At 42.8% G+C, this 242,911-nt stretch overlaps 6 protein-coding genes across 10 annotated transcripts; 3 read left to right on the top strand and 3 right to left on the bottom strand.

The window, feature by feature from the left end:
- Positions 1-839: 839 nt before the first annotated feature.
- Positions 840-26,411, top strand: colgalt2b (collagen beta(1-O)galactosyltransferase 2b). The gene is made up of 12 exons (XM_047343243.1): positions 840-1,156; positions 16,231-16,341; positions 16,427-16,544; positions 17,157-17,291; positions 17,385-17,589; positions 18,623-18,742; positions 19,129-19,202; positions 19,917-20,023; positions 20,484-20,616; positions 21,649-21,776; positions 22,352-22,558; positions 25,196-26,411. The coding sequence occupies exons 1-12, from the start codon at positions 930-932 to the stop codon at positions 25,467-25,469; spliced, it is 1,839 nt and encodes a 612-aa protein (XP_047199199.1). The 5' UTR covers positions 840-929; the 3' UTR covers positions 25,470-26,411.
- Positions 26,412-32,953: 6,542 nt separating this feature from the next.
- Positions 32,954-57,051, top strand: rgl1 (ral guanine nucleotide dissociation stimulator-like 1). Of its 2 annotated transcripts, none has more exons than XM_047343123.1 (18): positions 32,954-33,502; positions 46,794-46,904; positions 48,871-49,079; positions 49,213-49,287; positions 49,448-49,638; positions 49,740-49,864; positions 50,135-50,350; positions 50,429-50,532; positions 50,689-50,773; positions 51,483-51,572; positions 51,882-51,968; positions 52,254-52,286; positions 52,402-52,523; positions 52,874-52,963; positions 53,131-53,317; positions 54,378-54,629; positions 54,717-54,831; positions 55,325-57,051. In XM_047343123.1, exons 1-18 carry the CDS (start codon positions 33,344-33,346, stop codon positions 55,510-55,512), a joined length of 2,439 nt encoding a protein of 812 aa, XP_047199079.1. In that variant the 5' UTR covers positions 32,954-33,343; the 3' UTR covers positions 55,513-57,051. The 2 variants fall into 2 exon arrangements, with proteins under 2 accessions (XP_047199079.1, XP_047199080.1); XM_047343124.1 differs by lacking the exon at positions 32,954-33,502 and adding an exon at positions 44,185-44,420.
- Positions 57,052-60,463: 3,412 nt separating this feature from the next.
- On the bottom strand, positions 60,464-70,744 carry abhd17ab (abhydrolase domain containing 17A, depalmitoylase b). Its single transcript, XM_047343174.1, has 5 exons — positions 69,880-70,744; positions 68,586-68,956; positions 66,866-67,060; positions 65,076-65,255; positions 60,464-63,535 (listed from the first exon to the last, which is right to left on the bottom strand). Exons 2-5 carry the CDS (start codon positions 68,948-68,950, stop codon positions 63,310-63,312), a joined length of 966 nt encoding a protein of 321 aa, XP_047199130.1. The 5' UTR covers positions 68,951-68,956; positions 69,880-70,744; the 3' UTR covers positions 60,464-63,309.
- A 3,744-nt stretch (positions 70,745-74,488) lies between these two features.
- On the bottom strand, positions 74,489-84,691 carry zgc:77486 (uncharacterized protein LOC405808 homolog). Of its 3 annotated transcripts, none has more exons than XM_047343175.1 (6): positions 84,536-84,691; positions 83,165-83,364; positions 82,684-82,795; positions 80,245-80,372; positions 79,670-79,777; positions 74,489-77,992 (listed from the first exon to the last, which is right to left on the bottom strand). In XM_047343175.1, the coding sequence occupies exons 2-6, from the start codon at positions 83,322-83,324 to the stop codon at positions 77,844-77,846; spliced, it is 657 nt and encodes a 218-aa protein (XP_047199131.1). In that variant the 5' UTR covers positions 83,325-83,364; positions 84,536-84,691; the 3' UTR covers positions 74,489-77,843. The 3 variants fall into 3 exon arrangements, with proteins under 3 accessions (XP_047199131.1, XP_047199132.1, XP_047199133.1); XM_047343176.1 differs by lacking the exon at positions 84,536-84,691 and adding an exon at positions 84,040-84,497; XM_047343177.1 differs by lacking the exon at positions 84,536-84,691 and adding an exon at positions 84,115-84,497.
- A 233-nt stretch (positions 84,692-84,924) lies between these two features.
- Positions 84,925-95,548, bottom strand: plin3 (perilipin 3). 2 transcript variants are annotated; one of them, XM_047343173.1, is made up of 8 exons: positions 95,263-95,548; positions 91,349-91,438; positions 90,906-91,101; positions 90,496-90,578; positions 89,155-89,386; positions 87,150-87,490; positions 86,622-86,840; positions 84,925-85,879 (listed from the first exon to the last, which is right to left on the bottom strand). In XM_047343173.1, exons 2-8 carry the CDS (start codon positions 91,415-91,417, stop codon positions 85,739-85,741), a joined length of 1,281 nt encoding a protein of 426 aa, XP_047199129.1. In that variant the 5' UTR covers positions 91,418-91,438; positions 95,263-95,548; the 3' UTR covers positions 84,925-85,738. The 2 variants fall into 2 exon arrangements, with proteins under 2 accessions (XP_047199129.1, XP_047199128.1); XM_047343172.1 differs by having other exon boundaries at positions 95,277-95,548.
- Positions 95,549-106,643: 11,095 nt separating this feature from the next.
- On the top strand, positions 106,644-242,516 carry sema6bb (sema domain, transmembrane domain (TM), and cytoplasmic domain, (semaphorin) 6Bb). The gene is made up of 17 exons (XM_047343081.1): positions 106,644-107,636; positions 170,146-170,271; positions 171,744-171,858; positions 177,797-177,857; positions 178,014-178,076; positions 187,690-187,788; positions 189,711-189,801; positions 190,523-190,642; positions 192,211-192,299; positions 193,138-193,355; positions 201,493-201,624; positions 202,090-202,239; positions 203,335-203,514; positions 207,655-207,795; positions 210,715-210,792; positions 213,952-214,010; positions 236,500-242,516. Exons 2-17 carry the CDS (start codon positions 170,163-170,165, stop codon positions 237,405-237,407), a joined length of 2,613 nt encoding a protein of 870 aa, XP_047199037.1. The 5' UTR covers positions 106,644-107,636; positions 170,146-170,162; the 3' UTR covers positions 237,408-242,516.
- The last annotated feature ends 395 nt before the right edge of the window (positions 242,517-242,911 follow it).

Here is a 242,911-nt window from a genome sequence, read left to right as displayed (position 1 = left end):
TAAAAGAAGTCATCACAAAACAAAAATGTCGGAAAAAGAAAAAGATGATACTGAAATAGTCAATAGTGAGAATAAATTTATGTTTTTTCAAATGTTCTCATGAAGATGGATGTTGTATCTAGTCTTATTTAGATTCATTAATAATAATAATCATAATAATGATTATTATTATTTTTATCAGGTATATTGTTTATATTGTTGGGCACTGTTTTTCACTCAGCTTTAGGATTCATTACTGTGACATACTCATCATTGTGAGTTGTATCCCAAGGATGGTTGGCCCTCGCTCTCTATTCGATGAGAAACATAATGGGTTTTGTTTATCTACTTGTTAAGTTATTGGTTTTTTACCACCTTACATTTCCTCACTGCAGGTTTTTAATGTGGACTCCCATCAAACACACTCAATTGACTAGATTACAATGCAGGTGCCAACTGTTCTTTCTGAGCTCGGAAAATCCAGTTTTCCAACATGGAACAATTTACAGAACAAACTTAAACTTAATTTGGGGCAATTCAAGTTTTTAATCTCACTGACAGCTCCAGCTGTTCTTGTTTTGGTCGATTGATTTTTTTTTTATTGATTCATTTTCTTTAAATATATTATTCCCAAAGCTCATACATTATTTCGCAATTTGGGAAATGTTACTGTTTCTTATTTGTGTTTTCTTCTGAATGAAAGAATTATTATTATTATTATTATGAGAAAATTCAGGTAGTCTGCTCAACACCACCAGCAGCAGCCAGCAGGGGTGTAGGAGGGTTAGAGAGGTAAAGGACGCCCTCCATCCCGCCTCCCCCCTCTATTACCTTGCCTCCTCTCTCCTCCTCCTCCTTCTCCCTCTCTCCCTCCCTCTCACCCGTGCACTCCCTCTCTGCGCTCCTCAACCGGGCTACGGGAGAATCGAAGCTGAATCGTGGAAACCAAGATGCGGGTGGTCGCGGCCGCGGGAGTCGGTGTGCTGTGGGCGCTGCTGGCCACTCTGGTGCCCGGCGGCGCGTCGGAGCTGGTGCAGGAGCAGGTCAAGGCCGAGTCCTCGCTGCTGAAGCCGAAGGTTATGATCGCCATCCTGGCTCGCAACGCGGAGCACAGCCTGCCGCACTACCTGGGCTGCATCGACAAGCTGGAGTACCCGAAGGAGCGCATAGCGATCTGGTGAGAGTGCGCACGGACATGTGCTGTGCAGCAGTGGCACAGTTCATTACTTTTGTCTGACTTGGTTCTTAGAGTAAAGTGAGCGTGTAGATACTGTTGTGCAAGTAAAAGTACTTTTTTTCCATCCTAAACTGACGGCTGTTTACCAGCCACTTCTTCTCATAGCAGATCTTTTTTTGCGCAGTTTCTAAAAGGTGGGCAACAAGTTGTGCACGGTGGTCTGCAGTGGAGCGTGTTCTAATGAAAAGCAGCGTGTGTCCGCGTTTCATCATAATAACAGATCGTCAGCGTTGGAGACCTGTTGCTGCTGCTGCGTTTTACGATGCACTTACCTCGCGTGTCTGCCGGCAACCAAATTGCACACCGTGCGTAAAGATGAGAGAGCTGTTGTGCATGTTCGGGTTTTAGTCTGAACCCTTAATCACGGCTCCCTCCGCCTGATTCAGCACAAACCTGCGGAAACGGGCCTTTAAAACAGCAGGGCAGGCAGGTATATGGGAGGGTGGGGGTGCTCACACCAGGTATATTGGGTCCTGTAGGTGTGTTCGGTGCCACAGCAGCAGACTGGGATTATGAAAAGTCAGAGGGAGCCCTCCAGCTAAAGGGGATGAAAAGAAACACTGAGTTGGTTTGACAGCAGGGGGGTGGGGGTACATTCTTGAAAGTCATGTTTGAAATGTGTGTGCCTGCGTGTGCATGCTCGTTTTTGTTCCATTTTATAGGACTTTTTCCAGTATAAACAATGACTCAGGACCAGAAGACTTCATGGGAATGAAAGCGTGGTCCTAATGAGGCAAAAGGTCTGGGCTAAGAATTGTGGTCAGGTTAAGAGCAGGGTATCCCACTTTGTTGTCCACTAACCAAAAGGTTGGATATTCAAGCGCATGCTGAAGTTTCCTTTTGCAAGATAGTGAACCCCAATTTGCCCAAAATTGCTGTCCCAGCAGTGTATGACTTGTGCGATAGAGAAAGTGCTGCACAAAGATGCACAGAATGAATGAGTGTGTGAATGGCAAAGGAAAAAGTGTTATATAAATACTTTCCATTTACCTTGGATATAGTTTAGGCTGCCCACAGTGAATGGGAATCAATGCAGTGTCTTAACAAGGATAGCTATGTGTGTGATGTGCATGATGATCTGAGAGATTTCCGACTATTTAGACTATTGCAGTGCAGATTAGACATGAAGAATGTGCGGTGGAGGACAGGACACACACCAGCCACACACACACACACACACACACACACACACATCACACAGTGGTGGATGTACAGTATGTAAAGCTTTTCCCCGTCAGCGTCCAGCTCCCTGGCATCCGTTTGTTTTGATTCCCACCCTTCCCTTTGCAGAATGTCTTGATTCTGTTTGCAGAGTTATTGTCTGCTTCTAATCCAGAGACCCTCACCCAAACCCACACACACTGTAGATAATCAATGTAGAGATGGGGCCCATCCCTCTGGAGCGCAGTGCCAGTGTGGCTGAGTGGCTTTATGAGTGGGTTTAACTAACAGAGGAAGGGCCCCATCAGTCAGGAGGGGCGTCTCTCTCTCTCTCTCTCTCTCTCTCTCTCTCTCTCTCTCTCTCTCTCTCTCTCTCTCTCTCTCTCTCTCTCTCTGCCCTGCAGTCAGTGCAAGTGAATGTAAAATCACAGTGTATATTTGAGGGAGGCCATGTATATATGTCACACAAATATGTTTGTGGTCACTAGCATAGAAATGTATCATTAAAGAACAAAGAAACTCACTTAAACACACCCAGCACTGGGTCCTGCAACACATCAACTTCTAACATCGCTTTTTGGTTTTTATTTCAGTAGAAAAAATCTGTCGTGTTCCTGCTTCTGTGGTCTTTTGTGTTAACCACACTCTCATCAACTACCATCAACTAAATGCTCATATTAATATCCTGGGCTATTTTGGCCATTTTTTTATGCTTTTTATTTAGCCTTATTACACAACATTACAAAATATTTTCTATTTCATTGCTTATACGATTTTTCACTTTGACATGTTGTAAGATTATTAGTGAGCACACTTTGACATAAGCCCTGCACATGGAGACATAATAGGAGGTTTATCTGAGAGGACATTGAATGAGCAACTGAAAATTAGGTCTAGTGAAGCCCTGAGCCTCTTTGTTTCTGTTTGTCATCATTACTTATCATGGAAGCCAACTGCTGCATTAATACCAAGTTATGATTCAGCGCTCACCAAAAGCATATATCCAAGTTAGAATATTTTTACTATGTTACATGAGCACCAATTACTTATGACAAATACAGTTTGAAGATCCTCAGCTCATGACATATCTAATGGGGGATGGATGAGTAATGATGATTAAGGATGATTATATAAGCAAATCCAGTGACCCCTGTCTTCCCAATTAATTTAACATTACTGCTAATGAAAGATTAACTAATGGTGTTTCTGGTTTCTGGTTTTATTCGACAGTAGAAGGTGCTCATACGCTTGGAGAAAGATAAAAGGGAATGAGGGGAGGCGAGGGTCTCCAGCTGGACTCAAGCCAAAGACTTAGTGGTTTGGTGATACATTACTTCACTGGTAAAGCAGCCACATTGCTCCCTTTACTACCATCCATTCCCTCGTCTGCATAGATCATGAACTGAACAATGTAAAGTATGCAGGGAACTATCCCGCTTATACAGATGATACCTTCAGTGTGTGGCTGTGAGGCTCCTCTGTGTGTGTGGGGACACAATGTTCCTGACGCTCTCTTCTCTGGAGCCTCTGATTTAGAAAGAAGATGTTTTTCATCTTCATCTCTCCCACTCATTTCAATCATGCAGTCCAATGGAGAATGATGTAGGTGATCAAATATAATAAAAAGGGTTTTCTTCTCTTTATTGTTCTCCCATGGAAGACAGGGTTTTTTATTTTTTGTAATTTTTTTTTGAGACAGGAAGCTTAAGGCAACAAACAGCACTACGTTTTCCTTTGAAATTTGTGTTTTCAAACTAAAACAATCTCTGTCCACAAAAGTGCTTTGGCTCTGAATCACTTTAAATCCACGTCCATAACAACACGCATGGAAACGCGAGTCCCCTTATGCACACTGGGCATGCGTATGCTGGTGTGAACAGGAAGACATGTGTTTCCCACTGGTCATAGGGATTGTCACAGATTGCTTGAATAACAGCTGGTCTCATACACATGTAAATAGTTGTCTCATTGTAAAATGCATAATTTGACTGCGCAACATGGTGTTAGCAAAAAAGACAGTGTCCACAACACCTGTAATTGATTATCCATCTTCAGCTCTTCACTAGTAGCCGAGGTTAATGCCGGTTGTTTTTTTCCGATGGGGGTCAGGCATATCTGTAGCAGACTTGATGCGTTTTCAAACAAAAATGTAGTAGTATGGATGTAGCTTAAGGGAATCAGAGGTGGAGTGTAACATAAAGAAATGTCATGGGGACGGACAGCCGGAGGATGTTCCGCAGTTAGCAGGTCCGAAACTGTTGCAGGGGCCAAAAGTTTCCAGTTTGAGGCTGTTCACAGGGTTAATCTGCCCTGATCAGCCGGGCCATGTCTCCTCCACCCTGTTTCTTCAGCTATGACTCGCACTGACAGATGGGATGGGCCAATAAAGATCAGTCTTTAGAAGTTTTCCCTCTGCAAGCGGGCATGGGTCTGACAGAGAGGTGGCAAATCAGTGACAAAGACTCTCACACTGCTGTTAAGGAAAGAAAGAATGCAGGGAATTGGAGAAAGAGGGGGGGATGGTCGGGCAAAGAGAAGGTGGTCAACAATGCTGGGGAAATTACCCACAGGGCATTTAGCACTGTGGTTAATCTGTTTTCCCACAGTAGCTTGACCAGAGCTGTTTTCCTCTTTACTGTTGTCCTGTTGCTCCATCCTACTCCAGCTGTCCTAACAGGACAACCATGGATTATACAGGACACTTGATATTGTCATGTGGAGAGCCTGATAAAACAGGTAGTGAAAGGAACCCTGGATTTAAGACATAGTGTGACTGACACGTGCAGTAGGTCCCAGTAGTTATTAGTCAGGAAAATATAGCCTGGTCATGGAGCAAGAGGGGTCTGGGTTGGAATCTTACTCACTCAGCTGGGGTCTTTATTTGTTGTTACTGTAGCTATATGTCGTTTGTATGAGTTTGAGTTTGTGCAGGTGTTAAGGTGTTTCTGTTTTCCTCTTCATCCCAAAGACATGCATACCAGATGGACGGGAGAACTTCGGTTGCTGGGTGAGAACAAGTTAGCTTAGCTAGCATGAAGACTAGAAGGGGGAAATCATACAGACTGTATATAAAGGTATAATGGTTATGCAGTGGACTATGTAGTTATGGTTATTTAGTGCCTTGGCTGAGTAGCCCTAGAGTCTTGATGTCACTAAGAGGTTGCTAGGTAACCAGTTGAGGGTACAGTTAACAAGAATTTCCCCCAAAAATGTAAATAGCTATACACAAATAAAAGTGTACATATACAGTGGAGAGCAACAGAAATATGGAGAAAGAGACAGGAACCAAGGTTACAGGGTTCACTATCAGTTTCATTAGTGGAGTCCTCATGACTGAAAGGATAAGTGCAGAATTGAATGGCTTTTATCGTTTGCCAATTGACAGTTGAGTTGTCCTCGGGAGTCCACTTACTAATGTTACTGCTCAGCTGCCTCAAAGGAAATGGAGGAGGATTTCATAAGCAGAGAACTTTGTGTTTCTCTTGACATCTGTGGGACAATGCAGAGAAGCGTCTCTAAAATTTCGTCCAGCCTGTTATCATTTTGCTTGTCCTGCAGCTCACCGCCTGCTGCTTATCGACTGCCAGCTGTGCTCCTGTGGGGAAACGCTTTCCCAGGTGCTGGGCCGGGAGTCGAGATGATTTGTAGACTTGCCAGAGACAGACTGAAGCCTGAGGAAGAGGACCTCTTCCCCTTTAGAACGTGTGTTTCTCACTTTCATATACCATTTTTCATATTTAGTTCTTTATGAGAGAACCACTTATCCTTTATTTATGACTGTCACTGTACTTTATACGAACAAACAATAAGGTACTCATACCAGGAGTTTTGTGGTATGAGTTTTCTTAGTGCTTACTTTTACTCACTGCATTTCTTGACAGAATAATGTACAGCCACAAAGCAGCTGTATCCATTTTATGAATAGGACACCATTAAAACCTGTTGCACCTAAGGCCTCAGTCATGAGATGACCATCTAATTATCTAGACTTTGGCAGCCCACCATATTCTCATTTGTCTCGCCACAGTTTCAAAATGAGTTAAAAATGTTGTTATAGTTAAAACACAAGAGATGCCTAGCTTGGTGTGTGCAGCGCTATTTGCAGTGCTGCATGCTCCCGCACTACGTCATGCCACCACATGGTTGCGATCTATGGCCCATAACGTTTTTACCATCCATGCATACAGGCTGACCTCACACTTTCAGCTGCAGTTGTGGTATGCAACAAAGTCGTTACTCTCACACAAGACCTCCGTTGTTTAGTCTGTGTACCTGTCACTCAGAATCTGTTGTGAGACTCATGAGTGTGAACTTCATGCGCATGCACGTGCACCCCTGTTACCGCCATAGATTTAATTAATTCTGTAGTATTTGCTGTATGACTTTGCCCTAATTTCAAATGAGAGAGTTAATATTTGAAGTCAGCGACAAACAACAAAAATAAACACACATCTCTTCAGCGCTCCTTTAAATGCTCCACCCCCAAATTCATGGAAGCGCATCGCCAAGTCTTTGACACAGAAATCCAGAGATTCTTATAGGGTGAGGAAGTGGAAAGCTAAACAGACCTAATAATACAAAATATCAGCCAACAAATGACATGCACACAAACACAGCATCCAAGAGTAAAAACTGACTGGTTACAGGTGCGAGTGCAACCGAGACCATATTCCAAAATTATTTACGCACGCACACATACTAAAACTAACCTCGTTGCATTTAACTCACTTTGACTCTTTCACCACTTCATATCTGGATGCAACTGCCTCTGTCATGGTCTGTTGTGTCTCAGCCATTCTGCGGTTGTGTTATACATTAGCAAAGTTGTTCTCAGTTGATGACTTTACTTTGTGTGTCTGTGTTCCAACACAACGTTGCATGTAGAGCAAAACAATTTACACCTGCTTCAGTGCAGAACAGCAGGGAATTGCCTTGCAGGGCGTGTGGCAATAATTTTTGTTGATAAAATGTGAGACATCTGTGTCACATGTGTCTGCGTCTGACTTCGCTGACGTACAGTACATCTATTGCTCTGCATTTATGAAGGACTGTTATGTCTGGGGGAAATTTCGCAGGAAACAAAAACGACAAAAAAACAACAAATATGTGGAAAGGTTTTGGTTACAGGACAAAATTGCAAGGTCGTTAGAATACATGGGGAATAGTTGAACTTGTGTTCTGCATTATTTCTTTCATCTGACAGGCAGATATGAAAATAGAACAAAGTGGCGAGAATCAAACATGAACTTATTGTCAGTTTTACAGCATTGGATAGTTGCCCTTTGCGTCTCACTGTGCCAGGTGCGTTACCTCGGAGCCCTTTCCCCTATAGGAGTCCACCAGGGAGGCCTAAGTTGTTCCTGGCTTTGTCACACAGGCCATTTTCCAGTGAATCCAAACGTATGGAATCAATTAAGAGGATGGGATAGGCTTTGTATATTATCTGGTACCGACAACATGTGCACTTGTGAATGATTAGTAGCATATGCTTTATCCTCATAGTGTGTGTCAATATGTATTAGATCACAGTATTGGAACTGTGTACTAAAATGTGTGGGTTTGATTAAGGATGTTCCAAGTATGAGTATAAAGGCACAAGCATGTGTGTTTCCTCTCACACAAGCTTGTATGTGTGTGTTAGATTGTTTGTGTGTGTTTCTTTGAATGCTATAACAAGGATAATGGGTGTTTGTTTCTGCTCTGCTACTCTGACTCAGGCCCGGTTTTCCATTCACTTTCCCAATGATCCCGTAAGACCCACAGCGAGTCAGAACCTCCATCTATTGAGTAACGGGCCACGATCATGTGTGTCCAATCAGTTTCTCCGAAGATGATCTGCACTCACATCCAGAGCATGGGAAACTGAATTCTTAAAAAATCTGTTCAGGTATTTTTAAACTCACTGAGGGAAAGAAAGGTGCTTGTTTAATGGGGTTTGACAGAGTGAAGTAATCTGCACACACTTTGCAAGAACTTAGATAGCCATCTATTTTCTCACCCATTTGGAGTGTTCCACAAAATATTTGACATCACAGCTGCCAGCATCATTTTCAGACACGTCAACATGAGCTCAGTCTCACATGGCAGAACAGACAGAGCACATCTGGCAGCGTCCTATCCGCGCTCTGCTGTGAGAAGATGCAGAATCATCTGGAGTGAGTCCTGCCTTTGTCAGATGCTCTAAACATTTAAGAGACATTGTTTGTGTTGCTTACTAAATAAACACAGTTAAATGGGATATAAGGTGCCATTATTCCACATTATTCTTCATTCAACACTCTCTGTGGCACTCTCTACTAAACCCGTTTGTTTTTAGTGAAGACACGAGTAAAGAAATCTAATCACCAGCTCAGAGTGGGATCACTGAAGACCTGGCCACTGTAGTTTTTTTAGCAAATATTTCCCAAACAGGATTAAACAATGGATTTGTTAGGGACTATTTCCAAACAGCTGGTGGTATGGTGAGCATTAACAGTAATGAGACGAGTGAAAATCAACGAAGCTGTGTTCAGAGATTAAAGTCATGTGAAAGACAAACTGGGGAAAATACCCCAATCCGGAGTTTGACTTTTACATATAAAGAATGCAGCAGGAGATTGTCCAGGTCAGACTCAACAACAGGAAAATTCAGCATTCAGGCCAGGGTTGGTGCCTGAGTGGAGTATGCAGGAGGCAGGATGTGACGTTTAGATTCTGCTGTGGAAATCCTGTGTATTGCAGCACATAGACATGGCCAGTAACGCCAAAAGCTCTCAAATCTCAAGACGAAGTGGACACCTTCGTCCTCTACGTGGACACCTTTTTTTCATCCTGAGATATTTTAATAATCTTTTTCAGTTTTGCGTCTGTCCGTCCCCGTCTCTCTCTCCCTCCCGTTGTTTCTGGACTTGGCCTGGACTGTGAATTCTTGCTTAGATGCCCCATGTGTTCCTGCACACTTCCAGCAGTATTGTCGGAGCTTGGCAGCAAAGCTCTGACAGAGTTGGCAAAAAACGGACACACGATGGCATCTTGGTACAATCACTTTCATCTGGAGAGAGAGGGAGACAGAGAGGGATGGAGGGATGAGTTGAGATCTGGAATGAGATTAGATAAAGTAGAGGCAGCAGTAAAGAGAGCGAGGGAAGAAGATCAAGAAACAGATCCACTGTTCATCTGTCAGGTGATGTGTTGAGAGCCATGTTTTCATGAACACTGGAGTATTCATTAAAAAGACCGGTGCTCATGTTCTCATATGGAAATATAATTTTAGCACCATCCATCTGTGTGTGTGTGTATGTATGTGTGTGTGTGTGTGTATATGTGTGTGTGTCATCAGTTTCATGGCCTGACTACTGTGCTCTCTCTTCAATCCCTCCCTGTTTCTCATTTCCCGACATCTTTCTGTTCCTCCATCACTCCTTCCATATGTTTCTCAAGGTAGGCATTTACCTTATTCTCGTCTACAAACGTTTATTCTACAATTACTCTGAAATACTTTTCGCTACATAAAGCCACAAGTATACTGTATCTTTTTCCTATACAGTGACTGTGTGTCATGAATCTCCACTCATATCATTTTAGTTAGAGATGTTTCGATATCAGCATCGGAATAGCCGTCAATGCTGCAGAAAATACCGGGTTTGGCATCGGCAAGTACGCAAATCTATGTGCCAATCCAGCGACGTCATTAAACATTTGAAAGGGTTTAACTTGAGTCAGGATCATACAACAATACATTTTTCTTGTTTGCAGGATCCCAATGATTAACTGCATATTCATACTGGACAGTTCTGAAGTAGAAAATTACACATCTCCAATGCAAATGTTCTGATGTAGAGGTCGGGGAGGTGAATAGAGCACAAGGTGACAGATTTCTCATCCTGTCTGCTGCTGACAGTCAACACTGGCTTTCTTTAATGTTTAAACAAGATGAATATCTTTGCCTTCTACACTTCAGTGCCAGCCCGCCAGCCTTGGCCACTTGTGTTGACCCTGAGAGTCATGAGGAATTTCAGTCAGGAGTCTCACCCGCCTCCTCCTCCCGCCCTCCCTCCTACTCCTCTTGTACCCTTTCCCCCTCCATCCCTCTGCCCATCTACCCCCTCCTCTTTCTCCTTTGCCCCGCTGGGCCAACCAGATATCTGCAGCCACGTCAGCCTGCAGACGTTATTACCAAGTCAACACACACTAGCGTAGTTATTATGTTTTAAAGGCATCTCTGCTCTGGTCTGAAAGAGGCATTCTTCCTTCTTAATTATATGCAGCACCCAGTCATTATTGGTAGTGATATGAGATAGTTTATTGAATCAACAGGCAGCTGACACTGGCCTGCTGGGGCCTTTCAGGCCTGTGTTTACCTTAAGGGCCAGTCTAAGAGACGGGCCTGTGTGTTTAAGGCCAGATGTCAGCCTCCAGTTAAGCGCCCTCTCGACACTCTGTTATCTGAGACACTTTCTGTCGAGGATAAGCCGACCAGGTGGGAGAGAGGGAGGCAGAGAGAGTGGTGAAGTGGGTTTATAATCATGTTAGCTGATGGAGATGGATGTGGTATACCGCTCGACATCCGGAGACCCAACTAAAAAAGGTTTCACAGCAAATTTGAAACTTTTATCAAATATACAGGCTAATAATAGTATTAATAATAATGTGACTTTTACTTTCAATAAAACTAGTGCAATTCCCGTTGTAAACCTGCCATGTCTGAAAACGGCTGAGCTGCTGTTATTTTTTCATACAGGTCTGTCGATCAACCACAATCTTCAATCTTCAGACCCATGTTTAAAACTTTTCAAAATAAAAGCTTGATGTAAAGCATTGCAGCAACAGAACAAAGATTGTGCTATTACTTTGAAGACAACTTGCCAAAATGATCCAAACTGCTACAGAGCCCTGGTCGCTTGTTTATTCACTTTTCAGTAATATTGAATGCACCACATGTCCAAGTTGCACCAAACTTGGCACTGCACTTTCCTGGACAGTTGAGAATACACATGCGTGACGCTGATTAGATTGAAGAAAGGATTATCTGTCAATTTACTATAAGCTACACATTTTGTCATCCAAGTGTATTTTGGATGTTTCTGTTGTTTACCTGATCTGTAACGTCACTGGTAATATCTCATCCAGGTGCTACAGCACTGGATGAGGACTAGTGTAAAGTTCACATGTGTACGAGGAAAGATGGTCTCATGCACTTAGATTAGAGAACACAGGAAGAATAAATAGGCATCTCTTAAGCGATAGGGCGGAGGAGTGCTGGGGTGTGAAGGTGAGGCCTGAGCAAGCATGTGCTGTCCAGATGCTCATCATAAAGTCAGAAAGGGGGAGAGAAGGCCTAACCCTAGAGCTGCAGGCAGCAGAATAATGAGGCGGCAGTCTACTGTAAACTTCAACATTGGGATGAGGAGACGCAGCATGAGGCAAGACAGGAAGCGATGGAAAGGTTGGGAGGGACGAGGAGGGGGATATAAACCCAAGAGCTCAGATTACTGATCCACCTTTTTTGACTTTAGCTCCATCGCCGATAGGTAAAATCTTCACAATCCTTTACTTTAGGAGACATGAGCTTATTGCAGCTAAGCTATTTGACAGGATCTGAGAATGCTCCTTAAACTGGGCATTGGGGGTCTCCGGACAGTGTGTTTCAGCTGCAGGCTGAAGGCGGAGGAAATTGAGGAAACAGAGCGCATATGTGGCCTCCCGGAGGACAGATGTGACCAAAAATAAAGTGAGGCGGAGAGGATATCCAAAAGTACAATGACTTTACTCCAGGGTGCTCTCATGTCTGTGCTTTGCCCGATCAAACATTGAGAAGACACATAAGCAAAAACCCTCCCTCTGTTTCACTCTATTTGCTTCACATATGCATGTATGATGGCTTCCCTGTGGTATACACCATAAAGTTTCACATTTCCAGAAGTCATAAGGAATGCAGAGATGTAATGCTGGTAATGGAAAATCCCACAGTGTGCTCAGAGTCCTGAGTGCTCAAGGAGGCTGGGCAATGGGAGGGGTGGAGTTGAAAGATGTGCTTGTGGAAAAACAAGAGCCGGTAAGCAACAGCGACACTAAAGAAGGTGCATCATCCTTATAAAGCACATTTTGTACTTTTGTAACCCGGCAGAGGTTGTGATATGCTGTAAATATGCACAGTTGTGTTTTATCCACAACAGCTACAAAACACAACCAGAAGGACCAAGCCAGCACTTCCCATTTCTTCGTCAAATTCTGCAGCTTTATTGGAGTAATTGTTCCCACGTTTTCTTTCTCTATAATTCCTAAGAAATACACACACAAGTTTTCTTCTCTTTGTGGAAACCTTCAACCTTAACTGATCGATTACATCTGCCAAGAAGAGCCCATAAAAATGCCCAAATTAAACCTGACGAGATTTAGATTTCTTCAGATTTTGTAACCTGGACAAAAGGAGTCATTATCATTTTAACGCGTTGTGTGTAAAATGAAGTCAGCCCCATTCTTTATATGGTTGAACGGTTTTAATGAGCCACGTGAGGATTTCAATTCCTAATTTTGGAACAATTTCACACATTTTCAGTTTATGTTTAGCAGTAAAATAAAGTGAAGTCAACAGATCCTCTTTTTTCACTCTTCATCACACTCGCTCTTGCTGTCTCTTAGTGTGTGTTTGTTCACATTTGCCTCCATACATGGCACAGTTCCCACATGCTGTCCCGTGCATTGTTCTTCACTTCCCTCATTTTAAATCCCTGTCTGGAGCTGAGTCTGTGATTTGGAGATGACATGCAGGAACACATTTATGTCCCCCCGGCACTGTGCAGTTTAGTGGTTGCAGAAGCATGTAACTGTGTGTGCAGATGTGCTCATTACCAGCGAGTCAGGTGTTTGTGTGTTTCCAGCCCACGATAAAAATGGCATTTATGTACCAATAAGTTCTCAAACGTTGACACACACTCAAGAAGAGACATGCACATTTTTCAAAGTACCACTTGTGTTGGACGTAAATCACAATCAGCTGGTGTGAAACAAACATTCCCCGGGACACAAAAATGTACGTCTATATGTTTTGTCACACACCTGCAAGTGTAGGCATGCACACACACACACAGGTTTGTGCAGGTATCCTTATTAGGACTGTGAATTGACTTCCATTGATTACGAACAGCCTAACCAAAACCATATCTTTCACCTTGGGTCCCCACGAGGCCCACTGGTCCTGGCAGGGTCAGTGTTTATACTGTACAAATGAAGACACAGACACACACATAAACACACACAATGAATTCCCTAGCCTCTTACCCAAATCCTAATAATAATGCTCAAACAGCTCTTTAAAAAAATGAGGACTTGCAAAATGTCCTAACTTCATAATCTTCTTTTATTAAGCACTGAAGGACCAAAATATATAGAATATCTCATCTACTGGTAGGTTATGAACCATCCAGACCCCTCAGGTCGTCTGGAACAGGTCTGCTTTCTGTCCCCAAAGTCAAAACTGAACATGGAGAAGCAGCATTCAGTTTCTGTGCTCCTCATGGTACAAGCTCCCAGAGATCTGCACATCTGCTGCAAATCTTAGTTCTTTTAGATCCATGCTGAACACGTCCCTGTTTGCCAAAGCGTTTTATTGAAGCAAATAATTACAGATTTCTTACTCTGCCCTGTTATTTGAACTCTTTTAATTTCTTGTAAATGCTTTTTTGTATTGTCTTTTGTTGCTTTTACAACTTGTCATGATGCTTTTTGTGTTTTATGTAAAGCAATAAACTTGCCTTGCCGCACTACGTAAGGTCTAGGCTCAAAATGGTCCTCACAAAGATGTCATTACAACAACACACACACTCATGCTTTTGAAAGTAGTGACAACTCCAACTGCTTCAGGCTCCCCCAGCTGCTGATTATCTCAGATGCAGAATTTAATTGTCCGACTGAGATGATCGAAATTCCACACACGAGAGCGCTCTGCCTCTTTCTGACTCATCTTTGTGTGTAATGCAAGACGGTGCCTGTCTGTGTATTTGCCTGATGTTATAAGCATCTGCTTACCTGTATGTGTGTGTCTTTAAAAGAGAACAGGTGTTCCTGTATTGCTAAATCTGGGTAAATGATGAGAAACAACACTGTCATCTTCTGCTGAACGGTACTTACTGGAATTATCAGGACATTGCACAAGCGTGTGTGTTTATGTATGAGTGTGTGATTCTATCTCTGACTCTAGCTAAAATTGGGTGTGATTTTGGAGAGAGTACAGCAAGGAATATTACAGCGAGCAGTGGAAAACTCCATCTTGCCAAGTGTGTGTGTGTGTGTTGTATGCACACATTCACGTACAGGGTTCTGCCGCACATTCTGTTGACCTTTCCTCCCTTAATGTTGATTTGAATGCAGAGAGAGGGAGAAACAGGTGATGTTCAGTTTTCTGATGCTCAAATGTACAGAAGTGAAGGCAAACCGGGATGCAGGGGCTTGATCACTGTTTTCATTTCTCTTGCACAATTTAATATATATATGTGTACACACACACACACACACACACACACACACACACACACACACACACACACACACACACACACACACACACACACACACAAACAGTAGGCACAGTGTCTTCTCTGAGTAACTCTGGGAGTGCAAATCTCTGAAGAAACAGCGAAGCCGAGTGCAAACCACAGGAGTGACTTAAGTGTGCTAAATTTTACACTGACATCATTTGCTTACAGTAATGGGTGTGTTTGTTTGTGTGTGTGTTGTGTGTGTGTGTGTGTGTGTGTGTGTGTGTGTGTGTGTGTTGTCAGTTTGCCTTTGTAAAACTTTGGTGTCGAGATGTTTGCACCGAGCTTCCATATTCATCTGCGGCCTGTGTTGGTTTGATTGTTGAGAACGAGCATTGAATGACGTGCTCATCCCACACCCGTCTGACAGCCCGTCTCTAAAGCAGGATTACTATGAGCTTGGTGTACCTTTTTTTTGAAATTTTTTTTAATTTTTTACCCAGAGTGCCGCTGAGTAATGTCTGTCAGTGCTGTTATTTCAGACTTGCACGGCAGCAGTGCTGTTACGCTGTGAGGAAGCTCTGCAGCACTGAGGCTGCCTGTTGTAACATGAGACCGTAATTAGACAAATCTGGAAGAAGCCCGAGCGCCTTCCTCCATAACCCGCTGTCTGAGAGTCATGACTCAGTGTCGCAGACTCTTTCACACAATTTTCTACTTTACGTTTCACTCTACTTCACATCCCCTTATTTTACCCAGAGGTTCTTTTTTTGTATTTTTGTATTTTCTCTGACACTTATTTTGATTGAGAGGTAGGAAATTACAGTGGCCAAGACGTCTCACACCGCATTGACAGAAAACATGAATGCAAAAGCCAAACAATGGAAACAGGATCACAATGGAAGTGAGCAACAACAGATGTTGACAATGAAAGTGAGCCGTCGGTTTTGAAAACCTGGCCGCCACTTAGAATGTGATGCATGTTTAGTTTAGGCATTACGGTGCCGGTGCTTGGAACAGCCCAAATCACCTGTTGTGTAACATCTCTAAACGACAAGCATCAAATTTAAAGCAAGACTGGTTTGTCCAGGTTTTTACAAATGACGGTTACTTGACCCAAACATCCATGTCAACAGATATTGTTCACTTCTGTTGTGGTGCCTTTAGCATTTATGTGTTCTTTAGATGTGCTGTCTCGGCCACCGTAGGCGGTAGACAGAGAGGATGACATCCACAGACGGGCCAGATTTGAACCTTAGCTGCTGCAGGACGGCCTGTGAGACTTGTCTGTGTGGTAGTTTTAAGGATAGTAACCGTGGCTGTATAGTTACAGGATGCATGGTCAGTGGTCTGCTTCATTTCAGTGACATCCTCTGTTGTCTGTGTCGTTTGTTCCAGGGCGGCAACAGACCATAATGGGGACAACACCACTGCCATGCTGAGAGAGTGGCTGAAGGGAGCCCAGAGTGTCTACCACTACGTGGAGTGGAGACCCATGGAGGAGCCCAAGTGAGTCCGATTTGGGTTTTTATCTGGATTTGTTCTGATAATCAGTGTTTCCTGAAAAAATGGCAATGACTTTTTTTTTAATCAGGTCCTACACAGACGAGTGGGGTCCGAAGCACTGGCCTCCCTCCAGGTTCAACCACGTGATGAAGCTGAGACAGGCGGCACTGAAGGCTGCCAGGGAAAGATGGGCCGACTATATACTGGTAAGACAATGACTCTGCAGCAGACACCGGTTTTTATCTGCTCCAGTCGGCGGGGATGGAAACATGACACGCTGGTGAACACATTCATTTCTTCTTAATTTTAGCAGTGTAGACACTGACGCTGCACCTTTTCCAGTTTCCAGTGTTATGACGCACATCCAACTTCTAAATGACCTGAAATCTTTCAGTCGCTGTTGAGTTTGAAAGAGGAACTGAAGAAAAAGCTATAAAAGTGTAACTACTGTAACTTTGCCACTGCAGTGTTTCCCTCTGTTGTGTGTTGTGTTTCCCGCTTCCCGCTGTCGAACATGAGTCATAAAAATAAGAGCAGAAAGGCAAACCCCTCTACTGGCAATTAGAAATTTGTCAATCGCCTGTAGCGGTTATACCAGAGTTAAAAAAAACCTGCTAACTGAGTTGTAAAGGAGGTATAAGATGACAGATATGTTTTGAACTGAATTAGATTTTCATCACTCATACCTTCTTCATACTGCAAAAATAGTTATTGAATTTAAGTCACATTTATTGATATTTCTAATCTAAAAATGTAATTATTTTCCAAACCACAAGGCTCTCCTCTCCATTTACACTCAGCGCCTCTCTCCTCTGTAGTTCGTTGACAGTGACAACCTGCTGACGAACCCTCGTGTGCTCAACCTGATGATGGCCGAGAACCTGACTGTGGTGGCTCCCATGTTAGAGTCTCGCTCTCTCTACTCCAACTTCTGGTGCGGCATCACCCCACAGGTACAGTTTAGACTCTGACTCCTCCGCCTGTCCACGTGTCAGTTGGAGTTATCACCTCAGCATGGGACTCTTCTTCTCCCTCTTCTCCGTCAGGGTTACTACAAACGAACACAAGACTACCAGCCCATCAGGGAGTGGAAGCGACTCGGCTGCTTCGCCGTTCCCATGGTGCACAGCACCCTCCTTGTAGACCTGCGGCGTGAATCCAGCCGGGACCTGACCTTCTACCCCCCTCACCCAGATTACAGCTGGGCGTTCGATGATATCATGGTGTTTGCTTTCTCGGCACGTCAAGTGGGTCAGTTTGAAACCTCGCAACAAACTGCCAGATTTATGGCCGGGATGTGACTGTCTCACGACTTTAACAAAGTCAGTGGCTTCTCAAGTCATTAGTTGTCGATAGTGATCTGGTTTTAATCAGCGTGTTTGCTGCAGAATAAAACTGAAGGCTTTTGATTTGTTTATTGCACGTGTCAGATTCAGGCTGATCTATGTGTGTGACTGTGTATGTGGCTGTTTATTAGTGTGCAACATTGTGTGTGTCTGATGTGATTCATCATCTACTGGGAACAAACAGCATAATTAAACCCTCTTTCAAAGACCGCAGGAGTTTGGCAGCAGTAAAGTCTGCACTCTAACAGATATGCAAACTTCCACAAGTTTCTTGAAACTCACAATTGTGCAATCAATTTACTGCAATTACACAATATTTATGTGGAAACATCTGACTTGTTTTAGTTGAATGCAGGAAAAATAAAATGCAAATTTTTCCAATCACTGCACTTTTTTATGGTTTAGTATATGGTGGCTAATGTTTTTCCAACATTGTACAATTTTGTTGTATTGATTCCCCCTACGTCTGCTACTGTTAGAATTCACTGTTATCATTTAAATGATACTTGTAGTGTTTTAAGTAAAGAGTTTGTATTAAACAAACCTAAAATAGCACTTCCTATGGTGAAGTCAAAAAAGAAACCTGAAAAATATAAAGTACAAATACTTGATTAGAAAATACAATTCCAGTAAATTGGACATGTCATTAGTTGAAGCACAAATCAAATAATGAACTGATATAATGTAACCCATTTAAATTTTCACGTGAAAATGTATATTTTGTATAATTGACATCACTGTTGCCATAGCAAACAGGAGTTAACTGGCTAACTATCAGTAAAGTTTTAATATGGTCTTCAGTTTTACAATTTTACAAGTTGTTGCTTCATTTACACATAAATATTTATTAACAAATGTACTCACTTATTTAATTTATTATTTTTAGTATTATTACTATTACTACATCAGCCAAACAAAAATTTTTTGTGTGTTTCCAGGTGTGCAGATGTATGTGTGTAACAAAGAACACTACGGCTTTCTGCCTGTCCCGCTCAAGGCCCAGCAGAGTGTGGAGGAGGAAAGGGAGAGTTTCATACACACAATTACGGAAGCTTTGAGTAAGTACACACACAAACACACATGCACACACAAACACACACATGCACACAAACACTTCCCAGATGTCCAGACTTTACTATCAGTCACGCCTTGATGACTTTACCTCTCAGATCGTTTCTACGTCTTCTCGACATCCTCGACCCGCCGTGATTGAGTCCTGTCTGCAGTCTTTGCTTAAACCTCCCCCCCCCTCCTTACTGTCTCTCCAACACCCCCTTCCCCTCTTCCTTCTCTCTTTTTCTCTCCCCCTTTGGCCTCTGTCCCTGCTCGTCTCTCTGCTCAGATTTTAAATCAAGTATATCAAATAAACCAATGCCACAAGAAACTCAGTCATTTTCTGATCCTGTTGTAACCTCTCGCCTCCTTCCTCACTCTCTGTCGACAGTTGAACACGACATTGAGACCTCAGAGCACTTGAAGTCTTCTCCATCGCCGCAGGACACGATGGGCTTTGATAACGTGAGTTGTGAGTTGTCTGGAGGAGCAGAAGCTCAGCAACGTCTGTGTCTCTGTGTATTTACTGTTTATAAGCATCTCACTCCTCATGTTTTCTTTCCCAGTTTGCTTCATTTTATTATTGGACCATTGAGAACCGAACAGTGATGGACAAAACCAACTCTGTTTGCAATATCACTCTGTTTTTCATGTGAAATGTTAATATTAATGTGCAATATTACTATTCATTTGTAATATTATTTTTCATTATATTATGTTTAACAACCATTTGCAATATTCCACATTTCTTACTACTACTAATATGACTACTTACTGCCACTTTAGTTTAGTATCTGTTTATGGTTTCACGTAACTTACTTACTTTATTTTACTTATCTTATTTTCATTTCTATTGTAATTTCTATGAGGCAGTAGTTCTGCATTTACTCTGTATACACTTAATATTATTATTTTCACTTATAATACACTTTAGTCGTTTGTTTCAATTTTCACTATGTCTTATCTCATCTCATCTTATCTCATCTCATCTCATATCTTTTAAGTTCATCCTTTGCCCTAGCCCTCCTTACTATCTATAATAAAAAAAATTCTATCATGTGCTCTCTACATTTTGCACCTGAGCGGCTATGAATGAACTGTGCTGCAAATTTTTTTTAAATCAGGTTTTAGAGCAAAGGAAATGATTATGTCTCCATTTTCCTCTGTGCAAATGTTTAGATTTTGCTGATCAACCTGAAGCGCCGGCTGGACAGAAGAACCAGGATGCTGAAATCCATGGCCTCGTTGGGTCTACATGCGACGCTGACTGACGCGGTGGATGGCAAGTAGGTCACAGGCACAGTGAGCTGAGGGCTGATTTAAAATCTCCTCACACTCTCTGTGGTAAAGTCATTTGAAGTTGAGTATATTCTGCACAACAACAGTGACATTCTCCTGCTCCTTTCTCCCCCGAGCGTCAGCTGAGATAATCTCCTCTGTATTCTGAAATCTATACATGAGGAATCCAAACATCCTGTCTAAACAGAGATTTGGCGTTTGCAGTAATAATCTCCACTTACTCTCCCTTCTCAGATCTTACTTAAATCCACTGTTGAGAATGTCGTAATCCTTCTTCCGGCCTTATTTTGTCTGGCAGAATACGTTACTTGTCGCAGCCTGTCGAGCTTGACTTCCGTGTGCTTTGCTGTGAGGCTTTTTTTATGCCGATGATACGACTCTAGCTGTTTGACGGGTGGAGAGATAAATCAAATCCCCTCGTTACCACCTCTTCTCTGTGTCTGTAAGGGCTCTGAATACGTCCCAGCTGCAGGCCCTGGGGATAGAGATGCTGCCGGGCTACAAGGATCCTTACTCCGGTCGAGTCCTTACCAGAGGGGAGATCGGTTGCTTCCTCAGCCATCACTCTATATGGACACAGGTGAGGCGACGTGAAATCTAATGCAGTGCACGACGTGGGGAAGAAGCATCGTGCACTGAACAAGTTTGAACATTGAGGATCCAACCTGCTGATCCAGCTGGATTTTGCCGGCTCTGTGTTTACTGCTCTGGAGTTGACTCCGAAAATAAACTGAAACTGTCCAGTCAACAGAGACCCTTTGAACGTTTAACCAATTTGTTTCTTGTACACATAGTAGTGTTTATTGTGCTGAATATAATATAATGATCTGCCAAAATGTCCTGATATGATGTACAGAGCAGATAAATATAGTTACAATGCCCCACTGCAAGAAATAAAGAGGGCAAAAAAAGCATTAAAGGGCCTGATTGAAGGGAGCATATTTACGAATTAGGAATGATGAGATGAATGAGGAGCTAACGTGTGATGAAATGAGAGACAAGAATTGCACTGAGTGGTGCACATACCTCCCTAATATCACACACTCATAGATATCAGTCCCCTTACACCTCTTTAACAGGTTATTTAAATTCCTGTAGACTCACTCAAAAAAGGAGTTTGCCTTTCAGTTTTTTTCCCCTGGTGACTCAGGCTCGATTTCATGAACACACCTACACCTGAGGAACTCTCTCACCCCGCTGTCTTGCCAAAATAGCAAGTTCACTTGGGTGTGACGTTTTCATCAATGTTGATCAAAGCCGGAGCTGATAAAAACTTGTCTACTGCAAAGTAATTTATTCTGGGAGTGAATGCCGATTGCAGAGAAAGCCAGATGTTTGTGGGCTTTTTTTTACTAGTGGAAAGGGGCCTTAAATGTGAGCAATGCATAAAAAAAGTTTAAGAAAATGTAATGGGTTCTTCCATGACCCCTACCACATCCTTCCACCAAGTTTGGTGGAAATCAATCCTTTAGTTTTTACATAATCTTGTTACAGGGATGAAAACATAACCTACTATGCTGGATGAGCCAGGAAACTGGCAAAGTGAAGGAATTCAAAGCCAAAGGTGTTCAACTTTAATGTTAAAGGGAATGTTTGTCTTTGTGATCATCAGGTGATAGAGCGTGGCCTCCAGAAGGTTCTTGTTTTAGAGGACGATGTGAGGTTCGAGCCCTGGTTTAAACGACGGATACAGGCCTTAATGGAAAACATCGATAAATCCCAGCTGGACTGGGACCTCATGTAATAGCACTCACCTACACTCGCACTCGGGCCACACTGGATACGTGAGCAACAACGCTTTTCATTATGGCGTCAATGTTTTCAGGTTAGATTTAGGTCGCTCTGATCTTCTAGACAGTCGGGATTTTATTTTCTGCGAATACTGCACGCAGTTCACAGCAAAACATACATTTTCAATGTCTATCTGTCGAATATGTCACATACTTAAACATTTACAACATTTCCTGCGTCTTTTTCAAAATAAAAGCACTTCTGTTGACTGAATCCATAAATTTGTATCAACAAGGTTTTTATTCTTATTGCAGAACCGGAACATTCACGTCTTAATATCGTAGAGTCCTGGCATTTAGTTGAGGGCATAAGCTAAAAGGAAATCCAGTAGTCATACCAGAAACGCACGTAGCAGACACGCTGCCTGTGTGAGACGTAACATGTCAGCGACGCAGCCATCACGCTCTGCACAAGCACCCCGTGTGGCCCGGGCAACACAAACACACCCCAGTGCACCACGAGTTAGCACAAACCACAAACCTGTGTGAAGCCTCATCCACACACTCTTTCTGTCTCTCCTCCAGCTATGTGGGACGTAAGCGTATGCAGGTGCAGCAGCCGGAGCAGTCGGTGGACGGCATAAACAACCTGGTCAAGGCCGACTACTCCTACTGGACGCTCGGCTACGCGCTGTCTCAGCAAGGAGCCCGGAAGTTAATGGCTGTACAACCGTTAACCAAAATGCTGCCTGTGGATGAGTTCCTGCCAGTCATGTTCAACAAACACCCCAAGTCAGTGCTCTTCGATTTTAAATTACAGTGCTGCTTGCAAGTGAAGCACATGTGTTTTACTGAAGTTATGTAATGCATAAAACCACAAAGCTGCAGAAATAAGTCTCACTGCATTATGACCGTTCACAAATTTGGACACAAAGACACTTTTAGACGATCAGGTACATGAACAAACAGGCAAATATTTACGGAGGACCACAAATAGATGCTCGCAGGTGCACGGCCCTCTTACATAGGAAAATATATCAGGTAATCCACAATTAGAATAAACATGCAAATGCAAAAAGAGAAAAGCTAAATTTAAAGTGCATGGTCAGATAAATGTGTGTATGCATGCACAAAAACAGACACAGGCAATGAACCAGTGCAGAAATATGAACGATTCTACTGTACAGTCATTATCTATACATAGACACAAACATACATGTTCGTGTACCCTTTGACTTTTTCGACTCTGGGACACTGTGTAGTTTCCTAGTTTGTGCTCTGGTGGTAGACCACAACCTCCATCCCATTCAAATCCAAGCTATGCTCCTTATTGGCCTCTTCTCCTCTTTCCCTCTCTCCTTCTCCCTGATTATGCCCCTTTTTCTTTAGTTTTTTTCCTGCGCCCCATCCCCCTCTTCTCCGCCGTCTTCTGAGCTCCTTCAGACACAGGGCATGGATTGTTCTCGGGGGTTCAGTGGGTGCAGAGCTTTGCACAGGACACACAATGGCTGCTTTTCTGTTTCTTTTTTACTCAGGGATTCCTGCAGTACCCCGCTGTCCTCCACCTCCACCTAATCTCTCCGTCCCATTTTTATCCTTTAACTCTGCCCCCACCATTTCCTCACTCTTATCTCATTCTTCATCTCTTTCTTTTTTTTTTAAACTCCTTTTGCAGTCCCTCTATCTCTCTTCACAGACCTCCATTTTTATTTTTTGCACACCTACTCCCTCTGTCACCCACCTCTCCTCCCCCTTCCGTCTCTCTCTCTCTCTCTCTTTGAGGAATTTGGGCCAGGGCAGCTCTTCCTGCTCGTTGGAGAACGGGGACAGGATTCCCATTGATAGAGGCTGGAGTGTGGGGGTGGGGTGGAGATGGACACTGTGCAAGTGTGTGTGTGTTACTATATAAATACATGGATATGTGTGTCCAGTGTGCATTGTATGGATTACTAGGTAAACAGTAAGTAGTAAATAGAAGTTGAGTTTGTTCAAAAATGAGAGAAAGTGGAAATATAGACACAAATGTGGAAATGTGGCTGGAAATATGTTTCATTTCTGGATATTATGTCATTAATATTTGCATTTTGGCAGAAGTAGACTTAGCTCAGTTCCTTAACTCAGTAAAATGCTCCTTTCCTTCTCTCTTTTCTTTGTATTTGAGTTTGTCTGCTCTATAACGGACAAAAGAAACTCATCAGAGTAAACTCAGTAGGATGATTGTGTGGAAGCTGAGTTGGGGGGGGGGTCAGCGACTGGGACCACCAATAAAAGTGAACGTTTTCACCGTCCCAATGGAGCGCTAACAGACTTTAAACAGGCATTTGGAGGGCGGGGAGTTGACCTCTGTGGTGACCTCTGTCTGCAGAGTTTGACTTCTGCCGGGCTGACGTGTCCGAGTCCAAACAGCCGTCATTCCCCCCCGTGGCTCAGCTGCAGGCTGTCGGTGACACACTGATAGTGGAGTTCACTGCTGTTAACAGAGGGTAGTTTACACAGAGGGTAGTTTACACAGAGGGTAGTTTACACAATGAAGGTGTGGGTTTGATCTGATTCTGTTTTAGTAGAACAGAATATAGTGGGTGAGAACTGGTACTTCCATACTGACTTCTCTGAAGAGATGCAACTAACTATTTTTATCATAATCAATGAATCTGCCATTATTTCTTGATTAATTGATGGATGCAAAGTGAATTTTCTCGACCTCAAGTTGACATTTTAATGTATTTATTATTTTGTCAGGTGAACATTTGTCAGTTTTCTATCATGTATGAAGAAGAAAACCATCAGAAGCACACATTGTAGACGATGATTTCTGAAGTTACGGTCACTATTTCACTATTGAAATATGAAGAAGGAAACTGCACTGGTTGGCGGAGGCATACAACTGCATTGTGATAATCCTAAACTGTAATGAAAACAATCTTTGTTATGACAAATGCGGCTCCAGTCGAAGAGTTGTTCCTCTATTTGACATCCTGTTAGTTTGCTGTCTGTGTTGATATTAAATGAACACCACAGTTTCCAGTTAACGGGATATGATGAGTCAGAAGTTATGGCATCATGTAAAGTAGTTAAGAAAAACCACTGACACAGACAGGGTGGGCTGGTAACTCCACTGTGTTGGTGACATCATATTTCTATTTAAATATTTATAAATAAAAAGTGAGAAGTTGTCAACCTCTCGCCAGTGAGTGAAGCTGCCTGTTCCCATCTATCCATCCCTTTTATTTTCATATATCAAAGAAAAATTACAACTTTTCACTGCAGTTTTTCTCTGTTTTCTGTCATTGTACACTAAATATCTTTGAGGTTCGAACCACAAAAGTCCCCTCATGGACATGAAGATGTAATTGAAAATTACAATAATCCTAATTTTCTGTTTCAACGCTTCTTCGTTTCACTCTCCCTCTCCCCCATAATCCTCCGCAGCACCGAGTACATGCTGCAGTTTGAGCCACGGGACCTGAAGGCCTTCTCCGTGGAGCCGCTGCTCATCTACCCCACCCACTACACCGGAGAGCCGGGCTACATCAGCGACACGGAGACCTCCACCATCTGGGACGACGAAGCTGTGTCCACGGACTGGGACCGGCAGCACGACCGCAAGACGGCACAGCAGGGCCGCATCCTCTCTGTGGCACAGAACAGCGTCAGCGGAGACTCGCCGCCTCCTGCCGCTCGAGCGTCACGTGACGAACTCTGATAGAGGCACTCACAGTAAAAGACTTGTGTTTATGAATAAGCCGTGTACACTGTGAAAGTCATGTGTACACACACTTGAAAAGACACTTGAACTACAAGCCGAGATTCTAACCATGCATTTACACACACACACACACACACACACACACACACACACACACACACACACACACACACACACACACACACACACACACACACACACACACACACACACACACACACACACACACACACACACACACACACACACACACAAACAGGTATCCAAACGGATGACAGAGAATTCAGATGTCAGTCTAATCTGCTGCCTGATGAGTGGACACTGAGGAGCAAAGGGAAGAGGACGAAGAGCAGCAGCTTATTCCTCATGTGCCTTCAAGCATGTGGAGTGTGGAGCTACAGCCTGAGAAAACTCAAGCAACACAATTCGCTGGACATGAAAGATTCTCACAAATCAGTTTTACTATTGTTTCAAACAGATTGTGGTTATTTAAAAAAGAACGGATGTGTTTTTAATGGACAGCTGAGGAATAAAGGAATCTAAACACCGTCTGAAAACAGCTGTGGGTGTGAAGCTGTGTGTTTGTGCATGTGCGAGCGTGCACACAGACACAAATGTATGCATCTATCTGAACAACTGGGGATGTTCAGCGCAGCCTCTTCTTTCCAAGCAGCAGGCCAGTAATGGATGCAATTAGGGTCCAGTGTTACTGTTATTGCAGATTTCTCACCTTCACAGCAGGCTGGTCCTGCTGGTAGTCATTTCAGAGCAGCTGTCATACATTACATGTAGCCTGTAGGGTGTGTGTGTGATGTGCAGTTTCATCTACTTCCAATATTTCTTAAAAACTGGATTTTTTAATTTTTCATGTCCTCCACACCGGCTGTTTATTTCCCTTCAGTTGTGGTGCCGGGCAGAACCAATAAAACAAATTCTTTATTTCTGTGTTTTCACTCACTCCGCAGAAGGAACTGACACAGATGTCGCCCATCTTCTGACAGTCATTTGGATTATTACTGGATTATTGCAAAGATGAAAAGATCCCATGACATGACAGCAAAGCAACAAGAAGAAATGCACTGCGCCCTCTGTGGGACTAAAATAGAGGCTTCATTAAGTCCTGTATATTATTGTTTCCCTGACTGAATAGAAAACATAAACATCACCGCGACTGTTCCCACAACTTCCCTCTATGGAAGACAGAGTTTTTCCTTAAACCTCGTGGCCCCACACAATATGGCATTAAAACATGAAAGGAACCACAACCACCCAATAAATTTGGAGGTTTGAGCAGTTATCAAATGCTATGCGGTGGGTGCATGTTGGCTCCCACTGTTCACTGCTGAGTGAAAAACTGCTCAGTGTTTTATAGTTCCTGTCAGTGGAGGTGAGAAGGGAGTGGGAGGTGGGAAATAAAAGAGAGACACATGGATGGGTGAAGAGGAGTATCGGCCACAAAGAAAATCCGTTTGGATATTGAACAAAAAATCTCTTGTTTTCCTTCGGTGTCAGGTATTTCAGTTCTTTGACGAGATAGAGATGCAGTTATTTCTAATCCTGCTTCATTCAACACTGGAAGTTGTGTTTTCACCCCTGTACGTCTGTTTGTTTGTTTGTTTGTTTGTTCGGCATGACTGACTTCTGAAATAGATATCCATGGATCTTGGTGGAAGGATGGGCCATCGGCCAAGAAATAACATATTACATGGTTCGGAATTTAGTTTTTATCGCTTTCTTTTACTCTGCAAGAGAGAGTCTATTTTCACCAGATTCCCAGGTAATAACTTGTGGATCTTGATAAAAAAAATCTGCCGTATTTAGAGGATTGATATCTATAAGTATGAGTGACGTGAATTTCATTTTGATTGTTGGGCCCTGGTGGAGGAATGTGGAGAAACCTTTGCCTCCTCAGGTATTGTCCCTTTTCAGTGCTGCAATACTAAGGAAGGATGCTGCTCTCTGCTGGTCATATGTGGAATGGCAACTAAACTCTTTGGGGGTTTATGAGGACTGTAAATAACACATCTCATATAATCTAAAATATCATGGTATAATTATTGACTAAAGGCCTTTATTAACCAAAGTAAATTATAGATTTTTAAAATATTTTACATGGTATGAAATGGAAATTAGATTCAGGCACTGAATAAAGTGCAGGTTCTCATTCTCTGTCCGTCGCTGACATAAACACACACTGCTACATAAAGGGATGTGAAGTGGGGACTGAAACCCTTTGTTCAGTAGCAAACACACACACACACACACACACACACACACACATATATATAAATACACATGTACATTTCACATACACATATTGTACTTAACTGACCTCTTTCTCAAGTCACTTACTGTATGTTTTCTACACGATCACATCTACAGCTACAAAACAGGATTTTGGGGGCTAAACCTTCACTGTGGAAAATACTGTATGTGTTTTGTTGAATAAGACATAACTGAAAAGGGGCGAAAAAACAGTGGTACAGTGTGTTCACAGCTGCTGTGTGGATTTATCACACATACATATCTTCTCTTCCTCCTCCTCCTCCTCCTCCTCCTCCTCGTCTTCATTTACTATAACTGTTATGAAGAGAAGTGCTGTTAGTTCATGAAGGGATTCTGCTCTCAGGTAAGAGAAATATTACACCATCTAATACAAAATCATAATTTTCAGGGCTAAATGTCACTGAACTCCATGTTTACTGGAGAAATGGTTTTCTACCGGATAGTTGGTGATTAAATATTGACTTACATGATCTATATTAATAATAACTTAGCATAGGGAGTTGGCGAAGAACACTGCCTTTCTAAATACTTGACCTACATTTGTGCCACATGTGTGTCTATACGTGGAAACTCATGTCTCTATGCTTTTATGTTTCTATGATTTCGTGTATGCGGGTGGCATCGTGGTGCAGTGCATGTTCTCCCTGTAGCTTTCCTTTGGCTTCTCCTGAACTGCCCATGTGTGAATGGTTTGTCTCTAAATTGAGTTAAATTCATATAACCCACCACACTGCACCGGGTATCAGGTCTTTTTCTATTAAGTCATAGTCTGGTAATTGTTAACATGATGGTACTTGTTGGCTATTTCAATTACATTTCAAGCTACAAGCTGTACTAATGAAACATTGTATTATTGAAAGGAGCGTTTCAAGGAACTAAAGGACTTGGGATATACTGGGACTAAAATTCCAAATAGAAAAGAGAAGTGAAAAGAAACTGGGAACACTCAAATCACACATCAGATCTTGAGGAACAAATTATTCAAGTGGAAAATCTTTACTGATGTGCATTGTGAAATTTGTTGTTTGACTATATGAGCAGACAATTGAGTTGTCACTTTGACATAGTACCAACAAATTGGACCCAATACACAAAAATCATGAAATCTGATATGGAAAATGATGAGAGGGTTAACTGATAATTTATTAGTGTGTCTATTATGCAGAGATAAAACATGTCAATTCATATTCATCAGAGGGAACTGTGTGAACTGTGTTACTGGGAAGGATTGCAATGTTTGGTAATGGTTTGTATAAAAAGTGATATTGTTGCGTAAGTGGATGAAATGAGTCAGTGGTGCAGTGCTGAGGAAACTGGTGACTAACACATACACACATTTATATACGTCCATTATTCACACATGCACACACACATCCAGGGGGAATTGAAAAGGGAGAAGGAACTGGACAGAAGATAACTTTGCTCCTGAAACACTCAGCGTGCCTTCGTCTCAACATCTACTTTTTCTTTTTTTCTCCTTTTTCTCTCAATCGCTGATCCAGACAAAGTGTCTGTGGTCTCCCTCTGTTCTTTTACTCACACTGATAATGACTGTTCAGTGTCAACAAGAGCTGCTCTCCTCTCTGGGACTGTGTGAATATGTGTGTGTGTGTGTGTGTGTGTGCATGAGGCAAGTGAGGGTAACACTGTCAGTACAGACAGGGCCCTGGCTGCACTATAGCAACAATACTCACAGCTGACGCAGAGACAGACAAATATTCTCAGTCTGAACAATCTATTAATCTCATATTATTCATGTTTACACATGATGATCTAAAATAATCCAACAAGACAACAAGAAAGCACAAAGAAAAAAATAATAGCAACAGAAACTTGCATTTGAGTTCATAGTGTGTTGGGTTCCCATGTTCACCAGCTGAGGGCAGTGTGGAGTTGTGAAAGTGTGAACTGACATGATCCATTATTTATCATGACTTGTTCTAGTGGTTTTGTATTTTCAAAGGAGAAAGTACATTAACTTACATAAATGAAACTTACATTGGATTTTAACACATTATTATTTGGGTTTGAATATTTCCACATCCTTCAACTTTACTGTATATTTCAGAGGTGAACATTGTTTTCAATTGTTACTCCACATGTATTTGACAGCCGTTGGTAGTAGTCTAGCAAAACTAGTCTTTTCTAAATACAGATCATATAGTCAACTTTCTTTTATGAATAAGCCTCAGATGTATTTATAAAACAGGTTTAAATCAAACAGTGTTGATCAAATTGCTGTTCAAATAAAAACACAGATTTCCAAGAATAATATTAAAAATATAATGAAATTAATAAAATACAATTCTGAACAATAAACAAACAACTAAGGACAATAAAAGCCAGAGAAAAAATGTGGATCTTCTGTTTAACCTTAAATACGTCTACAAAGGGGAAACACTTAATTGTAAAAGTTAAACTAATCCAAAGTTCTGGAGCGGCAACAGTAAATGAACCTATCAATAAACCACTGTATATTGTAATTATTATTAGCTTCCTAATCAGTCACATCATTAAAATGCTGCATCCACAAACGAGCAATATGTAAAAACGATCCCCTAATACAATACATAAACATTGTTTTGCAATAGTTTTGTGCTTTAAGTTAAGAAAAAGTTTGAACACAGGAATTTGTACTTATAACTATATATATTATAATTACTTTTTTTTACCATCGAGATGTTGGGGCTTTTTTAAAGAATCTGAACTCTTCTGTTTGCTCCAGTTGTACATGATTCACCCAGGAGAGAGGTTCTCCAGTGTGTAGTGTGTGTGTGTGTATGTGTGTTGTCAATGTTTTTAGAGCTTTACCTTCCCAGCTGCGTAAACTGGTTCTGGTCATATTATTATTAATAATAATAATAATAATAATAATAATAATAATAATAATAATAATAATAATATATGTATAACAGAATGAGAGAGAGAGAGATTTTGAAAAGTTAGTGCAGTAAACACCAAACTGAGCTGCAGTGGATGTTTTAGTGAAGGAGCACAACAGAGAGAGGAAACGGGGGAGGAAGCAGCAGACAGAGGAAGGCAGAGAGTGGAGGACAGTTCAGTGGAAGTCCATCCAGACAACAGCGTGTTTAGTCACTCTTCCTGCCTGTATCACGCTCTCATTCATTCCCAGCAGTCACTCTGGCACTCAAAGTCACCGAGGGAGTCATGGTCAAATGACTTGGCCACCCTCCTCCTCCCCTTCCTCTTCAGACACTTGATTTATCTGGAGGGTGATTAGAGAGGCATTTTAAAGTTTGATGTTTTGTATTTGTTTATATATATCAATGAGCTCCAGCCATGAGTCAGGGCTAAATATAAACATACTTTAGGTGGAGACTCATTGCATTTTTGTGTCAAGGATTTGAGAGGATTTCATCACACTGAGTCATGGTCTGAGTCACAGACACATCACGGCTCAATTATTTCAAGGGAGGCTATGATGCCACACAGTAGTAGAACGTAACTGAGTACATTTACTCAAGTACTGTACATAAGTACAGTTTTAAGTTCCTTAAGTTGGGTCTTCAATTTTCACTTTAGGGAAATAATGTACTTTTTTACTCCACTACATTTATCCAACACCTGTATTACTAGATACTTTTCAAATTAAGAATGTAAAGTAAAAGATATGTGAAGCTAATGAAATACAATATATAAAACCTATTACAAAAGCTTCTTGTCAGGTTTCAGATAAATTGAAGTTCCATTAAAGAGACTTCCTCCAGCTCAACTTATCTTGAGAACCACTAGACTGAACTAGATTAATGGTAGTTCCGTTTTTTGATTTGTTTGTGTGTAATTGTGTAAAAGTGGCTTGACTGAATTTGGCCACTCTACTGTGCCATATAGTTTTATTAAAGGTTTGGAGTTTTCACTTGAGGTTTTCCTCCACTGCAGTGATTTCTCGTTAGTGAGATCTTGTCAGTGATTGAGGGAGGACTCGTTTGTGTGTGTGTGTGTGTGTGTGTGTGTGTGTGTGTGTGTGTGTGTGTGTGTGTGTGTGTGTGTGTGTGTGTGTGTGTGTGTGTGTGTGTGTGTTGATCCAAAACCTCTCCAACTTCACCGGATGCTAGTCTGGCATCAGTGTTTTCCTAACAGCTGTTGATTCACCTGAGAAAACAGGAAGCGAAGTCTGACATAATGCATAATGTTACTGTCGGCAGCAACTCATTTCACTTTGTTCAATATTAACTGTTGAATATACTTCCAAAGTGTGTGTGTGTGTGCTCTTCTTCAGATGTCTTTGTGAGGACCACTGGATTACAACGTATGGAGTGAGGACATTTTGGGAAAGTGAGGACATTTCACTTTCTGACCCCCCTTTAATGGACTGTTTGGCGGTTGCAGACTTTGTTTTAGGGCTAGAATTAGGTTTAGGTTAGGGTTAGGCATTTAGTTTGGATGGTTAGGGTTAGGGTAAGGGGCTAGGGAATGTATTATGCCAAAAAGTGTCCTCACTAAGATAGAAGTACAGATTGAGGGAGGACTCGTTTGTGTGTGTGTGTGTGTGTGTGTGTGTGTGTGTGTGTGTGTGTGTGTGTGTGTGTCGGAGCACTGCCTGGTCCCACATAATCCTCATCACAGCAGCTGCAGTGTTTTTACACATGACTGATTCTTATTCCTATTCTGAATCTCTCTCTCTCTCTCTCTCTCTCTTTCTCACACACACACACACACACACACGTTTGTGCTCTCCATAATTGTTACACATTTATTATGGTTTGACCTTTGCCCTGCAGCCACCACGCTTTGCTGTATGACAGAGAACTGAATCAGTAACTTTGTGAAGCGGCCCACACATCTAAAATTAAAATTAAAATTGTGTGTCACGTTTCACAAAATTTAACACACTGTTTCGAATTCAAAAAGGACTTAAGGAAGGAACGTGCGGGCAAATGTCGAGACGAATATCTGAAAGCTTTGTTTGTGGATTGAATCAGTGTAGTTCCAGCGGTTTGTAATTGAGGCCAAAAGTCACTGCATCATGGAAAATATCCCCCATTGTTTGTAATTCTTAGAATTTATTCTATAACATCCTCTTCTCTATCACAGCTTTCCTGTCTTTCTTTCTCTTCACATTCTTCCACAGTCAAACTCTCTTTAGTTAGAGGGCAGCTTTTTTTGTAAAGGGGCCGGGCCACAGAGTTGCAGCTCCTCCCTCTCTGGCTGAGATGAATGCGTGGGGTGAGAGAGAAAAGGAGGGGGACAGAGAAAGACAGAGACAATAGACTTTAATCACTCATGTGGTTGAGAGCTGTTGGCAAGCCGAGTTCCACGCGTGCCGAGAGGGAGAAAACAGAGGAAGGAAAGGCTGAAACTGTATATTGTGAGCGGAGAGTAACAGGAAGGGAAAAGACTGAGGGAGACAACTTGAGAGGAGAGTTATCATTAGTCTGAACCAGACTGAGGAGAGAGGAGGTGACCAAAACATCTGACCTGGAGGAGAAGAGAGAAACCTAAACTTGGAGATCCCCTCAAGAGCTCCACGTATTCCACTGAAGACGTCTCCACCCACCCTGCTGTCCAAGCTGGAGTATGCCCTGCCATCCCTGTCACCCCTGCCGCTGACTCAGGTGGTCAGCATGATCTCCCACTACCCTCTGGCCACTCTGATGCCTTGGCCTGCGAGTCCCCACAACCACTGCCCCGACCTGGACTGCACCCTGCTGCTGGAGGGGGAGGGAGGTGTCGCCCTGCAGAGGTACCAGCCTCGCTACCCAGAGAGCAGCCCACGACACTGGGTCAGTACAGTACACGCAGTGTGCACGAAAGAAAAACTGTGTCTGTTTTGTGGGAGTCTGTTTTTTTTATGTTATTTCTGGGAAGCACAGGTAGTTCCAGGCCTGTTAAACAATTTGGCAGATGTTGGCCTTCGCATGAACGGCCTTCCTGTGCCTGCTGTTGTTTGGAGTGAGGAGTTGCAGGGAGATTCTGTGTCAAGGGTTTCGATAGATTCAAGGATGGGAAGTGAAGTGGTTGGAAGATGAGGATTGTAAGAGAAGCACTGAGGAAAAAGATAAAGTGAGGGGTGGGGATTTTTGTTTTTGTGTCCTCCAAGGTCTGTTTATTGGATGTGTATGGTGATTGTGAGAAAGTAGAACAGAGCGGCAGAAAAATAAGTGTTTATGCATGTGTGTGTGTGTGTGTGTGTGTGTGTGTGTGTGTGTGTGTGTGTGTGTGTGTGTGTGTGTGTGTGTGCGTGTGTGTGGTGCGTGTGCGTGAGAGAAAATAAGTTGTCCACAGCTGAAGTGTAAATCTGTGGCTGCTCAGCAGTTCTGCCTCAGCTGCTGGTCACATGGTCATCAAACAGCGTTTTCCTATAGAAACTGACAATCTACAGTACATGACCATCACTTTAAAACCAAATGAAAACTCCAGACAAATCAAGTACAGCCACTACTTTTTGATTTACCAATCTCAGAGATCAGTTCCTCTGTTTGACCACTGCTCAGTGAGATTTTATGCAATAAGTTGACAACTCACAGAGCAATTATGCAAACGAGACAGTAACCTTTGGAGGCACAGACGACAGCTGACCTCTTGTGAAAGGCAGTGATTCTGATTCACTGCAACTACTGCTTATTGGTCACTATGAAAGTGAATGAGTGTGTGTGTGTGGTTAGTGCATTTATGTGAGTGTTGCTGACTGCTCATAATTCACCCATTAATCCCTAATGACTAAGATACAGTATGTGTATGTGAAAAACATGCATGCATACATACAATAAGCTTCACTTTAAAGTACACGCTAATAGGAAAGTTTTGTTTCTTTTTGTTGAGTTGTAGAGTTGATATGTTCTATGTTAAATTCACATAGAAATCTTTAGAAATTGTGGGTATTGTTTGCCATTCTGCATTTATGGACGCGACAGGATAATGTAATCAATGTTCTAATTCTCATCTTTTAAAAGTGTAAGAACATTTTGTACACTCAAATTTCCCACCAAGGTTAGAGTTACACAATAATCCTTCAGCCGAGTCAAAAGTAACTGAATGGATACAATGTTAAAATACATACCTTCTTGTTTGTTGACGTGTTTTTAATTTGTGTGTGAGGTCACAGATTCTTTACAACGGTGTGATTACCAGAAAACAAAACCTGCAGCGGAGGCTTATTCCAGCTTAGTCGTGGCTACTTGGTTTTATGCACTCACTTACGGTATCAAGGATTTTGTGAGGAGAGAAACTGACGTCTGAAAATAAGAATGCTGAGGTGCCCTTGAGCAAGACATTGCATGGTATGTATACAAATACAACACCAGATCAGTAGAGGTCAAACTTATGTATAATCCTATTGTGTGAACAGTAAAAAAGCAACTTCAGTTTCACTTCTAGAAAAACGTTGACTATAAAATCTTCATTGCCGATAAACCAGGTAGAACACAAAGTTTTGTAACGTCACTCTGCACCATGGACTGTTAATACAAAGTTCTGCACACAACGTCCAGCACACAAACAACTAAAAGTGACAGTATATTGTAGAACTGATTGAGGAGGACTCACTAATGACAAGGAATAACTTCTGAGAAGCTCTGGAGCATTAACACAGGAAACAGACCATTCCAAACAGGCTGGCTAAAACCGAACACTGCACCAAACCCTTTAATGAGCGATTAATGTGATAGTTATAAAAAGTATCCGTCACATGACAGTCACACTATGGTGCCTCAATGTATGTTTTGTTGGGAAGTCATCCTCCCCGCTGCCTATCTGACATCCTGGCCGACGTGTCCTCCCCCCTCGCTGCACCGTTTCCGCCAATTGTTTCGAAGGGGGTAAGAAGAGTGGAGGTTAGCTCGCAGACTCTCACACTCTCTTCACGCAGTACGCCTAAGCACATCATACATTCATCAACACTGCATGCCACGAATTCAATTCCATGTGAGGGTTTGTACAGTATCGAGTTTGTGATTGTCCTCACACATGGGACATGGAGCAATAAGGGTGGTTTTATGGAGAGGCAAGTGCTTTCCATAAAGTTACGTAAGTACAAAGAAAATCCCCATTGGCATCATCATTAAACTTCATTAACTACTTAAGTGCTGCTATTTGCAGCAGAAACCAGTATTTTGCCGCAAGGAATTCACACAGACTGCATCTTTTCATTCTTGTAATTAAGAGGCAAGAATTTCACAGGCTTCTCCTTATTTCATTGTCTGAGTCCGAAGACTTTGCCTCTAGTGCTTTCATGTGTTCCTGCTCCAATCCGCATGAGGTTATGAAACCATGTCGGCCATAAAGGCTGCGACTGGAGTAATTACCTCTCTGTAATCACTGTGCCAGGTCCACAGTTCAGGTCAGGGACAAGAGAGGAGTGCTGAGGTGTCAGTCATTATCAGCACTGAGAACAACGAGTGACAGAGACAGGAACACAGAGCAACTAACCCTGAAGATAATGGCTAATACTTCACAAGGAATAAACTTTAATGACCCCCACCAAGGAGGTTGTGTTTGCAGCCCTGTCCGTTTCTTTGTTGGCTTGTTTGTTTGGAACAAGTTTATGCAAAAACTATGGGATGAATTACCACAGGACTTGGTGGAAGGATTTGGAATGGCTCAGGAAAGAACTCGTAAAATGTTGGTGTGGATCCAGGAATTTATTATCTCTTTCTCTAAAATTGCAAAAATTGATATTTTCACAGAATAATTAATGGATCTTGATTTTTTTAAATCAGGCATGTTTAGGGGAGTGATATTTATAGGTGTGTGCAATTTGGTGCAGCTTGACTGAATTGGCTGTTGGGCCTTGGCGGAGGTGTACGCTCTACTGAGCAACATTCTAGTATTCAAAATAAAATTGTATTATTATTCAGGTGTTGGAGGATATGTCACAAGAAGGAATAACAGAGGACATAAACGGGTTTGAACCCAACTGCGCGGAAGTGAGTGTGTACGACTGCACACACACACACACACACACACGCACACAGGCACACACGCACACACACACACACACACACACACACACACACACACACACACACACACACACACACACACACACACACACACACACACACACACACACACACACACACACTCTCTCTCTCTCTCCCTCTCTCAGCAGGTTATCACAGAACATTTCACTGCTCTGACTGCATTTTGAAGTCTGCAGCATTCGACAATGTAATTAAGCTGCAGGTCGATCAATCAAAACTCCACTGAAGGGAATATTCACCACTGCTTCACACCCGCTGGCTCACAATAACCAGCAGGGCAGTTCAATAACCTAATTCTCTGGAAATGCAGAAGTGACTTTATACAGAGAAAACAGGGGACAAAGGAAGGGGGATTTCGATGATGGCGTGTTTTCCATTGAAAAAAGTCAGAAAGCTGAGTTAGCACTCCTCCTTCCTCTTTCTTGTCTTTTTGAGCAGAGAAGTGCACGTTTCTGGTCGATGCTCTGTGACGTCTCAGTGTTTCCAGTCCTCAGCTTTTCTGCTTGTCATGTGTTTTGATGACTTGAAAAGGATTTCGACAGGTTGTGATTCATTCATCCGGCTAAGACAAGTTCTGTCGCTTTTGACCTGTTTGTTTTTCTGACCTTGAATTCAAATAAACCTGAATGGGTCTCAGTGATGCTCCATCACATCTTGATACATTTTACAAGCAACTAGTTTACATCCGGAAAATCAAGAAGAAATGGAAAGTATAAAGACTATTTGGATTCACCAAGTAAACACTGACAAAACAACCCACAGCTTGAGACACAGTAATGTACCTCTGTCCAGTCATATCTGTCCATGCTTTTGTCAAAAATTGCACAAATCACAAAGTGCCAGACTTGTCTTTTCTCTAAAATCCAGGTCTCTGTCGTGCTTTCATTCAGCCGACCACTTATGATTGTGTTTACACACTTCGGGGGACCCCCAGCGTGTCAAGTTGTCTAGTCGCCTGCGGCTCTCTAGATGTCCATATTGTGATCTTGGGCCTAATTAGGTCACATAATAGGACTGGTGTGAAAAGTCCACACTGTGTCCATTGTCCCCGTCACCAGCACGTCCATCCCAGAGCGACAACAACAGAGGAGCAGCTTGCTCAACTGGGGCAGAAAATCATCACACCATATGGAAATGGTTGTGTGTGTGTGTGTGTGTGTGTGTGTGTGTGTGTGTGTGTGTTTAGGGATGGTATGGGAGTAAGCAGAAGGCAACATGTGCAGCAGCAGATCTTTGAGGTAGATTGGTTTTGATTTTGAAGGTTTGGCAGCTTTGTGGCCATGTGTGTGTCAGTGTATGTGTGTGTGTGTGTGTGTGTGTGTGTGTGTGTGTGTGTGTGTGTGTGTGTGTGTGTGTGTGTGTGTGTGTGTGTGTGTGTGTGTGTGTGTGTGTGTGTGTGTGTGTGTGGTACACATATGCACCCATAAAATTCTCTGTTCCTTTTCCCGCTCAGGCAGGGGAGGCAGCATTAGCCAGGACGCATGACTAGGATCAAGCGGGCATTGTGCGGTGTGTATTAGCGTATGTGTGTGTGTGTGTGTGTGTGTGTGTGTGTGTGTGTGTGTGTGTGTGTGTGTGTGTGTGTGTGTGTGTGTGTGTGTGTGTGTGTGTGTGTGTGTGTGTGTGTGTGTATAAAGCTGGTGACTGCTGGTCTGCAGTTATTAATACGAGTGGCCAGCACTCACACAAGTCAGCAGATAACTAACTATAATAATTTTGCCGAGGTCAAAAAACTCTGTTAAACAAAGCGAAACACTTACTTCAGAAGACGAGTGATGTCCGGTATTTAAGTTAGACATTAAATAATAGAGTAAAGTAAGTTCTAGATCTGTTCAATAAGATATAGTACAAGTAAAATCAGGTTTAGGGTTAAGAGGTGCTGGGAGAGGAGAGGAGCATCTAGAGACCTACACAGTGTGTATGTGCACAGTCGTTAACACATTGTTCTTGCAGTGCTAATATATTATTATATTTTGGTCAGTGTTATGGCAACAACTGCAGAATTAACACTTGTTTTTTTGCTACTGCCTCTTTTTTTTCAAAGCAGCTCCGACGTGTGTGTTGTAGCGTGCATCATTTACCAGTTTCATTTCCTACAGTGCACATGCTTCATACTTCACTTTGACACTAACATAACTGCAGACGAGTGTGAAACGTGAAACATAGGCAGCAGAAATGAAACAAAGCAAAGTCTCTCCCACAGTCAGAACAAACCATTTCATAAAGTATAACTGGAAATAACACAACGCTTGAAGTGAGTGTGACTCCGCACATTCTGATGAACTGTGGTTTCAGGTTTTGGCAGCAAAGCACCATTGTGACCAGTCTGTTACCAGTTGTTGTTGTTGCGTACAATATAGAGACAACGTCAGGGCCACATGTATTTGTTGGGCAACAGATGGTCCTGCTCTCATTAGCTGGGGAGGGGTCAGACAGACAAACCGAGCCAGTCCAGACCGATTCATTCAAGGCTTAGCCAGGCTTAGATCTCGAGGGGGGTCAGGGTACAGGGGCCCCACGACAGGGGAGGGGCTCTGTGTGTGTGTGTCTTGTGTTGTCTGTGCTGGTGCTGGTCTGATTTAACGTAACTCGTCCTAAAGCACCTGAAAGCACCTTCAGTGGATTAACCTCGATTTAGAGGAACGGACCAGCTGAACCCATATGGAGGCGGAGGCTGTTGTTGAGACCTCACAATTTCATGCAGTCTAAACATGATTTGGTAGATTTAATACTAATGAAACTTAAAGCAGCACTTGACCTGAACAAGGCTTTTCCTTGATGTGTGTTGCTTTTAGTCTTGATGTGAAGTGCGGAGGAGGAGGAGGAGGAGGGGTCTCTTGTCTGCAGCTCTGGACTTTACTGGAAACCAATGATGTCACCAGTCCACACACAGAGAGAGAGGGAGAGAGGGAGAGCTCGACAACAGCCAGGACAATAGATGTGAGGAGCAGGGACATGACATAAGTGCAGAGGGAGAGAGAGGCAGACAGAGCTTTTAATGTGTTGAACAAAGGCTTCAGTTGAGCGATGAAGAGACAGAAAATGCAGCTGTGTGTCTCATGAGAGACGACCTGACGCGTCCTTATCCATCTCTGTTTTATCGTTTTTACCACTGGAGTGCACCGCCGACGCTGATCTTAACCGAACCTATTCCAGTTATTTACACTGTCTCATGGTTTGGTTTATTGAGTAATAGCTGAACATCCTGACCCTGCAACATAAATCCAACCCTCTTGGGGGTTTTGCTGCTGTGGCCTGGTCTGGTTAAGATCTCTGCTGACTGGACAAACCCCAGTGGTTCATGAACTCTGCCCTCTACTGGGCAGTATGCTGTGGAAACACAAAACCGCTGCTACACCACACAAAAACAACAAAAGGGGAAATGCCAAGTGTGATAAGTACATTTGACCCTGCAACCCCCATACACACACACACACACACACACACACACACACACACACACACACACACACACACACACACACACACACACACACACACACACACACACCCACACACCTCAACTCATTGACATAAACCTTTGCCTATGGCACCAACCTTATTCCAACCTGAACCCTAAATCAAAGTCTTAACCCCCAAACAGTTCAATAAAAGTGACGAGCAATCAAAACATTTTAAATGTCTTGAAGTCAAAGTGGTCCTGACAAAGAAGTAAAAGAACAAGTAAAGTACAAGAACACACACACAGACACAAACATGACCTAAAAACATCTGTAAAGAGGCCGACTGTGGATGCACTGACACATTTTGTTCTGATATAGTGGCAGAAAATAACCTCTTAATTTTCGATTTCACGCAACAACTTTCCACTGGAGATGTTTGCAGCTGTCACAGCTGATACTCCTCCTGCTGCCTGAAACGATGAGTCTCCTCTGCTCTGCGTATGTGTCTCCAGCAGGGAGGGAAAAGGAGTGTGTCTCTGTTCTGCTCGGAAATGGGAAATCAGTCTTTCTGTGGAAGCCAGCACAGGATGGCCCTGTTGCCTCATGCTTGTCTCTCATCCAGTGTGGATCCTCTCAGTCTCTGGCTGTGCTGTGAACTCTTTCCTGTCTGTCTCCGTCTCCTCCTCACACACTCACACGCAGAGATAATGTCCTTTCAAGTTAATCTCAATGGTGTCTTATGTGCTGTCTTGACTACACAACCTTCTTATCTCCGATGTAAACACTGAGACATTAAACATGCGACCCAGGACCCTCTCATTTGTTGTCCTCATTTTATTTTTTTCACCATAGTGAACTGCAATGTTTCTCCAGCTCTATCTGCTTCTATAAGGAATCTCCTTATTCCTCCTCTCCTCCGCTCTCTTATTGGTCTGCTTTTATGAGCACGCTCCGGGCCAGAGAGGCTCTGCAGCCAGTCAGGTATGAGGACAGCAGCCTCGCTGGAGTCAGGAGGCCGGAGGCAGGAAGTGGGAGATTTCCTGGAATGTGCGTTTTTTCCCCACACTGGTGCAATAACAGAGCGAGCAGTGCTCCTCCTGTTTTTGTCCCCTTTGTGCATGTGCTGCAGCTCCCTGTTCGGACTTTGTGGAACAGAGAGAATTAAGAGCTGCTTTAGGAAGTCCAGTAATGGCAGGGACCCATCATAAACAAAGAAAAACTGCTCTATCCTCATCGAGGGCTTTCCTAAGTGTAATTGCGTCATTCATCTTCCAAGTGGAAGGAGAACTTGGAGTAAGGATTGTCCTGAACTGTAGTGCAGGAACATCATGTGCATTATCTATTAGCCTTTCAAACATAGAAACATGAAGACGGCGATCACTTATATGTTATACTCTGTTGCATTCAGGCAACAGGTAATGTTGCACTATACTCAGATGCATTTGCATTGTATACCTCTACTAGTCCATGACATTTCATTTATTTGATAGCTATAGAGATATATTAATTAGACAATTTTAAATTTTAATTGTTTATAACCCCCAAAAATCTACTTCAATTGGTTAAACACAAAAGAATTACAACTTCTCAAATCAAATTCAGTAATTTGTTAATAAATTTGTTATTTATTAGTGTGTTAGCAATTGAAGCAATTTTTTAAGTTGGTCCATCAGTTTGTGTCGTGTGTACTTTAGAGATTCATGTGTTACGTACGAATATTACAGGTTCATAAGGGATGTACTGTTGGACTAAATAATGAAAACAACTTAGATCAGCTTCAGTTATTATTGATTAATTTCAGATTAATTATTAAACTATTTTATGTTAATGTTAATTAACGGGAACTGTTGGGTTTCTCTATAATTTTGTTAGGTTTTGACCTTAGTAGTTGGTGAAATGCTTGTTGTGATTAGGTGCATACAATTAAAATTGAAATGAATCGGACATTGCTTTGGATATTTTCACCTTTTGGTCTGAATCCTTCCTCAACAAATGATGATTCTAGACTTGACATCTCAAGTTGAACGTGTGCAGTCATCTGCTCGTCCATCAGCTGGAGCAGCATCTGTCACATTAGTCAGACCTCTTGTTTTCCTTGAGATATGACATCACTCCCACTGTGAGACCAACACTCCAATCCCCCTGGGGCAGAGCTGGGGGTCGTACGGGGCCACAACCTTCCCACTGCCCCTCTGGGCTTCCCAGAGCTCCAGAGACCCTGGTGGACACCGGGGCAGCTTGGCCTGGGAACTGGAGCCAGTCCAGATATACAGCATGATGAACAGTCAGCAAGAGGGAGAGCTGATCAAACATACAGTTTGATCGCTGACGGAGAAAAGGCTTCCCTGGCCCTTTGGTGCCCTCTTAGCAAAGATGAGGCGGGGGTAATGGTGCCATTTGGCACCTTTTTGTGCGTGTTTGTGGGTGCATCAGTATTTGTGTGTGTGTGCGTGACATTCGGTGACGCTGTGTGACGTTGGAGTTACACGTTGGTGTTATGGGAGCAAGAAGAGTGGGTAGGCATATCACGTCCACACACACACGAACAGTGGATGGCAGCAGGTCTCCCACTGATCCCGAAAACAGTGGTTATCATAAAGTTCTTATTGTCTCCTTCTGACACTGTATTTGATCATCTGACTGATTGGAAATGTAAATGTATGAACCGCTGCTTGTTCACAATTGATTCATGATTATGATACAACTCCGTAGAAAAAGACCCCTCACAAAGTCAGTGTTTGATTCATATCTTCCCCTTTATTCACACAAGTGGGCAGACTGAGTATATGTGCAGGCACATTCACACTGGAACAGTGTTGTCCGTTCTCACACACTCGGCCCATTCTCCTCTCCCGTCTCTGACAATACACAGTACTAGTGACGGCATCCACAGTCTTCCTTGTATTGTCCCACGCAGGGACTGTGAGGCCGCAGCTGCTTCACACACAGGACGGCTATAGGTCCCCCAGCACGTCACTTCACCCTCTCAGAGTAAGTGATGGCGGCATAATCACAGCAAATCTACATTTGATAGTCAAATGAAGTGGGTGTCTGGGGATCTGCACAAACAAAGAGATTTTGCACTGAATCAATTTCAAGATTCTGACTAAACTCAGAGAGTCAAAGCCTCTTTTTTTGATTCAGACATGATACAAAATGAGAATATACATTTAAAGAAAAAAACTCAAATCACTAAATAATTCAGATCTGTCCAAAAGTTTTCACCCCAGTCTGTTGGTTGATTTGTGTGTTTGTGAGCAAGATTACACAAAAACAACGAACCAAATCACCATTTGACAGGGAATAATTCATGAATCTTGATTAAAAAAAAATCTGTAATATTAAGGGAACACATATTTATCATTGTTTGCAATATGGTGAAGCTTGTATACAAGGGGACTGATGGGCCTTGGTGGAGGTATACTACTGAGAGCTATTATTATTAGTTTAAGACAGACATGAGACTAAATGAGAGGCTTCATTTGAAATGGAAAACCAAACAGTTCAATAAGTGTACTTTAACAAATATTTAATAAAACAGTAAAGTAATTGTGAATAATAATTTAAAAAAAGCTCACCAAAGCATACAAACACAAAATAATGTTTGTAATAATTAGGAAAGCCAACGATCATTTTCATTGTCTGTTTCAACACAGTACATGTGTTGTAAACCTTTCTTTTCTAAAGATCGAGTCAAATTAGATTATTAAATCACTAAATTAGTAACTGGTAAATGAACTGGTAAATTACTAAAATCAACGTTTCTTTACTAATAAATTAAACTCACTATTTTAATTTAACTTTTGTCTCATAATAAACTTCACAAACTATCGTAAAGATGCGTGTCCATTTCATTTCGAGAAATAAGGAAATGTGTTCACACCAAAAAAACAAGAGTAATTTGCTCGAGGTGAATTTGACATGCAACAGATTGATGGATCTGTCGCGTTGCGCAAACAACTCACAGCCGCGCGTCAGAGGGCGCACGTTGTTGTCAGTCTGACGAGGGTCGGGCAGAAAGAGGAGGAGTTTGAACGGGACTGTTGTGAGTGAGAGCAGGAGGAGGAGGAGGAGGAGGGGTTTGGTTTAGATACGCAGTAGAAGAGGGGAGAGTGACAGTCAAAGAGAAGCTGACCAAGGAGGAGTGTGTGTGAGAGAGAGAGAGAGTGTGCGGTTGGGGAGCAGGAGGACACACATCTTTAAAAGAGGAACACGTCTTCTTCTCTTCCTTGTCGGATTACCCCCCCGAGCTCTGATGCTGTCCTCGGATCATGAGAGAAACGCTCACCATGAAGTTCGCCTGGAAAACTAAAATGGTAAATAAAAAGCAACAACAAAACAGAAAGAAAAGAAATTCTCCTGGTTTTCCATCCTGTGCGCTCTGTTGTTGAGTTTGTGGTTTTGAGGAGAGGGGGAGAGGGAGGGATGTTAAAGAGAGGGTGGGTGGGGGAGAAAGGAGGGGGTGTTTGTAGGCTTGGGAAAGTAGCGGATAAAGGGGAGAGCAGAGGAGGAGGGGGAAAGCGGGGAACAGTTGAACACTGAGTGTTAATCATTTAAACCAGATTTGAACCGCGGTTTCATTGTAAAGTTGGTGCGTAAAGTTTTGGAAACGTGCGTGAAAAGGAGGGAACGAATAATAATAATAATAGAAAAAAACGCTCTCCTCTGCTGCACCAGTGTATGAACTCGATCTGAAGTTTCCCCTCCCTGATGGTGGATATGAAAACTTTTGTCTGGGGGCCTGCAGTGAAATAGTGTGGGAACAATTGACGAGCCCCGGGGCCATCACCGTCTCTCTGCGCGGCTCCCAGCTGCGTCCAGCCGAGAAAAGCACAAAAGCCAACAGATCAGCGCCCAAAAGACTCAACTCGACTGCTGTTGTTATCTCAGGAGTATTGTTTCACACGCATCTAATGGGCTGATAGGCAGATGAGCTCCAATACATGAGCTGAGATAGGGTACTCCGTTGCCTCTGTGGCCTCCATGCAGTGTCCTCTTCCTGTGCACTTATTTTGGAGCATCTTCTGTGGGAGGATACAGAGTAAACATGTCGTCCCCTGTTTACACCTCACACAGCCTCATTCGATGGGCTCTGTATCTGCTCCCTATTGTTTCTGATAGCTCCATATTCTGGTGAATGGAAATATGTGATTGTTTTGGTTTCCAAGCTGAAATCAGACCAAGCTTTGGTGCACACAGTGAGCACAGCTTCTCCTTTTTAAACCCTGCTCTGAAAAACATCTCTATGGCAGGCTGTGTGTGTGTGTGCAGACTGTGAACTCAGCAGCCGGGGCCCGGCCAGCACCGAGACCTCCCGCTATTGTTTTGGGAGTGTGTGGACTGCATGACTCATGCACTGATGTATTTATTTGTCTCTGCGCCAGCCATCCATCCAGCCGGCCGGCCAGCAACAGCTGAAGCCAGCAGCAGATAGAGAGACTGCATGTTGCTGACCATACAAACAGGATACTGGGACACACATGTTTCAGACAAATATAGCATTTGACCTGCAAAGACACAGACAGACCGTGCGATTTCATCTGTCAACTCCAGTTAAAATCCCCCGTCTTTTACTCCTCCTCTTCCTTTATATCTTTGTGTTTTCAGTCTGAGGACTTTCTTTTCAATTCTGCAGCACATGTTTCTGTTCAAACCCAAACACGCTCGAGTCATGGCTGAGTGCCACCAGGCCTCCAGGACGGTCCATTCAGCCTGTTAACGCCGACTTTGACCTTTGACCTCTTTTCTGGCATCCCCTTCTGTTTGGGCAGAGGCTTCGGACTTTGCCATTGAGGCTGTGCAAATGAAAGTGGGGACAAGTGAGAGTGATCTTGGCTGATGCTGCCTGAGTGCATGTGTGTGTGTGTGTGTGAGGACTTGGCCATAATACTGCACGCGTGGTTGTTTCTGTTTGGCCAGTCTCTCTCCTTCGCTGTCTCCCTGCCTCTGTTTTTGTCTGCGTCTGTTGATGTCTCAGCAGATCTCTTGTTTGCTCTCGCTCTCTCCCTGAGCTTGAGATTTGTATTTTGATTTCTCTCTGCTCCCTCTCTATTTGTTTGTGCGCTCGGCTGTTTATCAGTGATTTACAACCAGAGACAGACTCACTACATATGGGTCCACTGCTGCCACTTGAGCTAAAATCCATTTAGTCTTACAAGTTGATTTTAGCGTGGTTGAGCTCTGGAGACGCCGATTTGTAATCAAACTCTCTTGGCTTGTGTAATTAGGCTGAAACAACAGACGGAGACATATCAACAGAGAAACATTTTCCGTGCATATTTCAGCGCGTTTCATCCATTCTGGTTCTTATCTCAAGTTTTTTCAGTCAGCTCTGACTTTAGCTCCAGAGAGACACGGTGAAAGAGATGGATAGGGATTAATAGAGGGAGTAAAGATGGGGAGGGAAGGAGGGAGGGAGGCCTGGCGAGCAGCATTGGTGGGGGTTGGGGAGTCGGTCATTCTTGATGTTTTACTACATCTCAGTCCCTCTCTACCTAGTTTGTGTGAGTGCTGTGGTTGTGTTTTCTCATTCTTCCATCTGCTTTCCTCAATTAGGTTTCCAATAGGGCAAATTGCTATCAAAATGACATGGAAGTTATAGCTCTGCAGCGAGCAGGAATTCGTTGTGTATTGTTTTATTCCTCTCCTCTGGAGGTGTCCTAATATCTTTTCTCCCTCTCTCCTCGCAGAGCTCGGTGCAGGACTGGGGGGAGGAAGTTGAGGAAGGAGCCATCTACAATGTGACACTGAAGAGGGTTCAGATTCAGCAGGCGGCCAACAAGGGAGCAAGATGGCTGGGGGTGAGTAGAGGCCTCACTGACGTCTCACACTGTGACACAGCTGATGCTGAGCTACAGATTATACAAAACCTTTTCCCACTTTCTCAACCCGTTGTGATAAAAATGGTAAACCCCACAGGTTTATCTATAGTGGAACAGGTTCTAATGTGGAAATTATCATGTGCAGATGGGTTATGAAAACAACCCAATGAGTTGTGTGCATCCTCCAGAGCTTAATAAAAGGAAAAAAGCTAATCTCTATTGTTTTAAACAGACTGCGTCTTTCAACCGAGGGCCGTCTCTCAGCCCTGTGCTCCACCGGGGCTGTTGTTGTTCTAACATCTGAGCTGTAAATCTCTCAGTTTAGACTACACCTTTTACACTGCACGCTGAAAATCAACAGTTTCCCCAGACCGGGGCTGTTCAGCCAAAGCATGTGATTTCCTGACTTTTCCGGCTGCCAACTATTGAAACTGCTCGCTCCTTTGTACGGCGGTGTTCTATGAAATGCTGCTATGACAAAAAAAAAGCGGGGGTATTAAAAGTTTTCCCTTGAGTTGTGCAGTTTTTTTTTCAGCGCATATGAGGCATTACTGTTTCCTCCTCCGTGCTGTTTATATCAGCATAATAAGATGTTACGCAGTGTATTATTATACTACACTGAAGGGCCAATTAGAGGTATTATCCCCAGTTTTCTCTGCAACAACTACAAGAATGCAGGAGTTAACAGAAAGTCGGATATATGAGGTTTTAGTGTGTTTACGAGGATTTAAAAAAAAGGTTTGTCTCTTAGTGTTCCACGGTTGGGGACTGGCTCATGAGAGAAGAACTAGCTCGGAGGCTTTAAGACTGTATTGATGTATTGACAGCGACAGATGCTGCCAGCTCTACTCGAGCTAATTAAAACAACATGGCCACTTTCTACAGCAGCAGCAGCAGCAATCCCATCAGCGTATTTACTCCAAACAGTCAATTGTCAGCGAATAACAGCAATTACAATCAGTGGGATTACAGGCCTATGTTCTGTGTATTGTTTACAGTGTGCATAGTAATTAGCGGATTCGGTTGCAGAATTTGTCGATTTTTTTTATGTTTTGTAAATTCCCCATCTGTGAGAGTGCACAGCGGGCCGCCTCGCAGAGATAGATAATCACGTTTGTGCTGTGTCCTGAGCTGTTATCGGTGGGGTTTTGTTGGGAGAACTTGGCTCTGCTGCTGTCCTCCTCTCTGTCTGGAGGGACTGTGGAGGAGGGGCCCGCTGTGATTAAAAACAGATTGGAGCGTTTCCTGTTGTAGTGAGCTAACTTTACCAAGGTCTCTCTCTCTTTCTCTCTTTCCGTGTCTCTGCCACCTCTTCCTCTACTCCCTCTCTGCTCGTTGTGTAGCTCAGCCCGGTGTATTTCCTTATAGACAAGAAAGCATAATCGTCGGATACATCTGGACAAATGAGAATTAAATATAGGTCACTGTTGTCCTCACTGCTTCTGCTCTCCATTCATCCACTTGGTCCTCTATTAAATTGTCTCACTCCTATTATTGAATTGTCTGACTCCTGTTGTTTAACAGTTTGGAGCTTACCTGTTCTCAGATGTCTAAAGAATGCACATCACAAGAATGAATTAACGAAATAGGATGTCACGTGCATACCTCCGCCAACAGTCCCCCTAAATTCAATCGAGCTGCACCACATTTCACACAGTTAGAGATATCAGTTCCCTAAATGTTTCATCAAGACCAGGGGAAATCCATGAAAGTGTCATAAAGTGCTCTGTATCGCAAAGAAAGTGAAAATAAATTCTACTTCGGATCCAAATCGGCACCAAACTTTAATTTAAATTTTTAACCTTTCACCAAGTTTTTTGCTAATCCGTCCATGGAAACATGGCGGAGGTAATGAACTACATGCACTCAAAGCCCAAAACACAAAGATAAGTGTTGGCAGTCACTATAAAACCTTATTTAACTGTGTACAAATATCTGTGTTCAGGCGGAGGGGGATCGTCTGCCTCCCGGCCACACGGTGAGCCAGCTGGAAACCTGCAAGATCCGCAGCATCCGCGCGGGAACGCTGGAGCGACTGGTGGAGACGCTACTGACGGCATTTGGAGACAACGACCTCACCTACACCTCCATCTTCCTGTCCACTTACAGAGCCTTCACCAGCACACAGACGGTGCTGCGGCTCCTGCTAGACAGGTAGGCTGGAGTGAGGTGTTTTAAAAAGCCACAAATAACGTGCTGACTTTACATTGTTGTGGTTTATATATATATGCATACAGTATATGTATATATGTATTGAAATATGCATTCTCCTCATTCTCTGCTGCAGATATGGATGCACTGAGGAAAATGAACAAGACCCAGACAGATGTCGAGGATCTGAAACCAGAGGAGCCATCAGGAAGTGAGATACATTTCTATATATACACATCTCTGTTAATTTCACATTAACAGCCTTCTAGCGTTGTATTGTTGTTTTCGGCAGTATTTCTTATGTATCTCAGCTGTTCTCCTGTCACTGCCTGCTCTCTAAACACTCAAACGTCTTCCTGCGGTCTCCACAGTGTCTTGGCCTCCATCCTGCATGCCTGGCTGGACCAGTGTCCTGAAGACTTCCAGGAGCCTCCCGACTACCCCTGTCTGCACAGGCTGATGGACTATCTGCGTAAGGCCCTGCCCGGCTCCGAGGCTCTGAGACGGGCGCAGGGTCTGCTGGAGCAGCTGCAGAGTCAGGCCGGCATGGACGACACTGATGGTAACTAACGGAATCATCTTTTATTTCTATTCTCCACAGTACGCTTTAGTTTTTCATCTCAGGTAGCGAATTCCAAATCAACCCTGTTTACCTGCTTTTAGCTGGTTTCCATGGCAACAGTTCTTTCTGCCTGGGGGAAGAGGAGGAAGTGGAGATCGAGGTCCACGAGGACTTCCTGTCGTTTGATGCGGACCTGGTGGCCGAGCAGCTGACCTACATGGACGCAGTGAGTGGAGGGAAATGTGCTGGACACATGGGGAGGGGAGGCAGTGTGTGTGTGTGTGTGTGTGTGTGTGTGTGTGTGTGTGTGTGTGTGTGTGTGTGTGTGTGTGTGTGTGTGTGTGTGTGTGTGTGTGTGTGTGTGTGTGTGTGTGTGTGTGTGTGTGTGTGTGTGTGTGTGTGTGTGTTTGTGTGTGTGTGTTACATCGCAGGTTACATCCCTGCAATGTTGTTACAGTGTTGTCACACTAACATCAGCGTGTTTTTCCTGCTCCAGCTGCTGTTTAAAAAGGTTGTGCCCCACCACTGCCTGGGCTCCATCTGGTCTCAGAGGGATAAGAAGCACAACAAGCACAGTGCCCCCAGCGTCAGAGCCACCATCACCCAGTTCAACGCCGTGGCGGCCTGCGTGGTCAGCACCGTGCTCAAACACAAGCAGATCCGGCCGCACGTTAGAGCGCGGGTCATCCAGCGCTGGATAGACATCGCTCAGGTGGGATGAACACACAATTTCAAATCTTCAGAATTAACAGTGGATTCCTGACTGACCTGTGCTGATCTTCTGTTACAGGAATGTCGAATACGCAAAAACTTCTCATCTCTGCGAGCCATTGTGTCGGCACTGCAGTCCAATCCTCTGTACAGGCTGAAAAGAGTATGGGCCTGTGTGCACAAGTAAGCCCCCAATTTCTCAACTATGCAGATAATCTCAGCGGGTTTCGGTAGAAGAATCAGCCTTTTGGCAGAATTCGACAGGATCTCCTCAGTGTTTATGTATTTTAGCTGCTGTGCACGCAATCGTAAGCTAACCTGAGTCTGTGTTCGATGCAGAGACAGCATGCAGACGTTTGAGGAGCTGTCGGACATTTTCTCCGACCACAACAACTACCTGACGAGCAGAGAGCTACTCATGAGGGTGAGTTCTCACTTTATCATGTCTGAGGAATCTGAAAGTTGAATATAAGCTGCTGTCAGAAATCTTCTGGAGGGGCTGTATGTAAGAACAAAAATGTTCAAGTCAGGTGATCTGGACATTTTCTGGAAATTCTTCTGCCAGCCTGAGTAACATTTACCGAAAATATCTAAATGAGCCCATGAGAGATTACAGCAGGAAAATCCACATGAGGCAAAACTGGAATTAAAACAACAAAAACAATCCAAATATCTGAGGATGATAAAGAGATGTCATACACGTAGAAGACGCCAACGAAGATGTCAACTTGGAAAAATAACAAGGTTCTAGAGCTTTGGCTATAAGGATCATACAAAAATAAACAAAAACAAATGATCTCTGCAGCAAAATGTATACGTCATGTCCTGCATGCTCTTCCCAGGCTCCACCCCTTCCCTGAATGTATCCGACATTTTCCTGTTGTTGTGAATGTGTCGGACACGGACAATCTCCTGCTGCATATGTGAAAGGATAACTCTGGAAAATGTCCGGATCCAATTTTCGGGACATTTTCTGGAGCCCCCTGTCTAAAAAAGCAGTTGTAGACTCAGCATTCTCTATAACAACTTTGTAGATGTTCCTGGGTTTTGATCTGTGAAAATCCTGGAAACATTTGCTCATTCACCCGCTAGAATCTCGAGCACTGAAGCCTTTTTCTCTGTTTGCCCCACAGGAAGGCACTTCAAAGTTTGCCAGTCTGGAGAGCTGCACCAAGGAGCACCAGAAACGCACCCACAAGAGACTCCTGCTGCAGCGGGAGATGGTGAGACAAAAGTGCTTTAACAACCAGTGCCAGACAAATGGATGTCTTTTCAGAGCTTTGTCATTTTAAACAACACATTCCTCCAAAGCAATGTACTGCAAAGTGAGTTCAAGCCGCTCCAGTATGATGAAGCCACGTGGTTAACATTGTTTACTCAATGCACTTTGTGCTGTACTTGCATTAAGCCCGTGTTGTATTTTACAAACTCTCCTCGCCCTCTCGCAGTGTAAATAAATCTCTGACTTTTTATGTGGCATCGCAGTGAATTTACTCGGTTGTTAAAGTAATCAAATAACTCTTTCCTCACAGGGAGCAATGCAAGGAACAATACCATACTTGGGGACGTTTCTTACCGACCTGACCATGTTGGACACAGCCCTGCCGGACCTAGCGGAGGTAGGAAAAACAACTCCCCCAACACCTGCTGACTGTGTGTGCCTGTTAGCAGCTGTGTGCGTCTTTCGATATTTGAGAGCATGTGTGTGTGAGAGTTTACACAACTCGGCAGATCTGAGAGTCTGTCTGTGTAACCGCCGTCAGAAAACTGGGCTCCAAGTTTCCGTGTGTGTGTGGAATTTTGTCGGCCCATTTTTGGAGTGGCCCACCTAATGCTGTTTGTCTAAGCGGCCGCTGGTATGTGATGTTCAGGGTCTGACAGCGTGCTCTTTGTGTCCTCCGCAGGGTGGTCTGATCAACTTCGAGAAGAGACGCAGGGTGAGTGCAGCTGCAGCCCCCCCTCCTCCTCACAGGGTTATATGTATGACAATTATCACATGATGAGCTCGTCACACACAATCTAACGTAGGTGGTTTTCTCTCTGTCTCTGCAGGAGTTTGAGCTGATCGCTCAGATCAAGCTGCTTCAGTCGGCCTGTAACAGCTACTGTCTGAAAGCGGAGCCCAGCTACCTGCGCTGGTTTAAAAACCACCCCCAGCTCAGCGAGGAGGAGAGGTAACGAGCACTTTCTCTCTCGATTGCACCATTACCCATTAGATAATGAGCACATAAGAGTGTGAGGTCATGGTCTGTTGGATCCATTGTTAAGAAATGCACAAAAGAAGCTTCTTTCTCCACGTTGTCCTCGCTCTCCCTGCTGTTCTTATGTCACGTCTTCACTCCCCACTGATCTCTCGTACTTGTTGTCTTTACTCTGTGACCTCTCTCCTTTTCTCACTCTTTTCGTTTTTCTCTTTCTCTTTCATTTAACCTTTCTGAGATTACACTGTTCCTAAAACCACTGAGCACATGATTCGATAACAGTTCATAATGTTAAGTTGTATTATTCATGTTCTTTCTCGCAGCTACTCTCTGTCCTGTGAGATCGAGGGTTTCGGCGATAGCAGTCCGACTTCACCCAAACCTCGAAAAAGCATGGTGAAGAGACTCAGCCTGTGAGTACATCAGAGCATACATGTTAATTCTACTGTGAATGGATCATATTGAGTTGAAGATACTTTTCCTCGGCTCAGACGTGTCACCCTCTTATATTCATGCCCTGCATGTCTGTGACCTATTTATTTTTATTGTGTGATAACTCTGTCCCTCTTCTTCTTCCCAGGCTGTTTCTTGGAACAGACAATAACTCAGCCAGCTCTCCGGTCAGAGAGATGCCGCGATCGCCTCCCACTGGCAGCTCAGGGGAGAGCATGGACTCCGTCAGTGTGTCCTCCAGTGACTCCAGCAGCCCCTCAGACAGTGAAGGTCTCACGCCCACGACTCACACCTCCGACTCCCAGCAAAACAAGGTGGGTGGTGACATATAACATTAATCATTTATTATTAATGTTCTTCCTTCATATAAATCATTTGATCCTAATTTTAGTTTGCCACCGTAAGACTTGACTGGAGACAACAGATAAAAGTAGGCTGTAGAATTAACGCTGGTTCATTTATAATCTTTATCTGTTGATTAATGGTCCCTGACTGGATCTAATAGATTAAACAGAAAGAAGATTTAAGATTGTGTTGAGTTTAAAACCTTAATAAAATGTATTAACAGAGTCATTTACATAACCACCAAACTTGCCCAACATGGGAAACATAACATTTTATATATACTGAATATCTGTAGTTCTGCTTTTTGTTAAGTTAGAGGTGAAAGTGGGCTGAGCTGCAGACTTTCCAAAAAATTATGCACTTTCTGGAAACATAATGTTTTAATAATAGTTGATCCGACATCCTGAACCTATTCTGCCACTAGATGATTCTGGTGAGGAAAATGAAGATCAGTTGTTGAATTAATTCGTCAGAACATATTGTGACACATGCTAATCACAAAAGACACGTTTCTAATGGAAATATTAGATTTTTTCCATTTTTTACTTCCACCAAGGAGGATAAGTTTTCACCCCTGTATGTTTGTTTGTTAGCTGGTTAGATTACTGTTCAAATAATCATGAAACTTGGAAGGATGAGGTGTAAAAGAACCCATACAATTTTGAAGCAGGTCCAGATCAGGTGGCAGATCTATGATTTTTTTTATTTCTCAGAGAATAATTCATAGACCATAATGAAAATAAACATGGCATGTTCAGGGGACTGATTGTTACGGGTGAGTCATTTGGTGCAGATCCAAATAAATCTGGAACATTTAAATGTGGTTTCATAAGGGGACTGTTGGTGGAGATATGCGCTCTCCTGATTGTCCTTCTAGTTGTAAAAAAGAAATGTAATTTGTGAAGAATAAGATAAAGAAACTTTGCCATGAGAAACTTTGTGCAGTCCCTTAATAAACATATGAAAAACAGTTGTATTATTGTACAGTAATGTTTCAGTGACATTTTGACTTCTCTCTCATCTCCTCAGCTATCAGAATCCTCCTCATGTAATTCACTCCACTCCATGGACACCAGCTCGTCGACAGCCAGTGTCTCCATGACCCCGGCCTCTCCCTCCCTGCCAGGGCCCGCCTGCACCCACCGGCGCTCCCTCTCACTCACGCCCCTGTCCCCCAGTTCCCCCAGCCAAACCCCGACGTATAACACCCAGGCCCAGGACGCGTGCATCATACGAGTCAGTCTGGAGCATGGCAACGGGAATCTCTACAAAAGCATCCTGGTGAGTAAATTAGTGTTTGTGTTGATTGTGTAACACTCTTTTCGTTAAACCCTGTATGACTCAATTTTCTTTCCATCCTTTAAATAGTTGACCAATCAAGACAAGACCCGAGCCGTCATTTCCAGAGCGATGGCAAAGCACAACCTGGAGGTGGAGCCGGGGGAAGGATACGAGCTGGTACAAGTCATCTCTGAGGAGAGAGGTAAAACACGGGTCTGCTGCCAAATTGAAGCTTATTATTTTTCCTCCTACTGGATCCTCTGAGGTTCATTAAAAGTCTTGGGTGATCAATGAGAGGTCCCTTTTTAAAACTGTGTGAAGCCTTGTTACTCATATTACATCTTTCATAGACAGTATAGGGATTTAAGTTCAGCAAACGTTGCTGCTGCTATATGATCTAAGCAATTCATCATAATAATTTAGTGCAGTGCCTTTTCTAAACCTGCCTGTTTAGAAAAGGCCTATTTTCTTGTCAGCGGATACACACATCAGGTGTGAAGCTGATAGGTGAACGGTTCCACATACAGACAGACCAATGTTTATGGAATTAGTAGGTAGATTGTAATATTTCCCTGATCAGCTGTTTTACAAACTTAATGAACCAAACTTAATGGGCCACCAATTTATTTTTATTTCTCCTAATAGCATTAAACTCGCTCTTATGACTGACCTTTGTCCTCTGTTTTGTCCAACAGAGCTGGTGATCCCAGACAACGCCAATGTCTTTTACGCCATGAACACCTCAGCTAACTTCGACTTCCTGCTGCGGGTGCGGGGCTCAGCCGGTCGGCCGGTCCAGCTGCGAAGCCGGTGCAGCTCCACGCTCCCGCGGACCCAGCACCGCTCGACCCTCTCGCTTCGACTCAGCAAAGTCACGCTGTGACCGGACTGTCGTGACCCAGCAGTTTGCCCTTATACCCCTAACCCAGGACAATACATAGGGCATGAAGTGGATATTAGGGGTTGGGTTTTGGGAGCCTCTGTAGAACAAAATGAACTTGCGGAAGCAATGCAGGATTTTCAAGAAGCAACAGATTGATCCCAATGAGCTCTAAGACTTTTGAAGGAGCTTCACCATGACTCTTATTTTGATCCTCCTGAACAGTGCCATCCCTTTGCCCTGCCTTAAAATAGACCATGGATGTGTATTGGACTGCTGTGCCAGTGGGACTATGCTTAATTTTACTAGTGATGCCTGTGATAGAGTGATACAGCGACCCCTAGTGGCATTTGCTCTTTACAACGACAGGTTTTTGCACATGTGGGAGCAGCCAAACTCCTGACCTCCAACAGTATTCTGAAATGTTCTTCTTCTTGTCCTGTGACGCCTGTGTAGCTGAGTAATAACTTTTCTAGTTAAAGAAGAGTGATGAAAGCAGAAAGAGAAGGTGGATCAGAAGGAGAGATGGACTGAGTTTTCTGTCCTGTTGCCTTTATTGATGACTGAGTGGACCTCTGACAGTGATCTGAATGATATTGATGAACTGATTGACAGGAGCTGTGATGTCGTTATTTCCCCCTAGTTGGACATGTGGACCCGCCATGTCTGCCCTGTGCACAGTGTGCACAGTGAATTCAGCCCCTCTCATATTGTGAGCTGTGTGAAGAATGCTGCGTTTTTTTGCGCTCGTTCTGATTGGTTCCAGTACTTGGTTTTAACAAGTCCTCCACGCAATGGCCTTACCAGCCCTGTCTTCAGGGCGTTGAGATGCAATTTGTGCTGCTGTACTCACTTGTGCTTGTTTGAAAAAAAAGAAGAACAGGTGGACAGGAGAGGAAATGAAGGAAGTGTCGCACTGAAATGGAAAGCACCGTGCACATTGTGTCAAACTGATGCATACTCGTACCTCTCTGCCCTTCATTATATGAACTACAGAGCTGCACTTGTCAGTTGCTCGGAGATGCCGATGTGAATACATAAGAATGAGTGGTTCTGTCCCTCTTCACAAAATGAATTACTATTTTTTTGTATTTTTTATATGTTTTTATTACACAGTTCAGGCCAGATTGGAGACTGATGGAGGATTTTAAATGTTGTTGTGTTAATTTTGACTGTGATGCATTTGGAAATTATTTACCTCTTCAGCTCATTATACTCACAGAAGCCTCCTTATGCAGTAAACCCCCCTTTACTTGTCTCATGGTCACACCCCTTATTTCCAGCACCACATCACCAACACTCCATCAGCCGTTCACATGTGCAGATTAACGCTTGTAGTTTCTACAACGTCCATCTACTGTGCCATGATTTCGTGCAACCAGTTCAGGCTCCTCGGTTGATATCACAATGAGCAGTTTCGCTGTCGGCCCGATCGTCTGTCTCCATGCAGCACTTCTCGTGAATTCACCCCCAGCTCCTGTGTTCTTCACTGCCAAAGACTTTTCTTCTACCTGAATAAATAAATTATTATCATTATTATAATGAGTGTCCTGTGTGTTTTTGATTTCAGAATAGAATTCAAAATACAAAGCCCTTAATAATCAAGTCCCATCATGTATTAAAGAGCTCATTGCATCGTATTATCCCAATAGATCAATTTGCTCCCTAAAAACAGTCTCACAGATGGTCACCCACATTGAGTTTGGATAAACTTGGAAAAAAATCTTCTGATAAACACCCTCTATCATGTGATTTTTAACATTTGATTATTCTAGTCTTATTTAAATACAACTCAGTTTAACTGTTGATTCAAATTACATTTTTAATGTTCATTTATTCAACCAAACAAAGCTCTTCTCATGTTGCCTGTGCAGCTGTGGCTGGATGAAGGCAGCAGCGCTCGGCCTCTGTCAGTTTACCCTTGTATCCTGATGGACAACATGCTCGGTCCTGTCAGGATTGACATTGTCAATAAAAGGACCAGAGGCTGTTCTGGACGCAGCCCAAGTCATTTTGCTGAGTGGAAGACATTTCTGCTGACTTAAGTGCAGCAGTCATGACCTTCCTATCCTGAAGTGAAGTTTGCTGCGCTAGTCAAACAAAATAATTTAAAGTTTATTCCGTAAAATTTTGGATTGAGCACCACTCGGTGTTGGTTCAAATCCTGGTTCAGAGTCGGGTTTTTCTGTGTGTTGCATGTTCACTCCATGTTTGCATGGGATTTATCTTGGTACTCCGGCTTCCTGCCACACTCCAAAGACATGCAGATTAGGGTTAGGTTAATGGGAGTCTCTAAATTGACCGTAGGTGTGAATGTGAGTGTGAATGGTTGTTTGTCTCTGTCTCCAAGGTGAACCCCGCCTCTCGCCCAATGTCAGCTGGGATTGGCTCCAGCTCCCCCTGTGACTCTCAAAGGAGAAGTGGTACAGATAATGAATAGATGGATAGATGGATAGATGAATGAAGGATGAAGGATGAAGGATGGATGAAGGATGGATAGATGGATAGATGGATAGATGGATAGATGGATAGATGAATCCTTGTTTGTCTTTGTTCCTTTTCTGTAATTTATATACAGAATATATATATATATATTCCGACCTCCTTAGGACTCAGATGTTTTACTTGGATATAAGTTGTTGCCGTGACAACACTGGAACCTCCCTGCATTATTTATTATGAGAAAAGAATTTCATTATTTTCAGATACCAGTGTCTTTGGCTGCTGTCCTCAGGTATTTATTCCATTTTTACACGTTTTAGTTTTATCGATTTCACAGATATTGGGTAGAGACGAGGCCTTTAAATCACCTTCAGCCTTTTTATTGAATTTGATTTCACGGCACTCACATTTTAACTCAGGCGCTGACGGTGTTTGTTATTGAGCTGGAAGCACGCACTAACTGAGCTACATGTACTTTGTGGTTGACTGTGCTGTAAGATGGAGTGACGATGAGCACACTTCAACAGGTGGCTGCTCTGCATTAAGTGCTTACTTGAGGGCAACAAAAGGCTTTTGCTCCTTACAGGCACAGATGGATGGTCTCTCACCACAGGGACAAATAAACCCAATATCAGCTACATATAACAATAATGAGGACAATGCTTGTTCAGTTTATACAGTCTGATAATTTGATAGCTACACAAAGAAGAGAATAGGTAATTCTGTTAGTGAGAGATGTACAGAGCAAAAGGTTCCCTTACGAGTTATGAGAAACAAAAGCAAGTAATAAACTCAGCAGGCATTCTGGCCGACCTGAAATAAATAATGCAACACAACACTGAAGTTGGAAATAGGAAATTGTGTTTTGCTTAAAGCCACGTTGGTTTGCTGCCACATCATACTTTGTGACATCTGCCTACTCTGCACTATTCTCATATCATCCGTTTTTATAAAAAGGCACTGCAGTCGTTAGAGGATATCTGCAGCCGTGTGTCACAGTCAGGTCATCAGGTCACTGAAACCTTTGAAATCAGTCGACTCAAGGTTCACGGTTTGTTTCCTCTCCTGGAGCCTTGTTTCTTTCCTCATGTAGGCCCGTTATATTCTGAGGTTAAACAAGGTCACACCAGCCACTGATAGAATCTCTAGCATTTATGCGAGTTATATATAACACGTTTCTCTAATTCTCAAACTGATATACGGCCAACCCTGTTAACATGGTTCAGTGGCAGTACCAGCATCTACCAGGTACAGTGAAAGAGATATTAGATTTTTTTTTGTCTTATATTGATTTATTTTGGACTTAACTTATTAAATAAAACAAGTGCCTTAAGGATTAAATCTGGGAGCAGACTGGTTGTTATAATGATAATAAGAGTGATATTCATAGATGGTATTGCTATTAATTATGTTATTATTGATAGCAATAATCGTGCATATAATAATAATGTTATTATTATATGCAAATTTATATTATTTGTTTCATTCCATGACTATAGAGAGTAGGCAATATTACATGTTTAAGGGTCTAATTTACTCAAGTCTTACTTTATTTTTATTAAAGAAATATGAACATACAAACAGATCCACAGTATATTCACATTTCTCTCTATTGGATATTTGAGAAAAATCATGTAGAAGTTGATATGTAGACATGAAAGAGATAACTTCCGGGGCCAAATATTTTTGCAGGAGGGCCAGATCAGGCCCGGGGGCCACTATTTGACTACCATTAGTCTACAGGTTCACCACACCACTACATTCAAAAACAGCTCTCGACTTCACAAGTCTCAAGTCTTCTGTTGGCGAGAGCGAGCACAGCAAATTCCCTCAGATGCATGTCAACTTGAAAGGGTTTGTGTGCTCAGGTCAGTGTGAAAGTCAGATCATGAGTGTGTGCGGGAGGTGCTTGTGCTCGACACAGCGGGTCAGGCTGCACTGACTTCCCCTTTAGACAGAGGGATGCAGCTGCTTTTAATCCGTAAGAGCATTTGAGTGGGGCACCAGATTGTTTATGTAGTCCATTGAAAAAGAGCTGGCACAAATGTGTGTGTTGAGGGGGGAGAAGGGCGAGTGCAGCTTACAATCCATCTGTCCCTGTTTTCACACAACTCAACATGGCAGACAGTGAGGGGAGGGAGCTGGGACAGACCTGAGTCCTGCAGACCTGTGTCCTACGGATTCCTTCGAAACGCATCATTTGAACATCTTTGTTGCCTCAGTTGAAAACAAGCACATCCCAACACAGATTAGAAAATTAAAGACTCTTTTACTCAACTTTAACCCCAGCGTTCCTTGGATCTGTCTCAAGGAATTATTGCACAGTATCCTAACAGATGGCATCTGTACTTTCAAGTTTCTGTCTCATGCAGCCCTGTGAGGCCTTTAGCCGTGTCTTCATTCACTGAACACAAGGACTGAGATGGTTCAAATATTAGGGACCAATAATATCTTAACTGTAAAACAGCACCTGTAAGGTGGCAATATCTTCAAAAAGAGCAAAATAGTCATATTAATTATGAATCTGTGGTTACGTTTTATTAGCTTCTTGTTCTTTTCAATTCTTGGAAAAAAAGACAGAATCTCTAAAAACAGAAAATAAGTCGGTAACAAAGGATTACCACCTGTGTTACACCAGAGATCCACACAGTTGAATAAAAGACACTTCTCTTTTTAAACGAAAGCTTCTCATGTGTTCATGAAGCTCCTGTCATTGTTCTTTCATCATCCCACACACTGTATTTTTCTAAACACATCCCAACTCGTTGTATTGCTTATAGTTCCATTCCTCCACAGACAAAACAACACCAACCTTAATATGTGCTATTTAACTTCTGTTCATATTTGAAACCAGACATGATATGATGATAGAACATAATTATTCAGTACTATGACACACTTGCATTTAATTTGTATCCAAATGTGAAGTGGAAAAACAATCAGAGTAAGTACAAAGATAAATAAAGAGTTCGCAAAAGAGCTTAAACTTGAACATTATTGTCTTTGGTTACAAAGATACAAACATGAAAAGCAGGTAAACTTGGTAAAACACAAATAAAAGTCAGACTTTGGTTCATACATTGACAAAAAAGCCTGAAAATCCTGACTCTTCTTTGAAAACAATCAAACAGAACAGCCGTAACCTCAAAAGTTTAACAATGCAACACTCACTCGCTAAGATTTAAATATATCAGTTTGGTTAAAGGTAAAACTGCTTTTGCACTTATTTTTGTTAGTGAGAGCAATGGAGGGCAGAAGTCTGAAAGAGATTTATCTTAATTACAGGGCAGCTAGCTGGAAAAAAAAACGTATACCTCTTCCCTTTGAATACAAAAATCGATCAGTAATATTTCCACAAATAATCAGCGAAAGACGAGCGATAAAGGGAAATATAACATGTTTGAGAGAGTTTGCTCTTTTGTTTACAATACAGTGCTGGAAAAGAAATGGTTGTTGTTGAATTATATAAGATGAAGAGCCAGACACTGTCCACTCGTCGAATTTCAGTGAACATATTTCTTAGCTTATAACAATTATAGACAATTTCAACATAAAATAAATACTTGATTCAAAATTGAAGTTTTAGATATTTCTAAATTGACTAAAATTCCCCCTTAACATGGAGAACAAATGACTAAGATGGCCATCGGCCAGGTTTATATAAACCATGACCTGTGTAATTTTAGAGTTGCTTCTAAGTTCCAGACACTGAAGAAACAGGAACTTAGCCGACAGCTGTGACCGACTGGTGTGAGACATAAACTAAGACCAACAACAAGAAGGCGCTAACAGCCTCTCAGATGCTCCACGAAACCAAAGAGCTGGAGGTATTTTCAGTCGTTCTTCAACACAGCCAAGCTCGCTCCATCACTGAGATGCGACTGTGTTCTTAGCACGGACTGACGACAGTGAGAATCCATATGAGCAACAGATAAGGCTTTAATGGCTCACCATACTCAAGGTTTGGGAAATTTAGCTGACTATACCTAAAACAAACCAAAACGACACAAATACAGTGAAAAACACACTCATCTGAATGTATTGTTTTCATTTTTCCCCAGGAGTAAGGACACATCACCAGTTGTGTCCACTTCAAATCTACATACATGACGGGTACAGGGTATTTAAAAACACTTTTTAAAGTGATGAAGTGAAATAGAATAACAACAATTAGTAGAACAAATGTGCAAATCATCCCCTTTGAAACATTCTTTACTGGAGGGCTTTTCTATCGCACTGCATTAGGTTTACAGATGCTCCTTTTCCCATGTTAAGTCTGGTGTGCCTCAGGGGTCAATTTTAGGTACAATTTTGTCCTCATATATATATATATATATATATATATATATAAAATGCTAGAGCCATTTTAAATTCAAGGGATGCAGATCGTTTCATCTCCTCATTCCTTCACTATAGACAAATTTTGTGTCTGAACCAAAATCAACTTTGAAACGACTACAGACTGTTTCAGCCTGTCCTTGCTTCTAATTGGAACTAAGAGGCTCAATCACATTACACCCATTTTAGCCTCTTCACACTGGCTCCCCATTTGTTTTAGGATTGATCCTAAATATATTTTTGTCCTTTCAATCCCGTATGAAGCCTTTCAATCCTCAGGAAGTCTTCTAACTGTTCCTGAGACCAGGTAAGGAGACAGAGATTTTAAACTCAGGGCCTTAAAGCTCTGGAACGACCTGCCCAAGGAAATGTTGAAGACTGTCTGAGTCGTCATCTTTTAAAACGTACTTCTCTCGGAGAGCTTATTTTACCGTAAACCATTTCTATATTTGAACTCACTTCAACTTTTTTAAATTTACTCTTCTTTTTTGTAAAGCACTTAGTAACTGTTTTTAAAATGTACTTTACACATTAATTATTACTATTTATAACTTATTACAAATAAAAACTGGTGGATCAATGTAGTGATCATAGTTAAAAACCTGTTTGCTGTTCTAATAAGTGATTAGAAAACCAAAATATTCCCCAGCACATTCAGGTGTCACGTAGGCTGACACTCTACATGTGGACCACAATGTATCTGACCGACATAACTTGTTACTCAGTTTTTTCTTTTCATCTAATTTCAACAAAAGTCATTTTCCTGTGACACTGTCAATGTTATTGCACAGTATATGAATATATCTGCTGCTACCTAACAGATGGCATCTGTACTTTCAAGTTTCTGCTAAAAAAAACTGTCTAAATGCTTTTTGAGTCTTGAGGCATACTGTGCCTTAAAAACAGTACGTGAAACATTACATCCTCTGGTGCCATAGTAAGCTGAGAGATGCTTTAGATGACACCCGAATGTTTCCATTCAGGACAAAGTAGGAAAAAGGGTGAAGATGTTGGTGACGGTCAGACGTGTTGTATCGCCAACTCCTGTCCTATGAAGCGGCGCAGGCGCTCCAGATACTGGCTGTATAATTCAATGTCATTGTGTCCCGCTCCCTCTACCCAAAGAGGCTCCACGGCCTTGGGGCAGCGCTCGAACAGAGCCAGGCCGTGGGAGAAGTCGATCACCTCGTCCTCTGTCCCGTGGATGATGAGCACTGGAGACGAGATTTTGGACACTTTCTCAATGCTGAAAGGAGAAATAAGGAAAAGATTAAATGTGACATCAATAAAAGTCAGTGAAATATATTATAAAATAGATTAAAAAAATTCATCTATGAAGCTGTATTTTTGTCTGTACTGCAATATTAATTTGTTTCGAGCTATAAAAGATTTATTTGATTTAAAAAGAAGATACACATTTTAATGTTTAGTGTAATAGCAGTGCCATATGTAGCAGTGACTGCTAGGGTTTTATTGCCTCGGTGCTGATAAATGATCATATGTGCCAACGCAACCATCTCTAGCACAGATTTGAAAACAGATTGGATGTTACACACCAGAAAAATAAATATTTGGACTTCACAAGTTTATAGATTTTATCAGTAGAAATTAACATATTTTTTAATAAATTACATAAAAACATGAGCTGGCTTTTAAAAATTTGAAGCAACAGTAAACACACAATCACCAAATCTAACAATGAGTCACTTGATGTAATATCAATTTTTTTTCAAAGAAAACAGGTAATGAAGAATCAGACTGATACACATAGAGAAAGGCAGGATGCCAACTGCCCTCTTACTCAATTTGAAGAACAGACAAACACTGGAGCCCCTTCTCAGCTCACTGCACACACACAGTGGGGCCTTCCCTGGTTTCCTACCACCTCTGCTCCTCACCCACTTGTTGTGTTAAGGCTGACGTTGGCTGCGACTGACCTTCGTCAGACTCAGCCACTAAAACTAAACTGACAAGGAGAGCAGGAAGGATAGAGCCTCGCTAATGATAGCACCACTCTGAGTTGTTATTGTCTGGCCAAGGGAATTGTTTAGTGTCCAAGGATTAAAAATAAAATGTTACAGCACATAACAGGTAACACTCACATTACAAGTCACTTACAAAATCTCTGAGTAGAGCATGCAAGTGAACATGAAGTGTCAAACAGAAGCTCTGTAGGATACAGAGCCAAAAGTACTGACACTCATCACCACCCACCTGTATTCTGTTATATGACCAGATCAGCAGTCACTATTTAATAAACGTTATGTGCAATAGTTGTAAACATAAATGGATGTTAATTACCTCAGTCAAGAAGGATATGGTTTCACTGTCTGTCCGTCGGTTACACAAAAACTACACAGTGGATTTCTATGAAACTCGACAGAAGGATGGAATATGAGCCAAATTTTACTGAGTCACATTCTAGTTCTTTTTAGTAAAGACTGTAACAACACAGTTCTTCTCAGTAAGACTAAATTGATTTCCTGTGTCAGGCTTTGTTTATTAATATGATAGGGTATAACTTTGGTCCCAAACTTTGCCAGAGTAATGTACTTCTAGTAGAAAGGTCACTGTTGAATATAATTATTATGTTATTATTATGAATATTGGATCTTTACAGCCAATGACACATTTAGTGAAAAATATTATTACACCTTGCACCAATACAAAAGTTCAAAGAAACAGAATTTCTAAACAATTCAATACAGGAAAGTGTCAATCATTTTATATTTGATGCTGAGAAGGAGGCTTGTTGAAAAACAGACCAACATTGTGCAGAGACTTACTTGGGGAAAGCGTCAAAGCAGTAGGTTTTCTTTGTGTCAGGAAAGGCCACTCTCATGCCAGACGTCAGAGGTGAGTGAAGAACAACGGCGGCACACTCATACCGCGACGCCAGGTCTACAGTAGGAACTGTACCGATGCTTTGTCCATACAGGATTATATTCTCTGGGCTTATACCATACCTAGTTAAAACCAAAGAGACAGAGAACACCTCATAAAATGGGCCAACAAATAAAACCTAAAAGGGATAGTTCACTGAAAAATGAAAATGTACTAATTTTCTGCTCACCACTATGACGATGGATGGGTTGGTGAAGTGTGTGAGTCCCATAAAAAACACTTTTGGAGTCGGTGTTGCAGCCAAATCCAATACAATTGAAGTAAATGGGACTCCTTCTTCAGACGTAATAAAACAGAAAAAAAACACAACACGCCTCCATACTGCTCGTGTGGTCAGTCATTGAATTTCGACTTGAAACCGCGTCATTTTCACTGTGTTTTAAGCCTAAGGCCGGATATATTCCTGCTGTTTAAACACGCGTTTGCGTAGACAACCGGCTGCGTCGTGAACATAGTTGTTCACATACTTGCAGATGTACTAAGCGTGTTTGATGATTTGCTCTGCCGGATTAGCCTGCTGATGATACATCACAACACACACAGTGAGTCAATCACCCGGTCACATTCCCTAATATTACTGCTACAGCGCACCTACTGGTCAAGTGCATAGTGCATCTGGCGTGCGCGTAGCGTTAATTTCTGAGGACGTGCACAACCGACGCTTCAAATGGACGCAGGATGCGCAAGGCCGCCATCATGAGCACACGTACGCACGCTTAAAGGTCCTCTGATATCCTCCTCGGAGCCGCGTCACTTTCGCACGCACACACACACCAGAAAGCCTCACACACAAGCACAAGCACTCGCCCAAGGGCACCCGTGTCCGCTAGCATCCCTACTTCCAGTAGTGGACTTTAAGGCTAAAAGCATGGTGTAAATTACCTCATTTTGAGTTTAATATGAATGTCGGAGCTTGCAGACACTTGGATGACACCACATGAGCAGTATGGAGGCATGTTGTGTTATTTTCTGTTGTTTTATTACGTCTAAAGAAGGGGTCACCTTGGATGCAACACTATTTAACCCTGAGATTCCTAAAGTGTTTTGTGGGACTCAAACAATTCACCCACCCCTCCATTGTCATAGTGGTGAGTAGATAATGAGTGAATTTTCTTTTTTTTCTGTGAATTATCCCTTTAATCAGCAAAAATATACAGTGGCAAAATCTAAAAATATTACATTTTATTGACAATAAACCTAAACATAAAAGCACCTCTATCAACTCTTAGTTAGCAATCTTTAGTGTTATGTCCTCTCAGGGTTAAAGCCACATTAAAGCAGGTCCGCTAATGAGACATGTTATCACACCACAACATCCTGAAGAGACATGTCTCTCCCAGTCTCCCCTCATCCATAAATCTCACTCTTTTTAATTCCCCTGGCATCTGTCACTGCTTTGATCTCCCCTCTTCATCTCAGCTGTCCTAATCACAACTACTGCTTCCTTCATTCACCCTCTTCTTCACATCTTAATCTTTATTTGACCCTCCTTCTTCTGTCTCCTTTCATTTTTCACTCCTTCTTTTTCTTCTCAGAAACAATCTATCCACATTTTTAACATGGTGTGATTTGTGCCTAATCCAAACAATGTGCCCTTCTTGGCAGAGGAAGATGAAGTCTAATAAATCGTCCCCCTGAAGGACATATATGGGCCAATCATATCATCACTCACCGTGTGCGCAGGGCATGCCAGGCAGCGTCTATGTCTGCATAGAGGTTCTTCTCAGAGGGTTTGCCAGTGCTGCATCCATAGCCGGAGTAGTCGTAGGAAAAGATGTTGCAGTTGATGCGAGTGCCAAGGCCGATGTAGAAGCTGCTCATCTGGCCGAGGTCGACTGCATTACCATGAGAGAAAAGCACTGTAAACCTAAAAGGAGAGACTTGGTCAAAATATGGTCCAGTGGATATAGTTAGCACAAATTCCAAGGATATTTTCAGTATTTCTACCATTTCATGTTTTCTAGGAAATAGCATGTACACAGTCTAGACAAATGTATCATATTGGCAATGTCTACACTTTATATTGCTACAAAACAATACTAGTCATTTGCTTGATCGAAACTGGTACGAATCATATACTGTATATAAAGATGGACAACGCGTCTCCACTTCCACCCAATATATAGAAATGAGGTTTAAATTTTGGAGAGTTATAATGCCGTTCATCTTTATATACAGTCTATTGTATAAACATTGGACATACTACTGGACTTATGAAGCAGACAATTATATTATATTATTAATATAATATACAATCACAGATCTGAGCTGGTAACTAAGTTGAATAAACAAATAACAAAACCATAAACAAGCTGTTTTCAGGATAAACAAAGCCAGGTTACTGAGACTCCACACCAACACATCTTTGTCTGCAAGTGTTGCTTGCTGGAAAATTGGTTTACCACAACACAATGGACTCACATAAATTGTCTCTGACTTCAAGACATTTTGATCAACCTGAGAAGCAGCATATCGACCATAAATGCAGGGTATTCTAGCCGTGGCCTTTCATTCATGAATGCATGTTGTGCTCTCCAGAGAAACCTGATCTGTTGTCTGCAACCTGACTGTTTTGAGATCCTCCCTCAGTGGTTCTGTTTTTCAACACAGACACACACACAGACAGCATTTGGCTTTGCTCTTGGCCTTTCCACTGATAATGTGGCCCAACAATGATTCTGCCATATCAGGTTGAGTTTGGATTCATTTTTGTGTAATAGGAGATATACATTAACATATACGATGACTGTAACATAAGCCTATCCATTTCTTTTTAATCTATTTGGTAAATTAATCAGCAGCTGCACAGAGAACAGGATTGGTGTCAAACAGACGTCAAATATACTTGTATATCTCGCAAAAAAGGTGTTTCCTTTCTCAGACCAAATGATATGTACCCTATTCTCAATAACTATTTACCAATCAAAGACAGTAAAGTCAGTGACAAACCTACAGGATGGAAACCCACATAGCTGAACATGTTATGTCTCTGACTCACTGAACACTGATATCGTTATCATGAACCAGAATCCCAGAACACACAGGAAAGTCAACATTCTAGTTCCTACAAATCACAAGATAAAAAAACAAAAAAGATTGAAGAAACTGTTAAAATGGATGACAGAGATGCACCGAAAACAGAGGGATAATCTTTGAGTCAGCTGAGTCAACAGAGAAGTACAACAACAGGTCAAGTAAAGGAAGTAGACATGGATGTGTGCGCGAGAAGATTGACAAGAAAAGAGGGCGTGGAATCACTCCAGAGGTGTGACATGGTTATAAAATGAATGAGAAAGGTCGAGCAAGCCGAGATTGACAGTTTAACACATACATACAAAAAGAACTGATAAATCACCTACTGACGAGGAAGGTAAACCTTTCAAACTCCCTACCTGGCATTAGGGACACAGCGAATGTACATGCAGGCGACTTTGTTCCCCCGGCTGGATCGAGTGAGGAACACCTCGGTCATGTCCAGCTCCCTCTGCGTGTACTGATACTCTGCTCTCTCCAACAGGTGAAGCTTCCATCTACCTTCCACTTCCCCGGACCCTCCGCTTCCAGCAACGGATGCCCCACTCCGTGTCCGCGGGTTCGATGCCCCAGTTGTCCCCGTTGAGGCAGGGCCCGCCTCTGGGTCGGGGAGGAACGTGTAGGTGGGCTCGGGGGGCAAGAAGGCGAGCTTGGCCGCGATGCGGCTGGGACAGGGCGGGCAGCAGAACAGGCAGCAGATCTCGCTGAAAGAAAGGCCATTCATCCTTCACTGTGCAGGAGGAGGAAGAGGAGGAGGACAAGAGGATCAGTGTGCTGATGCGTCCACATCATCCCAGTGTTTACACAATCAGACACTTATTACAATGAAATGTACAGGGCTTCCACAACACTAGCTTTGTTACATCTCAAGACTATGCAGATTAGAACTACGCGATATCAACATATATAATTAGCACAAGCTTGTTTTCATCAATAGCAATATAACAAAAGTTTAATATAACATCTATATTTATATAGTGTTTATGCACAGTGAGGACTTATAACACATCATTTGGAAAATGTTTTGTTGTTTATCAAGTGTTTGTCTTTGCTCATAAAGAATAATTTAAAACCACAACTGACTCTTGAGCAAAACTCTGTCTTAAAACTTTGTCTTTAAACTCAAAAGAAATAATAATGTGACATTTATTAAGATAATTATTAATATCGACTGATATGAAAACTTTTATCACAAGATCATTTTTGGCCATATCGTCCAGCCCTAATATAGATATAGATGTATAGCATGAAACTGGTCAAGTGTTAATTATCTTTATTATCACTTAAATAATTTATCAGGTAATAATATTCAACATGTTCTGGTTACAGGTTCTTAATTGATGAATTATTTCATTGTACATCAATGTCTGAAAATTGTGGAATGTGTCATTATTACTTTTGTGCAATTTGATAACTTCAAATCCAGTTTTTTGTTTGACAGCCTGAATAATTTGATGACTTATGATAAACAAAGAAGCAGATGAACGTTATTGTTTGAGATCTAAACCTGATGTATTCATGTATGTGGTTAAACTAAATAAGTTGTGTACAGTTTTTTTTACAACTAATAACATTGTTATCACTGTCACTCGGACATATGGTATGTATTAGACTCTGAAGCACATGACATGGATCCGACAGCAGCAGATCTACCTGTTGAACTGAGGAGCTGAGTGGGAGTAAAACCGAGCTGAACGAGAACACAAAGGAGGAAGACTTCCTCCTCCTCTTCAGCCAAACACAGGATCCTGTGGAAGTGTCCTGTCAGCAGCTGGCAGAGGGAAATGTTATTTACTCAGTCCCTGCTGTGGTTTCTGTGAGCTGCCTGAAGTCCACGTCACATCCATGTTGTTGAGCACATTCGACGCCCTGGACGTTTGTAGGGAACCGACGAGTTTCTCCGTCCGTGTTGTTGACCTCCAAAACAAACTGTGGTCGCTCCTCGGGTGCAGTCAAACCCTCTCGGTGATTCTCCCTGGTCCACAGACGAGTGTGAATTAACAATGTCGGTGACAGCACGACTCGTTTCCCCGGACAGAGACGTCTGTACGTCTGCGTGTAGCAGCTAAACGCTACTCTGGCTTTAAGCTAACCTCCAGACATAAACACGGCTCAGATCCGCAGAAACTTCGCTCACCGACTCCAAAATTAAAAAACGAAAACGTTCAACCTACGTTCGCGTACGTCCGTGAATCGGCAGAGGACAGAGCCGCCGTGTCCTCTTCACTCCTCATTTAAACTAATCCGTGTATGTCCGGTGTTTTCCGACTTCTCCGCTGTTTCACCGCACCCGGAAGCGACAGCTGACAGGATGTCATGTGACGCGCTCCCATTGGACAATGAGGGGAAACTTGTTATCGCTCTGAGTGACGTATAGACCAACCCGACATGTCTGAACTTCATTGTTCTGTCACCTTTGAAGAAAAGAACAGGTGACATGTCGCAGTGACCCTTGTTAATGACGTGATCATGATACAGATGACTAGACCTATTAAAGGTGTGAGCCCAGCACATAGTTACGGAAGAGTATTGCATTCACTTGAGATAAGTTTCACTTGAGATAAGTTTCATTTAAAAAAAATATTAATAATAAAAAAACTTTATATAGAGCTTTTTATTTTTTTTTCAAGTGAATGCAATACGCTTCCGTACACAGTATTTATTTACTTCTTAATAATAATGAACATAATGCATCATCGTTTTTGTGTGTAGGCAACTGATAAAATGGTACTTTACACCCCCTGACCTTTCAGGCCCCTGAGTCAGTATGAAGCATACAGTGACTGTTAAAATACTCCAAACAACCACAAAGAGGCACTAAACAAACACAAAGAGACACCAAACAACCACAAAGAGACACTAAACAAACACAAAGAGACACCAAACAATATGACTATTTGTATTAGTTTTGTGTGTCTTTCAGTTTCCCATGTTGGTGGACTGGGTCGCCTTTCTTTGCAAAAGGGCCTAATTTTGTCATAATCTTTCCATGGCTGCCCCATCCCAAACACACACTTCAAGTTATCCCGGCTGACTATGGTCAAAGCATTTGGAAACCAAATTACAATAAATATATATTGTCACTCTTGAAGTTTCGAGCCATGCAGATATTTTTGGTTGCAGCTGTCCACCCACTGCCCCAATACAATGAAAGCTAATGGTATTTAATTTGCGGTGCTCACAGCATATACAAAAATCACATTTATCAATGTGTCTTTTCAGAAACAGTAAGGTAGGTAAATGACCACGTGTTTTTTTGATTTGGTAATAAGGTCCAACCATTCCAGTAATGTTCAGATTTTAGTCTAGGTATAGTCATATTTATCACAGGGTTTCTCCAGGAAAATAACTAATATTAGACTAAACACATGGGTCAAAAATGACCCATACAGTATGTATTCACTACGAAACACCTTCCATTCATTTCACACAGCTGCTTTTGCACATCTGATGCATGTAAGTGTTATTTTACAATCCATTACTAGTGAGAAAGCAAAATATGTACAATACTAACTCGCTGTTCGCTCGCTAGCTTCCTTTCTGGCTAGCTAACCATAGCTAGATAAACAAAATAAAACTCAAAATATAACAGTATATACCTAATAGACTGATTGATATGTATTTAAAAATATGCTTTTGATTTTGATTTTATTTATCCATACAAGATGAAAGAAATGCTCATCATGAACGATGACTAGCAGGAGCCCATTGACAGCTGACCGCCGTCAAAACTGACGTATTCTGGAGTAATTGGAATGGTTGTGGCAAAATGGCTCAACAGCACCACCTAAAATGCAGCAATTCTGTCTGGTTTAACCGATCTTCACGAAATTCGGTACTCACGTGTATCATGACCGGATGAAAGAAAACTCCCGCCACCAATTTGATTAACGCAACAGGAAGTCTGCCATTTTGGATTTAGTGGCTAACTGAGGTCATTCTAACACTGTCTGACCAAATAGTCACCTTGGATGGTATTAGTTTGGCCCCTAGCTCCACTGTGAGGAGCCTGGAGTTATCTTTGACCAGGACATGTCGTTTGACCCAAATATAAAACAAGTCTATAGGACAGCTTTCTTCCACCAGCGCAATATTATGCAAACATTTGAAGATTAGGAACATCCTGTCTCAGAAAGATGCTGACAAACTAGTCCATGCATTTGTTACCTCTACACTGGATTACTGTAATTCTTTATCATCAGGATGTCTTCAGTTGGTCCAAAATGCTCCAGCACGAGTAATGACAGGAACTAGAACAGATCATATTACACCTGTCTAAGCTTCTCTACATCAGCTACCTGCAAAACTCAGGATAGAAATCAAGATCCTGCTCCTCACATACAAAGCCATTAACATCCATCCCCTTCATATATCAAAGAGCTCATAACACCGTATTATCCCAATAGATCACTTTGCTCCTAAAACACAGGCTCTCATGTGGTTCCTAGAGTCTGTAAGAATAGAATAGGAGGTATAGCCTTCAGCTACCAAGCTCCTCTCCTGTGGAACCAGCTCCCACTGTGGCTTCAGCAGGCAGACACCGTCCCTACATTTATGGTTAAACTTAAAACGTTTCTATTTGAAAAAGCCTATAGTTAGGACTGGATCGGGGGAGTCTTGACCCATCCCTTAGTTATGCTGCTATAGGTCTATACTGCTGCGGGAATTCCCATCATGCACTGAGCACCTCTCCCCTTCTTTCTGTCTCTCTGCCCCCAAATTTCTTTATTTATTTTACTACATGTCACTCACTTTTAGTTTTTTCCATCCCATAGTGCACAACTGTTCCTGGTCTCTCTCTCTCCCCCTCTCCCTCTCTGTATTCTCTCCTCTCTTCCCCATTTTCTCAGCTCACCATAATCGATCGAGGCAGTTGGCCGCCCACATTGAGTCTGGTTCTGCGAGAGGTTTATTTTAGTTAATCAGGGAGTTTTTTCTCTCCATAGTCACTAAAGTGCTGCTCATTCAGGCAACTGTTGGGTTTCTCTATGCTTTTTAAGGTCTTGACCTTCTATGCAAAGTGCCCTGAGATAATGTATATTATGATTTGGCGCTATACAAATAAAATTGAATTAATGGCTGTGTAATTCTTCTGGGAGGTCCTGTTATGGTGCCTGATGCTCACTGAGACAAACTGGACTTTTCCTGCTAAGTGTTAAGTGTGAGAGTGTCTATGAGGTCAGTTGAAGCCCATGTGCGAATAGAGCTTTGGCTTTAATTACTGTGCAATTGAAATGAATTGTATGATTATGGTTTGTGATATGGAGGAAACCATACATAACAGGTAATAATAGTAAAATAATAAAACTGTGCCACACACTCGTTTTAAACATATGCACTAATGACACTTCTACCCAGTGGATTATGTGACAGCACTGTTTCCATTAAATTCCTTTTCCTTGGTGCTTGTTTTTTTCTAGTTTGAGGTGCGCGCTGTGACACCACATTCAAAGGCTTCAGAGTGCGATCTGTAGCTTGACAAAACGGACATGTTTTGAGTTAAGACACATATAGTTGGTACAACTTTTCATTAATTTAATTCTCATGATGGCAGAAAAATAATGCTGTCAAGAAATTGCAGTGATGTAATTTTGCGATACAAATGACAGAATAAGTGTATTTAATTCAGGCAATTCCTGTTACACCATACAACAAAGTACATTATGTGCTGTTGTGTTGTACCATATGCACCTACACTGTTTTGTTAATAGCAGTGAGGCCACAGTACATATATTTACCATCTGGAGAAGCAACGACACCAGTAGTGATTGCAACTGTACACCAGTGAATACAGAAACAGAACTTTTAAAACAATCTATTAAAAGATGATGGCTTTCAGCCGTTCAATATTTATCCATCCATCATCCGTCCCTCTTATCCTCTAAGGGTCACAGGGGGAGCTGGAGCTGGAGCCAATCCCAGCTGACATTGGGTGAGAGGCGGGGTTCACCTTGAATAGGTCGCCAGCATATTACTGCAGCCAACATACAGAGACACACAACCACTCACAATCACACCTACGGTCGATTTATAGTCTCCATTTAACCCAACCCCAATCTGCATGTTTTTGGACTGTGGGAAGAAGCCACAGTACCTGAACAAATTCCACAAAGACATGAGGAAAACATGTAAACTCCACACAGAAAGACCCCGGCCGAACTGGGATTCGAACACAGAGCAGTGTGTATAAGGCAACAGTGCTAACCCCCGCACTGAAATATGCATCTAATAAATACAAAAATAAATACAAAAGACAAGTGTATTTTAAAATAAACTTTGTGATTTTATTGTTTTAATACTTACTCTTACACATCATACAATCCTAAATCTTTAAAAAGAAAAACAAAATAAAAAGATATCTGGTGGTGTTTCTGGGGGACTGGAGTGCCAAAGGGACAAGAACTACAGCTTTTGTGAACATTGTAGATTTCATTTCATGTCCCTCAAGCGCACCTCAATAAGACAAAATGAAACATCTTTTGTCCTTCCTTCTGCAGTTTGCAGACTCATCACAATGTTCAGGATTATCATAATGATCAATCATAACCCCTGCATGATGAAGACACTGATTATGAAAGGCTGTGCTAAAAGATGGGACTGAAAACAACAAAATCATATTAGAGCAACAGACAGAGAAAACAAATGTACGGATAATATCTAGATTACTTAGGTATGGTTGCCATAAATGCTGGTGCCAAGTCCTTCACCACAAACAACAGTTTTAGCTATCCAACTGTCCATCGCATGTAAGAAAATTGGGCCTAATCAATATTAGGGCTGAGTAGTTTGATAGAGGATGTCACGGCTTATTGTGTGAATTATGGTGGTTTACATTCAAACTGCTCATGTCTTAAAAAACAAAACAAGGGAGGTGTGATGAGCAGTCAACAGAAAACTGTAAACCATGAAGTCCACATGATTTACAATCATCCCAAGTAAACAAGTTTTTTCTCTGACAGCACTTTCAATCTGAAAAACTGAGCACTCTGTATGCAAAAAAATATTTTGTATTGGTCGTCAACCGAGCAGGCACAATGCAGGGAACACAAATCTGCAGAGCTGCTCTGACCACAAGCCACGACAACATAATTATCACTTAAGAATCCGCATTGACTCCTTTTATGTTTTAGTTTTTCACAGCTTGGGGTTCACATGACTTATCCCAGGACAACACCGTCCCAGTCTTGTATATTCAATCACAGTCATTTAGACATGTTCACCATCATCACTGCCAAGACCTTCACATGAATCCTGGTTAAGGCCAATTTTCCAATCATAGGCGCCCAGAGTAAAACTCAACTAGGTCCAACATGATATTCTGTGTGTACAAGAGGGAAGTGTCATTCATGTCCAACCCATTCTGCATTGGCTTTTTAAACAACACACATACTCTGAAAAAACCTTGCAACTCCAGATCAAGCATCATTTACAAGGAAAGCTTTGACGATAATGAAAAAATTAAACCTCAATTGCCCGTATACATCTCACAAAAACCTTTTAAATTTTCTGTAATATTAAGGGTTATATGCTATGACTAGACTTCAGTAGCATGGTAAAAGAACGGACTGGAATACTGTGTAATTCATCGAGGTTAATTAAGCTCAAAGGGGTTTGTTAATAATCGGACTAGTATTGAAAAAAAGAAGCCACGTGGTCTGTTGAGATACTCATGGTAAAGACAGCTACTGAATGTTGTTTGAAAATGATACAGGCAGATGCAAATAAAAGGGGAAACAAGCTGGAAAAAACTAATTCTGTGCCATTCTATGCAAATTCTTTTTTGTGGATAATTATGAAAAGCACTTTTATACACAGTACTATTCTTCACCTTAGTCCCCCACCTTTATTACCTGGCAGAAATCTACAATAAGATTATACTATATGAATAGGAGCCATATGGTATTTACATTTGGAAGAAAACACTTTAGAGTCCTGTTAACTTGAGCCTCAAGGTTGCTGCCATGCATTGTGCTACTGCTGTGTGGCTTTTTAAAACATTCCAGCTTCATTTCAGACTGTGCAGTCAGTTACGAAATGGTACCTCATACGTTTGTCTGCACACATGCAAGTAGGTTGGATCTTCCTAGAAGAAGCTAGCTAGAAGCGGTCTTCGTAGTAAAAGGGCTCGTCTGAATCTGAGCACATTGTATAAGCACAGCAAGCAACTCTGCAGCATCGCAACAATCTTTACATTAGCTGAGGGTGTGTGTCAGTGTGTGGAGTAACCGCTGCGACCCAGGTCAGTTTTTATTCAGCATTTGTCAGTGGTCTGCTGGTGGTTAGAGAATTGTGGAGCTTCACTCAGACTCCATCGAACATAAAAGGGCATTCAAGGAGAACGCCTCGCCTCGATCCAACACGAACACCCTTTCCTCAGCGAGGCTCCTGCATACATCAAATATAAACTGCGAATGACCCAGATGCTGAACAAAACTGAGTAGGTGTGGCACAGTATCTTGTGATCTGAAGTTGACACACTTTGTTGTGCTTTGTTTCTAAATCCAGAACAATGGACATTTCACTGCAAAAATCTTAATTGTAACGGCTTAACTGGACTCTAATCCATCATGTCAGAGCTTGTGTGTTTTTTCTTCAATGGTTATATAATTAAGATGGAATTACTTAAATATAAATGCAAAGGTTAAATGCACATCTCAATGATTTGCTGACACATGCTGCCAATCCTCCAGCACAGACCAACCAAACGATAAAAAATAAATAGAATGCAATCACACAATTCAAGCTAACTACAATATATTAATATAGATCTTCTGATGTCATACGCTCATTAAAACAGAAAAAAAGAACACATAATTCAATCACTCAGTTAAGTCAAGGTTCTCAGTTTCCCCTACACAGTCCCTCCCCAACCTTCCCCCACCATTAGCTGTTCATGCACCCAATATCAGTATGATAAGTCAATATATCAAAGAACATTTCTGGAAAATGCTGAAACTTGGGAGTTCAACATGTGGTGACCCATGGAACAAAGGTTGGAGGGGCAGGAGAAAAATAAAATGCCAAATTGACACAGAGTTGACATCATTTTCAGTCTGGGAGAAAAAAAATAATATTCCAAAGCCCTTAAAAGGTCTCGCTGATACATGAAATCTCGCAGTTAGGTTGTTTTTTTTAACTCTCTAGACCCTAAAATTGACCTCTGTGTCGTTATCCAGGCTGCAACACATTCCTTAACAGCTTATCCCCGTCTCATTTCAACCATCTTACAGGGATTGTATAAAAATAAACCACACGATCCCCCAAGTTGAGAAACAAAAAGGGGTAAAAATCAAATGCCTTCCCTTACCACACAGCAACGTTTATGTCCACAAAGCCTCTACGGCTCTCTCCCCGACTCTCGACACACACACACGCTTTCATACAAACACAAGAACACGCACACACACTCGCACACACACAGGTTCAGCCACAGTCACCAGCGGAGAGAGAGGGAGAGGCTAGTTAGGGAAGCGTCAGGACAGTGGCTGCGACCTCACCACCCCGACCCGCCCATCTTAGACTACCATGAACAAATGAAGCCATGATATCAGGTGTTTTCATCCAAGTCGCCATTGTTCAAATTCAAAGTCAGAGAGACTCTTGTTGCACTCAAGTCCTCATAACTTCTGAATTTTCTCAGCCACCACGATCGGGTTCTCCTTGCGTATGCGGGCAGCCGCTGCACTCCGGTAATCATAGGGACAGTCGTGTTTGTCGGAATAACGGTGAATGGCACAGAACAGGTTGCCGCAGCGACAGTCAAAACCTTTAATAAAGAGTAGCAAACAGGGTCAGTCAAACACAGAAGCTTTATAATGAACATCATTTCAAGAGTTGGCACATTTTATAGAGCAGATCTGCAGGTTGAAAGGTTCATAGATGAAAACCCAACATCCCTGTCGAGGTATATCTGCTTTTAAATTGGACATATTAATAAAAATACAGTACAAAAAAAACAGAAAATGAACATAGGTGTGTAAATGAAACCAAGTTTGACTGGACCCTGAGGATACTGCCATTATCAGACTGTATTCAGTCGTTTTCAGTTTCTTAGTGAGGATCGTGATCAGGATGAGGCGTATACACAAATATAGCTATTCAATATTAAATAGTCCCCCTGGAGTTTCTTGTCAGGCAATTCTGCTTTGGAAAAAATGGAGGCCAAGCAGTTCACTGTGAAATGCTTTGGTCTGTGAAATGCACCACTTAATTGCACAATGATTCTCTCTGCACCAAAGTATTTGGGTTTGGAGTATTTAACAACAAACCATAGCCTGGTAGAAAGATTTTGAGAAGGTGGGTTACAGGCATTTGATTGTAAAGCCCTTGAAGGTAGCCATGGATATTAAGTCATTTCTAAATAAATCAATAAGACAGGAAGCTTGAATGTCAATAACACAGTGCCTCTCATATATATATATATATATACACACACACACACACACACATATATAGTTTTACACTTATCATTATCTAATCATCTTCTTTTTTTTTTACACAGCTGCTTTTGTACACATTTCCACATAGTTTTTACACAGGGTGGCCCTGCTGTTAATAACAGTGTCTCCGCTGTGGAGAACAGTCTCACTCTAAGGACAGAGGTTTATAAAGGGCTGGTGTGACTCGCTGGCTGAAATGCGGACGAGAGGGAACTTCCAAACGGGGCTCGATTACTTTCAGTAAGTGTTTGAACCCTGCTTTCTCAACAACAGACAACGGTTGCATGTCTGCTGCTATAAAAACACCTATGTCGCTCGTTTTTGCTTTGACACGGTCTGAATTATTTGCCGCGGGGAGCTGGGTTTGCACATAACTCGTTTTTTCCTTGTCCCACTAATGTTAGTGGACATCACTCTGGTGACGCCATTTCAAACAAGTCTGCATGTTCGATGTGCTACCAGCTACATGTCCGATAGCAGTTGCACAATGTCGGCTTTTGTACGATCCCCTCGTCTTTGTCCGTTGTCATTATACAGCGGACTTAAATGATGAGGGAGGGTCTTCACACTCCCGTTTGTCTGCGGTTGCTATGACTACGAGCCTACAGCACATCCGGTCCTTCGCTAAAGTTGTCCCTTGGAATTTAAGATGCACACAAATAAGTTCCGCACGTGGACTCACTGCATTCGTTCAGTACAAGTGCGTTCAGATACATGTACTGTTACACCCCTAAAGCGTAATGTCTGTTCTTGTAACACAAAGGACCATAAAACATAAGGACGCTGCACAATAACAAAGAGCTAATTAAAAACAATGTTATTTGTGTATTAAACCATTCTGAATTTCATTTTCTGACAGGTTATGACTGTCAGATAAGGGGAGTAAAGTCCCAGCAAGGGACATTCATGACTCACAAACCTTTGGACCTTACCAGTAAAAAAGAAGAATTCACAGTTTTGTGTGTGTGTGTGTGTGCGCTCCATAAACTTCCTCTCTTCCTTACCAGTGAGGCCTACTTTCTTTCGGCATGAAAAGCAGCGGTTCTTTTTCTTGTTTTTATCCGGGGTTTGGTCCCCATCAGATGAAGCCTGTGCCCCTTCCCCCAGTGGCTCTGGTGGAAAAAGAGAACAATAATGGTCACAAACAAGCATAGCATATATGTTTAACACTTACTGGTAAAATACTGAGGCTAACAGAAACCCTAAGAAAACATTGAAAATGAGGTTAATATTTTTGAAAGTGGGGATTTCTGGAATCCATAGGTAAAGGACACATACGATAAGTCATGCATGAAAAGAGCTTTACAGGTTCCAAGGTGAAGGAGGTTTCTTGCACACTGCCTCTTGATTGAGGCGGTGTTATCCTTGAATATTCTTTTCTGTTTGAATGGAGTCAGAGTGAAGCTCCATGTTTTTCTAACCAGCAGCAGACCACTGACAAATGGGGGTAGAGGGTAGCAAGTTAATTCCTTTTGTTTGTCTGTGTATTCATACGTAAGGAGTGTCCTCCAAGTGCAACTCATATCATGTGACATGTGAATTGATTGGGAAAAGAGAATAGTATTTCTACGATGTCTACCTGTGCTGTTGGAAGTGCCCTCCTCTTCTCCCTCCTCGCCATCTGCTCGATCAGGGTCTACAGCTCCCGAATCCTGGGAGATGCTCATTGCGGTCATCTGCTGTGTTACTGGGCTGGGAGAGCTAGGGCTGAAATCACAACATAAAATAAATGTAAGACCACACAGTAATTCTTTTCTAATTCATAAAATAAATGCAGTATATGTATGACAGAGAGATTCATGTCTATTTGCATGAAAATATCTGTGATACCCCTCTTAAAATTCACAGACAAACTAAGCTGCTCTCAGACATGCACTGAACTCTGCAGTTCCTCCGTATTTTCTACAGAGGAGGTGCGCCTGTGAACGCAAATGTCCGAGTGAGACTGAACTCCGCAGTCTCTCCGGGCTTTCACTGCCTGGCCTCCGAGTATATTGTCCGAAGAAATCCAGGAGAATTCGATGTGTGAACACGACAGGAGATCCCTGCTTCTAATATGCGACAGATGCAAAAATGAAAAAAAAAAAAAAAAAGACACTAAAATCTCCCAGTGAAAAAGCAGTGACAGACACATAGAAGACACTGATAAAGATGTCTAGAGAGTTTGTGGTGATTAGCGCTGTCACCAGTGTCTGCGTGATCTCTGCAGCGGAGTTAATTAGTCACTTCCTGCCTCTGTCTGCTCCAACACTTGCCAGAATAATGCGGAGGATTTGTTGCTCTTGTAAACGCATCCGTGCAGAGAAGTGTGTTGTGCATGTGTGAAAGGCAAACCCTGAGTAAACTCTTTAGCCAATTTTCCGGATTTTACCCGCAGGTCATGTCTGAAAACGGCTCTAGATGCTCTAGCAGCCTTTCAAATAATGCTTAACTATCCTGAAACTTTTTTTTTGTTTCTCGTTTTGTGGCATAAATTTGATTTGAAGGAGAGAAAAAAATAATCGTGGATCATCAGCGCCTTTGTGAAAAACTACTCTGAGAAATACTTTCGATGAGAGGAGATATCACAACTGACAAGACTCATGCAACTATAAAACAGACAGGGCCAACAAAAATGTTCAGTGGAAACAAGTATCGATGACAATACTATGCAGAAGCAGCAGTTTCAAATTTGTCTGAAAAAACAATTGGACTTTTTGACAAGATTCTGGAAAGAATCAACCCATCAAAAACTGGTGCATTGCAATGTGTGATATCTGTTTTCCATAAAACTTAAAAAATGTAGAAGTGGGTCTTATTTATTTACTGCTAAAATATTTAACCCTCAAATCTTCTATTTGGTTTTCTTTTCTAATATGTACCCTGGTCTTTTGTCTGTGTTTGTTTTATTTTAAACAAATGACAGTTGCATCTCTAGCACAATCCAACACAAACAGCAGGTTATAGTTCATTAAAAAAACAGCCGTGGGGCTCCCAAGACATCTTCATATATTTGTCTCAGCAATCACACTGTCTTCAAAACGGTACGAATAATTTAAAAAAAAAATCTATTTTACGATTTATTTATTTATTTTGCTGCAAAACAAATCCACCTATGGGTACAAATAAAATAACCTGACCTTCTTTATTGGCATATCTGCAGCAAGCCATACAAGGAGACGACCATAATGCTAAATTTTAAAATTGAATTAGGTCTGCAACTATTATTAAACATTACCCAGCAATTTTTCACAACCGGCCCTTGAGCAAGATTTAAAAACTACATTACAGTACACTTCAGCTTTTTCTTTCAGTATCAACATTGAGCAAAAGAGGATTTTCATACATTACTGTGTCTTCTAAGAACTAAATAAAATGTTGGCTCATACAAGGCATTGTATTGGCCTTGTGTTGTATTGTGCCTCGCTGACAACTATTCTAATGTGCAATATCTCAGATTACAGTGCTTCTCTGTAAAATGGGGTTAGAGATGAGCGTAGCACATTGTCGTATAAGACATTTTTGGGTAAACGGGCAAAGAGCTCTTTCCAAAGAGCAGAGTCGTCTGGAAATATACGTAATATATGTACAATTATTGTAATATAATCCCAAGAGACTGTATGTTGATAAGCAAGATGTAAATACAAAGACATACAAAGACACGCACAGACACACACACACACACACACACAGCATACCCTACCATCTCAGATTTCTGCCAAGACAAGCTGTTATACTCTGATTAACTGAGGGGGACTAATGAGAGCACATCAGAACATAATGTGTTGGAGCTGGTGATGAACTAATCTACTCATTAAGTCCATTAAATCATAGTTTAATGAATAATTAAGTACAATGTCCAATATAATGATAAACAACATGTGCAGGATAAGTTTCCACATCTTCATATCAATAGTTAGTCTTGTTGGCCACTTAAAATATTTGACAATGCACACTGAAAATTAGATTTAACAATTAATTCAATTTATTTGTAGAAAAATACAGGTCGGAGTGATTTTCCTCTCGTCAGTCAACATACCTGCTCGTTGGTTCCTCGGGTGGGGTCCCTGCTACCTCTGTACTGGGCTCTGGGGTTGTGCTTTCCACAGTCACACCAGCTGATCCTGGTGATCCTGCAGGTGATGTAGCAGCTGTGTGGGGGAAAGAACAGTCAGACATCACGGACAACAATCAGGGAACGTGTTGTTTTGAACCCTGAGCTTGTGACTTAAACTCTTATTAAATGCCACTCATTGCCTGTGTATGTCTACCAAGTTCAGGTGTGTTTTGAGTTAATGAGAAACAGCAGATGGATATGTCACTCTCTTGCTTTCTGATGCCACAGTGCAGGCAGCTACTGCTACCTCGGTTCTCCAACCCCTTTTAGCAAATTCGAGCACCACCCCATACAGCCTATAGAGATTTTGAGTGCCCCCCCCCTGCTTATCTTTTCTACTTTTCAGACCCATATCCAGCCTCCCCCAGCTTTTTATTAGGTCACGTCTCTCCCATCTTCCTACCTTTCTCTCCCGGGGGGCTGGATCGCCCCCCGCCCTGTTGTCTCTGCAGGTGTTCCTTGTAGCAGACCGAGCACATGCCGTTGGTGCGGGGGTTACCATAGAAACCGCATCCCATAGTGCAAAGCATTGGCACCTGCGTCTGATTGGTCTCCTGAGCCATGCTCCGGCAGAGGGGGTAAGGGGGATGGGAGAGGATGTTCCTGAAAATGGGGGGGGCAGAAGTTAGTGAAAATGATAAGTAGTCCATGTCTGATCACACTTTAGTCCTTGAGCTAAAAGAGCTTGGAGACTGGCATTGGAGCATGAGAGTGGAGTTGGAGCAAACATGTGGGGACTGAGGGATAAGACCAACTCATTGTAGGTGAATGTTTTCTTATTTTTTAACAACAACTAAGTTTACGCCCCAACACCCTCAACTGAATAACAGAGTCCAGTTGTGCCACTAAAGCAAATCTGGACATTGTCACACTTAAATGAGAACACACACTCCAACTAAAGTTTACAATTGAATGTGATCCACACAAAACGATGTCTGTCATTAAGGGCAACATGGGACAGGACATAAATACAAGGTCAGATGTGCCACTTGATAATAGGATGCTTCCCTGAAAGCATGGGAAAGAGGCACCAGTGGTTTTATCTAAGTATTAGGCTGTAATTCTGTTAGAAACAATGTGTGAACAGTTGAGTACAACATACACAACAAAAGGTTCAAGGTAAGACTGAGAAAAAAACAAGTTACAATCTGGGAAACCAGGAGCTAGCTCAGCAGCCCCCCGCCGCCGCACAGCAAGGTGTTTAGTTCCAGGACAAAGTTAACAATAAAAACAACAAAAGCCACAGACGTGTCTTCACCAAACCATCAGGAAACTTACACCAAACCCCAATGCAGCGATGACCTGGCCCTCGCTAACAACACGTCGCTTACGATCTCTCCACTCACAACTTACAGCTGACTGTCCCCAGCCTGAGTTCGTCCGCAGCAGAAAACAATCGGGGTCCTGTGCAGCTCAAAGCAAATACTGTAACATTAGCAAACAGCCTCGGCTGGAGGGCTTTTTGTTGGTCTGACATTAAAACACAAAACACAAAAGGGAAGGGCAGGACTTCACGAGTCTTCTTCCATCACGCTGGGGGGGGAAAAAGCAAGAAAACTAAAAAAGCAAAGCGTCCCGAGCGACGGACCGTAAACAAATCCGTTGGTTTTAAAAGCGAATAACCGCTGATGTTAGCATGCTAGCGTTAGCCGCGCCGCTAGCCTCATCAGCCAGCCCCACAACACACAGCGCCTCCCGACCGGGTCCTGGCCGCTTTCTGAAGCCGTCACCCGCAGCGGGGGCGTCTCACCGCGGGGCGGGGAGGAGACAGTACCTGGGGGTCAAAGTACCGGCGGCTGTCGATGGGCCTGGACCTCAGGTTTGTACAAGTGGAGTCCCCCAGCAGAGCGCGCGGCCTCCTACACAGCGCTAGCTCCCGACATTCGAAACAACGACCATGACGTCATCCCAGCATCAATTCAGACCGGCTATCTCTCACGCACACGCACGCGCGCGCGCACACACACACACACACACACATCACCACAACATCACCAAATATGTACAAAATGTGTGTCGGCGATTTATTGACATATCACTTGATTGACAGCTTCATGACACACACACGCACGCACACGCAAGCACACACACTCACTCACATACACTGAGATTAAAACTGCAGATCTAGAAACAAATGCAGAGTAAATAACACATGTTCATTAGTAAAGTGGTCTTAGCTCCAGGAATGATTTTTATTCTTTGAAGGCACTAAGACAAATCTTTCAAAAAGCAATACAGGTACAGATTAACAACAGATGTAAAACATATGTTGATCTTTTACGGCATCAACAGTAAAGTAAATATATTTCAAGAATAAAGTCATAACCTTACGAAAATAAAGCTATGGTTCATTTCAGAGGGGGAATCAGAAGATCTGCTTGTCGCCTGCATTACAATGAGAAATGTAGAGCATCTGGTATTTATACTTTTGTGTAAATTTCACAAATAATGACATATTTGATCATTTGGCTCATCAGTGCCACATTATTTTAAGCATCGGGATTTTAACGAGCACAGATTATCCTTGATGCTTTTTTATTCATTTTCTTTTTCATTATTTTTGCAATAATACTTTATTCCCGTAGTATTAAAACTTTTTAAAATCATTGAATTATGACTTTATTCTCATGATATCATCACTGTCTTCTCAATTACAACATTATTCTTGTAATATTACCACATTGTTCTTGATATCTCAAGAATTGTTTTTCTTCAATGTAGCCCTAATACTCCGTCATACTCTAAGGCCTCGGGCCTGTTCTTTTAGTTGTAATAAAAATTCAACTAACTTCTAAATAACAAACGTATGAGTTCCAAATAAATGAATCATGACTACAATATTATACAAATATAAGCCATCTTTCATTAAAGCAAATATATGAAATGCTTCTTTAAATGGTCTATCCACAGTAAACCTCGGTCCTCTGTCGCCACACTGATTATTAGGTGAAGGAGAAACACAACCAGGTCTTGAAATCTAGTTGTCTTGGACAGCAGGCTCCATCGCCACTTTTTCCTCGGCCCTTTCAGTGATCAGTGGGTTAAAGGGCCCCACCAGCCAGTTGAGTGGTGTGTTGTTTAGCAGATACTCCATGACGCCATCCAGAGACTGTTGAACCTGGGAACAAGTGCATACGAGTATAGCTTTTAACACAGTTTCAGTTTCTTAACCACACACATAGTCAAAGCAAATATTTGACCTACAAAACATTTTAAGCTTTATTGTGGGTGGGTAATATTGACGTTTTAGCTGTGCACATTTACTAAATACAGCATGCTTGACTGTCGTAGTTGGATAAAAACACATAAATGAGTAGATACCACTAAGACTGAATGCTACTGTAGTAATTGCATGAGTTTCCTGTTTAATTTATAGTCACTACGACACTTTAGACTTTTTAAGTGTTTGTTATTTAGCAGGATTACACAAAAAACTGCTCAACCAAATGCCCTGAGATGTTGTGGAGGGCTGGGGTACAACCCAAGGAAGAACCCCTAAGATATATATTTTTTAGCACTTTCTTTAACATTTAGAGATATGGTGTTTTTCAAAATTTTCTTTGATTTCTCAGAGAATAATTTATGGTTTTGATGAAAAAAGATGTTTAGAGGACTGATCTATGAGTGTGTGCAATTCGGTGCAGATCTAAATAATCTGGAGCTAGTGAATTTAAATGAGGTCTCATAAAGAGACTGTGGGGCCTCGGCGGAGGTGTCCATTCTTCTGAGGGCTATTCTAGTTGTGTTAAGTGATAGTATTGAAACAAAGAGTGTAAAATATGAAGCACTGAACTATTCTTAGCTGAGCCAATGCAGCAAAATAAAACACCACACTAAACAAAGTGTAGCAGAATCAGTACTTGGGTCAGGCGGTGACGGCTCCGCTCCAGAAGGACAGGTGTGAGACTGCTGGCGCTCCCCAAGGAGGAGTGCAGTTCTTCAGCTGATCGTCTTGCACTGGCCAACTGGTCCTGGACGGCACCTGGCAAACCCTGAGCACTTGAAACCACACTGGAGCATGCTGACCGCAGCTGCTCACTTAGACCACGCACCATGGAGAGGGCCCGCCATTCCAGCTGCTGTGAACCGAAAATGGCAAATAAATGAATTGTTAGATGATATCACACCATTTCCACATATTTCAGAAAAGGGATTACAACACAAAGTCAGCTTCTAAAATGCAAGTGTGTTTTATTGTTGATGAGATCTCTTGCTTTTGTCCATCTCAGAGAAATGGGATCATATTCAGTTTTTTTCTTTTTTTAATGTAATATACTAAGACACTAGAGTGTGCATCCTGTACAGTCCATGCGCTGTAAATGCTATGAAATGCACACATAATCTGATTAGAAAACATTTGTTCAATATCCAATTGCTTCAGCCCTGACCTCAGACTCATCTTTGGTCCCATCCGTCTCTGAGTCGGTCTGTCCAGCTCCAGCCTGCTTCTCCTTCCACTCTGTCCAGCGCTGCAGCAGCTGCTCGGAGGCCCCTCCTATCTGGTGACTGGCCGTACCCAGGCTGGTCCGGGCACTCTCGAGCAGGTCCATAGTACTGGTCATCTGAGCCACCGCAGCGCAGGTGGCATCCCTGGCATGCCGCGCACGGACCAGGGACTGCTGCAGGGCTCGCTCCTGGACCATGGCAGAAAGTTTCCCCAAGCGGACAAAGTAGCTGGGGCTGTCGGACGGGGTCGTCACCTCACTGGTGGCAGGTTCAGCGATAGCAGCTGAGAGAAAAAAAATATTTAAATCTTATATTTTGATCTTCCACAATATTAAAACTGGTAACTGGTTTAAATGTTGTGACTGATCAGTATACATTTTCATATTCATGGAAAATAAGTGAAACTGCAAAATACGTTTTAAATCCCATTACTGATGGTTCAGAATTAATTATTTCACAGCAGGCCACGGATGTACATCAATTAGAATTTTAATATGATTTAAAATATTTAGGTATGATTATCGCTGGTCTGCGATTTGTAGGGGCATGAGGGGGATCCATCCCCTTTAAACCAAACATCTGTTCGTGGCAGGTTACTTGATGGTTAAAGCAGATCTGCTCAGGAGAGACAAGAAGACTTGAGAATCACTTCACTGCCCCTGCCATCAGTCTGTGGAAGCTAAGAGGTATGCAGAGTAACAGCCTGTGTTAAAAGCTACTTTGGTCGGTCTTTGCCACAGTAACCACTTAAGTGATACTGAATCTGCCATTATGGGTATTTTTGCTGCTACTGCTGATTATAGTTGCAGACGAATCCTTTTCATATCCATAACCAGAGAACAGGACGGCCTCTTGCTATATTAGTATGGCAGGTTGTCACCATAACATGACATCACAGTAGCAGGTGTCAAAACTGTGAGTGTTGGAAACTGTGGATGCTTCATGGGCCAAGCTAACAGAAGGGAAGTTGACTGGGAGTGCCCTGCCTCCCTCTCTATGAATAGCATGAACCACTGATGTGTCCGGATCCAGACACTTTATCATGATCACTCCCATCTTACCATATCACACTGTCTTGCCTTTACAGTGATCATTTAAGTGGATAGCATCATTAAATTTGCTGTTTGAGCTATAGATCAATGCAGCACAGACCGAGTGCCAGCTACTGACTCTCAAAGTAAATGGAAAATAGTGCTAATGCCATCATGCTCACACATTACCATTACAATAAATCAAGTTTAAGTAAGTTGCAGTGATGCCAGTTGCAATTTGGATGCTTACTCTATAATGTAGGAAATCAATGTTGGAGTAATGTAAGTGATATAAAGATAATAACTAAATTGAAAAAATGATTTTCCTAAAAACAAAACTGAAACGTTATAAAGGCCTCACTGAAAGTAAATGGGATTCAGATTATGTTGGTGTAGCAGCTACCAAATAAAAAATTTAGGAACAAGGAAAACGTTTCACTTTGCTCTGTTTGTAATATGTAAAAATTACAATACGATACAAAAGCATAGGGCGGAAAAAAAACTTTGATTGATGGATCTTAAAATAAAGGTGTGTGACATCCTAAAATAATATTGAACTGTTGAATTGTTACTGGTTTTATGAAGCACTTCAGTGAAACTGCCATTTGTTTTCATTTATGATCGACGGAGCACAAGATTGAATCAAATTTGCAATAAAACATGATCATATTTCAGTTTTATATGGTGGAAAATATTCATAAATTACCCTTTAATCATCTGCAATCGTCTGCGACAACAAAAGAAAACTGACCACTCGTCGTCCATAATTAATTTCAATTGCAGCCTTGTTTCAGCTTCATTTGATCCAACTGTCAAAACACACCTGTCTCCATCTCAGCAGGAAACATATGGGTTTAACTACTCCCCTGGTTTTCATGGACTGATTATTTTTTCCACATTTAGGACAGCTACTGACCCAGCTCCCTCTCGGTGACTGGCAGGTTGTTGTCAACCCAGCTCTCGGATCGGCTGAGAGCCAGGCCCATCCCACTGCTAACCATCTGGCCCATCCTGGTGCCCATGACGGTGGTGATACCTCCGCTGACTGCCGCCCAGGTCAGCTCGTAACCGCCCATCACAGCCCCCATCACAGTGTCTTTGGCACCTGCCACCGACTGGTACACCATACCTACTGTGTCCGACACCACCTGGGAAACAAAAGAACAGATTATCAGATAGTCTTGGAGTTATGGTGGTGTGACAAACATTTTCTACATAGATCGTATCCTATCAAGCGACATGACATTTGGGACAAGGAGCAGCTAACAGAGTGATAAAGTAGGGTGCACCAGTAAGAGAAGTGGAGGCTTGTTTTTGTTTTTTAAGGACACCCCACAGTGTATTATCCATTTATACTCTGGTCATATCTGTCAACATTTATCTCCAATCATTTACATTGTTGCCTGTTGGCAGTTTAACCCATGGCTCGGTTATATTACAAGTGGGTAACAGCAACTGTTCATAAGTTGTTGCAATGGATACCTGTAGTGTGCTTTGTCCTAAATCAGGAGCCTGATGTTTCGCAGACTACTCGATCTATGAAGGCCTGGTGATAGTAGGAGCGGGGCAAGTTGGTAATGGTTCGTAGACCAGACCTTCTCATTTCGGCTTGACCTTCTCAGTCTACGAAGGATTCCTTTTTTTCGTCACCAGCTTGCTATTGCATTGTTAGATTCTTTGAGCTCCTGCACTTACTACAGCTCAGCAAATCGCATTGCTACCTTGTTAGCTTTGCCACCGGTGTGCAATGAATCATGGGATAAGTTGGCAAAACAAGGATCCACCCATTGGATCCTTCATTGCTCAGGAATGGAAGGATGCATTTGTCGACCACATTTGAAGGAGCCTTCAAAACAAGACAGCTTAGTCACGCCACTGTGACGCAATCCTTCCTCAAATGCAGCCTCCGATGTATTGCAGCCCCTGAATAGGGACAACGCTAACTCCTGCCGGGCTGCGCATGCTTTCCTGTTTACACCGGCACATGCATGCCCACTATACGTGAGTCGTCACATGACGTGCGTTTTCAGTCGTGTTAGTATGGACGGGGATTAAAACTGATACAGAGGCAAAATGGTCGAGTAGACAGAGATCGTTTTAGTTTGACAATGCCGTTTCAAAACTAAAGTAGTGTGGATGTAGCCGGAAAGTGAAAAGCCCTACAGTGATAACGGTAAACAAATCAATGAATCATTTCACATCCACAGTAAAAGAGGAGAAGAACAATAGCTGCAGCGAAAGAAAACCTTTTTCTGACCTTGTCTGCTGGTTGGTGAAGAATAGGCAGCTTCTCCTCCATCTTATCCAGACCTTTCAAGGCATACTCGTTTACTGTGGCAACTGACACAAACAGAATATTGTCCTTTGAATAAAAGTATAACAAGCATCATCAGCTAAATTTGTCGGAGAGGAGCAAAGCAGCAAACAACAAAAACAGTCATTAAACAGCTTCATGTTTACTGTACAGCAGGAGCTGAAAGGGCTTTAATGATTTCTCTGAAACTCAGAGTAAACATTCTGCTTTCAGAAGAAGAGACCTATTTTTAGTCTTATGTTGTATTCTAGCCGCATAGTAACAAGTGGACCCTACATTCATTTATAGTTAATTCAAATTCTGTGGTTGCACATATATTGCATCATATTTTTTCACAGGGGAGAAGAACTCACGTTGTGGTTCTATAATGTCCAGGAGAGGCCTGGACCCGGTGGTGGCAGCTGCTCCCAAGGTTCGGGCCCCACTCTCTGCTGCATCCATCACCCCCTTCAGCATGGGCACGCTGTCTTTGGTGCTTGTGTAGGCGCTGGAAACCACCTCGTAAGCTGAACTGACCAGTGTCAAGTTGCTCACTCTGGAAACAACATTCTAGGAGAAATATTAACAGAACCACCACTGTCATTGAAAATAATTTTGAAATACACAATACCGCCTCTATAAATCATTGCATATCAATATCATCAATTCAGTACAGTCTACAGTAGGTGTGCTCTTAGGGATAATGAGTGATTCACTTAAGTAGCTCATTGAAATGGAGTGTGCCAAAGTGTCAAATGAGTTCATAATAGGCCTCAGTTTTGTAATGGGTGTCATTCTGGGTCACAGCGCTCCTCACCTGCTGGTCTCCATGAGCTGCTTCTGCTGCTGCAGCTCCACTCTCATTAGTCTTCCCACTGTCTGCCATTGTGACTGCTGGATTCGATCTCTGACACAGAATATGGACAGTCAGAATCAGGGAGTCACCTCACATTGCTTCATATGCACGACGTGCGTCTTCCTCTCTGAGATTCTTTGTTGAAGTGAAATGGAAATTGCTGTCTGGTCAGAGAGTGTAATAAAGGCAGAGGCAATGCAGCCATGTTACATTTATTTATCAACACTATGATGCAACGAGGAAGAAACTGCCCCCTAAAGTAAAAATGTTGCAGCCATGTAAACAATTCAAGTCTCTGTGTTTTGAGATAAAAATTGGATAATGATACCATTTAGAGTGTTAATTATTTGTCTATTTTCCCACAGCTGTATTTTTGCATCATAGCATTCTGAAGTATAGAGAGGAGAGTGGGTGTACAAAATTTAGGATTCATTCATGAAATGTTACATTTTTTTTTTCTGTAATGTTTGGCTGATCAAGGTTTATGCACATGTGAAGTTCCCTACGGCACAAGAAAGTGAAACACAAATTAATCAAACAATAGTGGCACACACACACACACAAACACAAACACACACACACACACACACACACACACACACACACACACACACACACACACACACACACACACACACACACACACACACACACACACACACACACACACACACTCGGATTGAGAGAATCATTACATCCCTGCACTGATAGGACTAGTTGTGTGGTAAATCTGCAATGTAATGCTATATATACGTGTTATTTCTGTCCCTTATCATGATAATTATTTACTTAATTGACCAAATAAACATTTAGAAAATAACAGTCCAAAACCCTAACCCTAACCCAGCTAAATTGCTTTGAAGTGTTATTGTTAAATGTATATATAGAACGTGTTTGTTCTACAGTGACATAATACGTCACAGATAAAATATAAGATTAGATATGCTTTGTTGATCCCACACCAAAGAAATTAACTCGTTACAGCAGCATATAGTCAGAATTTGACAAGACAACGTATGATAGTACAAAAATACAATAAAAAAGATTTTTCCAAAATAATTGAAATACAGAGAATATGTACATAGTATACATGTTTCACTTTTAATGCAAAAAACTAAACTAAATTCTAATACTTTAAATCTGGAAACAAACTGGAAGATTAATTGATAATTTTAGCAATCAAAGAAATGCAGATGAGGAAACTGGAGTTAGCAGATAAGAAAGACCTCCCTGCAGTAACATCTTCCTCCTCCTCCTCCTCCTCCTCCTCCTCCTCCTCCTTCGTCTTCCAGCATGTGGGCAGCATCTGTCTGTGTTCTACCAGATGGTGCAGAGAGACAGAGGTGGACACCAATCCACCTGTCTTTACCTCAACACTGTTAACAAGCATCTGACACGTTCCACCTGATGTGTATCGGGCGGATGAGTCAGAAAAAAGGACGTGACCTCTGTGATCACACTGCAGGAGAAACATCAGCAGTAGCATGACGACTGAATCCAACAAGCTGTGACCTGTGATAAATATCATGTTTTTCTTGTTCTTTTTCTTCTTATTAACACTATCGTTATTATTATTTAATGTTCTCCCTCAGATTTGTGACGTTTTATGTTTTGTGTTAGAGTTTAAAACAGCAACCTTCACACAGGAGCAAAACGTCTTTGAACTTAAAAGAATTACGAACGTGATATTTACGATAACTTATTATCAATATCAATTCATATAACTCTTGGCCATATCGCCCAACTCTAAAAGCGAGCCTTCCTGCCCAACAAAATTACATGTACGTTTTAACCACAGATGACCTTCGTATACATAGAGCCATTGTTTATTCTTCTAGATGTCGACAGTGAATAAAATACTCTCTCTGAACCTTTTCATGACTTCTACAGTCCCAGGCGATCTCTCTGGAATTTTGTGTGATTGCGAATTGCATTTTGTTGCGACAGCTTTGTTGAGCAACTTTTTTTTCTGAGAGGCAGTTGACGATAAAACTTTCACTGGCTGTATTCCAAAGCAACGTCTTACACTATGCTCCCCGATATCAGATTGCGATGGACCCAAGATAATTTTCAAAGACACAGTTCGCATGATGAGGAAAGCTGTTGGGCAACACGGACAAACGGTTTCTAACTTTCAGAAATCATCATCTCACTGATGTGAGTCCAGCTAAAGAGACAATGTGGCCTTTCCCTCATTCGATGTAAGATTGTTTGTCACATCCTCACACTGTTGAGCCACATCATCCCCTTTCGGAAAATGAATAGTGACTAAGCTCGCTCAGAAAGTGAAACACTGTGTGACCTTTGATAATAATACACAAGCTGATGTATCGCCAGGAAACTATTGAGACACTTGTCAAAGGGGACAGTGTTAGAGCTGAAACAAAAGAAATATCACAACTAAAGAGTGGGTTACAGAGACTGCAGCTGTCCAGGATCCAAACAGACAGAGAGATATTTGCTAATGTGGACATAACTAATAGAGAGTGGACTATAAGTCACTCAGTAGAGCGCATACCTCTGCCAAGGCCAAACGGTCACCTTAAATTCACACACTTACAGAAATCAATCCTCTAAACATTTTTCAAGATCGATGAATTATTCCCTTGGAAATCAGTGATGACTTATAGCTCACGAAAATGAGCTATAAGAATTTACTGGATCCGACCCTGATCTGGATCTACACCAAAATTTAATAATTTCTTCCCCGACACATACCACATCTTTGCACCAAGTTTCGTTGTGATCCATTTTGTAATGTTTGCGTAATCTTATTAACAAGCAAAAAAAACAACAACCAACAAACAGACAAGGGTGAAAATATAACTTCTTGGTGGAGGTAATTAACCAGAGAAGGAAGAAGGGTTAGGTTCATTAAAATGACACTGTCTTTTTTAGTTTTATCATTTCTATCTATAATAGTGTAGACAGACACAGATCAGTGAGATCAGGCAGAGATCCTTCAAGTCACCTCGTGATAATTAAAGCACGAGGAGGTCGCGACTCTTTTTTCTTATGAAATAATGGATACGCCATTTGTTCAGGCCAATCAATTTCTCTCACATGGATCAGTCTGAGAAATTGAAAATCAGTCATTGGATGAGCTGCTCATAACTCATGTCGACACAGGAGGTTGCTTCATTTTTAAAGCTAAAAGGTTTGGAAATCACCACTTCAGCCCAACGAATTAAACAAGGACATGTGGTACGAAATACACTGGCAGTCACTGAAGTAAATTCCAGAAGGAATCCAGTGTGGAGCAGACACAGGTCACGTCTGCCACAACCTTTTTAGAACATGTCTGATGTTGACTGTGCTCATAACCCTGATCAGGGGTCAGGGGAATTTCCAGTGATCTCATTTCAGCTGGTGTTTTTCCTTTTACAACTTTATTAAAAAAATTATATATATATATATACAAACGTCGAAGCTAAAGGGACAGTATAGTTAAATAAACAGACATACACATAAATACATATTAGAAATAAGACGTTACATACATTAGGTTTATAAATGATATATAACATAAATCTAAAGAAAAGAAAAGAAAGTGAGGGAAACTGAAAAGTTGATTGTACATTAGTAAAGTTTTGATACTTTTTAGTGTCTATAAGTTGCAGAGTCTTGTTATATTGTAAAATATATCTGGATAAATATTCCTATAAATTCACATATTGATCTTCAGCTGGCTTTCTCTCAGGTGAGGGCGCAGTGTGTGACGTCAGCAGCTGTCACCTCTTCTACTTTATGGCTGATGAACTTTAACCGACAAGAGGAACAAGGACAGACAACCGAACTTCAACCACACAATAAGCACACACAACTCGTCCAACCTGTGTTTACTAACCTGTGTTTACTAACCAGTGTTTACTAACCTGTGTTTACTAACCTGTGTTTACTTCTGTTCACACGTCTCCTCGGCCCTCAGAAGGAAGTGATTTTAGTTTGACAGCGGCTAACTTAGCAGGTATGGCTAACACGTGGAGGTGTTGGTTTAAAGACGATAAAAACAGGGGGAAGCCGTTGAATCCCTGACCTCTGGGAGCTGGTTGTTGTTGTTGGTCTGTCCTGCGGTGACCTGCTGGTCAGTGAACCGGTGCAGTCTCCAGATCAGCCCCCTGTCTCCCCCTGTGCGGGGCTGAGGTTCTCACACACAGGCTGACCAATGAGGACGGAGTGTGGGACTGTCTTAGCAACTTTGAACCAATCACATTGCAGTACATAGAGTCAGAGGAGGCTACGAAACAGATCGATTGGCTACACTACAGATTTATATCAGATTTCCAGAAAAATATTTTTAATAATAATAATTTTATATTTTGTATTATATAATTTGTCTTTGATTTTAAATGATGATACATTATTTTAACTTTTTGTTTTTGATGTTTTATTTTCTTGTTTGTATTTTTCTCTTTGTAAAGCACTTTTCATTGGCTCTTTTGGAATGTGCTTTTATAAAAGACGTACATAAAAGACTATAATATGTTAATTTTGCAGTGGTACAAATTTTTTGTGTGTGAATTAAGTAACTATTGTGTCCTTGTGAGAAATCTGCATATTATCCGTGGATTAACAAACTAATCTTGGTGGAGGAATTAAGTGTGAACACAGGTCGTTGCGCTGTTTTGTTTTGTTTTCCATTCGCTGATATGATGAAATGCTGGATCATTTTGTGACATTTAAAGCTATCTATCTATCTATCTATCTATCTATCTATCTATCTATCTATCTATTTATCTATCTATCTATCTATCTATCTATCTATCTATCTATCTATCTATCTATCTATCTATCTATCTATCATACTGGATTCCAACACAATGTACACAAAAGTACATTATTTATTATATATTAATAGAGTGCAAATATATTTTTATATTACTTTTTCATGTTCATGTTTCAAGTTTTATTTGTCGTACGTAAGTTAACAAAGGGTCAATGGTACAATCAAAAGCATTGGACGAGAAGGACATGTACTGTATAAGTACATGTATATATAAGTTATTGCACATTTTCTAGAGGAGAGTTAACAAGCACTTGAAGATTCCATTAGGATTTCACATGCAATATATATGAACAGTTCAGAGAGTAAGGGAAACAGTTCAAATAATCTCCATCTATTGCTCAGATATTAATGTTCATGCATCAGTCATAATGTCCAGAGATGGAATAACTATTCCAATCATTTACTCAAGTAAAACAAACAATTAAAAAAATATCCCTTTACCCTACAAGTAAAAAACCTCCATGGAAAAAGCTGCATATTACTGTTGTAGTAGCTGGAGGTGGGTGGAGTTGGTTTGAATGACTTTATATATGGTTTTATAAACTGGGACATCAGATACATCTGAGGGGTCACACATGATTAATGGCAGAGGAAAATACAACAAAGGCATCTCTGATACACATATCTGTTTTTTTCAAATTTTTTTTGTGACATTTTCACACATTTTCATTTAAGGTGAGACATTGGGTCATTTTAATGTTCATTGAAATGAAAGTACAAGAAAAATGCTTCATCTGGTGGAGCTGTTAAGAACACATAGACCTCTGTAATGTGACCGAGACAACACACTGCTCTTCATTAGACTCAAGAAGTTAAAAAGGTCCCAAACAATTGCATTTTTATTTAACAATGTGTATTTTAAAAGCTTGGTATGTTCATCTTTAAAGTAACTAGACACTAACACTGTCCAATAAATAAAGTATAATAGACATTACAATATGTATATCTCAAATTTAGTTGAGTGGAGGTATAGAGTAGCATCAATATCTCAAAATTATACTTGTACCTGAGTAAATGTACTCATTTACTTTCCATCATTGATAATGAAACGAAATTATAATAACACTAATGCATATTTTCAGAACTGAAATGATCAGATAAAAGTCCTGTTGTCTCATTAAACTGTTTTTGCTGCTTTTACTTTTCACTAAATGATCTGTATACTTCTTCCATTATGCTGGGGAAATTATAAATGTAGCACAATAATGTAGCCAGGATACTTCAGTCCGCATTTCGTATACAGGTGAGATTTAAAATAACAAAAATCCTTGCAGAACTATTGTTTATTTATCAACTTCAGATCTTCTGTACAAAGTCCACTGAAGATTGAACGGGATTTCAGCAGGATGGCTCAGCTTTATCAGTTGACCTCAATAGGACATTTATATCATGGGGAGGTTGTATTTGTATGATACTCATATTGCTGTAATGTTATATAACACAGTTATATAAACAAATAAACGATTAACAATGTGTAACAATAATTAACAATTAACAATAATTTACCCATGAATACTTTATGTTTACTGCAGTCGGACACCTTCTGCTGAGGAAAGCCACAAGATAAGCTGCAGAAATCCAGTGAATATTTTTTGGTTATAAGATAGTAAAAAATAATTGTTTATAAATTCATCCATGTTTATCAACAGTTTTTCTGATTTATGCACATTTTATAGTTGGTTAATATGAGAATTAGTTCATACAGCTATATAATACAATGTTATTGATCATTCAGTAACTGTCTATGCATTAATTACTGGAGAAGTTAGAGCTGTTGACAAACATAAGAATTTTTACCACAAAAAAAACTAAACACATAAGATATCCTTATTTATGCTAACAACTTCATTATGCTGTGTTAAAAACTGCTAATTGTATATCTAAACAATTCACCTCAAATCAAGTAAATCCTGATTGAGAGTGTGTCCATCCCCCTGTACAGTTTATACAGCCAGCTGACTGAGCTGGGTGCAGAGTCAGATGACCATGTTAAGTGCAGTTGATGTAGTGAACCCTGAGAGGGCAGTCTTTACCCATCAAGTCAACTTTTTCCCCCTCGCCTCGCCCACGCAGAGCAACAACACACATTCACATTTACATCCTTAAGATCTCTTCACTGCAGATGCACTACAACTCCACAGCAGTCTTTTTTTCTATTAAATATTCATATTTGATATTTAAATATTTAAAAAATCTGCAGGAAAATGGGGGCACGCTTGGTAAAGGAGAACAGGCTGTGACGGTAGATGCATTAATTGAATGTACTTATTAGGTCTGGGATGTCATTGTAACATAACTGTTCCTCTTGATGTGGAATTCACATAATACTTTGGCATTGTAAAACCCACACAGTGGCTTGGCCTTCTGCTGGATGCTGCCTGTGTATCATCCTCACTGAGATTCTATTTACTCTGCCTTTTCATTTGGAGAGGATTTTTTATTATTCAAGCCAGTTTACAGTTTTCATTACGTGCCCCCTTTGTATTTTCCCAAACGCCAGCACCGGGCTTCAGAGAAAGGAAACAGATTACCTCTAATGTTGCTATCAGAAATTCATTGAATAATAATCACTGTAGCTTTGTTTTGGCCGAGTTTAAAATCCAGACTGTGCTGACAACAGTCCAGTTTACAACATGAGTCTGACGGGTCTTGACCACGCACTGTAAATAAAGATGGATGACATGACAGCTCCACTTTAATGTTGCTGAAAGACCAGAAGAGTTTGCTTGATAATGAAATGTAAATATGGGTTGTTGTCATAGATATAAAGATTGAGGACATGAAAGCTCCCGTAAATTATTAATCGCCACCTGGATTCTGGCTGCAGTGTAGGTCATAAAGCCAGCCTCCTCCATGTTAGTAGATGGGAGATGAGCCAAATTAGAATATCAAATAGATTTTTCACAAAGATGTTTTTTGTCATGATAATTCATTCTTATCACAGTGATGTTCAAGTGCTACGTTTTGCAGTAAGTTTGGTTTAAATCAGCTATTTGATGCTATAAAAATGGGGTGAAACATGATGATGGACAGCTGAGACTGACTCACGATTGGTCAAGAACATTTATAGGTGGCTCCAAGTGACATCTTCAGCCCAAAATGGCAGTGTTCATATTATAGATATTTTGGCTTGTGGAAGTGGACACACGTTGCACATCTTTATATACATTTTATGGTCTTGACTAGTTATATGGCTCCTTTCCTTCTTATCGTTCGATAGGTTCATGAATTACAAAGCAATTTCAACCTCTGCATAATGTGCCCCTATCTAAAAGACACACACACACACACACACACACACACACACACACACACACACACACACACACACACACACACACACACACACACACACACACACACACACACACACACACACACACACACACACATTAGAGTCACCACACTCTTGTGCAAAAGAGACCAACATGTGCCCCAGAGGCTCTCATCTGTTCCTGCTCAACTCTTCACTCGGCTTCAACGGATCAGTTATTGAGGCCAAAATTGTTCTGGATATCGACTAATTGAAGATTAGCAGATAAGAGGGAAATCACTCACCCCTCAGAGTAAAATGATCACTCCATCCTCCCCCACTCCCCTATCTCACTTTCTCTTTCCTGCCTGAAGACATACCTTTCAAGATAAGGGCAATAAATTGGCAATTTGACCATATTTCCACAGATATGAGAGCAGAAGACATAAATCTTTTATAGAGATTTATCTGGAGACACCTGAGCCTTTTCCACATTAAATTGAAAGCCTATAATCAGTTGGTCATAATAACAATGGAAGACACACACGAGAAATGAGATGGACTGCCATCTGCATGCGTTCAATATAATAGCCATTGAACTAGTTTATATCCCCATTTAACAAAAAAAACAAGACGATGAAAAACCACAACAAACCGAACAAATGATGCCAAAGAGATCACCATAAAAGATTTAAGACGTTCAAATCCCAGGTGGGTTTTTGGGTCCATGCAGCATTTCACAAGGAAAATTAATAGTTTAAATAAGAAATCCATCATTATCAAAGAGCACATTTGTTGAAGGCTTGCGTCGGTCTGTGCTAAGCGGTGAAAGCAGCAGCACAATTGCACCGTAATGAAAAACATTTGCTCTGTTTCATGTTTAGTATTAGTACTAAAGTCTCAGGTGCACTGGGAACAGATTACCTCACAGAAACCTTAATTTCCCCTCCTGTTTACGCCTCCTGCTCCTCATTGTCTGCAGCCTTGAAACTATAGAAACGACTCCCCATACGTTAATAGCTGACCTGATCTGCTTGGTTTCCTCTGCGCCACGCCATTGATGGGAATCTTATGTCCGACATCCTGCAAATAATTTCCGGAGACTTGCAAAGCGAGGTATCTGTAACATACAACATGGTGACAAATCATCTCCAGGTTGAAACTGGATATGCACCTTTGCCCTTGCTATATTTTGCCCAATAGCATATTAATAAGGCATAACCAATGCATACGTTATGTGAAGAGAACCACTCTGTCATGCTGGAATGATAAAGGGAGAGGATGCTCACTGTAAGCATGTGACAGCATCATATGGAACTGAAACAAGGTATTAGTAACAATATAGCAGTTGGGCAACATTTAGAAAAATGTATCAAATATGTCAAGGCATCAATTTTCGAATATTTAAGTTGATGAAAACCAATATGGACACATGCTATGAGCAGTTATTTTGTATACCCGGGATTTGGACGAATTGTAAGAGTGTACAGTCGGCCTGCATCAAGCTAATTCTATACATGTTTTTCTTGTTAATAAGCCCTTGGAAACTTCCTTGAAATTTAGGTCTAGTCCATTCACCACAGGCCACATATTCAAACTAATCTAATTGTGTGCATCAGAGTTGAACATTGCAAGAGAGTATGTTCATTTACAAAGTGTAGGCTCAAAATGAACGCTCATAAAAGTCATATTGAACGTTTTTTTGCGACAGTAACGGTCTTTAATCTTTCGGGTAAAATTGCCCTGTGAGGAAAACTTAACTGGCTACAGACCTTTTACGACTGTTGCGCCTTCAGCTTAAAGGATATTAGAAAAGTGATTTGTGGTGGGACCTCTGTAGTAGACTTTAAAAACACATACTAATCCAAAAGATTTGTAACCACAGTCAGAGGGAAATGCCAGGTCAACGAATGCAACATACGAAATGAAGAGCAACACATAAAAAGAGCTGCCACGGCCAACAGGTAGTCTTTCCTGTGCTTCCTCAGAATATGCACAATTTCCTCACACTGTGTTTTATGATTTCCCATTGCTTCTTTTGTTTTTTTGAATAGCGACAGCTGCCTTTCTATTTCTCTGGGTCTCCTCTGTTTGGTTTGGAGAGCGTATTTCACCCTGGAGCCCTGACAACGGGTCAGCCGCCCCGGCGGAGGTGGAGAGGAAACACGGAAAGAGCTGACTGGCCCTGAAATATTTATGGTTCTTTAGTGTTTTGATTGTATGAGTTTTGACAGCGATGGCACATTACTGGGACCCTTCTCCAAACAAAAAGGCCCGTCTGTTGTGACTTACAGAGGTGAGGCAAAGTGCATACTTTCCATCTCGTATACGTCGATTTTCCTGACTGAGATTTTGTCCCTCCCTCCTCTCTGATTACAAAAGAAGTCTCTGAATGTTTTGGTATCGATCCCCTTCCCTTTCAGAACAGTTTTGCTTCTTTTATCCTTTTTCCCAATGCCATTTTCTTCAAATCTCTTCATAGCAAAGAGTCCTCATCCTTTCTCCTCTCTCCACCTTTTCTTTACACTCCGTATCCAGCCTTGTTTCCTCCACCTTGACATCTCTGCACCACATTCATTACGACAGATTGATGGCCGCCTCTGCAGTACGTCAGCGTGACACAAAGGTCATACTCCCAACTAATTTACAACAAGTTGAGGAAGTCTGTTTACACACCAACTGTAAATCATCTCATGTTAAGTGTAAGTAATCAACATTTTAATTAATTACAGTGTCATCTTTGGACTCTGCTCTGAATAATTAATTAAATTTATGAATTGTATAGCTGTGCATTTGCTAAAAAAAATAGAAAAGTTATATAACAGTAAATATAAAACCGAGTTTGCTTGCTTTCACATACAGGAGATGAAAAAACATCCATCATTTATGAAAGCCAGACTTTCCGTTGCTCCTATTCACAGCCAAACAAACCTTTGTTATTCAGACCTTTTTGTGGTTCACTGTTTACATGTCACACTGAGAAGAAGAACAACTCCAAACTGTGTTCTCTGCCTTAATGTCGTGTTTGAATACTGGAGCAGGCTCACACCAGGGACTGTCGCTATCAAGGTCAGGTTCTGTTATTGTTCCTTTTGCTGAAGATTCTCACTGTGCTACAGGCTAGGATCAGGCATATTAAATTTGAGGTAAGGAAATCTGGTAACCAAATCAACTAATTTAACAATTCAAATTTTTCCTCTCAATGACAATAAAAAAAAGGATCTTCTTACAATTTTGCATTGGATGTGTTCGGTCAAACATGATTCTTCATAAAAATCTCAATATTTGAATCAAATTAAAAAGAAATTCTATCTAAATATTGTTGAGAAAAATTGTACTTATTTAAAAAGTTGGAATTGAAAGTCCTCCTGCCTATGTGGACTTTGGTCTGTTCCTGATTAGTACCTCTAGTTGTTACTTTGAGGTATATTTGTTTTGGGGCATTTGCTGAAAAGAATGTTGTTCACTTGACCATAACTGGTTGCTTAACAACAAAACGTTAATATTGGTCGTATTCAAAAACTGTATCTAAAGATGGACAACATGACAGCTCCCTAAAAGTTAAGCCAAAGCATCTCGATCGCCACCTGGTGGCTGGCTGCAGTATAGGTCATGAACCCAGCCTCCTCCATGTTAGTGGATGGAACATGGACCAAAAGTCAAAGTACACATCAATTACTTTGTTCTCAGTATTCTTATCACACTGATGTTTGTTCAAGTGCTAGTAAGTTTGGTTTCAATAAAGCTAGTAGATTGCTTCTGCGCAGACTCTGGCTCCAAATGGCGTCTTTGACCATGGACACTGGAAGTCATTCAGATTTGAGAATGCAGGGACAAAGTCTACATAACGATGATATTTTAAATAGTGTGCAGGGTTACATTCTGGATTTTTGTATTAATTTGAAAAGCCAACAACACTTTACACCAGCTTTAGATCATTTAACATAACAGAAAATATATATTTTTTCTTTATTATAAATTGCTTCTTAATTAATTTATGTCATGTTAGTAAGTAACATTATTTTTTTGTTTAGTTACTGCCCCTCACCAGTGGAGAGTACTGCAGCCCCACTCAGTGCATCTGCTTCCTATGTTACAAGATGACAATGAACCTATCAGGGATATTTTTGGCTTCGTTTCTGGATAGTGGAGACGCATCACCCATCAGTCTATGGTGGCAATGAGCAACTTGCACAAAAAGACTATTGGGTTGTTTTATTTGTGTGATCACGTGAACCCTGCACACAGTGTATGTGTCTTTGTTGGCAACTTGGTGAAGCATGTGAGACAGAAAATGGTGACAGAGAGCGGAGACTGAGGAATCTTTATTTTGCGCTCATACTTTGGGTGAAATGGAAGTTAGCAGACAAAAGCCTCATCTGAGCCTTGCACAAAGCATATCTCCTTCTCCACACACACACACACACACACACACACACACACACACACACACACACACACACACACACACACACACACACACACACACACACACACACACACACACACACACACACACAGGCCCCATGGGGGAGGATGGCTGTGCTGCCCGTCCCTGTTCCCTCATGTCGTAGAAAGATTAAAAAGTGCATTCCCCATCAAAGCCTGCATGTTTTTTTCCCTAAGCTTTCTGATGGCAGCTCCTTTGCTTTTATCTGGCTCAGGTCTCCAGTCTGCCTGCACTGACACACCGAGTGGGATGAAAGCGAACGGATGAACAAAATGAACGTTTCTTTATTTATTTTGCACCAGCACACAAACTTTGACAGGAGATGAAATGGTGTAAGTTCCTCTGTTGCACATGGCCCAAAGCTGCTGTGTCCTGAATCATTTGTATGCAAAGTAGCTGGAAACAGAATAATAAGCTGATGTAGGGATTTAAAAAAAAAAAACTTTTGGAGAGCAGTTTAATTTTAGAATAGAGTACTGTCAGCAGTAACTACAGTATGTACACTGAGAGTCATTGTGGAAGTCTTCCCTCCCTCCCTGCATCTATGCTGTGTTACACTGCAGGGTTTCCCTGAATAGCTTCTATTTTGGAAGCTGTAATACAAGTCAAATACAACCACTACTCTCTTACAAGTAAAAGTCATGCATTCAAATTTTACTTGAGCAAAAGTACAATGGTATCATCACAATAATCCGGAGAATTGTGTCTGGAGCTACCTGCAGTTTGCTTTTCACACATGCACAACGCAGCGAGAGGCTTTTCACGACAGCAACAAATCCACATTATTCAGGCGAGAGATGGAGCGGTCGTGTGCAACAGGCAGAGGCAGGAAGTGACATATTACTGTAACTCCGCTGTGAGATCACATGATTTTCTTTACAAACCACAGACTCAAGTGTTGGCTCTTATTGCCTTTGATCTTCATTAAGCAAATAAACTATTCTTCTTTGTAACTACGGTCAGCTCGTACAAAGACTTACATTAGGTGTCCTCTGGAGACCCTGCATGGGCAAAGTTAACCGGACGGCAGAATCTCTCTTTTTAAGCTTTAATTGTGGAGGCTACAAAGTCACAGGCAGGATAATGAGGTGAACAGTATGAAAAGTATAACAGTGCTGGTGCAGGCACATTTTGTCTGTGTAAATTCAGATAAGGAAAAAGAAAACAGCAAACAACAAGCGGGACCAAAAAAAAGGCCCACAAAATATCAATGTTAGATAACAGTCGGCTTTAAGCTCCACAGAATGTCACCTGCTTAACAATAATCATTTGTTTACCGACTGGCAAAGAAGCGGCCTTCCAACATCCAAAATCACTGCTGACATGAAAGAAAATAACTATTTTAGGACCTTTACTTCTTTAATGCACATTAGGTATACAGAGCTCATATGTTTATGGTTTAAATCTTGAAGAAAATAACTCTAGGCTTCATTTCGTTATGTCATATCAGGGGACTTTTTGCCTTTTTCTCAGAAAATCAGAGGTTGACTCATCCGCTCTGGCACCAATGATTATAACCGAATGAATCAGAAGGGATCCTGGGAGTACAGACGGTAAAGAGAGGGAGCTACACACATGAGCCTTCAATCCGGTACAAGTCATTATTTCAGGAATTAATTATTCATGAATCAAAGCTTAAAAGTGGCTTAGATTCCCAGCAATTTGGTGGAGAGGTCTTAACGCCCTGAGCACACATAACACAGCACCAGTATTATCCAGTGACACTGCTGCACATGAAGGCTTTTCCATATGCTACTCAGGCATTTGTACTGCGGGCTGAGTATGAGGATGAACAATGCTTGTGGGAGAGTCACCGAAAAAACCCACAAATGATTGAACACCCACATCAAACATAAACTCCAAATTGCAAAGAGCAACAATTATGATTCGCTGAAGGCTTATTGAGATTTAATGAGACTAAATTATTCCTCTGTTGTGTTAATTTAGGCCTCGATGAGAAGATGCAAATGCAGAGAGACCTTAAACTCAGGGAGGGAAACATGTTTTCGAGTTCACTGAATTATTTCATGTCATTACAGCAAACAGGACTCAGAGGAATTATAATTAGATTTAAAAAAATCCAATGCATTTTCCTGTCAATATTTATTATCGTTGCAAGAGGGGCTGCTTTTTAATATTAGAGATGCACAAACAATAGTAATACTGCCAAAGAAAAATCCCGAAATAAAAATGTTGTGAAACTAATATCATGCATAAGAGAATGAGTGTTTGTCAGAATCTATCACCTCGGAAATTGTTTTAATCCACGTTGTGTTGAGTGGGACTTTTTTCGAGTACTTCCCACGTTGCTGCACCACTTGACTCTCCAGAAATATTAACTATAAAGGTCACCATTATTGGAAAGACTCTTTGAATCCGCCTTGTGGTTTCATTTTAACGTCAGCACTGTAATCTTTCAAAAAAAACATTTTCAAAACCGTCGGTTGTCTTATAAGTGTAACTGTCCCTTGGGTTAAACTGCACCCGCACAGAAGAACAGTGCTCCCTCTCAGGTGCATGCGCGCCCCGGGTGGACTTTTAAACCAATTTCGCTTGTCATGCTGCAGCCGTTAAACCCAGTCAACGCACAATGACCATGTGAGGATGTAGTTTTTTTTTGACATTTGCGAGGTCTTGCAGGGATTAAACGCCTCCACAAAAAAAACAAAAAAAACGAAAACCCCAATTAGACGTTAATCAATTCCATTCCAGTCGCTGCGTAATTCTGCTTCAGGTTTTGGCACTGACAGGCTCCAGGAGTCTCTGGTGGATGACAGCAGGGAGCAGTGGTGGAGATGCTGTAGCTCACACTGCCGCTAGAAGACCAACGCCGTGGTCCCACCTCAGCAGAGCTCCGGAGCGCAGCCCGTGGAAGAGGAACAATTTGTTTCTTGTGTGAACCGATGAGTGGGGCTTTGCGTATTTTCCCCGCGCTGGATCCAGACCCCCGGCTTTGTGTGTGTGTGTGTGTGTGTGTGTGGACGTGTGGGGCGCATCAGCGGACAGGAGGAACAGTCTCTCCCCTCCGAGCCGGAATGAGACGCAGCAATGACAGAGCAGCAGTCGCGCGCTGCAGCGGCGAAATAGAGCAACTATTGTGACAGGAGATTGATAACACACAACTGGGCCGAGCAAACAGCGAGCGACAGATGTGATCTTCGAAAAACGTCGCAGCTGGTTTGGTGCCAGTGACGTTGCTGGATGGGTCATAATTGCATTTTGCACCCCCCCACCCCCCTCATTTCATCATCCACTGCTCGCAGCGTCTCCACATGACTTGAGGGTCTCGGGCGGCTGTCTGTGAGGGAGTCGTACTGCTGCAGAGACCAGCACAACAGCGGGGAACTGCCATGTGTCGTTGCGCGACATAGAAGCTCTTTGTGGGCTGTTCTGCACCGGGGGACAGGTGGTGCCGCGCGCGTGTGTGTGTGTGTGAGTGTGCGCATGTGTGTGTGTGTTGAAAGTAGCAGGGGGCACGGACACACAACCCCCCCCACACCCCCCTGAGACAGTTGTCCTGGGGATGTCAGGCCGGCGCGCTGGATCAGTTTTTGCCAGAGACAGGTGCGACAGGGAGGAGTAGTTTACAAAGCCCTGCGCAGGATCTGGCAGCGCACTAACGAGCCCGCGCTCTCCTCTGATCACTCTCGGATTTTTGTTGTTGTTGTTGTTGTTGTTTTTGTTGTTGCCAGTGGGACACACACAATTGACTCGCTCACAGTTCGGCTGCACCTCTCAACCCTCCAGGACAACCAGAGAGGTAAGTGACCCGGGCTGCGCTGTGGTTGGGTGGGTAGGTGGGGGGGGGTTCGTGGTGGTCGCCGCGGTGCGCTGCGCTCTGGGCACAGGCTCCGCGCCTCGACGCTTTGTAGTGACTCTGATCAGACCAGGGCATTTAGTCAGAGGGGTTCTAAACGGAACCGAACCATCGCACCACACCACGCATCCTCTGCTGGAACCACTGTCACGTCTCGGCTCCACGGCAGGTTTTCATTGTGTAATTTTTTCCCATTTCATACTGCGTAGCTCGCAGCCACGCATAGAAACACGCAGGTTTCTGAAAGCTGGAGATGCGCCTCACCTCACTCATCCACCCAGTGACTGGATAATGACACGACCCAGACTCGTGGTTGTGTATCGATTATAAATTTGTCGTTTGTTACCTAATGTAACAGTTATTGTCGGTCCTCACGTCCCAGTGTGGCTCACCCACTTCAATCGAGCAGGTTTCAATCTGAAATGTGTTGCTTCCCTTTTTCATGCTAAGATCATTTAAAATCCAAATTTAAAAAACCCAAATACCGGTGTGGCTACCTGCTGGGCCCCTGGTGTCCACCACCACTGCTGCCTCCAGGCTCTGCCATCCCTCCCTCTCCCTCTGCAGTAGCTGCTGTCTTTACAGTACATTGAGCTCGTCGGTTGGATAGTGTCAGGATCCCATTTTTTTTCTTGTCTTCTTGTGCGAGAACCCGCCGAGTCTCAATGGCTGGCTCCAAGTCTCCTAAAGTTTCTCCATTTGGGAGCTGCAGTGTTTTTGTTGTGGCCCCTGTTTCAAATTCAAATTGCCTTTCAGCTGCCTTTTGTCCGACGCCGAGGTTTGTGGACTGGAAAGAGAGACAGAGAAGTAAGTGAAGTCCCCAAGGGTCAGAGATTTTCTATAATGAGCCCCAGTGTGTGTGTGTGAGGGAGAGAGAGAGAAGGGTAGGAGGACAGAGAGAGCGAGGGAGAGAAAGACACATCTAAAGAAAGTGAGACAGTCCCCCTTGTCCAGTGTGAGGGTAGACACAGCCAAGGGGATACCAGCACCTCCACTAACCCCTCTGTCACTCTGACTGTGTCACTTTGCCTCGGAGGCCAAGAGCCTCTTTAATTCCACCTCCTCAGGGCTGTCACCTACTCCTGACAGCCAGGGAGCGGGGGTTTCTGCCGCAGGTTACACTTTTACACTTACAGTAAATCCTTCTCCTCTGCCGCTCACATGCTACATTGGGGAGAGGGGGCGGTGCACTGCACCGGACTCTGTTTCAGACCTTTTCCACGGCAACAGAGGGGAGAAACAGTAGTTGGTGATAGAATTTTAAACGACGGAACAAGAGGCAGATGAAACTAGATATTGTCTAATCATCTCTGTGTCGTTGCTTTGTTTGGCATGACGGAGGAGGAGCGGCGCCCCCCTTTCCCTCACATGTCCTGACATCCTCTTGTATAGGCCCATCACACCACCAGTAATTACAAGACAAAGTGCTATCAGAGGGAAGGAATTAGTAGACAACACAGGAACTGCACCTCTGATATGATCTCTGATCTTATTGTGCTGGGCCTAGTTTTCATTTGTGCGGGAGCAAAGGACAAAAGCGTGACTTTAGAGTTGCAAACAGAAGCATGTGATGCTGTTGCCAGAGCTTTAGGTCCCCCTATAGAAAGTTACAGGGGGAAATCCAACTATAAATCACACTTATTACATTGTATTATACTTTCACTAGGTCCAGCAGGAGATAGAGGAAAGAACAAAACCAAGAAACGGCTCCTCGGAGCTGCGGCGATGACATATGCTGTAAATTTTTCTATAACCACAACAAAATGCTATAGTCAAGATTTAACTCTAATAGTTTTGCGAAAGCCAATTTTGTTTTGGCGATATTGAAGGAATTTATCATAAGCTTCTTCAAATGGGTTTAATTTCTTTCTGCAAGTGCTGGTGAGGGGGGGATAAATGTTCTTCTCAGTCAGTATGTAAATAACCAGGCTGCAGGAAGCGCTGCTCCTGCCAAAAGAGATGACTCAGTGGGGGGTAAGATTGCACAGAGAATTATGTGAGGCAAGCATAGGGAAAGCAATCGTAGCAACAGTGTACCTGACGATCGAGCTGATGTCCTGAACACTAAAAGTGAGAATTGGTGAAACAACCCCAACAGAAGACGAAACAATTGCTCAAAGTACAAGCCTCATATCGGAGAAAGATTTTTGTGTCAATGGAGAACTCTGATAACGAGGCTAATGTGTGCCCAGGAAACCAGGCGGGATGGTTCGTACCGTTCCAAGGTCCCAGTGCTGATGTCAGTTTTTGGCGGCGTTTGCTCCCCTCCCTGAGTGCTTCTCCTCGCAGCCTAACAAAGTGCTCGCTGGAGCTTGGCTAATCCTCGGCTAGCAGTGCCCAGTGATTTATTATAAAGTTAGTTAATTTGGGGGAGATCTGCAGCATCCCACTGTAAGCGCACGTCCTTGACAGATCCCTGCTGTCTTCACCGTGAACTGCCAATTAGCCTGAAGAAGTGTTTGAGTGATTGTGTGTGTGTGTGTGTGTGTGTTTATCACACAGAGAAACATAAGGCAAATTGTTCATCACATTGTGTCTGTTTGCCTTCCTGTCCTCCTCGGACCTTTGTGCGTGTGCATGTGTGTGAGTCAGTCTGTCTGTGCCCCATACAAGTGTGATTCAGAACCGTCCAGCCTCGGTTGAATGGACGCCCTGTTTGTGCCTCGCTTCGGACGCCAACAGCCGCTCTGCACCCCTTGCGTTGGAGCAAGTGTTGGACCCATATGCGCTGAAATAACAGGTGCCTTGACACAGGGACTTAATCCCTCTAACACCACCTCCCTGTGCTGCAGCCCGCCGAGGCTTTACATCACCTGTGGACCTGGGGCAGCTCCAGTGTAGAAATAAAAAAAAAAAGATTTAATTTCAAAGCAAGTTCGGGCCGAAGTAAAGGAATAATGTTTCATCATTTCTAGAATCTGTTCTGTGCGTTAAAATTTCCATTATGTTGAAACTTGATTTTAAAGCGTTAAAACCTTCCAGTGGGGAGAGGGGGAATGTGGCCCGGGTTATCAAGAGTGGTCTTTTTGTTAGAAACCCCCTCTTTATCTCCATGTTATCATCTACGTTAGAAGCCACTACACTTATAACTACACAAGGAGTAACAACAAAGCCTGGTTTGTAGGGAGGCTTCCAAAGTAAGAAAAAAATAACCCAGTTGATGTCATCAGGGTTTTCTCTGATTTGGAATTGCGTGTGTGGTTTGAAACAAAAAGAGGAGTTCTGATGAATGAGGCTATTGAGTTGCATCGTGGGAAATGTAGGATCTGGTGTATTTGGACCTTGACCAACACAAAGTAGACACGTATCTCAGCCTTTGTTGCTTCAACTTTGATTATTCTTAAGTAGTCTGTGTTTTTAAGGTGCTACTTTCAAGTGATCTACTCATGTTAACTCTCCCTTGTTGCAGAGATGCATGTTGTCTCCCTGATCTCAAACAGTACAGGATCTAAACATGGTGCATGTTTAGGTTTTATACAATAGAGATTAATGGACTCTCATTGCTCACAGCTGTAAAAATAACTTTTCAAAACTTTTTAGAGAACGTGTCTTTCCAGAAACCCTCACACTCTGCAACATCAACACCTTGTCAACAGTTTATAATCAGGAGTATTTTGTTGGTTGGGATTAGGTCCAATGAAAACTCCACATACCTCCAGAGGGTACTGGAGAAAAATATTATTTCCCGGACCAACTTTTCAGTGACCCCCTCAACTTATGTTTCTACTTGCAAAAATGAGTCCCGAGAGTAAACATTTAATTTCCTCAAATTACATTTCAATATTGCACCAAATCTGTGCGTGAACACCTGCGTCCCTGACTCCCATGAGCTTGTCCGTCTTGTATTTCTCTGGGTTTTGGCCAAACTCAGGCAGATTGATTAGTAGTGAGCCGAGCTGTCGCCATCTACATCAGTCTGCTCTGTGATTGACCGACTGGTAGGAAATACTATTGAGCTGCCCCAGTCTGTGGGGTTTGTGTTCAACCTGGCACCCCGGCCTCCTTCTCTCGTTTTTTTCCTTCTGTCATTCTTTCTCTCGCTTGTTTTTTCGCGCATTTCTGCCTCCATACCGCTGCTCCCCTCATTACCTCTCTACTCCTGTATTTCCCTCCCCCTCCTCCTCCTCCTCCCCTGTTGCCCTTCGCTTTCTTCCCTCCTCCCCCCGTCTCCCCCTTACTTTCCTCCGGACCTTGATGTCAAGGCCTCTCAGGCAGTGTGGTCCCTGTCTGTGGGCTGTCAGGGCAGGGACACTGCCCACTGTGACCCTGAATGGGACAAATTGACCGTAACAATGTTCCCACTTAGCATGTGGAGCTGGGAGAAAGAGAAGGTGAAAGGAAGGGCCCGATGATTGAGGTGCAGGCCAGCCACACTCGGGGGGGTAGAGAGGGAGAGAGAGTGAGGAGAGAGGGGGGAGAGAGCAGGACCGCTCTTTGAAATGTATAAATTGAAGACTTATATTAAATCACACACCTCGTCTTTTTAAATCCCCTCTTCGCATATTCTCTCACTCTCGCACACAGACACGCACACACAGCCTCTGCTTGTTGTTATTTGCCCAAGGCTACTGTGAGGGGTTGCCATAGCAGCAGGATAAACACGTTTGCCTGTGACCCTGCGAGCCCTCACACATGCACACACACCCCCACCCACATTCATACACACACACACATATAACACACCTCATTTTCAAGGCCGTGAAGCCTTCCGGGGGGGCTCGTCAAGCCTGGCAGTTTGAGCCGCACTAAGGTGCTACCGCTGCCACACATAGGGTCAAGGATCATCCAGCCCCCCCATTAAAATGCAATAAGGGCTCCAGCCCAACAGGACCACCTCCGCCATTTAATCACACACTGCTGCTCCCTCGTCATCTGCTCTCTCCCTTTTATCTTTTAATCACTTGTTTTTCTTTTCCAGCCATGTCCTCCTCGCACCCTCATTTCTCCGTCTGTTCGTGGATCTTATACATCCAGCGCTACGCCACAGCAGCTCCGAGTAGATGAGGGAGTTCAAAGAGGGAAGCCTGATATAGTCAATAATAAGCAGTCTTTCATTTTTCTTTGAAAACTCTCTCTGCTTGCTGTCATTGGCAGCCACAGGCCGGCCTCCTCTCTGGCTTTGCAAAGTGTATGATTTCAATATTTTTTTGTCTATGCCCTTTAACTGTGACAGAATGTCTTGGAGAAGTGGGAGCGGTATCATGTTGTTTAAGCCTGAGGTGGCGCAGTATGACAAGAACAGAGAATGCGGCAGCTATCACCAAAGGCCAAGTGGCTGTTGAATAAAGATGCTTCCCGTTGGTAAAACTGGCATCCCATGTAGGCCTATTGTACTTTCCAATGGCAGAGTGTGTTCTTGCGTTTGTGTCTTTTCTATATCTGAATAAAGTAGGCGCCAGGGTTTCTTCCATTCTATGCAGCAGTGAGAAGTGAGACATTTCCATGGGTATAAAAAAAACCTCCATCCTGCTGGCAGCGGTCCACGAGTGATACTGTGGGAGACGGGATGAAAAGACAGACATGACAGAGACGGACATTGACGTTTACTTCCTGGACACGACACGATTGAGCTGAATGGTTTTCACGGCCTGTTTGCTGGTCATTAAGTTGCGCTCACGTAGCTGCTCCTCCCCTTTTCTCTTCCTCACGCACGCACGCACACATACACACGGTCTCCATGACTTCAGAAGACATTACATAGACTTACATTGAGTTCCTGGTAACTTACTCTAACTGGAACCATAGTTACTTACTAGGGTTAAGGTTAGGATAGCTAATGTAATGATTTACATTATGGGGACTATTTGCCCCCATAAGGAAGACAAGTCCCCATAATGTACCTGCACACACACAAACTTTGTGTCTCTGTTACACATTTGTGAACAGGAGAAGAAGAGACTAATCAGGGACCGTGGTCAGGAAGGGACTGGACAGGCCCGTCCCATATACCACACTGGAACAATGATTTGTGGACTTATTGCCAGACAAACATACACACACAAACACAAACACAAACACACACACACACACAATCAAAGCTAAGTAACAAGCCACCGCAAGCCCCAAAAGCCCACAGCAGCACATTCAGCGCTAGCAGCGATACTGCAATTATAATATTTTTCTTCTCTGACATGATATAAATAGCAACACTTATTTCTATTATAGCAGCTGCAGACAGAGTGTGTACACCTCCTCAGTTGTATTTACCACGGCAGGTTGCTGTGATAGCTGAGCAGATAACTAATAAGGCGCCGTTTAACCACCGTATGGTCGGAGACTTTGAGGAGAGGATACTGGTCACACACATCCTGAATCATTTCCCACAACTGCACAGTGTGAATCTGGAAAAAAACCACAACAACCATGCCCTGTGGGCCTGACTGGTATTATCATGCTGTTGTTTTATAGCTGATTCATTTCTGAGGGGAACATCCAGCCCAAATGTCTCCATCCTGTAGTTTTATGGTTGCAGAGAAGCTGCAAAAAGAAAATGAGAATGTGCTCATTTGGCATTGCCCGTCCCGGCTGGTGACGAATTTGTTTACTTTTGGAGCTGTGGCTTCAGCTGTTGTTATTCTGGCCTCTGTTTATCTCACCAGTGTTCTGCCTCCACATTTGTGACTGTAGTCTTTTTTTTTTAAATGTCTTAACAGTTTGCTGCCAAGCGACCACTTGTTCTGTGCTTTGAGGTAATTAACAGCTTAATTCGTTCTGTGACCTGGGGGAGTCAGTCATGCTGAAAAAACTAAAAAAATACTCTGGTCGAAAAAGAGTAAGAACATTGTGATTCACTGCAATTTATAAAGTGGAGGCATGAAGCACAGACTGAGGCTACATCCACACTAATACATTTTGTTTGAAACCCTGCTACGGACAACGCTTGGCATTGACAATACTTCAAACTTTAGAGCTGCTGAAACTTGGAGACGTTTGGAAACACTGCTGGCCCCGTTTAAGTCTGGACAGACAGACACTCACAACTGCTTTCTGATTGGGTATTTTTGATGGTAGCCTTGGCTGATTCTTCAGGTTCCCCGTTCTATTTGCGAACAGCTGTTGTGCAATTAAACTCTGCATTTTACAATCAAACAATTACCCCACATGTGTAGGAGACAATTCCTGTTTACACTGGCACACACGCAGTGTACATGAGTGGTCATGTGATATACATTTTCGGGTGTGTTAGTATGGACAGGGTTTAAAACATAGGGTTTGATACAGAGCCAAAATGCTGCTCTGGACAAAGAACACTAGTATGAATGTAGCCTGAGACCCACTGTGTCTCTTCACTTGGTAAAGTTAAAGGGATGAAGAGCAGTGGAGGCAAGAGGGGTCACAGAGGCGTTGATGGTTTGTGGGTGAAGCTGAATTGTAAAGTAATCAGGAAAAGTACAGAGGCGTCGAGCAGAGAGAAGGCGGTGAGCTGAGAGAAGGAAGGAGTGGTGGAAAATGGTGGGGTCTTGAGAGGATGCTTATTCATCCTCGCTGGCTGTTGAAAAGTGGGTCCTCGATCGCACTCGCCTAAATTAACGGCTCAGAAGCGCCAATTAATGTACAGCCTCGCTCTGGGTCTCTGCCGCGCCGAATCAAAGAGGTCTTGCTGTGCAGTGCGTCCGCTCATCTTCCATGCATGTGTGCATGCAATCAAATACACTCTGGCACAAACAATGAGGGGATCTCAGCCAAGAAACTGCATGGAGCCAGTGAGTGAGTGATGAGACACGTGGAGCTTAAAGCCTGAATGTCAAGGTTACGGAACAAAAAGGAGGGTGATTTGGGTTTTGTTAATAAGTTGTGAAGGGATGAAGGGAGGGTCACGTTTGATGCGGAGCTGAAGAGATGAAATAAGAAAAGGCGGAGGAGTGTCTTCTCTGAGGGTGGGAATCACAGACCCAGGACCCATCTGGAGGCAACAGGTCTGGTGACAGCAGGTGGGATCCCGATCCAAGTATCCGACAGCCAGGACGTGAGCCGGGGTCTCTCCTTGTCCAAGACCCCTGGAGACCCAGCCAGTCCACCAGCAATCTGTCCCCCGATACTAAATCACTGAAAACGAGTGGTTCGTACGCATGTTTTGTTATGATGGATTATAATTGTTCAAACTGAACGCGGATGATTGATTACATGGTATTAACGCTGCTGTCGGAAGATGAGTGTACTGTGTGAGGGTGGTCGACGGTCTGTATACTGAGGAGTTATGTGGAAATGATAGAGGATTTCAGCTTCTTCACAGCAAATCTGTTAATGCAGTGCATCATGTCCCTCTCTGAATTCATTAACATTCATTTTACTTGATACAAGGCGCGGTAACAATGGCTGTCACAAACCAATAAGGCACAAAAGCAAAAAGATAATTGATATCCTAAACACATAACAGCGACTTCAAAAGCCTGTGTGCAGTTACAATGGAGCCGCTGATTGGCAAGTCCTCTGTGCAGGGTTTTTCGGTGGTTACTGTGCATTCAGAATGCCATAGCTAGCGTGCTCGCAGGAGCTAGAGGGTCACTCGTATTTGCATGTAAATGTTTTTCACCCCTTGGCTCGACTGGTGGGGCAATCAGAATGGCTCTCTGTCTGCATCGTTTAGAGAGAGGCTGCAGTGACTGACTGTGACATTCAGAACCCGGGCCGGGCTTCGCCATTCGCTTTCACTCACTTGTTTGCTCACATGTTTCTTTCTGTGGACAGGAGAAGGCAAAAGACAGCAAATTGTGTTTTTTTTTGTTGTGTTGTATGTGATATCTAGCCAGTCGATCTTTTACCGCACATTCACAGTCTTCAATGGCTCGATTGGCTCCAAACATCCGTATCAGCCCCTGTCATCCCACATCCTCCCACCTCATCATCATCCAGCCCCGGAGCCTGAGCAGCGGCCACCTCCATTGTCCCATGGCGCCACTGAGATGGACACTTTTTCTTGCTCAGACCAGCATGTGACACACACACACACACACACAAGCACACATATACACACACCTCCCACATGGCGATGATGGATGCATGTGCAAAAACGCTTATCTGCACGACGGAGGAGTGTTTGTGCGTGACTCATGTAGCACATCCCCCGGTTTAGCAGTCTGTCAGGCATCTATCAGCCTCTGTCGTCAGATGATACATGGTCCTTCAGGTCTCAGAGCTCGACTATCTTAGTTTCTCTGGTGGCTGAGCAAGGCAGGCAGATGGGAGTTGGGGGATAAGGAAACTCGGGATGGAATGATTGATTGACTGAGTATGTTGAGAGAAGGCAGGAAATTGATGATGTGGTTGAATAAGAACGTAAAATATTAGCTGCCCCAACTGATGGAAGATATATTTATGGTTTGAATATATCCATTTAATTGACATTATTTAAAACCTTTCTTTTAAGACAACCACAGTGCTCCGCTGTTGAGATGTTTTCAGATATGAACTTTGGAGGATGTCCACACAATTGGGCCCAGACATTGTCTGCATAGCATAGCAGACAGAGGCAGGATGTAAGGTTTTATTTACCGCACATCTCGTTGTCTTTCCAAGTTGTCGTGACTCGTCACTCACTCAGACATTATTACGAGTTTTTGATGGGGATGGCACGTGTCCGCACAAACTGACTCAGTGTGAAAACAACTTTGGATATTTCTGCTCCACTTGTTCAAATTGGCTAAAATATTTTACGTCTTGTCTGAGTATGTGAGCATGTCTCTGTCAATATGTTTTTATGTGTGTGTATATAAAACTACAAACACAGAAACTACTCAAAAAGTTTCCATTTCCAGTTTATGCTGGTTTGTGTTTGATGTGACAAAACATCAAACATTACTCTAATCCTCCTTGACATTTGAGCGCTTGGTTGTTTTATTATAATTATGGAATGTTACCGTATGATTTTTCTGCTGCTGGGTAAAATGGAAACATTGCTTTGTTATTACGTTCTTTTGTTGTGTATTGCCCGCTCTTCTAAAAATAGCAAAGCGGTGGCAACTGTTACGATTAAGACATCTGCATATTGGCCTTTTGATGAGGCCAAAGCCTTAATTCAATTGTGGTTGTGTTGTAGATGGTTTTTAACTCACTGTGTATTGATTTAGACAAAATACCTCAGTAAAAACTCTCCCTTGATCCCTGGGACGATTTAAACAGAGGGGCCAATTATATGTCCAACATCCATGCACAGTTTCTGATTCAGTAAGAGTATTCCTTGTTTACTGTTAGCTCTGTTACACATCATTTAATATATTTTGATTTGATTCTTCATTGTTCAAGCACATTGTGTACTTCAAAAAAACTTTAGAAATAAAAATTTGTAACAAATTGTCCTATTTATTGTTGGTATCATCAGTATTTGCCGTGCATTTAAAAAAAAATACTACTGGCAACACAGGGGCCAAACTGATTTCCTTGCCTGCTGTCGTCATCGCCATGCAGCCTCCACATCCTGTGTGAGCATCAACATGCAGTTCACTTGTTGTCTGCTCTGGCTACTCTAACCTTTTCAACAATTATCCGCTTGCTTCTTATAAATAGCCTTGCTTGTTCTGTCTGTTTCATTTCAAAAACCAGCCACGCGCTTTCCCCTGGCTCAGTGCAGTCGCAGCAGTACCGGGAAACTCAATCCCAGAGTCTAAACTGAAGCGATAAACAAGAGAGAGAATGCCTGAGAGCCTGAGACATGTCATGTACCATGAAACATTTAAGGAAGCTGTAACAAGGGAAAAAGCACTGAAGGACTTTTTCCACTCACATGCATTTTGGAGAAGAATGGCAATAAAAGCCATGTTGTTCCTTTAACAGCAACAGGGGTCTTGGCCAAAATAACGGAAGTCATCACAGGAACATGACGCCAATGAGTAAACTTTCAGATCTGCCCCCCTGCCTTCCCAGCAGGCTCCTGACTCGTAATGAAACTTATTTTCGCCGCAATCTTTATGTTATTGATGACTCAATGAGCGTGTCTTTAATTGTGCTACCCTGAGGGAGGGAGCTGAGTGCTTTGTTACAGAAACACTGGTGAGTGCTGCTCCTGCCAAAACTTTAAAATGGCAGTAATTCTTGAATGAGTTTTTATGACTTGCCTGCCGGACAACGTCACTCCTCTCTGGTCGATATAGTCCTGTACATTTTTTTAAATTTCTTTCTTCTCTAATTTTTCCCCTGCTTTTTTGGCTCGGGCCGCTTCACCTGGCATAGAGAGCCCTCTCCGCTGTCATCAGCACCATTAATGGCCACAACAAAGTAGCTTTGAAGCTCTGCAGGGCTCAGGCCGTAATAGGAGGACAGCACCAGGCTCCCACCATAATGGATGGAAAACTCCGGGCCTCCACTGTATGCTCCTTAGTTCATATTTCTGTCCCCTTTCATAAAATAAGGCTCTAAAGACACCAGGACCAATTACTGTGTCAGTCTTGTTCGCCCTAACTTTCTCTCTGCATCTCATCTCTGTTTGACCAGCCTCTGACTTTAAGGGTGATCTCCACAAAGACAGCAATGCACATCGTAACTATACAGACTAAATGGCAGCAAAGTGGTGAATGTGTCACAGTAAAATCATCCCCCTCTGGAGCTATTTTCAAGTCAAAGGTAAAGACTGCTGGAAGCGTGTTATTTATCGTGTCTCTTCTGTTAATTGGATGCATTATGTTCATTTCCTTTGCCGCTTTTCAAATTTTAATCAGTTGGTTAATTTGCTGCCTTGCAGGCTATAACCAGCTGGCTCCAAACACAGACGTTTTTCATGTCTTCATCTCCGTCTCTTCATCTTCACTGTGTGTGTGTCTCCATGGTTTCCTCCGCTTGTTTAGTCATCGAGCGGGTTGGGTTATGTGTGTCAGAGTATGTGTGTGAGGGTAGGTGGGTAGGTTAATATGACAGTGTCCTCTAGCTGGTGTGGTGTTAATACGAGTGAAAATGGGATGAAGAGTATTTGTTGTGGCAGCTCTGAGTCAGTCCACAGTAGAAAAGGCCAAGACGCTGCGAGGAACCTTCATTAATATAATAACACTAATCGGTTTTAAAAGCTAGGATGCTTCACACGCCTTATGTGGCATGTGACACACACACACGCACACGCACACGCACACACACGCACACACGCACACACACACACACGCCTAATGACCTGCCTCACTCCCTATTTATACATTTTTGCCACCTCACAAAGTTAACAAAAAGGAACGAAGGGAAGCTGATTATGCTCGCCACCGTCACTTCTGCTTGTGTTTTACGGGCCATCAGCTCAGCACTTCCCTGCCATTGTCAAGTTGGTTCCCTGGTGCTGATAAGGAGTAATTGCCAGCGTGGCAGTTGACTTGCTTCTTCCGTGAGAGTTGCCATCCAGGCAGAAGCAGGCTTTGAGACACTTTTTTTTTTGTTCCTATGAAAAGTCTACATCCATATCTTTGTCTGGAGGTGGGGAGATTTCATTTGCATCTGATAATCCCTTTTCACTCCTGAAATTAGTTTCTCTCTCTTGAGGCTCACACGCAGAAGCAAAATTACAAATGAGCGAGGATTACAAATGTAAAAGTGTGAAACAGAACAGATAGGGAAATGAGTGGAAAGCGTGTGTGTGCGCATGCATATGTGTGTATGTATATATGTGTGTGTGTGTGTGTGTGTGTGTGTGTGTGCGTGCGTGTGGAGGAGACCTCGTCAGCAATCAAGGACTATTACCTCGAACACTCACCTGACTGAAATGAATTGATTCCTGTACAGTGGAGTGGAGGAGGGGAGTGGGGAGTGTGAAGTGGCAGCCGCAGGACTCTTCAGTCATCACATATACAAACACACATGCATACACACACGCACTAACACATGCACACACACACACTAAGCGTAGCTCATTAATGCACCTTAGCACCATCGGCTACACCAGGCAGCGAGCCAAACCGAAAGCAGAAGCTAAGAGGTGATGCTCACCACCAGCCACCCTGGGCTGGGTATGGAGCGGTAAAGCTGAGCCTCTGGCTGGTTTTAGGTATCACACCTTAGTGCCCATGCACTAACTAATGAAGAGCCTGGGGAGGAAGAGAAAAGAGAGAGGATGATGCACAAATCAAACACGTTTAAGACACAAAAACACACAAACACAGGCTTAAGCAGAAGCACACACTTCTGGCTGTAAAAGCAGCTCCGTGAACAAACACCAATGTTTTCACTGAGGAGTCGATGTCTGGTTAGACTTAAGGCGTAGGAGTGAATGTGTAAGTATGCAGTGTTAAATCTTAAAGCAGACCCCGTTCCCCAAGCTGCTGCTGTGTTTTGGTGAACTAGATTTCTTTCTTAAGTGCCAGGAGACGCTCACACACACACACAGGAGACTGGTTAAAGACATGCTCTGGATTTTATTTTTCATAAACAAAACTCCTGTGTCAGCGTGATGAACAGAGGATATTGATTTGTTCAAAGTGGTTTGTTGTTTAGTCTGTGTGTACATCAGGATGTGTTGTTATGGTTGTCAGGCATCTCACTGGCCTCGCTCAGGAAAGATCAGAGCGGGGTCGCTTTATTTGTTAAGGCTCTGCGAGTCCACGGCAGAGGCAGCTAGTTATTCTCCCAACTAGGCCTCTGGAGACCAAACCCCAAGGACCTGGACTAATTTTTCTGCATCACATTAGCATTCTCATTAATGTGACTGATCATACACTTGGAGAGAGTGGGTTATGGTTGTGAGCCAACCGGCCAAAGTGTTTGCTGGCATACAAGAGTGAAAAATCAGACTGCCCACTCGTGTTGAGTCATTTGTGTCTTATATCATTCTGACGGCTGTGAACAGACCTCTGACATCTCATTCCCTGTCAGAAATGAATTTCCATCTTATTTAGATGGTGATTTAGTCGATGAGGTTGTGTTTGTGCGTGTCGGTCTATTTCTGTCCGCAGTGTTGTTTTTGATGCTTATGAAATTAGAGATTGAGCTGAAGTTAGAGTTAACGTTGTTGAGGTTTATTTTTTTTAAATCACGCTCTTAATTAACCTTTCTTTATTCCCAGCTGAAATGTGAAGGAGAACAACTTCATGAACTGACTGTGCTGCAGAGATGATGCAAAAGTGCCTAAATACATTGTCATGGCAACAGGGCTCAGGAGGTAAAGCGGTAGTCGTGAACAGGGTTAGATCCCCGGTTGCTGCATCATCAGTGTGTTTGAACGGGTCAAGCTTATTACGGGTCCCCTCAGACCGTACCTAGAGTAACACATGCAAGAGGTATGAGGGACGAAGGGAAGAGAGGATTGAAGGGATAAGGGGAAGGGATGAGGGAAGGAGGATGAAGAGATACGGGGAAGGGATGAGTGGAGGAGGACAGACAGGCAGACAGGCAGACAAACAGAAGGACAGGAAAGGACAACACAACCCCCCCAGAGACATCACACTCTCCGAACTACACCCATTATGTGTTTCATTACAACTGGAACACATTATAAATTGCCTGTTATTTCTGGAATATCTGTTTGTGCCCCTCATAATAGTAAAATGGACATTTATCTGGGCCTGTCTAATGTTTGGATTAGGGGTATTTTTGATCAGTTGCTCCTTAATATAGACCTCGAATATTGACTCCCACCACTGGATATGTCCTGTAGGCTTAATAAAGAACAGACATCCCATCTGCTTAATTCAGTTCTCGTCTTTATTTATAGTGCAGGGACACATTAAGTAGCAAGAGTCACATTTGAAATTCAAAAACCCAGTCCTGCAAAATGTAAAAGAAAGACAATGAAATGAACTGATTAACATAAAAAGGTAGTAATGTCAATATCAATAGTTTAATGGAGCTTTTAGTGGGTTCCCTGAAACTACTAGTGTAAAACTTCAAAAAATGCATTATTCCAAGAGAATGGAGCAAAGTGGGTGAGGATCCCTCTCTAATGTACTGGTGTGTCAGTCTGTGAAATGCAAACTGGCACTTTACCTGGGCAATCATAGAGTCTCGTGCTTTGGATGGCCGACGCTTTTTTTTTTTACTAGAGAGACGTAGATATGATCAGATCAGGCTTGACCACTGTTAGCTGCTCATGTTGTATTTATAGAGCTGCATGTCCAAATACAAAGTGAGTGAGTGGTTTACTAATAGGCAAACAATGTTTTGTGTTTGCTCAACTCAATTACAAACAGGAATCATGATGCAGTGTGAAACGAGACTGAAACTGGTGACAAGAAATTGACTTTAAATATAAAAAAACATATTTCACAGTTTTCACTAAAATATCATCTTTTAGTCTTTTAGGCCCAGTCCCAATTCCTCTCCCTTGACCCCTAGATATGAAGCGTCCTTCGCTGGGAGCGTCTCCCTCCAAACGGAGCCACAAGGGAGAGGGCTCGAAAATCTTTCCCTACGAATTATGACACCACTCGCTTCGTCATCAGCAGCCAACCAACTCACTAAGACTGCTTAAAGGCTTGTTTTGATGGCGTTAATAGCGATTTTCCTGAAACTCTTGTCGAAGCGATTAAATTATGTTTTCATCTGCTACTGGGTTAAACTTAGATATTCCACTGGGTTTAAAGATTTCTTTTCATGGTTCTTTTGTAAAATGTCATACTTACATTCATGAGCATTTTACCGGCAGTGGGGGCCATTTTGATTAACGTCATCCGTTCGTGAAGCATTTGGGAATTTCCGTCTACCCCTTCATTTTTAGTGGGGTCACGGCCACGTGCAAAACAAAGGGGTAGGCCCATTGGTAGGGCTAAGGGGTGAATTGGGACAGGGCATTCATTTTCAATACAAGCAAGACACATAGTAACATGAGGTCTAGCATACAATGAAAATCTGTATAATTATGTGGATGCTTCAGACTGTTCTATTGAAACATTTACTCAGCCCAAGTTGTCAAAGTCGGACCAGGTAGGATCAGTAAAGGTAACATTACTTTAGCAATAGAGATCCACAATTACGTATTTTCATAGGACACATTTTGTTTCTCTTACCTGAACACAAATGCCTGTGTAGCAATTGCCCTCTATGCAGTGTCACACACATAATGTAAAATTGGGGTAAGAATCTGGCCCACTTCTGCACACATGGCTTATTGCCCTTTGTCTTCCAGCAATTGACCTGACTGAAGCCCCTGGCAATCAGAAACAATAATCCACATTGAGTCAAAAGAGTTAGTGAAGCAGGTGAAGGCATCACCCTCTCAGCCTAGGTCCTAGGTCAATGGCAGTGAACGAGTGGCAGCTTAGCCACAGAAGTTATGTGCTGCTCCACAGGGGCCACTGCACCAAGCTGAGCAGAAGAAGAAACCTCTTTCAGAAGAAACACAACACAGTGTTTGTCTCTCGATGAGTTTGTGTTTCTGTCGATTTTTCGACTCCACTGTCCAAGCTGACCCGGAGTGTGTCAACAGGTCACACTACAAGAAGTTCCTCCTCGCCTCTCCTCTCCTCTCCTCTCCTCGAGTCACAAATAAGGAGAAGAGTCTGGGTCACTTCCAAAATGATTTCCATTGCTGCATAAGTGCCTTTGGAAGAATGCAGCCTGGTCCGTGCCAGAGAAGTAAAGAAATAAATGACCCTAGAGTGAGGGCTTGAAGTGCGCCAATCAAAGTTTGGTTGGAGGAGGACTGCAGGTCGTCCCTTTCCCGGGGCCCATGCAGGGACAGTGGAACAATTTGGAACAGCAGAGAGAACTGTGTGAGGTGCAGAAGGAGAAAAAGCTAGAATACATGAGTATAAACGTTGCTGCTATCATGGCCAAGCTGGATGTCGTGTAGTTTTGAGTCACAGAATGGAGAGGCCACAGTTGCAGATAAAGACTGACAAGGAGAGAGGTTTGAAAACAAACCTCCATTAAATTATAACAACCTGCCTAAGAATTGAGAAGACAGCAAATTGAGTGGGCGTGAGGGATGATGAAAACAAGAGCTAAGGGGGTAGCAATGTTCCCCCTTTGCATGTTTGTAATTGTGTCAATGTGTGCATGCTCGCTCCCCCCTGTTGCCTTTGCAATTATCATCCTGAGACCAGGGGCGGTCTCCCTGAAGCTTGAGTGCTGGAGACACTTGGGTGGCTTGATGGAGTTCTGGCACCTAGCGGTGCACAGACAGGGCCTAGAGACACCACTTGGTTAATTAACCAAACGGACTGAAACAGATTCTCCAGGAATGAAGTGAACGTTTTCTCTCCCACCCCCAGTTTGCTCTCATGAGAGAGTCTCCAGAGAGAAAAACTCTAACAGGTAGTTTCAGGCTGTTTGCTTTGGAGTCTTATCAGGGGGGAGGGAGGAGGGGAGGTACCAATTTCAATATCATTTGTTGGTTTTTTTGTTTCAAGTCTCTACATTTACTTTATATCACCCCACTCTTTGAGACACATTCAAGCCGTTTTCAGACATGAACTCTGGAGAATGTGCCAAAGATTTTGACAGTTTTTCTGTCACTTATGAAGAACGCAGCAGGAGAGTGTGCAGTTCAGACGTGTTCACAACAATTGGAAAATGTCCGGAACATTCAGACGATGAGTGGCTCCTGAGAAGACACAGCACCAGGATGGCCCTAATTGCCAAAATCCTGCTGTATACTCACATGGGCTCACTTGGACATTTTACTCCGGGACTGGTGGGAAAAGTTCCTGCAAATGTCCGGTGAAACTGACTCTGACGTTTGTGTTCTCACATACCTTTGCAAAAATTTCAGGAAAATGTCCAGACTTCAGTGCTTGTCTGAAAGTAGCTTCAGCATATCATTTATGGCCATTCTTCTCCATGCTATTTAACAGTGACTCCCTGCAGGCTTGCTCTGTCATATTTGCCCCCACAGGATTTAATTCCACTGAGAAATGTACCCGTGTGTATGCGTGTGCCCACGCTGTGCACGTGGTTGTGTGAGCAAGTCTTTTTATGGAGCCCAACAAGAATGTTGATGAGTATGGGTAAATAAACGGTGTGGGAGCGCTGGCAGACAAAGCATGCTGGGTTCCTGTAAACCAGTGGTGGAAATGATTAACATCTTCACCGTCCCTGAACGAACCCCAACCGCTTCCCCACCGCCTCATTTGTTCTCACTGTCACTCCGGGGCCCTCATTTTTGCTCGGAGAAAGAAGGTGGTGTATAATTGTTTTAAAGGAAACACTTTGTCTCAATCGTTTTAGCATTTCTCTATCTTAATTACAATCTTAATTTTTCATTGTAATTTCCTCAAATCTTCTTCTTCTCCTCTCCTTATTCCCACAGTGCCGTTAAATTAGGAGTGTGATACGCCAGAAGATGTCTAATACGCTGCGATTTAGCTGTCTCGCTATCTCTCTTCTCCTTCCTCGTCTGACAGTGGTATTTTCTAAACAGCATCCTGTGATTTTGGAGACAGATTATGCTCCGGCCGCTGTGTGTGTGTGTGTGTGTGTGTGTGTGTGTGTGTGTGTGTGTGTGTGTGTGTGTGTGTCTGTGCTCTGTCACTGCTGACTCCAGCACACAACCTGCAGAGTGTGCAGACATCCTATGACCCCTCATTTCGACACAATTTGCAGTCTTGGCCCTGTATACCGCCTGCCTCCCGTGCCCTGACATTTTAGCTTTGCCCTCCTGTTTGCCCTGTCCCATCTCATTATGAAACTGCATCCATTGCTGTCACAATGGCTCTTTCAGACAGTCTAGCTTGTGTCCTCACCGCCGTGAAGCGGCTTCAGCTTTATGTGTTCTCGTCTTTTTTTTTTTAATCACTGCCTGCACACTTAAAATATTCCTCCCCCCTTTTCTCCCCAAGCTCGCCCCTTCGCTCCTCCACATTATGTGCATCCCTCCCGAGCCTCTCCTGGCCTCTTGCTTCATGCTGAGATGTTTGGCCCCTGCCTGCGTGACTGTGGTCTGTGTCTGCTGAAATAAACTTTTCCCTTCATTAAGCCTTGTTGCGGTTGCTCTGCAAATTGGCCATATAGAAAAGTAAGTTGTTCATTGAGCTGCCATGTCGGTAATAGTTTCCTGGCACCAGCTTTTGTTCCCCTCTGATTAGGGGATTAGGTAATGATATGACATGGGTGAGGGCGTGCCACCTGTCATCCGTCACTGGGTGCATGAGAGCTGTAACAGGATCTACTGTGAAGTGACGTGTCTCTTTCTTGACATGTCTTAAGTTGAGACCGCAAGGCCTTTGGAGTTAATCACCTGCAGAGTGAGACTGAATAAAAATTAAATTCAGATCAGGTGCACTTGAACTCTGCTGCGCTTAAATTTTTTATGCTTTCGCCTGCTACAGGGGTGACTGTTGCACCTTTTTGTCTCTTCTCTTCCTTGCATCTCGTGTTTGCACAAATTTTGTTCTACCACATCTCTCCGATTCTAAATGTCAGCGATGCGGTTGAGCGGTAAAAGCTGTTATTTCTGGCCCGCAGCAGGCTTGGGAAGAAACACACACACACATAATGAGGGCAAATGTTGATAAATCAACACATTGCAAATACAAATGTGCACAGGCACACAAGCTACCACCAACCGTGAACAACCAGAGCCAGCTTTCTACTCGAACAAAGTTTTCTTTTTCTCTGTACTTGGCTTTTCTCCCCCTCAGCTGTTCATTAAAGTGGCATAAAAACAGAGGACAAAGTGGGTCCTTGGAGTCTCGACACTTGAATGGCTTGATTTCCATTCGGGCATAAACGTTGTGTCCTGGCCTGCCAAGTGGCGTGTAGACGGGTCAAGGCCTGGCTCCACCTCTGTGAGGAAACCTACTGTACACATTGTTGACTGATTATGAGATACACTCTGCATCCGACAGCGCCCAGTCTTTTCAGTTCTCGTCTGTCACTGTGGGTGGACTCGCTTCACAGACCAGCTCTGAAAAACACATTTAAAAGGTGCTAGCCGCTTCCTTAACAGCTACACACACATCCAAAAAAAGGTATATATCTGCTCACCGCAGCAAACCCTCAGTGAATTAAGTCCACACAAAGAGGCAAACAGAAAGGGACGGGCTAAGAAAGATGCTGCTATTCGACTCGACTCCGATCGCGTTTAACTCCATGTCCCTTTACAAACACATCGGAGCATCTGCAGATGGCATCCTGCCCTCTCAGTGGGAGATGAAAGAGGCTGGTAGAGGGTGCTTCACCATACGGGACTCCTTTACTCACTAGGCACGTATCACACATACACGCATATATACACACACTCACTGCCACTTACGTCCCTGTGCAATTTACAGTGGAAATGAAAACACTCAGATGGCAGTGAGTTTGACAGGGTGTGAGTGCTTTTAAATATGGCCCCTTTTCTTTATTAAACATTCCTTGGGTGAGATGAAGGCGTAAACACTACTATTACCTAAATTTCGGGATCCATTTGGGCTTATTCATAGCTCAACAATTTATGCTTATGTACACTTAGGTTCCATTAGCCACCCAGCCAGGTACTGACAACAAGCCTTTATATAGAAAAGAAGCTAACAATAGATGATTTGTTGTGTGTTTAAAGTCTAAATTATAGACCAGTGTGTTGGATTCAGGAGGATCTATTGACAGAATTTGTGTACAATCACCTGAAACTAAGAACTGTTCTTACACGTTATCTTCCACAGAGCCTGTCATGTTGCACCACCTGATTCTGCAGTAGCCCAGAATGGACAACACAAACACTGGCACCAGAGAGGGCCTTTTGTACTTTTACAATATTTAAAGGCCACCATACATGCTAGGAAAGGGAGAGGTGAGGAGACAGTAATTCAATTGGTATCAATCTGCAATGTCACCACTAGATGCCACTAAATCCTACACACTCGTCCTTTGACTTTTTTTAATGTAGACAGTTATGTCGACTTCCTGATGGAGTTATTGTAAGTAAACTGGCATAAGATCCGAACTTTACAGCATGGTAAACTCTGACCAGGCGGAAGTCTCCATTATTGCCTCAATTAAAAAATAAGGTGCCCATCTTTTCACCTCTCCCTTTCCAAGCATGTAAGAACCTATGGTAGCCTTCAGGTAATCATTTGGACACTGCTCCCTTATGTATTATGTTGTTAGGTAGACTTCTTGATGGAGTTATCGTAAGTAAACTGGCATAAGATCAGATATTTATCTGTGACCACTAGGAATTCTGGTCTCAGGAGACAGATTAGCTTGAATGCAGCTTGACTGTAATGTTCTGTCTTTAAATCAAAAGCCACCCCGCCTCCTGCTATGATGCTGAAGGGGGATCTTTCTCACAGGCCTGAGCCATCCTACTCAACCTATCAAAGAGCACCTTGGGTCCTAATCTGCTCACTTAGCTTGGGAACTGCTTTCTGCTCTGCCTCCCAGCAGTCTACCACATTAATGCTGCTCTTTACGTTAAACTGTTCTACATGAGCTGCTCTGATGCTGGAAGGCAAGAGAAAGATAGACTGAGCTTTTTTCTGTTTCAAAGCTACTACATACTCAAATGTTGCTCTAGACCTGAGACTTGAGGATGCAGATAAAATCCTGTGTAGACAAAGTAGCAACAATACAGTCAGTAGAGTTGCCTCATAACATACCTCTGGTGCTACTATTTGTACATGACTAGGACTACTTGTGGTAATACCTCCAATATAATAAAGTGGGATCATCGAGCTTGTGCTGATCAGGTCAGGTTCTGCTCGGTGGGCTTTAGGAGGGGGATTGTGTTGTTTGGCTTCCGTACAAGTATCAGAGGTGTAGGGACGGATGCCAAAGAAATACCAGAGAACTGCCAAAGGACGGTGGACGGGTGTTTAACAAAGTTCCCTAACACGTGTTTTTTTTGGCCACACAACCCAACAATACATATGACTCCCATTTGTCCTGTTAACTCAATCTCCCTCCTTCTCTCCCTCGCCTTTCATTTCTCTCCTTCTCTCTCACACAAGTTTAGTATCGCACCCTAAGGGCAGAGTAGTTTCTGATTAAGGAAACTGAATCAGCCTCAAACTGTCAGGGGTACAATAGGGACCAAACAATATTACCAGGCTACAGGATGGCCCACCTTTTCCTGGCCTTCCAGGTTCTATAACATCAGGTTTTTTGAGTAAGGTCGTGACTGAAATTTTAAGATTAAAATCTGGTTTATACTCCTGTATAGGATTGATGCAAAGCCCTGTAGTCTACAAGTGACCCATTCTGTTGTCAGCAAACTTGTGTGCTGGTGTATCAGTGTCACTCTGCAATTATACAGCCGAAGCACTAGTTGGCGAACAAGGTTTCCATGCCAAGGTGTGTATACTTCAAACACTAGTGACTGAAACTGAGTGGATCATGTGGAGCTGGAGCTACGAAACATTATTAAAATTACTGCAATGCAGAAAAGAGAGACGACGTTAGAGGAGATGGTGAGTTTGACCATTTAACTGACCCTAAACCTAACCCAGCAGGATCGGGTTTTCACACACTAGTCGGCAAAACTTCTGACAAAAATGTTGAAATGATATATGGGTTCGGTTTGAGCTTGGGCACGTTGGCTGGGGTATGTACTTCATTTTATACACTGCACATGCTCATAATCAGGGAAAAACATTGGGCTTGGACACAAAAAACAGAATGCCAGTCGGGTTCGGTTGGGATTGGACAGAAAATTGCAGCCAGAGCCACACAGCAGGAGGAGGGTGAGTTTCGTGCACTTTTCAAGCTAGAGGCATGGGTGAGACATACTTCCAAGCGGCAGTGTTGTTGCAGTCTGTGCCACATCAACATATAGGTATATTTCTCAGGAAGCCGTTGTCAGACTTCAGTGCAGGCTACAGCATAGGCTACACGGCTACGCCATACCTACAGTGATGGTCTAGAGCAGAAATATAATAGAGTTAGTTGTTTTTCCACCTCCAGTCTGCTCCCAAAAATTAGAAAATAAGTTTAAAATACACTTGAGTTATCATTCACAAGTGCATTGGAATCCATTCGTCTCTGAGGAGCTGGCGCCAGCAGATGGTCTCTTCGTCTCACAGCCATCAGAGCAGTTTATTTAGCTGTTCGTCACGCCATAGGACATGGAAGACCTCAATCTCTCCTGTCTCCAACTACCATGACCTGCTGTGGCTCCAGCCTGAGAAGGCCCAAATGGAAACTCTCATGTTAGTGCCGCAGGTTTGACGGGCAGGAGCTGCCTGACTGTCACTGCAATGGAACGTTGGGTAAACAAGGGTCAAAGGTCATGTTTACACAGCAAATCCTCCATTTCCCTCATGTCATGTCAAACAGAAGACATATGGCAGCCAGGAGGAGGGAGGACAGGGATGCTTGACTTAATGCCGCATCGTGTTGACTTTTTTCTTTTTCGGTTGGTTCAATCAACAAGCGAGTGCCCCACCCTCCTCCCTCACATTTCACAAACATGCACACAGGTTTTTGACGCCTGATAACAAATCGCTTTGTCATAAAAATCCACACAGACCAGAGCAAACTTTAATATTAGCATTTAAATAGAGTGGTCTTTGGGGGATTCACAATATTTCTCTGCAAACATTTTCTCCTCTTCGGCTTCTCAAAGGCTTTTCTTGGTTGTGGAACAGGAGCAATAACCCATAATGTCTTCCCTCTGGTATGATTAAGAGCTGTCATGATTGATTTCCATGCCGACTCTGTCTTCATCCTCCAAATCTGTCACTCCTTCTTGTCTCTTCTCGTTCTCGTTCTCAGTATGGTTCAGCTCATTCTCCCATAACTCATTGAAAATACCTTAACGCTGTTGGCGATTGTTTGTGGTCCGCTCGTGGTGTTCTGGCATGAGCAGATGTTTGGATTTCAACTGCCTCGGAGATGAATGCTAAAAATGTGCAGGCGGTTGCAGGCAAACGCTCAGCAGTGGTTTTAAGTCAAAGTCAAGGGAGAAACTTCTTATTCACAGCAAAGTAGTTTCTGAGCTCAGCGATGAAGATCACAGAGCATAGACATGCGAATGGATTTTTTTAAAACCCATTTTCCATTCAGGTTGAAAAGAGGAAGTGCTTTATCTTTGTGTTTTCATGTAAGTTAGCAATGCAGTTTTCATTATTAGAACGCAGCAGTAGATAGTCCAGGTCAGACGCTGTCACAATCAAGCCAGGATATAACAAATTCCACTGTGGAAATCTTTTTGTTCACAGGACATCGACACCGGCATCGGCCCTTATCCACAAATGCACTCGAATATCATTTTTCAAGTTGACATCTTCTATTTTCATCCCGAGATATTTATATTGTTTTTTGTTTTGTTTTGTTTTGCATCTTTCACGTGTTAGAAATGTCATCAACACTCGCTTGTGCTCTATTCTCATGTGGGCTCAATCGGACATTCTGTGGAGTTTTTATTAAAACTCTGGAGCAACTGACTCAGACATTTGCATTAGGTGCACATCTTAAAGGCAGCTCTATGGAGAGAGCTAGAGGGGGGAGAGAGTAAAGTGAAGAGAGCAGGGGAGATGATGTTGGAGATGATTGGCCACAGTGGTTCACATGAGTCGCACAGATCAAGGTCAGATCACTGATTCCCCGCGGCTGTTCGGGTGAGATCGGGTGACTTTTGCTTCATTAAATCCGTAATTTGCCTGTAGCCCTCCCTCTCCCTGTGTGTGTGTGTGCATGTGTGCAGCGTGTGCGTTTGTTGGTCTGCTTCTGCTTTGTTTGCGTGCATGTGGAAGGGTGATGGAAGGTTGTTGTTAATGAGGGAGACGGCATCAGGATATGAGAGTAAAGTGAGCAAGAAAAAATGAAGTTTTTACAGCCAGCGTCTTGATGCAGACACCCTCCTCCCTCCTACTGACTATCCTATTCCCTTCTTCCAAACTGAAGAGAAGGGCTGCAGGCACAACAAGCAGACAGGCTTTTGATCTACAGGATGATGGTTACCAATTCCCCCTCCTCCCTCTCTCTCTCTCTCTCTCTCTCTCTCTCTCTCTCTCTCTCTCTCTCTCTCTCTCTGTCTCTCTCTCTCTTTTTACAGCCATACCACGTCCTCCACAGATATTCACCTAATCACAGTCTAGCCAAGCAATAGCACAACCCTGCAACTTTCTTTTATTTTTCTTTCTGTCTATCTGTCCGTCTCTCTCGTCACAACTTACGCCACCCCCGCTCCGTCTCCTCACATCATCTCCCTCCCACTTCGTCTCCTTCATGCAGCGACTCTTGAGCGGAGTAAACACAAGTTGTCACACAATTCATCCCCCCACCGTTCGTCTCGCTGCAGCCGAAGTAACGCCGCATGCTGCCGACAAGCTCAGAGGCAGGCGTGAAGTGTTAGCGACGGCTGGCATGCAGGTGGAATCTTGGGTAGTAAATGAAGGGGATTTGGCGTCTCTGAAAATAGAGCAGCTTGAAACTTGCCCAGACTAAAATCACTTTAGGGCATAAATTGCAGCATATACATACCTTTTTATTTGCTCAGACGTTCTATGTAAACCCAGATTGATCATGTGTTGTTTTTTATACCTACCTGGGCTTACATTTCAATGCAACTTGGTTTAATTGGATTAGACAGAATGTTAGGATTAGAGCGGAATCACATTATGGAGTGAGACCTTGCTAACCGGCGCCAAACTACTTCTAATTTACCAAATGATTATACAATTTATATTATGTCTATACGCAAAATTCAGCCAACGTGAGCAGGCCTGTTAGTAGATAGTATATGTTATGTAGTAATCAACTGTAAGCAAGGGCTCGGCTTGCTTTGCTCCCAATTAGACATGTTTCGTGTGTGTGTACTTTTGTTTGTGACGGAAAAAAAGGATTTTAACAGCTGAATAGAAAATGTCACTTGAGGACTGTCAGGATTACAGAAGGCTGGAGGCTATTTCAGAAATAATGACTTGGGTCACATGCTGACAAACTAAATTAAAAAAAATTATAAAGTCCATGATGATGTAAATATGAAGAAATTGGAGTTGACTGTTGAGCTGTGACTTATTTTGCTGTCACAGTTTTTTTGTTGTCACATTTTTAAACATCACTCGTCCAGTTGTTACTGCCGGTTTCGTTTGATCGCAATAAATAACTGGTTTTGTGCTGACAAAGAAAATTAATTATTGATTTAGATCCATTTATTTGGAGATTACCAGGCTGAATAATATCACCACATTAATGCAGCTGAAGTGAGAGCGGAGACTGGCAGCAGTGCACTAAGTGCTCTCAACTCACAGGTGCAATTTCCATTGGTATTCTTTCCATTCACCCCAATAAAAACAGGTTAGTGCTGTCAGGATTCAAGTGGGATAACAGGGGATTATAGGGCAGGATGGTGTCTTTTCCTCTTTGGTCTCTCTCTCTCGCTTTTACTCTGTGTACCTCTCTCTACCTTTCGCTCTGTCTGCCTCCTCTTCCCTCTGTTCTTGTGTATGCTGTGGGAGTGTTGTGTAGACCCAGCAAAGCCACTGATCAGGGGACTGTACCATGAAACAGCAGATAGCTCTGTTTTTCGTATATCTCCCTGGAACGCAGGTGGACAGACTGATGGACAGACAGATCGACAAGTAGGACTCTGAGGGAAAGTTAAGAATAAAGTCTATTTGAGATGAAAAAGCAGCAGGAGAGAGAAAGTGGATGAGGTGAGGAGCTAGAAACGTTCAGATGATCTACCAACAAGTAGTTAACTTAGAAATAAATGCCTGGAAACTATTGCAATAGCCCACATGATGGATTCATTCTTAAATAACGTAAATTAAAGAATTCTGATGTCTCTTGAAAATATTAGTCATACCAGTTGTAAATCACGTCTTCACCTCAAAGTAGCCAAACCCCAGGAAGTCACTTCCCCAGGCCAAGAAACAGTCCGGAGATCCCCTGTGAAACCATGACGTTTCTACTCTTTTTGTGTGGATTAAGTGAGAAAGAGATTAGATGATATTTTATGAGCTTCAGAGTGGAGGAGCTGCAGGGAAATTTCTTTAACTTTGGACGGAGCCAGGAGAACTGTTTCCAGTGTTTCTGCTTAGATAAGCTGCAGGTGGTGCAGGTTCGCCTGTTCGATCCTCTTGTGCAAGACAGAGGAATATGTGTGTTTCCCAAAATGTCGAAATATTCCCTTTAGTTCATTTACATCTGCGATCAAAGACTGTTTTTTATTTCAATAATCTGCACCTGCTCTTTATGGGTGGAAAATATGTTCAATGTAATTTATTATATCTGGTTGTGCCATCAACCGCATTAGTTCTATATCATCACTTTATTTGCACAGTATAGGCTGAATTCACAGCTGACTGTGTAATGTTAATAAGAATTTTTTGGAATTCAATTTCATTTGATTTGTTAAAATGTGAACTAAGTATTGAAATTATATTTTTTGCTAAACAGAAAAGGAGAGTTAGTTAAAATGTTGACTTTTACAGTTGATACTACTCATTTTTAAATAGCAAATTACTTAATCAGTGTATTTTGTAAGATGAATTTATTTTGTTTGGTTCAACTCAATGTTTTTTGGGATCATTACTGAAAAAAACACCCAAGTTATAAAGGTGATTAAAAAGTAACAGTTCTTACAATTTGAGTTAAAGTGCTTAATTGATGAATAACATAATAGTAAAGTACTAAAGTTAATCTTGCTCTCAGCCATTACATTTATTCAATGTTCATTTTAGAACAAGCTTGTATTAACTAAATATCAGGGATAATATGGAAACTCCAAAACCTCCTCACTCACCTACGCAAGTGAATACAAATCCTAATTAAAAAGACACCTGCACGCCCACACAGATACACAGTGTAAAAGGTTTCAGTATTATCATTTCAATATTAATTCCTGGCTGACTCTGGAATAGTAAAAGGGGCGTTTAACAGTGTCTGACTTTCATCAAATATATTTTCACCATCCACAAAATGGAGAAGAAGGGGAGGGAGTTGAATCTTCGAGTCTCTTTAATACACCATTGATTTGCTGATATTTCATTTGCTCACAGTCAATAGGGAGTGCACAGTGGTCAGCGGGAATAAAGTTTGACAACCAAAAAGGCCCAACACATTTTAATGTTATTGTCTCAATCAAGCCCTTATTGATTAACAGCATCTGCCAAAGAGGGAGTTTATTCAAACGTTGGCCCCCTGTTTTTTGAGTTTTTTTCGAGGATTTCTGGCTGATACAGGTGCAGAGAGATGCAAAAATAGTACATGAAAATAGTGAAGCCGACATGGTTAAAGCATAAGAAACAGGCAGTGGCAGGTGAAGTGACAGGTTGGGTAGTTAATATGACAGAGTTCGGTACGAGGCACGTTTTGCCGACAGGACAGGTGAACCGCTAGTTGAGTGAGGAGTAGTTATGTGGAGCACATACTAGCTACAAGAGATGGAGGTGATGCATCAGACAAAGTGATATGTAGATTGGGAGCTGAGAAGCTGATGAGTGTTCATTAGCTTCTTTGCACACACACACACACACACACACACACGCACACACACACACACACACACACACACACACACACCTCCTCAATTTAAAGTTAAAGTAATGGAAAAGAGGATAGAGAATAAAATCTCCAGAGAGCAGCCGTGAAGGTGCTGCTGATATACCACAATCTACTTTCACCTTCTTTACAGTTTAACCCTGTCCCACCTCCTCGCTCTGCTTCGTTCTTCCTGTGTCTCTCCTCTTTATGCAGCCCTTTCACATCCACTCCTTCATCTTTCATCTGCCTGTCTCTCCTCATAGTTCTTTTTAACTTTTCCATACTCGTCATACTTTGGCAGAGGTTTTTTTTTCCATCCTCTCACAGACAGAAGATCAGGACTCATCCCCCAGTCCATTAACGGACTGACACTCGTCTTTAAAGTGAATAGCTCTGCTTTAGTAACTAAATAAATGCAGCATGAAAAAACAGAGGGGCCTCACTTTATCTTTTTATTTTATTTAAATGTCTGGAACCAATTTTCGGGACATTTTCCAGATTTGTCTTTCACTTCTGAAGAATGCAGCAGGAGCTTGTCCGAGTCAGATGCGTAGAGGATGCTGGCGCCTGCGTAGAGGATGCAAGAGTCAGGACTTGACGTATAAATTCAGCTGTGAAATTTACATGTTTTTGTTTACACACTTCGACATATCGGCCCTTATTGTCAAAAGCTCTTGAATCTCGTTGTCTTTCCAAATTGACATCTTTGTCCTCTAGGTGTATGGCAGCTGTTGTTCATGCTGAGATAATTTTTTAATTTGTTTTCTATTCACTTTTGCGTCCATCAAGTGTTAGAAACGTCATCGACATGCCCACTAGCTCAATGTTAATTTTCTCCACCATTTTCCTATTGTAATCTCTCATGGGCTCACTAGGACATTTTACTAATTCTGGAGCCACTAACTGACTCTTGACATTTGTGTTCTCACCGCACTTCCAGAAAATCTCAGGAAAATGTCCAGAGTTCAGTGCATGACTGAAAGCAGCTTTAAGCATGAAGCAGCCCACAAGTATTGTAGTGAGTAATCCCTCGGCCACAGGACTTTGATGCTGTGAAGTCTTTTCTTCCGTAACCTAAGCAGCAGTTTGTGATCTGGCAGACAAAAGACGAGTTGGGATCAAATTGCGATGAAATATGTGTTTAAACAACCACATTCCTTAAATGTTCTGAAGATCCAGACTGGTGGGTATGTTTATAGCCTGAGGACTGACTCATTTCTTTTTCCATTGTGCAATTTTAGCTGATCACACAAAAGCACTGAAATGGATTTGGAGGAGTAATTTGACCTGTGTCAGATAGTCTAGCCCTGGGCCCTGCAGTTGCTTTACTAGCTAGTGTAGTTTACCTTAGAACAAAGTAAGCCGGGCCTAAGCCAGCTGGTAACATGATCTGCCCTGCAATGATTCCCAGGCATCTGGGGGTCACACACACCAACAAGTCTCTCAAAGATGATCCCGCATCAGAGAGGTCCTTTCCCTCACCACTGGCTAAAAAAGAGAAACCTGATCCAGCAAACACACACACACACACACACCCACACACACACACACACACACACACACACACACTTGTGCGCCCCCTCGGATGGGTACAAGAGTGTGAGAGGGACAAGGCTGAGTTAAGTGTAAGACCCTGCGAGAGAGCTTGTGTGTGTTGGCTATCGATTAGAATTTGATCCCTGCCAGTCGCTGCTCTCCTGTGTCTCCCTGCAGGCTCCATGTTGACCTTCTCTGACTGTTTTGTCCATCCACACACACACACACAGACACACACACACACAGACACACACACACACACACACACACACACACACACACACACACACACACACACACACACACACACACACACACACACACACACACACACTAAGCATGAGCATTGCCTCTTGGCACGAGCGTGATAACTTAACCTTGATGGAGATGGTGTGAGACGGTGTGGGGGCGTTAAGGGCAGAAAAAAAAGACAAAAGAAAGAATAGACTAGAGGATTTGGCTTTGGGCATGTGATGGAAGACAAATGGAGTGACTCAATAGGTCCATTATGAGTTGGGGAGGAGTGGTGGTTGAGGGATGGGTGGCAAAGACGAGGCTTTGAGACGATGTGAATAGATGTAGAGAAGCATAGTTAGATGAGGCAATCTGCTTAACCAGCTTACCGCTCCTGGCCCTGTTCCCCCACTCTCCATCCTCTCACACTTTCAGTGTGTAGTCAGACGTACTTCGATAGCAGTCTTTATCGTAACTGTGCCAAGTGTGCATTAGCTGTCTGCCCTACTATTGTTATTAAGCGAATTCTTCAGTCGTCTTACATTTCTGTGTACCACTATCTTTGACTTGGGGTCAGAGGATTGGAGATAATCTTCAGTGTTTCGTTAGTCTCCATATTTCTAGCATGTTCCCTCCACCTCTTAACTCCCTTTTATCTCCGCCAACCCCTCTGTGCCCTTCTCCTCTTAATCTATGTTCATCTTCTGCTTCATTTTCACCCCGTGTCCCCTTTTCCTCTACATCTCCTCCCTGTATTTCCTGAGCCCTCTTCATTTGCGCTTCCTCTCATCTCTGTAACTGTTAAGTCTTGTTTTATAGTTCTATTTGCTGGCTGGCCCAGCTGCTGTAATAGAATTGCTCCTTCCTACATGGACAACAGTTTCCAGGGTAACAGAGAGAAGGCCACAGAGTGCACCGCGGTGTAGTCAATTTTATCAACAGAATGTTTTGGACCATTTATGATACATGCTGCCTCGCTTCGCTGGCAACCTGAAGTTTGAAGATGAAAATGTAGGAAAGCAATGTTTCTATCATTATTGCCGATTTCCATTTACGTGATTACATTTATTTTTGCAGAATGAGATAAGTGTTAGCGGCTCATTGTAGAGGTTGAGCAGGTGATGCAAGTCAATTGTCAGATGTAACCCTGACTGGCATTTGAAAGAAGGAGTGAGCTGGCGTGCCTCGCAGCCATTCACTGGAATTTCCCTAATCACGCCATCTCATCTTTTATTACCTCGGAAAGTCATTCTCCTCTCGGGTGCTGGCACCGCAGATGTTTCCACCGCCTGCAGTACTGGACATTTTGTCAGTGGCAGAATAGAGAAGAACAGACAGCCCACAATATCACTGTCAGTAATATTTTCACTCTGCTCCCGGGAATTAATGTTCGAGCGCAGGATTGCAACAAACTCTCACAGGTCTGCAAAACTACATTAAGAAAATAGTCATCCGTCAAATCTTTGTCACCTTTGGAACTGAAGATAGAATCACTGGGTAAAAACCACATCTTCAGGACAGCCCTGCAGATGTTCAGGAAAAGTAAATCAGTCACAGCAATAAACCATGAAGTGATATGATTTTCATTGAGTTGAGCCATAATCAGATTTTCAGCTCAGCAAAATTACAACTAATTTAGGTTTTACTATCTGTAAATCAATCCTGTAACATTATACACAATTTTCTTTACAAAAAAAGTGTATTGTTGGACGGACAGAAAATCATGAAGAGGGGAGAGGAGTATGGAATTTACCTGGATTCTATTCATTCATTATTTGTATTAAAAAAATCATTTATTATTTATTTTCTAAAATGCCCAGAATGACCAAGAAGCCTCTGCTGAATAGATATATACCTACTGTGTGTTTCATACTGTTTTATAGTAATAGCAAACTGTTAAAGTTCTAAATAGTTCTGGTGCCCCACAGATTTAATGATAGATGGTAAAAGTTTAACTTGAGATATACTTTGTAATGTATTTTTAAAAACAGAACGAGGACTGTAGCTTTTGTTCCCCATCACACACACACTGAAAGAACGAGAGGAGGAACCACGGGGGATGATCCCAATAGTCTAGAAAACTCCAGATTATTACATTTTGGAGCCAATTGGTCTGGGGTGTGGGTGCAAGATGACGCCCTTGCAGTAAAGAACTGTATGCTTGGTGTGTGAGCTTGTACAGAGAAAGTGGTATCGGCTGAATTTATGCTGAATCCTGCTGAAGATGGTAAAATCTTTATGGGTGGACACCGTAGCGGGTAGGATTTCTGTCAGTGCGGCTGATGGTCAATCTGACAGTGACAGATGGTCAGGTTGCGAGGGAGAGTGACAGTGAGGCAAACAGTGCTGTCCTCCTGCTCTTTTTGATGCCGTTTGGTTTCAATTTGGGATGTAGTTGTCAGCAGTAACTATAGGAGGTTCAGCTGCACATACAAATTCTCTATATGCACACAGTCATCCCTCCCATAGAGGATGGCTGAGAGGGGATGGCAGAATTGCAGGTTGTTTAAGGGGGATTGTTTTTTTGGTTTTTTAGTTTTAAAGCTGCAAGCAGCTTTCTTACCGACACCTGACATGCTGTTGTAAGTCAAACCTAATCAACTGTGAATATATCCTGTAAGGGCTGAGTGGGCCATGGTTTTTAGGGTGTTTTACATACATACAGTCATAGAATAGTAAGAAATATATCTGTAGTGTTTTAAATTTCAAAAATCTGAAGTTTAAAAGGGAATATCAACTGACACTTAAAGTTCAGCACAAGTTCAAGATGTTTTTTCTCTGTTCTGCTGAATCAAGACACTGTTCAATGCAGTTTACAGTAAACAAAGTACCTCACCGTATGCTGAACAGTGTGTAGAATATACCTCATGTTATAGAAAATTAAGGGGACAATGGCGAGCAAACTCAAAGAGGCTGTTGAGGTACGGTTTGTGCAAAGAAGACTTTTATGTGATTTTCATCATAGCATTTACTTAAAGGGGACATAGCATGCCCATTTTACCACAAGTTGATATGGTTCCTTGGGGTCTTAATGAAATGTCTGTAACATACTTTGGTCAAAATACCACAAGGATCATATAAAACAGCACCCTTTTACCCTGTATAAAACAGCCCTCCACAGAGTGACCTGTTTTGAGTGCCTGTTCCTTTAAATGCTAATGAGCCAGCTCCCCCCTCCCCCCTCTCCCCCCATGATTTTAAACGATATAAATTACATATTTTATATGATATAAATTATCAAATATGCATACCATACTTTGTATTCCCCTTCTGTTGTCCTGGAGTTTTAATTTTCCCAATCACATAATTAAATGTCCCCTCTGCCCATCCACTACAAGCACACAAGCAGACAGACAGAGAGAGAAAGAGAGGTGGGGGGCTATGAAGACCATCATTTACCCCCGAACCCCGACATTCAACGGGTACAACAACAAGCGGAGAAAGCAGAATCGCGGGCTGACCTTATATATACAGTCTATGGGGCTGACCAGCGCGGAGAAATGCACGTCCCGTGTGAACAGCCAGGCGGCTGCGCGCTTGAGAACGGCGCTGCGCTGCCTCGCAGCGGCGCTTCCGCGTCCGGTGTACCCCGGCATAACGAGTGGGGGGGCTCGGTGTGTTTGGCCGGTGTTACAGTAGCGCTGAACACTGCGGAAGTCTTCCACACTGCTGGCTGTGTGGCGTTGACACAAATTCCAGCTCACGCATGGGAGAGCGAGCGGTCGCGCCCGAGCAACTGCTGCAGCCTCCCAGTCCCAACGATCCAGACAAATGCCACATGTGAGTGAATCGTGGGCTGACCAGCGGAGAAATGCTCGTCCTGTGGGAACAGCCAGGCGGCTGCGCGCTGAGAACGGGCGCTGCGCAGCCTCGCCATGTCCGGTGTAAACCCGGCGTGACGGGCGGGGCGGGGGGATGAGGTGGGGGTGGGCCAAGGCCATGTAGGGAGACTTCCAGTGCCTTGTTACGACACAAAACCCAGGAAGCTCAATCGAGTCGCTCAAGCATGACGTTTCTGACTTAGAGGAACTATAACAAAACGCGCAAGTGTTTTTTTCCCAGAGTTTTTGGGTTGGTAGACATGCCAGATACCCACATTAACCTGTAGAAGCACTAACAAAGTGGAATTTGCATGCTATGTCCCCTTTAACACACAGATTACTTCCAAGATCATAAAATAATATTAAAAACAGATGTAATTATTCAATGCTTATATGAAATGAGACAGTGACTGACTTTTTTTGCCTGTCCAAAGATAGCCTCATACGTACAGACATCACCGCTATAATCAGATGGGGATCGGGTTTGCTGGCCACCTCTCTGGTGCCAACAGATCCCCCCTCTGTTATTCCTGCCTACTGTAATGGCATTATGTTTCTATAAAAGGGGACGAGATGAGAGAGCAATAGTGTAACTTTGTGGGCAGGCCTAACCACTGTAACTAGTGAGAGACGTTTAAAAAGAGAGAGTGTGTGTGTGTGTGCGCAAGTGCACATAGCAGTGCCGTGTGGGGCAACAGAGAGAGTGAGACAGAGAGTGGGAGCATGGCTATATTTAGTTCGACCTGAGTGCCCATGAGTAGAGGAAGGCCGGGCAGAGAGACAGGTGCAGCGGCTGGTCATTATGGAAGAACACAAGAGTCTTGCAGTCAGTGGCTGATAATGGGGCCTCGTCTGACAACTACCTATAGCCCTACCTCACTGCCTATATTTAGCTCAGATTTGAGCCTAGTGGTCGGGCCTCACAGCTATGTACATGTATTTGTGCGAGTGCAAGTGTGTTTGCTGGGACTCCAACCATGGGCGCGGGGGTGGCGATTGGACACTGGCACGGTTGTCTCTGGGGAGACTTACATCTGTTTGAAGACGGCGCACCGTGATAGCAGTGTTTGCTCAGGCGATGCGGCCAATCACAGATGTGTTTCTGACCTGCAGGAGTAACATGTCTCAGTATTACACAAGTATGAGCTGCCTTGCAGTTTGTGATATCTTTGTAACATGTGCTGGTCTGTGTAAGTATGAGCTACACATGTCTGCTTTGTGCAGCACACCCCTGACACGCTACTGATGTTACGCTACAGGGATACTGTTTCACAGTCCGACAAATATCTAAAAGTTGTCTCGGCCGAAATCAGAATAATTTAGAAGGGCTTCAGTTTGGTTCACTCAGAATAAAAAATGTTCAGATAGAAATCTAATAAGGGATGGGAGCACACTGTGTGGATGTATGTCTTCCCTGTCTATGCCTGTACTTTCTGACCCAAACAGCTCGTCTCTCAGTTCAGAAAAAATTGTGGTTGGCATGTATCAAGTGGAGTCCATCATATCTGTGTATCCTCTGCCTGTCTGCCTGAGAAGACCCAGCACCCTGAGGCAGAGTAGGGAGAAAAAGGAACTAGTCAAAGTTTCAGTACTGCTCAGCCTTGGACTGCTGTCTGAGACAAGAATGCTGTGTCACCAAACTGAACTTAATAACATGACATTGCTGTAACTGTCTAAAGTTGAGTCTTGTGTCTTTCCAACTGTAAGGACGGTTTCTAGGGGGCTTGTCCAGTTTGTTGTTTTGGAAAAAAAACGTATTCACTTTCTTTCCAACAGTTTTATGAAAAGGTCAACACCACTCTCAAGTCTGTACAGTAAATTATAAAATTACCATGAACCGCTAGTTAGCATAGCTTAGCATGAGGACCTGCAACAGGGGAAACAATTAGCCTGGCTCTGTCATAGCTGTCCAAAGGTGACAAAATGTCTACCACTCTAATAATAATAATTATTACTAATACTATTATTTCTCTACCTTGTTTAAACACCTAAGAGTAAAAGTGACAAGTTTTGGTTTTACTGGTGGTTTGTGATTAACAACCTCATGGTCAAGTGGAGTGATTTGTTGTGATGACCTCAAGGTTGCGAGGCAAACTCAGTAACCCAGGTCAAGAAATATTCCAGCACACCATCACCCCATCTAGCCAGCCAGGCTACTGTTGTCTGTATCATGCTAAGTTAAGCTAGCCTGCTGCTATCGGTAGCTTTATTTTTACCGTACAGAAATGAAAGAGGTATCTAACTCTGGGCCACAAAGGGAATTAACATTACCCACAAAATGGTGAACTATTCCTTTAATTACACACTATGTACTATTGTGTTGGATAATGTAAATTGTGAGTGTGAATAGTCATTTGTTTCTGTATGTCCAGGTTGTAGCCCTTGCAATCCTTACACGATAAGTGGTATAGATAATGGATTGATGGATAAATGGATGATGGATGGAGGGATGGATGGAGGGATGGATGGATGGATAAATTAATGGATGGACTATTGTGTGTCTCAATGTCTGTCAGGTGCAGTTATGTGTTTGACACCCTGTAACTGAATCTGTTGTTTCAACATACTTTTTTTACTCTTGTATATTTCAACACTTGTTTGATTTTTACTGTACTTGAAGAAATATTAATAAAACAGTTAAATCAAACTGAAAATACAGTTCATCTAAGGCTCACTACTCCATTGTGTCAATAAGACTGCCTTGAATGGGAGTCAGTCAGGTTAAAGCTTGGCATCAAAGTGTGAAAACAGAACTCGAGCCCCCGCACACTTTCGGTAATCCAAGGCGAGAAAGCCGATAGCCCCTGATAACTATAACATATTGGCTCTGTCATAATGAAATAATACCAGCTGCTCAATTTGCAAACAGTGCACAGAGCCAAAGAGAGAATAAATTCAAACTTTGGCTGTTTTTGATTTTCACAGAGAAAGACCAGTGTTTTTACAGCAGAGATTAGAAAATGTGTTTTTCATGGATGCACTGGGTTGATCTGTGCATTTTTCTGTTTTCTTGCGAAACAGCGAATGAGTCAGTTGGAAACACTGCACGTCACAGGAGATACTGTTTTATCTGGCCCTGCCTTTTGGCTGCATTTTGCAATAGATGAAAAATGTTTTATTCACAGTACATGGCAGCGCTCCGCAAACTCGTCTTTGTGCTTGCGAGAGAGGAATTTGTTGGAGCATGAGTTGTGCTGTGTTTACTGTTGCTAGGTGAAGCTTCATAATTTAGGCGCAGGGTTTACCAATGACCTTTAGTTGACTCATAAATCGCCAGCTGGACCCTTCACCCCGGCCCCATGGAGTCCGCCTTAGATCTCACGGGGAATGCACCATTTAAACCATTAGAGTGTAATCTGAGCATATGGGGCAGGTTGTGTGGACGGGTGGGTGGACGTTGGTGTTGGGAGGCAGTCAGTGATTCTTTATCTGTCTTCTATTTCAGTTCAGAAAGCCAAGGTCACCGTCACTTGAGGAGTTCGAGTGAAGACACTTTGCATTCTGGGTAAAGGGAGGCTCAAAATGACGGGGGGGTTGTGAGAAAGAAATAGAGAGAGTAGGAGGTTGCGGGGGGAATTTGGGGATATGGAGGCTTGTAGAGGTCTGACCTGCCTGAGGCAAAGAAAGAGAGATGGAACGGGGCCAAGATGATAGAGGGAAGGAAGAGGAGGTGTGTCAGTAAGAGTTTGTAATTTAATCTCTGGTCACTGAATTGAAAGTAGGAGCGCCTGGCAGTGAGGAGAAAAAAAAATCCCCAAAAATTACTTTAAAGTGAATAAAAAAGTAGTTTGGTGTAGCTCTCATTTATGCTCCTTTCCTACACTTTTTTGTCTTTGGTAACTTAGCTTGTGTGTGATCTGAGCTGAAGATGCATGAATATGTATGAGTCAAGTATTTTTGAGAGTGCTCGCTTCCCGTCACATTAGCCCATTCCTCTTCTAACATATTTTTTTTTCTGAGAAAGGGAGCGAGGAGCCAAAAAGAGGCAATAGAGCAAAGGCTGCAGGCAAGAGCCTATAGGAACGGGGAAGTATATTACAAAAGGCTTGTGTGAATAGTAAAAAAAAGGGGAGTTGGCGCTGAAAGTTATGTGCAAATTCTCAAAGAAATGTAATAATGAACTTTAGCCTGTTAAAACCACCCTGGAGTTGAGCTTTGCCTGATAAAAAATAGCTTAATAACCTGGAGGGAAAACAAGTAAATCCTATAATTTGTTTGTGGGCAGCCTAATACACTATTAAAATCACTTTAAATTAGATAAATAGATACATCTGCTGGTTTAACAAACGTAAGAGACCAATTAATAGAGTGGAGTGCTGGAGTTTATTTAGTCTGCGTGTTAGTGCACGTGCTTGTTTCTGTTTACTTTATTGATTTAAGGGCCTCCGGTCCTGGCAATCAAGACTTAAGCTCACTATTGATTTCTTTATGTAAATCTTTCTGCACATGCTCATGTACACGGACAAACAACCCAACACAAACTCCCTCCTCCCCTCGCTCCTCTTCACAGATGAGTCTCCGACAGCACCGAAGCACCAGCGTCTGTATCCAAACACGATGCGCTGTCCCACTTTTCTCGCCCGCGGCCTCAGCCTGAGCAGCCGACCTCCTCACCGCCCGTTCATCAGTCGGCATTAGGCTGTGGTAGGTAGGCAGACAGGTCAATCCGCCCACAGATGGGCCCATTTTAGAGACGGCCGCGCTCCATCCACTGGAGCCAAAACTACACCCAGGCTACTGCTGGGAGTTCACCTGCTTGAGTGTAAGAGCCCTCGACGGGAACTCAATACACCTGAATACACTGAATACACCTTTTCTTCTCAAATCGATCATATTTTCTCTCAATGTCATTGGCCCATGTTTGCAGCCACCTCCTTTTCCTCTCTCCCCACTTCTCTCTTTCTCTGTCTTCTCTGTTTTCCCCGAGCCCATACAAGTTGGAGCACTTTAATAGGCAGATGAAAAGGGGAAGACGAAGCCTGTGATGTGATGGAGATGAGAGAGAGATGATGAAATGGAGATAGATTGGTTTTGGATGGGAGCAACAGGTGTCAGGTCTCATCCTCTCCTCCCTCATCCACAAAACCTTTGTTTTTTTGTTTTTTTTAATCCTCTTTTGCAAATCCCACATCTCTCTGCCTCTCGTTCCAGCTGTCTTTTTCTTTTCACTGCTCACTGTCTCTTTTTCTCACTTTCACTCCCTGCCTGCCGCTGTCTCCACCGTCTCCTCTCTCCTCCTCCCGTCATCTATATAGGACGTGCGTGGTGTGGCGCAGAGCTTGGATAATTAGCAGTTGTTCATTAATTATGAACGAGAGCGGGTTCTGTGGGAACCAGTGAGTGGGCCTCTCGCAGAGACTCATCAATTAAACAACAGAGATTCGCAGCCTTTTGATTAAAGATAAAGAGGAAATCGGATGATCAATAGAGACCTGTTAGAGACTGGCAGAACAGATGAACAAAATGCAAGGAAGGAACGACCGAAAGAGAGACAGACAGTCAGAGACACAGATGAGAGGAGGAGGGAGAGACAGCACCGCCAACGCACGGCTCCCACTGCGATGAGGTTCATGTGACAGCATTCAGAAGTGACTGGATGGGCCCAGATTGTGGAATGTGTGCATTGAGAGGAGCTGGTGTGTGTGTGTGTGTGTGTTAACGTGTGAACATTTCATTTGACATCGGCAGCACGGTGGGAGAGCATCAGTCTGCATCAGTCGTTGTACTGCCCACACAGACCGATGCTTGGACCGAAGCCAAGGTGCCAGTGCGCCGGAATGCCAAAGCCCGCTGTCTCCTCTCGCCCTCCTTCTCCCTCTCTTCCTTCGCTCTTTTGTTCTCTCGTCTTCCTCCTCAGGCTTTCTCTCCTCTTTCCCGTCTGTTGCTCCTCATCTTTTCTCACCTCCCCGCCTCTCTCTGCCACTTGCTTCTCACTGCGGTCAGTTGCTCGACACGTCCCCCCCCCCCCAGTCCACGGGGTCCTGTGTCTCATTTTCGTCCCGCGGGAGAGATTTAGAGGACTAACCCACTTTCAAGTAATTTTATTAATGCACACAGGGGTGATTATACAAAAGGCTCAGCTTTGGCAGCATGGAATGGAATCACTCTGGAGCTCGAATCCTGTTGTTTCAGACAATGTCACACATTCACTAGCAGGCACAGCCACCAGGACACCTCCATACAACCTAGGGATTACACACACACTCACACACACGCACACACGCACGCACACATCTTCTGTCTCTGAACATATGGGCTTTTTGCACAGCCTCCCACATGTTCCCCCACTCAGCAGCCTTGAAGTTCAGGCCAACTGAGCAGTGAAAGGCCTGATGGTCCGCCTGTGCTCACGCTGTTGACGCCATGTCTGATTACACTTTTACACCATGCGCCGTTGCTAGGCTGCTGTCCAATAAGTGCCTGTGACAGTGGGTGGACGGTGCTGTCATGCTCGTCACAAGCACACACTTTCTCTCTCCGGCACATCCTCCCATCCAGGTGAAGCGTGAAAGGAAATTAACTTTCGCCCATATTTCCAGTTCAATTACTTTTACTTGCTTCAGAAATTGACTTTCAAGCTCACATCAACTGTGGCTGCTTGTAAAGATGTGTCAGACAAATCTCTGGAGTGAAGCCAGCAGTTTTGCTCTCACATCAGTCGAATGTGAGCGAGGCGGTTTCACAAAAATAAAGATGTATAATTCATCTTAAGCGTGAAAGGTTATCCACTGTAAACCCCAAGGGTACAGCTCATCTCAAAGCTACACTCTGTCTGTAGTGACACCTCCAGACAACACATGAAAAAATGTTTCAAACAAATCCTTGAAATATTTCTTAACATTGTTTTCTGAAATTGCTGCATTCAGCACAGAATTTTTCTGTGATTTCAGATTAAACAAAGTACATCGTAGATCGTATTCTTAGTTTTCTGGCTTTTGGATCTACATTGTCACTGTTCTGTTCTCTGTATTCTCACTGGATTTTTGTCTATTAGGAGGTGGCTGTCTGACTGGGCAGAAAAGAGGCCTATGGAGCCATTAAAGTTAGGGTTGGCAATCCTGGAAAAGCTAGCAAGAGCAGGCTGGACTTAAAAAAACTAAATCGATACATCCCACCCCCTCCCATTGGCTCTCTTGTCAAAGCCACGCCCCCAAAACATGTAAACGTGCCCTATCTGACAACTGCTAGAAGACTTTTCCACGACTTGCTCGCTAACTTCTGGCTATCGTCTCTGCTTCAGTAGTGTATGTATCCCTGCCTGATGACTTCAGTCATGCATAGAGAGAGCACGAGCAGGGTGCACGCAGGTAGGCAGGTCGGTTAGTGTCACACAGGTACGCCAGCCAAATGTTTGATTCGGTCGTGCTTATTACAGTCCTGCGAGGGCCACAGACGCCGGCTCTTTTTCATTTTTTCAGACAACTTTATTTATTGATGGCTATCAGGACGTAAAGAGAATTTCAACATATAAGATAAAAAGTATATGTATAAAAGTGTTTCAGAAACAACCTACCAACCCCCTTAAGTCCAAGTGTAGTTGCTTTGATATTAATCTATTTCACTCTCTGTCGACTCATCAATGTCACTTGCTTCTGTTGTAAAGCTTTGATATAGAGTAAAAGCTTATTTCTTTTTCTCCATCTTTCATCACTTTATACAGCATTTGCTACTTTTGGACTTTTATCCAAATCCCCTCAAATGTAGAGGAAGAGCAGCTAATAGACAACGCATCCCGACATCTGGTCACTGCTGCATATTAACTCCACTGGAAGTTAAAACTGAACATGTACAGTGTTTTGTGCATTTTGAAGTTCAAGGTGCATTTCCTGCCCTCGCTGTCTCTCTCTCCCCCGCCTCAGGCTGCAGCTCCTCTGTACTGGCAACCTCTGGTGCAGCAACTTGCCAGGTTACATAGCATTACCCTGATTACTCCAAGCCCCTTCAAAGCAGTTCACTCATCATGGCTGGAGGATGAAGGAGGAAACATCGCTGGCCTCTTCGGGGAGCTGGAGCTCAGCACCTCGATTCGGGCAGCCACATAGAGCAGCTTCAGTCACAGCAAAACTTCCTGCTTCACTGATGATTCTTTTAGGATTTCAGTGATGTTAGTGTTTTGCTGTCCTCGCAGGTTCTCAGTCTTTGCTCACTTCACTGAACTTTGCTCATTTTCAAGAGAAAAAAACAAAACAAGAAATCAAAAAATCAAAGCGCTCTGACTCTTGGGTTTTTGTGCCTTAAGAGAAGAGGAGGCTGTGTTTGTTTTTACATCCTCTCAGATAACTTTTAAGACTCTTGACTTTTTTGTGTGGGAAGTTTTCTATCATTAGCCACAATACGATACGATAATTTATGCCTGGCTGCATTCGCAGGGAAACATGGCCCGAGGCTGACATCAGCATGTGTGGAACGGCCAGACGATGTTTTTTAAGATTGAAAGAAAAGAGCTGATGAGAGCTTAATATACAAGGATTTATACTTATATTGTTTTGACCCTGTTTTTTTTTTTCACTCTCTCATAGAAAAAGATGAGATGTATAAAACTGCCTTTGTGCTGGATAGAAAATAGCATGTTTTCTTTTCTTTTCTTTTTTATTGCATGTGTAACTGTAGAGCTGTAGATCAGGCGGCAGAGAGGTCAGTGGTTTGCTTTCTGGCATTCTGTAGTGTCCTTGGGCAAGATACTGCACCCCAAGTCTTATCTTCCAATATTGATAGGAAAGAAATGTGTTTTGAAGAGCTGTAGGAATGTGTGCATGAATGGTTGAATGTGATGCTTGTAAAGGGCATTGAGTGGTCCATAAGACTGGAAATGTGCCATATAAATACAGTCCATTTAAATATAAAGGTTGATCAGTCGTGACTAATTGTTGGTGTAAACTCCATTCTGTTAATAAACTAATTGTAGATATAAAACCTAATGATGTATCATTTACTGTTGGAGAAAAGCTTGGTTAAAAACATCATTTAAAACTGTGAATTTCGTCCATTATGAAAGAAAACTACCAGAACGTTAAGCTTAATACCGTGCACCTTCCAGGTTCATGTAACTACCACTGTCAAAGTATAAAATCCTCCAAGAAAGACGCATGGATGTTAGACAGTAATGAAAAAAGTATATTACGTGTACTTTTTTTTTAGTTTGCTCCATGTCCCATCAACTAACATGGAGGAGGCCAGATTCTTTTTTTTTTTTTACCTATGTTGCAGCCAGCCACCAGAGGGCGATCAAGATGATTAGGCTTAGCTTTTGGGGAGCCGCTATGTCGTCCATCTTTGTATATCGGGGAATTACCAACACAGGACAGAAAAGAACAGAACAAAGCTCGGAGAGATCCTGTAACTATTGCTAGCATGTATCAGGAATGCTAATGTGGTAGCATTTAGTTCGACAGTGACAGTAGTTCATAAACTACCTCTGCCCTGCGCCACTAAACCTCTGGCGTCGTAGATTTCACAAAGGCAACACCAAAATCCCTCAATAGAAGGTGGCACATATGCATGAATGTATTCAAACACACTCACAACACAGATACACACACACACATACACACACACACACGTCCATTGGTTCCCATATTCACTGAGACTCTGCCAGAGTCAATGTCTTGTTGCCATAGCGCCCGTTGGCATTGAGGGATGCAGCAGGGCTTGACTGTAGAAGCAGGGAGAGCAAAGACACAAAGAGGTGGAAATACACAGGAAAGAAATGAATGAGAGCACAGTGAGGAGAGGATGTTCAGGTTAATGAACATCATACAGTTCGATGTTTGGCTATTCAAACCTCGTTCATGGCTTCCTTCACCTCTGCCTTCACTTCTTTTTTTATTATCTCTCTGACAGATTTCCCACAGCATGACTCCCTCTGATTAGCACTGGGCAGCCATTTCAAAGCTGCACAGACGGATTTAACATATAGCCTGAAACAGAATCGTGTCCTTTCCCCTGCTCACAAGTCTGCAATATGAGAGAGAGAGAGAGAGAGAGAGAGAGAGAGAGAGAGAGAGAGAGAGAGAGAGAGAGAGAGAGAGAGAGAGAAGAGAAGGGAAATGAACCAGCCATTACGGCCTCAGACTCATAAAAGCCAGCGGTCTAATTCAGGAGCGCACAAATTGATGGACTGTGTCTGTCCTTTCGCAACGGTCTTTAAATTCCATTTAATGCCACTGTAACAGCTAATCAATTGTGTGTTTCTCTCTGTTTGCGTGAGATGGTGTCTGTCTGCGATTTTGAACAATAGCACAACCCCGATAAGGGTTGTACGGGGGGTGGGGGGTGGAAGAGAGTTCCGAAAGGAGTGTTATTCCGCCAACACTCGGGATGCGTAAAAATGGAGGCTCAGGTTGTGATGGCTGTCCTTATCTTGTCATGAGCCAAACTGTTTCAGCGAGAGCACGGCATTACCACACTGCTGGCGAGGCTGCCTCTCCACTATCTTTCCATTTGTCTCCAGCCGTTCCAATCCAACCCTCTATTTCTGTTTTTATCTCCCTGTGTCATCTCGCTCTGACTCCAAAATTCATTTATGCGCACTTTCTCTCTTTCTCTCTCTCTCTCCTCGCTCTTTGTTCTGTCTCTCTATTTCCTTCTCCTTACCTCTCTCCCCATCTTCACCTCTAGATGGATATCACGTCTCTCTTTTTTCTCCTTTCAATAAGGGTTTTCCGGGCTTGACAGCTGTCCTTCAGCTGTACGTGGTGTTTCCACGGCTGCAGATGGAAAATCTTTGGCCGAGTAAGACTTGAATTGTGTGTGAACAGAGCTACTTAACGTCTTCTTCACAGCGTCATCAGCACTGGTTTTAGTGGCACAGCTTTGCTATGCTGGGAATCTTGTTTTGATCGCACTATAGCCTTAAAATGACTTGGTAAAACACATTTTCAGTTTCAGTTTCAGTTTCAGTACAACCTAAAACAATGAAGGATTATTTACAGCTAAATTTGAGATTAAGGTGCCTTTTTAGGTTTTTCCCTTTCCTTGACTGTGTCACAGTTTTTTGTGCATTTAAATATCTGCTAAGGTACAAAAGTCTGCAGAACAGAGGAGTCCTTCTCTCTCACAGCAAACACTTCTCCCGTAGAGCACGAAACATCTTCTTCCTGTTTTTTTATCCGTAAAGCCTCTACATCATTAAGCAGCATGCCTTTCTGCAGAACTATTGCAATAGTTACCATGGTTACAGTGATGTTTACAGATTATGAGCCTGACATTTCTGACACACACCCTTGATTAGTAAAAAAAAGAAAAATGGGTGAGTTAACCAATCAGAGCAAATTGGACTTTTTTGGAGGCGTGCCAAAAAGCTTAAATAGAGCGATTCAGACAGCGGGTGAAAATAGTACGGTATAATTTAGATTATTAGGCAAATAATATGTATTTTGAACATTACATCAGCAAGTGAACCCATTCTTGTAGACCTTGAAATACAAAATATGAACCTGTATATTATCTTTGGAAAATGTTGGTTCTTGAATGCTACTTTCAGCATGTTAACATTGACATTAATATTTGCCCCATACAAACAAACAAAACTAAATTGGGACATAATGATGATGCTAGAGGGTAAAATCAGTGGATCATCAAAGTCATTTGGATAGATCATCTGGGAAAAGTGAATGTCTGCACAAATTTGTGATTTGTTGTGTTCCACACACATGATTGTGGTTGTTTCCCTGTGTATGTTGGCCCTGTGACCTGTCCAGGGTTTGGCTCCAGCTCCCCCTGCGACCCTCAAATGATTTGAGGTATAGATAATGGATATATGGAATATTCAAAGTTGGTTGAATTTGTATTTTATTATTGTTATTGTATTATTGTTTATTATTGTTATTATTGAAATAAAGTTTGCACATCACAATTATGCAATAGATGATATTCACTTGAGACACACAGAAGCAAGGTTTGTCTTTATCAAACTGTTATGTCAGTGTTAGAATTAAATAATAACAGCCTTCATGCTCTGAGGCCGTCTTTGTTAATAGAAAAACAGTCTCATGTTGGCAAGATCATATGGAATTGTACGCTTTCTCACATGGTCACAAAGAACAGAGAGTATGGGAGAGAGACGCACAAAGACAGAAAGAGAGAGAGAGAGAGTGCGAGAGGGAGAGCCCAACAAAGTGGCCCCAGGGCATCTGTGCAGCAGTGAAACCATGGAGATCTGTCGATAAACAGGCAGGTTGTTGTTACAGGATCAATCCCGGCCTGGAGCATTGCTTCACTTCTAATTGCCATGTGCGCTGTCAGCGCAGCACATGCACCCTACTTTCATGTCTGCCAAAATCTTTATGGCACTTCTCACATGTATTCAGAGCGTTTCCTACTGCACAGGACATGATTTCATTTTCCCTCAGCCAGTGTTACGCATCGCAGGAGGAATCGTTAAAACTACACACCACAGCGTTACTGTACTTTTTTGTAAGGTTTTGCCTAGAATGAAAAACTTCCTAACTGAGCAGCTGCTACTCAGTAAAACATTTTTTGGTGATTTTCTTTTTCATATTGTTGCGGATGACTGGCCTCAGGTTGTAAGAATGTCAGAACAGGTATTTTAGCTCGGTGACATATTTTACAGCAGTTTAACAGCTGATAAATTATCAACCAACCAGCACATAAATGTTAAATGTCACCTTATGAAGTGTGAATGTTCAGACGGGAACATGAACATGTGCTGCACAGATCGACTGATCATCAGCTGCTGCTACCTGCTGTTCACTGACCAGGTGGAAATGAACTCATACATTATTCATTTAACTCACTCATCATACTCGTATGTATTATACACCAGGCGTTTGTGCCTACATTTTCAATCATATACTGTAGTGTACTGTCGTGTGTGCGGCCAACACAACGTAATGACTTGGCTCCATTAACACATTTCCCACAGAGTGGTTTTGTTTTACCCCAGTTTGAGATGGCTGATATCTGAGTGGGCAGGGAAGCTGCTTGAATGGAGCCATTAAAATGTAACTGTATTTTCACCCCTCAGTAATAAACTATGACAGGAATGTGTCTAACTGAATAAACGTCAGTCACAATCAAACAGTTGAGTTTCTATACAACAGTCAACAGTCAGACCACTGTGAAAAAAGGCAGTGGCAGTTGCCTCCACTGTCCAGAAAACTGCAGCCTGAGGTTATGTTGTGTTGTCGATGAGTTTGTTACCGTATTACAGCTTTTATTGTGTCCACCTACACACACTAAATGCATCTCATTCCCTTTCGCTCAAATGTAGGAAACCTCAACAAAAGTAGAATAAAGTGGTCGAAAGACAAGTAGGTGCATGCAAATTCATCAAAGATTGAGGATACACAACTTTATAGAGCTGCTTACAGACAAGCCCTGAAGTCCAGGCATTTTCCTGAAGATTTCCAAAGGGGCTGAATGTGAGAACACAAACGTCCGAGTCAGTTGCTCCTGACATTTTACAGAACTTTTCCTTTCAGCCATTAGTCCATGTCAGAATAAAGCAGAACAATTATTGGAAAAATCCTTAGCAAGATGATGACATTTTCAACACAGACACTTAACAAAAAAAATACACAGGGAATACAAATGTATTAGTATGAAAAAGAGATCCCACACACGTAGATGAAGAGATGCAGGTGAAGATGTCAACTTGGAAAGACTACGAGATTCGAGAGATTTTCGCGATATGGGCTGATGCCGGTGTTACTGTGCCGTTCTACAGCGAGATTTATACGCCATGCCCTTCACATGCTTTCTCTACTCAGACGTCACCTTGTGCCTAACTGTTCCGCACAATGTCCTGCTGTGTTCTTCATATTTGAAAGTCAAGCTGCAAAAAAGGTCCCAGATTGATGTTTGAAAACAGCTCAGTTTCCAAAGGTAGAGTAATCATTTCCTAATGCAAGTTTCTGGTTATTTACAATAAAATTCCAGATTTTTTTCTCTGGATATTCCTTCGGTATGAGAGTGTTGGAGGAAAAAATCTGGTGGAATCAAGTCGGGCAATTTTCCTCAGTGCCTTGTTGTTTGTCCTCTTCCCCGTGTTTTTAAATGGCAGCCTTTGTCAACATCCGCAGCGGGGGATTAGTCTCCTGTCTATTTGGCTGTGCAGCGTTATACCCTGTTGCTCAAAAGCCCGGAGAAAGACCAATCAGTGAATGAGCCACTTACCCTGTTATTCAGAGAACAAAATAATGTCTGTAGCTACCAATCTGCGAGAATGGAAGGAACACAATCGGTGTACCAGACCGGTGCTTTAATGGAGAGATGAGAGAGAGGGCTGATGGAGCTGTGTGTTGGATTCTTGCTTTTGTTATGTGGGACTTTAAAAACGGCCCCAGATAAGCTTTTTCATTCCTCTCCGCTGGCTTCATGACAGGTAACACAGAGAATAGCTCCACCATTCAGCCCCTGGTATCATTGAGCGTGCACTGTACTCCAACCTTCTTAATCAATACTACGAGATGTCCTGCACACCTCACCTGAGCTGCTCCTCTGTAAATGCGTTTCTCCTCTTGGGTCTTCCGTGTCGTGGAGCTCGCTAAGGTTTTTTTTTTTTCTTTCATTTCTCTCATTTCTTCGTCTCTGGTTTTATTGAATTAACTTGACATCCAGAGCAGGGGCCATTGACTTCCGAGGGAAATTACTTTTATTGATTTGATCCGCTCCGTGGGATGCCAGGTACTAAATGACGCTGTTGAACATCACCAGCGATCGCAGACCGGACGACGACGCTCGAACTCGAGCTTGTGTTATGCAAATGGGAGTGGTTGTTTCTGGCTGAGTGAGCAGAGAAAACCCCCATTGAGACGTTATCTGTGAAGTGTGTCATGAGAACGCATTTATTTTTAAGTGCGACTCGACAAATGGAGGCCAAGCCCAAGAGCCTTGTGTGCTAAAATAAAGAAAGGAAGCTGTCAACCATAACACGTCTTCTTTGAGCGCCTGCCGGGATCATTCAGGTCAAGGAATCAACATTTCTTTTAATTTGTCTCATCCTTGCACCATTGTTTAATAAAGCTAAGGGGCCTCTTTTATGCTTTGTACACATGTGAAGCTATTGAATGGACACGCTCCTCTCTCTAAATTGAATATACTCACCACATGCCTTCATCTTCTCCTTCTCTACTCTTCCCCCCTTTTTGTCCCCAATTCCCTCCACTCCCTCGTCTGTCTCACCATTGTTATCGCTGTCTGCACGGAGATGACCACCTCCCCTCACTCCCTCCCCCGCTTCATGACTTACAACCGTGTTCTCGGGGTAGAAATCTCCCCAGGAACCGTCTCCGTAAACACATAGCCGCTATATATCTCTCTGCACAACTGTCTCTCCTCTCGCCGCCTTCCCCCATCCTCCCTTCCTCTCTCTCGCTGCCCTTCAGCGTTCAAAGCTCGCTCTCTTCAAAACTCGCTCTGTGAAACTCATCCAGCATCCCACAGCCACCCACCCCAATTCCGTCAGCATAACCAAATCCACTTTAACGTCAGGCACAAACAGATCCCAATGCCTCGGGAAGGGGATGGAGGGGTGACAGGAGAAAGGGAAGGAAGAGGGCAATAAAATGTCAGGCTGGTGGGTAAAAGTGAGCTGGCTTCGCTGAGCAGCACCTCTAAACACACCATCCACTCTTTAGTGTCTTAAACCCCCATCAGTCTTACCCAGGGCATGGGGGGTGGTGCATTAAAATGTAAGAGCAAAAAAGAAAGATGTGATTTGCTGTGAAGCTTGAGCAAGAAGGAGGAGAGGAATGTGAGATAAATACAGTGAGGTAGAAATGGAGGAATGGGGGTTCGACAGGAGAAAAGACAGATTGGAGAGAATAGATGCAGATAGAGACAGAGAGACGAAGACATGGGGAGTGAGAGGGAGAAAGATAGAGACACATACTGTATGGCTGAGCTGGCAGCCTCCTCCACTGATTAACATGCTTCTAAGATACGGTGTGAGGGATCAAACTCGCACACAGCCAAGCCTGAGAGTTAATCCTGCTGTGCAATGGCAGTGCATGTGTGTGTGTGTTTGTGTGTGTGTGTGTGTGTGTGTGTTTGTGTTTGTTTTGAGTATGGATCTATCACTCGGCACAGGCATAGGAATGAATCTTTGTTCACAGCTCAGATGGAGACATCTGTAGATCACTCAGTGTGTGTGTGTGTGTGTGTGTGTGTGTGTGTGTGTGTGTGTGTGTGAGTGAGTGTGATTGTGCGTGCGTTCATGAAATATGACATTCAAAGCAAGAAAAGTGAACCCAACAGGGGTGAATCCAGGGGGAAATCTGATTAACCCATGAAGTGCCCCTGTCCTTTTAGAATAGTCCCATTATAACAATGCTAAGAATAAATATGACAATTTAAGAATGACATTTTCTAAGCTTCTTTAAAGAACAAGGAACAATTTTCTAAATATATTCAATGATGTGTGCCTATCAAGCTAATATTGAACATGGAATGACTTAAGTGTTCACCTTACTGAATCAGGAGTTGTGTATAGATGTTGTACATATAAATGTGTGTGTTATGGCCCCCGATTCAAAACGATCTTAGATCCGCCACTGGAACCCTGAGTCACTGTTGTGTGCGGACTAAAAGTGATGCAGGTCGGACTGATTGAATGCGCAGGTGGTTGAGAGAAGATGGAGTGGGGTGGGTGAGAGAGAGAGAGAGGAAAGAAGGGTAGACGGTAGCGGGGGGGCTGCATGTGTGAGTGTGTGTGCAAGCTTTTGTGCAGGTTTACAGCTTGGGTGCATACGTACGTGATTGTCGAGTGCGAACTCAAAGGCGGGGAACTTGCAGGGATGCTTTTCTGTGTTTACCAGTGCCAGCTGGTCGGCCCTCCACAGGGAGAAGATCCCTGACAACAAAACACACAACTGCAGTTTTAATACCGTTTATGATGGGGGGGGGGGTGTTCATGGTGGAGCATTTAAAAAGAATACTTATTTTTGAAATTTGCTATTATAAATAAAACATCTGGACACTGCTGAGGGACATATTATTCCTGACTTGTACGTTGCTCCTGGCTTATATAGCCAATTATGCAGAGTGAATTTTTCCACCATCAGTTTTGTTTTGAGTATGCCGATCTTGACAGTAAAAACCGAGCAGTGGCTTCATCTGGCAGAGCATCGTGCACTGTTCAGGGAGTGTAGTGGAACAGAAGGTAAACACCATTAGCATACAGAGATGTCATTGTGAAGCCCAGAACGTATGCATACCTCTCTCTCTCTCTCTCTCTCTCTCTCTCTCTCTCTCTCTCTCTCTCTCTCTCTCTCTCTCTCTCTCTCTCTCTCTCTCTCTGTCCTCCTCGGCTGATGGTTCTTTTCTCCTCCAAAAAACAGAATTGCTTAGGTAGACAATTTCACGCTGGCCTTTTACATATTTTATTATTTAAAAGTACCTGTGTATTGTAGGATCTGACCTTGTCAATGCTTTGTCCAACCAGATTTGCGGTGTTCAAGAGACCAGGACAATTTTTCTTTATCGCTGACGGCGACCTGCCAGTGCAGGAATTTAAAGGGATAGTTCTACGTTTGGGGGAAACGTGCTCATAGGCTTCCAAATGCACGAGATGAAAATCTCAGTGGCACTGTCAGCATAAAGACTGCAAACAGGGAGAGACCGTGTCAGAATTGCCTCTCAGTACCTCTAAATCTCACTATATAACACATTATACCTTGTTTGATTAACTGTAGGTTAATGCGCGGGGACATTTTTCGGTTGGGGCGAAGAGACTTCCTGCGGTGTCCCCTTGTTTGCTGTGAATTTTGAAGTGATAAGACTCAGGAACAAACCATCATAAAAGCACAACTTATCATTTCTACATATCCGTTTTGCATGAATTAAACAAACTGTATAAGTTGTAACATGTTAATCAGGGAGTTTCGAAGCGTTGCTATAGTCTGCCTTTGTTAAGAGTCAGAGCCAGGCGATAGCTGCTTCCCCCCGTTTCCAGTGTTTATGCTAAGCTACATTGAATGGCTGATACAAACATCTGCAATAAGGTACCATGACTGTGCATCCGGGAGTCCTTGATTATCTGGATAGATAAAATACATATGGCCTTATATATGGCCTTGCAAGTATAGGATTATTAAATCGCAATGCCATTGATAATAATAGCAATGATGCACTCTTCTGTAAGTGCAATACAATGTTTTGTCATATGGACTTTTCATTTAATTTTCAGTTGATCTGCTGGTTTTTCCTCTTTTCTGTTTAGTTTTTTTCATTAAAGACAGATTGAAACCTAGATTGAAACTAACAAGGAGAAAAATCCTCTGCATTGAACCATTTCTAGTTTTTATTTACTCCAAATGAAGCTCAGCGTAAGTTCAATCAGGAAGACGTTCCCCCATTTAATCAATCTCAATGCTATCCCTCTCTCTACACTACTAACATTCACATCACTTTCTCTGTGCGCATGTAGATAAATGTTTGTTAAACCGTTGAATCGAAGTCTCTCCTGATTGAACTACTAATTATTATCAATACCTTCTATTAACATAAGTGGACAAAAATCCAACTAAAACTGTTAGTTTTGCAGAAGAAGTGCAGAAGCGAACACTTTCAACTTTCCCCTAAATGTTCTATTTTTGCCTTGATCTGCAGGCCCCATGCCCCCACTGACAGTCACTTGTTGCCATTACAATAAATCCACCTCTCCTCCGGATTCACGAGTTAAAAGGCCAAACAGTCTCTGGATATATTGTCCTATTGGGTTACTCCTGAGTATTTACCCAAGATAATACGTGTCCTTGGGGGAAATTTAGCTGAATAATCACATCACGAAGGGTTCTGTCATGCTGTAGAACCTCTTACTGCCATTAGCAGGGTTTCTGTATTATTTATAACCAGGCTGGAGATTATCGCCTTGTGTGTTTTCCTTTACTGGCTTTATGGAGCCTCCTGCTAGTGATGGATGGAGTTGCTTTTAGTCTCCCGTCAGTCTCGGCGTGTGTTTTGTTTTCATTTTTACTGCAGTGTAGCTGGGTTCCTCCTACATGGTTTGAGTGTGATTCATGGCCTCGGTCCCTGATCCTTGCCCTGCTAATGATGGTTGTAAACCGGTGGGAAGCCAAAGGTCACGCCTATCTCTGCTGTCGCGATGTGACATGATGTTTCTCCACGTTTCACGCATCGCTTTTTTGATGATGGAGATCACAGTCCGAACTGTTCAGCAAGAGAAGTATGTGGAAGCTGAAGAGATGAAAGAAACAAGGAGAATTAACACATGGAGGGTAAAAAAATAAAAACGACAGTGAAGAAAAGATTTATCTCGTTGAGGCTTCTTCCTGAAACTAAGACCTACAATTAACCTGCAGACGTTGCCAGGCACTGCTGCAAAATCTTTGTTCTCCTCTTTTGAGATTGCTAGTGCAGCACCTCTTTCTCCTGGTGTCTCCATAGCTGTAATTTTTAGGACTGTGATGGTTAATGACACTGACACATCTCCGGCGAGAGCTCCAGTAATACTCAGATATCCATTCATCAACAATAAGCTATTACAGGTATAACATTACTGCTCTGTCATCCAACGCTCGTTAGTCGGGCTGTCTCTCGCTCCCATTAATAGAAGCACTTCCTTGGCAGAGAGAAATAGTGTGAGATTATCTTATTCCAGCTTCAACCTTTAAATCCCCTGAAATTATATATCCATTAGAAACATGGTTCTGCGTAAAATATGCTGTACGAACTGATATAACTGGCCAGACTATCAGGGAGCAAGACAGTGCTCATGGTTTACATCCATACTATTACGATTCCGTTTTAAAACGAAAAGAATCCCCATCCACTGGGCCTGCATGTGCCGCTGTAAACAGGAAGCAGATCTAGTCGACTCTGCAGTAGGTTGTTAGTTTCAGAAAGAGCAAGTACTTGTGAGTGTCTACGTCATCGCTTCCAAATGTTTCTGTTTCTGCCCATCTAGACTAACACGCACCCCCCGAGTTTTCAAACTAAAATGGGGCCAGCAGTGTTTTAGGGACTTTAAAACTCTTGAGTAGTTTTGGCATAACAGAGTTGAAGTGTGGGTGAAGCCATAGTCTCAAGGTCTGATTCTGAGGGAGTCAATGTGTCACGGAAATGTTTTTCCCTATTGCACATGCTGCACATAAATCCATGGTGCTTCCCAGTGCATGGGAAAATCTGTGCAAAAAGGTCACTCTTCACTTTTCATTTGCTGTGAACTCCCCCTGTTTTTTCACTCTCTGCCTCTTTCTCTTCCACTCCCCCTCTTGCTCTTTAGATTTGTGCAGTGTCATTTAGGCTCCAGGATTTCATGGTGGTGCAAATATGTAGTAAACAGACCCTAGGTCACTGGAATCCAAGGCAATGGGGAGATATCTTGTGTGTGTGTTGCTGTGGTGAAGTGAATTCCTAAATCGTTTTTACATTAGGTCGGAGAGAGCTGGAGGGGGAAGACTGTGGCTGGGCTTAAGTGAAGGCGCAATGCCCAGAGGAGACATGTGTGTTTGTTGCTTTGTTGTGTGTGTGTGTGTGTGTGTGTGTGTGTGTGTGTGTGTGTGTGCGTGTGTGCGTGTGTGTGTGCAAAGTATATAGTACATATGTGCATCAATATCAATAGCCACAGAGGAAGTTGTGTCTGGGGTCAACAGAGCAAATTGGAGGGAAAGCAAAGAAACTTTACTCACATGGAGGATTTTATTCCAGCGTAGAAATAGTGCACAAAAAAAGAATAAGAACAATCAGATCTACAAACACAACAAAATGATTAAAATCCACTGGGGAAAACAAATGTTTTTAACAATGCTAATGAAATGTACATTGCTAATGTTGGAGCACATCTAATGCAATCTCAGAAAATATGGGCGGTCTGATAGGTGCACATAAGCAACTCAGAGAGGTAATTACTGTTTTAGTTGCCTAACTTTAAAAATACTAGGTTGTATTTCTCATGAGTACATTTCCCTAAAATCAGCTGCAAGTTTTAAAGAGGGGGTTAAAACATTGTATTTGAAAATAAAATAATTGTAATATTTAATAATAAAAAGCAGTAAGTCTGGGTTTTGGGTCAGGGTTTCAAAGACCTGTCCAATAAACTGCAATGGTTCAAGTGTTGACCCCTGAGGGACCCCCCTTTCCCACACATAGAGGTACACAGAAAAATGTTACCTCTTAGATAAGATAAGTTGCAAAACAGGCAAGGACTGCACCAGAGGAGCCTTCCCACTAGTCTACTCTTGGCTCAGTATGGCAGTAAATCTGGCAATGCAAAAGTATGGCTGGCTTTATGCTGTTCCTCTTCTCTGTCTTTGTCTTTCTGTCTCTCTCTCATTCTGGACATTCTTTGGCTTCACTCTCTATATATCCGGTGTGACTCCCCCTCTCTGTTTGAATGCCTCACTTGTCTCTCTTTCACCTCTGCTTCTCTTCATCACTGCCTGCATTGCATTATTTTAGTCATTTTGTCCTGCCTTGTCCTCTCCACATTCTCCATCCTCAGATTTTTTTTATAGCTCACTATGTTCATTTCCATTTCTGCCTTAAATCCTCCCTCCCCGCCTCCTCCCTCACATCTAATTCTTTATTCCCTTTCTTCTTCACATCTCTGGCATGTACACCATCTTGTGTTAGTGCTGATGCAGGAGATCCAAGCAACATCAGGCTATCACCTGTCATTGATCCCACACACTCCATAAAACAGCCTGTCCTATCTCACTAACATGACAATTAGGCCAATCTCTGGGAAATTTATGGGGTGACTTTTAATCCACATAAAGAAAATGGAAGATTCATAAAATCCTCCTGTCCCATGCGCTTGTGTACCAAATTCGGGGTTAGGCTTAGGGTCATCTTGGTGATTCTGTACCGAGAAATGAGAGAAAAGTGAAGCTCACCTTTGTTCCTGCAGCAAAGTATTTCTTTGAACACTATCCTCCTCGATAAATATAAAGTGTTTTAAGGATCAGACCTAAAGTCTACTGGCAGTTTAAGTTTTTCTCACTTACAAAAACAAAGACCGGAAACCATTCAGGCTTTTATTGGCTTCGCCGTTGTATTAAGGCTTTTTACAGAGCAAAATCTGAGACTGTGAATTGAAATGAATGGTAGTCCTGCGTCATCCTCTACTGCTACTAGAGCTTGTTCTGCTGCCACTACGGCTCCTACTGTTATTGTGGTATGAAGACAAACAGTGCGTGGCTGTTACGCAGCTGTTTGCAGCTAGTAATGTGGATGTTGAGAGCATTTAGAAGGAACTAAAGCAGTCAAGATGTGAACCAGGAAACCAAAACAACAGCCTGAAAGGCATTTAAATGGCTGCGTGAGTCAGGTGATAATTCATTGAGGTCCTTCTTGAGACTGTTCCCTTTTACATACAAGTAGATCCATTGCCCCTTTGAACTCAATTGAAACGGTCTGCTAGTGTCTACACTGGTGTTTTTACTTACTGTGGTGTTAGTTGTTGAATTATTTTAAACAATACTTTATATATCTAAAAATCGGTAAAACGTATGCTAAAAGGTCATGTGAGTGAATAAACCATATCAATGATTAAAGTAATGAAATTGTGTCATACATTTAAAAAAGAAGAAAAAGAAAAACTGTGAGACAAACACATAAAGGATTTTAATCCACTAAAGGTTTTGAATATAGAAACCATTCACCACATTATTACAGTCATCATTTAAAATTGTCCCGCCTCTTTCATGGAGTCATCGCACGTCATCAACACGTTAAGCACCGCATGCAGCAAAATATAATAACATCATCACGAGCGTGAAGCTTGAGGTGGAAGACAGAGGCCTGAATGCTTTATATTTATAATTATGGTTTTTATTTTAGTTTAATTTGAAAACAATCAGCATTCAACTATCTCCCTTGGCCAGTTAAGGGCTGCCCTTGGGAAGTCCATTTTCAGCGTCAAATAAAAGGTTAGTTCATCTTTAATATATTGAACACTCACAAATTAGACAGGAAACCTGATTAGAATAGAAGGTGACAAAGGGGACAAATTGAAAAATAAAATTTCCAATGATGATAAAAACGATTTTAATGGAAATAGTCCATGTTAGATTTTATTCTTCCTCTTTTTTATTAATGTAGCGGGGCGACCAGTGTGGAAACGCATTTTATTTGACTGTTACTTGAGTACTGTATTCTTCCAGAATTAATTCCTCTGCATAATACTTGACGACTGCTCTGTTAAATATTTTAATCATTAATACCCCAACCACCATCACTGTGTCCCCGTTTATGCTGCTCTATTTCATTACCATTTTTCCCCATATCTAGGACACGCATAATCTTGGTTTTTCTATAAAGCGTTTGTCCAGTTTCCAGTGAAAGAACCTCACGGCTGTGCAATGGAAACACGGTGAGACGTACACGTCGACATGACTGGTGCTGAGGGAGAACAAGAGTAAGAGAAGAGAGTAAAGAGATGGAGGTAGAAAGGCTTAGTGAGGACAGAGCGAGAGCTAACTTAATAAGTGACAAAAGCATTTTAGAGCATATTAGCGCCTTCATTTGATGATGAGGTGTTCTGTTTGTATGCAAAGCATCCAAACCCCTGCAGCAGAGGGAGCTTCTCTTCATAACCAGGGTCCAGTTCCACATTACAGAGATTCCTCACATTTCCTCTCTTCTCCATCAAGCCCATTCTTCCCCTTTAGGGCCCTGACTTCACTCTGTATCAGAAGATGATCAGCGCTCATTAGGGCTTCGCTAAAGACACCAGACATAATTGATTAGCTGGTGATTTGTTTGTTAAGTTATCTTTATGAGGTGGCAGTAATGAAGTCCAGGGAGACGTTACACCTTCCACAACCAAATTGATCTGGGGCTAGGGACAAATTAACAAGTCTGCGTAGAATCCTAGCGACTGGAGCACAGTGGTGAGATTCTTCAAAGCTGCTGTCAGACCTGCACTGAAGTCTGGATATTTTCCTGAAATTTTCCAGAGGGGCTGTATGTGAGAAGGCAAATGTCCGAGTCAGTTGATATTTTCAGGAACTTTTCCTGCCAGTCCCCTTGTAAAATGTATGTAGAATGAGTGACCCCCTGCGATAATACAACAGGAAACTGTAGAGTAAGTGGGTGTGTTGATGACGTTTCTAACAAGCAACTGAAGCAAAAAAAAAACAATAAAAACAATACGTATATATCCCATCTTGGAAAAACAATGAGATTTGAGAGCTTATGGAGATAAGGGCAGGAGCCAGTGTCAAGGTGATTTAAACGAAAACCTGATATTTTCCTGTTGTGAACAGCGTCTCCAACAATCTCCTGCTGCGTTCTTGTGTGAAATATGAGAAAGGCAAACTTTTCTTTTCTGAAAACAGCCAAATAAAGAACAGCAGAAAGTTGCAATGGACGGGGAATTTCAGCTCAATCTGAAGTTTTACTCGACCAGACATTGTTTAAAAAAATTTTCTCCACTGTCGTCATTTGCCATCTGTATTAACTTGGCAAACAAATAGGGCTGTTGGGATAGTGCCCGAGCTCAAGCTCAGTTCCTCCAGTTTTTGTCACAACACTGGAAACAATAGTCCCTGTGGAAAACGAACTGATGCAATAATTTGCTACTGGCAGTATGCGGTTTTTTTAACGTTTTTTTTTTTCAAATCCATGGAGCCTACGCAGTGTGTGCCAACTTCAATATGGCTTTGATGACATCAACTGCCATTTCAGTTCCATACACAGAGTGGTATAGCACCCTTGGGTTGAATATTTTGTATTAACGTCTCCCACAAATGGCAAAATATATATATGTGACTTGCAGTGTGCCTGGCTCAGTGATAATGTCATACTACCATGCAGTTTGTGCTTGTGCTTCTGAATGGACTCGCTAGAGTCATTTGTCATAATTACAGAGATGCTTTAGCTCGGAACTGTTTGCACGTACACACACACACACACACACACACACACACACACTTTGCTTTAATACTTGTGTATCTACTTATTCTGCTGTCCCATGAAATTGTATAGCCCAGAGTGTCTAATTATACTAAGCGAATGCATACCGCCTGACATTTATTCATACATTATTAATAGCAGAAACAATAGAATCTCTGATTGGATATACTGACTTCCTGACTTCTCATCTTCTCTCTCGCTCTTTGTTTCTCACTTATCTCTCTCCATCTCTCTCGCTCTCTCTCGCTACCCTCGACCTCCTTTCTTCTCTCTGTGACTCTTTCCCCTTCACCTCCTGTAATTTGGCTTGTGGGTGTTGGGTAATTAGCATGCCTCCCACTTTTATTGTAATGGCAAAGTAGGGGAATTTGAAAAATGCCCCATAAAGATTATGTGTCCTGATAAGGTTATGTCTGAGACTCCATTAAGTAGATGGGCTGCACAATGGCTGTTTGTATCTTTCAGAGGAGAGCGCGTATGTGCGAAGGAAAGAATGGCTGAAGAAAGGCTGCTGGTTCCAAATGTATATTATATATCGTCTCTTTCGTTCACTACATTTAATTAAATTTATTGACTTTAGAATTAATCTATTGTTTACTATTAACATTTTTACTTCATTAGCATATTTTGTTGAGCCTCTGTACAAATAGTTACGGCCTTTTTTGTCGAGAGACTGTCATGGTTTGAGTTCAGTCCCTTACTTCCAATTAAGGGAAGCGAACAAAGCAAGCACATTGTTCTTCTTACAGATAAAAAGTTCAATACATAGCATTAAAATACCCTCTTACTGAATTCAATGCACGCAGGAGTTTTTGTGAAATATGATGAGTAGTTAATGTTGAGTAATTTGAACAAACTTTACTTAACTCTCATTTACTGGTGCTGCTGTTACGGCCTATATATGTTTCAGTATTTGTAAAGAATACATTATGTATTAATTCCTTTGAATGTGGATGCAGATTGGCTACGGCACAAAGTTTTGGAGATGGTGGGTTTCTGTTGCAACATCGGAGACACCTTTGCCATTGTTGATGTTTTGCTTCAAGTCAGCGCTAGTGTTGCTGGGAAATCAGAAACGTAATGACGAGGCTCCATGGTGGCTCCAGCCTGCTGAAATGGAAAAAGGTTCTTAAAAAGGTTTGCAAGTTGAACCATGTCCGAACCAACCCTCGCACCCAGCACCAGCACCAGGATCCCCTTGGTTGAAAAGGGGTTCACAGTCGCTCACTCACTGCACAAAGTGAGGCCAATAAAAATAGTCTTTCCCAGTTTGGGTCGGCCTGAGCACGGGGCACGGACCTCAAACCCATCCAACACCTTCAGTATGAAGTGGAACATCCAACATTAACTCAGCTCTGCACTTGTGCCTGAGATGGAATAAATCCCTGCAGCCAAGTTCCAACATCTTGTGGGAACAGTAAAGAGTTTTCTAATGACGTATTGTCATTGTTTATTTGAGCTGCTCAAGATTGTAGTTTTATAGTAATGAATTAGGGTCGTATATGCAACAAAATATAATCTTTGCCAGTTCAGTTCTCAAGCACACATTGCAACAACTGACTTGAACTTAACTGAAGATGACATGTGAAAGTCTAAAGGCCATTTTATACTCGACCAAAATCCCACTAACACCCACTAACATCTGTTTTTTGTCTTCAGTGTAAAAGGATAGAATCAGTAGTAGTGGCTACAGCTGTGATTGCCAGATGTAAACATGACACCAACGTGGGCGCACTGCTCTCTACGGCACAATCAAACCAGAAGCACAGCGGCTACACCTTATTTATATACAGTCAATGGACTACACATGGCAAATATATGTTAATGTTGTAAGCCATGCCATGCTAACTAGTGGCCAGCCACCATGTAGCTTTGTTGTGAGTGTGCTAAAATAAGTTTTAAAAACACATTAACTGACCAAAGCATCTCACACAGAGGCTCCAATGAGTGGATAGGACACGACAGAGCCATTTTAACAGTCTGCACATCAGCTAACAGCTCACTTAGTTTACCCCGACATGTAGAAAACCTGCATATCTACACTTGTTTTGGTATTAAAGTGTGCAAGAGAGATGAAAACTGAGATAGATGCATCCTGGATACCGTACAGTCGGCAAGGTGCTTGTCTTTCCATTGTTTTCTGCATGGCACATGTGTGACCACAGTAAAATGCTATGCTCTTTTGCATAAAGAAATCCAACCTTGACTATTCAAATTTGAGATGTTGCAATTGCGCATGGGTGCGAGAGATGTTTTTGTTTGTGGGGACATGTCTGCTTGATATTCAATGCAAATTATTCAGCGTTGCTTTCAGCATTAACAAGAAGTTAAAGTGGAGTTGAGAGGTTTTATAAATCACAGTGTTTGTGAAATTTGTAAGAAAATCACAAGTCCTTGCCAAGCAGGCATGGAGAGGGAACAACTTAGAATATTATAGAAGAATAATATATTATATTGTATAGAATATACAAGATAATAACAACTTGAATAGAGGTCTCAGTTAGATGGACATTGGATGTGACCACACACAAACGCTACGGCAGTAAAATTGCAGAGAAATGCAGAGGTAGCAGCCTGCCCTTTATGCCTTCTAGGGTTTGTGGCAATCATGAAAGCTTTTCTCCGACAAGTCCTAAGTGCCGGAGTCATTTTCTAGATGGATCGTGTGAAGTAACTTAATTTGGGTATCATTTGTATTTCCACATGAATCACATTCGAGACCTGCATGTGCCTTTGTGCTACGTGATGATAAATACTGACCGTTTAGATCTGCCGTTAGAGAGGTGATATGCGTGGATGGCAAGCATTTAATCTAAGTAAACCACCACTACGCTTCCTCTGTCAGTCTCTTTCATATCCTGGATAATGCTTGATGTCTGGAGTTTTATTGAGCCTTTCACTCGCTCTCTGCCAAGACAGATTTTCTATTCATTTACAGGCTGTATCCTGGCCTCTGTCGTGCCAAGATGTCAACCCCCCGCTTGTGCTCCTATGTGTCTTTCTCATAGTTGTCATATGTGTCATAGGTGGTGTGATGTTTGATGTGGTGGGGCTGTATCACAGTGATCTGGCTGTATTCAGATCTGACCGGACACTTCCCACAATGAATGACTCAATCGCTCAGTCAGAGCAGCGTTTTATCGACCCTCTCATCAGGGAGACAAGATAGAGATGGTGTGGGTCTTTAAACTAAGAGCTTCAATTGAGAAAACAATCTAGCTAGTTAGTTAGGTAGTTCCATAGTTTGTTAATTGGTGATTAAGTAATCTGTGCCTCAATGCGTCCATCCTAGAGAATCAAGGGCAAAGACATCTCGGGTCAACCTATCCCAAGATTAATTGTACTTGACAAACCCTTTTCCAAGAGGTGATGGTGTCGGAGAGCTACGAGACGTCCGATGCTTAAGCATCTGGCTTCAACAAAATTGAACAGCTAACGCTACAAGTCAAAATGCCAACAGGCGTTAAAACGTTCTCGTTGTGCCCAACTGCAGCTCTGTTGCTAGGCGACAGCAGTAAGGGCGGGACATGCTGCCCATTCACGTAAATCCTCAGTTGACCAAACTGTCTCATATCAGTTCGGCCTTCACGGCCTACGCAGCTCCTGAAGACCGCCTCCTTTGTGGGCCACATAGACCAAGTCCTCCAAGAGAAGGTGGCCCCTGAATTGGGACACAGCTAATGTTCCACTGCCCATGTATATGTATATCTGTCTCACTCATCTGGCTTATTTAGCAACCACTTATGCTTTTTCTGTCTTTTTTATTTCCACAGACTCCAGTGCTGTTAATATGGCAACCATGGCCCCTCCCTCCTTCTTCCTGCTTTGTTGGCTCCTCCGAATGGCCAGCTCGGCGTTCCCAGAGGAACCGGGGCCCCTGAACTTCATCCCCACCGAAGGTATTGACCTCGCTGATTTTCTCGCCCTCTCACCACCTACTCCCCTGCGTGCCTCTCGCCCGGGTCGACATGTGTGAGGTGTCCCTAAACGTAGGGTGTTGAATTTGGGGGGGAGAGCATAGAGGAGGCTTGGGGTCATGGTGTGGGCTGTCGAGGTCAGACAGGCTCTCACACAAAGGGTGTTGACTGGTGTCCAGGTCAGGAGTTGTGGGGTCACACTCAGGAATGAGAGCGGAGAGCGTAGGAAGAAACTCGTAACTTTCCCACACACACAGAGAGAGACCCTCGGGAGACAGAGCTCCTCACACACTCAGACTTTGAGTCTCCATATCAGCTTGACAGTCTCCATTTTAGGCCAGACCCTTGATTGATTGCAGTTCAATAATATTGATTGATCGTTTCCCCAGCCGAGTCCAGATCCTTCTGCACGTATCAATACCACACGCAGCGGAGAGTAGAGGTTGTCAGTCTTCTGAGAGCTACACTGCATTCGACTCAGTAGCTGTGGTCTATTGCAGGTATAAGATATAATACAAAGCACATTCCCATCTGGATGGACAGATGAGACAAATGGAGGGATAGTGTGGAGGTGGACGGATAAGTAGAGGTGGAGGATGAGAAGAGAAAGAATGAATCATAGTGGATCCCAGGACACAGCGACGAAGGTTCTGTTGAAAGTAATTACATGACAGGAATAAAACAAGCTGACAAAACATGGAGGTGAATAAGAAGAGGAAACAGATGAATGGACTGTGTGTGGGATAAAAACAGGACAGAGAGAGGATGCGAGGATGTTAGATAAAATAATACTGTCTCATTCACCTCAGTCAAGGTCAAAGACGGGCATCCATACTGATTTTCCATCTGATTTATACGTAACTGTTATTTCGGCTTCTCTCGCCACTTATTTTACACTGTGTCACATCTGTGGGACGTGATAAAAAAAGACCACCAGCTGAACACAATCCACCGCTTTTATCTTCGATTTCTCTCCCTGAAGGTTTCCCTTCCTCCACGTACAGAAATCCTTGTCCTCTGAAAACAGTTTGAGTGTTTTGATGTACGTTTTTTGATGTTTTTAAAATGTCACACATCCTTGTGTGTTTCACTTTTTTGAATTATCTGATTCAGCTGGCAGAACACGTATTGCCCAACTTGTCAACATGAACAATTTATCAGAAGTGAGTCTCAATCACTCAGTAAAACTAGTGAATGTAACAGTGACACATGGAGCGCATTTCAGAAATCTTTCGTTCTCAGAGGATTATTTGTCTGTGTCGTTGTCTCTTTAATGTATCAGATGTGCTGCTGTTTTACAAGCCTCAAGCTTTGTCTCCACATCACCCTGCTACTGCTGCGGAGCTGTCAAAACAAACACAAAACCGCTTCTGTCTTGAGTACTTTTCTTCCTCAAAGATTTATGTCAGTTCAGGATCAGTCACTCTTCGTCTCTGTGTCTCGTTCCCTGACAGTGGCGAGAAGATACCCGGTGTTTCTGGGCCGACCCCACCGGACGTGGCTGAGACAAGAGCCGCTGCACATCCAGAGGATCCTGCAAGTCAATCGGACGCTCTACATCGGAGCCAGGTAGAACACAACACACACCGATTCACACAAGACATACTAGCAACATATTTCCAATTCGTCAATGTTCATGTTAACATGAGTTTTAAGAAATATGAGACCTGGGTGATGTGTTTTTTATTGGTCTCACCACATGCGTGCACACATACCCACCCACACACACACACACACACACACACACACACACACACACACACACACACACACACACACACACACACACACACACACACACACACACACACACACACAAATACTAAGCCTGTTTTCAGTTTTAAAATCTGTTTGTTTGTTATCGCTACATTCATTTTAATTAACTGATATTGTGAAACACTGGACCATTTACGTTGCTGTGTAAAGTGTTAACTGTGTTAATTGTGGAAGGAATTTAAATGGTTGGTTGGTTGGTCCAGCACGTTTCAACATGTTTAGCAGAATGAGGCAGAAAGTAATTGGAAAAAAAAGAAATCAGTTTATATCAATCAAGCAGGATATTTTCTTCTCTACATGGTCAAAATAACAGATTGGTCCTGTGAGGGTGTACCATGGGGCTTTTAAATGAAATATCCAAACCAAAAGATCCGTTCTGGTACTGTTTAAGACAGTGCTGTGAATATTTTAGTAGCTAGTCCCATGTTTCATAAACTGAGTGAAGTGATTTTTGCAAAGGCACGTACCAAATTGGAAACAGTGATATCTGCAGGGAGATCACTATAGAAACTTTGCCAGTTTTGCTGATACAGTAGCTGCATCTGAAGATAGTTGGCCTGACAAATTTGTTCTTGTGTGGTCTCCATATGAAGATGGTCCCCATATGTCTGTCAGTCTGCTGAATGCGCTGATCCTGGTGGAGACAGTAGCCCTGGTGGTCAGTAGAGCCAGACGAGGGCGTCGTGGACGGCAGCGCCAGGTTTAGGCTGCTGAGCTACATCTGCTGCTCCCCCGGAGCCATTCAGGAGCCGAGCGGAGGCAGACAGAGCTAACAGAAAACATGCACCTCCAGATTTACTGCCCCGTGTTGTCAAAAAATTAATTTAGCTTGAAACATGCTAAAAAAATGAGACGCAGTCGGTTTCCACATGTGGTGCTGGTTATTTGCTGTAGTGGCAGTCTGAAAGAAGATTGAAGTGGTTTCCAATAAGAGACGCCACTGTGGTCCAGGAAATGACCCAGTGCCTGGCCTCCAGCTGCTCTAACCTCGCTAGTGAGAGTCGGTAGTAAATATATCAAACTACGTTACTATGGTTCCAGCCATTCTGTCTGTGTAGAGAGGGTCTATAAGCACACACACGTGCACACAGCCAGATAATAAAACTGCCCTTAGACTACAGCTACTGTTGTCTGCCGGACAGCTTTGAAATATAACCAGTCTTAAAAAGGTTATTTCCAATTTACAGCTGCAGAAATTCTTACTGAATAACAGAGGTAAACTGGTATGAATGTCTCAGCCAAGCAGATGATACCTCTAATGCGAGACTTGCAGGTAGAAAGACGAAGGGTGTTGATGGCAGGAAATAGAGAAAGAGTTTCAAGAGTATACTGTATGTATTTTTATATATTCCTTGTAAGTGGCTAATACTGTTTTCGACTTCCTGACAGAAAATGATCAGTCTGTTGTGAAAACAGATCCATGTGCAAATGCATGTGTGAGCTGGAGACAGCCCGGCAGGAAGGCAGAGTTTTAAAATGTGTAATGTATAAATAAGTACCTGTGGTGGCAGGTGTGACTGCAAAAAGCTCCTACACCACGCATAGCCTGATAAGACGCCTCACTCATCCCCAAATCCTGTCACCATTAGCATAGTTGCTCCTCAGACTGCAAGCGCTGCTGAATCCCTGCCCAGGCACCTGCTGAGAGCAGCTACCTCGCCCCGTCCTCTCCCCAGCTGCGCTAAAGGAAAGTAAACTATGTATTTGGATGGTGTCAGGTGGAGTAAAGCACCTTGCTGTGTTAAGCCCCTGACAAGACGAGCAGCTGCAGACTCTGGTCCTCAGCGCTCAGTCTGATCCAAAGGCCTAATACACACAAATACTTTATAAACCAATGGCGAGTGTTTACCTATTGACGAGATGACCAGAGGAATGACGCCAAGTCTTGATTAAATGTTCCAGTTCTGAAAAATCTGAGGAGATTTCTGCAGTGTGTGTCATTACCCGTGTGTGTGTGTGTGTGTGTGTGTGTGTGTGTGTGTGTGTGTGTGTGTGTGTGTGTGTGTGTGTGTGTGTGTGTGTGTGTGTGTGTGTGTGTGTGTGTGTGTGTGTGTGTGTGTGTGTGTGTAGCTGTGGGGAAAGTGTGCAGACTTACTGCCAGGTTGGAGGTCTCTCAGTTTATTAGCTGGCAGACGCTGACCTCAGAGGTCAGTGGAGGTTAGGCAGCGGCCACAGACAGGCTGAATGACTCATGGCAGATGGACAGGGAGATGATCAATTGTGGCAAAGATCAGGAAGCTTTGGAGGCTGCTCAGCTGTAGTGAGCCCGGGAGAGAAAGTTAATGGACAATGAATTACTGTACTTGACGATACAAAATAGGCCCATACGATTAAACTGTAGTCTATCTACAGTATTTATCTCGTTACCTGTGTGCATATTGTCCGTCCATCCATATCTTTACAGCTTTTCCTTTGAAGGTCGCTGGAGCCAATCCCAGCTGACATTGGGAGAGAGGCAGGGAAACCTGAACAGGTTCCCAGTGTATCACAGGGCCAACATTCAGAGACAAACAACCCTTCACACTCACATTCACCCACCACATTCACACTGATGGGCAAATTTAGAGTCATCAATGAACCTACATGTCTCTGGAGTAGAAAACCCTCGCAGACATGGGGAGAACATGCTAACTATTATGTATATTATTGATTTGATGATTATGACTTCCACTAAGGAGATAATGTTTATATTTTGTTTGTTTGTCTGCCTGTTAGTTAGCAGGATTATGCTGTTAAGTGTTCTCGAAACTCTGACTAAACAACATTTAGGTTGACCCTTTACTGTCACACATCTTCAACATACTCTGGAAAACTGTAAAGAACACAATACAAAGTATTAATTATCTGTGTTCTTACCTAAACCTTACATTGTACCATCACCATAAACACAACTACACATTGCCAAATAAAAATGTTTTTAAATAACTTATCAAATATAATTTTCAATGAAATAATTTCCAATATATAATCTCTAACATGTCTAATTTAAAACAAATAAACGTATCACATTGCCTCTATGGTACGTCATAGCAGATTCACACCAATTGCTTTCGGAGCATGCTGTACATCTATGCCTTGCTTTTCTGACAAACCAGGAGCTAAACAGGAAGTAACTAAACAGGAAGTGACTAAACCAGAAATTATTTAACAGGAAGCAACCGGAACTCATTATTTTTCAACCAAAAACTAATACCAACAAATTAGTTCAATTATAAATAACATTATACGAATGTTTTTTAAGTACTATGAGTTTAATGCCTGAAGGTCTTTAACTCAAACATTCTTCTGTATAAACTTGGTGGTGGCAGTGTGCAGCAGTTTACTTTAACACTACTTCTTAGTTTTCACATCATTGCATAGTCGGTTGTCAGGAGTAAGTCTGTAAGTGGGTTGCAGGTACTTAGCCTGGCACATATTTACAGATATAAACGCTTGCATGCACAGACATGCCACAGAACACTCTCCCTCAGTCGGCAGATGTGTCGAGGTAACTAGGTGGTTTTACTTTCATCTAGCGGAGCGGCTTCTCCTGCCTTCTCCATTTGCAGGCTCAGAAAGGCTCAGTGCTGCTCACGATAAACCACAAGAAGAAGACCGCAAGAAGAAGAGCGAAGGGGAAAACTGAAATTTCTCTCAGGAGACATTGACGGCTTTAGAGGTCTCGACTTGACCTAGGTCTGCTTTTGTTTGGCCAAGAGGAGAAAGTTCATGAGGTGGTCAAGTAAGAAATTAAGGAAATGTTGACAGTTTCTCTCGAGCCTGTGTTGACATTGTATTAGGGCAGGTCAGAAAGGGTCGGCGGCGTTGCATGAAATAACAGCTCAGGCACGTGCGTGCACACACAAGCACACACACACACGCGCGCAAGCCTAGCCAAGAGGCGAGAGACAGGAGAGTTTTGATTTGTGGGTTTGAGGCTAGGGATTTGTAAGCTGAGGTGCCTTTGTGAGTTATGAGCCATTGAGATGAGGTGTTTCAAGGCTGCGTTCACATCCTGCGACATAAAAGAATAATGAAATCTTTGCTCAGTTCATACATGGTGTGTTAGTCCTTACCCTGAATCCCAACCTTAAATCACACGTTAAATCCACTTTATGAACAAACAAAAGCACACAGGCCACAGGCTTTGCATCATTCAAACAACCTGAAGCAAGCAAGAAAAGGGATGGCGAGAGAATGAGAAGCGGTAGCATGAATAATTCCCCCCTCTTCCGCCCTATCACAGGCAACAGTGCTGGTTGCCAACGAGGAGGCCTGTTGCTATACTCATTATGTTAAGCTGACACAACGCTGAAGCAGCCTGGATGAGATTACGCCTCACTCTCTGGCCCACTCCAGTGTTTGGAGAACTCTTAAACTCTGACCCATTAAAGCAAGGAGGCACCACGCAAGTGTTTGGTGATTTGGCACTTCTTCGCCCCTCAGCCGTTGTCGTGGTCTGCAAGGCTGATTAAGAGCGGGCGTCTTCAAACCACACCAACGGGAAGTGGGGATGAATTATTCAGGAGAGAAACCTGATGGCACTTGGCCTACCTGTGTTCATATCGAGCACACATTCTCACAGCTCTCTCTATAAAAAGACAAACTAAACAAACAAAATAAAAGAGGAGTTGTGCTTTTACTCAACCTGGGCCCGATTGTTTATAAAAGTGGGTGTGTAAATGAATAATACTAGAAAATATGACTGCAACAGTCAAAGAAAATGTTCTCTAAAAGTGCTTTTTTCAATGTTGCACATGGCTCGCTTGATGAGAAGTTGAGAAAAATATCAGAATCCCCCTTTAATAGACATTGATGAACACTCTCAGGTGGTAGGAATACTCACATGGATACTCACACATGATAAACCCGTCCTCTGTCAAGACATCGGAGGAACACGCAGCACAGATGGGAGGCAGAGCTGGATGGAGTCGATAAATTCAATAGCACAGCTAAAGCAGATTTCCAGATTAGCCCATTCAAAGCATTGAGCCTTGACTTAGATGAGGCCCAAGCTTCAGAATCCATCCGTACAAATATATCAAAGCCTTGATCAGTATGCAAACGTCAGCTTTTACCTGCTTAGCCCAACTCTCCTGTAGTGGGCATATCAGAGGAACGCCCAAGGTTACTGCAGAATTATGAGCAGAGCAGCAGTACACAAGTGCAGCAGTGTTTTTTGAACATCATGAATACATGCATGGTGTTAGGTTTTTGTGCCATGTGTAGGCAGCGTGCAGGGGGTGTAAACATCAGTACAACAACTTGATTAAATCGTCCATTAATTCAATTTCAGGGTTTTGAATAAGACTGATAAGCAGAATTCAGAGGCCTGACAGCAAATTCGATGCAGCAAGTCAAGTTTAATGAGCGGAGGCAATAGGCAGACGGGAAATATGAGACATCATTATGCAGTCGGATTCCATTTCTCATATATATCGGGAGGAATGGAAGACATTGTAAAGCTGCTCTCTAATCTCTGCAGGTCTGATCAACTTTAAAGGAATGAATGTCTCTAATATGCCGGCATTATGGATTATACAGAAGGTGGAGGGTTATTTGTAAAACCCTGGTGGAACTACCTCTATTCAGAGTTTGTATTAAGTGTGTGCCTGGATTTCATCCAAAAGAAAATCTGCAGTGACTTGCCCTGCCCAGGGCTGGCAACAATATTCAAGCTGTACTACAGGCGCTTGTGCGGTGTCTGGCCTTCCCTCACTGGCTGCCACTTTCTCTATCTCTCTCTTTTCAGGGATGACCTTTTCCGTGTGGAGTTGGACATTGTCGCAGGAGATGAGATGTTCTACAATAAGGTAAGCACCTCCTGGACGAGACACACACTGCGTTTACCTCTTCCAGGTAACTGCATCTCTGATCATTAGGCCACGAAATGTCATTTTTCGGCTGCAGAGAAATGCAAATGTAGCTGATCAGCGGTGTGTGTCTGTGTGCTTTTTTTAAATGTGCAGAAAAGAACATGGGAGTCCAACAAGAATGACATCAGGATCTGCAGGATGAAGGGCAAACATGAGGTGAGACGGTGTTTAGCATCTGTTCCTCCATCTTCGCTTGTCAAACAGATGTAATCTCTATCCTTCTCTATGTTTCAATCAAGTAAATATAGCGTACAAAAATAGAACAGCACAATAATGGAATGAAAACAACATACCATCACGATCCTTTGTTATAGTACATGTGTTAATTATAACAACTTTAAATAGCCTCATCACATATGATGAAAAAAAAATGTTCACTATAGTGACAGAACAGTAGTTTTACAGTTCATATACTGATTTGTTGTTGTAGCAGAAAATTGTTATTTCTCGGCTCATTGTGTCATTTACTGCAATGAAATCCGTTTTCAAACTGAGCAGCTTTTATATTTTTTAGTAAAATCTGCCAAAGTTCCAAAAGAAGAGAAATCACAGAATATGCAGAAATTATATAATGTACAATAACGCAATAACGTTATAAACACACACGCACGCACGCACACACACACAGACATGACTTAACCTGAATCTGAACTAAACATTATAACATGTCTTAAGGAAGACAAGTCCCCATAATGTGACTGTGGAAACAGATTTGGGTCCCCACAACATGAGTAATACCTTCACCACACACACGCACACAAAGGCACAACGTGATCATCTAAATGATGCCACTTGTTTTACTTTTCTGGCTCCGAGCTTTGGTTTCACCGTGCCAGTTATCTAACAGTCCTGCCTGCTGGCACAGCTTCAGCAAGAGGGGTGCAATGACTGTGAATAATATCATTGTCCCAGCTCATGTAACCCATCTCACACACACACACTCATACAAATTGAGTGGAAGCACAGAACCAATCCTACCTGCACACCACTTGTTCCACCGTCGTGAATCAGGAATTCGGTTTGTGCCTTCAGAAAATGCAGGTGGGCGTTGAGGAAACTGAGGCAGTGAGGAAGAGATGGGGTGAAACGTCCCAGCAGCCACCAGCAGCCCACGGCTGAATACTCACATATCTCTAACACACACACACTAGGGATGTGTGTGTGTGTGTGTGTGTGTGTGTGTGTGTAGTGGTGATGGTTGTGGTTGACCGGGGAAACACAGGCTCTGTCCCCTGAAGGCAGAGAAAAAAATGACTTATTTAACACACTGAGAGAACACCCGACATTAAATCTGTGTGAGACAGTGCCAGACAGAAACACAATGGAGAAAAGAGGCGCAGAGAAAAAAAGGGTGGGTGAAAGGAGGACGAGGAGAGGAGAGGAGAGGAGAGGAAAAGGAGGATAAGGAGGAAGAGGAGGAAAAGGAGGAAGAGGAGTGTTGTTGGTCCCTGTTGACCAGCCCTGAGGAGAGCTGTGGGGCTGACTGAGATATGAAAGGTCTTCTTGCCCCTAATGACTGTGCTGCCTGGTAATGCTGTGAGTCATTCAGCAATGTGACGAAGATAAGAACACTGCCAGGTTGTCTCAGTCAGCTCTCTGGGCTCAGATTCATATGAATGACTCTGCTTGTGTGTGTGTGTGTGTGTGTGTATGCAAGCACATCACACTCAAATATGCATGCAGTCACTATAGAACGGGAAACACAGATATTTTTAGTCACAATTCATCTTTTTACATTAAAATGCAACTAAAAATCCAAATAACTGAGCATGTAGGAAACAGTTGGAACTCACCCATCTACATAATGTAATTGTGTGCAAAAACAAAAACCTCAGCTGCAGCCTCAGAGATGACTGTGGAGTTGAGTCAACACCTCTCTCACACAGCGTCAACAGGAAATGCAACACTTTAAAGACACCCTGTGTTTACTCTTGGGTATTTCTCTCCAAAAACAACTGTGTGTGTTCACTGCATTTCCTTCCTAACATTTAGATTTATACATTTATTTTGAACATTTTGAACATGCATTATTTACATGTTTCCCAACTTGCCATCTAAAGCTGTGACACAATTCATGGGCCACCTCCTGTAAGAGGTGGTCGATGTGGAGCATGAAGGCAGCCTTCAACGAAATGAGACAGTCTGGTTGGAGGACTCCCGCAATTTGCGTCAAGAGAATTTGAATGCCCCTTTGTTTTTCAACTTGGTTGAGTTGAAGCCTGATACTTAGGTTGTAACTTTCATTGTTAGCATCATACGTTTTTGGTCATCACGCGTTCTGAATTCTGGGATAGTTTGGCCAGAGACGGATCCGCCCGGAGGAGGCAGCCACTGAATTGGGACACCGCTTGTTGTTCGTGGTTATCGAGCATTGATTATTTTCTTGGCACATTATCAGTGGAATAGATCAGTGAAATAGTGTGAAATCACATGGTGTAAATCTGACACCGCTCTTCTTGATGCCAAAACAAACTGTATAGTATACGTGTGCATCCTCATGAGCAGGCAGAAGTTACACACACACTAGTTTCATGTCATCACAATATCACTCTATAGTGCAAGTGCTTAAAAACACAGGGTATCTTTAAGCTTCATAAAGTCACATTAGCAATATATGCTGTAGTATTACATTCAACTGTGAGACCATATATGTGATAATAGGTCACAAAGTGAATATATATAAATAAATACCTCAGTATGATAAATGGTAAAGGGTGTGTATTTATGAAGCACTTTTCCTGTTATGAGCCACTCAAAGTTACATTCACACACACACGTCCATATGCTTGTTTTCTTTCTTATAACGCAGCATTCATGCGGTGTATGCCGGGCCTCATCTCACACGCCATTCACACACTGTAATTTGGGGTTCAGCATCTTGCCAAGGACACTTTGGAATGCAGACTGGAGGAGGCCGGAATCGAACCACCGACCTTCCTCATGCATCACAAAAAATAAGCAAAGTAATTTAAATCATTTTTTAAATGTCAACATGACGATCAAAAAAGTAAAGTGATTCACTGATCTGATTGTTTTTGGACCAAAGGCGCTCTGGATTATAAATACCTACAGCTCCCATTAGAACTTGCAAGTCAAAGCTTGATCAAGATTGATGAGGCTTGGCTTCATCGCTGAATATGTGAGTTGGTCCAAAGTTTGCGTAACCTTTATTTCATCATATTAGATTTTGTTGGCCTTCTTACTTTACAGAATTATGTCAGACGTGTCAGGATTTTCTCAAAAGTTCAGAACATTTAACATCACTGTATCGTCCAGCTGCAAAGTGAGGACCTGCCAAAAGGTCCTCACTTTCCCAAAATGTCCTCACTCCATAGACTCAAACTGGTCCTCACAAAGATAGCTGTACAAGAGCACACACACACATACACGTGCAGGCACTTACATAAATGTAGGTGGACTCACTCACCCTCATCTTTATTACACATTCTGTGCATTTATACATATTCATGATTTCACTCATCTTTTTTAACTGCTCTCTTTGTTTAAATTAAATTCAAGATCTCTACAAACGTTTGTCAGGGAGTCATTTCCTGGTGGCCTCCCTCGCCCTCTGCCACCCACTCCTCCCCTCTCTCTCTATCTCTCCTCCACCTGAAAATGTCCTGTTCTGCTCGGGGGAGGCTTGTGTCAGATGTGATACATTCGCTACCTCGTAATTGGTTTTGTAATTAAATATTTCTGCTTGGTTGATCACAAAGGACAAAGTGCTCTCCCTAATTAGGCTGAAAATTCAATATACTAATTCTTCTGCCTTTTCTCTTCTCGCGTGTTGACCAGATGATTTTTGATGAGTCGGCCCGACTGTCACTCACGCTGCTTACTCCCGTCATATTTCCCTTTGTCCTTTGCGTTCCGCTGTCTCTTTATCTCTCCCTTATTTGCCATTTTCATTGTCTCCCGCTGTCATTGCCCGCCCCCCACACTTTCAACCCATCCCTTTCTCTTCCAATGAAAGTACAAAAGAGGGTGACATGCTCCCCAGAGGTGGATCTGTGCCAACACATCAACCTGTATGGCAGCGAGCCATGAAAACGGAGGCAATTCCATATTTTAAAGAGTATTTGGGCATCGATATAATCAGCACTTAGCAGGATTGTTTGATCGATATAACGTTGATCGTGCTCTCGGGAGAAGCTCTGGGTTTTCAGTCATCCAACTCAAAGCCCTCTCTGGGTCGGACTGTCTGAAGATTTGGTTTCACAGCCTTTTTGTGGCTCCTGGATTAATCAATCTGAAAAAACCACATGTGAGTCGTAACTGTGGGCCTTCTTTAAATCTTAAACCGTCTAGTTTCTCTGTCTTGTTGTCATGATAGTATTTTACTGTACATTGTAGGTTTTGTTTTACAGGTTGTCCCACACTTGGGAAAAGATGGATTTCAGTTCAAACTTTATTTATATCACAGCAGCCTGTGCTGTAATTTTGAGAAGATTACCAGACTCACAACTCAAAAACTAAGGTGCAACAAGGCAGAAAACATCAAATACAGAAAAAAGCTCTGCACACTTTACAACTTTACAATTTAACATTATAATGATAATGCTGAGTTTTTGTTTACGAGACCTATGTCACAGCAAATGATGCCCAACTAGAACCCCAGCAATATAGATTTTTGGGGACTGATGCCGATACAAATTGTAAGGAGTTAAAAAAAATTCCAATACCAATATATTGGCTATATCTTGACAATAAGTCCTATGAAGCCTTTATCAATCCATTATGGCACAGAAATGTAATTAAGTCTTGATGTTTTACAGTTTAACCTTATAGTCTCAATAAAAAGAAAACCCAAAGCAGCCGTATCTAATTTACTTGAATCAACAAAATAAACACACATCTAATCAAGTAAAATATAAAGATAACTGCACATTTATTCAGCATTGTTTTCCCATTAAAATAAAATTGTTCTTATCAGCAAAGCTAAACGCTGACACCGATATGTCTGTGAAAGGCTGATATCAGCCTGTTTTTATCAGCCAACTGATAAATCCTCCGGCTGTATGCACAAAACAAATACATTTCGTATCAGCTTTCCAGATGGTATTGCAGCATTTCCCTAAATATGATACCTATTTACACTATTTTAGTTTCCCTAGTGGCTTCTAGTGTTGATTTGTCCCCAGTCTCTGTGATATGTTGTAATACTTCACATAAAAATGTTTTGCCTGGGAATCTGCAGCTGTGAACTACATCCCCCATAGGTACTTGCACGACAGCAGGTTTTATCTCATCATAAGGTTCCGTCACAAATTCGGCTTTATAAAGGTTCAGTGACTAAAAGACTTAAACTAAACTTAAACTAAATCAATGCGCCACCGTTTTCTCAGCAGGTTTTCAGACAGAGCTGGCCACGGGTGACTCAGATTGTGTTGTGGTCAAGGATTAAATGGCTGTGTGCACGCGCGTGTGTGCATGTTAGTGTGTGTACCAGTGCGTGTGTGAACGCGTGTGTGTGTGTGTGTGCTTTCACCAGGGAGTGGACATCAGGTGACCTCAAAATCTGTAGCTCTTGCTGCAGGTCAGCTCCACTGCTGAGAATGCCACATGGCTGCCTGGCGAGGAAAAACTTATTTTCTATCATTCTCTCTCTCTCTCTCTCTCTCTCTCTCTCTCTCTCTCTCTCTCTCTCTCTCTCTCTCTCTCTCAATTATCTCACTTTCTCTCGCCCTCTCTCTCCCTCCCTCTGGTGTCTGATGTTTGTTTGGGGCCTGTGGTGTGTTCAGTCAGAATTACCATCAAACAGAGAAGAAGGGTTGCAGAGGGATGCGGATTAGCGTTAACATGCTGACTAAGACCGTAGCACTCAGAACAGCACATCGCTGCTAATTTGGTACCACTGTTAATTTATCCTCCGCCCACGTGTACATAAACATGCACGCACTCTCTTCCTGTCATAGAGTCACTCAGGGATCATCTGGGATTTTTCTGGAAATGACAGGCCTGTTGTTAATGAGTGGAGACTGGGGCTCGCCAAATCTTTGTGTGTGTATTGTGTATACAGTATATGTGTGTGTGTGTGTGTGTCTGAGTATGTGTGGGAGAGTTCTGGCTCAATGGTGGCTCTTGGCAGGGCGACGCTCTCTTCTCCCTGGTCGCTAACATCAGGGGACCAGCCAGGCGTGTAATGGAAACTAGAGATTTAGAGAAGCAGCTTGCTAAATATGACCCCCTGATGTCCTTCTTTAGACGGCTCCTATTGTACGGACATTACAAAGCAGGTCATCAGGATAACTTATTATATTTTATGAAAAATGCTGTGGTTGGGAAAGACCTTATGACACATGACCATATTTAGTTTCTTGGTTAGACTAAACACAGGAATGTTTATTGTAGCCGCCAGTCAAACACCACATTCATTAGGGTTCTTTTGGGAAAAAGCTTCATCATTAGAAGAAACACTGAGCCCAGGCTCAGGCCAAATGAAATCATCTCAGTCATAAAGGTTGAGTTCCGCACAAGAGATGAAAAGCAGATGCAGAGGGTGGAGCCTCCTCAGTTTTAATGGTGTCTGACTGCTGCAGGTTGTTTGGAGCAGATGTGTTGTAGCAACGGAGAACTTGTTGTCAATCCTCTGTCTCTGTGTGTGATCACTTTACCTTTATGTGTTTATATGAATGCTTTTGGATATGCCTGTTTTGGTGTCTCTAAGGAAAATATCCGTGTCTCTGCTGGGAAATTCAAAGGTGGAATGCACTTGCTCAGTGTAGATTAGAAGGAGCCTGGCTAACATCGGCCTCAAGAGCAAGAAACTGATTAATATATTGCAAACTGCATAGCATCCAGTTTATATCAATAAATATTCACATATGCAAACTTCCTCACAGACACACGTGTACATGCTTGAGCACCATCTCTCCCCATCTTCCTCTCGATCTCCTTTAAATGTCGCCATCCATTCACGACTAAGTCCATATTTGCACTGAGCACGCGCTCCTGTGTAACTCATCTGTGCTGCAGATTAATTTTTCAGAGGCCAGGCAGCTCAGTAAGAGGAGGAGGAGGAGGAAGGGTAGGAAGGGGAGGAGGGCTGCAGTCGTCTGGGTCTTGGAAAGTCTTGCCAGCCCGCACAGGTGGCGTTTTGTCTGGACTCTGCCCAGGGAGTGAGGGAGCAGAGAAAGGAGGAGGAGGCAGAGGGGAGAAGGAGGAGGCATCAGGACGTACAGCATTTCAATTCATATATAATTGCTTAATTCAGTGATTCGCCACTTGTTTTCTTTTTAAATGTGGAAACCACAGTAAAGCCATAATCCTGCAGACTGAACTAGGCTTTAATAAAGAAGGACCTGTACCTGGAAGTGCCAATTTGATTCCTGGAACTAACGAATAAGGGTTAATGAAATGCATGCATGCAGCAGGAATTAAGACGATGTCTGTAAAGTGCAAATGGAAATCGGAGCTCCATAGCTGAAATGTTGCAAAGGATCCAATCCTTGTTTTATCATGTAGTCATGAAGTGTTTCATTTTATGTGTCCAAGCGCTGCCAATTGCCTACATTTGTGCAGTGGTTTGGCTCTTGGAAGTATTCACTCCCCTCTCTGAGATGCTGGCAGTGGGACAGGGTTGTTATTAAGAGTGCTTCATCTGGCTTTGTGATTACAGCTCTGACCAAGCTGACAGACTGCAACCCCGCCGACAAGCAGCATGCAAATGATTCTCACACACGAGCACGCATCTGTGCTGTGATGCAGAGAAACACACATGCAAACACACACACACATGCACACACACATACACAGATGTATGCACCAGGCTTGCTGGAACACATGCTGTTATATGGGGGAATGACATATACTCATATCCCGCCACCGTCACGCCTCAATTTGTCACATAGTGCTGCGCCATTAGAAATTTACACCTCGCACTTGACACACCCCCTGCATCAAACGCACACACACACACACACACACACACACACACACACACACACACACACGAAATCACTTGCTTCTCTCCTGTCTTTTTTTTGTCGTTGAAAAATGAGAACACCGCAGGGAGTGAAGTGGGAAGGTGGAGGGGCAGTGGGGGGGGGGGGGTGGAGCATCTGGAATAACATTCACCCGTATCTCATATCACTGCTTTACTTCTGATCTCTCTCTCTCTCACACACACACATACACACACACACACACACACACATAGACACACATACAAGTTTTTTCAACATACCTACCGACACCGCTTCTGCTCCAGCTCCTCTTCTCTTTCCGATGACATCAGTAGTGGGTTTGGTGTGTGAGTGTGGGTTGGGGGGTGGGGGTTGCAGAGCTGGTGCCATCCTGACTGGGAGACCAATTTGGGGAGGGGGGGTTGCTGGCTGCTGTCCACCAGAGATCTACTGTACATCACCACTTACTCACTCTGCACTAACACACACAGGTGGCGGACTCAGCCCTGCAAAAACAAACTGCTGTCAATACTTTCTGGATTTAAAGTCAAAGGTCATAACTGGAATTTGGGCTTAATTCTCAGTGAAAACCCCCCAAAATACCACACATGCAGATTCACTGCTACTCTTGTTTGTGCCGTACAGTAGGCTGTAAACTTCCACATACACTTACAGATAAAAAAATGTCTTCATTTTACTGCCCACAACTAATGATAACAATAAAGAAGAACCTGCAGTGAGAGGTCAAAAGAAATTGTTTTAATTTGAAGGGGTCAGAAAACTAAAAAGTTCGGAATATAGCAATTAAAAAGTGTTCATAGCACAGACTGTGTATGTCTATGGATATAACGGCTTCCCAAAAGTGAAGCCAAAGTGGGTTTATGACTGCAATTTTCTGCAAATGTAGTGAAAAATCCTGATTGACAGCTGTGACCTTACTACCACAATTGCGCAGATGGCGGGGTTGGTATCTGGGATGTTTTAGGTTCAACCTTGCATATGTTTCGTGTTTTCATTATTTTTGATTATTCGGTTACTTACTTTGCATCCATCCGTCCATTATAATATATAATATACCACTTATCCTTTAATGGTCGTGGGGGAGCTGGAGCCAATCCTAGCTGACTATGGACTGTGGGTTTACTTTGCATCTCTGTCTTAATCAGACACACAAACATAGACATATATAGGAAGTACATGATCCTGTGTTGTAGGTGCAGAATCATGTGATCATCTCAACAATGTCAAGTGAACATCAGTTAAACCTGTTTCTATATAATAATTTCTATAAAAGCACTGACGCCAGGAGATTAACTTGCACGTCGTTTTTTTTCTCTGTTTCATAAAAAACAACCTTCATAACTATCACTCACTGTGGAATAAAAGCAGTCATTAAGTCTTGTGGTGCTCATTTCAAAGAATGAGTGTGGAAAGTGTGACTCTGGTTTTTTAGTCATTAGGCGGGCATCATGGAGTCTGACACCTCATGGTGGAGAAATTAGTCTTAAATCTGCTTCTTGTTTTGAAATCCAGAGTGTGGTATGGATTACCATCTGTCACTCATCAGCAGCTGTGTGTGTCTGTGAGTGTGTGTGTGCCTGTGTGAAAGAGGGTAGACACTTAAAGTCTCTGCAGGCTACGTTCAGACTGTATCAATCTGATTGACAGCGTTAATGGTGTGATAATTCTACACATCAGGCAACTGAAAAGCTTCATTTCACAGCACACGCTGGATAATCAGTCTCAAAAAATAAACTCACTTTTCCCTCTGTTCACTCCATCATTTTGCTTTTCTTCTCCTCGCTTCTACCCCTCCTGCATACTAAGCTTCTTACCGCTCTGTATTTCTGTCTTCCCTGCAGGATGAATGCCGTAACTTCATGAAGGTGCTGCTCAGTAGACAAGGAGGCCTGTTTGTGTGCGGGACCAATGCCTTCAACCCGCTCTGTGCCAACTATACCGTAAGTAAAGACTGATCGTGCTCACACCTGCAGTCACAGCTCCACCTGTCATAGACCTGCGACTGGACTCTTCATACAATCCATCCTTCGTCCTTCCATCCATTATTTTCCTCTTGTCCGGGCTCGAGTTGCGGAGGTAGCCGGCCAAGTAGGGTATCCAAGATATCCATCTCCCTGGCCACGCTTTCCAGCTCTTCCTGGAAACATCCCGCAAACATTCAAACGAAGGTGCCTTAGACCAGATGATTTACATACCTCAACTTTTCCCTTTTGACCTGAAAAAGCAGTGATTCTACTCCAAGCTCCCTCCCGATGTCTTATCTCCTCTCCCTCTCTCTAAGCCTGAGCTCAGCCACCCTAAGGAGAAAATTCATTTTTACCGCTGGTATTTGGTTCCTCGTTCTTTCGGTCACTACCCAGAGCTCATGACCATAGATGAAGGTTTAAGTGTAGATCGGCCCGTAAATTGAAAGCTTTACCTTGCGGCACTTTCTTCACAACAACAGTCAGGTACAATGCCTGCATTAATGCTGGCTTATCCATATTTTCAGAAAAGAGGCCTCGCTTCCCTTATGAAATTAGCATGTCTGTTCCGGTGAAAATTCACAGCTTGATTAAAGTTGTTTGTTTGCGGCGGCGTTGACTCTCTCTTCAGGAGCCATTTATCCGAGTTGTCTGGCAGCTACACTGCCTCGCTTTCCTGAGGTACAACAGTTGTTGTTTCCCGGTGGTTAAACTTTGTGGTCTGCCGAGCTTGTTATCATCAAGTCGGAGAAGGCGGATAACCAAGACAAACACAAAAGAGGGAGAGAAGAGGAAGAGGAGCGTATTCTGTGATTAAGGGCTGTGCAGACGTGACTTGTTTGCCTGCTTTGTTCTCATTTGCTGGTGGTTAAGAAAGAAAAGCCACTCCGCTGTAGAAGGCAGGTGTTAAAGAGACACCGGGGTTCAAGCTGTTGACTGAACTGATTCAAGCAAACTAGAGTGTACCCCGAATAATTCCTCCTCATATACATCTATCAGACCCCGAATGTGTGCATCCATTCAGCACCTGATTCCTACACCATTCACCTCCCGACCAATCCCTGTCTCGCTCAGTTACGGTAACAATCTCAAACTACACATAAATATTAATCGTGGCCTCGGTTGATTTCACATCCTCTAGCAGGAATATTAAATAAGGGATGAAGAAGGCAGTTGAGAAGGAGAAAAATAATTTCTTTCACTATCAAAGGCTTTTTTTCAGATAAGTGTTATTTTCAGTCTCTCACATTTCAAACAACCGTGCAACAGTGAAACACGTAGCTCTACCTGGCCTATTATCTGTCAGCCACTAATGACGTTCTACATCAGCGTACAACACACCTGTCTTCTGCCTGATAGGCTGTACGCCTTTTTCTCCAGGGACTAGTTAGTGATGCTAGCGACTATTTTATTTATAGCCAGGGTTTTAATGAAATGACACATTTAAATTATTTCATTCTCAGCCTCGGATGAGAATTACACTGTGCTGCAGGGATAGTTTGCTTGAGGTTTTTTTTATTTTTAAGTTAATGTGTTGTGAATGTGTTTTTGAAGAGAGAGAGATGCAGCAATGTCCCTATCCGTATGTGTGTGTTTGTGTGTGAGAGCCGAAAACCTGTTTGAATCGTCAGTGTGACTTCATGTGGTTGTATGGCTGGACCCCGGTGTGTCTGTGTGTGTTTATCTGTGTTATTTATGTATGAGAACGCGGCTCTTGTTGTTGCTGCTGTGCCTAATTGCCACCAGTGAATCATTAGTTTGCACTTACGGTAACACTCCCTAATTGCCGTTCTCTGGTGCCTTGTTTTCACGAGCTTTTCACGTAGCCACAATGTTTGGAGTCTGTTGATTGATGTGTGCGTATGCGTGTGTGCATTTCTGTTTGTGCGCGCTTACAGGGAGACACTCTGGAGATGGTTGGAGACACAGTCAGTGGGATGGCGAGATGCCCTTACGACCCCAAACATGCCAGCGTAGCTCTGTTTGCAGGTAAGTCCTCTTGTTTTCGGGCGCTTTCCCACCATGTGGTTTGTTCTGGACCTTTAGACTTTTCAGTTTAGTTTAAACCAAAATAACAGGTGTGAAAAGTGCCTCAGACCACATTCTCAACTGACAGACCAACATTTAGAGTTTCTCTGGAAGGAAGTTGAAACATCAATAAACAACATAAGAAGAGATAGAATGTTTGAATGAAGATGATGCTCATTTTGCTGGTAGCAATACGATAATGATAACACACGTTCAGTTTTAATGGTCGCAGCAATGACATCAATATCATTGATAAACACCATTGTTCCTCCGTGAAAGACATTCTGATGCTTGAAAACAATACATACAAACTGCACAATTGTGATTCTTCATCAGATCCAAACACTGCACTATAATCAGACCAACAGTCATGTTACTGAAACTGTAGAGAGCCATTACTGTTCTGCCACCAGCACATTATCTCATATTAACAGGCTGGAGTTTTTTTCTCTCGTGTGTGTGGGAGAGCTGCAGAGTCGTAATTATGTTGCTACAATTGCATTGTTGACTGGTCACTCATGTCATGTTTATGATGCAGGTCTCTGACAAAACAGTAACAATTACTCCACTTTTATTGTTTGTGGTTACGCTGTTGCATTGGCAGGCTGTCCAGCTCATTAGTGTGTGTGTTTGTGTGTGTGTGTGCGTGTGTGTGTGGTTGCTTGTATTTTGTGTGTGTCAGAGAGGAATCTGTTTACAGCTACAGTGACTGACTTCCTGGCCATTGATGCAGTGATCTATCGTAGCCTTGGGGACAGTCCAGCTCTGCGCACCGTCAAGCATGACTCCAAGTGGTTCAGAGGTACCTGTATATGTGCATGTGTGTGTGTGTACTTGTACTTATATGTTTCCGAGGACCATTTTGAGTAAAGCTCTTACAGGGTGAGGACACTTTGGCTGGTCTTCACTATTTCAAAGGGCTGCTTGCAGGTTAAGGTCAGGGGTCAGGGGCAAGGGAATGCATTATGCCAATGGGTGTCCTCACTAAGGTAAAAGTGCAGGAATCTATGTGTGTGTGCTTTCGTTGTTGTCAAAGTGTGTTTTAAAAAGTGTTTGTGCATTACTGTTGTTTTTAAGTACGTCTCCCCGTCAGCATCGTGCCTGTTGTTGTTGTTCGTAAGAGTCTGATGGGTTGAGTGTGCGTCCACAACACTTAGTAGAAAACAGGATCGATATGTGTCAGTAGCAGAGGGCTGAGTCAGCAGGCTGACAACTCCGTGTTCAGGTCACTGGACATGAAGCTGTCAAACCTTCTGCTCCTTGACAGAATGTGGACCGTAGACTGTATATAAAGATGCACGACCTGACCGCTTACCAAAACTGAGGCCAAAGCTTTTGGATTGTCACCTGCTGGCTGGCTGCAGCATAAATCCTGCTGCCTCCACAGTGGATATCCAGGCCAAGACTATCTTTCGTTCACCGTACCAAAGACTGATTACAGTTTGACTAGTTTCTAAGATCACAAGAGTTGAACCTTTCTCCACACAAAACGCAAACACTGATACTCTTTTGTAGGTGTTTTAGGTCCAGGCAACATTTTGGCCAATCTCTATTTACAGCTATGTGCAGGTGATGAAGAGAAATTAAAGAGCAGATGCATTTTGGTCATGCATGTGCTTCTCTCCACACAGATTGTTTAACTACGAACAAACAAAGCCACTCACTTGGATGCCTCCAAGTAGAAATGGAGGCATCTGGCCCCCAAATCTTGTCCCTTACCGACAGATTCTGCATATTCACATTCAGAATCTGTTTATAGAGATTACTTGATGAGACATTAACCAAACTAAAATGGCAAAGTACATGTCAAAATAATTTTTTCGTAAAGATGGTGCCTGTCACTAAAGGTAGCTCTTATCACACTGATGTATGTTCAAGGGTTTGTTTTTAAAAGAGGATGAAACATCATGATTGACATTTCTGGATAGAGTGAGGAAATGCAGACTCGTTGTCCATCTTTATATAAAGTCTTCGGTCTGGACCATCCACATCAGGGTCAGTCTGCAGTCTGACCTGATGATGAAAATTGGACGGTCACAAATACGCAATAATAGACGTACAGGTTGCAGCTGGTCCCGGGTGTATCAGCACCAAAATGCATAGCGTGAAACTCTTTTCAGAAACATCAGGGAGTCATAATGCGCTTATTGTTTGGTGTGAAATCCCCTTTCAGCATGTAATGAAATTAAGCATGGCCTCTGCCACATCCTCTCTGCCCTCATGTCGCCTTAGTGTCATTGGAGTGAATGATGTGCCTGCACATGGAGGCACTGTTTGCTAAATGCTATATTCTCACCATCCATCTACGTTATATCAAACTTTTACTACCTACTCCCCTCTCTCAAACTATTTCTCTCTCTCACACTACAGAGCCATATTTTGTCAATGCTGTGGAGTGGGGACCTCACATCTACTTCTTCTTCAGAGAGATAGCCATGGAGTTCAATTACCTGGAAAAGGTATGGAAGTCATCCACTTTCTTCCTGTGAACTTTCTGTATTCACACAAAAGGAGCCACTGGTCCTTTCAAACCATCTTTTGAAAGCACTGCAGAGGCATATGCAAACGTGTGGTTAGGATGCATCACCATTAAAGAAGATCCCGGTCGAATATCTCTCTGCTGCAATCATTTGAATGTGAATATCAACTCCTCCCACAGCTACACTGACCTTTCATCCTTGTATTTGTTTGTCTGCATATCTAATCCAACAAACCACGGTCTGAGCAAACAACTCTTTGTCTGTATTAACCTCGGAAAAGCCTCTTTTTTTTTTAACAGCGACCCTGTTTATTTCCTTCCTGTGCCAGAGCTGGGTATACATATTAATGAAAAAAAAAAATATCCGCAGCATCAGCAAACCCATCGTTATTGTAAATTATCATTTAACATTAATGGGGGGAGAAGTGCTCGCGGAAGGTCCACAGCTTTGCAGAAAGCAGAGTAAATGGACACCGAAAATGCATCACCATTGGGTGGATGATTGTGTTCAAAGAAACGATTTTGAGATGCACTGACATTTTCATGAATAATTGATAAAACATTTACCATAATAAAACAACGATCCGTCAAAACAGGGTTGCCGTAACACAAATAGCATGCAAATTACTCTTCAGAGATACCATGCATCTGAAAATTGACTTTTAAATGTACCTTTTTGAAGATGAAAGCTGAAGTTCGTGAAAGACTTTTGAACCTTCACACCTCATTACTGACATTGTATGTGAGCTGCAGCAAGGCGTGTTGCAAATGCGATGTATATTCTTCACACTCATTTCTGTGCCTACTTTTTATCTCAGGTGATGGTGTCGCGTGTGGCCCGGGTGTGCAAACGGGACCAGGGCGGGTCTCAGCGCGTTCTGGAGAAGCAGTGGACGTCGTTCATAAAGGCTCGTCTGAACTGCTCCGTCCCCGGTGATTCCCACTTCTACTTTAACCTGCTCCAATCCACCAGTCCCGTCATCAGGATGCACGGCAGGGACATCATCCTGGGCGTGTTCTCCACACCATCTAACAGGTACAACACAAACATAAAGAGAGTAGTAACATAGTGATCGCGTGATGAAGCCACAGTAGCGAGATTCCGCCGACACACACACTCGACCAATCGAGTCAGTTTCAGCTGTCAATCATTATGTTTTACGCTGTTTTTATAGCATCAAATACCTAATTAAACCAAACTTACTGGGGGGGAAAACCTGAAACCTACATCATAACATGCAAACATCTTTAAGAATAATTTATTTGATGTGTATTTTGACGTTTTGTTGGTCCATGTCTCATCACCTATCATGGAGGAGGCAGGATTTATTACCTATACTACAGTCAGCCCCCAGGGGGTGATCAAGGTGCTTTGGCTTCACTTTTGGGTAGCTATTTTAATCAATCTTTATATACAGACTGGGATTTGAAGTGTTCACCCATTGTAGCTGCAGTATAATTGTTTGTATTTGCGCAAACTTGCCGTTCAGGCATTCAAGCTGACACAATATGAGGATTTATTTTTATTTAAATCGAAATATAATTCTATGATTACAGCTGCTACTTATTACTACTCCACAATCTTTGCACATAACACCCAAGCAAGAGCAGATCCTGATAATCAATACCCAACCTTTTGGTCTTCAAATAAGACGCTTTATCTGTTTGTATATATGTGCGTGCTTCACAGAGAAAATGGGAATAACACTCAGAGCTTTTTTTGAGGAAATACTCAGACGTAGAGAGACATCTTGACATACTTCCAATGGAGACTGGGATGGACACCCGTGGCGAAGCTGCACTCACGGCTCACCTTGAAAATTTTGTGGACCACCATAGTTTGTTCCCTCACAGCTGAAGTCAGAAAGAGCAAGGCCTGCGGGACAGGCGAAGCTCCAGAGAAAAGAAAGAGGCTGTGAGGAGGTGCAGAGGTCAAGATTGTGGGGTGCAGAGTAATTGAAGACACATGGGACGCTTTCATTGAGGACAAAGGGGTGATTTTCTGAGAGACAAGATTAAATTGAAAAAAGGTGAGAGGGAAGGAGGGGCGAGGGGAGGGGAGGGGAGAGATGCTGCCTGGTAAATGGGGGATTATTGGAGAATGAGGTTATTTGTGGAGCCGAACACGACACTACTGACAGACCAGAGAGAAATTTGAACAACAGAGTGAAAAAATGTTTATTTATATGAGCTATACAGTACTAATTCTATAGATATATTAAATAGATAGATCGATTTTAGCTCCAAAGCCTGGTTCACACAATTTTCAGCCCGATTTTCCGGTCGCAAACGAGTTTGCAAGTCGCAGATAAAACCCCCTGATCTGCAGTCAATCAGCTTCCGCCAATCTTTATGTGTGAACTCTTTAAAGACACAATTTGAGAGGCTCGCCCACTAGTCGCAGACATGTCGCTGACAACTCCAGCCAATCAGAGCACAGGACGAGGTGAATTTGGTGAAGTAGTGGTGAGGGGCTCCCTGATTTTTGTACCTAATCTGGGAAATCCAGCAATAACCATTTGTAACACAAACGGGGTAACACAAATTCAGCTCGGGTCAGATTCAGCCAGAAAAAATAGAAAACCCGTTGGATTCGGGTTGGGATCTGTGGTTTCAAGCAGGAAAATGCACCGGAGCCGCTCTCTATTCTTTACAACTGTGATGTCCACTGAACTCATCTCCTCTCCAGTCTGTCATTTTCTGAGTAAGACTCCCAATCACAAGACAGCAGGTCGTGTAGTGTGAACTCAGCTTAAACTCGCACTAAATTTCACAAGTAAATTCAATGTGGGATAGTTCCTCTTTTATCAGGACCAAATAAACAAGATTTTTTTTATTCCCGTGTCTCTATCTTGATGCAGTTATCTGCTCAACGTGCTTTGTTTGAAGATGCCGACGCAGAAAATGTCGTTATTAATTTATAGAAACATGCAATTTGTATACTGACTATAGTTTTTATTAAGAGGCCCATTCCAGTTTGTGGATTTGAAGGAACATCGTCCATGTGTCTTCCAAGCTGCACAAACAGAAACCGATACTGTGTGCTTTAAAATAAAGTAGCGCTATATTGAAGTCTAAGTGGCTCAAATCATAGAAAAGAACTCACTATACTTCTCTGTGATGGCCCACTCATCTTACACCACCTTAATGGCCCTGTTACTACTTAGTCCGTCTGGTAGAGCAAGCACATTATAGCAGACTACTACAACTGCCTGCTATTGGACTCTGGTGGAGAATCGATGCAGTCTTTCACTTAATTGCAGCCAACAATAACTACCACCTGTCATTTGTTCCACTACAATGCCATCCCTTTGTTTCCAGGATTAGAATAAAAGCTTTGTACCAGTTGCAGGACAGTGTCTCAAAGCACTGGGGCTTACGGCGGCCCTGTAAGAGACAGCAGAGAAGTAGGAGAAGGAAAGAGTGAGACAGTGAGCAAGTTAATGTGAAAGGATGGAAGAGACGGAGGAGAGTGACGGAGACGGCAGACAGGAGGCGGAGAGACAGACGAGAAACTCAAGGACAAGGAAGTCAATAATGGACAACACGTGCATCCCTGAGATCTAAAAGTGTTTCATCAGCTGCATCTTATCCGTGTGTTTGGAAAAGGCTATGCTGCGAGAGGGGGCCACTGCCTGCAGAGACAGACGGGTGCCTCACACACACACACACACACACACACACACACACACACACACACACACACACACACACACACACACATATACAGACACACACACCACACTCCCGCTTTCATACACAAACACACATTTGCACAAACACACTTACAATGGTTCCCAGATAACAGCATTTGCCACAAAAGAGAACCAGCTGAAAAAACACACACGCACACACACCTGCTGCTACTGGGTCTTTTTTTAAATGACTCCCAGGTAAAACAGAAAGCGAGGGAGGTTTAGATGGATGGATAAGGAGACGTGTGATGAAGCAAAATGAGCACAAAGAGAAAGAGAGAATGTGTGAGGTGAGCTGCAGAGCTCCCACTGGTCCCATGTGGCCCCCTGTGCCACACCAGCTAAGTGCTCGCCAGACAAATTGCTTTGGCTGGCAGCGTGCAATGAAAACAGCGTGAAACAGGACCTGCGAGTGGAGGAATAGCTATATTCTTTCCTACCATTTGGCCCCATGCAGCAACTGTGGGGCCGTGGTATGAGAATGACAGGACCGAGTCAAGGTTTTACTGATGATCTCTGTCTGTGGGGTACGGCTCTCTGCAGTTACTCATCTCCCCCTGCGCCCACATGCTTCTGGGATAAGTTTACCGCCACATACCAGCTCCTGAACTGTTCTGGAATTGCATCTGGGGTTCTTTTACCCCCCCGCGGTTGCCAATTCCTTTGTGCATCCACCTCCAAAGCCCCAGGCCCTTCCTCTCGAAGAGGAATTAAAGAAGAGCTTGGATTTCTCACTGAGCACCTTCTGCACTCACACTCCTGATGCTCAAGAGGTCAAGGAGTCACAGAGAGGAACAGTATAATGGAAAAAACATTTTCCTCTATTGCAATTCAAATAAGTTGTTACATTTTGAAAGAAGAGCAGCAGGATGTCAAATGGAAATCTTCCCATCATCCTGCTGGTATTAAAAACAAACAATTCCCCTCATTCAGGTATTGTTATCGCAGCTGAAAACATCTATGGCTGCTGCAATTGGCTGAAGTGGGCTCATTAGGCTTAATGGAGTTGTGCAGGAATGCAAGGAAAACATCCCATGCGAAGCAAAGTAAATCTAGTGCCTGCTGAGAGCGGGGAGGCCATGCTTGTTTTTGCTCGTAAAGAATCTCATGTGACAGGGTCAGACAGCAGAATGTCCCTCTGGGAAAACAAGGCAGAGGAGGGGGGAATTAGGAGGACAAGGAGCAGGAGGGGAACAGGTTACTGTGCCAGGAGGAGTGCAGCACAGGGGGAAGATTCACAGATGTGCAAGCTATCCCCCCTGGGCCCACAAGTAGAGAAGTCAATGGGATACATGGAAGGGTAGCTACCTGCGCGACATAGAAATGGGTACTGGAAAGGAAAACCACCTGTAGTTGATAGTACAGCCATGTCATACAGAGTTGTTACAGAAGTTTTAGTTAGTTCACATGGTCTAGGATAGTCAAATTATGGAGAAAAGAGAAAACCCATGGGTAAAAGGTCAAGAGAAAGCATGAAAAACTGGGTTACTTGGATTAAAAAAACAGATCAGGCTGGAGTTTTTTGGAGAACAGATGAAAGCAATAACACGATGGAATAATATTAAAAATAAAGTGTAGAAGTTCAGAGGGTCTGGAATCCGAGGCCTAATTATACATGAACGTTTTTTTAATACTGTTTTCATCACAGCTAAAACAAATTTTGTAAAAACTGTAAAACAAGCCAACAACTCTGGGATGTTTTTATTATAGGTTTCATGTAAACAAGTCAGATGTGTTAATATAGGCTGGGAATGGGCTGTACATCGGTCAACTATAAAGCTCTGTACTGTTCGACTTCTATCATTAACCGTACCTACAGGAGTTCAATAAAATTTATTGTGAACAGAAGAAAAGACACTGGTTCTTCAACCCCAGTAAGAAGTGGAACACAATGATTTGGGTGCTTTGGTTATGAAGGACAGTTTCTCGCCACAGTCTGGCCACTTGTGCCGGTGATGAGGAATGGAGCATGAAGATGGGACGTCTCAAGAAGGCTTATGATTGGACGTTTAAAGGGAGATTACCTGGTATCCAGAGTTGAGGTGGTGCAGGGGCCCAGAACTGATCAGCTGAATGTCAGCAGGGAGAGAGAACATTTTTCATCTTTGACAACCTACAGCTGATTGGCTCAAGGCGAGTGTGTGAGGTTGTGATTGGATGAAAAGAGAGAATGAGCTGATAGAGCGTCGAGATAGCGAGTTCTTGGAGGAATGTGCAAGAAGACAATATTACTGACTGAACTTCACTCTAGCTTTATTGTAAGAATATTGACCCCTCTGATTCCCACAGTGCTTTACATTAAACATATAGTTTGATATTTTGGGAAGTTGTTTTTTATCGATATCTCTGCAGCTAAGCTGCTGCTCCTGCCCAAGAAAGAGTCTGGCATATATAACTACCTGTGAAACTACAATGTGTTATTTTTACACCTCACATTTTCTACCTTAACAAGAATAAAGCGTGTTGATTAGTCAGCTGTTGAGGTGCAAGTATAGGCAGATTTCTTCACATTTGGAAAGAGACAAAAGTTTTCCCTTTGTTTTCGTTTTTGAGGCAAAGCATCATGTTTACCTCACAGATATGAGAGCGGGATCAATCTTCTCATTCAACTCTGCCAAAAAAGAAATTAAGTGCATTTTCCAAAATGTCAAACCCCGTCTATAAAATGCCAGTGGAGCATTTATCTGCAGAACAAACCAAACACATTTTGGGTCATTAATGTAATGCCAACTGCAACGCTTCTTCCATCAAGTCAGTCAATCTGGTCGACAAACACAGAATCCTTGAGAATAAAACATTTCAGATTATGAAAAGTAAAAGAGAATTTAGAAAAGAAGTATTTGAAATGGTCCAATCCAAGAATGTAAAATACAGATAAACAAATTTAACATTTGACTTAATACAATTTCTAAAAGAAAATACATAGTCCTCGTGCATTTGATTCAAACCTCTCAAAAGGTAATTTTATACTTTATTTACAATGACTGTGATATATAGTTAATTTCAAGTCTCTAGTTAAAGGCTTGAGTCGATACTCCTCAGACTTCTACCTTCTCCTCTTCCTCGTCTACCCCTGGGAGGCATCGTGTGTCCGTGAGGCCTGTGTTAATCCCAGCCGTCAGTGAGCTTGTTAAATGTTGAGGATGTAGTTTAAACTCCACACTCTCTCAAACGGACAGCGCACGTATCTCGCCTGTCAGTCAGCCTCAGTCAAGGAGAAAGAGTGAAGGAAGGACAAATTCCGACGGACAGAGAGAGGAACAAGAAAAATGTGAAAGTAAACAAAGGAAAGTGGTCTCATGTGGAGGGAGACTGAGAGGATGATTGAAAATGAGATTTGTGTACAAGAAATTGCATGTTGACATAATCGCTTGAGAGAATACTACAGAGGGAGAGTTAGAATAATTTAAAGAAGAGGAGAAACAGCCTGAGGCCTTTTGGCTCACTTCTGTCGGACACACAGCGCTACACGGGGGCAAACCCAGTGACCTGAAGCAACAGAGAACAGGAGAGTCGGGGGGGTGGGAAGAGGCAGTGAAAGGAAGCCAAGCTGGCATCAACGCAGAGCTGGCAGACGTGTCACACCCAACATCTGGTGCCCGCCGTCTTGAGAGAGATGCTGTTGACGTCGAGTGATCCGCCTTCAGCTCCGCCGCCCTGGCCAGGGTTTGAGTCACATCCCTGCCTATGAATGATAAGTACTGAGGGAGGCGGCGTGATCTGATCAAATGGCACATCAGGAGAACGGCGCCCCGCTGCAGCCGCGATGCCTCAGGCGATGCCTTCCCAAACAAACAAAGGCTTTTCGAAAGGGCGGTCAAGAGAAACACCGCTCAGCTTGGTTCATAATGACGGGGGCACAGACCCTCAAATCACCAGTTGGACATTTTGATGAAATACAAAGAAACAGAGGGCTATATGCAGCAGCAGGAGGCAGGTGACTCAGCCTCTCAGGTGTTTTCAATGCGTATGTACAGCGGGGGTATTAGCACTTAGTCTCCGGCTCTCACACCACATACACCATGAGTCATTGATGAGGACACTTGCAGAGCAGAGAGTTGAGTCTTGGAGCAGGAAGCAAGGGATGATGTTTTTTTTACTCATTCCTTATCTCATCCTGACACTGCTCTGTTTATTTCAGTCTGTGCTTTGTCTCTGCAGCCACAACACTAAAATAAAACATTAGGATGAGGGAAGAGAGAAGAAGAGTCTAACTTTGTGTAAATGTGTCTCTAAAGCCCCATTTCCACTGGTCAAAAAACCCACTAACACCCACTAACATCTGGCTTTTGTCTGCAATGGGAGCGGACACAATCGACATTCACTCCTGGGTAAAATGACTCAGTAGACATGGGCTTTTAGCGGCTCTGGCACCTGGCAACATGACACTTGCGTGAACCCACTAATTTGTCGATCGAAGTGGGTTTACCCGTGTTTTAAAAAACCTGCATAAATCTGCTAATTTGTGCAAAAAATAGATAGAAAGCTGCTTTAATTCTGCTTCTGGGACTTTTTCTTCCTGCCCCATAGTAAAACATCCGAGTGAGCCCAAGTGAGAACACAGCAGGAAATTGAACGTAAAATTCACAGTGAGCGAGTGGGCGTGTGTCAATACGTGATGTCCTGCCTCCTCCATGCTCTACCCAGGTGCCACCCCTCACCTGAATGTTCCGAACATTTTCGTGTTGTTGTCAACGTGTCTGAACCGGACAATCTCCTGCTGTGTTCTTCATATGTGAAAGACAAAGTCTGAGAAATGTCCAGACCCAATTTTTTTATATATTTGAGTATATGTCGGAAAAGGGGCTAAATTGTTGGTTGTGACAGTGTGTATTTTGTTTTTGAGGATGCGTGTGGGCTGTGGACACTTGCTGGAGCAGATGTTCTGTTCCCCATTGTGGGGGTCACGAGTAGTTAAACAGCCTCCGAGGTGCACCGGGCCTTTTACTGGAACATGTCCTCGGGTTCATTTCCCTTACAAAGATCTCCCCCCCTCCTTGTGAGAGGCAGAACATTCAGTGACTCATTTCCTATTTGGATTTATCGTCCAGAAACTGCAGCCAAGATCTTTTTTGTGGGTCTAATCTAACTATTGCATCTGCTGCATATCCATCCTTCCCCCACTGAGTAGACAGCATCTATCTTTGTCTGTCGTTCTGTCCGTCTTTATAACAAATTCCTTTGTTTTCAACCATTGAATGTCAAAAATATAAGCAGCCAAAATCCAATTTGTCATCTTCACTGGGTGTCTGTCTCTTTCTCAAACTCACAAGTGACTTTCTATATTTTAACCTCTTTCCTTAGTTTATTTTTAAGAAGGTGATTCTCCACCTTATCTTGTCTTTTTCCAGCACGTCTTTTTCCTGTACTCCCATGTGAAAGCAAAGCCACTTGACACAGGACTGACTCATTTCATCTAAGTGTTTTATCAATCAACAGTCTCTCTCTCTCTCTCTCCATCCACCTCTGTCTCTCCAGTATCCCGGGTTCGGCGGTGTGTGCCTTTGACATGGAGCAGCTGGCGTCGGTGTTCGATGGGAGGTTCAAGGAGCAGAAATCACCCGAGTCTATTTGGACGCCTGTTCCAGATGAAGTCATCCCGAAGCCAAGGTGCAGATGGCTGTAATCAATTCATGCACCTGTGTTCAGGTTGTTACGGGACAAATGTGGGAGGAAAACATTATTTTGAGTAATTTAAGCCACAAATCTGCCGGCGCAGTTCATGTCTAGGGTTTAGATTTCATATGAGGAACGCAGGAAGATATTGTATTTAGTTATACATTCTGTAGAAACTTTGTTTACCAAACTGAAAGTCATGTGGGAAAGTTATTTTTCACAAGGATACAGCACACTCATCCATCACCGTCCAAATTCTTCAGATATGAGCTTGTGGCTTAGTCACATCTCTCTAATGTTGAAAAAGGAGATCTGTCTGACTGTGAGTGTGGCCGTGACAGTCTAGACTGCTTGGTTATATAAATATATCTTCACTAAGGCCCAAAGTAGTCAGAAATGGGAACGCCACTTTGCCTGTGTACCATCTGCTAAACTTGTTTGAAAACGTCCTGTTCCCAGACCCGGTGGCTGTGCCGTTCAAGGATCCAGATTCAATTCGTCCAACTCTTTCCCAGATGACATGCTCAACTTCGTCAAGACCCACCCGCTGATGGATGAAGCTGTGCCATCACTCGGGCAAAGACCCTGGATAGTCAGGACTATGGTCAGGTGAGACTGAACCCAGCCAAACACTCCAACACTATCTGTGTCCCCCATAGACTTTGAGTTGATACACTGATCAGAATGGCACTGAGTAGAATGGATACCTCCACCAACAGTCACCATCATCTGGATTTTTATTCCATCAAGATCCATGAATTATTCCCAGGGAAAATTGTGAAAATGTCAAAAAACACAAAATATATTGCAGTGTCTTAATCTTTTAATATTAAGAAACTGAAAAAAATAAACTATTTGATCAACCCCCTGCAACAAAACTTGGTGGGTTCTTCCCAGTTTCATGGAAATCATTTTAGTAGATTTTGTATAAACTAGCTTAGAAACAAAGATTAGACATAAGTTAGTGCAGCAAACACATTTTGAAAGAATTGTAGCGTCACTAACATTGTATTTATTTTCAAGGAAACTTTTATTGAACTGATAAATTGATATATTCCTAAATTCCTGTATGATGTTTTGAAGTGTAGGAGACTTGGTTGCAAACACAGAGATTTCCTATGTACTCAAACACACACGTGATCTGTCTGTTCATGCTGCTGAAGTTAAGACTAATCCTGCTGGAAGTTATCCTGGTTCTGTTGCAGCATGTGGTAGCAGTCAACCAGCTGTAGTCTCACATCAATGCATGCATCCCTGGGGATTATGGGGAATGGATGTATATGGAATATTAATCATCCGGCACAACATGGTTTCAATTCTTGTTCCATTGACTCACATACACAGGAGCGTGTGTAGCTCAGCAACACTCTGCTATTGTTCCAGGACGAGTCCATTGACTTGACTGATATTATTAATGATTGAATTTCTGCCATAATTAGTTTATTATGCAGATTTGATGAGCAGCTTTTCTCTGAGGAATTCGTTTCATTTTGTAGTGACTCATGAGAAATGAGCATATCATGATTTAAATTCACCCGAGGCAGTGTATTTTATACCCAGCCAATCAGCTGTAATGCGCTTAAATCATAAACTCGCCTCCAGAAAGTTCCTCACTATGTTTTTAGCTTTCGTGGAATAAAAGTCCCAAATGAGCCGCACAATAGTGTGGTGGTGTTAATGTGACAATCTGCCCTCTCTGCGCAGGTACCAGCTGAATAAGATTGTGTTGGATGTAGAAGCAGGGCCGCACAGAAACAGAACCGTCATGTTCCTCGGGTCGAGCAGAGGGTCCATCCTCAAGTTCCTCATCATGCCCAACCAGGACAACACCATCACCAACAGCAACATCTTCCTGGAGGAGCTGGAGGGATTCAACCCTGATAAGTAAGATGTTAATGCCAATTCAGACTCAACATTTTGGGAAATGCTTTCTTACTGAGAGTTGAATAAGAAGACTGATGTCCATTTATAGGCTGTTCATTAAATATGAACTGACAGGCAGTAGCCGGTTTGCTTAGCTTAGAAATAAAAAAGGTGAATCAACCAGGCTGAATCCTCAGTTAACTAAATCACATACTAGCTCCTCCCAAGCTGCTAGATAGATAGTGACCTATAAAGTGTTCATAAAGATGGATGACACTTCTCCCCTTCCTACTATTTTACTAAAGCTAAAATATCGTCATTTGGAGCAAGAATCTGAGCAGTAGTGATCGTGGTGTCAGTCAAAGCTGTCAATCACGACGCTTCACCCTGTTTTTGTAGCATCAGATAACAAATTGCAACCAACTTTCGTATATGAAACCCGAGCAGTTGGACATAAATCAGTATAACAAGAACTATAAAAATGACAGAAACCATCGTTGAGAACATTTTATGTGACATCTTTGAGTTTTTAGTTTGGTCCATGTCCTATTCACTAACAAGGATGGAGTGGGGTATACTGCAGCCAGCCCCCAGAGGGCGATCAAGATGATATGGTAGAGCTTTTGTAGAGCTTCTATGTCAGTCAGCTTTATATGCATCTATGTTCTGTCTAAATATGAAACAATCAGTGGCAGCCAGTTAGATTAGCTTAGAACTAGAAACAGTGGTAAACAGTTAGCCTGGCTCAATCCAACTAAATCACCTACCAGCTCCTCACCAGCTAACATCTTATAATTTGTTTGTTTCATCGTTTTTTCAACCAAATTGTCAAATTGTCCCATTGTATTTTAGACCCGATTTTCCCCTTCCGACAATCACGGGGGCGTTCCTGAATGGAGGTAACTCGGTGCTGGGGGTTTACAAAATAATCTTAATGCTACCAATTGAGTCAGAACCTCCCCGATCTCAAATCTCAGAAAATAATCGGCTCTGACAGAAACCTGCAACAGTGAGAGAGAGAGAGAGCAAGCTGACTGGGAAGTGTCACCAACCGGATGTTACGTACTCGTACAGCTGTGACTAAAAACAACAATAAATTTCCAACTCACCTCCAGCTCGATGCAAAATGTATACGCCTTCTAAGCCTACATCCAAAGTAGCATACACACATTTTTTTCCCGCTGCAATACAGAACATACAATGACGGTCCTCCTCTCTGTTTGTTTTGCTTCTGAAGTCATGTTTCATCACGCAAGTGTTCCACACTCTAGTTCAGAAGGTGGCAGTAATGCACCTCAAAGTTGTTTGCCAACCGTCATAAAGAATCTGAAGAAGAAGAAGAAGAAGAAGAAGAAGAAGAAGAAGAAGAAGAAGATATCGCGAGTTTCTGTGAGATTTCAAGTTTCTGGAATCCCCACTGTGAAATCCTTTCCTACAAACGAAGAGTGTGTGTGAAGGAGTGTGTGTTCTGGTCAAATCGTCCAGTGTGTGTGTTCTCATTATGCCTGTGGTCTCCCATCGGTGAAGAAATCCACTAGTGTGCAGCAGTCCTTAATTGGTCAGCTTTAACGGTGCTTATAGGTTGGGTTTGGTTGTCTTAAGACATAGTCAGGTTTGCGGTTTCCCTCCATTTCTCACCCTTGTACTCAGCTATGTTAACTGGCTACTTAAGCATTATTTCTTAAAATGTAAAACTATTATTTTAAGGCAACAAACATGTTTGTAGAGAGAGCTTGATGTAAAACAGCTCACAGAGAAGAGACGTATACATTAAGCGAAGCCTGGAAAGGGATGTCTGGGATCAACGTATGCACAGCAAGGAGAGCTGGTAGGAAAAGAGTCCCAAAGAAAAGAAAAACCTCAAAACAAGAAAAATACTCATAACTGAGCTGGAGCTGAGATGATACAACCCCATGAAGAGAATACAAACAGGACAAACAGAAAAAATAGGATTAGAGGCTAATATTCATCATCAAATCTCAACATCTTCTAATGAGTTTGAGACACACTACAGGACGACATTGCGGGGAAAACAACAGAAAGTAATGAAGTGATGATAAAATCACATTATCCTTAACCTAGACCAAAATTACACTGTCAGGAAAAAGTGACCCTTTATCATCAGTCTGAAGCAGAATCATATTTAATATCTGGATCTTAACAAAAGATCAGAGTGGATTAGAATTCCCTTTCAAACTCCTTTTTGCTTTTACTCTTTGTTTCCACGTGGCGGAGAGCCGCAGGGTGGAGGGAAGGAGATTGTCACACGCATGCAGGCAGATTTAGCTGGTGATTATCCGCCACCAAGCCTAATTAGAGGCATTTTAAAAGAAAGTACATGTTTCCGAACACTAGCTTTTTGCTATGGTAATTTTCCTCCCAAATATATATATGCAATTTCTTCTGCAATAACGGCGGGGAAAGGAATATTTCTTGAACCAACTGCCCGGAAACCTTCTTCCAGTTCATACTGGTCCACTTCTTATTTAATATAAATTTATCTCTCATTCCTATTCCCATCCAAAATGTTTGCCAATTTGTGTCCCAGCATATTTGTTCTGCTTCAGACATGACAAAATGAGGGATAGTAATGGCAAGTGAAATGAGGGGTGTGTGTGTGTGTGTTGAATGAGCTAGTGTAGCCTGGAGCCAGTTTGTAAGGGATAATTTGATGTGCATGGCGAGCCCACCAGGAGGTCAGTGACAGTCCAGCTATCACAGCTTTCACCCAGCTAATCAGGAGACAGAGCTGCAGGCAACCCTTAACCTCACCTTACATACACGGGACAAAGAAAAGCCTTGTGTGCTGCGTGAAACCCTGGGGTACAGAGAGGAAGGGCCACTGACACAGTCATCCTTTAAGAGGTCCGCACAGATTGAAATCACTGGTTTATGACTTGTCTGCTGCCATAATGGACTAGAAAATGACCTGAAAGAGATACGACACTAAAGCTGCTAATAGACATGCCCTGATCATTTTCATGATTTCCTTCAGGGGAGTTTTCAGGAACTTTCCCCATCCGCCCCCTACAGAAATGTTCGGAAATTGTCATTGAGTAACGTCATGTGCGAATACAGCAGGGAAATATCTGGAAGATTCACCGTGAGCGAGTGGACGTTTTGATGATGTTTCTAAAATGCGACAGACACATAACTGAAATACACAAAAAGAATAGAAATGTCTGAAGATAAAAAACAGGTGCCATATGTGACAAAGATGTTAACTTGGAAAGACAACAAGATTCAAGAGTTTTGGAGATAAGGGCTGTGTCTATGTCTTGGGAACAAAAAGGGATTTCCGCAGCTGATTTCATACGTCGTGTTCTCCCTCCTGCATGTACTACCCACCCCGCACTTGAACGCATCTGACCGGGACAATCACCCGCTAAGTTCTTCACATGTGAAGGACAAACCCCGGAAAATGTCAAATCTTCTGGAACTTTTCCAGAGTGCATGGCAGAAAAGGTTGTAATAGAACCTGTATGTTATCCCCCTCTACCTGATCATGGTCCTGTCTCCTTTCTTTTCTTTTCACAAGTCTTCAAACTTTTCTTTTTCTTTCCATTTTTCCAGCATTCGTTATCTTTTTCCTCCATTTGCTCACTTTCTCCACATCTCTCTCCCTCTCCTTATTGGCTGTGAGGAATGAGTCACAGCTTGGCCTTAGCAGAATGATAGATTCCTCTTAATGACTGCGGGCTCCGTCTCAGTGTTATTACCATAAACCATCCAGATACAACCGATGCATGAGTGTACATGTGCATAAAAAGGTATAAATCCACTACGCTCAGGCAGGTTGTTGCCGGCCGCTGCAGCTTTAAGTGCCAATTAGCTGTGATTCAGCTCCTGGCTGCTGTTTTTGATGACCAGCTGACCCCTCTGACCTCAACAATCAGCACAGTGCATATTTTGGTTGACACGGTAACATCCAGCAAACACGGACGGTCTCTTGGTACTTTCACTTTTACAATGGTTTTTATTTATAGAGCGGTTAATGTTTGGTTGTGCTTCACATTGAGTCATAAGGAAGGATTTTTTTTCTTGCTGTTTATGCTCAGACTGAGGTCACACATTTAATGTGCAGGCTCGGTCTGGTAATAGAAATGGCCTAATGTTTGTTTCTGTTTTGTGTTGATGCCTGTGTCTGTGTGCGTGTTGCAGGTGTGCTGAAGACTCTCCTCTGGCCCGGCAGCTCTTGTCTCTGACTCTGGACCGGGCGAGCCACAGTCTCCTCCTTGCCTTCCCCTCCTGTGTGGTCAGAGTGCCGGTGGCGCGATGCCAGCTCTACTCCCGGTGCATGAAGTAAGTCCTCACCAAATACTGTGCAAGCAGAAGTGCAGCAGGGCAGCATAATGAGAAACCTGGTGACCATTCAGAAACTCTCTTACTTTGACAAGTGTCCTTGACGAAGACGCAGTGAAGCCCTGCCAGCTCTAGACTTGCTGGTCTGCAGCTGACTTTAATTTTCTTGTAATGATAATAGTGATAATAGCAACCGTCACCATGCCCTTGAGCAAGGTGATAATCTGCTAACTGCTGTATAGCCCTGAAATGACTCAAAACCCAATAAAAAGCGCCAGTAAATTGGAGGAAAATATAATAAAAGCTGTTAGTGTGATACACCACCATTAAAAGTAATGCTGTATTATTGCATCAGCAAGCAGTTAAAATTTTATTATAGACGCACTGTAATTTTACCACATAATGATAATGATGATTATTTTTTGCCTTTATAATACATATTAGGGTAAATAAATAACTAATAAATGAGAATGTATTTCATGAGGAAAGTAAACTAGCGTCTTCTAAATACTAATGTAGTGGCTTCTGTTTTAATTTGTAATCTTAATTACAGCAGATACAGATACTAAAAAATATTTGATATAAAAGGTAATTATTTTCAATATCTTTAATTTGTTTTTATTTTGTGCGGTCCACATAAACAATTTCCACAAGAACTTTTAACATCACTATTTATCAATAAGGTAACAGTAAATTAATAAAGGAAAAGAAGCCCTTATGACAAACAAATATAATTGAGGCTTATCATTTACAGATTAACCATAAACTTCATAATAATCATCCACTAAATAAAAATACAAATACAAATACAATAAACTATATTGAACTTAATTTTAAAATAATTATCTTGTCTAAAATTTAATAAATGCATTACTGCATTGTTTATTCTGTAAAACACGGATACATGTAGGTCTGTGATAGGCTCGTATCGGCCAATATTTTCAGCCAATCAATAAATCAGTCAGGCTTTAATCTTAATGCGATTTTATTCCATTTAGCAGCTAATCTATATTTAAAGAGAGTTTTTTTTCCTCCTATGTGCCTTTAAGGGATAGTTCACCAAAAAATTTAAATTCACTCATTATCCACTCACCACTGTGCCGATGAAGGGTGGGTGACATTCATATTCAACCCGAAACGATGTCATTTACACCATGTTTTAAGCCTAAAAGTCCACTGATAGCCTCCTTGGATGACACCACACAAGCAGTATGGAGGCATGTTGTGTTTTCTTTCTGTTGTTTTAATACGTCTGAAGAATCAGTCACTGTGGCTGAAACACTGTTTACCCCTGAGACAAACACAAACACTTCACCCACCCCTCCATCGGCTTAGTGGTGAGTTGATAATGAGTGAATTTTCATTTTTTAGTGAACTATCCCTTTAAAGATGAAGTTCCTCAGTTGATTATTCTGGCAATTTATTTGTGTAAATGCTGTGAAGTTTATTCCAGTCGGACGACTCCCATTTGAAAAGTTTACTACAGCAGCAGAACATAGACAGAGCTCATCGCTGCCCTCAGATATGATTACATAGAGGTAATGGGGAGTGATGAGCAAATATCTCTGCTGGCATGCTCACCGAGCGCTGATGCCTGTGGCTGTAGAGCGTTAGGGTTCACTAACACACAAACACAACCTGGTACACACACACACACACACACACACACACACACACACACACACACACACACACACACACACCAGCACATCACAGTGTTCACTGAACCAGGTGAGTCATACACGAGTGTGATTCAAACTCACATGCTTTCTAAGTTGTGTTAAGTGTGAGAGTTGTATTCGTTCAGCTCAGCGTACGAGAGTTATTCTTGCGTGTGTGAGTGTGTTCATGGTTTGTTCGAGACATTTCATCAGCTCAGGTCTGAATTTTTAACCTCCGATGAGCGTTTGTGAGAACTTTTGATTTAGTGTGTTTACAGCTGACGCACACTGATTCCTCTCTGACCTGCTCTCAGCCTACACGCTCAAATCAATCTTTAATCATTTAACATCTCACAGTAAATAAGCTGCTGTCCAATGCATAAAGAGTAAACACTTACAGGTTGACCCTCTAACCTCATTCAACTCCACATGCAGAGCCATCATTAAAATCATGTTTTGCAGCCAACCACTGAGCATGGTTTTATTGGTCAGCAGTTACTAATCACTGGGCAACTTCTTTCCTGCAAAACCCTTTTTCCATATAATTCAGACTGATGTCCTGCCCTGCAACCAGTATGTTCTTTTTACAACACTAGTCGAACCCCAAAAACCTTCACAGTGAATATCTCATTGGCTTTGTGTTTCTTTCAGATCTGTAGTATCATTGTGTGGTTGTGAACAGTGAGAATTTTATAAACTCCCCTTGTTGCTACAGCCAAGAATCTAAGCGACCCATATCTTCTGAAATCAGAAGACACATCTTATGACGGGTACACACTGTCACATTTGAGGCTATAGCAGACAAAATGTGTGCGTTTTTGCAGTGCGAGTAATTCAGACTTTTGGAGCAATTGCAAGAAGTTGAGAGAGTATTAAACAACAGAAGAAGTAAAAGAAGCAGCTCGCAGGATTGTTTGTAGTATTTGCCTCTGATGATATATTGTTTGAACGACAAGGACGTTCATTTTGATGGTATTATACAGTAATAATCACTTGTCTGCACATCAATCTATGTCAAGTAAACATATATGCAGCCCACTTTAGTGATGACGACAGGACGTACTGTATATTCATACAAAAGCCTTTAGTCCGCTCCCTGAATAACAAGGTTGAACTAAAAACTAACCGAATCCATTGTGAACATGTTTTGGACCATGGTCCAGACTTTCAGGTTTTAAAACGTCCCACGATCAAGCAGAGCAGAAGACACAACCTTCAGTCGAAGCGCTCACAGTCATTTTTGTGAATTTTTCTACAGGAACTGCATCGCCTCTAGAGATCCTTACTGTGGCTGGACTAGAGGAAGCACCTGCTCCTTCCTCAGACCTGGGACCAGGTATGACACCTCCGTTTGTATATACAGTACATCACTACAGCACACACACATACATCACACAGTATGTGTCTGGTTTATTCTTCTGTCAGTCTTAAGGTACATGTGAAGTTTTATTTGTTGTTTTACCATCTTCCGCTGTTCTTTCTCTTTAAAACAATCGTTTTTTTTAATATTTAGTTTTGATTCGTTTTTGGCTTTATCATTCCCGTCAAAGTTATTTTTCTGTCAGCACACCCGCAGAGAGTCATACATTATTTATCTGCTCTGGAATTCCTTTGCTCTGTCTGTGACAGTTTGGCCTTGTTCAGACCCGGTATTCACATCCATCCTGAGACATCCAATCACAAGTGGACAACTCCAAGTTCGTCTGTTCGCACCTGGAATTAGAATGCTTCCTGAATGTGTCTCCTGTCACCAGCTGCTCTATTTGCAAATAAACACATCCATCACTTCTGTTCGCAAAGGCAAAATAATGTTGTTCTTACCCAGTCTGACGATACAGATTTGTCCTCTGTCAATGAGTCCATGTGTGAGAAGTCGGACGGACGGATGGACAGAAAGACAGACAGACAGACAGACAGACAAATACACAGATAAATAGATAGATAGATAATAGATAGATAGATAGATAGATAGATAGATAGATAGATAGATAGATAGATAGATAGATGTCATTTCACTTTGCAAAGACCAAATTGTGTTATTGTTTTTACTTAGAGGTAAAGCTAACGCACCCAGACAATGTGTTGTCTGAAAGGGTTTGTGTGAATGGATGTGGATACATGTTATTGAATGTCTGTGTGTGTGTGTGTGTGTGTGTGTGGGTGTGGGTGTGGGTGTGTGTGTGTGTTGATGTTTGTGAGCCCTCCGTCCACCCAGTGGTCTGACTGCTCACCTTCAGTCTCTGCTGCCTCCCCCTAGTGAAATCAGATCTCTCTTTAGTCCGACTGCTTACTGAATTAGGTCCTAAAAGCTCATGTGTAGTGGCTGCACAACAGACAGCGTGGGCCTTAAAGACCACCTCAGGCTGCCTGCTTATAATATTAAAGGCCTCTGTGTTGGTCTTGATTTGATTTACCAAGGGCAGTCAACTTGACAATTGATTTTGCATCGAGTTACTGTGGATTTCCTCTTTGTGGAATAATGCAACCTCTCTTTGCAAACTGACGCCAGAGGAGACCTCTGTGATTGTCGTTATGTAATATCAGATTGTAATGTGGGCAGTTTGCTAGGAAGAAAAATGTTGTATGTTTAATGAAAGTAGTAGCTGTGGCTGCTTTACTGGAAGGAACAATGTGGTTGGGTTTTACTGGAGCATGTATGTGTGCTTCTAATTATCCAAAGTCCATTTTATTCACAGTTACTATATGTGTTAAACACGCACACGCAGCCTAATGTATACACAATGAATGTCCCACAGACCATGGGAGGCAGCCGACTGAACACAAAACATTGTTCTTTATTAGGATGACGGCCGCTGTCGTTTCAAAGCACAGTTGGACCCATTTGTTTCAGTGTTTTCTAGACATTAAAAGCACAGATGTTGGCTGTGTTGCCGACTGAGCCTTGAGCTAATTGCAGAATATGTACTTCTCAGTCTCCTGCCCCAATCAGCTCAATTCATCATCCTCAGGCGCCTCATGCGTCTTCAAAGGTCGTCTGTGGGCCAAATGGTGCGCCAGCGTTTACGCATGAAAATGTTTTAATGGTTATTTTCAACCTTGTAGCAATTTTCTGTTTAAATCACAAGAGTCTTCAGTGGCTTTGACTGAATCGTTTCCACAACAGACCAAGACAAAGAAACTAAAGTCTGAACATAGTTGATTTGTGATTTCCGCCCACCAGTAAATCTAAAGACAACCACTTTTTGAAAGTGAAAATCACAACATGCCTGCCCCCCCGGAGGCTTGTGGTTTTAAACAAGCTCCCATATATCTTAATGTCCCTTAAATCATTACTTAGGCCTGCATCAGATCACCTGAGCCTCTCTGCTGCCAAGTGCTCTCTGATTGAACCGATCCTGACTAAGACAACTCTTAAGTATTAGGTTACAACTGTGAGTCATGTCTCCGTTATTCCTAACAGATTATGCCGAGGAGTCAAATCATTTTTAGATCATGCATTAAAAAGGTAAAACACAACTTGTTATGTCTTCTCAGTGTTTTCTCAAATTAAACGAATGAGACAAAATGTGTAATGAATGACCTTTTTATTTGGTCAGTTGTCTTCTCTAGTTTACCTTCTGGCAAAAAGGCAAATATGTATATTTACCTCAAATGTGAAATATATATACGCTGCATGGCCTTTATTTACCGAATGAACCCTACAGGTACATCTTTTTTCTATGTGCTCAATTTTTAACACACATTCCTACACAGAATGACTCTGTCTGTCCACTGTAACCTCTCAGTTTTCCCTGATACCTTGAAAGCAGTTGTGCTTTTTCTTTGCAAGCACCTGGTCTCTGTGCTGTTCTCATTTCCTCTCTGCTTCCTCTCTTCATCATAACATTCTCATCCCTTGGGTTTTCCATGCTCCACTGTTGCCCAAATGGGAAATGAGTTTTGAAGCGCGGGGGCTGGGGTTTGTAGAAATGTCATAATTTCCTTAAAATAATAGAAAACCTGTAAAGTTTGAGGTTTTGTTTCGGCTGAGCAATTAACTCATATGACAAATTACTTTTTCATGGAGCGTAATAGGTTTTTCATAAAGTTCATACAATTACCTTTTTTTTTCCCGGAGAACTTAAGCAGAATATTTTTTCAGCTCCCTAATACTTGAGGACACGAGGTTTATGTTTATACCACAAATATTTAATGTGAAGACAAGTATGCTGCAATTTAGTGCATTCATTTGCTTAATTAATAACCCTCCAGGCATAAGTGGTTATCTTTAAATTATAACGATGATTATGGCGAGATATTAGGCAGCTCAAGGACCGCTCTGTTTTTAATTATTTTCTCACAGTGTAAACAAAGATTTCAGTGATGTAGGTGTCAAAAGGAACCTGCAGAGATTTATGCGTCTGCGTGTAGCTTGTCCTGCGCTGAAGCGTCGAGATAGTTTTCCTCTATCAGAGAGAATCTGTGCTGTGTCAGTGGCCGCGTTGCTGTGCCTCTGTGTCCCCTGATTAATGGCTGTGTCTCTTCTCCTCTGCAGACTGCCGTTCGAGCAAGATGTCGAACAGGGGAACGTGGCCCACTTGGGTGACTGTGACGGTAAGAGGAGAGATGTGTGTGTGTGTGTGTGTGTGTGTGTGTGTGTGTGTGTGTGTGTGTGTGTGTGTGTGTGTGTGTGTGTGTGTGTGTGTGTGTGTGTGTGTGTGTGTGTGTGTGTGTGTGTGTGTGTGCGTGCGTGTGCGTGCGCTAAAGCTAATCGCTCTGTTGTCTTTGCCCAGATCCTCAGATAGCTTGTGTATCTTCGGGGTAAACAACAGTACAGTCAAATAAAAGGAAGAGCCTGGCACTGTCAGTTTATACAGAGGAAATCCACAAATAAACACAGAGACGAGTCCCTGTCTACCTCAGTGCTCTCTAGTATCTCATTTCTCCCAAGGGTAACCGCCGAGATCCACCACGAAGACGAAATCTGGGACTCTTATTTTTTTTCTGCGAACTGGCAAGAAAATCCCAGTGTATGTTTTTAACTAACGTTGTTCTCCTCGCTGTTTACTCTGTCCTTACTTGTACGCTATCTTTGCTTTGGTCTGTTAGCATTTCTTGCGTATACACAGTGGTTAATTACATTCAACTCCAGCTTGCACTCCCTTGATGTTTCCTCTTCCTCCCATTCATATCATTATGAAAATAGAAGTGGTACACAGCAAAAGCGAAATCTCTATTCTAGATACACAGAGGTTTTGGATACTCCCACGACGCCCCCCGCGCTTTGATCTGAGCACTAATTCCAATGCGTGCAAATTAATCCTTTGCTTTTGAAAGTTCCCCGAGTTCATGTGCCGTGCTCCCTGAGAAAAGAACAGATAAATATTGCATAATCAGAACCTGCGTACAACTCTAATCCGGTTTCAGATGTGTGCGCTGTTTGATGCTGCTCTCTCACTTCAGGTCCTCTGACCGCCAAACCACAGGGGATGACCTCTGTAGCCGATGGCTGAAATGGTCAAATTAAGCTGGTTATTTGTCTTCATTAAGCCCTTGTGTAGCTCCAAGACCGGTTTCATTTCCGCTTCATCTAAAACAGGTGCATTCATCTTGTTTGGATTCCAGTAGATTAGTTTTTTACGTCAGAGAATAAGGGCCATATTGAAGAAAAAAACGTAGTTTTTTAGGAATAACCTGGAAGGAGAACCAGGACTCGTCTGAGTTTCACTCCTTCTGGATCCAAAATCTTGAACCAATCTTATTGTTTTTTGAGAAACTACACTGCATGCACCTGTAACCTAGTCTGTGTGGTTCTTTCTCTAGAATAGACACAGTTTTGATACTTATAATAATAATATGGTGCTGATGTGTCAAAAGATTATGACAATTTTTTGTACAACAAGATGCTTCACATTCCTCGACAGGCTTATCTTCTGATACTCACCCTCCTAAATTTCGTTCTACACTGTGCAATGACAATAAAAGGATTATATTCTATTCTAACATGACATGTGGTCTTAAACGTATGTATATTAAGACTATTAACGTACGTTTTTTCTTGCAAAATTATGAAAGTTTTTTTATATAATTATCACTAAATTCTTGCACTAATACGACTTCCTCGCAAAATTACCTCCTAATTCTTGGAAAATTTAAATTGCAAATTTACTCTTTTTTTGGGGGGGCCCTAATACTCTGTTTTTGTAAAATATTATAAACTTTTAGGAATTTCTTTTCTCCACAAGGACACTACTTCAGCTGTTGTGCAGGAAGCTTGTAATTAAATGTGCAACTTCTAAGATCATTACTCTACTCCCTGCACCACACCAGTGGGTGACAGATGAACATTATCACTCATGCTAAGTGCTAATGGTCTGTTTTACAAGCTCCACGTGTTGTATCTTGACCTCTGCGGTCGGGCTTGGGGGGGTCACAGAGAGTAATGACAGTAATGCTGCAGGTGTAGTTACATCAGCCTGCTACTATCTGTGCACTGTAAATCATCACACTACCTTTATTCTGAATAGGTAGTCAAATATCTATTATCCTAAAAAAAAGTACTCCAGTGATTTAATAATTCACTTCCATTAAGTCAGGAAACACGAGGGAGAGTCATTTTAAAAAAACTTCAAAATCAAACCTGCAGAAATGTCATGACTTTTTGTCCCAACAGTGAATGAGTGGATATACTCTCCCTCTGCAATCTATCAGACAGATATACTCATGATGTACTGATGCTTGGATTGTTCTTCTTCACTTTGGACAAAAGCCAAATAAATGCATGTGAATTGAATGAAAGAATGAATAATTACAATTGTCGGGTCATCCCTCATGGGAATATAAGACATCTTTACCAAACAATGATATTTATGGTGCAACAGGAAACTGATTACAGCTTTGTTACAGATCCGTCCAGTTGGTTAAGTTAAAAGCATAGACTCTATATAAAGATGGAACACAGCTCCCCTTAAGTGAAGCCAAAGCATCTTAATTGCCCCCTAGTGGCTGGCTGCAATATAGATCACAAACCCTGCCTCCCCCTTGTTGGTGGATGGGACACTTGATCAAAGATGATTGTTGTCATGTTAAGGAGTTCTTATCACACTGATGTATGTTTCTGGTAAGTTTGAGTTTCATTAGTTATTTGATGCAAGTATCACCAGGATATCACGGATTGTGAGACATTTATATCCATCACCTCACTGATCCGTTATGCTACTGAACAAAATATCAAAACGTTCTAACACAAATTACATTTTAATATAAAGAGTCATTTAGTATTCCTTCTGGAACTCGCAGTGGACAAATCCAATTTTATTCTCCCAAAGTAGCATCCTGACCCATTTCTACATGAAGAAACAGGATATCAGATCTTACCTGGGCACGGATGGAAACAGCTTTTCTTAAATCATATCACCAAACGTTGTAATATCTAACCTTGTGAAACACCTTCTTACTGAGAGATATAGTATCATACTCTACAGCTAGTTAGGTCCAAGCTCAGGGATCCTACACTTCCCACAATGCAACTTGATAGTGTCTTTCTTTACACCTGAAAGATCCTTAATATACCTGCCTCGCAGACTGTGTAAAGCTCACTGTGATTAATAAATTGACCTTGGCCTGTAAAGTTAGTGGAGTGCTTCTTTAAACTGCCCACAAATATAAAACAGAATATTAATCTTCAGATTTACCCTCGTTACACTTTGGAGTTGAACGTGTGCGGCTCCCTGATCTCTGTTCTTCTTGGACCGGTGTCAGATGGAGATGTACCGTCCTGCTCTCGTGCCCCGTCTTTGAGGAAGCTCTTAGCTGTGAGGCATGTGTGCTCCTGCGTCTGATCCCGTCATGAAATATGCCTAAGCTGCAGTCTGTTGACAGAGGAGAGCTCTGTTGTCGTCTGCTGGCATGGCTGGAACGTGAGCCGGCATCTATCTGAGGGCTGCCACCAATCTCAGATATTGTGATGAAGTAGGTGCCGCGGCCTATCCGTATCCACTTTTTTTATTTGACACTTTCATTGTCTCTGATATCGGATCTTTCCTCAGTGTTTCCTCTTCCTAGTTAAAGCTCAAGTCCATCTATCTTTGTCTTCCTGTAGGACAGATTCTTTCAGCCATCTGCAAACGCACAATTCAGTCAGAGGAAGCCAGAGAAGCACAATGGCCTTGTTATGACAAACTGTCGCTGACACTATTAACACTTTGAAAACTGCCTGCACACCATCGCTGTATTTGTCTGTCAGCGTCTTTCACTGTGAACACAGAACTAACAAACACAGATGCTCATATAACTCCTCAGGGACATGGATTGGTGGGATAGACAGAAGGATTTTGTATCTTATTTTATTTATCTAATTTTATATCTCCATATTGGACTCATTCCACCTGGTGTACTTTGACCCAGCAGATGGGAGGTGAGATAAACACTGGCTTATCTATCTCTCTTTGGGGAAACTCAGCTATCTCATTTCCACTTTCCCTTTGCTTAACTTCTCTCCAAGATGAAAACTCTCCGTCTGCAGCTGCACAATAAATTTTCCCTCCAGTCAAGCTCAAATTCCAATTTTTAAAATGAATCATTTTTATTATTATATTTCTTGATAAAAATTATGATAAGGTATGAGGTTACATAAGAGTGACCTAAGTCAGCTGGTCTCAGTTGGGGGGTTAGGGTGACTCAAGTGGATCAGAAAATAAATCTGAGCAGTTATACAGTACCTAAGAAACCAGGAAAGAAGGAAGACGTTCTCAAATCCTTGCCCTTTTCCCTTTTTCAGTGGAAAATTCCTCTTTGGAGTCAATGATATATTATATTTTCTAGTTGTATGTAGCCACTTGATGGCATTTACTCTTATTTTGCCTGATCTTCTTTGGTACAAACTACAATGTGGGTATTGTTTCTGCTTCTCATTTTCACATATTTTCATCAATGTTTATTTATGCTTTTATATATATATATATACACTAATTTGAGAAATCTGGGGTCTTGCATATCTCGAGAACTTTGCATCTCATTGGCTTCACACTTGGGATGTGTTTTATTTTGGGCCCAAGGAAGTGTAGTGTCAAATTTGGTGTAATTTAGACATGCGACACATTCAATATTAATAAACTTTGAATGAACACGTGACCAGTGCTCTGTATTAGTGGTGTCTGGGACTCATCAACATACAGGACGTTTTTGCTCACGGCAACACGCTGTTGTTGTGATGTGATAGAAGTGGGACAGGTAGGAAGGTAGTGTGATCATTTACAGTGCACAGAGAGTAGGAGGCTGATGTAACGACAACAGTGCGTTAACGAAAAGGGTAACGACAAGTGATTCTCCTGTTCGCGGTTCTGCGTACTTCTCTGAAGTTTGAAAAAACAGATGAACAGCTCTATGTGCAGCAGTGGTGATGCAGCTTCAGGGTTCTGTGGACTGGGACCAGCAATCGGTCTTTACTTGGGGCACCTCAGTTACTTCAGCTCACTGTTCCAGTTTCAGAAAGACCGCTTCAACCAGCATAACAACAGGACAAGCAATGAGCCCATCCCAGAAAGCTATCTCTAGAACAGGCACTGTAAATGGAACCATTTTTGGCATTTGGAATTCATTTTTCCAGATTTACCAATGAGCTCCACAAACCAAATTTCAGTCATTTCAGTTTTGTTGGTTATGGCATAAACCTCAGAGACAGATTTCTAACAACCTGGCAAAATTAAACCAAATCTGTCTGCATGGTTAGACACTGCCAGATTCTGGAAGTGAAAAAATATGTTTTTATCGTTTGGCTGCACCGTCCCCTTGAGTTTAAGCTGCATATAGTTGTTAGGGGGAAATTATGTTTGGCTTTGTCTTTGGAGTTGGTCTGAAAAGTCTGAATTTTTTTACTGTGCCAAAGTCTTTACTCCTCGGCTGCTTCTCTCCCTCATGCTTCATCTCCCTCCAGCCTCAGTCGGTGCTACACTGATGTCAGAGCCGCCTTGTCGTCAGACCTCAAAGGGAGATGGATGGACGACCTTACTTAGAGCTCAGCTAACTGCCTCCCGTTTCTCCTTAGCCAGAAGAGAAGCAGTTGCTGGAAGGAGAATCGATTTTCATCTCTCCTCTGGCTGATGGCAGTCAAATAGATATCAAGGGTGATTCTGCGGAGGGGAGAGGAATGGGGCCGAGAGGAGGGAGGAAGGCGAGGGCGGGAGGGAGAGGGGGTAAATCAGATCAAGGAGGAGAGCGCGGAGCAAAAAGAATGAGTAAGGGATTGAGAGATCATAGGAGGAAGGCAAACTTTGAGGATGGAAAGGGTGAAACGGTTCAGAGGATCAGAAACGTGGAGTCATGAGGGGGAATAAGAAAAGAAGTGGAGTGATGAGAGGAGAGGAGAGCACAGGAAAAAAGTAAGGGTTGCAGTGAGGAGAGGGAGGACGGGTGGCAGGAGGGTAATCACACAGGGAACTGAGGAAAGATGAGGGTGAGGGGCGGATGAAAGCTTCGAGTTGCCGGGAAGGGAGAGAAGCGGCGTCTTTCATGGGTGCTAGGCCGGGCCCGCTGTGATAAATGGACTGAGTGCCATCGGCGTCTCCCGTGTCACAGCACAGTCACCAGCCTCCTCTGTGGGCTGCTGGCCAGGCTGTAACTCTGCCAAGGTGATGTAAACCACCTGCCTCCTATCCTCATCATCCACTCTCTTCATATATCATCGAGCTGGTGCCCTTCTTCTATAACTTCACACTACTGTCTACACTCAGTTTTTTTTTTATTTATCGTAAAAATTGATTAAATGTTCATAATGTTCACACCATTAATAAAAATGTCTTTCTGCAGTGTCAAAGGAACATATGAAATAACTTTAATTATGAGAGGGTATTAGGAAGTGCAGCCAAGGGTATTCGCGTGTGGATTAATTTAGATACCTTCGCCAAATTAGGGAAGTTATATTTGTCCGATTGTTTGTATTTTTGTTAGCAAGATTACACAAAAACTACTGGATGTACTGTATTTCCATGAAACTTGGAGGAAGGATGTTGTGTTGATCAGGGAAGAACACAAATTTTGGTCTGAATACAGATCAGGGGGCGGATCCAGGAATTATTATTTTCACTTTCTTTAACATTGTTGGACAGGACGTTTTTTCTTTTACATTTTACTGATTTCCCAGGGAATAATTGATGGGTTTTGATGATAAAATTCCAGCAAATTCAGTTAACTGATGTCTAGGAGTGTGTGAGATGTAGTGCAGCTTGGGCCTTGTTAAAGGTATTCTCTGTTCTAGACTGCTGTTCTGGTTCTCTTTGCATTTATTAGAAAACAAAGATCACCTTCCCACACGCACGCACGCACACACACACACACACACTAAACACTATTATATGGACACAGGCCGTTCTTCTAAACCTGCTCTGATCAAAGCAGAGTCTGGAAGCACGACGTCTAATTGAGACGATGTGGTGTGGGAGGGGAACTTGGATGAAAGAGATGAGGTCATAGGAATATCTGGGTTCAATTTTGTGTGTGTACGTGTTTGTGTGTTTGCCTATTAGCCTATATGGGCTCTACTTCCTCTCAGGTGCTCATCAGAATAACTTTGTTGTCGTTGTTTCCCAGTAATTGTGTGAGTCCAAACAAGCGCACTTGCACTGAGGGGGGTTGCAGTGACTCAACTGTTATGTTCTAAGGTCGTTTTCCCACCTGCTCAGACCACATTTCATTGTAAAAATGTTAAACACTTCAGTTCGCAGATGTGCAAACACAGACCTCACTGGAGCGAATCGAAAAACAAGGAACTCTCTTCATCTGAGCAAACACGTGCAGCACAGTGTGTTAGTTCCACCTGCAGTTCTAAAAGTTTGAGGGATGCAGTGAAATACCCAAAGTGACGTGACGTTCATCGACTAATGGCACTCAGTTGAGAGCAAACGTCCGCCAAGGCCCCAACTGTCCCTTTAATTCAATCAAGCTGCACCAAATTTCACACAATCATGATATCGATCCCATAAATGTGCCTGATTCTTTTCATCAAAGAGGATCCGCACCAAAATTCGATGTGCTCTTCCCTGACCCATACCACCTCCTTCACAATGGGTGAACAAACGCTGAGTGTGGATTTTCTCCGCACCGTGGTTCTCCTTTCATAACCGCTTACGGCTTCTCCTTCACACGGTTCCTTGACCATCTGACGTGTTCCATGGAATAGTGGTTAGGAAAGGAGACTATTTGGACTTTTCAAAAGCACCCCCTGTTTTGCGGAAATCCATTCAGTTGTTTTTTTGGGTAATCCTGCTTGCAGATAAACAGGGGTGAAGATAGAAATAGGAAATATATATAATGACACAATCATTATATATATTTCCAGACATTTGGCTCAATGACCTTTTTCCCCTTCAGCTAATCTTGTGAACAGAGTAAACACACTGTGAAGCCAGCATACACACTGAGATATCAAAGATGCAGACGGAATACTGGTGCAACACTTTCTCTTTCATGTGTATGTTTTTTCATAAAATTTGGACATTGCAGTTGCATGAGCAACATCTGGCTTTCTTCAAGAGAGCGGCTGATAATAAGAGAAAAACACCAGGGAGATTGTCTGCCCTTTGAAACATGTTTGGCCGCTGTGGGGACGTGGTTTTGGATTCTGCACCAGGACATTTCTTGGCCCATTTGGGAAACTGTCAGATTTGACGTGACGGTAAATTAGTGACGTCTGCCCCGACTCCACCTGCTAGCATTTTATTCCTCCTAATAATTATTCTCATTACTCATACTCATTACATCTCTTTTTCTTAGTTTGTACAGTGCTGTGCCTTTGGTCTCTGTTATTGCAAAAAATTAGTTGGTGACATCCCTGTTTATACCCAGAGTTTGAACCAGCAGTCTAGCTCACGGGAAAACAGAGTCATTACTGTGTGTGTGTGTGTGTGTGTGTGTGAGTGTGAGTGTGTGTGTGAGCAGTTGTGTGCCCTCTACATTAGCAGGCTCTTCACAGTGGACGACTCAGTCAGTGTGACAAAGTGCAGCTGGATCTGTGCTGGATTTAGTTTTAATGATGTTTGAGCAGAACAAACTCAGCTGACAGAAATCACCTAACTAACTCTGAATGGCTCTGGTTTCTGTGTTTGTGTGTGTGTGTGTGTGTGTGTGTGTGTGTGTGTGTGTGTGTGTGTGTGTGTGTGTGTGTGTGTGTGTGTGTGTGTGTGTGTGTGTGTGTGTGTGTGTGCGTGTGTGCGTCTAAGTATTACTCATGCTGTGGGGACATAAATCTGTTTACAAAGTCACATTACTTGCCTTATGGGGACAAACAGCAAGTTCCCATTAGTTGGATCATTACATTTTTAAGTGAAGACATTTTAGGATAAGTTTAAGTTAAGGTTAGGGTAGGGTTTGGGTTAGGAAAGTAGTTACTATGGTTCAGGTTGTAGAAAGTCTCCAGGAAATCAATGTAAGTCAAAGTAATGCCCTCTGCAATCATGTAGTGTGTGTGTGTGTGTGTGTGTGTGTGTGTGTGTAGGTGTGTGTGTGTGTGTGTGTGTGTGTGTAGGTGTGTAGGTGTGTGTGTGTGTGTGTGTGTGTGTGTGTGTGTTGATAGGTTACTGTTTCTGTAAACAGCGTAATGAGTCCGATTTGGTTCAGGCGTCCACACGTGGTATAGGATGTCGGATCCACTTTCGGCAGGTTATCACGAAGTGTCGATTGGCTGCATGGCTTCACTTTTTCCAGGTCGTGACCCTCGCTGACAGGGGATCGGTTACAGCGTAAGCGTAGTCTAAACACTCTGTCAACGCTCAGCCCTCTCTCTTTTAATTTACTATGAGGGTCTCTAAATTCCAGAGAGAAATAGATTTATTTAGCTGCGACCCTGGTGCAGCCTCAAAAATGTCAAGTGCCTGAATCCGCCTGCAGCAACGTGCTAAACACTCTATTCACACTTTATTTTGCTGTTTGAGGCATTTTTACAGAAATTACTAAAATTGTGTTTGCACAGAAACTCATCAGCTAAAGTCAACGCTGTTAAACCAGCCATTAAACAGGAGTAGGCAGCGATGTGTGTGTGTGTGTGTGTGTGTGTGTGTGTGTGTGTGTGTGTGTGTGTGTGTGTGTGTGTGTGTGTGTGTGTGTGTGTGTGTGTGTGTGTGTGTGTGTGTGTGTGTGTGCGGTGTGGCTGCAGAAACATCCTGCTTCATCACATTCCTCTGTTGTTCCAACTCATCCCTTTCCCTCAGATCTGTTTCTCCCCTCTGTTGATAAAAGCAGAGTTTGCCTCTCAGTGAATGCATCCAAACCCCTCACTGACACACACAAGTGTTCACACTCGCACAAACCCGCTCGCCACCCGTTTCTTTTTCTTTTTTTTGCTGCGAACTCACTCAGGCATAATGACATGGCTTGTGTTTGCCACAGTGTAGCTACAGATGGAACCAATTATGGTGCTGTGAAAATATTTCGTGAAGTGAGGCACTGTTTTGACTGGTGCGACGGCGGGATGCAATCACTCAGAGGGCCACAGAAACATCAATGAGGCGAAGGCAAATTGGAGATTCCTTCTTGTGGTTGTCACTGGAGCGGATGATGGCCACCGCACGGCCAGGACGGTCTCGGCCTCTCGTTGTGACGGTCGTAATGTTGCCAGGAGCTTTGTGCAGGAGGGAAAATCTGTTGCCGAATTCACAGCCGCGGTCTGATCTAATTCCTGTCTAATTGCTGCGGTTTGGAGAGAGGCCTGAGTCGAGGAGCCCACAATAGCAGACACATTTCTTCTTATTTACATGGCAGCTAGTTACAGCGCTGGGTTTTAAGTCAGCTCGTGATAAATGCGTTGCCCTGTAGCGTGAACCCCAACAGAGAGACAGAGAGAGCGCAGGAAATGAGAATGAAAGCAAGGGCAGTTCATTTTTCTTCCTGTTTGATGCAGTCTCCTCTTTCAGACACAGAGAGGGCTCCATAACCTTGACGCCCCGGTCGTCCTGCCACCTCTCCTAACTCCCTCCGCTGTCACTCCTGCAAGTCACACACACATACCAAGGGTGCAGCGAGAGACGGAAAGAGGGAGGGAGTCGGAGAAAAGACGAGTAGAGATAGAGGAAGTGCGGTGTGGAGCTGAGCATCCCCCAGACATCGGGCTGTGCTGTAACTCACACATCTCTGCCACCCAGAGGAGTTTCTGAGAGGCTTGGAAAACAGAGTTGATCCCCTCAGTGAATACCGAGGCTCAGCTGATTAAATATGAGGACCTATGGTGCTTTATAGCAACTGACATGAATGAGTGTGTGTGAGAGTGTGTACTTGGGTAGAGGAAAAAGAGAGGTAAAATACTGTATGCGTGTGTGTGTGTGTGCAGTTTTTTAGAGTAAGGGGATGGGGAATTTTTTCTTTAGCCGGCTCTAAGAAGATAAGAATAGCAGCCTGTGCCTCTGGAAACCTTGTCGAGGTGCGAGGACTCCTGAAGGGCTTCAGGTCTTTCATCTGACTTCATCCTGCGAGTCCTCCCTCTGCTCCTCACATCTCCTTCCCCACAGCGGGGGCCTCAGAGAGAGCCTTAAAAAACACAGAGAGCCCGCTGCTGACCCCTCAGACATCCACAGGTTCCACTGATGCGCACGTGGTTGTGTGTCTGTACTGAGTTGCCATGTAGGACTGTGGGACTGTGGGTGACCAGGGTTGTACGCATACAGTAACTTTTAGTATTTGTATTTTACCAAAAAGTACACAAAAATTTGAGAAGTGAATCAGTGAAAACCAAGATACCCCCAGATTTAGCTCGCCACACGAGTGAACGAGGCCCAGTAACAACCTTGAGAGCTCAGAAAAAGCTTCAGGTTAGAAAAAAAGAAGAGAGGGTGAATGCAAATGAGCTGCTCATTATTTGTCTGTATTTTTCATTCCTCTTATTGGTTAAAAGTCTGCGGTTTTCTTCCTGGTTTCTTCTGAGAAATGTCTCGTGTTTTGATGAACCAATCAGGATTTTACAACATTAGAATCAAACTGTCAAAAGGGTGTTTGCTAATGTTACTGTTACTCAAATATGATGAAACCACACCCTCAACTTTTTAAACTGATAAACTCAAATATGGTCATATATACAACTAATGTTTAAACAATATTGATATTGCCGAGCAAGGGGGTGTCCTGAGCAGAAAATGAAGTCATAGAGCTTCTCTGTTCTTTGTTTTGGTATCCGGTTTTTGTTTACTTTCACCCATTTTCCGCACTGCGACGTCTTTCAGAGCAAAGAAAATGTTTTTCATTATGTCCTAAGATCCCATTTAAACATTCTTTGAGTAACGATCTGATCTTGTGTCAGACATATTAAAAAATACATCATATATATTGACATTCTCACTGCACAAGTGCTGGAGGCCTCACATCGCACCTGTGTAAAATTAATCCAGGATCCCGAGTGACTTCCAAACGGGTTATGTCTCAAAAATCATCTCACATACGAGTGTTGAACTTATTTTTTAGGTTAGAAACTTTCCTCCGTCAGCAGGTGAATGTAAAAACCAGCAGCACACACTCTGCATCATTCTGCTCAGTATTGGTCAGAAATCCAAATCAACAAACAAGAAAGAAAAGGTCTACTTTTATATAAATGATTTGAAAACACAATCAGGTTTTATTATTCAATGTTAGTGCCAGAGGCCACAAGCTCGACAGTTTGGAACCACTCCACCCATCAGCTGTCACAAAGACCAATCACACGTTCAAAGGATTTCTGATGAACACCAAACTGTATGAAATTAACTCCAGTGCAATTGTTGAAATTAGAATACTGTAAGTTTTTGTCAAAGACTAACACTGAGTCAAAATCAGGTGACTACTTTTTCAGAATATTGTCACAGTTTATGTTTTTGTGATCAAGTGATCCAATGATATGACAAAACCCTGACAGGGCCTGCTTTGCATAATGAGTTCTGTTACTTTTGATGAACCTATTTTGTTGCTTTGTGTTTGTACTGACGCATGTTTTAAGTTAAGTTAAATTTAGAAAGATGGACTTGTATCAAAAACATGAGCGTTGGCAAGACGGTATCTTGTTTATGTGTCTGCTGTCTGTGTGTGATAGGATGAATGTGTTGGATTATGTGATCCAGATGCTAGCCTCAAACAGAAGGTGTGTGTTCCTGTACGTATACTGTACCTTTGTGAGGACCATTTTAAGCATAGACCCTACAGAGTGGTGCCAGTGAGTGGTGCAGGCATTACATGCATTACAAATGTTAGGGTGAAGACATCCTTTGAGTTTAGCTTAAGATTTAACTTAAGGCTTAGGTCTGGTTTAGGATAAAGTTAGGTTAAGGTTAAGGTTTAGGAGTAGGGTTGGGTTAAGGTTAGCTCTAAGTTAACTCGTAACTCTAACTCTCTTCGTGTGTGTGAGAGAGAGAGAGAGAGAGAGAGAGAGAGAGAGATGGATGGATCAGACTATTAAAGGAACCCAGGGTTACATCACATAAACTGAAGCCACCGGCCAGACACTGGCATTTAAGGAATTTCGCTGACCTTTCACAAACACACACACACACACACACACACACACACACACACACACACACACACACACAACACCACACACACACACACACACACACACACACACACACACACACAAGGCATGATGAAGAGTAAGGGCCTGCGGCGAGTGTGTGTCCAGTGCTGAATAATAGTAAACCAGTGAAATGCAGGCAGACGCTGTGTAATGACTCAACAGAGAGTCCTGCAGCGTGACTTCCAGAGAACTGTAACTACCCTCCTCACGCACCACTGGGGCTTGTTTCTGTGTCCATCACCCAGGCAGAAATCGACCATGGTCAGTTCCCATAACTCCCTGCATCAAACAACACTTTTCCTCCTCTCCGCAACACATCAATAACACTACACCACTTTTTTCACATTCCCTCTCTCTTTCTTTTTTCACTCAATCACACTCTCTCTCCATCTCATTCTCTCTCACTTCATTTATTTGTCTCTTCCCTCTGACGCGTCCTCCCTGCTCTTTCTGTCATTGTCACTTCTCCCCTCAGCCACTTCCTATCTCTATCAAATCTTGAGTTTGTTGCCCGCGCCTCTGTATCGATCACCATAAACTCCCCCTCGGTTCAGGTCAGCCGACTGGTGCTGTGATTCTGAGCGATCGCTCTCGTTGCTCGGGATGTGTCCTGATGGCACGGTCCACCTGCGTGTCACAGCAGAGACATTTCATTACTCGCGGCCTGTAAATTAACCAAACAGGCGGGCGGCTGAGCGAATGGGGCGATGGCAAATTCAATCAGCCGCCAGATGGCGTGCAGCATGAGGCCTAATGGTTTAATCATTCTGTTAAACCTTTGGAAATTTGTATGGAGGCCAGCACTTCAGCGCTGGGGGTGTTAACATAAAAACAAATTGGCATGTGTTTTCAGCTGGTGGGTGTATTGTATAACACCGTACATGGTTCTGATGTGATGTATGGTTGTAGCATGTGAGAGAGATTAAGTTGAAATTGCCTGCTTCATGATTTGGGAATGAGAGACCTGAACCCTCTGGGCAGATCGTTAACGCTATGCGGACCTGTGCTCCAATTTATTGCCTGTGTCATGTTTGTGAATATTTATTATTGCTCCCCATGTTCTGCTTTTGCTTTGCACCTGAAATGAGAATATCAATTACCTAATGAAAACACCAGCCCACACTGCGTCCCCTCATAGAATATAGAGGAAAAGCATAAAAACTGCACCCTACTGAGAAAGCGTTTTTCTCCACACATGCACACAGCTCTCTCTGGAACACAATTTATTTCTTCGCAGTTTTCACCACCGCCCAGTTGCTTTGTTTTGACTGGACGCTGCTGGAACTGCAAACAGTCTCCCCCGCGATAAGCCGCCTTTTGCTGCAGATTGACCAGATCGGGAAAACAAGATGTCCTGATATAACTGAATCCACAGATTTAATGAGGAACATTCCTCACAGCAACACATGTGCAAAGGTTGTGAAGATAGAAAAAACATTTATGGGAAACAAAGGAGAAGAAAAAAAACATCCTGTAGCTTTTGATTACATGGCAACAGCAGGGAGTCAGGCCCCTCTGCTGATTTTAACACATAGCTCTCCCCCAAGCAACTCCAGCCTTACCTCATTTACCCCAAGCAGAGACGTTTCTGTGAGCACAAGATGGAAAGGAAGCCAAAATGAGGAAAGTGGACATGAGTTAAAGTCAAACTACACAGGGCAACTAGAGGGAGAGAGCGAGAGGTGGAGGAGAGGGATGTATATGCTGCATAAGAGTCGTGCAGGTATGTGATTATTCATCAATCATTACAAAACTTGACTGCAGCCAGCCGAAGGCCTGATCTGCCCTCACTAATAGACCTGCAGCCCGAGACCTGAATCTATTAACTGCAGGGTTTTTTGGAAGAGATTTTTATGGAATTTTAATTGCAAACACATGGCTGCTGCGCATGAATGTTTTAACATATTGATCATTCGGGTTGCAAGAGAGACATGTCTGACTGTCCCTCAGGAGCCAAGAAAGAGGGGGAGTATTTTTCTGAAAATATATATTTATCTTTATTTTACTTTGGAGTCTTGCAAAGCTTTGCAGCAGCTTCCCTCAGCCATACTCTGGAAACGCTGTCAGGGAGGGACCGTAAACGCTTTTACAATCAGCCCCAAAAGTAAACACGGTTTTACGAGCAGACTAGTTTCAGTCCAAGTATGGAGTTCTGCAGCATTTGTGCCTCTTTCTTTCTTTTTTTTTACGCTTTAATTCATTCCCGGTGATCATGCTGGTGTGAGCTTCACAGTTCGCTACGACGTTTGGTGTATACTGTGTGTGTGAAAGAAAGAGAGAGATGCAGTAGAAGAAAAAGTGGGTGAGATTCAGGCTATAGTGTATGTGTTGAAAGAAAAGTAATAGGAATGATAAAAAGAAAAAATGAGTCAGACAGCAGGAAGGAGAAGGATATCTAAAAACAAGAAACAAAATACTGCCTGCAGTCTTTCAACAGAGGCAAAGGAGAAAAGGATAATGAGCAAAATCACTGAGCCATGGGTGCAGCAAGTGTGTGTAGCCTCCTATTAACACACTCACATTCATACGTCTATAAACACTCATTCACACCGCGGCGCACATGCTTCGCCACGTGCGTCCTTGCCATCACTGCTTGCATAAACACATTAACATGCAGGGAAATGGTGGATTTCGGAAGATGAAAGCCGCTCAGATCAGCGGCGTTACGCTGACACAGTCGTAACCTATCAAGCTCAGAAGTGTGCACTCGTGGCATCGACAGGTCCGCCGGGATGATGTGAAGTCTCTTTGTTCTGTTTTGATGTGCCGTGTTTCTAATAATTCCAGCCCTTAAACTGCATAAAAGTTGCCCCCGCCTGGCTTTTGATTAACGAACTTATCGAACTGTGGGCAGCCTCAAATAGCTCCCAAATTAATTCATTAACATCTAAAAATATGAACACCTACAGACAGTAATTAAAGGAGGTGTAGGAGGCAAGCAGGTGAAACATGCTTCTTGAGGCCATTTGGATGGCCTGGTGATAGTTCTTTTTAATAACCAGAATGGCGCTCAGTGGAGCGTGTACCTCCGCCACGGTCGAACGATCCTCACTGTCTAGTTCTTATAAAAGTAATATATAAGAAAAAAATAAGTGGTCTGATTCGTCGGAAAGCGTAGTTGGTTGTTTTTTGCATAAATGGAGCGACACCTGCGAGCTAGGTCAGGCAGCCAACTCGAGCTGTGCTGCTCCAATCATGTGACCTGCACCACGTGACATACCTCACTCTCCACAATCCTCTATAATACACACCCATCTATCAGGTGGTCTATTTAAGCAGAGAAAATTTCCCATCACTCCCTTTGCTTGCCACGCTGCTGCGTCAGTATTGCTGCCGGTTGCTTCAGCCCCTCCAGCACCCCAGCATCCACCTGTAGGCTCCGACGGGGGGGTTACAAGTATTTCCTCATCACTCCTATCATATCTGTGTAATCATATCGGTGGGAGTGATAAAGTTGGAGCCTAGACGCCAAACACTAACATGTTCTACTGTTGCAATAAACGTTTAAACGTGAGTCGTCTGACTCACGTTTAAACGTTTAGATGAAATTATAACCTCCTTGGCGGAGGTACCTAGAAGTACAGCGCATACTTCGCACATGCACACCCTAAAAAATATCTGTCCCCTAAATACCTCTGATATTTCATCATGACCCATAGATTATTCCCTGGGAAATGGTGAAAAATGATCACATTGTTAAAGAAAGTTGGGAAAAAAATCCGGAATGTGCCTTGTTGTCTTGACCCACTCCAAAGTTTAATGGAGCGACACTCTCAATCTTGTTCAGGCCGTGACCTCGAGCTGCATTGGTCCAATCATGTGACACTCTCAATGCCTCACTCTCCACAATCCTCTATCATATACACCCTCCAATGGAGGCGGAGTATTTAAGCTGCAAAGATTCTCATTTCCATGATCTTATTTACGTAGTTTTGTTCATCAAAAATATGTTGAATATGTTTTTTTTCCTATTTCCTAACTTTCAAAATCCATTGACCCCTGAAATTTATCTCACAGCCACTTAATGGGTCCAGACCCCCCAGGTTGGGAGCCATTGGTCTAGATACTCAGATTTAACTTGTTCACTCGTGTGATGCTGGACTGTTCCCAGTTTTCAGCCGTGACTGTGAGGAGAACAGAAGTATCATGCGCCACAGAAACGATGGCTGAACCTTGGGAAATTAGACCCACCCTGTAATAAACAGTGATTATCTCTTGGATGCATGTGTCTAATCAAGATCATTATCACTGGTGGTGGGTTGAGAAATGATCTTCTCCCCCTTCATCTGACTGTCTCTTTATCTCACGCACACACACTTGTTCGCGGCGCTGTTGTCAAAAGTGCTGCCAAAGCGCGCGCATGGGCCGAGCAGATATATGCCGTCGCGTGCCAGCGTTCTGATCAAGGGAAATGTTTAACAACTGGCGTGGAGCTTGCAGGGCTTTTCATTAATTTCCCCCTACTCACCGGCAGAATGGAAGGAGGAAGGGGGGGGTCAGAGATGAGGGTGGAAGACATGAGAGAAAACTTCGAGGCAGCCACGAAAAAATCCCTCCGATCAGTAATGACCACAGATGTAGCGTTGGCACAGTCACGGAAACATTCGCTTGTAGCTTTATTATCACATTTGAATGTGCAAGAACTTGGGTTGATTCTAAAGTGTGTGACTAAAAAAAAAGTTTCTTCGCTTCGCTTATGAATTTTTAAGCTATTACTCCCATCATGCCGCCACCCCCGGTGATCAAAGAAGTGGTGGGTAAGAGAGGGAGAGATACGGGGAGAGGATTAACGGCTCACAGGAGGATTGGAGGGAGGGATGGAGTTAGAGGATGAGGAGCAGATGACTGTGGAAGAGAGACAAAGGAAATCAAAGAAAAATTGAAACGGTGCATGAGCTCCTTTGTGCTTTGAATTTGACAGTTGACTGGTGCAAACGTATATATACACAAATATCCTCTCACTGACACAGCCGTTCCATCGTGTGTGGTACAAACTAGGTCTCTGTTCCCCTTCATATCCTTTTGTCCCTCCTCTTCAGCGCTTTAATCCACCCTTTTCTACTCCTCATCTTCTCACCTCTGTTGGTTCAGCTCTCCTCTTGTTTCACATCATCCCTCCAACATACATAAAATAATTCCGTCTCCTCTTCCTCTCCCTCCTCCTACTCCTTTCCTCTTCTCTTCCTCCTCTTCGTCGCCTTTACTCTTCATCTCCCTCTCCTCTCCTGTTTTCTTCTTTCTTCTCCTCTCCTCTTCTTCTCCTCCTCCTCCTGTCCTCTCCTCTTCCTCTTCATCTCTTCATCCTTTCCTCTCCTTCTCCTTTTCCTCTTCCTATTTTCTCCTTCTCTCTTTCTTCCTCTTCCATACCTCACCCTCTTCCTCCTCCTCTCATTTCCTCTTACTCTTTTCTCTCCTCTTTCTTTCCTCTCCTCTTCAATTTATTTTCACTCTTCCTCCTATTTCGTCTCATCTTCCTCTTCTTCTCCTCCTCATTTCCTCTCTTCTTCCTCTCATTGTCCTTTCCTCTCTCCCTCTTCCTCTCCGTCTGCTCTTCTTCCTCTCCTTCTTCCTCCTCCTCTTCCTCTCATTGTACTTCCCTCTCTCCCTCTCCCTCTCCCTCTTCCTCTTCCTCTACTCTTCTTCCTCTCTCCTTCTCTCCTTCTTCCTCTCCCTCTCCTCTCATTGTTACGCTTTAATTGGAGCTGGAAGCCTCGAGACAAGCAGCTCAATGTGCGTCAGGCTGACAGGCAGAGCCGTTGGCTTCTATTAAGCTTTAATAAGTGAGCAGGATTGGAAGAGGGAGAGAAGGAGCTGAAGGGAGGAGAAAGTGTGCAAGCTACTGTCACCTCTCTGTGGGATGCAGAGGAGCCCGTCTGCTGTCACACAAACGCATAAACACACACACACACACACTACCAAAATCATCCAGCATCTCATTTTCAGCTGCTTCTTCAGTTTATTGCCAGAGGCTGAAAAATTATTTTGTGAATCTAAAAAAGAGTTTTATGTGCGAGATAACAGAAACTGACAAAATAATTTCAATATCTGAGCGTCCATGTCAAAGAGAGAGAGCTGAGGAAGTGTGTTTTACAGAAATGCACACACAGCCGAACACTACTAACACACACACACACATGTCAATGCCTCTCCTCCGGCATGAAGATGACAGCAGTATTATTTCACCGTGCCGAATTTAATCTGAAGTGCCACACAGCGACCCTGGACCACAGCTGAGGTATAGATGTGAGATGGAATATCTACAACCTCTGCAGCTGGGTGCTGCGAGAACAATTCCATCTGTGATGTGTGTGAGAGAAAGTTGTGGTTTTCCCCCCCCCCATCATGTTGCCTTCTTGTTATGAATTTTTATGCGGTTGCGGCGCTTCGTTTTTGTTTACAAAGTCATCAAGGCTGTGGTTTACTGAAAAAAAATAAACATCCAGCCATGAATCAATTCATTTCCTGACTCCTTCAGTGTGTGTGTGTGTGTGTGTGTGTAAACTACAAATGAACATGCTGGAAATGTAACCTCCAAATGCCTTTCTTTGCGTCGCAAATGCTGCCCCCACCCAAAAAATGCCCCTATTACCGACGAGAGGAGCAATAATGAAATTGAAGCTGGCAGTCGCTCCAAACTGAATATTGGCCTGAAACATGGAAATAAATACAGCAGGAGTGTTTAGGCAGCGGCATGTTTAGGCTGCTGCAACAAAGATGCCAACAATGTGTTCAAGGAGAAAAAGAACTTCCAGTGAGCGAGTGCCAAAGTCTATATAAACACAGAGGAACATGGCTGCTTACATTAATACACAAAGACTAAAAGGACGTCTGCGCTGGTTAGCGTGTGTGTAACCATAAGCTGGTTGTGCGACATTGGAGGAATGAAGTGAGGAGGATATATTACGTTGTGAGATCCAAATTATGAGCTGCCATCTGTGTGCCGAGCAAATTTTGAGATACCGAGCAATCAAGTTTTTACATCGTGTTGGGTGAAAACCAACCTCCTGAATAAATATTAATATTCTGTTAAATAAATACTTTGAAATGCAAAGCTAAAGCCTAATGCAAAGACCAACCTCAGGATTATTTTTAACGATAAATCATTCTGAACCATCCAATTTTAGCCCAAAATATTAGATGGAAATATATTATCCTAGGATTAATATTCATGAGGAGTAATACACTAATTGGAAGAAGAGCAAAGACAAATTTAAAAGGAAACCTATTTACATCAAACGAATGGGGAAAAAAACACATTTCAATTTAATATTATATCCGATCCTGTTGATAAAATGGGATCTCTGTTTATTCAGAGGGGTTTATCTGAGGATGAACTGAACTGAACTGTGCATGTCACATCATTAACAGTCTGTAACTAAGCCTGTGTCCACATGTATCATTGAGTTTATTGGATTGGTGAGAAAGGACTAATTAATGCTGAAAAGGACATTGATTGACCAACAAGCCCAGTTGATTAACGCCAGGTTTCAGTCAATGGAAACTGCAAACTGGCCGAGAGGGAGGACTTGCATCGATTGTGTCAAGGATCCATTTTTTTGAGTTATAAGAAGAAATTGTAAGTGGCAAAGGATTGATGAATAGTTTCACCTAATTTTGGTCATTTGCTTCCTGGACACTTTAGAGTGCAGTGACACTTCAAGGCCACAGCGCAGATTTCCTGGCTGTGAAGCAGCTGTTTGAATAAAGAAAAGACAATTTGTGAGGTTTTACCTGAGGCTGTGTTTTTCTATCGGTGATATTTGTAGCCATGCTAGCAACACGTCTTCAGTGATGGGGATGCTAGTCCACCACCAGCTGACTGACTTTGATGATCCCTGCCTTTCTTTTTAGTTGAACTGGCACTAAAAAGTAAATGGGTTGCCATAAAACTTTGTAAAGCAACATGACAGGTACCTGAGGATTTTGTTCACTTGACGAATACCTTGACTTTTCATCCAGGGTTAGGGTTATAGCTTTCTATCCTGTCTATGTGTACATGTGATTGACACAACGTGAGGTCATATTTATTTTTAAAAGTGGAACAGTTTTGGAAAATAAATAAAGACTTGGTGTGCAAAGTCCTTCAGGTTAGTCGGGAGGGTTAAACCTGCCGTAAGGTCAACATTTGTCCAGTACTGTGATCCCCTTATCTTTTTCCTGCTCTTTTATATATATACATATATATATTATACAACTTAATGTGCTTTTTTATATTGATACACAATTTTTTTGTAAAGCACAGGTAACAGCTTCAACTGAAAGAAAATTACTTTTTCTTTAGTAGCTGTGTCATTGTACTTACTTTAAACCAGATTCAATGAATAGATTGGTCTGTGGTTAAGAGTTGTGAACTGCCCTTTTAATGTGCACGCGAGCACCTCCGGCTGAGCACTGCAGTTCAGCTCTCTCCCACAGGGTTTAAGCTGCCATTCCACAGCTTAATGTCAACGTGTAGACTGAACCATTATTATACAAAGCCACAGGCCACATTAATTAACCACCAGGCTGTCTAATACAAGAGCGCCCGCACCACAACCGACTCCATTTGTCCCCATTAAAAATGAATTTGTCAGACAATAAAGTATGTTTGTTTAAAAAAGTGTTCTCAGTACTTTAATGTTCACTCTATTTCTTCTTCCTGCCTCTTTTTCTGCTCTGTGTGTAAATGACTGAGTGGGTCCCAATGTCTTTTAATGACCTCCATTCATTTTCTGCGAGAAAGGATTTATTTTGCTGTCCTTGTGGAGACAGTCCTCCCTCCCTTTCGCTATTGGTGTTGTAAGTTAACAGCCATTACTGTTTGTCTAAGGCCCCAAATGTTCGAATTTGCTTCAGGCAACTTCTTCTCTGTAAAACCTCGTTCTTTCATCTGCTTTTCTCCAATCTGCCTCCCCTGGCACATTTTCATTGTGTTGGTTGGTGTTGGTCCCAGGAGCTCACGCAGCAAAGAACAACGTCTCTGCTGGCATTTTCCTAATTGATCCATGGCAGCTGTGGTTTGGTTGTGTTCATATCCTCAATAATTCATAAAACAGTTATCTCCAAGAGACTACATCACATGTTCTTAATGAAACACAGAAATTCACGGTCTTGTAAGGTGACTTATGTTCATCATTACGTTCATTTGTGGAGACTTCGGCATATAGATGCAACAAGGAAGAAATACTGGCATAGTTATCGGAGCAAAAAGCAACACGTCTACCACATATTGATTGGAAGTATAATAGATTTTCATGGTTTGAAAACGTTTACGTTATTAGTCTGTGTTACTGCCAGACATGGAATCTAACCCTATAAAGCTAATGTTGTGAAACATGCTAAGGTTGAAACCTATTCTCAATCAGGAAGGCAGTTATTACAGAGATTAAAATCACAATCCACTTTATTTAATGAAGGCAATTAGGCCAAAGATACCTTGGCTGGAGAACACACAACCATTCCCACCCACAGAGTGGAGAGAGAAAATAGGCCACTCTTTCCATTTGTTAACCCACATGTTTAATACAGGAAATACTGACGCTGCCTCGATGTTTCCACCAGCTGACCAATAATGGGTTTTATTTGTGGTTTCTCTCTTTGCAGGGATGCTGCTCCAGGAGAGTTTCATCGAGGAGCCTGACGGCCTGGTGTCTGTGAACCTGCTGGTGGTGTCTGCAGTTTCAGCCTTTGCAACAGGAGCCGTCCTCTCTGGCCTCACCGTCTGCTGGATAATGAGTCATCGCCACCGCCACTCCCGCAGCTCTGGAGCTAACGGCGCCCGCCGCAAAAGTGACAAAGAGCAGAGCATGCTGGGACAGGGGCGCAGCGGCTCTGTAATGAGCGTAACGCGAACCAGCGGCGGAGAGAGGCGGCGGTCGCAGGCAGACAACCCCTTTGTCACGCCCAACGGCTGGCCTAAAGGAGAGATGGATCCGGGATTGTTGCCGACCCCGGAGCAGACTCCACTGCAGCAGAAACGGGGCATGCATCTTCCGGACACTGACTGGGACCAGAGCCAGACCTTCCTTACCGCTGTGGGGACGCCCTGCCCCAATAACTCTGTCATCTACCTGAGCTCCAAGTACCTGCACGGAGGTGGAGGGGGTGGAGGGATGGTTCGGATAGAGGACACAGGGGAAGTTGTGCTGCCCCTGCACACAGAGCGCCAGCGCTACCTGATCTTAGCCACCCAGAGAGGGGAACACGGTGGCAGCCGTCCCAGTGGCACCCTGAGGAACTCAGCAGGGGAATATATCTACCCCGCCACGCCACAGGACTCCCCCGACAGACGGAGGGTGGTTTCCGCTCCCACGCCCCACATGGACTATGGGGAGCCCCGTTGGAGTCACGAGGTGCTCAACTACAACAGCAACAATGGGGCGCCCTATCACGCTCAGCGCCAGGGCCTCATCAGGCCAGACATGCATGGGCCTCGAGGGCTGGGGGAACTGGCTGACTTCAGCCATCTTCTAGTGAAGAACATGGGAGAGCGTGCCCCTAGTGGCCAGTGAGGTGAAGTGTCAGAGCCCTGACACCAAACTCTCTCTGAACGCTCATTCCCTCCAACAGTAAACTGGAAGAAGTCAACCCCTCAGACTCACTGTCCCAGGTCCAACCTTTCCCTGTCTGTCCTCTCTCACTGTCATTCAATGTTCAATGACGTCATTCAGCCGACTGAAGAGAGAGACGGAGAGAACAGAAACAGAGAGAGTTGAAAAGAGGAGAACGCTCTCCCTCACGTCTCCGTTCGTCTGCTCTTAATCTGAGGCGCACCCCTCTACTCTGTTTGTGGAATGGCCAAGAGAGTGTGACTTTGACACCACAGGACAAACAGTGCGGCACAGAGAGGGGTGTAAAAGGAAGGGGAATCTTCTAAAAAAGACTGTTTGGAGATTTAAATAAGAAGACAATTTCGCTTGTAGCGCCAAATGTGAAAGATCTCCCTCCACCATTTTGTTCACTGTTTTGACGCCATGGATCTTCTTTGGGTGTGAAATTTTTGTTTCTGCCTCTTTTTTTTTCTGTGCCAGTGGGCATCCAGCAGAAAACAATGTGCTTTACTCTGGATTTCAAATGAGACAGACACTGTTGTAGCCGTGCCAGAAGGCAGTGACTCTCAATGAATCCTGCAGTGTGTGCGTCTGTGTGTGAATCTGACTGTGTGAATGTGTGCGGTCACGACAACCCCAACCAGTGTCCTGTCCAAACTGTGAAGAATAACTATATATTGAAGTTTCTGTAAACAATCACAGAGAGATAAATGTATTTTATTATGTGTCTCTGGATGTGTTAACCAATCAGACGGGTGGGTTGCTGAAGGGTTGAGTAATTTTTTTGTGATTCCCAGTACCTCATGAGCAGCACTGGACAGAGCCATGATGAATTGAAAGAGAGCAATAATGAGCAAGAAACATATACGGATGAAGATAAAGCCAATTTAATTTGATATTTTTTTATGATACTAGTTTTCTCAGCAAAGCAAGCTAAAGCGTAGAGACGTCAGGAAGAGCAGGGCGCTGGGGAAAGGAACAATATCTCCGCTCCATTCTTCTCTCCCTCGCTCCCTCTCAGTATGCCTGGGTCTGTCTGACCTGACCTGAGGCCTCCCTGGGCTCTACAGCCCATTTGAAAAGGGGGGAATGTGAGCTGTGGCTGTCTGGCTGTCTGACTGAGGCTCTGAGGCTCGGCCGCTTGGGACCTACATTCAGCCTCTTCTGCCCGACACTGAGCCTCTTTGTGCCCCAGAAGCATGAGGAGACTGCGGCAACAAATAGCCGTTAAGAGTCAGAGACCTAGCCCAGAACCACAGCCTAGCAGAATATCAATGAAGAGGACAGCGGCTCCATCCGTCATGTGAGATGTACCGACCGGGCCCGGGCATCTCTTAATGCTTCACCCAGTTGCCAGGATAGGGAGGAGCTGAGGGCTGGAGCGGGGGCTGAGGCCAGGGTTGGGGCACTGCTAACGGTCACAATGGTCATCCCTTGTGGTTTTATCCCTTTCTGTCATTCAGTGTGTTTCCCAACAAAAGCGGGATAAAGAACACAGATGGGCATGGGTATACTTGGGTGTGGAGTTACTCTTTCTCTCCGTTGTCTTTTGATGTTTTCTGTTTTATGTCCGTTCTCATCCGTTCTTGATTCAGATGTAGATCCAGAGATAGTTTTAGTTCATCTGGGTCACAGTGGTTGTTTTGTGTGTCTGCGTGCGTGTGTGAGTCTCTTAGGGCTTGTATCCACGAATGTGTTGCTCATATTGAGTGTGAAAAAACCTGCTTTGATCAAATTTATTGTCATCCTCACCCTCCTTCTTTTCTCCGTTGAGTCACTTTTTTGTGTTGTGCAGCAGCTCTTTGCTTGACATTCACAAATCTGTGATAACAGTGTCACAGCCTGGGATCAGTAAACGCTATACAAAATACTCAAACCATCACACAGTGCACAAAGATGTGCAGATAAGACAGAGGTTATGGGCTGTGCTTTGTTGAAGGGACAGATGGCAGATACCAACATTATAAATTATTAAGTACAAAAGCTAGGGCTGAGAGTTTTTCTGAAACTAATGCCAATATGATATGACGCCTTTGAGAGCAAACATATGTTTCCACAAAACCCTGTTTTTCATTTAAAGCAAGTCTGCGTTGCTTTGTATTTTGTTTTTGGCTTTCGGCTCTGGTTTACTGACCTGTCATGAAACATTCACTCTCACAGATCTTATCAGGGTCGTTTTTGGCCTCATCAGGCAGCTGTTTTCAACAATAATGCTTCAATGATCAACGCTACCTGGCAGCAGCAACAGACAGTCAAAGTCAGTGACTAGCTAGTGGACATACTTGAACATTTAGCAGCTAAAAATGCAGATCCAGAAGTTGGTAGAGACCAAAAATGGAGCTAAAAGGAGAGTGAATATGAGACCTCCATAATTAGGTGAACACACGACTTCAAATGAATGATATTGTTGAGAAACAGCCGTATGCCAACACATTAGCCTCATGGTTCTAAAATGTCTTCATATCTTTTTTTCGCTGCCCCCAAGTGGCCAAAAGTCTGTTAATGTGCATTTCATGTAGAAATATGAAGGCTGGGTATCATTTGAAATGTTTAAATTCTAAGGCCGATATGATTAGGAACAATACATTTATCAATACCTTGTGTTGAGAAAAGTGTTTCGCCAAAATACTTTTTAACGCAAGGAGCCAAAGCAATGGAGCGTTACACACTGTCTTAAACGCAGTGTAAATTCAACCATGATTAGATGTAAATCAAGAACTGGCCAATCCAACACAAAGTTAACAAGATTGTAATTCCGACCAGACATTTGACACCGGCTGACATTTTGCATTTTGCTTTTGATACCCAGCCCTAAAAGGTAGGCAGCAGAGAGTGTGAGGTGCAGCAGTGAAAGAGATTTATGAAGGCAAGGACAGAGGAGGAGGTCAGGCAGGCGAGCACGATGCTATTGCATTACCGCCTCTCCACATTAGAATTGTGTATTCTTTACACATTCTACCCCGAAACAGGTCATTAGTATTGAGGATAGTGGGCTTTCCACCAGCCCGGCGCCTCATCTCTGTCTCTCTTTATCTCTCTCCCTGTCTACCCGTCTCTGCCATGGCCTGCGTTATCTGTGTGTGTGTATGTGTGTGTGAATGAGGCCTCTCTGTCTCGGCCGGTGTGCGCAGCCAGCCGTGTCCTCGCTCTGCATCTCCTACGGTGTTTCACTAAACATGCTTGATTAGGCAAAGTACATTCCCGGCCCTCTAATGGCCTGATGAGCCCCTAAGAAGATTACTACAGACACATCAGCCCTGAGAGGGAGGTGCACGTTCAACCAGCTCTTACCCCTCCACTAACCACCAACCACACACACATGCATGCATGCGTACACACACACACACACACACACACACACACACACACACACACACACTTTGCAGGGCCCTTTTACCAAATACGGGACGCAATTGAATTAAGATCAGAAATAAAAACTCACGCTTGAACTGGCCCGACACTGGCTGGTTCTAGGAAAGGTACAGTACACGATGCTATCTTACTGACTGCGTAATTTGATTACCTTAGTTCGACATTATGGGGCATCTAAAGAATTCAGATGTAACCACATGCAGGTCATTTCTGTTTATTAAAGCCATCATCCTCCCTCTTCTTTTTACTTACTTCATGTCATTCCAGTTCCTCCTTTTTACAACAGCTGCACTTTGTCCTCTTCCTCCGCTTGCCCTTTTATTCTTAACAGACTCAGACTTTCTCTCTGCACACACACACACACTATATCCCTTTCATCCTGTTTATCACTTTTAAAGGTTAGCTGGTTAATTTACTGAGCTGGTGACATAAGCAGAAATCAAAGTAATTCACAAAAAACTGCTTTATTTCACATCACATCTTTTGTTAGACATTTTCAAAGCCGCTCTCATGGTAAATTGCTTTCCTTTGCTTTTTTTTTTTTGTCCCCTGCCTCTGCACACACACACACACACACACATTAAATTCCCACCCACCCCTCATGACCCAGCCTATGTGTGTGTATTGTTATGTTTGTGTCTGAAGAGACCATGCCTTCGTGTGTTGGGGTTGTTTATGCCGTGTGGCCCAGTGATGCGATGCCCCCCCCCACAGCCAATAACTGCCATCTCGCCCCGCAGTGCTCCGCTGTACTGTACTGTATGTGCTCTATGCCCTAGAGAGAGTCCAGAAACGGAGCCTGACTTATATTAAACCCACCATCCATTGCAGCGAGGAGCAGTGACATGACACTGCTCCTCTCCAAGTCAACATCCAAGCGAAAAAAGCACAAAAAAATCTGAAAACAAAATCAACATTTGCATTTTTGTAAAATTGTAGATCTATTTAGTCCGCACTGATCATCTTTGTCATGTTTGTTTTTCTATGGTTTGTTTCTGTGGTAGATATTTTGTTTGAAATTATATGGGATATTATTGTATATGATTTCAATTTCAATTCTCTGGTGTGCTGGATTTGATGACATCATTGAAGATGAACCTGATGACTATCATGATTGCTGTTGTGTTGACAGTGACAATGAAGCAGTACTGTGAGCAGCGCTGAGCTCTTGTGTTTGGACGCTGAATCTAAGGTTTATAAAGAGACTTCTCTCCCGTAGAGTGGAGTCTCCTGCTACTGTGAAGGACCCCGCTGCCCTACAGCTCTGGCCAGAGTCTGGCCCGCCGTCGGCCCGGGTACCTCGGGGCACAGTGTCATCAGATGACAACACATGTTCCTACTACGTGTACATAACCTTGATGCTTACATGTAATTAAAGTGCCGTAGCTGCATGACGACACAGCCTCTGTGTGTGTACAGAAGTAGCGACGTGTGAATTTGTACAGTACATGCAATTGTGTGTGCTTGTGTCCGCAAAGAAAATCTGTTTGTCGTCACGCGAAGAGCAACATGTGCATGCACCCTCCGACAACTGCACAAAGCACACATACATTAGACACATACACAAACACACTCCAGCAGTTGTTCTCCATTCTCCACGTTGTCCTGAGCTCTGCCTGTCACTCCGCATGGAGACTTTGCTCTATGTCAACTTTCTTATTCTAATAAACCACTCAGACATTGAGGTCTGCTCATTGAGTTTATTCTTTTTTTTTTGCTTCTTTGTAATTTCCCATTAGCAGTAAAAGACTCAGCATACTTACTTAATGAAAAGGAAAAAAAGATTTGTCTGCTATCTCCTTGAGTTCCTTAATGGTGGAGGACATATTCAGATACAAGTAGTTCAAGTAAAAGTAGCAACAGCTAAAAAAAATATGTACTTCACACTAACTCTACCAATACATGGCAATGTATTGCAAGAGATTTTACTTCATTTTCAGGACTCTCATTATATATGCTCTTCTGTTTCATAATACTACTATCAAAATGTGAAGAGAGAAAGGCTGGTTGCCTGGTTTATTATTAAAATTGCTGTTATTATTTTTCTTTTTTGTATGAATCTAATGTGGGACCAGTGGGGGGTCAAAATAGTA

Source organism: Hippoglossus stenolepis, chromosome 14, assembly GCF_022539355.2.
Source record: "Hippoglossus stenolepis isolate QCI-W04-F060 chromosome 14, HSTE1.2, whole genome shotgun sequence".
NCBI lineage: Eukaryota > Metazoa > Chordata > Actinopteri > Pleuronectiformes > Pleuronectidae > Hippoglossus > Hippoglossus stenolepis.
The sequence above is the reverse complement of the archived record's forward strand: the minus strand, read 5'-3'. Positions and strand labels throughout refer to the sequence as shown.

Bases quoted from the DNA above. Each gene is read 5' to 3' on its own strand.
- colgalt2b (XM_047343243.1), top strand. From the start codon at position 930: ATGCGGGTGGTCGCGGCCGCGGGAGTCGGTGTGCTGTGGGCGCTGCTG. The intron at 20,024-20,483 runs GTAGGTCACAGG...TGTGTCTGTAAG, and splicing joins ACTGACGCGGTGGATGGCAA to GGCTCTGAATACGTCCCAGC. The intron at 20,617-21,648 runs GTGAGGCGACGT...TGTGATCATCAG, and splicing joins ATCACTCTATATGGACACAG to GTGATAGAGCGTGGCCTCCA.
- rgl1 (XM_047343123.1), top strand. From the start codon at position 33,344: ATGATCTCCCACTACCCTCTGGCCACTCTGATGCCTTGGCCTGCGAGT. The intron at 49,865-50,134 runs GTGAGTGGAGGG...TTCCTGCTCCAG, and splicing joins AGCTGACCTACATGGACGCA to CTGCTGTTTAAAAAGGTTGT. The intron at 51,573-51,881 runs GTGAGACAAAAG...CTTTCCTCACAG, and splicing joins TCCTGCTGCAGCGGGAGATG to GGAGCAATGCAAGGAACAAT.
- abhd17ab (XM_047343174.1), bottom strand. From the start codon at position 68,950: ATGAATGGCCTTTCTTTCAGCGAGATCTGCTGCCTGTTCTGCTGCCCG. The intron at 67,061-68,585 runs GTAGGGAGTTTG...CTCTCCTTTTAG, and splicing joins CGCTGTGTCCCTAATGCCAG to GTTTACAGTGCTTTTCTCTC. The intron at 63,536-65,075 runs GTAAGTCTCTGC...TTCTCCTTTCAG, and splicing joins TGCTTTGACGCTTTCCCCAA to CATTGAGAAAGTGTCCAAAA.
- zgc:77486 (XM_047343175.1), bottom strand. From the start codon at position 83,324: ATGGCTCAGGAGACCAATCAGACGCAGGTGCCAATGCTTTGCACTATG. The intron at 82,796-83,164 runs GTAGGAAGATGG...TCCCCCACACAG, and splicing joins CAGCCCCCCGGGAGAGAAAG to CTGCTACATCACCTGCAGGA. The intron at 77,993-79,669 runs GTAAGGAAGAGA...TCTTTATTAAAG, and splicing joins AAAGAAAGTAGGCCTCACTG to GTTTTGACTGTCGCTGCGGC.
- plin3 (XM_047343173.1), bottom strand. From the start codon at position 91,417: ATGGCAGACAGTGGGAAGACTAATGAGAGTGGAGCTGCAGCAGCAGAA. The intron at 89,387-90,495 runs GTCAGAAAAAGG...TTTGTTTCCCAG, and splicing joins TTCACCAACCAGCAGACAAG to GTGGTGTCGGACACAGTAGG. The intron at 85,880-86,621 runs GTACTGATTCTG...ACTTGTTCCCAG, and splicing joins GCCGTCACCGCCTGACCCAA to GTTCAACAGTCTCTGGATGG.
- sema6bb (XM_047343081.1), top strand. From the start codon at position 170,163: ATGGCAACCATGGCCCCTCCCTCCTTCTTCCTGCTTTGTTGGCTCCTC. The intron at 190,643-192,210 runs GTACCTGTATAT...CTCACACTACAG, and splicing joins TGACTCCAAGTGGTTCAGAG to AGCCATATTTTGTCAATGCT. The intron at 214,011-236,499 runs GTAAGAGGAGAG...CTCTCTTTGCAG, and splicing joins CCACTTGGGTGACTGTGACG to GGATGCTGCTCCAGGAGAGT.